This window comes from Micropterus salmoides, unplaced genomic scaffold, assembly GCF_014851395.1.
Source record: "Micropterus salmoides isolate LMB-PRFRI ecotype aquatic unplaced genomic scaffold, ASM1485139v1 Ms_hic_scaffold_16, whole genome shotgun sequence".
In the NCBI taxonomy this organism is placed as follows: domain Eukaryota; kingdom Metazoa; phylum Chordata; class Actinopteri; order Centrarchiformes; family Centrarchidae; genus Micropterus; species Micropterus salmoides.
Window position 1 is genome coordinate 21,148,469 of NW_024040707.1, and position 239,298 is coordinate 21,387,766.

General features: G+C 39.8%; 5 protein-coding genes and 1 long non-coding RNA gene across 8 annotated transcripts; 3 read left to right on the forward strand and 3 right to left on the reverse strand.

The window, feature by feature from the left end:
* Nucleotides 1–62,912: 62,912 nt before the first annotated feature.
* cntn3a.1 (contactin 3a, tandem duplicate 1) lies at nt 62,913–141,423 on the forward strand. 2 transcript variants are annotated; one of them, XM_038723657.1, is made up of 23 exons: nt 62,913–63,600; nt 71,418–71,561; nt 81,451–81,583; nt 84,579–84,754; nt 92,336–92,431; nt 104,160–104,363; nt 105,042–105,144; nt 105,442–105,626; nt 108,523–108,662; nt 114,049–114,181; nt 116,487–116,637; nt 123,198–123,325; nt 125,701–125,876; nt 129,987–130,104; nt 131,149–131,307; nt 131,515–131,664; nt 132,820–132,890; nt 133,321–133,555; nt 135,266–135,381; nt 135,647–135,833; nt 136,838–136,950; nt 139,029–139,197; nt 139,923–141,423. In XM_038723657.1, exons 2-23 carry the CDS (start codon nt 71,507–71,509, stop codon nt 140,012–140,014), a joined length of 3,090 nt encoding a protein of 1,029 aa, XP_038579585.1. In that variant the 5' UTR covers nt 62,913–63,600; nt 71,418–71,506; the 3' UTR covers nt 140,015–141,423. The 2 variants fall into 2 exon arrangements, with proteins under 2 accessions (XP_038579585.1, XP_038579586.1); XM_038723658.1 differs by having other exon boundaries at nt 114,052–114,181.
* A 1,017-nt stretch (nt 141,424–142,440) lies between these two features.
* si:dkey-178k16.1 (band 4.1-like protein 1) lies at nt 142,441–184,637 on the reverse strand. Of its 2 annotated transcripts, XM_038723660.1 has the most exons (24): nt 184,269–184,637; nt 169,503–169,591; nt 169,033–169,182; nt 162,725–162,829; nt 161,978–162,020; nt 161,794–161,869; nt 160,926–161,144; nt 160,718–160,805; nt 160,472–160,624; nt 159,235–159,332; nt 157,675–157,850; nt 156,781–157,037; nt 156,147–156,185; nt 155,118–155,147; nt 152,370–152,525; nt 150,904–152,019; nt 149,714–149,764; nt 148,866–149,270; nt 147,658–147,879; nt 147,460–147,513; nt 147,126–147,215; nt 146,876–146,956; nt 145,522–145,638; nt 142,441–145,408 (listed from the first exon to the last, which is right to left on the reverse strand). In XM_038723660.1, the coding sequence occupies exons 2-24, from the start codon at nt 169,572–169,574 to the stop codon at nt 145,403–145,405; spliced, it is 3,804 nt and encodes a 1,267-aa protein (XP_038579588.1). In that variant the 5' UTR covers nt 169,575–169,591; nt 184,269–184,637; the 3' UTR covers nt 142,441–145,402. The 2 variants fall into 2 exon arrangements, with proteins under 2 accessions (XP_038579588.1, XP_038579589.1); XM_038723661.1 differs by lacking the exon at nt 150,904–152,019 and having other exon boundaries at nt 184,269–184,607.
* A 1,508-nt stretch (nt 184,638–186,145) lies between these two features.
* Nucleotides 186,146–188,143, forward strand: LOC119904949 (piggyBac transposable element-derived protein 4-like). The gene is made up of 2 exons (XM_038721564.1): nt 186,146–187,390; nt 187,514–188,143. The coding sequence occupies exons 1-2, from the start codon at nt 186,395–186,397 to the stop codon at nt 188,039–188,041; spliced, it is 1,524 nt and encodes a 507-aa protein (XP_038577492.1). The 5' UTR covers nt 186,146–186,394; the 3' UTR covers nt 188,042–188,143.
* A 4,881-nt stretch (nt 188,144–193,024) lies between these two features.
* LOC119906084 lies at nt 193,025–199,473 on the forward strand. Its single transcript, XR_005444926.1, has 4 exons — nt 193,025–193,266; nt 194,602–194,666; nt 196,029–196,164; nt 199,441–199,473. It is a non-coding gene; the product is annotated as an uncharacterized LOC119906084 (long non-coding RNA).
* A 4,822-nt stretch (nt 199,474–204,295) lies between these two features.
* On the reverse strand, nt 204,296–207,754 carry LOC119905168. The gene is made up of 3 exons (XM_038721932.1): nt 207,514–207,754; nt 205,226–207,262; nt 204,296–204,393 (listed from the first exon to the last, which is right to left on the reverse strand). The coding sequence occupies exons 1-3, from the start codon at nt 207,752–207,754 to the stop codon at nt 204,296–204,298; spliced, it is 2,376 nt and encodes a 791-aa protein (XP_038577860.1).
* Nucleotides 207,755–226,155: 18,401 nt separating this feature from the next.
* edn3b (endothelin 3b) lies at nt 226,156–233,832 on the reverse strand. The gene is made up of 4 exons (XM_038721557.1): nt 233,294–233,832; nt 232,914–233,130; nt 229,977–230,135; nt 226,156–228,539 (listed from the first exon to the last, which is right to left on the reverse strand). Exons 1-4 carry the CDS (start codon nt 233,361–233,363, stop codon nt 228,485–228,487), a joined length of 501 nt encoding a protein of 166 aa, XP_038577485.1. The 5' UTR covers nt 233,364–233,832; the 3' UTR covers nt 226,156–228,484.
* Between the last annotated feature and the right edge of the window lie 5,466 nt (nt 233,833–239,298).

Consider the following 239,298-nt stretch of genomic DNA (forward strand, 5'->3'; position numbering starts at 1 on the left):
CTGAGGGGAAAATATAGCACCCTTGATGAGGCAGAAATCTCAACTAACAAAGACGGGAGATGATTGACTCATCCATCATTTGGTGGGAGCCTCTTTAAACCCCTCCAAAAACAGCCCAACTTCAGATTCACTCTATTATTTTTGAGCCTTTCAATAAAAAAAAGATAAGAGGTACAGAAAAAATAAATTCCCTTTATTTACCGTATTTGTTTGTCCCAAAATTCCAAAATGAAAAACTGTGACTGAAATTTAAATTTTAAATGTATCATGCATACAAAGACAGGAAGATAGTTACACAATGTCCCCAGTAACATTCTGATCATTTATTAAAAGGACAAGCCATTACAACACGACAATGTTTACTTTATTTCAGTTTTCCCTTGGTCAAATCCTCTCACCTCTGCCACTGGATTTCTTGCATATCTGTAAATTACCTTGGAGGCGCTTATCTTACATTCTGAATACACAGCCTCCTTGCAGCTGTATAGTCTGTCTGTAGCCTGGTGATTATAAATAAAATAGGCATTGTGGTCGTAATCAAATCAGACTTGGGATAGTGGAGTTGAAAAGCACTCCATGCCTCATGGCAAGATAAAGGTCATTTAAAGAGATAATCCCTGTATTGTCGGGGATTACGCCCTCATCCGTTTTAAAATTGCTTTCTCCATGGAACGTTAAAACCTCCAAACAACAACAAAAGATTACTCTAGTCAAAGCCCCCCTGAGTGTCACACAAGCAGCTTTTTTGCTCCACTAAATCTATTTTGAGGGCGTGCAGGTGACCCTTTCAGAAGTCATAATAGCCCTATTTTGAAACGAGCAAAGGTCAGGACGTCAGCATCACCTGAGTTCATGTTAAATGGAACAGCCATGTTTGTTTGCATGGTGTTTTGCTTATGTTAGCTAGAGTTCAAAGGGGATCATTCCCTTTCAGTCGATTTTATCGGTGCTGATATTTAGGCTAAGTGCTCTGGAAGTTGCCTGGTGGGAGGAAATCGATAGCATACTCACACATGCTGAGAGTTCAGCCCAGTAACCACGGGCTGTAACCACTCAGCGTTGCACTAACAGTAAACCAACCGACGACGCTGCGTGGACAGGACACTGTGCAAAGACTGTAGCACGCAGTTTTCCCAGGGTACGAGATATTGAGTAACTACCCAGTGAAGAAGGAGGTAGCATGATGGCCATGAAGATCTCATCAATAATGAACGCCGCCGGGTTCAGAGAGAGGGGAACTGTGACAGGTGGTTCTGGAGAAGCCCTTATGGAGGACCTTCTTCTCTTTAGCGGCTTTTGAAGGAATGCAGTTAAAGCATTTGCAGAATCTGTACCAGGAGCTAAACCAGTGTCATGGTTTTACAGGGACAGACAGTTGTGGCCATTAAGAGCAACTCACAAACACTTTTAAAGACACAATTTGTGCACTTTACCAGAGAAGGGGTTAAGAGTGGGTGGAGAAAAGGGGGGTTGAGTTTTGAAGGTTATTTAACTGCACACTATTGAAACTTGCTTCAGCAGTATTACAGATGAAGAAAAGGAGCTCAGAAAGACAGCTTGTAACCTTGACACCCACTCAGAATGACAATATTTTACCTTCCATATTCTTCCAATGGCCTTCACTCTGTCTGCATTTTTAAGTGGATGAGGAATGAATTTCATTTGCTTACCTTTTAATTGAAATCTGAAGCAGACTAACAAGAAAAGATACATCAACGTCTAGACTCGCATTCACAAGGCTGTTATTGTCTGTCTCTGTTGCAGTCTTTCACTAAATCTTTCTAATGAGTACCTTAATTGATTCCACTTTTAAAAACACTAAAATACATCTAAATGCATTAAAAGTTGTCCCAGTCGCAGTACCAACCGGAAGAACTACCATCTAATTTAGGTCTCAGGCGTCCTCCTCCCATTGCTGCTCATTCTTTTGTCATCTCAACATGGTGCTACACTCACCTTCTGCTAAAATGTAATTTGTCTCAGAAGAATGCAAATGGAATTGGATGATTCTGCATACAGAGAATCCTTTTAGAGAGCTATTATTTCCCTGGTAAACTGCTTTAGATGCAAGCCCAGACACTCTCAAAATGCTGGCCAGCAATTGAGTGGATGTTTGTGTGCCTGTGTGTGTGTGTGTGTGTGTGTGTGTGTGTGTGTGTGTGTGTGTGTGTGTGTGTGTGTGATAGAAGGCATGAGTAGAACAGGAGGAGGCAGAGACACTCAGCCATGGCAGAAACTAATGAGACATGCACTGGTAATATGATTACAAAGTCATCCTGGCTATGTCAGAGACCAGGGGGTCGCTTTAGAGATATGTGCACAGGACAAAGTGGACACTGGGATGTTCAGTTGTCCTGTGTTACATCACTGTACCTGTAAGAGAGTGGCAGATGATGAAAATGATGCTCACATTGGCTGTCATTGAGATAATAGCAACACTTACATCAACAAAATGGAGCTTGATGAATGACTATTAGAAACGACTCAGGTGTGCGTACCATTCGGGGTCTTTTAAGTCAACACAACCTGAGTTTATACAGCAAAAGATTTCATCTGGACTACTACTGGAGGATTAGACAGAGACTTGTAAGTGCTGTGTGGGTGGTGAATAACTGTCACCTTCCTTTCTTAGCCTGGGGCTGTCAAAGCAACAACTTGGCACAAACCACAATCCATAAACAATACGAAGTCTGTAACTCTGCGACAGTGCCATGTGAAAAATGGCATCCTTAACGTGCACAGCTGAAGGAACATAATCAAAAATGACTTTCCTATTTGTTCACGTTGGAACACTCCACCTGCTCACCCGCAGTGAAGTTTTTAATGTTATTTTTAGTGCATCAAAAACCTTGTTAATAACGATTCAATTGGTCTATTTTAAAAAATGTCAGCACACAAAGTGCAGCAGAGCATGTTCCTTTTTTCTTTTTCTTCGTAGGCAGTAATCAGACCCAGGTATTGTACAAACAACTCCCCTAAAAAGACAAATTGAGTTTGAGACCTTGCCCTCATATTCGGTTTTAGTCTTATTAAAGTGCAAAAGGCTGGTGGCGGCAAGAGAGAAGTGAAGTGGACACAGAGTGAGTGCATCTCCTGTACTTTACAAACTAATTAAATGGGTTATTTCAGTTGGCTGACATTTGTTAATAAGCAAGTGATGAGCAGCCGTGGGATATCAAACAGAAGGGAGAGATACTTCAACGTCAATTTTTATTTTTCCAATGTAATTCTTTTTCTATGAATTTGTTCCTGCGGTGCGTTTCTCGTGGAACACCACTCCTGAATTATTCATGATGCCTTCATTAAAACACCTCCATTTGCATAACACAGAGGGCCGCGTAAGATACATTAGGGCTTTGATCCTGGTGTACATGTCAAATAATTTAACACAGAACTGGACCACTACAAAAAAAAAAAGCCCAGCAACACAGAAGACTTTAAATGTCTCCAAATAAACGGATGACAAACCTACCTCGGCTTAATGTTTCAAATGAAAAATTATCATGCAGAAATGTAAGTGGGTCAGAGTAGACCCCTTTGGTGCAATAACCCACTTGAAGAAGTAAAATAGTATGATGAAGAAGTCGTGATTTTGGAGGACATTAGTGTTTCTCTAGAGAAGCTATGCGTTGCAATTTATTAGAATCATTATTTTGATGCAGGCAATGGCAGTATTTTGTCAAATGTGGTTTTCCAGATTTATGGTGATATATATATATATATATATATATATATATATATATATATATATATATATATGATGATAAATTTCAGTCTAACCCCCACAAACGCTCATTTGCATATCCATCATATTTAAAAATGCTTTCCTGGTAGTTTCTCACTGGATGTAGCAATCAGGCTAATGAGCACAGACTGATAAAAGCCACATTTGAAAAACGAGTGTAACCACCAGCCTTTGTGTCCAAAACACGTTACAGCTGAACTTCATTAATACTGGAAGCTCCAACTGGGTACATGTCAAATGTGGATTCAGTTGCCACCTGCTATACACACACACACACACACACACACACACACACACACACACACACACACAGGGCCAGAGTCTGGGGCAGAGTCATGTTTCCTTTGTGTGTGTCTAACAGAATCAGTATAGTAAATGGCACTGATTCCACTTACCATCCATTAGTATAGGTTTAGTGGTTCATGGGCACCTAAATGCTGCTGGTGTAGCTTCATGCATGTTTACGAGGCATATGCTTTGTACTCTGCACAAATGTTGGGAGTTCATATCAATAATGAATGTCCCTTTTGTGAATATGTTAGCATTGAGACTCACTGAAATGCTACCAAGGAGATGATGTAATGCATTTTCACAGGGCCAAGTCAGTCAAATTACGAAATTTGTAATTTTAAATAGTGGCATGTACTGCCAGGCACTACAATTGCGGATGCGAGGGAACTACCCATCATATGTTGAAGTGTCACAAGTTAAGCTACATACTTTGACACACCCTTTCACCTGAAGTGGGATCATATCCTAACGTTCCTCATCCAGTACCTGTCATTGGATTTGTTTATTTATGGATCCTCCCCGAGCTGTCTATCTTTGGCTTTTTTCAAAGCTGAAATGTTACAGTCATGTGGAATATCCAATGTGCTTGTGTGAGGTTATGACCCCCCCATCCCCACCCCTTGCCCAATTTTGTTGTCCTTTTTCCATCACAATTTGTTGTGAAAAGGCTAGAGCATAATGGATGAAAATGGCAAGTAAAACTGGTGCAAAAGGCATAATTTGGCCAAAGATAATCACACAATCGACTCTTAAATCCTGGTGGAACACCATCATGAAAGCCTTCCTATTTGGTTCTTTCAATTCCACTCAACACAGACTGATTACTGTAATGGCTTTGTCCTGCGCTACACCATAAAAATACTTGATCCTTTTGTATGCTGTGTACCATTACTGCTAAACACACACACTGACAAGCACATGCACACACTGGAGCAATGAGCACAGATGGGTATTATGTGTTTGATGGGGTTTTCTGTCTCTCACTGTCTTTTTTATTACAATCTTTATTATAATCATGTGACATTCCCCTCAAGGCCCAGTTAAAATACTTCTTTCTGTTAAATGCTCAGGCTGATAGTGGCAGCAGTGAACAATGTTGTGTTGCAGTACTGCAGCATGGATGTTATTGCTTATCCAAACTTGTGTCTTTGGCTGATTTCTCTGTTAAACGCTGCTGCAGTGCTGCTAGGAAAATGGGTAATCATTTGTAATGTTTTGGAACAAACTACACTAAACAAACTCTCAAGCTAAATGGCAGCAACTAGCAAAAGTTGACTGGGAGTTAGATCATAGACACAATCTGATGTCTCAGATGAGGATTTATTGTTTAGCAAAGCATTAGGAAATGGGGGATTTGTTAAATGTTCTATTTATTTATTTATTTTTTTACAATTTATAGAACATGTAGTTCATTCACATCAGTATGTATACAAATAAGACTCAGATGATGAGGTAAATGTGCATTGATCTGTATCAGTAAAGTTGAAATTAAGTTCTTGCAACTGTATTTCGGTGAACCTGTCCTCCCAAGGAAAACGACAGCATCAGTCATTTCAGTATTTGCCCCAAAACCACATACTGTTTGTTTACATTCGAGAGCTAAAGGCCTCCAGCGGCTGTAGTAATTGTGATTGTTGTCCACCATGATCTTTCCCCAACTCTAATCAAGTAATTTTTGTGCCTAAACCTAAGCAAAACTGTGTAAGATCAGAAAAATCATTTTCCTATATGCAAAGGTTTTGACATTGTAAGATATAGAAACACAATGGGCCGGGTTTACTAACACCTCGAATAAAGAGTACTAAATTGCATGTGCATTCTAAAATATTATACGTGTAATTGTAGTACCTGTTATGGGTGATTAACTAAGAATTATTGCGTAGATGACAACAGGTGCAAACACAAAGAAGGTGGCAGTATCTAAATGAAGGTTGTGCATGTTTTAATGGTTTCCGCCATGGAGAGTTAGGAAGGAAACAGCCACTGCGTAAAAACCTTGGTTTCTTCATTCAGTGCGTCTCAAGTATGTGGAAATTGTATGTACCTGCCCATCCTGCCTAAGATTGCACTAAGTACTTGGGACATCTGAAGTACAGTACATCTGACACCTGAAAAACTACTTAGGGAAACCCCAGCAGAAAAAGATGCAGTATGCTGGAATGACCCAGACGCAAGGATAGGGTGCGAACTATGGGGGAGCCTGGGGTTTAAGACATGAACTCCCCTAAAAACATGATTTGTGAAATTTTGTGGGAGGTTCTAAAATATTGACAGTATGCTTTTGGTCATTAATTTCTATATTTCTGTGTCATCATGGATCATGCGTAAAATTAGGAGCGTCGTGCTTCATCCAGCCAGAGGGAACGATCACTGACCATCTGCATGCCTAGTCGCTCCCATAGACTGTATGGTCACTCCGCGATTTCCTGTCCCTTTTCCTCAATTAACCTCTTTTTGAAATCCTCAGCGTTGCGTTTGGGTCTGTTCTGTCTCCTACCGTTACACACTACTACAGCTAGGTCTCCCGCAGCACCGCCAAAACCAATTCAATTCATATAGTTAATCGAAAAAAAAAGTATTTCTATATATTGTGTATATAGAATAATTTTACACATAACAGCAACCATCTCTGCGCAACATTTGGCAGTTTGCACTTTCCTTTCAAATGTATTAAATACAGATGGTGTTGGACTCGCATGAAATTGCTTTCAGGCTTGTTAGATCACATAGTAAATAGATGTATTTGCATGTTACCCTCCCATTACTTTTCACAATAAAATTGAAACGCCCCAAATTGCACATTCAGTATGGCAAAAGTAGTAAATGAACAACATATGTTATCTTGCACTTTTGAAAGATGTCATTCTGCGTGCACACTGTTAGTAGATCAGCTTACATGTTAATTTGCTGGTGATATGAAATTTGCACAAGATTTTACTCACGCAAACCTTTAGTAAATCTGGCCCATTATGTGTTCTGGAGGGCATTTACAAATGATGCGCCCCAATCCCTAAACCACCTATGACTTGAAAAGTTGTAAATGTGAGTGAAAGTGATATTGTAAAAGTGATATTGAATCTTTTGGACTAATTTCTTGGACTTAATTCTATCTTGTATTGGTTTTACCACATTAGTATCTTAAAGAGGTCATATTATACTTTTTGCCCATGCCGAATGGAGTTCCTATTTTCCAAAGAAAACACTGCTCCTAAACTGCCTTAAAACAGCTCATTTGTAGTCCAGCCTTTCCTTCCGTAACCTATCTGCGCCACTATGTAACGTGCGTCATAATTCTCGCCTTGCGGCTAGTCAGGCACGCCCTCAAAAACACTGGTGGAGAAACACACTGAGCTGTAGCACACACAGTGACAAGACGTCCACCTGCTACCTCCCGTTAATCCCACCCTCCCTACCAAATGTTAATACCCTCCAGGCAGCCAATGGACATAAAGGTGTTAATGTGATTTAGCGACAGTGCAGGGTTAAAATGTTAGGTATGAAAGATACATTTGCAAATTTCCAAATGCTTACCACTCTGACAGTTTGAGAAGCTGGTTTGGGAACATCTACAGCTGAACCAAATCTGTGGTTACCGGACCTGCCCCACTCTGCTTCTGATTGGCTAGTAGTTCTTAACACGTTCCTGCGCATTTGCAACGACTAAAAACGATCAAACAGAAGTGAGGTTATTCACTCCATAGATAAAACGAAGCGTTCACCACACAGGGTGAAGAAGGTGCTGCAGTAATGTGCAGTATGACGATAATAAAATTGAAAATTAAACCATGTAAACCTGTTCTAGTACAACCCCTAAATAAAATGAATAACCTGAAAATGAGCATAATATGACCACTTTAATTAATGTCATTCTATTGTTGGAATGTGATAGCATTTTATTTTGTATTTCGCCTAATTGTTAACTTGCTAAGTTGCTAATTGCAACTACTACATTTTTCGTAATTGCCATTTTGTGCAATTTTTGCCCCCAGCTTTGCAAGGTGCTTAGGGAGTTTCTGTCTCTAAATGTCTTTTTTGTGGAGCTTTTCTTGTGTGAGTCAGGATCTGTTGCTGTTTGAACCCGCAAAGGCCACTGAGACATTTTTGGGCTATAAAAAAATAAACTTGATTTGACTTTAACATGCACTGCACACACATGCAAACACACAGTAAACATTCAATGGCATATTCATTGCTCACCGTCCACTGTTTCCGCTGCATGAATTTGGTGGATCTGGCTGTCAAAATGTAAATGTAATGTTGGATTTGACATCTCTACTGCCCATGATAAGAAGTTAGGGACACAGAGTTTGACTTGTCTGAGCTCATAATACCCAACTTATAACTTTTCATGCTCCAGTGGTTGCAAGCTCCCCTAAGGAGTTGTGTCCTCTGCATCTTTCAGTCTAAATCACCTCATTTCATTTGCCTCTATTATACTACATCACACCTTATATTTCCCGAATGACTTCAAGAAACCTAATTTGCCCCCCTTTGTCTTGGCAACATGCAGTGAGACACCACAGAGTTGCCTCTTCCTCAATTAGTGGTCAGTCATCCTCCTCTGGAATCCATCAAGTCCTGCCTACCTCGTTTATTCGCACTTCACCCTTCCTCTTAACTCCACATTTTCTGCCTGAGAGAAATCTCCTCTGACATGTGCTATTACTAAAAAGCCTCTCACTGTCCTTTCCCATCATACTTATTCAGCTGTGATGAAGCCTAATTCTGCTCTATAGAAGGCAGAGTGTGAAATTCAGTCTTTTCTATATGTCATTTGCTGTATGTGGAAGGATATGTTTGCACGCCCGAGACAGCAATTTTCAGTCAGTCATTTTTTGCCCCTCTTTACTTATTGGTGCATAGGAAAAATGCCCTGTAATATATGTAGTGCATGGATATGATGGAATATAAATATAATGTTTTGGTGGCTCTGCATTTGTTACAACATAAACCCCCATGCTAATCCAACAGACCTTGGCAAGACACTACAGCATCAAAATTAAGGAGAAGCATAAAGCATACGCACAGTATTATTAACCTCTTGCCCTCCTGGGCTCCTCTTGCTCCAGTAAAGAGCTCTACCCTCACACGTTGCTGGTGTAATCATTCATTTGTGATGATTCCTGGATGGAGCATCTTTCAATGCTCCAGGAGAAGGCACTCGCTTGGCATTTATGTTGCAGTCTTCGAAAAGTAATTTGACTGTACTCTACATCTTTTTTTTTTGTTTTGTTATTAGATTAATGCTGCTTTCGTCCTCAGAGACCAATTTTCTCCTGTGTGCTGCTGTGTGCTGTAGGAAACAAGAAGGGCTGCTGTGGTGGCATTGCTCTCTGACACCACATACCAAGAAAAATATAAGCTTAGTTTGCAAAAGTGAAGTAACCGTTTTTTTATTTTATTGTAAGCAAGAAGTATATTGAATTCATCATACAACAGGTATATTTGTTATACAGGAGCTTTGCTTCAGAGGATTTCTTCAGAGATTTTGCTGTATAAGATTTTTCCACAGTGGAACTCATAAAGAGTACATTTTTATAACTCTTATCAAAGACTGAATAAGTAGTAGCCCTGAAGCACAACTGCAGTGTAGCATCCTATTAAATCTAATGAATTACCTGCTGCCTTACATAACCAGTATTCCAGTAGACCTGGTGGGCTAGTGAGGCTTGTGTGTTGGCTTATTCCCAGTATCTTGAAGATGGTAATGAAGATGATGAATTCAGATGGTAAATCTTATTGTCATTTCTATTATCTTTTATTGAAGGACCATGTGTTTCTCTCTCCCCAGACAGTAGGTAGCTCAGCGGTATATACAGTTTTTGGAACATGTCCATGCTGCTGAGTGGAGTATAATCAGAAAACAACACAGCAGGTCATAAAACCACACCGCTATCACAGAGAAATGTGTTGACTACACTGTGCTCTCTTCTGTTCTGCAGAATAAAGGGAAAACTTTCCAGAGCCTTTAACACAATTACAAATCTTCATCCCTACTTTAGTCACAGGGGCATCATGTAGTCCTGCACAGAGTGTGGCAACAGCTGAATTGAAAATTATTTTAGTCGTGCAGACACAATCTTCCAGTTTGGAAGAATATGAGTTTTTCTAAAGCAGAATGTTTCAAATTTACAGGATGAATAATTGGCACACAGAGCGAGTAGTTTTCCACACAACAGCAGAACACTGAAAAAGGTGTTAATTACCTTACTGAGGAGTCTGAGGTCTTTCTGCTTGTTCTTGTTCCATGTTGCAATATTTAAAACTGAACTGTCGTCAAACTTTTGCCAAATGTAACCATTGTCTTGTTTTGTAGATGCATATTCACATTCATCACACGTGGCTGGTGGCTGCTTTACAATAAAAGACACCCTGTGCAGCAGTAGGAGATTTTTCCCCCAAATATCATGTGTGTAAGCTAGACATTTTGAATCCAAGGCAGCCTAGAAACCAGACAAATCTGTGAGCTCATGTTTGATTTGCTTTTGCCTGACACCCCTCCCATTCAGACATATTTCCACCCATCCTGGGTCCGGTCAGGCCATTCACAATCATTTATTGAATATGGGGCGGGTTTGATACAATAACTGACAGAGCATCGAGGCCACTGATGTGGAACTTTTTCTGATGAATCTGCTATTAGGTCTAAAGCTTTTGTTGATAAGAAAGATGTGTTTGGCGTACTTCTGACAGGATTTGGTAAACCACATTACACATTCCGTTGCTACGATTTGTTGTAGGTGTTTCAAATTGCATCCAGATAACGCTCTTGGAAATCGAGAATGAACTGACAGGTTTCAATATAGTTATATATAGTTTGATAATATCGAAGTGAAGGACTTTTCAAGCATGGCTGCTAGGAAAGCAATTTTTTATAAATTTTTGGAGAAATCTTTTTGTAGAAGATAGTAAACCATTATCATTCAGCCAAGCTGAAATGAAAGGGAAAGCTAAACAAGAGTCTCTTTACACATTTGATAGCTGCATCAGAAGAATCCATGCTATAAGTGCAGCTCTAAGTTAGAGGTATTATTTTCTGTTTACAATAAATTATGGAGTAACTAAAGCTGGCTGGCAAACTCCAACTTATTGTAACTGGTCATGAGCTGTCCTCAGCTGTAAGTTATAGTTATTAGTTATGTATTTGTTTATGGACTACATATGGGCCTACTTGTGGAATTAAAAGCTCTGGTTGATCAATCTATAGTGAACAAGGCAAATAAGTTGGTTAAATAGAGAGGAAATGTCCAGCAGTAACAGCATGCATGTATTCTATTGTGTTTATTTCAGGATTTTCTAAAGGCATTATTTCTAAACCTCACACTGTTGAATTGGTGGAGTGTGCAATTTCCTCTTGCAGTGCGACCACAGATAGAGGGGCCTTTTTAAGGGTGACAAAGCGGAATCTCTTATTGGAATCCTCTCCGTGACATCCCACTTTTTAGACAGAAGGAATTATGGGCTGATCAGTCGGAGAGAGAGAGAGAGAGAGAGGATGGCCTGATACAGCGGTGGCGGCACAGAGCAACTGTAATTTCAAACATGCATTATTCAACAACGCTGTAAGATTTGCAAAGCTTCAAGATTATTTACACTTTGAAAAAGTATTGGCAGGGCAATTGCAGGCATGTCCTATAGAGCCCAGAGCTAATATCTCAGCATTTGAGAAGAGATACAAGTTTTGTAAAATTGAGCATCCACAATGTATATCGTATGAGCTTTTCCATCATTATTAGTTGAAACCACTGACCATGAATAATAAACAAAACGTCAATAAGATTTAGATAAGAATTATTGAGAAGACATTTTTTATCTTGCCTGATGTTTATTTACAGCAGTCAGTATTGTTCTTTTGTATACTCATGTGGGTTATTTTTGCAGTAGTGTCCCCGTGTCCAGGCCTTTACATTCATTATGGTAATTATCCATGGCAGGCAGTGATGACTCCTACATGCTGTGTGTCCACTGAGCTGCCATCACAAGAAGGCCATGGCCCACGCACTGTGGCCTGCATTAACACACATTGTGCTGTCTACGTGTGTGTGAGCCTGTGTTTATTTGTGTCTACGTGGCCCTGCTACAGGCATTCCCTACAAATATAACTCAAGCTCTCTGTCCTTCTTTTTCTAAGTCTTCCTCTCGCTCTCTTTATCCTTTCTGTCTCAGTCTGTGTCGGGGCACTGGGTGTGATGCTAGGGCTCTGTAGCTGTAAGCGTAAACATCTCTCCATCTCTACATGGAGACAAACAGGGCGGCATTATCAGGCAGAGGGACAGACCCTGCATTCAATCTTCAACTATAAAATAACCCTCTACCACCTCCTCATTGACATTCATGAAGTGAAATAGCAGCTTGGAAAAGAACAGGTGGTCTGTTTGCAGTCTTATTCGTCTCATTTGCTTAATCAAACATCACTAGAATTTATCACACTTTGTGACTCTCCTTGTTCCTGCCTCATATGAGCTTATTCACACTGGACAATTCACAGTGCACTTGTTGACTTGAGGCATTCAGTTTTCAGTATGAATCACATGAAGGTGGTCAGCTTAAACAAATAATTAAAATTTTTGGAAATATGCTAATTTGCTTTCTTGCCAAGCGTTATATGAGAAGATTGATACTACTCTAATGTCCATATGCTAAATATGAGCCAGAGGCTTAACTTGGCTTAAAGACTGAAAACAGGGGGAAATAGCTAGCCAGACAATCTGCTAGCACCTATAAAGCTCATAAATTAACATGTTACATATATTTTGTTTGTTTAATCTGTACAAAAACAGCCTGGGGCCATTTGACAGTAGCTGATTTGGCCCGCCTCTGCATCTCTCTTTTTGGTTCTGGTTGGCCTATTAAGTCTCTGGTTAGGGTGCAGTTAGCAACTTTGGGCTAGGCAGTTAGGAGGGGGAACTCCATAGTCACTCAATATCCATGTGTATTGTGTAGTGTGTGACTCAGTCTGCCTTGTTTGGTTCTTTTGGATGCACTTAAAAGTATTTATCTCTAGTTTTATCTCTAGTTCATTTGCATGTGTTAAACATGGATATTAATAGTAATGCGGGAGACCAGGTATGGTTGTAACACTTTTTGCTTCAATAACTATAACTGAATATTTTAGCTAGAGTTCTCAAACTTTTATACAAACTACCCACATTTGTTTTCTACAAATTGCACCTATGCAATCTTCTACAAGAATATCACAGACCTCGTGGGTTTCCTCCGGGTGCTTCGGTTTCCCCCACCTTCAAAAACATGTTAGGTTCTCCAGTCAGTGCCATTGACCAATGGCACTGGCTCAGATCTGGAGTTGGTCCCCGGGTGCCGCACAGCGGCTGCCCACTGCTCCCTTGAGGGATGGGTTAAATGCAGAGAATGAATTTTGTATATGTGACAATGAAGTATACGTTACCTTACAACCTACCCCACTACCAGGGTATGTTTTTACACATGCTGGGGTAAGTTGTAAAAATTAGGCAAAATAAACAAAAACAGATGCCACACCATGTCATATGCTTCAAAAACAGGTCTATTGAAATAAAAAAAAAACAATGTTTCTCTCTCTGTGTAACAGACTATGTCTGATTGACTCGTGTGTGTATGTAAACTTGTCTAACAAGCTTACTTAACAGTTTGAGGGTTGAGATAGTACTTTTAAAGGGAAAATAATTAAAGTAGAGCAATTAAAATTGGAATTGATAAAGGAGGGGGAAAGCATGAGTCATTGTTGGCCAAGTGAATCTACTGGTGTTTATACTGGTTTTGATGTTGCCTAAATTTGATGTGAAAGACCCTGACACATTGTTTGCGTTGTTCGACAATGTGGCAGAAGTCAGAAGATGGCCCAATAGCCCTAAAACTTTGATGCTGCATAGTGTTTTCATGGGCCCAGAGAGCTGTTTCTGCCCTTTGTTCTCTTGAAAGTGGTAATTGTTACGTGGGTAGTGTGGTGTGGGGACAAAGAGGACCCAAACGCAGCGCTCTGAGCGAAGGAGGTTTATTTAGGGAAAAGGGGGGTTGAGACACTGGAGTGGAGGGAGAGGTGGATGCCGGGGAAACACTAGCACAGGGAAACCAACAGGACTGGGACCAGGGAGCCGGGGAACACTGGGGCCGGGGAAGAGAGGATGCAGGGGGGAACTGAGAGGACGCCGTGGGGGAAGCCCGAAGAGGAGAGGTCCGGAGGATGAACCCAGCCGACAGAACGGTTGACAAGGGTGAGTGAACCTGGGAGGGAAAACAGACAGAAAGACAGGGTTAGTGACTGGAGCGACAAAGTACAGGGAAAATGAGAGAAAACAAAAAACATGAGCGTCTGAACACAGAGGTGGCACCAGGTATGGAGCAACGACAATCAAGCGAGGATGGTGTGGAGAACCTGGGTTGAAATACAGGCAGGGATGAGGCTGATTGCTGGCAGGTGTGGCAGGCTGACGAGGTGGCTGAAGAGGTGCAGGTGCGGGTTGTTGGCTGGGCTCAGGAGCAGAGGGAGAGAGAGCACACAGGGGAGAAAACACAGGGAGGCAGACAGGGAACAGAAAACCGAGGAAAAAGCAGAACACTCACCGTCAGCCGGGCTGCCACCACAACAGGGCCCCCTCCTCAACAGACGCCTCCCGGCGGCCTTCCCACTGGACTAGGCGGGGCTTGGCAGACGAACGTCGGGGGGAGGAAGTCGCACTGGGGTCCGGCTGGTGGGGGTCCGGGGTCCAAACAAAACACAGGGAATTCAGAGAGGGTTTCAGGACTGGGAAGGGTCAGGCGAATGGGCAGGGCTGAACTGAGGACATAGGGCCAGACTGGGTGCCAGAGGGCAGAGCTGGGGGACCAGGGAGTTCAGACGGGGTGCCAGAGGGCAGAGCTGGGGGACCAGAGGGTTCAGGCCGACGTCCCGAGGGAAGAGCAGAGGGACCAGAGGGTTCGGGCGGACCAGGGGAGCCAGGGAGGTCTGGCGGTCGGCCGACCGGGGCTGGTGCCAAGGCCGGGGAGCTGGGCGTGGCGACCCCTCCAGGGGCCGGCAGCGAGACAGCGGCAGGGGGAGTCAGGGACGAGGCTGCCGGGCTGAGGGCGTTGGTGCGAGGAGCAGGGGTTGGCCGGACCACCGACAGGGCTGGTGTCGATCGGTCCGCCAACAGGGTACGAGGTGCGGGGGTCGGCTGGACCACCGGCGGGGCTGAGGCCGGTAGATCCACCAACAGGGTACGAGAGTACTGCGCTAGCAAGCTGGGGATCTGGACCAAACTGGGGGCTAGCCGGTTGGGGATCAGGAGGGATAGGCTGGAGGCTAGGGGCGCTAGCAGGCCAAGGGACAGGCTGGGGGCTAACCGACTGGGGATCAGGGACAGGCTGGGGGCCTGCGGCGCTAGCGGGCTGGGGATCAGGACCAGACTCGGGGCTAGCAGGCCGGGGACCAAGGGAGAGTGGAATAACAGGCAGGCTGGGTACCAGAAGGGACAGGCAGGGTGCTAGTGGCACTCGCAGACATGGGAACAGGCTGGGGGCTAGCGGCGCTAGCAGGCATGGGGCTAGCGGCAGGGGCCTGGCAGGACAGGGAGACGCTTCCCAGCCTGCAACTAGTGGGTCGGGAAGGAGTCCACTGGGGGCTAGAGGCACTAGCGGGGAGGTGGAAAAACCTGGCCAGCCACTCAGGGATGGAGTCCCTCAGCCATGGCCTCTGGGAGACTTTCACCTGGCCTTCACCTGAGAGGGAGAGAGAGCACACACAGGGGGGAAAACACAGGGAGGCAGGCAGGGAACAGAAAACAGAGGAAATAAAAAGGAGAAAAAAGGAGAAAAAAACCCCCAGGACACTCACCGTCAGCCGGGCTGCCACCACAACAGTAATTATGCTAAGGTTAAAGCTGCAGTTCTAAAAACTGGGACAAACAAACCCCTGTCAAATTTGCTCCTAATATTTTGGCTCATTTCACTCACTGGTGCTCTGCTACTGATGTAGACAATTATGAGGATTCATGTGATTTATTTGTTCAAGACTTCATTGCATGCCCACCTTGCTACTTATATTAATGAGAAAAAGGCAAAGACAGCATCTGCAGCCAGAGTTATGGCTTATGAAAATATTTTAACACATGAGTAGCACAGCAGAGACTGGCAGCAGAGGGAGAATTTCATGTTTAGGCCTAGTAAGTCTCTAGGTGTTGCCCATGAGCCTGCTCATGCTGCTGTGAAGCATGTTCCAGGGACAAATGGGAGGTTTTGATTCAGTCAAGATATGTCATTCATCAGTAAAGGCCCATTTATACTCCTGCGTAGGGTCTAGGGTATGTGCATCAATCTGCAACTTCACCCCCAAACGCTAGTTGGCAGTAGCGCTACAGCGTCCACTGTGTTGACCTTTGCCGGCCGAGCAGGCTAACGTCCGGTTTAGCGCTCCGCTAACGTAAATGGGGGTAAAATTATAAACGTGTGGCTGGGATACGAGATGCATGCTCCATTTGTCTCATATGCTTTTGTGTCTTTGGATGGAAAGGAGTAGATCCCAGCTAAAATTGTACAAGACACAGGGGCTACTACTGAGAGTTTTATTGTGGAGAACACCTGTACTGCTGCTGGAGGAATGGAGAATGCCTGTGCTTAGCATTGTGTTGGTTCCTCTGTGAGTGGCCTTGCATCTGTCCTCTGATCCGGTATATGGAGAAGTTACAATGGCAATGCATCCCTTGTTGACAATTCAAGGTGAAGACATTATCCTGGGGAATGACTTGGCTAGGGCGAAGGTTTGGTGAGACAGCCCACCGCCTAGTACGTGCGTTTACCTTTACAGGAGTCTGACGAACCACATGAGTGTGCTAAACAGCACCCTAATTTTTTTCTTCCTGTGCGATAACACATGCAAGGAGTGATGCTAAATCAGAGCAGAGCTCGTTTTCAACTCAACAATATTCCTAGTGGCTATTTTATAAAAAATGCTGTTAAGTCAGCGGGCTTGGTAGACAGCCTGTGGTGAGAAGGTAGACAATGTTGTTCAGCTTGTGGTGCCCTCAAAGTTCAGAGACCTTGTATTAAGCACATAACATGATGGGGTTGCGGGTCATGTAGGTGTATTGAAAACTTTTGACAGAGTACGTCAATATTTTTTCTGGCCTCATATGAAAAGGGGATGTAGCAATGTACCGTAAAACTTGCAACAACTGTCAGTTAACTGGAAAGCCCAATCAACAGATTAAGCCAGCTCCCATGTACCTAAATCAAGTAGTTGAGAAACAGTTTGTAAATCTGCTACTTGACTGTGTGGTTGCACTTTCAAAGAGTAAGACTGGTACTTATTGACAGTGATGTGTAAAAGTGCTCAGTATCCTTCCAGTTCCCCCGTTGTTCTCCATTAAAAACAACTTCCTTTATGACTACCTTTGGCATCCCAAAAGTGGTGCAAACGGACCTGGAGAGTAGAAAGTAAAGTAGTAAGATCATGTCATTGCTTATGAATTAATCTTTTTATTTGTTTGAGAAAGATTGTATTATTTCTTCTTTCAAATGTTACATAGTCTTGCTTTAAACATTTTGGATGCAGGTAACAAACTGTCACGCATTGCCATGTTTTCAGGCAGGAACAGGTTTTAGGACCCAAACCCTGTACACAGAGGCAGAACAGTCACAGTTTCTGAGTTTCTTATTTATTTAAGCCGACAAAAGTTACGTCCAGAATTCAACAAAGTTAGTCCATGGAACAGAAAGCAAAGTCCAAAACAATCCAGCAGTTATATATAACACTCCAACAAGCAACAGGGATCAGGAACAGACAGGTAACAGGCAGACACATGGCTAGAAGACATACATACAATGAACCAGCATCAGCTGAACAGAAGTGACACACATTTAAGCACAGGCTAATGAGGAGGGCGGGAGCACAAACAGGTGATGCTAATAATGACAGCAGACAGGCAGGCAGAGAGACAGCAGGGGGAAACAGACAGATACTAACAAGTTGCAAAACACAAGGCAAGAATCTAACTGGAACTCAGAACACAGAACAGACAAGACAGGCCAAGTAACAGGGAAACACAGGCAACTCCACAAGACAGAACAGACTAAGATAACTGAACAGAACAAGAAGACACAGAATTATCATAAGCAAATGAAAGACTAATCAGGCAGAGATCCCAATTACACTTAGCAGACAGGCAACAAGCATGAAACAAGAACCAGATAATAACAGAAAGAGACAGGAACTAAGGCAGGCATGTGTAGCAAGACGAGGGTGTGATTCTATTTAAATACGTAATAATAACTTAAATAAGTTGCCACCTGGGGAATTTCACCAATATTGATAGGTCACACAGGTTTGCATGAAATAAGGCCAGGGCAGAGAGTGTTTCACATTTAAACAAATAATTTTATTAACAAAATACTAATTAGGAACAACCAAACCAAAAGTAACTTAACAAAAAGAAAAAAACCATACCAACTACATATACCGATTAAGAAGGCATGCCATTACTGGATAAAATTAAAGTATGGGCCTAATAATTTAATATACAATATACTATTTAAAATACACAGTGGCTAAAAGGATAAAGCAAAACACACCAATCAAAACGTGCAAATCAATTAATTCAAACCAACCAAAATGAAAAACCGAAAATTGAAAATAACACACACACACACACACACACACACACACACACACACACAAAATGCCAACTGTATAAACTAAATATACAATAACTAGACCCAACCAACAAAGAGATGCTAAAACCGGCAAGCCCGCTTAGAGCCAAGCCGGAACTGGGCCGACCAGGCAGAGGGCAATCCCACAGGGGGAGAGAGAGCGACACCCAAAGCCAGACAGACAGACAGACTGAGCCGCCGTTCAAACCACCGCCGAGGCAGCAGTGCAGTCAAGGGAGCATTGTGTTTAACTGCGATGCACTAACCGCACACAGCAGACAGTTCCATCAGCATGCAAGCAGACAGCACACTTACCACATGGACCGAGAGCAATGTCGCGTGCATACAGGACGCCGACCGGCGACTCTGAACCCAGACAGCAAACATTATTGAAACTATGTTGAATCAGCATTCTGCTCTCAACGCTAATTTAATTGAATCATTTTGCACCATTTTTTAATATTGAAACAATGTTGAAATCATAGCTAACTAACAATCAATGTGACTTCAATGGTATTTCAACCAATCTTACTACTGAAACAACCTTGAAATCAAAGCCTAACTAAAAATCTATGTGACTTCAATGTTCTTTCAACCAATTTTACTATTGAAACTACGTTGAAATGATAGCCTAACTAACAATCAACGTGACTTCAATAGTATTTCAACCAATATAACTGTTGAAACAATGTTGAAACTATGTTGAATCAACATTCTACTGTCAACGCTAATTTCATGTTGATTCATCATCATTTTGCACCCTTTTTTAATATTGAAACAACGTTGAAATCATAGCTAACTAAAAATCAACGTGACTTCAATGTTATTTCAACCAATATTACTATTGAAACAACGCTGAAATGATAGCCTAACTAACAATCAACTTGACTTCAATGATATTTCAACCAATATTACTATTGAAATGATGTTGAAACTATGTTGAATCAGCATTCTGCTCTCAACGCTAATTTTTTAATACTGAAACGTCATAGCTAGCTAAAAATAACATGACTTCAATGTTATTTCAACCAATATTAAACCACAGAAAAGAGACTATAATATATTAAAAATGTATAAATGACACCGGGCAATTTAATCAGTTAAAAAATACAAGTTTATTTATGGAATAAAAAAAATTATTAACTACTCCTGTTCTGCTCTGTCCACCCATCAGCTCTGGTGCATAGGAACCCATTTTTGTGCTGCCTGGACAAAGTCAAAGACTTCTGTCCCCATTGGTTCAGTCAGGGCATCTATAGCAGAAAACATACAAACAAAACAACTTTCAGTAGTGAAAAGGATGTGAAGATGAACAATGTCAGTCGGGCTGAATTGGCGCTATATTATATATATAACAGTTAACTTACTTGAATTCACTAATGTTACCAATTTGCCAGTTTATTGTAAATGTAGACTGCCTGGCTGTGGTGGAATCCATTGACGTTTATAGTTTAACGTTATTTAAATTGTCAAACATTAAATGCAGTCATAGATTGAATCTGGAGGCTGAAGGTAGTAGAAGACTGACAGATGTATCAAGTTAGCTGGCTTATTTAAAGTTAAATGACAGGGGCATTAGCTAGGATCAGTTACGAGCATGAGAAAGGTGTGTATATATTTCGCAAAGCAACATAATTTACAGTCCTGTACAGGATATTATCCTCTGGTGATAAAGTTAGCATTTATACTAGCGAAGTAACTTATCCTAATACGATGGAGCTTGGATATTGTGCTATTCGTCAGTATAAAATGGTATTGAAACACTTGTATATAGTCTATGACTGCATATAATGTTAGACAATGTCAATAAACGATAAATGTCTACAAATTTGGTACAATTAAACATTAGATAAATAAATATGTGCTTACCTGATGTGGACTTGTGAGATGCGTGAGATTCAGGAACGTTGATCCACCAAGCGGTGGTCTGCCGGTCAATAATGCTGCATTGACTTTTCAATCGTACAGTATTTCCCGGTCAACTATAAATCCATGGTTTTCAATAACACGTCATTTCCCGATCAACCTTAAATAGATGATTTTTCAATCACGTCAACTATAATTCAATGACTTTTCAATCATGTTTCCCGGTCAACTATAATTCAATCATTTTTCAATCATGTTGCCCGGTCAACTATAATTCAATGATTTCTCAATCATATTTCCCGGTGAACTATAAATCCATGACTTTTCAATCATGTTTCCCGGTCAACTATAATTCAATGATTTCTTAATCATATTTCCTGGTCAACTATAAATCCATGGCTTTTCAATATCATGTAATTTCCCGGTCAACTATAAATCCATGGCTTTTCAATCATGTTTCCCGGTCAACTATAATTCAATGATTTCTCAATCATATTTCCCGGTCAACTATAATTCAATGACTTTTCAATCATATTTCCCGGTCAACTATAATTCAATGACTTTTCAATCATGTTTCCCGGTCAACTATAAATCCATGGCTTTTCAATATCAAACAATTTCCCGGTCAACTATTAGTCCATGGCTTTTCAATCATGTTTCCCGGTCAACAATAATTCAATGACTTTTCAATCCTGTTTCCCAGTCAACTGTAATTCAATGACTTTTCAATCATGTTTCCCGGTCAACTATAAATCCATGGCTTTTCAATATCAAACAATTTCCCGGTCAACTATAATTCAATGACTTTTCAATCATATTTCCCGGTCAACTATAATCCAATGACTTTTCAATCATGTTTCCCGGTCAACTCTAATTCAATGACTTTTCAATCATGTTTCCCGGTCAACTATAATTCAATGGCTTTTCAATCATATTTCCCGGTCAACTATAATTCAATTTCTTTTCAGTCATATTTCCCGGTCAACTATAATTCAATGACTTTTCAATCATGTTTCCCGGTCAACAATAATTCAATGACTTTTCAATCCTGTTTCCCGGTCAACTATAAATCAATTGCTTTTCAATATCACGTAATTTCCCGGTCAACTATAAATAGATGACTTTTCAATCATATTTCCCGGTCAACTATAATTCAATTACTTTTCAATCATGTCATTTCTGGTCAACTATAAATAGATGATTTTTCAACATTGTTGTTGTTACCCAGCTAAACTGTTGCGCTGCAGGCCATAACAGCTGTGACAGCACTCGCATCAGCACACCACAACGACAGATCACCGTCACCAACAGCCGAGACGCCCAACCCAGGTAAAAAAGAGACTGACACAGGTGCATCACCACCTGTACTTATAGGCCACGGCAGCGGCATCCGGTTGTCAGGGCACCAGTGTAGTGCCATATAGTGGCGGGAGGGAGAGAAACCCTCAACCTGCCACACATGGATCAAAACTAAACTAGACAGGAAACAGACTAAACAGCACTAAAGGCACAGCATAGACTACAAACTAATACAAATGGACTACAACATAACAGTGAAAACAGAATGAGAACCAACACAACAATCCTCACAAGAATAAACAAGGCGAAACAGTAGAACACAAGAGATGGAACTAAAACACATACTAAACAAACTTTCTTTTGCTTTTTGAAACATTAAATTAGAGCATGATATAACAAATGGGATTCACTCCTTCAAACATTTGGTATCACCTCTTTGTACTCACAGCAAACAAAGAATATATGGTTTGGCAATCAGTTGGTGTGAAGGAAAGGGATCAGTAATAAATGGAAGCCTGTGCCTGAATTGTCACGTAAGTTTAGAGAAGACACATAAGTGTGGCATCACACCATATTCTTTGGTGTTTTAGTGGGGACTGATAAAGTTCAAGACACCAGCTATGCATCCTGATCTTCATCTCCGTTCATGTACACACTAATTTTAGGTTTGCAATGGCTGTTAGCTATCAATCTGTGGAGACATAATGTGTTAGTCAACATGAGTGCAGGAGAAAATACAACAAACCAACATACAGAACTGCTTGGTATATATACATGCAACATCATTGCAGTTTTCTTTCATATACAGTGTATGGTGAGTTAGTGATGCATGTTGAGTGAGAATGGGATCATTGGGGTCGATCAGGTGTCAGCCGCACAGCTGTACAATGATCTTATCTTAAAGAAGGCTGATCAGATCCTCAGTGTTCCTACACATCCTCTCCATCTGAAATTCTGAAAGAACAGTGGATCAAACAGAAGAATCCTGCAGCAGAAAATGCGAACAACAAGGTACAGCTAATCATTTGTGCCTCTGTGTGTTAAATGGGACGTGTATGACCAAATTACCTCTTGTGGAATAATAATAATAATGTGGAAAAAAACCTGAATCAATCAAATTTAAAAAAAACAAACACGCTAACTAGGAAATGACACATCAAGGAAAGCCATTTGAAGTTTGTCACTTTTCCACATCCCTCTGTCACGAAAGATTACTTTTTAAAATATTTACGTGTTAAACATTTAAAATTCAGTCAATCCTTCCTATTGACTGATGCCTTAATGACGTTTTTTTTTATCCAACACAAAAAGAAAAAAGGAATATTTTCACCACAAAAATCAAAGGTGTGTTGCTATGGAAACTGTGAATATCAGTGCATGTGACTGAAAGTCTGTCTTGCAGGCATGATGGCTCAAACATCATTCTGGAGCCACATCTTATCACACTCCTCGCTTGTTAAAAGTTTGTGCTGCTTTTGTCCCTGATCTCCATTCTTACTCTCACTTCCGATCAATGTGCTTGACATTTCTTTTCAGCCTTGGTGGAACTTTTCATAGACATGTACACTTTTTAAAAGTCTGGGTAAAATGTGTCAATTAACACCTTCTCTGGGTTGGTGCTCATAGCTTGTATTTATAAATCATGCTGTTGCTTTGTTATCTCATCTTGTCTTAGCACCGTCTTACTTTTCTTTTGTTGACTGATGAACTGTAAATTGCTGCAGATAAGCTAAATTGATGTACTGCATGCTGGAGAGTTTAGCTTACTAATGTAATGCAAACTAGCTTTAAAGCAGATAAACTGTTAGTTGCTGTACATGCTTTCATTAAGGTGTGACTATTAGTGGCATCTAACACAAGAGTAGCAGTAGCGTCTCATCTTTATAGTGTAGGATGACCTTGAGTTAATTAGCACTGGTATTATCACATATCATCTTGGTGACATATACAGCTCTTGGAAGTGTTCTGCTCACTGTAAACCCCAGCAAGGGAACCTTGACTGTCAAAGCTTTAAGATTTGTGACAGTGAATCAAGCTAGTTGTACCAAGAGGCTCAGAGTGAAAAATCACATGGAGGTCTTACATATTCTGTGCCCATGCACTCCCAGAATGTTATCTATCAGCAAATAATCCAGCCTTTTCTGTAGCAGCATACATTCCTCAGAATTGGCTATATGCTCGCATAAATTGCTCAGTTTTCATTCGGCTTAAGAATCTGTTTAGCGGATCCTTACCACTTTGAGAACAACAAAGTCTGACCCCAAGAAACAAAAAAGCCACGGCATTTCATCATTATTAACCTCAATTTACCCCAGAGGAGATCACATCTCTTCAGAGCTATTGTGTTTCCAGCTAACTCCTGCTTGAAACACAATCTTTGCAATGATGAGCTGTGAAATTTGCTACCTGTGAATACTGGGTCATGCAAAATTAATGGAGAGTCGAATATTGACCTAGGTAGCATCTGACTGGAACATGAAGAAATCATACTGTATGTAAAGATGTATCTATACAAGTGCAATTCAATAGCTACACCTCCATCTCCCACTCTATGTCTGTCATCCCACTTTTTTTTAATGACAGTTTTCATGACAGTATCATTTTCAATGTTGCTCTGAATTTGAAGGGAGAAAAAAGGTCACAAAAATAGCAATTCATGAATAAGACAAAAACTTTGTTTTTGTTGAATCCGCAATGCATTTCTGCTCTGCAGTTTTGAAATAACTGAACAAAAATGTTCTTGAGTTCTGAAAACAGACAAAACGGCTTTGCAGTGTCTGCTTTTAATATCTAAGCCACTTTGTTAGTTTGATTTTCTGAGACGCAAGGTCAGAATCACTGCCAGAGATTTCTCTCCTCTATTTATGCGTTTGTATTTTTGTCAGGTCTTTGAGAGTGGATGACTAACGACACAGAGGGATCGACAAGCCGCAGCCTCAAGCTGTGGGAAAGATATGATTTATCCCTGTGATTAACCTGTGCCATTTCCCTCTACACTTAATTCAAATTCATGACTAAATCAATCTCTTTTCCTGTGCCATTTTTTCATCAGGGTGCTTTTGCATTCCACGACAAAGATTTGCTTTTTGTAAAAAGGAGCCATTTAAATGGCACTCGCTAGTGTGAGAAAAGAATGTATCTTATGTGACAATGTATTCGATTAAAAGCAGCAGCAGAGGTGTGAGCTCGAGAAATGGTTGTGCAAAAAAAATGCACCAACTTATGCACACAGATGAGTCCGCTCTACTAGGTGCTTGCTGCTGGAAACACGTTAGCCCCACACCACACAAACGTTGAATTAGCTCAAACAAAAATCTACAGTTTTGTTTAAATTGCATTTCATGTCTGTATAGCTATGATTCTCAGCAAACGTAGAGAGACAAGCAGTGCTGTTTTGACAGGCAGACAGCAGGTCAAGTAATGTATCGCTGGGAGGTGTAGCAATACTTCCAACTGTCTGTCACTCCCACCACTGTTTTCCACACTATATTTTCCCTAACTCTAAGTGAACTAAACTGTCTGTACAGCACTGAAAGGCAAGTTTATTTGTATAGCACCTTTCAAACACAGAGGCAATTCAAAGTGATGAGAAGAAATTCATTGGAACAAACATTTAAAAAACCAATTAAAATAAAGTACAAAAGGACAAAAAAGAATAGACCCGACATGCACTTACAGTGCAGTAATAAGCTGTAAATAGAAGCGCAGTAGGGAAATTGATTAATCAAAGGCACTCTAGTATCAAAAAATATAGAACGTGGTTTTGTGTTTCTACACTGCAAAATCAGGATTATAATCATAAGGCATTTGATAAATATAGCATCATATTTATGATGTCATGATTTACAAAGGACATTGAAAAGAGACCAATGCTGGAGCAAGTATTCAGATCCAGTACCACTCTGTCAAAATAGTACAGCGCAAGTACAATACCTGCACGAACGATTGTTTTCAATATGGATTCAACTGCGGGATTTTTTAATGACTAATCTAATGATTATTTGTTTGGTTCATCAAACCAAACAGAATAGTGAGAAATATCCATCACAGTTAGCCACAGCCCAAAATGACATCTTCTCGTTGCATGTTGTCTTCAACCAATAGTTGTAATTATAATTATTTAGGCAACCCTCGCATTTTTTGCATGAATAATGACTTCAATGATTATCAAAATAGTTGTCAGTTAATGTTTTGTCAGTCGACTACTTGCTTAATCAACTAATCGTTTGAGCTCTAATTGTAAATACTGTAAGGAAGTTTAGTGTGTTTTGTATCCTGCTTTAAGTAACTAGTTACTACAGCTGGCAAATAATTATAGTGGAGTAAAAATTACAATACTCCCCTCTGAAAAGTAGTGGGGTAGGTTTTGGCTTGAAACGAAACTACTTAAGTAAAATACAAGTACATCAAATTTCTATGTAAGTTTAGTGCTTAGACTTAGTTACAATCCGCCACTGAAAGAGACAAAACGGTTATAGTAGTGAGAGACAGTCATAATGTAGCTGTGCAGTTGAGGAATTATTACTGACATTAAAATGTAGTAAAGAGCACATTTGGTGAATATAAAACTGATAATGAACACATTCAAGTCACACTAACAATACATTATTCAGCACAATGGCAGACTAGTTGAGGTTGTTGCAGTTATATGCTTTTTACCTGTGCCCGTCCCTGACTTTAGAGAATCTGACAGCGTGCAATGTGTTTTTACAATGGCCAGGCTTCAGACAGCACTTCCTTTTGGAGAAACAGGTTAAAAGACTCATAAATCCAGCTGTGAAACCAGTGGTGATATAAATAGTTGTTTTATGTTGTTGTAGGTCTAACAGCTCCATTTCTCATCCCCCTTCTTGGCAGCTGAGGCATGTTCTTAGTGACTGTAACAGCCAGAAAAATCCATTGCAAGCATGACCTGAAACCCAAAGCAGCCATTTGGTGCCTCGAAAAGGTCTGGGAGAAACTTTACTTGGTTTTGGACTTTATTATTTTAGTGTCACCTCTCTGTGTGGATTTATTTTTCACAGTTTTTCCTGTGCCTTTATTTTTGTTTTACATTACTACATGATTCTCAGCTGTTTATATTTTTAAACTGCAAGGAGATTTTTTTTAACTGATCCCTAATTACTTACAAGTCCCCTAAGTCCTATGGGAACAAGTGCACTGCAAAGAAGTCACCTCGTGATTCTGACTTTCACAAGTGACCCAGTTGGAATGTGTTATTACATCCATGTATGGAATGAAAAACAGCGTGAAAAAACAAAAGTCAGCCACAAAGGAAACATGCCCTTGACCCAGTTATATTTATAAATGATGCCTTCTCTCACTGGAAACCAGAGTGTTTTTGCAGTTGGTGTATACATGCACTGTAAAGCATGGTCTCAAAAAGGAGTACTTGAATTCTTTTATTAGCAGCAGGGAAATTGGGTAATTGCTGTGCACCTTCTTTAACATGAGTGCCCAAAGACACAGCTGAACACCTGAGATGTCCTTTGAGTGAAAGTTCTCCGCATTAGAAGCTGCACAATGAATGTATTGCACAGCAGGGGCTTTCTTCAAACCCATGTGCGCATTTCAAAATAGCAACAAAATATAACTTATTTGCATTACCATGCAGACCACATGACCATTGAGACAAAAACATAGCAAGCCAAGAATTTCTATCAAATTAGTTTTAATGTCATTAATTAATAAGTATTTGTTTTTGTGTGTAGATTTTTCAAAATTCTAAATACTATTTCATTTCATGTCATGCACAAACCTGGCACATTGCACATATTTGTTGTTAATTGTTAATCTTTGTTGTTATATATTTTTATATTTATATATTTATGTACACAGTACTCTCTTCCGTTGCAATACATCTGCACAACACCAAACCCAGAATAATGCACATGTAAATATCTGCGACATTGTTCTTTCTCTGCAAATAGTTTTCTCTATTCTTTTCATTATTCTTATATAACTTGCATTGTCTATTCCACATTTATATGTTTCTACATTTCTTTATGTCAACTGTATGTTTGTCTATGTGTAGCGCCTTATCACCAAAGCAAATTCCTCGTATGTGTAAAATATTACTTGGCAATAAAGCTCCTTCTGATTCTCCTGATTCTGAAAGGTTAGCAAACAGTACATTCTTTACTCTGTTGTGTTCCCCACACATAGTGGGCAAAATGTAACTATTTAAAATGAATTGTAAAAGGTTTCCAAGATCAACCCCTGAGAAATTACTGTTAAACTCTTTGGAGTTCTGAGGTTTGAAATGTGTTTTTGACAGGCAGGGTACGTTTGCTGAGGAGGCTAATTGACTTGCAGCAACTAATTAATTCAAAGGTTGCAAGACTGTGATATCAGTGTAATGAGAGAAGGGAATGTCAACACGTTGATATTAGCCCTGCTAACTATAAATGAGATAATGTTTGACAGCTTTTCTTTGGGGAATTGTGGTTCCAGATGTAAAAGCAGATGGTGACAACACAATGTGGAGATAACAGATATCTTCGTGCTGTAGCTGTACAACAGGTTACAGCATCATGATAGAACAGACCCCCAAGATTTAGGTTTATGGTACAGTAGCAAAAAAACATCAGAAGCAACTCATTTTTGTATAGGCACAAACATAATTGGGCTGATAAACCAGATAGTATTAGAGACAAAAACCTGCAGTTGAAAATCAATTGGCATGTGCCTTGATGCACTGGCCCATAGTGTGTGGTTACTGGCCCAGACAGAGGTGGGGAGGGGCCGTTTTAATATGACTGGCTTTGTCAATCAATCACACACTTCACATCAGAACATAATGAAACAGATAAAACATGGACCTAACCCCCTAGCCCGGTTATTTGTGGTTAAAAAATCATGGATAAAGGAAAATGTCATGAAACGCAAAGGTGGCGCTGAAAAGTTGAGGAAGAAAAAAAGTCGCTCGAGGCAGGTGCAGCAAAATGACAGGCTTTTCTTTTGGTGCTGGTGCTGCTGCTACTCTTATATCAGTTGCAAATGTAGTAGTGTCAATGTCAAGTATCAATGAGACATGATGGCTCACTGTTTTTTGTTTGATTAGCTTAGAGACTAACCCCAAGTCAGATCTATTACTGGGTTAATGAAACAAAAACTACAAAAATAATAAATGATGGCCCTGTAATTCTCAACCTGCTGTAGCTACTGTCTAGTTGAAATTATTACAATGACCGCTGCCTACCTTGACTAATGGTAACATTGTCCCCTGACTAATACAACTAGGACTGGTATAATGATTAAGGTATATTAATATCCTAACATTAAGTGCTAATATTAAATACTACTATTTTAATATATTACTGATTGTGTTATGTTTTGCAATGCAAACATAACATCCTAATCCTACTGCTAATCACTCACCTAGGCTGAGGATCTCGCTGTTGACAGAGATGGCAGGATTGAAAGCAGAGGCCTTAGACCGCTTTTTCCATTTAACTTATTGATTGTACTCAAGGGCTCAGCTGAGGTGATTACTTTACTTGAGGAGAGCTAGATAGGTGTTTCCACTTTTGAAAATGTATTTTAATGGCTCATTTTGTGATGGACTGTACCTGTATAGTGCATACAATTCTCAAGAAAGCAGGGCCATTTTCTTTGCCCCAGTCCACCCCTGATCACTAGTAGAACACTTGTCACACACATCACAATGCTACAGAATGCAGTGCAGCAATAAAACCAAACAACTAAAAAAACATATTGCATTTATGACACCAAAAATTGTCAGTATTGATTAAATAAAGTTATGGTTGAGTCTCCAACTGGCTCTGATTAGAAAGCTCTTGTTTACCTTCATAACAATTGATCTAAAGACAAAGTTACCAATACTTAAAGTTGTGTTCTTCCTTCACTAGCATAGTAAACAAACTAAATTCAATGACAAACCAGAATTCTGCCATGTGGAGTCAGTTTACTGTCACCCTGACTTGACATGCAGTAGGTGGATGTGGCTCTGACTTTGGTAGTAATAACACCTCTCTGCATGGACTACACCTACCCGTTGTAATCCAAACTGTCAAAAGCCCTGCTCAGCTTGTCTCAGTGTCGAGGCAGGCATTTATACCTGAAAGGCAGCAAGCCTTTTAATAATCCCTTCCAATGAAACCTGGCAATTTCCAGCACTGTCGTGTATGAGAAGGTTAAGAAGATTAAGGAGATCCACCAAGTTGGACAATGACAAAACCAATTGGTCAAAATTTGTGACACTGTATTTGAATACTGCATTGATACTGCATTCATTACGGTCAGGAGCTCAAGATATCACCAGACATTTTGCTTGAAAGTGATGAAAATCTACAAACTACTTTTCACATTATTGTCAGAGTCAGTCAGAAGAGGTTTTTTTGGTCCAAACTTATTAGCATCACTTGATGTCTGTGTTAAGCCATTTAAATACAATTTGACTAAAAATGCTAATTTACCCTGTACCGCATATAAAAATGTAGAATAAATTAGGCAAGTGGTTAATATTTAACATGGACCACTGTCTTTGGAGTCTGAAAACAACAACAACAACAACATCAACAAAGTGTTAAACTAAATTGGCCTTTCCACTCAGTGAAAACAGAAATCAATCTGTTTTAACAGGGACAGTTTGGTTAGGGTCCATTTGGTTGACCATGTCAGTGAGGCTGACCTAATTGGCATGTCAATGTCTCTTACCAAGAAAACTATTTGTCTCATTCTAAGCTGAGACGAATCCTCAAGGGCATGAAACGTTGGCTTGTTTTTTTTTAATTAAACAACCCCCAAGAATTTAACTATAGTGCTCTCCTTATCACAATGTTCCTTGAATGTGTCTTGGAAAACAAGTGATGCTGAAAAGCTCAAGAGGCATCTTAGCACAATCATGTTTTCCTGAGCTTGAACATGTTTTCTAATTATGCCCTCTCCCCTTTGGCTGCCAGAATTGTTGTGTGAGCAACGACGTTGTGACATTTTAAAATGAGGGACACCAGACAATGAAAGCTTACAGTGGGAGTCACACATGAGTAGGAGTGGGATCCTCACCACGAATGACTCAAACTTGCATGATGATATGGAGAGCTGTGTTCAACCCAGTGATAATGCTCATTTTCTCATATGGTTGTTTTTGCTTGTCCAAATGTCACATCAGCTGGGGGATTCTGGGTTTTTTTTGGCTGTCAGGGAGTGCTGAGTTGAAAGTGGCATGCCACATGAGTGTAAGGTCACTGACATCAGTTTAACCCAAGCGTCTGTCTGCAAAATATCAAGTTTCTAGCCAATTTGAAGAATAAACCCAAAGAATTGCGATAAAATGAGTGAATGAATAAATGAGATTTTCACAGTGGTTAGAGTCTTTTCCAAATCACCATAGTTTGCTTATCTTAATGTGAAAACAAACTACAATGATTTTATTCTGCTTATTTGTCAAAATCTCCTTTCACGCCATCTTGAATCGGTGTCAGAAAGTAACACCCATCCACTGCCTCCTCTTCAGTGATGTGCATAAATAGCTGCTGCGATTGCTGATTGATAATTATCCTTATCTCCAAATGTCTCTTGTTACAAGGAAACAAATAAGGGGAGAGGGAAGCGGAGTTGGCAGGCAGAGGTCAATGGGAGGACTTCTACATTTCATCCGGCACACATTGAGAGATGGAGGTGCCACAGAGTGACAGTCTCCGACCCCTAGGTGAGATCTGAAAGGGATGATAAAGGCAACTGACGGAGAGAAAATTGGCAGATAATTACAAAGGCTAGAGGGGCACATTTTGTCTCCCCCTGTCCCTTTCTTTCTGTCATATAACACACACACACACACACACACATTCACCCCCGCACACACAAAGCAACAACAGTGACAAGTCAGTGTGAACACTGTGCAACATCCACAGGTAGGCACTGAAATTACCCATACCTCCTGTTCCATCATTATACCTGCTTGTTAGTGTGTGCTTTGGCTTGTTTTCAGGAGACACTGGTAACATATTTTATTTCATGAACTTTCAGAGGGCATAGCCTCCATTAAAAGCATATATATGTGTGCTGGAGATGCTGGCAAATTGGCTTTCTTTACTGTACATGGTGACTCTGCTGGTGGGAATTACATCAAAGATAACAGAACATTGAAATTCATGTTTGTGAAGTTGTTTCACTTCATTTTTTGGTTTGAAAATGTCATGTACTGATCAGGTAACATGAACACTCTGATTTGTTATTTACTGAAGTAATGGAGTTTGACGACTGTGGCATTGTCAAACAGACAGGTGCAACCCGACAAAGCTGTCAGCATTAGACAGCATCTCCAAGCGAGGAATCCCTAGGAATTAAGTCTATATTGGATGATTCCGCACCTCAAGCTTTACATCCAATGCTGACATGAAGTGCCAATGCAGAAAGCAAGGATGTAGAGGTCAGGGGTGATGCATGATCGTGTAACTCGTCTGACTTGTCACGCAAGAGATTGGAGCTCACCTCTTGTCACAGTCCAGTTATTCATGTTTGGATTTTGATAATCATAATTATTCCCCAATCTCAACCAAGTGTACCATAAAAGAGTACTCAAAAGAGTACTCCACCACCCAATGGAAACATTAAGAGGCCTCTTTGAGTAAATGAATGGATGCATATAGTCAACAATATTAAATTAATACATTTTAAAACCACTTGAGCATGTTTCCTAGAGGTGATCATGCCAAATCTGCTCAGAGACTTCTTTCAGTTCTTTTGACTTTCTACCACTTTATTTACTACACAACCTCATTTATATTTTTTCCTAATGCAGTGTTTGTGGCTTTTCCCCCTCCCTCTCTCCCATGAGCCAGCCCTGTTGCCCATTAATCATGTCACGCGTCTCTCACTGGACAAACCCCAGGGAGCGCTAAGGGGATGAGAGGACTAAACTGCACTTGAACTGGAAAAAAAGGCACCAGAGCAGCTGAACCAAACCATGTCTTAAGAAAATATCTTGGGTGTGTGTGTGTGTGTGTGCGTGAGAGAGAGAGAGTAAGAGAGAGATTAAAGTGCTGTGCTGTTCTGCTGGCTCACTGGCAATACTGTCTGAAAGGATATGCTTGCCTTTTAGTAATGTTATTCCTTCTGAAGTGTATTCTTAATCCCAAACATTGTTTTTTTTTCTTCACAGCCACCTTCACTGATTCAATTTGACAGAGGCAAGGTGGGCGCAGATATATCACGTTTTGTTTCAGAAGTGACGGCTTGCTACATGTAGTCTTCACCTAAAAAAGGGAGACAAAAATCGCAGAAGACATTGTTCTTTTTAAACTGAATTACATGTAGCTGAATGAATTGGATGTATTTGATCTGTGAGTGCCTGAGCTGTAAATCTTAAATGACTAAAGAGCTGAGTCCTCTCACTCGACTGCTGGGAGGTAGATTTATTGGTTTCCACACGTAAGGTTATTGTCTCTTTGTGCTGTTGTTTCATGGACAGAAGCAAAAAAGGAATTCTCTATTCTATACTTGATCTGTTTAAGATTTAAGTGTCATGAGGAGACTCACAACTTACACAGGAATCATTTAATATTTTGGGAAATGCAATTCTCAAAACTTATCTTTTTATAAAGTTTTTTTTAAATCAATGCTTGCACGCTGTTTTACTTCCAACATGTCTTATTCTGTTATATCTATTTTATTATTATTATTGTTGTTGTTGTTGTTGTTCTCATTGTACGGTGGTGCAGTGGTTAACACTGTCACCTCACAGCAAGAAGGTCTTTAAAGAGGAACTGAGGGGAGCTCCACTGCTAAAAGTTACTGATTCAGTAAGTGACAATGGTTATTAATAATAATCTCATTAATTTAAAGATTCATTCATACATGTAAACACCACTAGTTAATGATAATGTGAAGTAGACCTATTTGTCAAAAGCAGGGGTGTAATCCACTCTGTATTATGTCAGCATACTGAAGAAGAAAATTATCTCTTGGAATCTTGATAAGCAGCTTAAGTTTGATTGCTCAATTTCACCGCCAAGAAATAGTTTTCTGATTTTAGAAACTCACACTCTACTTAAATTTTTCATCATTCTCCCAGTGATTCCTGGATTAATGGTATGAGAGGCAAAAAAAAAAGATCCATAATTCAGCACAATAAGACAATGATTTGCCACTGATCCATTGCCAGATCAATAGCCTTGTTGACAGAGAATCCAGGTGAGCCAGCGATGCTGTAGTGATGTGGGGATTGCTCCATTATGCTAAACCTAAGTCTAGGGATGGCAGACCTAATTGTCTAAACAACACACATCGCATTCCTCATTTGATGCGGCATTGATATTTAACATATTGGATTCCATGCTGGATCAGGCTGGGGCTGCAGCGTTGGGGCAATTCTGAGACAGGACTAGGAGTCAGGATAATTAACATTTATTGATACATGACTGCTGTAAGCCTGTTTGCCCAGTGAATTAAACCAGCTCATTACAGGCTTAATGTTGGGTAGGGGTAATAAATAATAGATGCCAGTCCACTCACTGCACTTTAGCATGCATCAGGAGACCTCTCCACCACTGCTCCCCCAAACTGCCATTCCTGACATTAACTTGCCCCTACACACAAAGACATGTTCCCTTGAAACCAAAACTGACATCACCACTTCAGTCCATTGAAGTAGTCTCATTTGGGCTTGGTTGGAGGTTTTAATGATGGTTGTTGTGGATTAAGGCTAGGTTGAATTAGGTACTAAATCAAAAATATGCACACGCATGACACAATTTCAATGAAGTAACAATGTAATAATTAGCAGCATAAGTAATAGTTCTGTTGCAGCTCATGGGTATTTTCTTGCACCCCTGGGAGTGTTTGATGATAAAAATACAGATGTCAAGATGGAGAGAAAAAGTTCTTTATAAGTGTCAGCACAACAAAAGGGTGTTCACTTGCTCTATTTTGCCCTCCCTCTCTTCTGCCTTACCTCTGCTGGCAGAAATGAAACATGAGAAAAACCAATATATTTTAGTGGAGTGTTACAGCAAGGCATCCTGACAAAAAGATTATGCTTTTTGTTGTGCTTCCCATCTTCTGTGCCTCCCCTGTCCTTTCCAATTGTTCTTCCTGAAAACATACCTTCCACACTTTTGCCCCCCCCCCAACCCCACATGAGATGTTGTCTTATTGAGCTGTGCCCAAAACACAGTGCATTTTCATCTGCCTCTCTGCCTTGTAAAATCCAGTCAGTTCAAAAGCTTGTGAACATTCAATGATGGGTGCAAGTTTGAAAGGAACTAGTCATGGTTGGATGAGTGTTTTTTATTTTTCTATTTCTGCATACCACTGCCAGATCCAGCCTCATCTTTTTCGCAATTGTCCAGACTTATTTCAGAAACATTTCTGGCATTTGCTGGCTCACCAGAAAAGATGTAAGTAAGTTTCTTGTTACTTTTTGATGTGATGCAGCACAAATAGGGGAGACCAGGTATGGTTCAGCAACAATAACTTGCTGATTTTTTTAGCTAGAGTTCTGAAACTTTTATAGTAAAAGTACCCACATTTGTTTACTACAAATGACACCAATTCAATCCTTTATAAGAATATCGGAAACTCATGACTTCATATCAAATACATGGTGTTCCTTTGTTACAACTTACCCCAGCATGTGTTACAACCTACCCGGTAGTGGGGTAAGTTGTAACAATTCTCAGTCTGTAACAGACTATGTCTTATTGTCTCGCGTGTACGTAGATTTCCCTACTAGAAGACACTTACTTAACAGTATACTTAATATACACTACTACAATGTACCTAGTTAAAGAAAACCTTTGTACATCTTTAGGTCTAACAAAAAAAATGTGTGTGTGTGTGTGTGTGTGTGTCAGTGTGTGTTTATTTTTAATCAGAGTCACAATCAGTGCTGGACTACTTCTACATTTTATTATATGGCGTACCGGGACTTTTTCTTGCGCACTGGCACTTCTCACAAGCTGCCGGTACTCTTTTCTTTTAGCTGACAAGATATACACATAGCAACATAAAGAAAGCGTCCTCGAATCTGATGCCTGAAGGGTGATAAATTTATCGGCGGGGACGGCTACAACTTGGACTCTTACGTAAATGACAAGAAATATTTATCTGAGAAGATTAAGAAACACCAGTGTACGAGGGCAATCCTTTGACAACCCTGGTGTTTTCAGTATATCTTGTTGCCTTGCTGGACAGTGTGTTGGAGGAGCACTTTAAGACAGCTACCGTTTTCAAAGGCACCTCAAAGACTGTGCAAAATGAACTTTTGGACTGCATGCTTTGAGTTTACCTCCAAATAAAGTGGTCTCAATCATCTGACTGCCTGTGCTCCTCGCCTCATCAGACAAATTTTTCTTTAGCTATATCGCATAGGTGATACTTAGTACTTTGATATTTTGGCTCATTTCCATCAGCAATAGAAACAATGGTCAAAGCTTCTGAAATAAAATCCAAGTTGGAATGATCTTTAATAAACTAAACTGGAGTTATCCTTTAATGGAAAGAAATTTTGCTAGTAAATAAAAAAAGTTCAAATGTAGACCTTATTGCTTCCTGGCCCGATCCGATATGATCGAGGCAGTCTGGTTAGAAATACCCTAAGCATGGGTGTAAGTTACTGCATGAATTGTGATGATATCGTGGTGCCTGTGTGGGAGAAGTCTCTCTTTCCCATGAGTAACTGCTTATGTTAGGACCAAATCCCTACTAATTTTTGTAAAGACCTAGTTGTTTGGTTCATTTGATGCATACGCAATTTTCAGGTGTGAAAAATGTCCACAACATTACAATCTGTGGGGGAAGTGCATTTGAAAGCTGTGCAAGATATATTTCATTTTGTCACTACCTTAAATAATCTAATAGGAATTGGAACAAAAGTCCACTTGCTAACATTGGTTTGACTATAACTAGACAAAACCAGAATTTCATTTAGTACCTGACTATTAACCCTTGAGTACAATTGAGACAAAAACCAACCAACTTGTATGAGTATGAGTATGGGGAGGTGCATTTGCTTTCAGTTATTGCATCTTTAACACAAAACATGCTGATGGAAGAATCCAGATTTCAATCCTATTTTACATGCAAAAGGTTTTTCCAATCACATTGGACAATTCGATTTACACTTGAGAATGTTAAGACATTTCCCAGATGCTGGAATCAAACAGGTGTGACACAAACCGGATGGTGTCCCCAGAGAATGAAAGACTGACTTTGTAGACTTGTGGAATGTTTTCAGTGTTACCAAAACCAAAAGGAATCATATTTTGCAACAGCAGACTGGGATATGAGCAAGCACCTTAATATTGTCATCGTCCACACAAACGGTGATTCATTTGTCACTGAAGCATATCAGGCAAATAATTGTCATGCTGTACTTGCTTTCATATTATCTAAACATCTGAGACAGGATTCTATCAATAAACACACTTTGTTTTGTTTCCTTTACTACAAAGTTACAAAGGTCAGGGGATGAAATTTCACTCATCAATCATGTCTCATGTCCACAGACAACATTCAGTAGTTCGACTGTAAAAGAAGTACTCTCATTGTCCTCATTATGTCATTTCTGACATCTGCAATGTTTTTGCCGGTTTGTTTGTTCTGGTTTGTTGGAAGACTCCTCCGGTGCCACCCATGAGGGTCTATCAGTATCAAAGCAACAACCTGACACACATCACAAGGCTATCTCCAACACTGCCAGGCTGTGCTGAGAGTACACTGAAGTATATGTGAAGCAGGGCCTTGTGAATCATAAGAGCTCTCTGTAACATAGGCAGTTACATGGTGCTTGAGAGCATATGGATGTGAATATACAAACAACTGTATAGTTTCAGTGTATTGTCTGTTTATCAGTGAAATAATTCATATCTTGGCATTTTTTGCTGAAATGCCCAACAGTTTTAGAAATTTCCTCAAATTATATGACTAGAACTTCTTCTCTAATCACATTTCACTAGAAAATGATTGCCATATTTCTGAGATATGTGAGAATACTGCTACAACAGCTGTCAGCTTTATGTTTTTCAAAATAGAGTCAACTCCATTATGCACAGAAAACAAAATTGCCAGCTCTGAGCTGATGCATTTCATAAATGTTAGCTTAACATTAGCTAAAAGCTAGCAAACTTGTAGCTGGTACAGTTTTCATTATATAGACAAATAGCATAGGATGTTAAGGTGTGAGCCTAACCTTTCTGGACCTAAAAGCAGGACTGGGACAAAGGCTCTAATAGTTCAAACTGGGTTTATTCACGAGAGAGAGAGAGAGAGAGAGAGAGAGAGAGAGAGAGAGAGAGAGAGAGAGATGAGGTTGAGGGGCAGGTAGGTTGAGTTGGGCTCTATTCCAAAAAGCAGGTTTAACAAACTCTGACACTAACACTGAACTCTGAGTTGATGAACAGCTGATCAAGTCAGTTCAATCAACTCTGAGAATGTTCACTCACAGAATTAATGTCATGAGTGGTATAGGGAAAAAGCCATCATGGATGGGGCTCTGATATTATTAATCACCGTGCTAACAGGTAGGTCTGAATAAAAGGCAGAGCCTCCATTTTAATCCAGGGGAGGTAGAGATATGAATTAATGCATAAGCGAACTGTGCATATCTATCTTTAAGAAAAAAGCCAGATTCTGTTAATACGTTAACAAAATAAAGTTTGAGAGTGTTCCCCATTTATTCATTATTTACCTTTACCAGACTTACATTTCCTTAATGGAATCTGACTGTGTATTAGGCTGTATCCTACATTCCATTTAAAAAATTTTAATCTGACTGTAGACTAGTCTTATAGTGGTAGGACATGCAGTGGTTTTATTCTGAGCTGAGGTGACTTGATGATGTGTAATATGTTAATGTGAGGGCGAAAACTGCTGTGACTGACATATTAAATTTAGATAGTTCTGACCAACAAACTAATAATCAATCAGGATTTTGATTCTGACATACAGTAAACCTCTGCTAACTAATGTGCACTTCAATGCTTTTATACAGACAAAATCCATCAACACATAGCTTACAAATGTAGCTTAATTTAAGTTGAAATAAGTTAAAAAGAAGTCAGCATTGACTATTGGTTTCACACAGGAAATGAACACTCCTGGGTGTCTCCTGGGTGAAAGTCTGGTGTTTGTTACCATAGTAACTGACCCAGAGTTTAGTTACCTCTCTTTCTGGAAAAGATTTTGCTAACAAGATAATTATCTCAGATTTACTAGATTCTAGAATAGTTTTCATGAAAAACATCCTACTGTGTTTTTCTGAATTGATTAAACACTATAAGCAGTCTTTTGAACTAAAATTTCAAAAAGCACACCCCTTTCCCTAAACTCTTAACGTGGTCATTGAGAAAGCACTGACATTCAACATTCTTCACTCAAGTTAGCACAAGGTGAGCTCAATTAGCACACAGTAGCACAATTTTGGTCTTACTTTGGTTCCATGTTTGTGTTCTATTGTTTTGCCTTGTTTATTCTTGTGATGATTTTGTGTTGGTTCTCATTCTGTTTTCTTGTCTTACATCTTAGTCCTGCGTTTTAGTTCTGTGTCTTAGGTCCTAGTCCTGTGCCTTAATTCATGTCTTAGTGTTTACTCCTGGTCTGTGTACATCTGTGTTATTTTGCTCATGTCTGCTCTGTGTTCTGTTTGGTCCCAGTTCAGTCGGATTTCCCTGATGGTTGTAGTTTATGTGTGATCTGTCTGCTTGTGTTCTGGATTAGTTTATCCATATTATTCTGATCTGTTCTGTCTTATTTTGATTTGGCCTGTGTTTAGCAACCTGTGCCTGCCTGTCTGCCTGTTTCCCATGTTATTCTCTCTGCCTGCCTGCCTGCGTGTCTGTATGCTTGATTGTTCTGATTGCCTGTCACCTGTGTTGATCCCTCCCAGCTTCTTAACCCTGTGTGTATGTATATATATATTGCCTGTGTTTCACTCTGTCTTTTTCCAGTCATTGTAGCTTTCCGTTGCTCTGTCTCAGTCTCTTGAGGTGTGATGTATTCTGCCTGTTCGTCCACCCCGCTTATTTCCTATGGATTTTGCGTTTTGGGGTTCCTGTTGGATTACCTGTTCTGTTGGATCTCCTTGTTCGTTTGGATTGTTTATGATTTTTGGAAACTCTGGACACAGCCACTCTGTTTGGAAGTGTGCTCGCTTTTGTATTAATTAAATCTTTGAACTTTACCTCCCTGCATAAGTGTCCTGCATTTGGGTCCTCAACCACACATGCACTCAGCCGCTTTGTGACACAAAGGAGGAGGGAGGAGGAGGTGGAGAACGAGAATCTCTGGCCTGTCACAGAACAAAGACAGAAAGCTGAGGCAGAGTAATTTGTTGGTTGGTGTGTTGTGTACTGTACAGCACACTATGGACTAAAAAATGTGCAAATGTTTATATTTCTTTTGTGTTCATCATGTGAAAAGGTTTCTGAGGCTACACGCAACATTACTAATAACGAGTTTTTGTAGTATTGTTTTGAATTTATCTCACGTGTGTGTGTGTGTGTGTGTGTGTGTGTGTGTGTGTGTGTGTGTGTTTTGAGGGCTTGTGTGTCATGACTGAGGGCAAAGTTTGGTCATCTACATTACTTAAAGACAGGAGTATTTTCCAATGTGTCAAACCCAAACCAAAATAAAACTGGATTAAACTTACATGCTTGCTTCCATAATATAAAACTAAATCAGAGCTTCTCCTGAGATTTTGAGGTATTTCTTTACTTTTGGAAAAACAGAGCAAAATCTTTTTTTCCCCTTGTAATTCTGATATAATCATCTCATTAATTCTGAAAATCTAAGCAGAAACAGCTGGTTTAACAAACTTTGAGCCTAACCCTGAATTCTGAGCTGATTAAGACCTTAGAATGGGAAACTCAGAATTTTCACTAAACCCACTTTCTGATACAAGGTGTGTAGATGATATTTGTGCTTTTACAGTTTATCACAGAATGCAAAAAAACATGCTAAAATATTAAGGACAACTTGATTTGAATTCAAAGTTTGTTTGCACTATGATAATGCAACATTAACAATACCATACCTTCCAGTTCATGTTACCAAGTCAGTCTGTGATATTTTCATATTTTGCATCCAGTGAAAGAATGCACACATGTGCAGTAAATGCTCTTTCATCAATGTGATTTTACTGCGTGGAAAATAATGGATTATGGCTTTGTACTATACGTAGGTCTTGAGAAAAATAGTCACCAATCACCATTGCAGTTGTGTCTGTTCGATGGAAACTTGGCATAGGCTGTAATGATACTGATCATTTGTCCACAGCTTGAATCAGGCTTTTTAGTGCTAACATTATTGGGGCTAGGGTGAGAACAATGGTGGCCCTGTAAATGGATCTGCTATCTGAAGTATCAGCGCTCAGCTGTTCAGCTCAGCTCAGTTTTGACTTTGACAGTTCTTGACTCTGACAGGCCAAGATGACTTTTGGAACTTGTGGTGAAGTGGTAAAACCACTGTGTTTGGAGAAATTTAGCCATTTCAAGCTCTGTTGGAACTATCACTACTGACTGTAGTATTGCCCATGGGTGCCATAAGATTCCTTCCATTTTCCAGTGCTTCTTTTTTTTTTCTGACCTGCAAACGGATGTTTCACTGTCATTTTCGTCCTACCATCTGTCCCAGTAATCTAGGAATCGAAGGAGCACGGGGAGTTATTTTTGTATTTCATGCCCCCATTCACATGCAAGATGTCCTGCTCCTTCCAAATAGATTTTAAATTGAAATCAGCAATAAGCCTAGATTATTTCCTTGCACAAATTTAAAATGACAGGTGCTTGGATTACAGGCAATAATTACATTTCAAAAATGGATCTTGGCTTTGTTTATTGTTTTCTTGCCTATTTACTGTATTTACTTATAGTCCTCCCCAAAGAACACCAAACGTGAAGTCAAATGCAATCAGAAGAGTGAACTATGTACAGTGCATCTGCCAGATGTGTCTGTGGGCATGGGGGGGGGTTGGGGGGGTTCAGAGCAGGTGGTGTCCAGCATATACATGTTAATAGATAATTTTGACATAGTACAGTCACAGTTTTCTTTAAGATGCTTAGAAAAGTGTAATGGTATTGTAACCGAGCATCCTGGGTTCTCCCAACTGTATAAACTTAATAAGGAAATAATAAATGAGACAAAGTGCAAACTTCTGAATTTAAGCATTGTTATTTATTTAGAACATTGTGTTGTAGCACACCACACAAAATAAACCCCTCCCTTCCTAAATCTCCCCTCCCTAAAAACAAGAGTTAAATCTCACTCAATTGTCCCTCCTAGCTTCCTTATAGTCAAGATGGCAGTGAATTGTGTCTAACTTTAGTAGATCATAACATGTGACACACACAACATAATATGTACACATATGGAATTAATCTGCAGATGCCTTGTTATAGGAAAAAAAGTGACCTTCACTAAGTGTCTAAATAAGCTTATTGTTCACCCCTCTATACATGTAAGAAGATACTATTGGATATTGGTTCAAATCAAGACACTATGCTTAACTAAATTAACTTAAAGTCACATTGTGTGTCATTCAAGTCACATGCAACACTTTCCACGTAGAGCCAGTCAGTCTGTGTGAAGCAAAATAAACATAATCTTGACCTTGGGTTACCAAACAAATGGATAGCAGTGCATTCTTTAAAGACAGCTGTGTATTTCATTTATTGAGTGTACATGACCCCCGTCCCCACCAGCAATTACACCAGTGGTGGGGCCAGACAGTTTTTGTAGTGGTGGCCGGGCTGAGGTCTTCACTCACTTTGGGGTGGCAAAGAAATTAGTATCTTGTTCAATCTTTTTGTGTGGTATACTGCTGCACAGAGGTTGGATTATGGTCACAATGTGTATCTAAAATGAATACCTGTATTGTGAATGTGCCAACAATGAGAGAGAAACAGTCACATTTTATTTATTTACCATCATAATTATTTTTTAAATGTATTATGTTATTGGAAGCTTTCAGTATTTTTGTAGCTGAATATCCACTGTTTAGTTTTGGGTTCTTCTGTACCTGTTCTTACTTTCCATCCATCGTCAACCGCTTATCCTGCGTACAGGGTCGCGGGGGGCTGGAGCCAATCCCAGGCAGGGCCACACTTAGACAACCACTCATTCTCACACCCACACCCAAGGACAATTTGACACCTGCATGTCTTTGGATACAGAAAACCCATGTGGACAACATGCAAACTCCACACAGAAAGGCCAGGGCAACCGGGGTTTGAATCCACGACCTTCTTGCTGTGAGGCAACAGTGCTAGCCGCTAACCGCTGCACCACCGCGGTGCCCCCTGTTCTTACTTTCATCAGATCAACAGATTTTCGCATCACTCTTTACAAACCAATCCAGAGGAAACTAATTGGACCATATCTCCAAGCTGTATTGATGTACTGATCACATAGCCTGCCAAACAAAAAACCTGCAGCCATAAACGCGATTACACAGCCAGACTTAGCTGTCTACCTTTCACTGTGTAAACATCCACATTATTAAAATCCAAGACCAATCCTTTAAGCAGACAGGCCATTTGTTTCATTGTCCTGACTCTTTCTTCATATTTGTCCCAACTTGAAAACTAGCTGAGTTTGAGGGTCCAGCATTTTAAAACTCACTGGATTAGAACATACTGAAAAATAGAAATAGTGTAAATTGGTGTGCAGTGAGCTACAGTCAAGTATAACATCTTGCTGATCACAGAAACAAAGAACCACTTCAGTTGCCACAATGGCAACTCACTAAAGGGCACAAACACGCAGCTCTCCCAGTTACAGTAGGTTTTAGAGACTTAGCAATATAAGTGCACTGAAAGCTGATAGCCTTTAGTTACCCACAGTGGGTGGGTCTGACTGTCTACCGTGGTCACTGTTCTACAAACATATTGGAGCTGTTAATGATGGAACACAAACTGCAACTGCAAACTGTTGCTCCTTCATATTAAAAGCATTTCATTGACTCTGGTTAGCTTTTATTGTGAATGGGGAAATGTTTAGTCTATCTATTTGTCACTGACATTATTATTAAGTGACTGGAAATATATTGCTGGATGGGGTGCCCAGACTTGAGCCTGGGAGTCTGGGGCGGCCAACCATAACAAATTAATTTTAGTTACTTTATGTTTTCCATGTGTTAATTATCCTTAGGTTTCTTAAAGGAGACCAATTATACTGCTTTTCCAGTCCTATATTGTAGTTCTGTGACTTCTGTATGACAGCTTTGCATGATTCAAAGTTCATAAAAATATATATTTTTTCTTCATATCAACCTCTGTCTGAAAAAGCTGTAGATGCTCCTGTCATTTTAAGTCCCCCTCTCAAAACCTCTCAAAATCTTCTGATTGGCCAAGACCTGAAGCATGTTACCAGGCTGTTGTTGTTGCTGGGCAGAACAGGCAGACTGAGCGTTGCCATGCCCTTAGTGTGGAAGCACATGACCACATATGGAACACTGGCTCGGTAATGCGTAGAACGGAGCCGTTGGTAGAAAAAGCAGTTCAAAATGGAGCGTTCAGAACAGGAGGAAACCAGAGGTTTTTGCTCACAGTGATTTCTTATAAATGCTTTAACCTCATTTCTTGAATGTTTGGCCATATTTAACATGAACATCCAACATTATAACATTGTAGATAAGTCATAAAATGTCGGAAAGCATAATAGGTCTTCTTTAAAAAGGCATGTATTGCATTAACCATTCAATACTTAATCCTTTGTATGATTTGTATTTGTTTGCAATCTACAGAAAACTGGTGGCGTCAGATGTGCGATAAAAACGTCCCAGAGTTTTATTTGTATGTGTTACAGATGGTGGACAGCGGATTGGGCTGGAGGATTTGCTGTATAAAGGGACCTGTGTGGAGGTCGTGCGCTCTCTCCTCCCCTTCCCCTACCTCCCCAGCCGGACGGGGTGTTCTGGGGAAAACCTCCTGGTGTATTATAGCCTACGCTTTGTTGTACTTCAGCTGTGTGCTGGAAGTTAGCGGTGTAATGTTGGAAAACAGTAGGGGAGAGCTGCCATTTATTTTGAATATTGTTTTCTCCTGTTTTCTGGCCAGGGAGTCAGGTTAAGTATTTGTTCTTTCCTTTTGTATTTTACTTTGTTATAGGATTAATTATTGGGATGGGAAAAGGTGGTTTTGTTTGTTGTTTTGGCCTAGCTTTCCCTGATGTCTTGATTTTCCATACCATCTGTGAATAAATCTAACATTAACCGTCAGAATATCCCGTTGCCCTTTGATGATTTATGGGGAGTGGGGAAAAGAGAGGAGACATCAAGTTGCGCTCAGTTGGGCTCAGTTCCTGGGTGCCTTCGTCATCCAGAAACTGCCTACACACTCTGACCACATGAGGCTGGACATTGTCCTTCACCAGAAGTAACCCAGGGCCCATTGTACCAGCCTAAGGTCTGACAGTGGCTCTGAGGATTGCCTTCTTGTACCTAACAGCAGTCAGGGTACTGTTGGCTAGCACCTGGAGGTTTATGCGACCCTTGAAAGATATGGCTCCCCAATCCATCACTGACCTACCACAAAACAGGTCATGCTGGACAATGTTGCAGGCAGCGTAACGTTCACTACAGTGTCTCCAGACCTCTGACATAATACAGCATACAGCATCTGTAAGTCGCTTTGGATAAAAGCATCAGCTAAATGAGTAAATGTAATGATGGACAGTTTGGTCAGAAACATGAACACCAGTAGTGGTGGTCATTTTGTAGGGCTCTGGCAGTGCTCCTCCGGTTCCTTCTTGCACAAAGGAGCAGATACCAGTCCTGCTGCTGGGCTTTTCTATTGCCATGTCCAGTAATGGCCCGTTTCTTGGTAACTGATCCGTGCTCTTGAGACTATGCTGAAAGACACAGCAAACCTTCTTGCGACGGCATAATGGATGTGCCATCCTGGAGGAGCTGGACTACCTGTGCAACCTGAATGGGCAGCAGGTGCTGCCTCATGCTACCAGTAATGACAAGGACACTAGCAAAACGCAAAACTAGAGAACAACTAGTCAGGAAGCATAAGTGAACTGATATCCCCGAAGTTTAATTGAGATCGATAGATAAATAAAACTTTATTGATCCCCAAAAAACTATGCAATGCAATGTCCTTTATCATTCACATGTTATTCAGTCTCCTCTCCTCGGTGTATTGTAATGGCAGTGGGTAGGAATGACTTCCTGTAACGGTCCTTGCTACAGCAGAGTTGTAGGAGTCTCCAGCTGAATACACTCTGCTGCCCGACCAGCAGGTTGTGCAGCGGGTGAGAAGTATTGTCCATGATGTTAAACAGTTTGTGTAACATTCTTCTCTCCACAACCAACTCCAGGGGCTCCAGGGGCAGACCCCAGCACAGAGCCAGCCTTCTTTATTAGCTTGTTCAGTCTCTTGCTGTCACTGGCTCTGATGCTGCTTCCCCAGCCGATGTCTGCAAAGAAAATTGCGCTTTCGACAACAGACTGATAGAACATGCACAACATATTGCTGCATACATTAAAGAATCTAAGCTTCTCAAGAACTAGAGTCTGCTCTGGACGTTCTTGTATTTTCAGTCCAGTCTGTTGTCAAGGTGCACACCCAGGTATTGGAACGAGCTACCACACGCCATCAGAGCTGGGGCATCCCTCTCTTGAAAACTCATCTCTTCCAAGAACACTTCCTTATATAACACCTCTAACTCCTAACATCTAACATGCACTTCCTGTGCTCTTATTCTTCTATCCCCTTATATTGATTGCACTTTTTGTTAACTCTAACTTCTTTCTGTAGGTATTTACCCCATTGATGCGATATGTGCCATTAGCGCTTACAAGTATTTATTGCTGCTTTTATTAATATGTATTATCAGTTGTAGATCTCTGCTGTATTTTATGCTCTGTTAATTATTGTATGTTGTTCCTCAAATGTAAGTCGTCTGCCAAATGAGTAAATGTAAATACTGTGATGATTAAGTCTTCCCTTATTTGTTTGATTAACATATGTTAATATAAACAGCTTTGTTGTCCTTGTTGTTTAGCTTATGTCTATTTCTGTCTTCTTTTAAATTGTTCACGGAATTGTGTGTAACATTGAGAGAAATAAAAAACCAAGATGATGATGTTTATAACTATCTTCTGGATTAACGAGCAATTAATACTGCAATTTTCCTTTACAAAACAGGATATGCAGCAAAGTTAGCGTAAATACACTGTAATTAAGACAACCGCATTTTGAAAAGACTATTAATTCATAAAACTAGCAATAATCACTACACAAGGCCAAAAAATATTGTGATTTTAATCATTTATCTGTTTCCAGTTAACTGTAATAAATGACAAATTGATTTCTGAAGTAAATATAAACAGTTAAAACACATTAATCATTATATCCCTGTTTTTTACACAAAGGGTTGGTGATTTAGCTTTGAGTGTTTTCATAGCAGGGCTTTAACATTTCTTGTATTTTGGAATATGACAAATTAAAGTGATGCTTCTCAAACACAACATGGAAGTCAATAGATTATTGTTGCCTCCAGTCCTACATTGCACTCAAGTGTGAGGAGCACTCTGGTCAACGTGAGTCAAATACATTTTTTTTTGTAACCACTTCCCGGTCTGTTGTTGAAAAGAAGCAATTGCCTTTATCTACAATTAAACACCATACAGTCTATTCATTGTATCTTGCCTTACCCATGAGAATTGTTCAGCTAAATTATTCTTGATTAAGCTGATGGTAGAGATGGTAAAGTCCTGGAATAACACATTTCACCTTAACAAGTGAGCTTCACCTCATTTAGTCAGTGTTAACACTCACAATTATTGCTGGTAGGGGAACAAATGTAAATTACAATCAAATTCCACATTAGCCATGCTTCACTGATTTTAACTGCACATAGGAACAGACGGAAACAAGTGGCCACATTGAATTGCATTGCAGCAGAGTAATTTTCAAGAGAAATGCTGGTCAATCTCTGCTGAACAGCAAAACAACATGTGTCCAACAGCTTTCCATTTGGAAATTAATGGAGATGTCTGAGACAAGTAAACCTGAATGTGATGATTAACTTGCGCACAGCGGTTTATATAAAACAGCAACAACACGACACACATTCAGACACATGCACACTTTCAGACATGCATACACACAAACACATACAACTGGCTAGCCTCTCAAGGGAGCACCTCCACAACCTTCTCTGATGTGTTGATCACTCAGCGTTTGATCCTACTTTCCTTCTCTGTATGTCTACCCTCAAGCCTGGCCAATTCAAGTGGCCAGGTGCAGCCTCTTCAGTTGCAAACACGACAGCCCTTCGGCCACTGCGTTCTCACCAACACCACAATCATATGCAACAAATTATTCTGCTTTCTCACACTCCAGGACTGAAAACATCAAATCAGCTGTCCAGTTTTTCTTCTTTGAAATTTGGTGACTGGCTACAGCAATCCTGCTGACATGCAAGAGATGTTTTCCTCTTGTTTCTATCTAAGTACATTTCAATAAGATATTGCTCAATATGTCAGGTTAGGGAAGATTTCAATAAATCCTATGCACAACACTGTGTATGTAATTGGTATGCTCACTATAAATGTGAATCACTGAATAAATTCATGAAGAAACTTTTCTCAGCAAGAATTATGACAAACTGTACAATGGACGGCTATAATCTATATTTTTATAATAATGTGTCAAATGACATTGTGAAAGGGGTCACTCGTAGTGAAGAACTACACCCAAATCTGCAGCTCCTCTTGGCTTTATGGAGCTGTGTAGTGAGTTTCATCTCATTGTTTAGCGCCTTTAATGTTTTGGTTCACTCTTGTCACTCCCATAGTGTTATTTCAGCCATAGCAGGCAGCTGTTTTCAGAAAAGAAGCTCTTAAAACCCACTCTACACTACTGGCTCAGCACTAAACGGCAGACACACAGTTCATGGACTAGCTAGTGAACATTCAGTGGAGCATTCAGCATCTAAAGAGCTAAATTATTCTCAGCGGTTGGTAAAGACCAAACACAGAGCTAAAATAGTGTGAATGTTGGGCTTACATTCATCAGATGGCCAGAAACACAAGTCCAAATAAATTATAATGTTTTTCCGTAACTGCTGGATGTGTGAATAAGAAACTGTTTGCTAATAAGACCGCCATATCAACCCAAAAGATGATGATATGTCATTGTTCACAACTTGTTTCCACTGCCCCCAAGTGGCCAAAACAATAAGCTATGGCGGATATCAGCTTTAAATCTAATGCATTTGCAGACAACACATTCTCACTCCCAACTCGTCACACACGCTCGGTCAAGACCAAGTCAAGACCCCTGAGTACCTCTTTGGCATCGTTTATCGACGTGTAAACAATAGATAACAAAAATAGATATATCTATTTTTTATATCTATCTCAAGATAGCGACAATAAATATGCAACGTCCGGTTAGTCTTTCAGAATAAAACTTGTGAAATTTAACAATTTGGTTAGGTTTAGAAGCCAAAATTACTTGGTTAGGTTTAGGAAAACAACATGGTTTGGCTTTATAAAAAATGTTACTTACGTCACTTAAGTTATGTTACTTGCGTAAGGACTACAAAATTATTTTCACACTGGAAACAAACATTGGCCTTCTGGGTGAAAGTGCGGGTTCTGGCCCACCTGTCCACCCAAACCACCTCCTTACTCAGACCTTTAGCGTTTAAAAATTATGCTACAGGGTTTCCCCCAGTGCATTGAACTATGATGCTAAGGGGCTCCCCAGGGCGTTACAAAGTGACGCCAAAGGGTCTTGACCATGCGTCCATATGTGACGACTTGGGAGTGAGAACGTGTTTTTTTGGGTCAGAGGATTTACAGTGGTCCACAAAAATCGCTTTTCTCTCTGATGTTGTAAGGTCAAGCCACTGATCCCACAACAATGCCCTGGGGCTATCCATCCCCAAGTCTGGGACTGAATGGGGTCAAGCAGTGAGGTTATTGAGATAAACACCAAATCAAAGTGTGACATTTCCCACTGCTGCACAGGGGACAGCATGAATCTATGCCAGTAACAACCAGCATGCATCTGACAATGCAGCATTCATCTATGTGCTAGGCAGTGCACCATACAATCACAAACAACATCTGTTTAATTACATACCATTAAATCATTAGCTGATGTTCATATAATGAGGTCATCAGCACAAATGTTATCGCCTAATAGACACCTTTTCCACAACACACTGACTCCACAGCCAGTGTTGGCCATGGCACTGTACCAACCTATCTAATCAACCCCCACCTCCCTCACCCCCACCACCCCAGCCTCTCTCAGCTATTCTTCTGCTCCATTGAGTACAAAGCCACTCGCGCCCCTCTTGTTCTCTACTCAAGCAGAATCATTGGCAGTGACAAACATCATTATAATGTTGCTCAATGAGCGCTCCACCTTTAGCTGCATGTTGTAGCCCGCGGGGGGCTCTTCTCCTGAGTGGAATCTATGTGCTGGACTGTGTTTGCATGCTCGCAGTTTGAACGTCCACTCCAGTGAATCACACACAGAAGTCACTTCCCTGTTCTCTCTGCCTCCAGAATATTATGCATTAGCTGGAAGATATTGGGGTGGAGAAGACTGACATCATGTAGCTTCTTCATTATAAGATAGTGAAGTTCTGGTGAGTCTTACTACATGACTAAATAAACATTTGTTCAAAGATAGAAAGCTAAGACTTTTAAAAGTTAATAAAGTTCCTGATCTTCTTTTAACATTTTTGGAAAGACACTGCACATTGTATTAAGCAATAAGTACTTGTACAACATTAAGTACAGTTCACCAAGTAAGAAACTGTGCACAAGTTACTAACTAACATAACTATTTTTAGGGATGCATTGGTGCCAGAAGAATCAAGATGATGCTACTCTCCTTGTCTTCTCTTGAAATCCTGAGGTACAGTTGAGAACACTGTTCTACTTATAGAAATTAGGCTAAATACATGAATGAAAAAACATGCTTTGGAATTACACATATTTGTCAATTCAAGCTAATTTGGATGGTGGAGAGGGAGGCAGAAAAGGGAGTTAGTGATACATTATGTGGCATCAAAGCTTGAAGCATTCATGATTTACAACACCTTGTGGAGCTGTTGCTAATTCATCTTCTGTGATATGAAAAACTAGTGGATGAACAACTGCCTTTCCATTGTTCAAATCAAATGAAAAATGTTAAAGCATATTATATGTACATATAATGCGGAGGCAATAACCCTGTACAGTGTGTGATTATGTTGACCGAATCACAAAATAATTCTGTAAATAACAGCTTTTTTGTAATTCAAGGACCCCAATGTGCGTGAAATATTAATCAGTGGTGTATTAGAGACACACTGTCACAGAGTCTGTTGGGGGCTTAAGTGTTCATTACGACAGAGCTGTGCTTGGAGTAAGTCTCCTGCAGACTGTTTCAAGTATTAACGCTTGGGGTCCCCTGTGAATTTGTCATAATACTGATCTCCCAAGAAAAGTCAGGCATGTCCCTGGGCAGACTCGTTTTTACATCCTAAAACTATTATTTCATCTATGATTTTTTAACACATAACCACACGTTATTCTCTTGTGACCATTTTGACAGCACTATTAATGTTGCTAAAATCCAGGACATAAAATTCATTTTGGGTGTCAGCAACCAACAACACATAATATAATCCTTCTTTTTCTTTATGCATCTAATGTGGGTTGTTGGACATCAGTGATATGGCTCTGGTTAGGAAGCATGTGGTGACTTTGACCTTTCCTAACCTTGGCAAGATGATGCCGTGACCAACTGTGAGGCCGGCTGTCCGTCTTTCACTTGGCCTTTTCTTTATGTGACAGGCCTGGAAATGTTGCCAACACATTCTTTTTTCCGAAGTATATCTAAAACAAATCGACAATGCAGTCACTGAATTATTATGATAACATCTTTGTTGCAAAATGAAACCAACTGTTAAGCACAAGAATATTAAGACCACTCTGTGACTGCATGGAAACATAATCTTGTTTATGCTGACAAGGCTACCTTGTCAGTGCCATTGACTGTGGTTCTGCTGGTCCTTTATGGGACAAATCATGAGGAACAGATGTACCTGTTGTCAGATATGGAAGCCCCTGCAGGGTGTTGTTAGCTCTGTGCTCTGGGATCGTGTGTCCATTCTTACACTGTTACTGAGTCCAAGAGGTGTGGAACACATTCGTGACAGGTGGATTGCCAGGTTTCCCAATTGGTGGCCAGGCTTTCATGTGCTCTGGCCGGGATGCCACATACAGTAATTTTCAAGAGAGCACTCAAGCAGCAATTTAAGTGTCTGTGTAGTTTTGAATGGGCCAAATTGGGAACTGTTAACCAATGCAGCTCCATGTGTATCAAATGCTCGAGGCATGCATTTTCAGATATGTTTTCTGAACCCTTAGCACAATGTCTGTGGTCATTTTTGCATTTAATCACATTTTGCTGATTAGTTTTCCTCCAAAACAGTTAAAACACTTAATTACATGAAATGTGATCAGTGACATTACTTCATTTAACCCACAAACAATATGGCATGTGTTTCCGTAGTTTCTGAAAAGTAGCTGCACTTGAAAATACAGTATACTATCATTAGTAACGTGAAAACAGCTTCTCCTTAGATACAGGGACAAACTAAGTGGCATGCAAAGTAGAAAGGTGAGATGACTCCTGAAATCTAATGTTACTCTGTGTGTGTGTGTGTGTGTGTGTGTGTGTGTGTGTGTGTGTGTGTGGATAGGAGGCAGTACACCTGTAAGCCCTGCACTCACCGGAGCAAAGCCTATTAGAACAAGCACAAGACATATCCCTCAGACTGTGAACTGTGAACACACACACACACACACACACATACACACCTACTTCAGGCAGACAAGACACTGTACAATGCAGGCATGAATTACCATCTTGATCATACTCACAGCAGACGCAATGTCATGCAAACTTATTGTCTAATGCTGAGGTCACCTTCAACAAGCGTTACACTGTCTGAAACTGTGATGCTTTGTTTTAGCCGCAAAATGTATTTTTTTTTTATCCCCTGCAAATACTTATTCATCAATTGACAGAGAAGAATCCAGTGGCTGTCAAGGGTAAACATATTGTTTCGCTGCCTGCAGAGGTTGTTGGGTCTGAGAGCTCTGAGCTACTGTAAACACCAAGGTGTGGCATTCCATACTCCAATTAATGCAACAGTGATGCTTTTCCAGACACAAAGTTCATTTCTTATCATTTTTAAAAGGTTAGTCATTCCATTGACAGCAAACTGCTGTCTAGCATTTAGTATCTCAGGCTCTTTTGTGCATTGTCCAATATATGGTGCAGATTAAATATTGATTTCTATACATTTTGGAACACAGTGAAAAATGTTCCCTTGAGTAGATTATATGGGGCGTTTCTAGAGGCCACTCATAATTTTTCTGATTTGTACAATTTGATATTATACCATACTTTGCTCTTGTGTCCTTTCAATATTTGACAACATGAATCTATTCCAGTGACAACATGCTACAACATTACTGCAGTATTTTCTCAAACGACTTCTCCCCAGCAGTGACGAAACGCCACTAAACTTACTTTCCAGCGCACTAAGTCCTTAAAGCAATCAAGGATGAGGAGAAAATAGACAATCTCCAAGAGAGTATCTCATGCTGATTTGCTTGCCACGCTTATCCAAATAGTCTGGCTCCTTATCAAATTGAATTGGTTTATTTGAATGGAAGTGAAGTCCCTTTTGGTCAGCAGAAGATTAATATTGATTTAATCTGAAATTGTTAAATATGGGACAGATGGTGACAGTAGAAAGACCTTGAATTCAGAAAAAAAGCATTGTCTATAATACGCTGTGTTCTTTTGGTGTCGGTCTTCTTTTCTGCATATAGACACGGCACCTGTAGACTAATAAAGATTATTATTCCGGGGGCTATGCAACATTTTAGTAAGAAATATCCACAGTTGTACACTTCCTCTGCCTTTTTACATTGTAAGACCAATCATTTCTCATGCAACATTGAAACCTCTGAAAAACCTACGATCCTCATGCTACTCTTGCAAAATTGTTTTAGAAATATATCCAAATAAAGTCACAATAAAGTAAATGTTATAGTACTATTAAATTAAAAGGATTAAAAGGTGTAAGGTGTATCTTAAATGAATTTCTGAGTGAATACGTGTTGTTTTCCTAGCTCTAGTACTTTACAAATTAAAAAAACATTGCTGCTTTCCTCCTTACTAATAAACTGCTATGAATACAATAGATGTTGCACATAATCATATATCTTGGGTGAGTGATGTTACTGATTGTGAAAAATGAGAATTGGTTTCAACTGTGGAACAAAGGCTGTTTCAGCATCCTTGTCCACAGCTCATTAAAAGCTCTCTCCTTGTGCCAGTAGAAAATTACAAAGGTTTTACTGCAAGACCTCACCTTGAAATAGGGAAAGTCTCTCACAGCCAAGTGTCAGCTACCTGTTTTGCAGGTGATCACAGCAAAGTTGATACACAGTCACCGCAGACGAGATCAACTGAATTTTGAATTATAGATATCATACTGTAAGCACTGCGACGACGTGGCCTCTGCTTTCATCTGAGTGCCAGTTAGTGAACTCCAGTGAGTACCCACAAGTGCACTACAAGCTTGATGCTTGCCTTGTTGTTGTTCTTTCATCCCCCTACCCCACACACAGGAGCAGCCTTTGAGCCTCTGTAGGTGCTGGTGAGAGCTAGGAAATCAATGCACTCAAACAGGGATAAGAGGGACTTGGTTTTGGATAACTCAGGATGCCTTAGTGTGCATTATTCATTAGAGAGGAGAGACACAGTCAACGCTGCTGCAACTGCAGAGGTGTACTGGAGACAAAGAATATGAAGGTACAATACACCAATTGACGATGTTGTAAACCTATGTGAAGTGGAAACAAGGGCAAGGCCTTTTCTATGGCAGGCCTGCAGGGTTTTCTGGTGTGGTAAGGATACAGCCAATGTATAGCTATAATCACTGTACACATCCTAGTGATACTCAATAGCTTGAGCAGCCAACCATTCATGAGATCTTAACTGAGATGTTACCTTGACATAAAAAGGGCAGGCGATCACTTGCATGAGGAGTGCAAAAATGAGTGATAACAGAGGATAAATCATATCAAAATGTTTAATTTAGAGGGAAATATCAACCTGGCGTATTTTCCATAAATGTGGCTTTTTGTGACTCAAAGAGTCATGCTAACTTTGCGCTCATCACATCTGTTAGAAACGAGGACTCGAACAAAAAATAAACATGGTTTTTACATGAATCATTTCAAACGCCTGTACCGGATGTACCCAGCCTGCATATTCATGTGAGCCTGAATTCACTGTATTTATCCAATCGTCTTCAAAATTCAAAAAGCTAAATGCAATGGCTCATTATTCTGTGGATGACCTCAAGTGGAAGAAAAGGCTGGACCAATCGGTCAGCTCTCCATATGGAAAGAAAAAGCAATTACAACACATAAAAAGCATTTTTATGTGAGTAACAGCAGTAGATGTGACCTATCATCACTGGATATGCACTTCCCTTGACCCACTATGATCCGACATTATAGTGGTAATAGCTGAGAGAAAAGGCTGGGGAGTTGCCCCTGATGTAGATCCCTATGAAGTTAGCCAACATGACAATTGCAGGGTGCTACCTTCTCTATTTACTTTTTGGTGTGACTCATAGACAAGAGTGTGAAATTATTCTTTGAATAAAATAAATAAAAATCAGGTATGTTTGGAAAGCTGTAGGAGGCTCACACAACTTTCCCCTGATTTGTGTTCTTTGATGTCGCCATGTTAGCTGATATATACAATTTTCAATTTGCATTGCCAGTCATTTCACTCAGAGAATAACTTCTTTTCATGCTCTGAGATGAGAGCAAGGAATGTAATCAAAAGCCGTATAGCAGTAATAAACAGTGGAAGAACCTATTGACATTCATTTTTAAATTACCTAAGCTCATTACGTTCAGGCTAAATATGTGAGCATAATCATACTGCTCGTGCAGAAAATGCAACCGCAAGTCGATGGCCTTTGTGTGCTCCAAGAGACATTCACCAAAATATAGGAAAAATATAGAGTAGCAAACACATGAATGTCCTATACATTTCTCACATACAAATTAGTGAAAACACCTCAAGGGCATGCCTTTACACACACATTTGCCCCCCCCCCCCCCCCCCCCCCCCCCCCATACTCACTCATACAACCTTTCTGATTTTAATGCTCAACAAAGGTTGAAGTTTTGTCACTGTCAGTTTTTTCTTTGAAGAGGTAGCTGTCACTTCAAATCTAAATACTTCTTAACTCAAGGGGATGGGTATCATAAAAAATCTTTTTTAGTGCATTTCAGAGTTTCGTTCAGAAGTGTGGTGTGTTTCAGAAACGATTTAATTAGCACAGGTGCGCACACACACAAACAGAGAGACAGACACAATTCAAAGGGAATTTCTGCAAGCAGGTTTTGCTTTGATTGTGTTACATTCAGCGCTCCCTGGTTGCAGTGAGACAGCTGGGTACATAGGCACTGGATCATATCTACCCTAAATTTACCAAGCCAGGCAGCAGAATCACATTGGATCAGGATAAGTTTGACAAATAAATGCGTATGCATATGTGTCCTTGCATCTGCTGTGCATAGACACGTATACAATCCTTCATATAAACTTATTTTAATAATGGTCAATAACAGTGCCCAGTGTTGTTAAATGGGTCAGTAAGAAAAGACTGTGAAACTAAACATAAGGAGCATATTGAAAAAAATAAAATTCTGATAATGATTCCAGCCAACATTTGAAATGGCAATAATTGATTAATCTTGAAGTAGTCTGGGTTGTAACCTCCTTTCAGACGGACAACTACCTCCATTTCATGGTTCAAGAACTCAGCTTTTCTAAGTGAGAAGACAGATTGGCTCAAGGTTAAATGCTTTGGCTAGACAGTCATTTGTGTGCAGCAAGTGAAGTCTGGTGGTAAGAGAGAAAACCTCTACCTCTTGATTTTCTGTGAGATATCTCCCACACACGTAGTTTGGCCTGTGGAGCCAGGAGTCACAAGTCAATATCAAAGCCCTTGTGTTCGACTATTTCAAACTAACATGGCTAATTAGAAATAAATAGACAAGTCCTCTCATGGAAGTATTTCTGAGAGTTTGCTTGTTATTAGACATGCACAATTAGGGAGTAACCAGTATCACTGTCAAAATACTTATTTTGCTTAATTAAGCTCCTGTCAGTTAAACTGTATTCATGAAGATTGCCACTGATCCCAGGAGTGTTTTTCTGACACAGAAACTGGCACTGACACTATGATCTTTCAGCGTGTAAACACAGTAATTACAGCACACACCAAGAAGGTCCAGATCAATATAGGGTTTTAAGCGTATTGTAGTGGCTGATATAGTTGTCATATTACAAAATGTTACAAATATAAATCATGCATATTTAGTGTTAAATGTAGAACAAGTTACGTAATGAGATCAACAATTCAATAACAAAGCAGCACAAGTATGCAGGTAGAAGAGAAGACATTAATAATAATAATAATAATGATAATAAGATGTATTTATAAAGCACAAAGTACAAAGTGCTTTACACAGAGAAATATTAAATAAAATACCTTAATTAATGATAAAATACAAAAAATAAAATCATAATATCCTTTCTTGTAAAAGTATTTTCTTAAGGACAGACTTAAAAGAAGTCACTGAGTCACACAGCTGGCAAAATCTCTGTCCCCTTTAGTTTTCAGCCAGGAAGAAACTGAAGACCCATGCCCCAAGATCTCAAACTACGCATGGGTTCATAAGGGATTAAAAGGTTTAAAATATAATGCGGAGCCATATAATCTACAGGCAGGTCATGAAGAGCCTTAAAAGTAATCAATGAGATCCTAAAACCAATCCTAAAACAAACAGGGAGCCAATATAAAGAAGCTAAAACAGGTGTTATGTGATCGTACCTCTAGGTTCTGGTCAAAAGCCTAGCAGCTAAGTTGTTGACCATATTAGGCCTATAAATGTATCTAATCTAAAACTAATCCAACATCTAATACTGACAAAACAGGGAGCATCAGCAAGTGAGATCTCCTGTGTCTCAACTCTTATTATATAAAGGAAAATCATACAATTAATTAACGGTGTGTATCCAGTTTGTCTTTTTTGTCATTAGCAGGTTCATGATGTTGACTCTGCGACGCCCTGTGGGGTCATGAGTGGGTGTGGCCTGTCTCTCTCTCTTTCTCTCTCCTCTTGTAGAGGAAGAGCTGATTGCAGTAACTCTGGGCACCTGGGCTAATTGCCCTGTAGATTATTTGGGACTGTCTTCTCATTCTGCAAGGAGGCTGCTGTCAAGGCCAGGTCAGACCTCCCTGTGGCTGGCTCCCTGGTTTCCCCTTTAGTTTTGTTTTCTTTGGTTGGCTTTGTGGTATTTATCTTGTTTTTGCATTTTAGAACACCTTCACTCGTAGATTCATGCAACCATCATCCTGCACAGACACTACTGAAACCACAGACTACATACCTCATACTTTAATTATGTAAATTTCAAAATAACTTAATTTGGCTTGTTTTTGTTAAATAAACACATGTTAAATGTTTACCATGGTGCGTCTCCCTTTTGTTGTGGCCTTTGAGCCAGGTCATAACAACTCTTCTTGACTCTTTCAAAACCAAGAAAGAACGGACTCTGACCCACATTTCCATCTCTCTCTCTCCATCACAAAACGGTCATACTAAATGTACTGTATCTGCAAAATGCTCTCTGTCAAAGTATTTAGTTTGTTTTCCCTACAATATCCACTTTACAGTAGAATTGTACTCCTATAACAATGCTGAACTCACAACGGACAGTTTAAATGGAGTATCAAAATCAATGCCGCAGAACCAGAGATATCGTCTTTTCTTCATTCTTGTCAAAACCTGGCGCCTACATTATCCACAATGCAACTTGACCACCGACAGTCTGGTCAGAGACTCTGGTGTGTTTGCCACAGTAGTAATGGCTAATGTATCCTTATTCATCGGCCCACAGAGGTCTGGTATCCTCACCTCTTTTTAACTCCACCACCCCGGTGAATGTAAGCCAGGTGGCAATTGTGTTTCTTTTAAAATATGCTTGGCGATTTTGCAAAACCTACATTTCCTTTTCTAATTGCTTTATATTCTTAGATTATTAATTTAAATGGTATTTGTCTATATTCAAAGTATGCTCTCAAATGAAAGTCACCATTCATTTACACCTTAAGGACACTCTTTCTACACCTCAGTAACTTCAGGCTGCTGGCATTCACGTCTGTCAGAGCGAAGGCTGATGCAGACCTGCTCTTTCAAACTCAAACTCACAGTTCAACTATTATCCTGGACCTGCTCCACAACAATGTGTTGAAGCTGTACATTGCTTCCTAAACAAGTGGGTAGATATCAGATTTCCTGACAGATGGAAGGCAGCTTACCCGTCAAACCCCAGGCTGCAGGCACATGTGTAACACTGTGGCGGGCGTTTTCTCCTCTCCCGGGTTCACTGTACATCCACGATTGTATGTCCCAACTTGTCCATCAAGCTTCTTCAGTTTATGAACAACACGTGTCTTGTGAGATTCAGCTACAAAAATCAATCAATAACCTTTACATGAACCCTCTTACGTGTCATTCTGTGTCCATCACAAGCCCTCAGAGCCAAAGATGATGTCTTTAAATTGCTTATGTGGTCCAGCCAACAGTCCAAAACCATGTGCATTTAATTGACAAAGCTATGAAACGGCTATAAATTGGCTGAGTAGTTGTAATGAGCAACAAATTAATGAATCGACTAATCATTGCAGCACATTAACCTCGGCGACATGCCTGCCTCACCTTTGATATTATACTGTGCACATAAACATTTTCCTCCTACTCCTCCTTAAACCATAACATGGATACATCTTAATGTCAGCCATAAAACATTACAGGAAACTGTGCTTATTCTTTCATAAAAACAACACACGCAGGTCAGAAATGTGTCCTTACATCAGGCATCAGTCTCAGGTTTTACTCCACTCCCTCCTGTCCTAAACATCCAGTGTGCTGTCTGCATTGCTGAGCAGGCGACTGTTGACTGTCCTTCATTTGATTAAAACTGAATGACATCGTGCAGAGACAAGTGCAGGGAGGATTGCCCTAACTCGGTCAGTGCAGACCCTGGCTACCATATGTGCCAAAAACATTACTCTAAAAGACAGTGCAGGTCCAGTATAAAACCCCCTTCACTTCAGACACTTCTCTGATAAAAGTTAAAACTTTTATAAAATACTGCTGCCAGGATAATGACCAAGACTAGAATTTTTTTTATCATATTACATTTGCTCTTATTTCATTACATTGGTTCCCTGTGCATGACAGACCTTTTAAATTATAAAATACTACATGGACTTGCACCATCGTACTTATCACCTCTAGTCACTCCTCATATACATGTTAGGGCTATGAAAAGCCAGCCTCCTGAGTATTCCCAAAGTAAATAGGTGGCAGGGCTTTCGCTTACCAAGCCCCTCTTCTCTGGAATTGTCTTCATATCCAAACTGGAGATGCTAGCTTGTTTGATTCATTCAAAAGTAAACTCAAAACAACACTATTTGCATCTGTCTTAAACCTCATTTAGTCTGCCTAAGTGCTAAACTACAGTTATCCAGCTTACATTCAATTTTAGGTGCACATGTGTAAACGGCACTGAGGTTGTACTGCTCTGTCCTGACTCAAACTCGGGTTAGAGTCAGGACTGGGATGCGGGACACACTAATGAGGACGCTAGAACTCGTGGACGTGAGATTTACTCACTGCACAGCTTTGCTGGCTACCATTTGTACTGTTGGCTAAATACATGGTGATGTACACTTTAAAAAAATTTTAATAATATGTACATATTATGTATTGTTGTATTTTACTTCACTTTTTTTTACATTTTTTAAAATATTTATAATATTTTGTTTATATTGTTTCATATGTTGTTTATCTCACTTTTGTAAAGTACAATATATTTTATTAATGTTGTCATGTTTTTTTCATCATGTTTTATTTATATACAGCCCCTTGAGACATACTTTGTGATAGTGGGCTATAATAAACTCAGACTTGACTTCCCACAATCACCAAATAAACCAGTAGCCATTCTGTTGTTTGAGTTTAGTGGGACAATTTTGCCAGCAAAACTGCACACCTTCCCTAAAATTAAACTTAGAACGTCAGTCCATTTTCTCTTATAGCTATTAGTTAACTGACATTTATATGTAGGTAAATAAATTAGATAATCAAAAGCAGACGTAAAAGGAGCTGGAAATATAACAGTATGAAAATGTTAGTTTATAAAGACTATATTTAATGTAAGATCATTGTTTTGCATACTAAAGTGGTCAAAAAAGAGCATGTGGCAGTGCGACGCCTCCGCAGAGAATAATCTGCTCTCAGATAGACGGCCCTGAGTGCTTGTCTTTCTGACTCCTGGCAGCGATGACAAGTTGCTCATTTCAGCATACCATTTACCTCACAACAAACATAATTCATGTATTTAAATGACATTTTCCAAACAACAATGAAAACTCATTGTCACATGGGGATGGTTGTATGCAGGATTTGTCCCCTTGGAGAGCAGAGGGAAATGACTAAAACTGCATGAGGTAAAATTCAGTTAGTTCTTCTTTGGAAGAAATCCTCACATAAGAAAATTTCCCTCCAGTCTTGAGCGTTAAAGAATTCATGAAATATTCAGTTGATAAATAACTAGCTGCAGATATTTGTGTTTAAGGTGGCTATACTATTAAGTGTTCCTCTGAGCTTTGGTCTGCCATTATTAGCTGAGTGTATGGGTGGCTAAGGAATTCTAAATGTTCATTCAGTAGGTTAATCCAAATACTCTTTTCATTCCTTTTTCCTTTCGAAGGCTCAGCGGGGTATTCAGTAATTTCTGCTCTAATTATCACTCTCCCATTGGCTCAAACAGAAGTAGATTCTCTTAAATCCCACTCAACATTTTGAGTGGATTATGAGCCTGTTCTGACTGTTTAAACTGTATGAGCTGGCAATCTGTCCTGTTGTGTGTAGTAGAAGTAATGATAGAAACAAATGCATGACACTCTTATTTCTTGTGTTAATTTTGTGTCAATTTGCTAACACCACATAAAGGGGGTGGACAAAAAAAAATGTTAGCACCCTGTGAAAAACTGCTGCAACTGTGAATAAATTGAGCACAGTTACAACTATTTAAGGTGGAATGCCAAAATCATCACTTTTTTGTGTGTGTGACTTTCAAAGCAGCAGGAGGCAACCAACAGAGCTCCAAAGATTGGCAGTTCGATCCCCGGCTTACCCCAGCCCGCATGTCAAAGTGTCCTCGGGCAAGAACGTGAACCCCAAGGCGGTGCCATCGGCTTGTGAATCATTCATTTCTCTGGTGAATGATTAGTTTCTTTCTGAAGAGTAGTTGTCACCTTGCATGGTGTATGAATTGGCTGAATGTGACATGTAAAGTGTGGTGTTTTTTAAGTACTCTGGCTGATTAGACCTCTTGTCAGGTGTATGTTGGGTGGAGCTATGCTGGGTGTATAGTACAGTACATAGTAAACTAATAAGACAACAAATAACTAATAAATAAATTAGAATGATAACAGCATAGGCTGCGTTGTCCCACCCTAACAGATCAATGCAACAAAACCAAAAGTGGGATGAGGGAGATGTCACTGAAGCACAGTACAAGCGAGCTCTAAACATAAGTGAGAACTCTTGTGTGTGTGGGCTTTGGGTATGTGGAGGCAAGTTAAGATTTTTCTTTATATAAAATATGATCACTCTACAAAATATGATGTATTGATTGACCAGTAGTATAATAAGTAGCCTATGTTATTTGGATGTGCCCTACCTCAAGAGACTACATATTAAAAGGCTGCTTCCACTTTAATGCATCAGTAGTAATAAATCAATAGTAGTCCATAAAAAATACAACACTGAAAGAGTATTTTCTGCATAATGATAACTTTTACTTTTGATTCTTTTTTAAGGAATTCATAAACATCGCATTTATGAATGTTTACTGTGATGTTTATTAATTCCTTAATTCCAGGGTGGTGGGGGTGGGGGGGACTCTAAACAAACAAACAAACAAAAACAACAACAACAACAAAAACACACAGCATCTTCAGATAAGAAAGATCATAGGCTGGTGACTCCTCGTGTCGGCCCGAGTCTCGGGCATCGTGGTGAACGTACTGTGAACCTGCAGCGTGGAAAACAACCCCCAACCCACTGTACATCCACCTCTGATGTCCCATGTGCCACTAAAACGCCGCGCGCGCAGGCAACCAACAGTCCTTATTCTGTCTGTGGACGAGCCGGACGCTCCCGTCAACCAGCCCGTGAACACTTCTAAAATTAATATTTTATATTTATACAGCGACATTTAACAACCTCCAGAGTGCGGAGCTCCTTGTTAGAAGCAACCGCTGCGGGCTTTGGTTCGTATCAGCCTGGCGGCGGTGCGGAATGGACTGCCGGGTTGCCCTAAATGAATGTTCCGGGGATTGGAGTGTGGAGAGCGAAGGACAAAGCTGGTAACAACTACTTTCCGGCTCTGCCCAAGGCACTTGGGGTGGTAAGACTCAGCGCCAGCCGCAGAGGCGAGTTGTGGGGCCATTTCTGCGAGAGCAACATCCGCACTTTCAAGAGACGAACTTCACCGTCGCCGTACGACTCGATGCTGGGAGCTGCTGGGCTCAGGGAGTGAAGAGATGCGCGGTGTAACATGGATATCCGAGAAGGGATAAACATCAGCAAACACCACAGGGGACGTACACAGGTAAAGAAATGCTTTTCTCTATATTCTGTGTAAACTCATTTTTACAATATTCCCAACATATTGTTGCGTATTTTCGTCTGTGCAAGCGTCAGTGTTATTAACCGCCAGTCTAAACAAACTTCCACTTCTGCCACCAAAGATAGTTACAGTAAAAGAGTGGAAAACCTAATATTTTAGACAAAATAAAAATATCAGGATACAGACTGCCATTTTCTGTTACAAAAAAGAAAAGATTAAGCTCCTTTTCATTTCTCTCACGGGCAATAACAGGCGGCATGCACACATATTAGGCTACATACACCACGTTCATCGTGTTATTGCACATGTCAAGGCATATATTTGTGTCCATGCTTTTATGGCCATGTGTCATGTAGGAAACTAACAGGTTTGAAATGCCAGATGTACAGTTCCCAGTTGAGTTGTAGCCTACACATAACCCATTAGAGATAATAACACTCTGTGTCCTCTAATTGCCACTGCCACCCTTTATACCATGCGTCTTTTCTGTAAGAGGACACAAATCCACCTATCAGTTCTTCCTCATTTAAATCCTCTGGCAGAACTCATTTGTCGTCAGTGATCAACAGGGGGATTGGACTCAACCCAGTCTCATCATCTCTCCCTCTCTTTGATTGCTTGGTGCTTGATTGCCGTTCAGATTGTCTGAAGTCCTTTAGCGTGTGCCTCAGTTGGAAAATAGTCAGCCTCATGAAATCAAGTGTCCATATGTTTGAGAGGGACCTGCCTTGGACATCATGATTCTCCTATTAAGAAAATTAGAGGTGGTGGAGGATAGGGTTATTTTGACAATTAAGTCCTCATCCTGAATGTGTAGGCCTACAGTTTGTGTGAGCCCCCCCCCTCTGTTTGCAAGGAAGTCTCAGTGTTGTAAGTTGATTCATGTTGACATAAAGCCAGCTGGATGTGCCCTGGGCATAACTGTTACTACCAAAAACTGTGGTTTTTATTCCCTGCATAAATACTTCGGTGTGCATTTACTCTTCTTACCTTTTGTTTCCAAGTGGTTGGAATACTTAGAGCTACTAGCATCTCCTTGGGGAAATGTGCTTATGGCTGGACACGTTTCTGATGATGTCACTGGCTCAGAAAGAGAAGGAGGCTGGGATGAAGTTCGTAGTACCATACTGAGCGAAGCCTGGTCTGCATGAGAAATTAAAAAAAACGCACACAGACTGAAGAACGTTGATGCAGGCAACATTATGTGCACTCTGATAGGTAGGGGCTGTGGTTTTTCTGGCATTTTAATAAGCAGCAGCATGATCCACATGTTTTTTTTCGTCATAAATCCGTGTCAGTTTTGTGTCTCTACTGTTCACTCATCTCTTTATTTTCAAAAATGAAGGAATGCAGCAGACCAGCAACATTTAACCTGCAGAGCTAAGCCACATCATCTTTTATTCAAAGCTATGCACATCTGGGACAGTTACAGTTCGAAGAGCCACTAAGTTCCACACAATGTAACTGTGATTCTTTACAGTAATTCAGAACAATATCTAAGTGTAACAACAGCAACACAGAACTGAAATTATTTGCATTACATGCTTAGTTATTGCCATAAAATGTTTTAAATCGACAACCCCAACTTCTCAGAGAGCAGATAATTTCCCCTGCATCAAAATACCTCAGCCTTTTGCTACGTGTGTTGTTTTTACTTTTCACATGCTCAGCAGGGTACTGTAAAGTTCATGTTCCAGGTTCCTCCTCTTTTTATGTCAGTGACATCCTTAGAGACGTGTCCGTCCATAAACATAATTTTCTGCTGGCAGAAAAATATCATGTAGGTCAGAGAAAAATGATTCCCTCACAAAATCTCTATATTTGTAACACGCTGCTATTTTATATTTTCCCATTTTTGGTCAAATATTCAAATATCAAACAATAAAAGACATGTACAGTAAGTGAAGTGGACTAGGTCTTAGTCAAATGACAAATCAATGGATGCTTGTTTTCTAGATCTTGACCACTTTACTGAGGCACATGCAGCAAACTCCTGTGATTGTACTGCAACTAATGCATGCTCTGTCCATAACTCTGGAGAAATCGCATATTATGTATTAATTCTAAACATGTACTGTGTATGTAGGCCTAGTGTGTAATGAGTAATGAACAAAATGAACAAAATGCAATGCAATACAGTGTGTATATATATATATATATATGCATACACAAGCATTTAATTTTGGAATGTGGTTTTGATGGACATCCCTGATGGAAGTTTCCAGGGACAGCTCAGATAACAGTAAAAAAGTAAGGTAATCAATATAGGGAAACCATTTTTACTTGCTAGGTCACAAGTAAAATAGCCTATATATAGTTTATATGTTTTTAATAATACTGTATTTTTGTAATCAGCGTCCTTCCAGGTCTAGCCACATTGCTCACAGACACAAAGGTTTTTTGTCTGAAAGCAGATCTTTCATTCTTTACATTAACAACAGCTTGCATTTTCTCCATCATGGGCTTAAAATGGCCTACCATGATAACTGCTGAGTTCCACCAAAGTGTTTCACCAAAGACCTAAATCTGTGTATTTAAGGGACAGTTAATTGGCAGAGGGTTAAATCTAATGGGATCCTTAATTAGTACCTTAGTAAAGGCAGTGCACTGGATTTTGTCAAGCGCTTGTGCCTAGAAACACATTCAGTCAGAGCCAGCATCCGGTATAAGACACAGAATACACACTATGTTTGCTGCAGATGCCTTATTAGAGTAATTAAAATCTAGGCCACGCCAGTCACATCTAGGTTATTTCAATAAAATAAAAAGTCCCTACACTTTTATGACTTATTATACCGAGTATTTACAATGAGTGCATTGCTTGAGTTTTAACCATTCAATCATTCATCAGCTGATAGAAAGAGTGTTCAGAAACTTTAAAGCTGTGTTTTGATGCTATAAGGGTGTGGAAAATATATTACATATACTGTTCTCATTACTTTATGTTAAAACTTGGGGCTTGTGTGCAAGCAGGAAGAACCTTTCAACACACTCTTGTCACAGGGGAGAGTGAGATGAGCGCTTTAGTGGAGTGCTCCTGGTGTGGTCTGGAGAAATGAAGAAGCTGGCATGTGTTATGTCATGCCTGCGGCTTGTGTACTTAGATCAAAAGACCATTAGTCTCTTTGTCTTGTGCCACTGTTTGAGGTAGAATCTTGGCTAGGGAATACGTTGGCACTTCCTTGACTCCCGTGGTGTGCCATTTGTGTGGAATGAAAAAATTGGGTTGGCATGCATAAAAGCTTCAGCTCAAGAAAGTTTTAGCTTTTTGAGTTCTTGAGTTTATACAGCCAGTACAATGAGAAGGAAGCACCTTCAAAATACCTCTGAAAGTACTGTCATCTTTTTTGTTGTTAAAATTGTACAGGAGGCTACAAACATGTTTTTTGGGTTTAACAGATATGACACCTACTCAACATATTGCAGGAAGCATGTCTGTTCGATGATATAAAAAGAAAAATATTATCAAACCTTCAAAGAACAGCAGTATAGTCTTTGTAACTGCATAAGTAGCTTGCACAGTCAAAAACAATAGCATATATTTAGTTTGATTATTGAGTATTTAGTGGAAAAGAACCTCATAAGTATAAAATACAATCATCTGATAGGATGGACTTGATATCATAATCATCACCACCCTTCCACAGAGTTGCTTGAAAAATCTTTGGTTCATGTGTACGGTGAAATTTCTCATTCCCTTCTACTACTACTACTACTTCTAGTAGTCTCAACTCGAGCACCACCAGAAAATGAATTTTAAATGACTGGAGGCACTCAGAACCGTGAGATGAGGCTGGAAAACACTGATCGAGCTGCTGTCTGCAGATCAAGTGAAGTCACAGCTCAGGTGATTAAAGATGCAGCATTGTATGCCATTTTTTCCTGGTCTTGTCTCGTTCCTGCAGAGTGTGGGAGTCTGGTCTCATTCATGATTCAGCGCTCGGGGGGCGTGGGTGTGTGTGTGGGGGGTGCTCATGCATTTTAGTGTGAATTTTATCTTCATCTGGACTCTTCCACCAAAGGGACCTGGAGTACCCTTCTATTAATACTTTTTTGAGCCCTGAAAAATTGATGGCAGCAGGAGAGACCGGGTGTAGTGTAGAGAGTCGAATCAACTGCCATCACTGTCAGCTTCTGCAGCTGACAGAACTACAATCTGTGGTTTATCAACTCCAGCTGATGCTGTCGGAGAAGAAGAGGAAAAGAGATGTCACTTTGACAACACTGAAATTTTGAGGAGAGCTTTGTCTCCTCAAATCTTAGGTTTCCCTCAACGTGGCTGCATGTCCTCAAAAGTCATGGTTTCTGCTGTTCCAATACATGGCATTGATTCCATGTGATTGGATGAAATCCTAGTACTTCTACACAGGGGAATTAAGCCTGACTGTCCTTCCTGTTGACACGCAGTAAATGCTACAAAGAACTGATTCATCAATAAATTACTCAGCCTAAAAAAAAGCCTATAAATATCAGAAAATCATGCAAAAAGGAACATCAAATATTTTTCTGAAGCACACGTTCTTATTGCTTGGTTTGTCTGACCAACAGTTCAAAACCTGAAGATATTCAATATTAGGGCTGGATGATGTGGCCAAAAATGTTAAAAGTTAACGATAAAAAGTTTCGTATCTTTCAATATATATATATATTTTTTTTCGAGTTTAAAGGCTGATTTTTGCTCCTGAGTGAAAGTTGAAGAAACTTAATGGTTAATTGTGGTATAAACTCTTTAAACTCCAAACAGTGGATCACTTCTCAAATCTGAGGTAGAACATTCAAAACAATTATGATAAAATCTTTGATAACAAATATGCATTAGTATAATTAAGTAAAAACTTTTTTCAGTCCTTTTTCCTCAATAAAATAAACATCTTAATAAAAAAAAGTCCTAATGTGTGTATGATTCAATTGAATAAAATCAAACATTTATTGAATATTTACCGAACATTTGTTATATTGTTATTGAAAAAAAGATATCACAATAATTATTGTTATTGTTTAATTGTCCAGCCCTATTCAATATACAGTGAAATAAAACTGCCAGTCCTGAATCCTTGGCATTTTGACTGCTCATAACTGAATGCTTAATTTATTATCAAAATTGTTTATTAATCACCAAAGGAAAATGTGCTGTACTATTGATGTCTTCATATAAGACTAGACATGATCTGAGATGTTGGTTATTATCATAGTGTGACATTTAGACATTTTACAGTTTTTTCCTAAAACTGGAAACACACCTGACATTTTGCAGATCTCCTCTCATCATCAAGACTTGCTTCTTATTAAAATGTTTTGATCTTCCAACATCAATCACAGGCTGTATTGGTAAAATGATGTCAAAGCTTTTGAATTTGGCAGCAACAATTTATATTTCCCAGAGAAATGGACACATTTGTACTTGGGCTGAAATGTCAGTTTCATAGCTAAGAATATTACACACTTGACAGATATAATGCGCTATGCAGCATGCCCATCATACAGTCAGCAGTGGTTAAATCATTAAACAAAAATTGCATTCAGATTTTATATGTCATTCACCATTTGAGAGGCTGAAATGCTCGCCGTTGTGTTACATTTAAATGCAGTTGAGTTTGTGCAAATTGGGTCAGGAAATGTTAGGGCCAGGACTGTCATTCCAGCCTTGATCATATTCCATTTTTCAACCATTGGCTTTTCCCAGAAACATGAAAGAGGGTGGAACTTGAAAGGCAAAGTTTGAAAGCCTTCCCTATCATTAACTTTCATCTCATACAGCAAACAAATGAGTGAATCGATTTGGGATGAAAGTAAGTCATTGGCCTTGTCACTGCCACTTAAGGTCACAAGGGTAATTAATTTATACTGAAGAGGAAGTAGAATACTGCCATGGACACTACGCGACTCCCCCAGCCATCATCTTAGTGCTGAGCTTCTTTGGATCAAAAGGCTGTCTTTTTTTACCCCCTACTAACCCCGCGGCCTGGTGTCGCGTGTCTCAGGGCTTGCTGATTAATAGAGATCAAGAGTTTTCTGACAGAGGCCAACAGATCCCTTCCTTTATGAATGGGGTGTCTCAATAGTTCACACGTTCAGGTCGTGTTCACTTGTGGTGCTGTCAAGGCAAGATAAATTAATTTTATATGACCAGAGTGTCAGACATTTGCTTAGCTGACAAAACCATTACGTGAACAGTTTTTGAAAATCTTAAACATTTGTCACAAGTGTATGAGTGTCAAAGTGCAGCAGCAGTTCGATCTGCAGCCAAGAGGTCCAAATATTTACATTGATAATCAAAATAAAACTTGAACATTTTTCCAGATTAGTGTACATATAAATGTTAGATGTTAACCAAACATTCGAATAACATGGTTGAGTTGGAATATAAATTTTTTTCTGAAAAGACATTGTGTGGAGAAATTTATTCAGCACATCTCTCACAATTATTCCCTCAAAGGAGGAGCACTCCAAAAATATCCAGGAGCACAAGAAGGGATTTGAAGTCTCTCTGTTTTATTATTAAAAGCCAACATTTACTCATGACATTTGCATCCTAATAACTGCAAGATAAGTTGGAACTAAGATGACACTCTAAACCCAATCTACATAATGAGATTTATAGGGGAAAGTGTTGCCTTTAATGGTTTAGTACATGCAGAAGGGAAGAGTAGTGTAGGCGAACGTGTCAGGGACACAGTTGATATATTCACATAAGCATCAGTATGCTCTGTCATGCCTTTCAGCCGTGCAAAGATAAGAAGGGTGCAGATAACTGAGAAACTATGAAAGTGTAATCTTTCAGTTGTCTCTTTTTTCTGGCAATTGCCTCTTGATAGACTATACTCTATGTTCCTATTAATTTTTTTCCTCTCATTTATTTCAACATGCTGATGACGTGTAGTCAGAGGAGACTGCCATAAGTCAGTTAAATGTATCAGAGTCAGTTTGAACAAAGCCAGTGGCTAATTTCCTCTCTTCATCCTTCATAACCAGCATAATGTACGCAAACATTTATCCGCTGCTTTATCAGAAAGGATCATCACTATCAACATGTTTAGGGGCGTTGGAGTATTTAGACAAATAAATTCATCAGTGTTTGTCAGTGACAGGAGGAATGCAACTCATGATCATTTCACAACTTTTTTGGGGGGGGACTTGATTTGAGTCTAAGCAGGGATAAATTATTGTTTAATCCTTGAGAAAATCAATTGTGTGAGTCTCCCCGGGGACTGGAAACGGTTTTGCCCTGCATACAGTCATCTCCTTATGTCAGAAATACATAATCCCTCCAGCTCAGACAAATTCGAGGAGCCAGGGCAGTGCTTTATTACATGCTAGGGATGTGTCTGACAACCAGCTTGCTTTTTGTTTTGTCTCAGCAGGTTTGAGTACAAGCAAGCAAACCCCTTTATGTGTCTGTTGAAGACATGATCCCTATTATGCAATGTTAAGCACACTCAAGCAAACTCTACAGCACAAGTGTTTTGTAAGTGCTTTACTTGGACAAATCATTGTCTGTGTTTGTACAAGACGAAGTGGTTCCTTGATTATTTTCTCAGATCACGGTATCTGCAAGAGCTGGCATTAAATTTCACCCAGACCTGAAAGTGTTTGCAAAGATGAAAATGTTATTATTAGCAAAGGTGTTTTGGCTTTCAGGATATGATTTCGACTATCCTCTTGTGTTTTAATATATAGCATTAAAGCCATTGCTTAGCACACATGGTCAGTTACTGTCCTTGTGAAATAACACCATCTGATGAAACCAGTGGTTCTGAATGTCTAATTGCATACCCCCTTCCTTTCTTTTCATTTGACAGGAGAACGGTGAAAGCGCTAGAAAGGACAAAGCCAGAATTCTACACACCTGTGATTGGATGTGAGCTTGTATTGACCTGAGACCATTAAAATGGAGTTGCTATGGAAAGTTATACTGTTGCTGTCATTGGTGCAGTGTCTGGCAGGTAAGCCTCCCAAACATGCATTTTTTTTTATGTTGTTAGCACAGAGGCTATGAATTGTGATTTATAGATTTGTATGTGATGGCGATTTACAGAACAGATGGCACTTACAGGTAAAATGGAAAACTAAAAGGTTTTATGGAAAAGAGCGCCCAAAGCTTTGCACCAATTTTACAAATGGTAGGAAAGGTTCACCTTGTTGTCTTTTCATTGGCAGCTCAAGGCAGCAAATCAGCATTACTTTAGTTGGTGCATAGCGGCTATCTCTTTTTTCCCAGCTGTGAATTACCTTGGAAATGAATAAACCAGGTTTCTGTCTCTGAAAGACAGTCCCTATCTGGCAGGTGACTGTGCTGTCATTCATTTTAAAGAGCCCCTGAATTGTTACCCTAATTGAGATTGCACTGGTAGTAGTACAGAAATCTTGTCATTGATCTTGCTTTTAATGAGAGACCTAATTTTCCTCCCTTACAAAGTGTCCAGGGTCAAATGCTAGTTCTCTTCAGAATGTCAGAATCTGAAGCTAAGCTTTGTCGCATGGGCACAGTATCTTGAGGAATGAGTAATCTTTCATGTTGCCTTGCTCCAAAGCAGCAGCCCCCACCTCACAGCTGGGACCTAAAATAATTAGTGTGCGTGCGTGTGTGTGCTTGTAAACTGCCACTGTGTGTATTTGTTTGTGCATGCGCGTCTCTTTTCAAAAGCACAACAGCACGTCGACACCTAAATTTGCCTACATGGCAATTAGCACCACTTATCACTAAATCCAATACACATCAGTGGATGTCTAATGAGGCTTTCCTCCGGGAACTGTGACTCACTATGGGATTAGGATCTACACCACAAGTCACACCACATATTATGTCCTACTTAGGCATTCTGTTAAATATACAGAGGACTGTCTTTGAAACTCTGAAATCCTGCCACAAACCTGACAGAATTTTGATCTCAGACAAACAGCTTCAAGGAGACAATTCAAGTCTGCCATCTGTTTTGCACACTAGATCCCAGCCACAAAATTTGGAGAAACCACATTCAGAGTGATCTATTCCAAGCAAATTAGTGCTTAACAAAGGAGTAGAGGGCAAATGGTTTCTCAAAAGCATTGGGTTGCACAGCCCTTGCCTCACTCTTGAGGCTTACACTCACAGTTGGTAAGACAGAATACCCAAGCATTAATATTCAGCATGGGGTTACATTACATATGCTCTGCTTGCAAGACAAGTATGGCGCAATATAACGATAGACCTCCAAAGTCTCCATGTTCTGAGAAAGAAATGTTAAGCATTTTAGTATGCAGGGACACACTACTGGGTAGAGAAAGCACAGTGTGAGGCTGTTAGACAGGAGCTTCTAGGTAGTTTATTTATCCAGTCTTGGACGTGTGTGTGTTTTTTTTAAACAGTAGGCATCAGCTGTGTGGGAGAGCATTGGGGCCAAAGGGAAGTCATTCCCATAGCGAGTTCAGTGGAAGTTAACCAGCACTCGCCCCATTCCTCCCAGAGGGTCTGAATGGCCTGTGGCAGGGGCGTGTACTATATGTGTCTTTGTGTGAATGAGTGAGTGAGTGAGTGAGTGAGTGAGTGAGTGAGATAGAGAGAGAGAGAGTGAGGGCAAGGACGAGGCATTGCAGGTATGACTTGCAGGTACGGTGCAGTTGGTCCACATAGATGCAGCTAACCTTCACTTAGCAAGCCACTTCCAGCACTGGATCAACAGTCTCAGTTTGACAGAAGTGGTTTTGTTATACAGTTATAAACTGATTGGTCGAATGAATGCTCAAAAAGGTAATTACTAGAAATCTCTTATTTAAAACATTAACTTATTATCAGTAAGGACTGGAGAGAGGAGATGGCATTTCTGTTCAATTACCTCACTGCAATATTCATAAACACATTATATCAAAGAGATAACGTACAGCGATCCAGTCATTAGGGAAACATAAGCCCCTACAAGGGAAATAAAGACAAGGCTGTGAAGCTTGCTGCACATATTCTCTTGTACTGCACAACAACTTGCCAAAAACATAAATGATTTGATGCAAAATATTGATTTCAAAACATTTTACTAGTAGCTCAATGAATTTACAAGCATCTTCCAAAAACAACTGCTAGGAGTGCAATCATGAAAACATCTGTAGTTGGCATTGAAGGGCTACAATTTAACTGCTCTGAAGACAGAAACATAAAGAAGTCCAGCAAGATTGCTGTTAAGGCTCTAACCAGCAATCATATGTTTCACTGGAAAAATCTACAGTTTCAGAGAAGTAATGCATTTTTTGGCACAAGGTCTTGATGAAAAATCAACAATATCTCTAGGATTTGTTGGAAGTTGAGTGATATGATTAGATATTTTATGTTCAGGAATCACTCAGCTCTTTATTGGCCAATCAGAGCTAAGTATTCAACAAAGCTGTAATGAGCTCCTGTTGTGCCTAACTGAAGTGGTAGCAGTCGTGCTACCATCACAAATAATGCTTGTGTTTTATTGGATGTTGTGTTGAGTTTGTGGTTGTGCTACTGGAAACCTGGGAGCTTTAAAAGATCTGTACATCTTTTTTTTTTTTATCATACTTTTTATTGTTTCCTTAAGAAAAATGTCACCCCTCCCTTCCCAAGCACACAGGAGAAGCTACAGTGGCTCTGTTGGCGCTTCTTACTTCTCTTCTTACTTCTAATAAATGTGACGACAACGACTACTACTACTACTACTACTACTACTACTACTACTACTACTACTACTACTCAGTTTGTCCATTTGGGCTACTGTAGAAACATGGCAGTGCAACATGGCGAAGTCCATGTAAGGGGACCCGCGGTGTATGTAGATATAAATGGCTCATTCTAAGGTAATAAAAACTGTCCATTATACAGTGTTATGCATGTTACCTAAATATTACACACTGAACCTTTAAATCATAGCAAATCAAGAAGTATGTAACAAGATAACAAAGGTGTATTAAGCAAAATATTCAAAAACAAGGGATAAAGAAAATAAAAGTAAAATAAATTCACATAACACATTCCCAGCGTCTACTTATTTTTTATAAATATATCTTAATACAATACTGATATGTTAGAATATGTATTACAATCGTTATTGGATTGCTATAATTGTTCCTCCTGTCCATACTGGTTGTGGAGACACCCATTTTTAAAGTGATGTAAGTCATGGGGGACAAAATCCTCAGTGAAAATGCACTTTGAAGTTATGAGGCTAATATGAGCTTTCAGCAGTCTGAGTTGGTCAGATGAAGTGGATATTTTCCAAAGCTTTAGCTATTTTAGTACAAAATCCCTTTTTCTGCAAGGAGGCACCTTAACAAAATGTGGGATACATTGTTACATAGAAAGAGGACTGTGCATTTTATCCCTTACTCACTTTATCACTTACTTTGACGTAGCATTTGGAAGGCATCTTCCCACAACCAGAATTAACTGAAGGAATGACTACAGAGACCAAAAACAGTTTAAATGAACATACAGTTTGGACTTTTAAGACTATTTAAGATACATATGAACCTATTCTTTAAAATAACACAGCCAGTGGTCTCCCTAAATAAATACCTTAAATAAATGCTCACAGGACAAGACAAATTTTACCACCACCACTGTTCATTTAAAGCAGGTTCATGTCTTAGTGATGCTGGTGAAAATGAAGGGCTGTTTCTGGCATTATAATCTCCGAGAACTACTTTTACTTAGCTCTGTATCCCTCATCTCTGGAATGCCAGAGAGGATTTTCAAATATTGACGTACCTCATTGATTCATGAGTACATGGCAAAGCCTTTTAGGAATCCTTAAGCAAGGATTTTATTGCACCTTTGAAGTTCTGTATATGTGAAGATGTGAAATATTCCCCAGTGAATCTTCCTCCCATAGCTTTCTATATTTTTGCTTCATCCAAGAATGGAAAATCATAAAATTTAAATGTGTTTACATACATACATTTACATTTACATACATAAATAGACAGGGTCAAATAGCAACATCAAACAATTAACAGGACAACAATGGCAAATCACAACGGCAACATTAGCTTTAACAAAAATACGTTACATAATACAGTGCATCAACAAGGCATCAATATTTATTCAGGTGTTTATTTGCGAAAGTAACTAACATTAGCTAACAGTGACCACTTCCTAGAACAGGCTAAATTTGCCAACCTCTGTTCTGATAGTAGGAACTTTAAAGTGAAGCCAATTCACTTTTAATATATACTGTGTAATATATCTTGTAAATACAGCACTATCAATTAAACAGCAATATATATTGTATTTGTGTCTTTATCTGTGAGCTGCTTTTACTGCCATATTTTAATTTCAAGTAACTATGCACAGCTTATTAACAGTATTTATAAGATTTATGTCACGTTTTGTGAGAAATATTTACAAAATCCACTCTGTTTGCCGCATTGTCAAAAAATGAAAACCAACAATCTCAAATCAGGTATTTTCAGGCAGTTACTATGGTTAGAGACATTATGGTACAGTTTCAAACCATGATGAATGTTTCCATTAGTGTAGACCATAGCAGCTACTAAGGGACAAATAACCTTCTAACAAATCTTGAGGAGGAAAAGGTAGGAATATTATTACAATTAGATGACAAATGACATTGAGAAGCAATACGTTCCTGGGTTTATGTAGACATTCAGTAGAGAGAACAACAAAAAAATATAGCTTTAATTTGCTATTCCCACATATGGTGTTGGACCCCATCAATTCTGTGTTTCCCCAGTGAACATGGCATTGCATACCCAATAGTGTTATTGAATTTCTGATGCACTAGCTTTGATTAGCTAGAGAGTGGTGTGACAGGGTTGGATATTGGTTGGGAATGTGTTGGCCACATACCTCTCCTTACAGACTATGTCGCTGAAAATGTAATTAACTTAATTAACGAGAGTCTGCAGTACAGTACAGTACACCCTAGTTGATTGTCACAGCAGTAAAGTATGGCCTGGAACATTTTGTGATAGTTTGACTCTTGGGCTATTTCTTTTTATGTGTTTCTAATACATCTTCTCACTACTTCCTGAATCAGAATGTGGCAATCTTCATTCACTATTTCTCCTTTAACACAATTTTCTGGTGACATTTTAAATTATTTATATTTTTATTACTTACGGTCAATTTCTTTATTTTTTAAAGGACCTTGAAAAACAAGTTCCACAGATATTTCAAACATTGAGGCGAGATGTGATTGAACCTACAACTTGCTCGAAACCACCCAAACCTTCCTTCTGCTCTGGAGTAACATTTGCTGCCCCTGAATGAGAGAACTTAAAGGTGTACCTTATCGGCTTGGACAGAGGGGAAAGATGCTTTAAAAAGCAAGATTGGCTTTTTTTATTTGATGCATAAAACCCTGAGCTGAAACGAATGGATTTGGGACCTCACAAACGACCGATACCTCCCCCACAACCGACTCCCCATGTGCCTGTTTATTCATGCTGAGGTAAGCTGGAGGAATTCATTTGCTGTCAGCTAGTATTGAATTTGAGATTAGTTTTTATTTCAGACTCCTAAACAGCTCCCTCTGCCTTCCACTTGTGCTTCGATGCTGAGTCTTATGTTGTCTAAGGAGTCTTCGAAAACGGCTGCACATATCACATCTGGCAGAGGGTAAAAGAAATAAGTGTGTGTGTGTGGGGTGGGGGGGGTATTTAAAAAAAATAAGACCCTTTCATTATAACCTCCATCTCTATCCTATCTATAGCAGCATTGTTCAGTGAACTTCCTGTTAGGATTCTGGATCAGTGCACCTCTCTAATAAAACGCTTTTTCATCATTTAGTCTGTGCTCTGGGAGGCTCAGTGTTGGACCTGCAATCAGATTCTGACATGCTGGTTTCAACATGATTTCTTGATCTTAATAGGGGTGACAATCTGCCAACTAACATGCCAGTGTTGTTAAATTTAAAGCTTGTAATACTTGTCCTAGTATGTCATTTTCTGTTGCCATGGGTCTCTCATGTCAAAACAATAACAAAGGACATAATTTGATGATGTCATGAAGTAGCATGTGATCACGGGAGTGGTTGTCTTCACCACCATTGTTTACTGAGGAACCGATAAAAACTCTTTAATAAAGCATGGTGCAAATCTGTGGTTCTTTGATGCTATTTTGCAAACAAAGGACATCCCAGAGGGGTTGCGAGTCAAGCTTGTTGCTGAAATTTGATCAGATTGTTTCTCTGATAACTTATGATCTTTACTGGGAGCCGAATTATACCAGAGGTCTTCTCTTCTCCAAAACAAACAGACCCAATGATTAAAAGCGGTAAAAATACTTAATAAAGCAGATTCACTTTTAAAATCAGTGTTTCTCCAACGCAGTTCGGCAGACAGGAAGCTGCGATCTGAGCTTGCTACTGACATTTGCTCAGCTTGTTTCTCTAATAACTTTTTACCAGTAGCCGAATTAAGCACAGAGGTCTCCTCCTCTCCAAAACAAACCCAGTGATTAAAAGCGGTAAAAACACTTAATAAAACAGTTTCACTTAAGAAATCAGTGTTTCTCTGCCACAGTTCGGCAGACACAGGAAGCTGTGATCTGAGCTTGCTGCTGACATTTGCTCAGTTTGTTTCTCTAATAACCTTTTACCAGGAGCTGAATTATGCACAGAGGTTTTTTCCGCTCCAAAACAAATGGAACCCGTGATTAAAACTGGTAAAAACACTAATACTGCTCTATTCAGTGGACATTGGACGCTGCGAGCCATAGCTGCCACTAACGTTTGCTGATCTTGTTTCTCTGAAATTAAGTTAGTCAAGTCAAGTTTTATCCATCCATCCATCGTCAACTGCTTATCCTGCGTACAGGGTCGCTGGGGTTTTATTTAAAGTGTAAAATCACCACCAATGTGGTCGCTTAACACATAAAAACAAAAGTTAAAAACGACCGAGATCTATATGTGTATCACTTGCTTAACACTGGATAAAGAGTCAATTTGTGACAGCTTCTGGCAGACAACCACAACGCTGACACATGCACAAAGGGAATATGACGCCATTGACAGGCTTGAAATGAAACACAATGAACAATGAAACACACTGCTACCTTACAATTACAGATTTCTCTGTGTTTAAAAATTTTTGGAAACATTTGGGATAATGTAAGTGCAAAAGTCAAGAAAATATAACATAGGTCTAGTTGTTTTTGGACATTTTAATGCAGAAAAGTTACATATTATACCTTTAAGACAACAGGTGTGCCACCAAAATAAAATCTTGGGACAAAAAGGAAAAATCCCTCAATGTCTTTAGCCTGTGGATCTCAGTCTGAGCAACACTATTGTAGTGTGTAGCATGTCAGTGTTTGATTACCAGAAAGCAAGCCTGAAAATGATTCCGCTTTCCACTACCGCATCTTACATTCATTTCTCTTATGGCAACGAAAGAGTTTCAGGGAGTTTGCATCAGTTTGAACTGAGCCCCCAGGCACAGCCACCGGAGTGCAACCCCTTCTCATTATTCTGGCACTTATTCACCATTATAATAACAGTTGCCATGGTGCTGCCAAAGATCAGGTCAGTTCAGCGCTGCCATAACCACAAGTAGGGGCAGCAACCAAATATCTATGTTGATTAATTTTCCATTAATCAAATATTGAGGTGTGTGCACTGCATTCCACTTAGGGATTGATCAAGAGGGCAATACACAGCAAGGTAATACAAAAATGTTACGACAGACATGGTTCAGTGCGATTAGGCTGTTTGCTTGTGGGTGCAGCTGGGGTATTGCAAGTTGTTCTGTTGCGTGGTTTTTTCTGCTTTAACTGTAGCAACAGCAGGGTGCAAGTGATAAGTGAGAGGCCAAGCACATTAAAAAAACACAGTGAATCACTCACATTGCTCAAAGACAATTATTTGTCTGTACATTCTTAATCAGGTGGTCATGAAAATAAGTTAAGGATGAACCAGAGCAGAGCATTTTCTGCTCATGGTTTCCACGCATTCATTGAGTCATACAAAACATACAACTTACAAAACTGCTGTAACAATCCTAAAGAATGAACTGAAATATATTGATTTCACTATAATAACCACACAAAGCTGTTGTTTCATTACAATTGTGCCTGGTCTGTGTGCACGTCCGCTCTATAGTATATGCGAGCCTTTATAATGCTGTTTTAAATTAATTAATTGTGCAGCCCTAATTGCAGTACATGCAAGATCACCTTTTTTTTATCTAATGCTTTGGCTTTGAGTTGACTTTTGAATTGATGCGAGTTAAAGCGCTAATTAATAACTAAAGGGCTGGATTAGGTGTTAGGGCTGCCAGCTGAATAACCCCAATTTAAGCATTTTTCAAAATGATGCTGAATGTAAATGTTTGTGACTTGATAACTGAAATCGTTTATCAATTTAATAAGGCACAGTAGTTCGTCTCATGTTTACCGCAGGCTCTATCATCTTTCCAAGTTTGTGTACAACAAGTGTGAGGATTTGTGTTTGAATATGGACTGTACAAGAAGTATCTTCTGGTAATCAATCATCTCTCAGCGCTGCTTCGAGGGACACGCTTCATCTAACAAAGATTATAATTAGGCTGCCTTTTATTCTGTGTAACTTTCTGAGAGGTTTATCCTTGTGGAGAGGAACAATCATCGTACAAGGTCCCCTGTCAAACATCTCCACCTTCTCAGAGAGTTATTTTGAGTCTTGAGGATAAGCCTGTACTCCCGTGGTGCCATAGACTTGAAAAGGATACCTGCCTCACACACAAATTACTTACCTTAAATACAGAATCGTCCTACTTCTGTGCCATTACAGAAATGCAAATGTATTCTGACAAATCCAAATGAATTCCTCTTCTGTCACAGAAAAGAATGTTTATTCCCATGAAGCGCTCACTACCCCATGGGTCACTCTTACAGTGGGCTTTGCCTGCACAACATGCATTTCACTGTACCTTTGTAATTAACTAGGAAACAATGTCACACTAGAAATGCTGCCGTCTTTGTTGTTTGACTGTTCTTGTTTTCTTTTTGTTCTCACAAAGACAACGGATCAACAATGTTATAATATCACTCAGGGAATTCAAAGTTATTTTAATTTATGTGTGTGTTGTGCTGTATACAGCATGTTGTATATCTGAAAGTGTTTCTTCCTTGCAGAACACCACAACAATTATGCTAATAGTAGCCAGTGGACACACACAGTGCATATATGGAAAAATACTGTAAAAGCTTACTGAGCACTGTTGATTTGTTGTTCATTGCAAGCTTGCATTAAAAATAATAATGGGTACTTTGGATATAAAGGTAATGTGTATTCCACTTCTGAGAACAAAAAACAAACTATTAAGAAAGAGCACAAGAATTTGTTCCCTCTCTCAGATAGTCCCCCAACAGTGGAAATAATTGGCTTTTTTCTTTGTCTGAGTAACAAAGGGCATCATTTTGTTGGCTTAAATGAGAGGGGCCGATTAAAAATGAAACCATATTACTGTCAGTATTTGTTGTGCCTTTTTATTTCAAATGTCTTATTGGAAGACATTCCCTAGGATGGTGGTGATAAGTTTGGAGGGTTTTGATGTAATTGTGCTGAAAGACGAAGTCAGTACAGTGTGCCTTTGACAAGATGTTTACAATAAAGTTTTATGAAGGTTACTAGCTGATTATGCAGTACCTCAGGGATCTAGCAACTTTTTATGACCAATATGAAAAATGCTCATGGGCTCCACTCACATGGCCGACGGATTCATGCCAAAGTTAGATACTTACAGCGATTCAACCTTCTTTTGTGCAGCACTTTTTCTCTACTTGCTTCCTTCCTCTGCTTTTGCTCTTTTGATCTACATGCCAGCAGAAAAATGTGAAATTTGATTTTCAGGCTCACCAGGACATCAATATTGATGCGCTTTTGTTGGTTCTCCACTCAGGCAGCGGAGTCCTGCTGAGGCCTGTGTTCACCAAACAACCTGGCAGTGTGGTGTTTCCCCTTCAACCTGGCGAGAATCGCAGAGAGGTGGTGTTTAGCTGTGAGGCCCAGGGACACCCACAGCCCTTCTACAGGTAACACCTGCATGGCTTCATGCACACTGTTTTTGTTACGCAGAACCTTAAGGTAATATTCCAGAGCTTTCAAGGGCAGCATTTGTGGTGAAAACATTTGGGACTGGATTTATTGCCCTGGGAAAACTGGGTATTTGTGGACCTTATGGCTCGCTGCTGCTCACTGCCTACAGCGCTTAGCTTCACTGTCAGTCATGGTGAATTTGAAAATGATGAATTAAGTGGCCTCAGCTGTTGGTCTATTTTATATTTGGATAGGTGGTGTGGACATTGATCTGCTGTAGAATTCACTTTGAGAGCTTCCTATCATCAGTATCACTGATCGTTGAAAAGATCAAGTGACCTAAGAGAATTATGCACCAACACTGTGCTGCTATCATGACTGAGATCGAGTGAAGAAGAAAAACACTGGTGGAATATATTTCCCATACCAGAAATGATGTGGTTTTTACAGATCTCTGCTTCAGGCCTGTTACAGTTAACATTTTTTGTACAGCATCACTGCCCAAGGCTACTAAGACATTGCCACAGGCCGTCTGATTTGGAGGTTATCACTACATGATAAACATGATTCAAATATCTTGATGGACTGAGGTGCAGAAACAATTCGCTATCCGTTGTCCCTGTTTAGTACACTGGCCCTGTGAGGTTGAGCGGTCCCCCGGCAACTGAGTTAGCAACAAATTGATGGCCACCTCCTCTGCCGCTAAAATGATGATAAATGAGAACAAATGACAAACGATGATTTGCTTTAAAGTGCATCCAGCGCATACGCTATTAATTCATAGTCTATCGAATGGGGCCACATAGCTGTTGTACTCCTGTCAGCGTAATTAAATGCAAATTGCAAAGCCAAGCATTTAATGTGTAATAGGTTGAAACGATCCCTCATAACATCAGCATATGCGGCCGTTAATGTAGCTTGAAGATCCTTGGTGTTATGCCTAATGTGCACAAATTGAAATGAATGTACAAGATCTTATCACTTGGATCGGCTGGAATACTTATTAAGCAATCAGTCGCTATTTCACTGTCTGGATTGTTCTACTTTTTAAAATGAAAACAAATTTATGAGTTCAAATCTGCAGGGTTTTTTTCGGGCTTCTGAGTTCAAGTTGTGAGAGCGTGCCCGGCAAATCAAATTTAATTTAGCTTTAATTAACTCTTTAATTACAGCAAGTGCCACCAACTGTGGCAGTTAATATACACCATCAAGAAGTGATTTTCTGATTGATCACAAACTGGTGAGATATCATACTTTTATTCCTTTTAAAGATGGGCCTGATAGACATGTCAGATGGACATATTGCCCCGTTGTTAGTTCAGTCGGCATACATCATCGTGCTGTCATCACCTTGGCAATTTTCTTTTCTTTTCTTTTTACCCAATGTCCCTTGTGCCAGCTTTGGAATTAGTTTTGGGTTTTTGGGTCCTTCTGCGGTTCAGCGGCAGGACACCATATGCTGAGTGGTTCTTCACTGCTGAGTATGTAGGCAGGTCTATTTCAGTGGCGCCAAGGACAAATTAATTTGTCTTAAGACTATCCAATGACCGCTGCCACATAAAGCCCCCACTCCAAGTTGTCACCTGGCCCCTTGATTTGTCTCATCTGGAGCCCTTGGACCAGTTCCAGCTGCAACACCAAATCACTACGTCAATCTAATCAGCCAATCTGCCGTTTAGCACATGCTCCGCTGCATATGTCCCCCCATCCCTCCCTTCTTCAACCCTCCTCCTGCTCTCTTTGTCTAAATCCTTTCCACTGAAAAAGGAGGAACATAGTCAGAAATAGAAACTCAAGATTCCTTTTTCTCAGAGAGCTTTGAAAATCTAATCAAGGCCAAGGAGCTAACATTCAACCTAATTGTGCCTTATTTCTTTGATGAAAAGCATCTCCTTTTGCAAGTGACTTTTCTTCTTAGTCTGTGTTTACGCTCTTTTTTTTCTCATTTTCTTTCCCTTTGACTGTGATTTGGTTTGAGAATGAAAGTGCCATTTGCGCACTAACTTTGCCTGGGTATGAGGCAGACAATTTCAGCAACATATTGAATAGATGAAATTTATCTGAATACATTTAGAAAGTTTTATACAAAACAAGCTAAATCTTTTTTTCATGTTGTTGTAAACTCTTTACTGTTTACAGTGACTAGAGACTGAGCCTGGTAGTCTACATAATCATTTAGGAGGTTATGGCCACATGCTACATTTGGTTGAACTGGCATCATCAACTCAGCAGGTTTCCTTAGACCATAAGCCTTAATTATGCAAAGTGAACAACATTAAGTCTCTCAAATCAAGCCACACGGACATTGTGCACAATTAAAAGTTGATTGCTGGCAATTGCATCTTGCTGGTCTCTCACTCCCTCACAGACACACTTCTACTGGACTTTCATATTATTTAAAACAAGATGTTTAATCAAAAAAAGCACTATTATCCTGTGTTTTGCATGCAGCCATTTTGTTTGATCAGTCCTGGTGTTTGGCCCTCCCGTCTCATAATCACTATGATTGGATGGGGAGGATTTTGATTTATGGTGAAAGGGCCTCCCTTATGTGGCTGTGATTGATAGAGAAACAGACTGAAAAGAAAAAAAGGAAATGTCAGAGGAATGTAGAGCATTTGATTTGTGAGTTATTTGAAGTGAGAAAAAGCCTGAATTTAAATTAACAGTCTTTTGAAATGACTGTTGCTGATTGCTTCTCATTTCAGTTATATTAATTTTGTTTTTGCTGCAACACACATCCGACTGTTATTTCTGTTCAAGTCTTTTCTTTTATCAAGAATAAGGGCTGTTTAGACTGCTGGCTACTCTGTATTTTACATTGATTGGACTTCTTGCCATGTGGCTGAGTGTTTTTGAATCAGCATCAGTCTGTCTGAACAAACCAGCATTGATTATCAGACACCGGGCACATGGGTATGAAAAACAGAGGTCATCTAAACTTTTTGTATTAAGGATTTTTTGTTGTGTGTCGTGTGCTTACATTCACAGGTGGAAACTCAATGACTCTTTCATCCTCCCCAGACCAGGGTCACGTTACTCTCTCATGGGAGGAAACTTACACATCAGCCATCTGAATAAAGAGGGAGATGTTGGCATCTATCAGTGCCTGGCATCTAACTCTTTTGGCACCATCGTCAGCAGAGAGGCCAGTCTGCACATTGCATGTAAGTCCATCTTATATTTAACCAAACAATGTGTCATTTCAGAATGTTTGGTAATAACCCTATTCTAATAAGCAAATATACAATAACACAAAAATGTGATAGTTTTGTTTTATTCTATAAAACAATTTGTGTTGCTTTCAGTTTTATTATTGCACTTCAGTTGACTTTAGTTCACCTCAATTCAACTTCATTTCTTTTTAGTTCAGTCGTTGTTTGCTTTCAAAAGTTTCATTAAACATCAACATTCCGGTTCACTAAAAGAGTAATGACCCAGTAGGATTGGGTCTGGAAATTGTTTGTTGTCAGACCTTATCTTCTCTAACAAAAAACAACCTGCAACAAGAGACCCCTACAGTAGGCTGATGCTGATGAAGTTATTAATGAGAAAACACATATTAACTGGCCATATTTCTCTCAGGGTATGCTTTCACCCTTTAACCCTGACTAGAGCTCGAGTGCTGCTGTTTACTCTGCCTGGTGGTTCTGAACTTCTCACACAGCTGTGATGATTGTGTGGTGGGCCTTGACAGACCCGGAATAGTTGATGCTTTACAGCCTTCATCTATCACATTTTATAAGACCAGAGTCTAAGGCATCTCTGATGGCAAGGTGAACTTGAGGCCTGCACTCTTGATGGGCAGCCCATATTAAATGACAGCCCTGATATCTGTGAACAGATGGTGTGGTTAGATTGAATTCTGATGTCTGTTTCTATGCCATAGCAGACGCAGAGATGGTCCTTGGCAGGGAGAGCACCAGAGGTATCCATCTAGCCACGATTTGGTGCTTCTTTGTCACAAAGCAGCATTAAATCTTCAGCATAGTGCAAATGTTTGCCCCGAGTTGCCAGCAGGCTGTCGATCATATTTACATTTCCTATCAATTTTCGAGGCCTGACCTGAACTTTATGTCATCATGATTGGTCTCATCCATTGCCTGTGCCTGACCTGGGACCTGGTTCTTTTGGATGAGGACAAGCATCAGTGCTGATGTGTCATACATCTTATTTATTGCTCTTGGTTTAACTTAATTAAGTGTGCTGAATGATTGAGCGGGTCTCAGGTCAAGGGAATAAATCATGGAGGAGCAGCCTGTTATGAGAGTCAGTATCGTGTCATTCATAACAGACTCTGACTCAGAGTAGCTCAATATGCTCGTTCAAACACCAAGGGGCTTGCACCTCTCCAATAACTGTGTGAGACAATGCCCAAGTTAAAGTCCATTAATGGGGAAAAAAATATTACAGCGTGTTCATTATTAAAAACACTATCACACTTCCTGGTGATAGTGAACAAGATCAATGTCTTAGATTTGAAAAAACTAATGATGCCCCATAACATATGCATGAATGTGTAGTGCATACATAAGAGTTAGAATAGCCTACATTTTTAATCCCTGTGAAGGGTTGGATGATGTAACGGTTTCTATTACCATCTGGTAGCGGCTTAAACCTCTAAAAGTATAAAGGTTCTTGATCCTGTTGACAATACAGACTGTTTAAAAGGGCCTGCTGGCCTGCTATGAGTGCTTATAGAATAATCTAGTTGGTTATCGTGCTAGATTGAGTTTCCTAATCTCTTAGAGATATTTTGGTGGAAGTGAAAGGATTTTTACTGATGCAAGATGCAACATTTTACAACAGATTGCAATTGTATTGGATGCCTGTCTTGAAGAAGGAACATGCTACAACCTAGATACTGTGCTGCTTATAAAGCCACAATGGCAACCCAGTGTTTAATGAAGAGTGAAATAGTTATTTTTATGAAAGGAATGCAGGATGCGACTGCCTTGTATCTGGTGCTCATGATTTCTCCTATTAAATTCAGTCCTGTAATTGCACAAAATTTTAATTTTTTCTTACTGGCTCCAGTCTAACCTAACTGCCTTATCTGTGTAATTACTTTGCAAGATTTCTATCTCTTGTTTTATTTTTTTCTTGCTTCTCTCATTTCCATCAGCTCTGTACTCTTTATTCATTGCCTTTGCCTCTGGTGAATTAAGTCTGTTTTGAGCTGCAGAGCATTTGAGGAAGGGACAATAACATTTATCGTATGAACTGTTATGCTAAGTGCTCAATCTGGGTTTCAAATAATCTTTTGGGGAGGAAGGCAGCGGGCATTTTCTGAATACTGCACTTCATGATAGTGTTATAATTGTCAGTAGACACCAGCAGTAGCACTCTGTAAGAATAAGGCACCTTTGATGTTCATCACTCCTTAAATGCCATGTGTCACTCACTGCTAGGGTTCACTGCATGATGCTTCTCTGAGAACGGGGGAGCAGACAAAGATGAGAGGAGATAATGGTTATGGTCACCATCTACACTTATTAATCTTTTATTTTTTCACCCTCATGGTAACAACATGTCGATTGTAGCTTTTTGGTGTCTTGCACTTTACTCGTACCTTCCTGCATACTAATAACTTATTTAGTCAGTAATTAAGTCTACACATCTTTACTTAGTGAGTAGTTACCCTTCCCCCCTCCCTCCACAACCACTGTCAGTTTTTCTCCAATCCAAATAAAGACTAGATCCTAAGAATATTTGCCATTAGTATTGCATGAAAAAAATTGATAGCTGTAAATTACAGATGTTAAAAGTAGATAATTGCTTTCAGAAATAGCCCCACATCTCACAGCATGTTGACATCGTAATTCAACAGGCTATACTAGAAACATCTAGTCTGTTACTAATCTTGTAGCTTATTAGGTTCCAGTCTAGCATTCTTTAGATATTGTGCACTTGGTAGTTAGGACAATCATTTTCAATAAATCATTTTTTTGATGGTTTACCAATTTAGAAAGTTTTGCTTCTTCCCAAGCTTTGACTCAACTATTGTACTTGGTTTGACCAAGCAGGAACCTCCATATCTGAAAAGTGAAGCCAATGCGGAAGTGCCTTTCACCAGCATTCCTTCTAATGGCCAGCAGGGGGAGACTCCACTGGTTGAAAAATAAGCCAAATAGATTGTATTGAAATCTTGACAAAATGTCCCTACTTCTCGCTTGATTTATTACCTCAGTAAACATTTTCCTAATGAGTTTTTCTTCAATACTGCATGATTTAGTAAATTGGTCCCATTTAGAGTACAATAGATGATAAAGCTGGGTATGCTGGGGTGGCTACTTTGTATTTGAAAGTCACTACCATGGTGACCTGTCAGGCGTAGCATTAACATTAAACATTTAGCTGATGCTTTTATCCAAAGCGACTTAAGATTGCTATACATGTCAGAGGTCGCATGCCTCTGGAGCAACGATGGGTTATGTGTCTTGCTCAGGGACGTTGGTGGAGGTTTCAGTTCTCTCACACCAAAGGCATGTGTCTTATTCTCTGCACCATCACCACCACTGCAACTCGTATCTCTCCCCAGCTCCACCTTCTCATCCAAATACAGTCACTTCTAAACCAAGATGGCCAATATGCCAAACTTTTAAAGTAATTCATGAAAGTAAATGGTTAGGTAAAAAGGCTTTATAGAAGGATCATATTAGTGGGGAAAGCTGAAAAATCTGAGAATGTCATCTCATTAAAATTGGTATTTATATTTGCTGTTTGACTACAGCTGCGTGGTAGGTGAGTAACTCACTGGCAACAACAACCTTGGCCTTTGTCAACTTTGCAGCCTCAAAAAAGACATGACTTTTGATAAGAAATGGGAGATTGCATAATACTTGCAAAATGTAAACACACAAAATTCATTCAAACTAATAACCAAATTCCTGTCAGCCTCGGTTATAATTTCATGAGGTTATACCAAGTTCACATCTGAGATGGAAGTGATAGGCATTTATCAGATCATTATTACCACTTGTACTTTCTGTCAAACTTAATATTAATAATTTTTTATTTACATTGCTCTTTGATGTAGGGGATAAAAGCTTATGGGTTCATACTTTAAGAATATGTTCTGTCCAAACCTGCTACAACTGGTCATCTCACATAAAACATAATAACCCTTAAGTGGAGCCAGATGTTACCATAGCTAGAGAATTTCAAATAAAGCTCCCTTTGGAAAGTTTCTAAAACTCTTTATGCCTTTTGTCCACTGGTTAGGTGACAAATGTAGCCACATCACAAATTGCCCTCAGGCTCACACTCCAATAGAATGGCTTCAATTTTTCTTCTTTACAATTGCCTCTCATTCATTACAATGGGTCACATTGATGTAGCTAGCACAAAAATGCAAATTCACATCCAATTTCATGGATCTGAAAGCACTCAAAATAGCCTGAACCCTGCCACGGAGAAGCACATGGAGGTGCAGTGCCGTGGTAGGCTTGATAAGATGATCCACAGGGTGCAGAACAGCTTGGGTTGTCAGGCATTGTTGGCTTTTAGTGTGTCTAGCTCATTTACGCCCCACCATACTCCAAAGGAATATTGATCAGGAGAGTTTCACTCTCAGTGTGAGTTGAGCAACTGCAAAGTTCTCATGTGTGAGCCTGGTTTTAGAAAATTGTTAAATCTGATCATGTTATGTAGTCCACATTATTTACTGAGGGTAAAGGCACCGAATATCTGGCCATATGCCGCTTTGTAATTATGGTAAAGTATTTGATTCAATATACCATTTTTCGAACCCAGCTTTATGCTTGCTACAGCAACCACAACACTGGATCATTTATGCATACTTTAAGACATTTGAAATAACTTTTCAAAGACATCCTTTCTAATCACCATTGTATGTGGATGAAGATCAAAAAATTAAGATACATAGAAGACCATATATGCCTTCTTTGCTAGTCAACACATCATTTATAAAAACAACAACATTATTTGTCAGAGAAACATGGTATTCTGGCCATTTTCATTTTTTAACTTTTATTGTGTATATATATATATATATATAATGTATATATGCCTATACACAGTATATACATCTGCAGCAAATCTGACTCTACAGAATGCCAACTGTAGATACTGTGTTATTTATCAGCATTTGGACAGTGTGCAGAATATTAACTCAAACCAAAAGATTCACACCATCACCATTCAGAATAATTGTTACAGCAGCTGCTGGGAGGTACTGACTCAGCAGGTAGTGGCCCTGCCAGAGCAGCTATAGTTTAATATGTTATCAGATAGCTTGTTAGCCTGCTCACTAAGCCAAAAGAGTATATTGAGGCAGGTGAAAAAATGGAGCAATTTAAAAAGAGACTCCTTCATTTTGAGCCAAGCTAGTGGCATGGCTCTAGGGATGGCAATGTCATGTTAGCTGGTCTGTTGATTGTTCCACCATTGAATGGACTTTAATGAAATTTCAGAAAATAACAGCCATTCATGGTCCCCAGAGGATGAAAGCTACTTACTTTGGTGATTCCTTGCCTTTTCCTCTAGCACCACCGGCGGGTTGACATTTGTGGTTTAAGTGAAATGTCTTGACATTCACAGCAGACATGTTTGACGCTTCATTGTCGGGGTCCTGGTAATGTGCAGGCTGCTAAACATAAGCATTTATCACAAAGCAGGGCACAGCCTCACAGAGCTGCTACATTGGCTGTAGACTCTTCTTCTTTTTAATCTATTGGGAAGTCTCAAAATATTTTATAAAAAGCAGATAAAATTTCATGTTCAATCAAGTTTTTATCAACTTAGAAATATAGCAAAAATTCGATCTATGTTAACTTTTAAGGACACCGAGACCATTTTACACGCCTTCATCTCATCACGCCTGGATTATTGCAACAGCCTTTTCACCCAAAAATCTATTGATCGACTCCAGACTGTCCAGAACTCAGCTGCCAGGCTTTTAACCAGAACAAAGAAATATGACCACATTACTCCTATTTTAGCTTCATTACACTGGCTCCCAGTGAGTTTTAGAATTGACTTTAAAATTCTATTGATCACTTTTAAAGCTCTTCATGGCCTCTCGCCTTGTTATATTTCTGAACTTTTAGTCCCATACACACCAGCACATACCTTGAGATCCTCGGGCAGAGGTCTGTTGTCTGTTCCAGAGTCTCGACTGAAAACTAAAGGGGACAGAGCGTCTGCTGTCAGGGCCCCAAGGCTCTGGAACAGCCTGCCCGAGGAAATCAGGTCAGCTGAGTCAGTGAACTCTTTTAAGTCCCTTCTTAAAACATACTTTTATAGGAGAGCCTTTCCTGATCTTATTTGACTTTATTTTATCCCTCTTATTTTATTCTATTTTACTAATTTTATATTTATCTTAAACGTGTATTTTAGTCTTTTCTTTTTATCTTGTATTGTTTTTGTATTATTGTTTTTTGGGTATTATTGTCTTTACACTTGTTAAAGCACTTTGTAACTTGTTTTTGAAAAGTGCTCTTCAAATAAAGATTATTATTATAAAATTAGATGAAACATATATGCTTTGGTCAGCCAACAGAAAACATTCTTGGTTTCATCTGCGAGCACTGCTTTCAACAAGTACTGTATATTGCAAGAGTTTCAAAGCTTCAATTGGAGGTTATTTTGAAATATGACTGTGAAAGCAAGATTCAATGAAATTCCAAACATGTTTTAATGTTGTGCTTTTTATTTTTTTACAGTGATTGACATGATGTTACATTAACACTTGATGTTACATTAACACTTGATGTTACATTAAGTTAAGCATGACATCAGGATAAATTAATACAGTTCATTTAGGAGCTTGTCTAGAGGGATCTATAAATGGCCTTCTAGTCCAGAGGGAATCTGTTCTGTTCTGAATCTGTTCATGCACAGAGAAGCTTTATGTAATTTTTACCCATGGATCAGCCACATATTTAGAATTGGCTACGGAAGCTGTCTGCACCAAATATGAAAAGAACTTAATGATCTACTAATTAATTTGTGAAGTCATACTGGAGCTTTCCACTAAATCATTTGTGAACCAGAAAAAGAGCTTCTTTCAATCATGATAATGTAACACTGTTCTGCTGGATGCAATTTTACATTACTCTCAAGGTCTGCAAAGATCACGTACTATATTTATTATGCAGAGGCTCATCCAGCAGTGTGCGTACACAGGAGGTGTCAGTTTTGCATTCTCTCTCCCTGTTTTTGAATTCAGTCTTGATTATGTCATTATATGGTAGCCGTATATTTGGCTGCACTGCCTGCGATATCTCCAAGAACCACAGCAGGCAAGAAAAGACGAAGTGTTCAAGGATTGCTGTCTCTATTTGCTTTCTCTCAGCAGGTTGTCAACAAGTAATCGGTCTCCATACAAATGATGTTTCAGTCTTAGTCATTTAATTGTTGCAGGTCTGTGTGCAGTGGATGAAACACAGAAAGTGATAACAATACGCAGTTCCAATTAAATTCACTCATGTGTGACTTATACTTGAGGAATTGCTTTCTGTTCCAGTCAGAAGTGTTTAGGACTTTACAGCACTTTTTCTACATTTATGCAAACATTGCATGGGTTTTTCATGACAATGTGCAAAAGTTCTGCATCATATGGCAATGTTAAACTCTGGTCTGGAGCTGTGGTCTGACCAGATATGAAATTATTGAGCAACCACAGATATGACTTGTAGTGCATTATATTTGTCTTAGTTTCCTGTGTGCATTTGTGAAAATGAATTGATTATTTTGCTTTATTGCTTTTGTGTTGTGGTAAACAGACTTGGAGAACTTCAAGACCCAGAGAAGAAGTCCAGTGAGGGTTCGTGAAGGTCAAGGAGTGGTCTTGCTGTGTGGCCCACCACCCCACTCTGGAGGTAACATGGCCTGTTCTGAAGTTTTTTATGTGTGAAGATTTGTTATTTTAATCACAATCAGTCGTTTGTGCTGCAGTTCAACAAATATCACGTTATCAGTGAAGAGTCAATATCAGTTTTACACAGAAATGTCGACATAACATGGTATCACTTCCCTGATTCCTCATTCACTCAGTGTTTATCTGGACAAAGTGGAAGTCATGTTTGTGCTCTCCCCCTCAGGTCCTCTGGCTGTTTGTTTGTGTTGTTGAGGTCAGCGGAGTGAGTCATTTTTACTTTGGGACACTCTGGCCTGTCAGCCTGATTTTCAATGGGGCAGAGGAAAAACTTTGGCATGCAGACTGGAGAGGCTGTCTGCGGCTGGGGCCCTGCCAGGCTGAGTAATAGAGCTTCTCTCTGAAGGAGCTTTGTTTGCTTCTCATCAGCGCTTTGCATCCATGACGTTATCAATGGGAGTTAGCGTCCAGTACTATTAACTCCTACACAGGGGTCTGGAGATTTGCTCAACAGCCAGCAAGGCTGGAAGTAATTCTCCACTGTTGGAGAATCTGGATGTACTATTACTGATACTGCACACAGCAGGGGTGGTGTGGGGGCAGGGGGTTGCAGCCATTATTTTTAAAGATACGTTTAAAAGAGCATAGTGAAATTATATTTTTACTTTAAGTATTTACTGGCATGGACCAAATTGTCCTTCTCAGTTTCATTTTTGTTTTAGAAAGCATTGACTCTATTATTATCATTTGGTATATTCTGTGACATACTCTCATTGTATGTCACAAGGAAATGGTGATAAAATGAAAACGGGTATTTCCAATTAACTCTGAATGCAGAGCCAGAGTCTAATATGAGGGGTTGGTGTGTCAAAAAGCTGTGATTATTCATATTCTTATTTTTATTGCTAATGTATTCTAAGGTTGGACAATTACTATTAGTAGTACTTAGTATTATTGTGAACTTTTGGTGGAATTGTATCATGACGATTTTTAATCAGTTCTGTTGCCCAAATTAGGCTTGTGATTGCTAGCAAACTGGAATAATTAGAGAAAATGAAATGAGTTTTTGCGGTTTGATTGGTTTCACACGTGTGAAGTCAGTTTTGTCTCATGTCATGCATAGGAGTTGAACACAGTTAATTGTAGTGAACGTTAATTTTATAATTTTATATGTAATTTATATGACATATCATGATGCAAAAATGTACATATAGTGTATGTCATATATGTTGTAATATTGATTTTGGCCTAATTGTCCAGCAAGTAATGACACAAATATGCCACTGTCCTGAATACAATCTGATATTGTGGAGAAAAAGAGGAAAGTTTATCGTTATATATGTATACAATGTGACATTTAGGATCAGTTAACAAACTGGAAAACCTGTATAGTTAAAGCTTCAGCTGCTGGATGTTATATGTACATATTGAACACAATCTATTGTGCAATGTCATTTTGGGTAAACCTTAGTCCACTATTTCATGTGCTGCTACTGTGTGAAACCATGCTGTTCAGCTTCTGCAATGAGAATAGGATAAGGTTTTTGTTTTTACCACAGAGTCACTTGCAAACCTAACAGTAGACCTACATTTGTAGTGCTTTGTTCTGTAGATGTTATAATGAGACATCTCACTCACCTTGTGTTGACAAGAAAAGCTGGAACAATGAGCCATACGCTTGCATTTGGCAGCGTCATAGTGTAATGCCTTTTTTTTTTAGACTCATCCCCTGGCACAAATGCCAACACACACATCAGCCAGCTAAAAACAAAACAGCAGCGTTGTCAGGGCTTTAGTAGTAGTGTCATGATAGTGTCCAAAAATATTTTGAAAGATCTGGGCACATCAATTTAAATTCAATAGTTTATTCATTATTCGTAGAGAAACAGCACTGACTTAATCTGGACAGTGTCCCATATGCAAAATCCTGTATACCGGTAGTTTCTTTGTAGAAGCTTGAAGCACTGTCTGTTGTGTAAGCAATCCTGCAGGCAGCAGGCTAATGCTTATGATTTGGAGGAGGAAGATTGTGTCCTTTATGTGAGTGCATTGACAGGGAGCATAGTGCTCCTTGGACAACCTTTCCAGCATTTTAGCGGTGGGCGCAGAAATGAGTTGACATTGACTGACTTCTCCTTGGACAAATTACAAGTGCCAAATCCTTTTTGGGTAATTTGCACATAATACACAATTAGGTTGCAAGTACTATTTGCAAGCCAGTCAGAAAAGGGAGGGGATATTCAACAACCAACCATTCATTTATTCAATTGGTAATATATTGATGTAGTTAAATGAGTGACCTTTAAGTCATCCTTGAGTCTTGAAAATAATCAGGACTGTTTGCATGTTTAATGAATTCTGAAGTCAGTGTAGGTTACAGTGTAGGTCTATTAAATAATTAGAAAGGAAATTCACAGCTATTGCAATATCAGAAACCTGGCTTGATGAAGAGCAAATTAACTGGAATTGAGGGATACGAAATGTTTTATATTAATAGGACCCGATCTAAGGAAGGGGGGGCTGCACTATTCATTGATAAAATGTATAAATGTAAAGTTGTCAGCAACATGTCAATTGCAATGGACAACATTATGGAGTGTGTCACAGTAGAAACTGAGAGAGAGAAAGAAAGAAATATTCGAATAAGCTGTACATACAGAAAACCAGGATCCTGTATTGATACATTTAGGGAAAAGATTGAGGAGCTATATAACAGAAATAGCAACAAGAAAATTCTGTTTGTCTGTGGTGATTTCAATATTGATTTGTGAAACCCACAACAACATAATTCAACCACAGAATTTATCAATTCAATTTATAGCAACAGCCTATACCCTACAATCACATGACCAACTAGAATAACAACAAACAGTGCCACCCTAATTGACAACATATTTACAAATGTTATTGACAGACCGGTTGCAAGTGGCCTAATAATAACTGACATAAGCGACCACTTGCCAGTCTTTGCAGTTATACAAAACTGTATAAAGAGGAATAAAGACACAACTACATTTATAATGAAAAGATGCTATAAACTCTTTTAAACAAGACCTTTTAAGACAAGACTGGAAAAATGTTTATGTGAGTGACGTTAATAGGGGCTATGAAACATTTCTGACAGTCATATCAGGATTATATGACAAACATTGTCCTATAGTAAAGAAAATAATAAAACAAAGATACCTTGAGAATCCATGGATATCAAAAAGAATCATAAATGCATGCAAGAAGAAGAATTTACTTTACAAAGAATTCTTAAAGAAAAGAACAATAGAAGCAGAACAAAAATATAAGTTACAGAAAAATAAATTAACAAAAATCATAAGATGCAGTAAAGTTTATTATTACAGCAATTTACTGGAAGACAACAAAAGTAATATAAAAAGAACATGGGACGTCTTAAATACTATCATTAAAAAAAATGGAAAAGAAGAAAATCCTAATGACTTGTTGGCATTAAATAGTACAGAAATCACTGACAGGGCTTCAGTTGCTGGGGAATTCAATAAATACTTTGTCAATGTTGTTCCGGGACTGGCAAGGAATATTGCAAAGACGGCTAGTAGTGATGGAGTAGAAAGTAAGTAGTTATTTGTTGAAGAAACAATATTTATTAGAGGGACAGATGAAAAATCGATATTGTAAAAAAAATTGAAGAGTAAGAAGTCCACCGACTGCCATGATATTGATATGTGCACAGTCAAAAACATTATTGAATCCAATAGCAAGACCTCTAACCCATATTTACAATCAGTTCCTACAAACCGGTGTCTTTCCAGATAAAATGAAAATAGCTAAAGTAATACCAATATATAAAACTGGAGACAAACATATACTACACAACTACAGACCCATCTCATTGTTCTCAGTTCTCCAAAATATTTGAAAAAAGTGTCTTTATAATGCTGGATGACTTCATCGCCAAACATAATATTCTATGTGAACAGCAATATGGTTTTAGAGCTGACAGATCAACTTCTTTTGCAATGATTGAATTTATAGACAAAGTTACAAACGCAATAGACAGGAAACAATATGCAGTAGGGATATTTCTAGACCTCAAAAAAGCTTTTGTCACTGTAGATCACATATTATTGATCAAAAAACTACAAAGATATGGTATTAGAGGAATTACACTGACATGGTTATCCAGTTACCTGGAGAGCCAAAAACAGTATGTTGAAATACAAAATAATAAATCACAACTGCTGTAGGTTACAAGCGGGGTGCCACAGGGTTCAGTGTTGGGGCCATTATTATTTAACCTCTATAAATAATATATGTGAAGTGTCACAAATTGTAGAAACCAATCTTTTTGCTGATGACACAAACCTACTATGCTGTGGTGAAAACTTTGAGAAGATATTAGATACCATGGACAAGGAAGTGAGTTTATAATAATGAGAATTTCTAATATTTTGGAACGGATTAACTGAGACAGATAACAAACTAATGGTAAATGGTTTAGAACTAGAATGAATATTTGAAATGAAATTCCTTGGGGTAGTTATTGTTAGCAAATTAAGCTGGAAACCTCACATAAAGTACATTGAACACCAAAATCTCCAAGTAATTAGCAATATTAAATAAAGCCAAAGACATAATGAATCAAGCTTCTCTATATATGCGGTACTGCTCCTTCATACATACATTCGTACATGACTTATTGTGTGGAAGTATGGGGGAACACTTACAAAACAAATACATACCCAATCTTCATCCTACAAAAAAGAGCTATTCGAATCATATATAAGACTACATGCAGAGAAACAACAAACCCATTGTTCATTAAACTCACAATATTAAAATTCAAAGATTTGATTGACTACAAAACTATTCAAGAGATTTTCCAACTATGTGAAAACGTACATTTTCAGAGGAATATCAATGTTTAGTAAACCGTTAATTCGAACAATAGTATGTTCTACTGTATAACAACCCAGGGTGTTATCCTGTGGGAAAACAGTAATAATGATTTAAAGTTATGTAAAAACATATTGAAACTGAAATTTCTATTTAAAAAAAGAATCCTTGATGGATATGAGCTGGAACAGTGATATTTATTGTTGAATTTTATTTAGTTTGAATATCTATATATATCTATCTATATATATATAGCAAGAAGGTCGTGGGTTCTTTCTGTGTGGAGTTTGCATGTTCTCCCCCCCGTTGTTCATTTTGTATTCCTATTGTAAGAGAACCCTCCTTGTATTTTTGCAAACTGAGCTCCGAATTCACTTATTTGACAAATGTCCTGGTTTTTGACTGATTATGTGAGGACACAATGACAAATACATTTGTAGCATACCTGCATAAAGTCATATACAGTCCAAGTACATTATGTTGTTACGTGACAGGTACAAAAGAAAGTCCCAAAGTATTGTGTTTTTTATTTTATTTGAAAGGTTTTGTATTACAGAGTTGAACAAGACCAAGGGAGGTTTTGACTTGTACTCACATTTTCAAACCTCAAGAATTATTCAGCGGTGCTACTGCTCAGCTCTGGAAAGGACTGGAAGTGTTGAATGACCTTGTTCAGAGGTCATAAGGCTCATATATGAACATCAAACCTGCATTTTAAAGTACAGAAGCACATGAACATGAATGGCAGGTGGACACCTTTCTCATGTGAGAAACTTCACTGTGTGTGTGTGTGTGTGCCATTTAAAACCCACTGAAACTCAACTTCTCTAATCATGTGAATCATCCCCATGTTATTTTTTTTCTCACAAGTGTAGTGTATTGTATTACTAATAGACAGTTAAACCAGACGGGTTTTTTATATTCTTTGTCACTTTCCTCTGCTATGCTCTTGTGCTATAAGGGGATTTCAAGAGACAATTTTATTTAAATTAGGATTAAATATGTAACATCTCCTTTTATAAACAATTTTTCATAACAATCAGGAGACTTGCCTAGCTTTTGATGTTTGCTCAAGAATTCCAGCTGCTTTGTTGTGCCTGCAATCTTGCATATTTGACAACCTCACCCTTCACAGATGTTTACCAAGCTGCTGTGTGTTTGGGTAAAAATTTGACTAAATCATTGGAGATACGATATCTGGGTCTTGATGTTTTTGCCTTCAGGGAAGTGTTGATAGACTTATTCAATAATTCTCTTAAATAATTCATGTTCATCTCGTCTGTCATTTGTTACCAAAACTTACTCCTCTTTATTTAGACTCCGAACTCCCTTTGGTCCTCCCTCCAACATGACACTGATCATTCGGGACTAGAGTCCTAGAGGGGTTGTTGTCAGTAACCAACACTGTTACACTGCACCTGGCCCATATCTGTCACATCCATTTTGATATGAAGTCTTTACCTGCTCTTTAAAAGGAATGATAAGTACATCTAGGCTAACATAAAAACCTGTAGGCCTTTTAAATGTTTGCTATCGTCATTTTGTTATCTAAGATTCAGAGAAAACACAATGTAAGCGCATGTAGCTCAGTGGCATTAAAGGTATTATGCTTTAATGCCACTGAGCTACATGCGCTTACATTGTAATTAGACTAAATACCTCCTCTCATTACATTATAATATTATATTAGGATTTTTAGCTTTTGTTGTTTGTTCTATTACTCAATTTGCTACGGTTCCCCACTGACTTATCAGTGTTAGCCCGGCCAGAGGGCATATTCAAGAAACTCTGTGTCTAAGAACAATATGTTTAAAAAAGTTTTATTTACACAGTGCAACCAAAGTACACATGTAATACAACTGTGAAGAGAAACAAAAATACTAAATCGCAAACTTGGCTTAACTGAGGAAAACTCATATCACCTAACTGAAATCAGCATCACGTGACATTATTGATGACATAAGCCAGAGCATAATAAACGAGACCTTTTCAGTTGCCACGCCCTTTTCACTCCAGAGAAAGATAGTGAGAACAAAGAAAGCTACTGTTTGACGGCTCAGATTAAATCAGTAGATAACTGAACTAACACAATGCTTGTCTGTATTTGGTTTTGACCCAAAAATGTTGATGTAACTAAGAAAATGTAATGCTGAACGCAAACAAAGTTGGGATAGTAAGTGTTTGCACTGCTGCAGATTAAAGGTGGAACTCTAGCTAATATATATAACAAGCAAGGTTAGAAATACTTAAGTATATGTTACGAATGGTGTGTTCTCACCCACTTTGTCACAGACATTAAATTCTATATAATGTGTGCATGGATAAATAATTAATATTCACATTAATAGTCACATTACCATATACATCAGCAAAATACATCAGCATCTGTCTTTTTCCAGGAACAATCTGTGACAACATGCCATCAACTGACAACTGCTGTGCTTAAAAGGAGTAATTTAATATTTTTCTTGGGAATTTTTTGAAGACAGAAAAAGTGTTTTGTGCAGAAACTCTGTTTGGGGAAAAGTCAAGTCAATTAATAAAGAAATGTCAGTTATTTTAACATACTATTCAGCATACTGTTGAAATTATTAGAAATTGATTCCCTAGACTTTGTGATGCCAAGAAGTGTAGCACAGGTACAGTATTTTAGGGAGACAGACACTCATTTTATTTTAATAAGTGTTAAAGAACTGATGTGAATGAAGCATACACAGTCAAACGTAATGCTAGCTATCTGATACAGTAACATGAAATACTAGGATTTTCAAAATCCAATATGCATCATCAGTGCTCCCAGACTGTCAACAGTAATTGTATTTGGGTGAATGGTGATGTATTGCAAATCTTGGTCAAATTCATTCAAACTGGGTCAGTTTAGTTCCCTGCTGTTTTCCTCATATCAAATAAATGCAACCAGAGCATGCTGTTGTCCAACCGACAAGAAATGTACAGTCTTGCTTTTATTTACACCATTAGCCCCTTCAGCCCTTATTGTTGTGATGGATCATAGCTGTTATCTGGAGACCTAGCGCAGAGCGTGGACTGATCAATTTTCTGACAATATTTTCGACAGCTGTCATTGTATATTATACCTATTGATGGAGATGTTGAGAATGCTGAGATGCTGAGATGTGCTTTAGGATGAACTATCTCCAATTTTCTCTGAAAGGCTAGCCTAACCACATCTGCCATAGTAATAATGCACCCCGTCTTGTTTTAGTTACATGCTCAGACATTCATACATACACGTACACCTACACACTGAACAGTCACATTCTCTTGTCCTCATTCAGCCCCTTTCTTTCTAATGTGAATGAATTCAGAATTATTTTTAAGAGAAATAGGGCTGTTTTTAACAGTAATTTTCATTCTTGATCCATCTGCAGATTATTTTTCAGGATTTATTGATTAATCGTGTGGTTTGTAAAATGTAAGCAAATTAAGAAAACCTGAAAGCTGAAACAGAATTATTAATCAATTAGCAACATTGTCAATTTAATGATTTTTCATCAGGTAATCAGATAACTTACTAATAGTTGCAGCCCTAAAACATTTTGATACCTAGCTATGTATGTTTTATGATAAATGTAGTTTGATTTTAAGTTCAGCACAGAAATTTTGAATATTCTGAATATTGTTAAATGTGGACAAAGAGACTACTTAGAGTGAAAAATAAGAATAAAAAAGATTGAAGATCTTGGTAAATGAGACATATGTTCATGGAAATGAGGTGGATATGTTAGAAAGGTGTGTCGAATACATCAACATGCTCAGACAAATAATGCCATGCTCTCCTGTTTTTACAGCCCTGTGAATGTATTGTTGCACATCTGAATCCCATGGCATTTAAATAGACTGAGAAACACGCTCTCATAAAGGTTGACAGGACATAATTCACAGTGCAGCCTCTGACAAGGATCTGTCTCATCTCCCCTTTGAAGGATTTCAATATCCCATGCATGATTCAGAAAGCCATTATTTCACTATAACGATGCCTCAAAGCCTCAAGACAAGAATTCAGGAATTAGCTTGATGTGGCCGGGATGCTCTAAAACTGCAAGGCAGTTTGAAGTTGCACTTAGAGAATGACCAAAATATTGTTAAGTATCTGAGAGGAGCTCCAGCGGCATTGTTCCACTGCGGTGTGCTGTATTTGCATTAGATGTCGGCCTGTGTCATCTTTCGCTTTGAGAGGGTCTGAATGATTGTGGATAGTCAGGACCTAATGCATCTGACCTCCTTTCACTAATGGAAACGGGCCTTTTAGGTTTACTCAAGGCTGAAATCACTTGTTCTCTCTATGCAGTGGGTCTACCCCAAAACAGAGTCTGCTCGCTGGCCATTAACAACACACATCGCTTGTAGGGATTTTTCCCATGTGCGTGACCTAAGCCATTTCACAGAGTGAACTTGTTGTGTGTTATGAATACAGATACATGTAGGTAGCTCTAGTTAATGGCTGCTACTGTCTAGGGAATAGACTCGCGAGTACAAACTTTGACACAAGTTGTGCATATGCTTTTCTTTGATACAATACGCACTTGTGCAAAAACACACTCTGGTTTCAGTATGTCCTTGGCCTGTCATGTTCCATTTCTCTTCCCTCCTCTCAGATCATTAAGGGGGAATTGATGCTGCCTGTTCATTATACAGGGGCTAAATGGAACCACAATGAAAATCTGCCACTCACTGTCAGTCATGATTGCATTATTCCATTACCGCCATCCGCGGAAGGCTCTCAAATCAAATAATCAAATCCAACCATTGGTGGATTCCACTTCCTATTTCCTGCTTCCTGTTTCTCACCATGAATCTTTAACTAACCAATTAGTAACCTATTATTTGCTGTTGTTCCATTTTGTCGTGCCCTGCACCTTTGGAAGTTATTGTTTCAAAAACAAACATTAAATATACATGACCCTGTCAGGATGAGAGCTATAGGATACATTATTTAGAGGAGAGGAGATATTACAGTTGTTCTCTCTGTGGGTCGGATGGATCAAGCCAAGAAGTTACAGTTGATACAAGTCCCAGAGGCTAGAATGGAGTTCATGGTGAGAGAAACCACAAGAGATATATGTTGTAATTGAAATGCAACTCCTCTTATTGTGTGTCTCAAATCAGTCTATGAAAGTCATTAAAGGAATAGTTTAACGTTTTGGGAAATACGATAACTTTAGAAATGTGTCACATTGGAAAGCTGGAAACACTGACAAGATTGGCACAAAATAGATAGACAGGTGTGGTTACTCTGTGTGGTCAATCTCATGTTGTGTTCTTTGGATGATCACAAGGTCAGGTTGTCATCTACCAGTCCTGCCACATAAAAGCACCCGCTCCGTGCTTGGTAAAAAGGAACATCCTCACATGAACATCACAAGTTCTGACGATCCTTTTCACGTCGTGATTTGCAAGGTTTGCAGTAATATGTCATGGCCCACACATCCTCTTCCCCCTAAAGTGCAGGAGTGAAGAATACTGAGTCAGTAGATGAGTGTCCAACTCACGTCTCAATTATTCCCTGTACTGCAGTGCAGAGTCATCGCTTAGACAAGTTTTTACCCACGGCCAAGATTGCTTTTGGGACAGGGATGCAGTATGGTCCAGAGCAATCTATCCTCGTGTCAATATGTCAAAACACCATCATTCCTTTTTATAATGCTGCTGATTGTTAGTGCAAAGCCTCTCTGACTGCACTCCATTTGGTTGATAGTACTGGGAGTCTTTCTCAGAAGCTTGTTATGATAGATGATGAATAGTATACTAGGTGGCACCATACTGAATAACATGATCTGTAATACATTGGTTTTATTGGACATTATACTTTTTTTATGCAGAATCTGCAGCTTAAGGGGTTGATTTAAGGTCCCCTTCTGAGACATGACAGCTAAAGGGGGAGATGCTCGTTGTTTTTTTATGTACAACCACTGTCTCTGTTTTTAAATAAATTCTAAGTAATAAATCCTAAGAAGAGGTATGAAAAAAAAGGCAGATGAAGTCAAACATATGAAATAAAATAAAACAGGGCATAATTTAATGAAGCAGGCCTTCTGTTATTTTAAGCTTAATTTGCACGGGGTGAGTTCACTTTGTACAAATGTGATGCTCTCCTCACTTTTACATGGAAACAACAGCTACAGCTATATAGTACTTGCTGCTGGGGAAGTATTGCTTTAGATACTGGACAGAAGATGAACCCCCCCCCCATGCATGATCACTTGTGCATTCATGTTCTTGATTGGTCAGCGCAGTGTATTTGCTGATGTTTTGTGTTTCAACAGTGATCTTCATGAAATGAATGAGCAAGCTGTGTTTTTTTATGCAGTGCAGTTGTCAATGTGAACATGTAAATATCCCTGTCACTGAGCAGCGCCACTGAAGCAAACTGGACTTCAGTGTCTTGCTTAAGGGTGATTCATTGGTTTAAAGAAAGAGATGAGTGTTAGTTATTAAATCACCACCCCACAACTAATTTTTTGAACCAACTTTTAATGCCACAATATGGCAGAAAAGATCTAAAAATTCCTGCTGTGGATGTAAATAGCTACGTCCCTGAAAAGCCAATCACTCATACTCAGCATCATCATTCCATATCACTCACATAGTGAACCTGTGAAACTTTTACAATATTAAGGGCAATAATCCAATAGTGAGTAAGAGTAATTGCTCTTCAATTATAAATTATATTTTTAATCATGGAAGGCTGAAACTCAGTCCAATCCACTAATTGCTTTATCCCTGAAGGCATTCACTCATGTTGAAGTGATGGGACTGCTGATGAAGCACACATTATCTGTACATGGCTATAGTTGTTATATAAAATGCAAAATGTGTTTTTGACTCATCCCTGACTTTTTTCACAGAACTTTCCTTCACGTGGATCTTCAATGAGTATCCATCGTTTGTCATCCAGGACACACGACGATTTGTGTCCCAGAAGACAGGCAACCTCTACATCGCCAAAGTGGAATCCTCAGATGTGGGCAACTACACTTGTGTAGTTACCAACACGGTCACCAAAAGCAGCGTTCAAGGACCACCAACTCCTCTAGTGCTGCGGGTTGATGGTATGATAACTTTACCCTACGTACTATACATGGAGTACAAAGTAGTGGCAGAGTGATGAATTCTTTTTCATTTTGAAATTGAGGCAGTGCAACTTTCAAATTACAGCTGCAGTGATTTTAGTTAGCGATAGCCTGGCAAGTTGGCAAGTTTTTAGAGGTGAAGGTTTCAGCAAGCGACCATCAATATTGCGGGCTCCAGGCTAACTATTGCCAGCAAATGTAATCATCTATAGCTCTTTTATGTCTTTGACTTGGCTTACAAAAATGAACTTGTCTGTTTAGTGTTTACTGTACTTTTATGGGCGGACAAATGTGATTTTGCAGGGAAAAAATTTGTTTCATGTTGAAACAAGACAGGTTTGTAATTATGATTAGTAGATGATATGTAGACCACCAATATATTACACTCCAGGCCTGGAATGTAATTTATAGAAAATAATTGCCTTTTAAATCACAATCCCAATAGAAAAATCACAAATAATTATTCTCCCTTAAGCCTGTGGACACAGCCTGTGGTTTTCAAAAAAACAGAGTTTAGAATTTCTTTTTGCTAACATAGTCATGGCCTTAACTTTGTTTAGATTTTTTTCCCCCTTGTGACCTTTTCAAGCCTTGAACGGAAGGAATTCCCTTCAGACACACATGGCATCATTTCTATATTTCTCTATATAACTCCAGGAGTGATGGGAGAATACGAGCCAAAGATCGAAGTGCAGTTCCCTGAAGTCGTCCCTGTTGCTAAGAGCTCAACTGTCAAACTGGAATGTTTTGCACTTGGAAAGTACGTCCCTCTGTGTATTATTATGCTACAGTCATGACTATACCGTTAGTTGTTTACTGTACCAATCTAAGCTGCATTGTAATATGTGAAAAAGTGAAGTGATTTTGAGAGCAGAGGATTTGAGTTACCAGTTAATGTCTCAGATCAATTAAACATTGACATATTTTGTCAGTGTTTTCCAGTATTCATTGGTTTGCTATATTTTTCTTTCACTAAGATTAATTCATAGATAAAACAATCTTCGTGTGTGTTTTTCATTTTGTGCCCTTGATGTGTGTTATATTTTCATGCCTATAGCCCAGTGCCAACCATCAGCTGGAGAAGAGTGGATGGAGCCTCTTTTGGCAGGAAGGTGGACATAAATAAAGCCAGCGGAGTTTTAGAAATCCCTTACTTCCAGCAGGAGGATGCAGGGATATATGAATGTGTGGCTGAAAACAGCAGAGGAAGAAACTTGGTTAAAGGAAAGCTGTCTTTCTATGGTGAGTAGGAGGACAGTTTGGCTGACTGATCTAAAATGTACTTTACTTCATGTCTATGTCTTGGGAAGAAAATATATCTTATGCCGTCAGCCTGTCAGTTGTCTCGCCAACATATCATGTACATTTATAGACTTTTACCAAATACTATACCCATTGATTCATAGCCTCAGAGATCCACTACTACTGAGCCTGATTGAAAATCTTGCAGAATAAAAGTGTTGCTTTGGTGTGAGTCTCACAAAAAGTTTAATTTGTTGTCATGCAATCTGTAGCTTTTATTAGAACCCATATATAACTGCATCATATAGTGGAATGTGGTAATAAATTAACCTATTACCAGTAGTTCATTTCTGACAAGCTCTTTATTGTGCCAGCAGCTAACATGGAGCCATAGTGTGCCCAGATTTATACCACCTTTCAGGGAGAGGTGATTTTTCCCTCACCAACACTGGACTTATGGCCCATATTCTGAGAAAGCTTTTAATGGCCCTTGATGAAGGGTTTTTATGGTTTCTCTCTCCATTATTTTGCAGTTTATGCATTGATGATGTCTGCCCGCAAGGCCCTGTAGGGATGTGCTTGACTGAAATCATTAAATCCAGATTTTTCTTTCCTGTGAAGGAGGATACCTTTGATATGATAATACTGGATTTTTTGCCGCACCTGTGGGTTAGATGAAATGCTCACAGTAGCTGTAGGTAGGCTGAGGATTAAACATATTTTACTTTAAAGTGAAGTGCCTGCTCATAGAGAAGTGTAGCATCACAGCTCTGGGACTTGATGACTTAAAGGTCCTGAAACAATAGAAAATGGTGTGATCATGTTATGGGCATTTTGTAAACAAGGTCATAATTTTTCAACAACTTGTAGCTATCACTGTCTTGGTACAGTGCTGCATGGCTTCCGCACAATTTCTGTGCTGTAGTTGTGTGGAAGTCACGTTTCTCCTTGTAAGATTTAAGTCCCGTCTCATCTCAAAGCCTCACAGACTGGCCAGCCGCCAGGTGATAAAAATCTGTAATCTCATTTTAAACTCCCATAGACAGGAGCTTGTGGGACATCCATCAACTCTATAGAAGAATGGGAGAATCAATATGGGGATGTGGTGTTTGCAACACCCAACCAATGCGCGCACAGGAACAATAACGGGTGGCCTTTTTTTTTTTCGATTTCCTACTTAATTGTCCTTCTGTAGTTCCAGGGGATTTATGAAATTAGATCATGGTTCAGCAGTTGACTGCATCCGATGGGCTCAGACATGATCACAATGTATAGAAGCCACTTGCATCATGTCTTCTTTCCATTATGCTATTTCTGATGGTCTAATTTGTAATATTATTAACAGGGTTTCATGTACTATTTGTTTCAATTCAGTACTGCTTGCTCGTTTCCGAATATATTTAGTATGCAATTTCTTCTAATAAAAAGAGCTTTTTTTTTGATAACAGAATATTATCTCAATTCGCATATGGGGCTGGCAAACACTCTCTCTCTGTAAGCTTTTTAAAATATTACTTGAATGAAAGAATTTGTTCTTACCAAGTAAAATGCACTTCAGGCAATGCATGCAGCACTGTTACTGAAGATAGGCAATACAAAGAGAAATAATCATTAAGAAACACTTTCATTGGTTTTGAAACACACTGTTGTCTTAGTGCTTCGAGTCATTTTTCTGTCATCGAATGGTTTTGTGACTTTGCCTTTTTTTAAAGATTCTTTTTATTTGCGTTTCCACTTTATTATTTGTGATAGAGGCAGTAGAGAAATAAAGGCACAGAGTCAGATTCGATCCAAGGCCACTGTAGTAAGCACTCCTTGTAAGTAAGCCTTGCACTGTACCAGGCAAGCTACTGTGATTTTGCCTCTTAAGTTGACAGGAACATGGTTTCTAAACACCAACTGTTTCAGACCGGATCAACTTCCATCAACTTCCCGAAAACAAAGCTTTGATCCCCTTATGGGCTCCATAGAGCATATCATGACTGGTTTTAACAGATTTACACTCATAGCCACGTTATGACCTGGTGATAGGAGAGTCTGTATTTTGGATGGAAAGCCCTTGGAGTATTTGTTCTGCTAAAAAGTCCTTGACACTGAATGTACCGCAGATACTGTTCCAGCTGTCACTGTCTCATGTCCCTGGAGAGAGATGAGGCTATTTCAATTGAGAACAATTAATTTCATTATTATTTTTTATTATTACATTATATTATTACTAACACTGCTAGACCAGCCGACCGACTGACTCAACTACCTCGATCCCCTTGACCCTGGCAGGGTTTCCTATATTTATGTGGGCGCTTCACAAGGGCCATAAATCTTCTTACACTGTCACCAGAGATAAGGTGCAAGTCATTTATGTGACACCAGGACAACCATCATAAATATGGAGGCATTTTCTTTATGGATTTCAGATGTTTCAAAAGACAAAAAGGGAATATAACCTGCGTTGTTAACTGCGCTGCAAAAAAACAAAAAGACTACCCTTCCATTGTGAGCATCACAGGAATATACAATATGGTTAGTAAACAGGATTCTTGTAAAAGATCTGCATCATTATACATAAGTCAAGCTGGTTTCAACTATTCACTACTATCCTTCCTAATGTAAGGCTTATACATCCATCCATCCATCTATTATCTGTAACCTCTTGTCCTTACACGGTTGCAACCTAAGCTTAGGCAGTTGTTTTAATTTATGTATTCTTCTGGAGGTCAGATTTTGGTTAAGTGGAAGTGGATTTATGATTTGTGTCCCCGGATGCTTCTCTAATGAACTAATTGCAAAGCTTGGTTGGTTCATTGATTTATCCTAAAACTGCTGCATACCGGTAATGCGGAAGCATTTGTGTAGCGTTAAAGTGTTCATTTACAGTATGTGGTATGTGACCTCACAGCTGCACCTCACTTGACTGAGAAGCCTCAGGATGTTCAGAAGACCATTGATGACACTCTGGTGTGGGAATGCAAAGCCACTGCCAAGCCCAAACCCTCATACCGCTGGCTGAAGAACGGGGAGCCGCTGGACCCCATGGAGGTAGGGTTTTTTCTTAACCTGAGGTTTTCTTTTCTTTTTTTACTGCTTTTAATGACGAAAACAAGTATGAACAACAGGAACTTGAGAATGATCCACATTTCCTTTGACCATGCAACACTAACCCCCTAATAGCACATAAATGATGGAAAGACACATAATCAGTCAAAAGCGCACACCACCCTTTCATATATTCATATATTTACCACTTTATCGTTCCCATCCACGTTTAAGCCAGAAGTCACAATGTCCCCAGACAAATACATACAAATATATACTTTTTGTATACTGTATTATACATCTGGGTCCATGAGGGCGCATGAGACCTGTGCTAGGTACAAGAAAAGAAATTAAAAAAATGATTGATTTGTGCTCTTTAACTTTAATCAGAATCAAATCTTATAAAGGTGTGCAGCATTTGTTTGCCAACAAACTCATTAAGACTACTGAAGGCTGCAAGGCTTAGTCTAACAGGCTTGTATTTAAATGGTATTGTTATTGTTAGCATTGTTATTGTGTCGATATGATTTTCATTACAACAGCCCCTGGGCAGTTGAGTTGGTGGAGATGAACGTAATTTAATGCGTACGATGAAAGAAGATAAGATTACTGTAGCTTCAGAGCCATCTTACTTAAAGCATGCACTGTGTGTTACCCCACTGTTTTGTGGATTAATTTGCTTAGAAGCAAGTAATGGTTACAACTCATACTGTAGGCTTGTACTTGGCAAGAACATGTCAATTTCAAATGGCTGTGTTTGCTTGGGACTAAATTTGGCATCAAAGTGTGTGTGTATGTGTATGTGTGTTGGGGGAGGGTGTTTGTATGTGTTTTGCAAAGAAGCCAAAGTGATGCCATTTTCTGCCTGTCATCAACCAGGGACTCGACAATTTAGCGCTCAATCTCTCCTATCTGCTACTCTCAATTTTATCATTAAGTCTCTTCTATCTAGGGAGGGTGAAAACTGCCTTATCATCCAAAATACATTTCACATGTAGGCAATTTGCCTTGTTTTGTGTTATTTTGCTGCTGAGTGACGGTGCTTTCTGCCTAAAAAGAACGGCTGAATTACAGTCACTGATAGTGTCAGTGTTTGGATTGGGTAATGAGCCCAAACCACTGTTGCTGTTTTGTTGACCAGATCTTTAAAGGGGTCAGGTGGGTTTAGGTTTTCTGTAACTTGGATTGAGATCTGAGATAATATATGAAATCTGGGGCACTTTAATTACAGTGGTGATTCACAGTGAACATGCAGTGAAGAAGAGTTCTGCACTCTAAATAGTTTGCCATGATGACACAGATGTTATCTACAAATCCTTTATGCGACGAGGCAACATTTTAATCACACATATCCTCTCTCTGTCATGTTATTTGTTAATTTAGAAGGCTCAGACAAAGGTCACTTCCTCTATTTGCCACACATCCTTAACCACAGGAAACCCTTATCACTCCACCTGTGCATCTCCACTATTGATTTGTAAATAACATTGTAAAAAATGCTTTGAGGGGTGGCCAGGGTAACATATTCTCTGTACATGTGGCCATATTAATCAGGTGGGGTGGTACCATTTTCAAAATGCCACCATCAACAGCGGCAACAGTAAATCAATTTCCAGACCCAAAGGTCAGCGATGTAGAGAGAGAGGGAGAAGGAGAGGAAGGCCAAGGGGGCCATTTGTTATTCCTCATTAGAATGGATGAGTCCTCTTCTCTCTTTCTCTCTCACTTTATCTCAGCATCTCTGGTGCTCTCTTTCTTATGCTTTCTTTCAAGCTTTTGTCCTCCCACTTGCCTCCCTCTCTCTCCACCTCATTTTGGGCCCCCTCCAAGGGAATTAAATGGCGCTGAGGAGGGCTGTCACTTCAAAATGTCACCCCGGTGAAACAAGGACCCACTCACGCTTGTATTTTTCCACTCCACCACCAGTTCCCCTTTGTAAGTTACATACACAAGTGTGCGTTTTTTTCTACCTTCGACCTCCAAAGTCTGGGACCTGCCTTCTGAGGAATTCCTGTTATTGTAGCACACATTCTATTGCAATCAGGAATAGGATCTGTACATCACCGGCATACCGCAGAGCGTCCATGATTTGCTGTTTTGCAGCTCAACTTGAAACAGCGCTAGTATCAGAGAAGAGTCAAGCATAATTAATGATAGCCATGAAGCTGACAAATGCCACCATTTGTCTCCAGCGCTAAGGAGATTGTGATAGAGCCACCACTGAGTCTCTGAGGGGTTTTTAACAGGGCAGTGGCTACAGAATAGTGTGGTATGGCAACAACCCATGCACTTACACAGATATCTTTCATCTCTTTCATCCCCTTGGGCCCTTAGATTGTGCAACTTAAAAAGGACCATCTATCTTCTATTCAAAGTCGCTGTGGCTCTCTCCATCTCTCTCTTTCTGTTCCTCTCTCTCTCTGTCATCCTTTTCCACTTGAACACACATATAAGCATCCAGTCCCAGCCAAAAACCCTGGGACTTGTTGTGTTCCACTTGGAAACTGCTGCATCTATCCTCACCCAGGACCCCCTCTGGCGGTGGCTTTAGCGCCAGGTCAGCCGTGTGTCCATTGTGTGCCTGGGCCTCAGAAAGAGCCCTATTTGAAGATCCTCAGCAGTGTCCCTGACTGATGATAAGGGACAGTCCTTGTCTTTTCAAGTGGCAGGGCTGTAATGATTCCAGACGACAGACAGACTGGCGGCAGGACCCTCTGGACTACTTTGTCAGTGACATTAAAAGGTCTAGCTACACTCAATGGGAAAGATCAAGGGCAAGAGCAATGACTGCTGCCACACTTAAATTGACACAACTATAAAAAGGGAGCAGAAAGTAGTGCCAAACCTTGTAAAGGTCAAAAGGAGCAGTAGGAAGAGAAGAACTTTGTTCAGGTGTTGTTATTCCTCTCTGTACTCTGTGTAGGCATTTTTAAAATCCCATGTATTTTATTTTTAAACAAATGGCATCACATGTCAAGCTTTTTTTTTTCTTTTTCTCTCTAAAACTCCATGATACTTTGAGGAGTACAAAATAGCCTACGTGCTGCAGCTTCCTGACTAATTCCTCAGAGGTTTGATTTCAACCACCGTTTGATAATGTCTCAGTGCTATGTTAAGCAGAGGGGGGTTACATCTAGTCACCACGGGCCTATTAAGACCACAGAAAATTAGCAGTGTTTCAATTATCAACCCCCGAGGAGAGAAAAAGTGTGGCTAAAACTTGAATTAGATCAGGCCATTCATCAGAATGAACACAGTTGGCTTTGTGGTACTTAAAATGTCCATATATAGCCCTAATTACCCACCTCAAAGCGGTTTAAGTCCAACATTTTCATATTACACCTAGTATAGGATACTATTATGGCACTAATTGGACTATTTATAAGCGTCCCCTAGATCTGACACATTTCTTACTAAAGTAAAAGCCTAGCCTAGTCTTTAAAGAGAAAACACCAAATAAGATTTCACATCTCAGCTCTCAATCCAAGTTACAGAAAGCTAAACCCACCTGACCCCTTCAAACAAGTAATTCACATGTAATACCTGAGAAGTAATACAATTTACTTTATCTAACTCATTTCTTCACCCATACAAAAACAGAACAATAATGCTACAATCTATTAATAATATAGTAAATCACATACAAACAATCTAAAGACATTTTACCTTGCCAAGTAAAGGAATGTAATGTCCCAAACTAAAAAGTAATGGTATTAATACTGTTTTGCGAAGTATGTTTTTTACAACTGGCCAGGGTAAAACGAGTCAGCCTGTGCTTCACCACTGTAATTGCTACGTAGTGCTGGTAGCTTTCATCGTCCAAAAAGTGTCAAAATTAGAACTTTTAACAGCTTTAAGACTGGGTGGTTAGTTTGTTACATTGACACGAGAGTAAAATTGCCAGGCTTTAAATAGATATAGGATTTGAGGGAATTAAACCGATAACTGGCTTGTGGAATTGAGATGATCCTGTATATCAGAAAACCTTATATCTAGAATGCTTATACTCTGTGCTCTGTTTATATAAGGGCCAGGTGTCAATCCTTTAAAGAATAAACGTCAGATTTGCCAAAGGATCATCCACTGAGGTCTCTCAGACCAGAATGGCTCATGTGAATCTGAGACCAGTTACTGTAACCTATTAACATGCTGTGTGGATGAAAGCTCTGAGAATTTCTCAGCAGAGGCTGATTAAACTGATCTCTTACAAGGTAAATTTATTTGTCATATTACATCAGGGTGGTAAAATAAGATGCAGTTTGTAGTTCCCTTTATGCTACAAAGCAAATGATATAAACACAAATTATATACAGAAATAAATTATTGTGCATGGTGCAGTGTTGAGGATGAATTTAAGAGTCTTATAGCCTGGAGGAAGAAGTTGCTCTGTAGTCTGATGGTGCAACAGCACATACTTCTGTATCTCTTGCCAGACGGCAGCAGGGTGAACAGGCTGTAGCTGGGGTGGGCACGGTCCTTTACTATCCTTTGGGCTCTGTGTAGGCACCTCACCTCACTGATGCTCAGTAGATGGGTACCAATGATGTTCTTAGCAATGTTCTTAGCGGTTTTAATCACCTGCTGCAGAGCCATCCAGTTGGTGATCCAGTTAGGATGCTTTCTATTGCTCATCTGTGAAAGTTGACAAGAAATTGGCACAGGCATTTTGCCTCCTTAAGTTTCCTTACCAAATACAGCGAGGATGTGAGATCCCAGGAACCTAAAACTGTTCCTGCTCCACCTCAGCTCCACTAAGTAACAGGAGTGTGTGTCTTTATCTCCTTTTTCCCAAAATCGACGATGCTCCTTGGTTTTGCTGACACTAAGCAGTAGGTTGTTCTCAATTCACCACTCTGGTGTTCCAGTAAATTTTAATGTTAACAATGGATCAAATGACTGCAGGGAATGTGAAAGAGGTTACTTACTACAAACCATAGAGAGTTATCACCCACTGTTCACCATCTCCCCAACAACAGCAGACAGACACAGTAAGTGACAATCTGGAAACCTAAAAAGGTGGTTAATTTGACAGCTAATTGGCACAATTAACACAATAGACTTACCATATGTGTCATAATATATATTGTCTGTGAAATTTTTTTAGCTTTTTGTTCCACTTCAACCAAGGGTCAAATTAATACAGCATAATACCAAATGGAGACACAATATGATTTTGATAACAGTACTTTCATAACATATGATTAATCAAGGGCCCAAGTCCTTTTAAGGGGCATACAGCAGTCCCAGAACACTGTAGGGAATATTTTTGCATCAGAGGAATCCACTGAAGCTTCTTGCTGACTGTTCATCTTATCTAAACCTGTTTAGTGTTTGTGATCAGGTTAGCACAGCAGATCATGTGGTGTTAAATGTGTGCGCGTGTCTTTAGCAGGACAGGATTCAGGTGAACAACGGAGTGCTGACGATCAGTAACTTGAATTTGGCTGACATCGGCATGTACCAGTGTGTGGCTGAGAACAAGCATGGCCGAATCTTCACCAACGCTGAGCTCCGAGTGATAGGTAAGGCCAAACACACAAGACTTTCTTGCTTTTTGTAAATACATTCAGTGGAGTTGTTCTCATGCCATCTCTTTAATGGCTGTTAGACAGTACATGATAAACACTAAAATTTGGCGAGATGATTCAAGTGCAAAAGCTGCCAAAATAAATACTATCCCAGTCAGGCTCGTGGGGGTGCTATAATTAAAGGTCCACATTTGAGGCCATGTCTCCTACACCCACAGTCATACTGGCAGAACACTTGCTACACATGTCTGAAATTTTGCCAGTTGCATCGCCAAGATAATTTTACAGAAACATTATTCGCCTAATGCTCATGTTTATTGTTGCTCTTTTTCTGTGTTCTTTTATGAACATGTGGCAAAAAAAGGATGGATAGCACATCTAAAGTATAAGCTCAGCTTCCCTCTCTATTTAAATTAAAATTGAGCACATAAAAAGAAAATATGTGTTTCTGTTCTTGTCTTTGTGTTGAGCAGGCTGAGGGAAAAGCCTTCATGTCTTCAGTTCTTTCACCAGTAGTTTGCCTAAAAGAGCACCCTAGTTCTGCTCTCCTAATCAAGTGAATGAGCATCTCCTCATTAACTGCCGTGTTCAGTGTTAAAACAATTTATAATTTTAAAGGCATTGCTATTATAGATTTGGTTATCTTGATTGGAAACATATTAACAGCTAGTCGTCTTAACAGGAATGGAAGGTAACCATGTCCATTTACTCATTGTTTCTTGCAATAATCATTACATTTCCCTTGACCCTTGTCATAATAATTCATAGATTTTAATTTACATGTAACACTTTTGTTGTCACAGTACATTTTTCCAGAATGGCACCAGAAAATCTCCAGTGAGCATTAGTGAAGCACCTATATCTCTAGTGTCTATGGCTGTCATGAAGGACATTTATTTCAGTGTTACTAACTGAAGCAATGTAATAACCACTGAAGATGAACTTCATGCCACAGTTTAGATAACTGACGCAGGACACTGAACATTCTACTTTAAAATGTCAGAAAATTGTGAAAAATGTGATTTTGCCATTGTGATTTCTCAGAGCCCAAGGTGATATCTCAAGCAAAAGTAAAAAATATGAATAAAAAAAAAGAAAATTTGCAAAACAAATAAAAGCAGCAACTCCCCTCATTTGAGAGCCCTGGGCCAGGAAATGTTTGGCTTTTTCTATAATTATATGATCGTGAACATTATGTATAGATTATGTAGATTATGAAATTGTTGTTGATGTCGATCGACTAATGAAATCATCGACTAACCCGGGACTCATCTGCCATGAAAAAAATCTCTACAGCTACACTGATGTATAGTTTTTGTATTACTATTATTGACAGTGTTACGAATGAAACTATTCTAAGTGTCATCATTTTATGTCACCTTCATGAAATGTGGTTTGTTATATCATGCACTAGTGAACTCCATAACAATACACTATAGGAATTTCTTGATTTGTTTATGTGGTCCCGCTACAGTATAGAGGTTTTCTGGTACATTGCTGCATTCATTTGATATACATTAGGATAAGCAAATGTTACGAATATAACTCCTCTAACTCTGGCTTTAAGATATTACGTATATATATAAATCCCACCCATGGGTAATGAGAAAACAAGCATGCTAAGTATCTGTTGTGTTGCAACGCTGGCATTTCACACTTAGTGTCAAGAAATAATTGTGAGGTGCGATGTGTGTATGAGTAAATGCATATCATTGTGTGTGTGTGTTGTTGTGTATGCACGTGCACCGGGATGCGTTGGCAGGTGCTCAGCCATGTCACTGGCGCCAGGCTGTGTGTTCACTTTGAAGAGCTTTCTGCTGAGTCGGTGCGCATACAAAACAGCTCCAGACGACGGCGCCTTAGTAATTAAGGCCTAAAGGAGCAGCAACAAAGCCTCCCTCTCGTTTTACATTTTCTCATTTTTGCTTCAGAGCCCCACGGCTTACTTCTTAATGCATAATGTCCTTCTAAGGAAAATTCATATTGGAAAACCCACCTTCTTTCACATAAAATGTCTTCTTAAAAATGATGTGCCGTGTTTGTTCTCCTACATTTAAGCGTGCGTGTGTGCAGACAAGTGTATGTGTGTTTGTGCAAAGAAGAGGATGTGAGATCTGACCTACCTAATGGATTAAGTGACCTGCATGCTTTTAGGGCGCTCCTCCACTCTCATTTCCTCAATAGCACGACCCCCTTTCCTCCTCTGTCTCCACCAACAGTAAATTAAACCTCATATCTGTTTCTTCTCCTACAGTCTCCCTTACAATACGTAAATTCCTCTCTTTCCTCTTTTCCCCAGCCATCGCTCCAGACTTCTCACAGAACTTACTTAAGGCCCAAACGCTAGCCCGCCAGGGTGGCGATGTTCTGATCGAATGCAAGCCAAGGATGTCTCCTCGGGGTGTGATTTCTTGGAGGAAGGGGAAGGAAGCCCTCAGAGAGAGCCACAGGTAAGAGGCAGTAAGTGCAGTGTGTATGGGAACATTGTTTGTCTGCTTTACTTCTCGAATAATATTTCATTGACTTGTTATTTTATTTTTCCCTACTTGAGATTCATGGTGACAAACTGCGAAGAACAGAACCACAGTGTGACACAAATACAATTTGAATTGCATAACACGTTCTGCAATCCACCACTTTACCCCCGCTATCTACATTTCTCCCCTGAACTCCATTGTACTTTGCTGTCCTGGCTGTGTTCAGAGCTGGTTTCTGCACTGTTTACTTGAGGTAATTGGCCGTTCCTAGACTGCGGCACTTGGATCGATGCGCTGATCCATCAGCTCATTAGCAGCATGTAAGGCCTGGAGGGTCATTAGAGCACAAGGCAGACGATGATCCAAGCTACCATTGAGACATGGAAGATGCAGGCGAAAGCCCAAAAGGACTGATCAATGGCTCGCCGCTGAACAACATACATTCTTGTGTGATAGTGGTGGTGACACCAGGGGAACTAGCTGGACACTGTGTTTTATTAGAAACCAGGTTAAGTACAGATCAATGCAAACCTCTGTGCGCTGCAGAAGAGAGAAAAAAGGAACAAACAAATGTTAATCAGACCAGAAAAAACAGTTCTTCCCCTAAATATATAACGCTGCTCAAGGTAGCATATGTATGATATGTAGTCAGTGATTGATCAGGATTCATGTTTCTTCTCACGTGGCAGCAATCAGAGAGATATGCAGATATAGTAGAAAGCAGCTTCTGAACTATATGGTCTTCATATTATTGGCCACTGATAGACGTGAAGTAGACATATGTTTCCTCTGTTTGACCTGCACAAACAGGAAATCACAGGAAAAATGTACTTGTATGCCTTCATTTTCTGAATTGTCACCATTGCATTGTCACAAGCTTAAACATTCAAAATGATTTAATTGGGAGGAACCAAAGCGCACTAAATTTTGTTACTTTTGAAACCACTAACTGTCAGGCTGGTGTGCTTTTATAATCTTATTGTCTCTCTCATTGTATGAAACACAGTGTGGTCTACAGAATCACTCATTTCCACTTTCTGTTTGGTAACATCGCTGAATGCTGAAATGTAACAGTAGGAGGCAAAGCACACCTGCTGGCACATGTGGTGACATAGTGGGGGTCCAGGTTTCTCATTTGATATGGGATTAATTGTTCTACCGGCTCAGCAGCGTGTTGACACCCAACCTCTGGAATATCCATCTTCACCACAGTGGGATTGCAGCAGGTTTAGTCATGTCACACCTCCCCCTGTCAGACAGTATGTTGAGGAAACTCAATCTGATTGTTAACGCTGATGCCAGGCCGGTTACCTGGTTACATGAGAAAGATGTTTTTATTTGTGGGGGAGCAGCAGAATCCGCTCCAAGATGATGTTTTGCATACACCTGCTTAATGTTGGACCCAGCTTGCAGATTTATCATCCTCTTAAGTATTGAAAGGAAAAATGCATCCATACTGAAATGTGCAATATCAATCACGCCCGTAACAGCGAGATTAGATTAGATTTGAGATTTAACATTACAGCCGAAGTAGGTGAGATGCATACAAGATGTTGACATTATTGCGACATTTCTCGCAAACCTATTCCCCTGCTCCTGGCTCGTTAGCATTTACTTTCCTCCATATCGAAATGGTACTGCTACCACTGCTATTACAGCAGTGGCAAAACACTAATCCATCCCACTGGCTCAACTAAAATACCCATAATTCCTTCTAATCTTCCAGGGATAATGTTTTCAAGGATCTGGAGCAGGGGAGAACAAATCAACTAAGAACAAGGCAGGATCTGATTAGTTAATGAAATCATGCATTGGTGATACCTACATCAGATCATATCCCAGGCATAACAAGATAGCCCTATTACAGGGTTGCTATGCACTTACGCAGGAAGCTATGAGGTTAACGATAAAGTGCTTACCCTAATTTAATTTCACTGCTGACCACTGCCAGTATTTGTAAAACTGATATAGGAAATGGCTCTTAGGAATATTACCTTTAGATTGAACCACTGTGTTTAAGGTTGTTACGTTAAATGTTATATATTGCTTCATCGTGTAATGTGAATCAATTTATAGTCCTGCTACTAAAACATCAAGAGCTTTCTGGATGTGTGGCGCACAACACAGAATGTGCATTGCTAGTGAATGAATCAGAATAAGAATCAGAAATATTTTATTAAAACCCCGAAGGTAAATTCTTGTGTTACAGTTGCACACATTGCACATCAAGGCATAAGAAATATAAATAATAATTGAAAGAAGGTAGATAAAGAAATATATAAATACAGTATAAGGGTATAAATATAAAATATAAATAATAATATAAAGGTGGATATGTACAATATTTACATTATGAAATGATTGTAATGGAGAACACTAACAGTGAATAAATAGCAGCAGAGAATATTGCACATTAATTATTAGACAGATCATATTGCACAAAAATAGATAATAATGTTGAATAACTTACTAAGTGCCAGTTTGTCAGCCACTAAGAGGGAGGAGTTATAGAGCTTGGTGTCCAGAGGCAGGAATGACTTGACTTGGGGGAATGAGTCTTGCACTGAAAGTGCTCCTGTGTTTGAGCAGCACGTCATGGAGTGGGTGGGAGACATTGTCCGAGATGACATATAGTTTGGACAGCATCCTCCTCTCTGTCACCACCGACAGAGAGTCCAGCTCCACCCACACAATGTCACTGGCCTTGCGGATCAGTTTGTTGAGTATGTTAGCGTCCGCTACCCTCAACCTGCTGCCCCAGCATGCAACAGCAAACAGGATAGCACTGGCCACCACAGACTCATAGAACATCCTCAGCCTCCTCAGAAAAGAGAAACGGCTCTGGCCCTCCCTGTAGAGGGCTTGATTGTTCTTGGCCCAGTCCAGTTTATTATCCATGTGCACTCCCAGGTATTTGTAATGAAATAAGCAGTACTTGAGAAATTCAAGTTAATTTTGTAATCCTTTTTAAGTGGTTAAACTTGTGTTTTTCATTTACAGCCCCTTAGTTTTTTGTTACACCATGGAGAGGCGGAGTAGGTTTTTTAGACTACAGCCAGTAGCTCACTTTAACACCGGCCGGTAAAGTGGGGGAGGGTAAAGTGCCTGTTTACTATATCACACTGCTCAAGTTTTATGTACACCACAAATTTCCCCAATACCTTAATTGCTCCAGGGCAGCCTTCGAGAGAAAAGGGAACAAAGTGGAAGCATATCAGACAGCTTATGCACCTTACATCTTTATCTCGGACTGTTCCTTTGTAGCTTTGGTGTGGAGGAAGCCTGACATAGGCTACTGCACAGTTTAATGGCAAGTCTTATCCCTGTGACATCTCATATCCATAACTCTTTGTTATAGTCCATTACAAAGGAAGCCCTCAGTTCAGTTAGGTGAATTTACCCCCGGCTCCACTGGGAATGGGCAATGTAGAAGAGGCTAATGTGTTTTAATTCTTCCAGCCTTTTATGGCGATACAGGTCATGTCTTTATCTTTTTGGGAGGTCCAGGCTGCCTTCAAGGGATCTTTTAGAAATGAGTGTTCAAGCTCTTCTTTTAAACAAGTTACATTTGAAACACCGGCTCAACCCCATTGCACCGCTGTGCAGTTTAGAAGATAAGATGGGAGCTTCTCGTGAGGATTCACAGGGCAAGGCATTTATCATCGGGGTAATTAATTTCCAGGGATTCAAACGTGGTCAGGAAATTGCTCCACGACCACGGTTGAAAGTCAGTATCAAAAATTGGTGGAATATAATTTGACCACATTGGTGTGACATTTGTGACTGACGATTAACTGCGGATAGATTTTCTTCTGTAGCTCGACTGCGTGAAAGAGGTGAAGCTATGGCATTTTGCACTTTGCATCCATCAAAAATGTCAATAACACATTTCTCCCACAAGCGATGTTTACCCAGTGGTATCGTTTCTCTTTCTTTGACAAATTACTCTTTAAGACAGAAATCCCAATGATCGTGAATATCCCCCTTTTGTCAGGTGAACGTGGATCAGAATGTAAGTCTAACAACTGTTTCACATCCTGAAATATTAATAGCCATTGCTTGTTTTCAATAACTTTGATAACACCAGGCCAAATGAATTATTAGCCCAACAAGCAGTGTCTTGTTAGCTCGAGGGAATCCATTTTTAACAGTGTGATATTTTATTGATCCCATTGGGGGATCTCCATCCACTAGGGGGATCAGAGCTGGTGGAGACTGTGTTCTCAGTATCAGCAAGGCACATTCTTGCCTTCAGTGTGAACAACTGAAGTATGGGCTCTGTAGCAGTTAACATGTCCTGCCTCTATTATTATTTTTATTCTCTGGAGACAACAGATATTCAGTGATGATCAGTGAGGGTGACTGATCCTTTACTGACTCCCCATAAAGGCTTTTTAACGAATAGATAACATCTTCCTTATAAATTAATATAATTTAGTTTCATTTTTATTTCTTCCTTTAGTGCTACCTATGATTTACTTCTGTTTTTTGCCTACTAAATTGTTTCATTCTATTCTAATTTCAATATTTGAATATCTGTATGTAGCGTCGAGGGGGCTGCAACTGCATTTCAATGTGCGACCCTGTAATGTATAATGACAATAAGACCGGAACAATTTTTTTTAATTATTAGGACGCTTCTTCTGTAGATCACAACCCACTTACACCTACATCAGCTGTAATTAGTCAAATTAACAGAGGAAATACAAAATTATACAAAATTACAGCTTATTGCTGACACTTCTTTACTTGGACTAACACATTTAAACCGTATTTATTTCACTTTAATTAAGGGAAAGACAGCGATTATTGTATCCTCAAAGCATGATAGAAGCACAGGGAAACTTGGAAACAGAAGGATAATGCAGAAAGTAAGCAGAAGTCATGCTGTCTTTTAAAGGGTTTGATAGATTACCTCCAGTAATTACAGAGATCAAATGAGAGAGAGCAATGAAAATGTGTTTTCTAAACCAGCTGAACTCATGGTAAATAGAATTAATCAAACCACTTATTTTTTATTGTGTGCATCAATCATATGTGACCCCGTCATTCATTTCACTTTTATAAAGTGTTTGGTTGTCTCAGGCATGTGTGGATCTCACCAAACAAGTTTCCCACTTAAGTGTTTCTCATCTTTTATCTTCTATCCTTGACTCTGCTCAAAATGCACTAAATATTTGTCAAAATGATTTCCATTATGCATATTTCAGTGTAAGTTCTTTGTGCACATGATTTCTGTACACACTGTATGCGAGGCCTTGTTGACACTGACATGCTTTTAAGGACTCAGCCCCTCACAAATACTTTCAGTGCTCCTTGAGGGCGCATCAGCTAATCTAAAGTTTAATTTTTCATCTTGGAAATTTGTCTCCTAATGTTCTGCCAGTAACAGAAAAAAGGAGTTCATAATACGTAGTTATGGTTTATAGTTTTATAGTAAAGCACAAATCATAATGCTGTGGTTGTTTGAGTTAAATGAGAAAAACTAAGCTCGGATGGATGAAAATTCATCATTGCTGTGAGATAAAACGGTCAGATGAAATCTAAACATGCAAGTCACAGCAACATGAACGGATTAACTGGAAGCATATGCACTGTATTCAAGCAGTGCCTTGTTGCTGACATATCTTTCAGATTTGGCATTTGGTTACGTCACTCAAGCACCTTGTTGACTGGTTAAGGAGCAGCGGTACATTCTCTGTCAAAGAAAATCTTTGAGGCGTGACTGATGAAGCAAACAGATGAAATGAGAATCTTTGTCATTTTGGCTTGGTGGTGCAATTTGTCATAGAGGTTCAACTTCCTTTTACTGTATTTCCACACAGCCAGGCAGGTAGAATGTGTTTGTTTTTTCGATTAAATCCAAGAACTGCTTGGGTTTGTTGTTGTTTGTACTTTACTCTTAGATTTATTAAAGTTCAGAAGGTTAGAAATGATCAGCTGCAGAACTCTTAGCAGTCAATGCATGTCACTACGTATGAACCTAACAATATTATGAACTACATGATCTCAGTGCTGGTTAAAAAATAGGGATTAATTGACTTGTTTTAGGCTGCAAGTTTTTTAGGAAAGTTCAATGGAAAATCATGTTACTATTACATTTTTGCGTATTTATTTCTGTTCAAGCAAAATAATACTTGTAATATCCATAAACAGTAGATGTATAACATAGTTATTTGATATCTACCCTGAACTCAAAATGAGACTTTCCGCCCATAAAGCCATCTTGCACTGTTCTTTTAAAGTCAGTGCTGCAACATCAAACTGTAACTCTTCATACTGAGCTTCTCCTTACTAAGACTAAAGCACAGGGAGCCAATTAAAATTCACTGAGAGAAACTCCAGGCTAAAATTGAGATGCTTTAGGACACTGGACCTGCTCATTTAGAATAGATTTTTATGCACTTAAAATATATATGGAAATGACAGCCACGCAAGCTTCAAGTAGAGCTGTATTTCAGTTTATCATCCCAACGCTGAAGCACTGCTAATAGGCCTAATATGGTGATACACACTCTTTTTTTAACCCACAGAGTTACTGTGTTGGATAATGGAAGCCTACGGATTTCCAACGTTACTAAAATGGATGCCGGACTCTACACATGTGTAGCCAGAAACCAGTTTGGAGTAGCGAGCAGTGCTGGCAGCCTTTTGGTTAAAGGTAAGATATTATTTTCTTGGCTTCATCAGCCCTTGTGGGTTTACTGTATTTGGGTTTTGCTTGTTTACTGTTATTTTTATCACCATTAGCTGTTTCCTTGGCAACAACTGCTCCTATACTATAAATACATTCAAAATTATGAATATGTTTAATTAAGACAATTTCACTATTGTGCCAATTTGTACAATTACATCAATACCAAACATGTACAAAACATTAACATTTTGCTTTTTTTCATGTATTTTGGGAATGGGGTCGGTAGCTATTTGTTAAAATCTAATGTAATCCATTTGAACATCAGGCTTCTTGCCGGTTTTGTCATCCAACCCTTGTAATAAACTCACACATCATTTATGGTTGTTGGTATTTTGGAGGAACGCAAAACAAAATGATCTGGCAGTCTACGCAAGAGCTGTGAGATGCAGCGACCAGTCCTGCATCTAAAATTAACCAACACTGACCCTCGCCGCACACTTGATGAACAAACAGTGAAACAGAATTGCCATAAAGACTTCCCTCTTCTTTCCTGACAGATATACAGACCAATTAGCTGATTGGCAGTGGCTAGAGGAAGCGAGACATGAGGCTCATTGCATTCATGCACCTCAATGTTTAATTCATCCTTTTGCACGGTGGCTCATAGCCATGCTGGGTTTCGTTTGAGATTTCAATCCCTTTAAATCACACACTTCTGCAGTGCAGTGAATTTTCTAGGTCTTTCTAAAGAGCGGAGTCAACAACAGTACTCTATTAAAATGCCTTTCGGTGATTCCTATTCACAAGATTTTTTGAATTGCAAATTGGCGTGCTTTCTTTTTTTTCCCTCCCAGAAGCCTTTTTACATGTACAAATGAAACTGTTATACAGTGTACTGTATAACGTATGTGTGTGTAATTATAAAATTGGAATGTAAATTACATATTTATTCAAGTACTGTGCTCAAGTTCATATTCAATGAACTATACATGCACAGTAATTTGCGGAATAAGTTTTTATGAAATATTACATACTACAACAGGAAAACTAAATGTCTTTGGTGATAATGACTAAGTAAATGATTAATCTATTATATATCCAAATTATTTCAGTTGATTAAATTGACTGACCAAATTGTTGTCAATTGAAGATGAATTAACTAATTGTTTTTTCCATATAGTTTAAGAGTACTTGTTTAGTTCGTAATTAAAATTGTGAATGTTAAACTGTAAGGACTGTACTGGCCCTAAAGTAAGTTTTCTTTTCTATCCTCCTGTCTAGATAATTGCAGTTAATTGCATTTGACCTGGCTTCCCAGATGCAAATCATTCTTAAGGTTCCACTAGAGGTGGATGTCAGCCACCACTTAATCCCGGATGTGTTATTTTGACATAACTGAACCTCAGGCGTGCTATTCAAGTTTCATTTTCTCAGAATGCAGACAATCAGGCATAACAACACATCCCAGCAATTCCTATGCTAATTCAAATTGAAACATTAAAATCCAGCATATATCTATACATTAAAAACAGCTCTTTAAGGCTGTTTGAAATATACTGTCATTCCATTGGTTTACAGAATAGGAGCTGCCGTGCACGGAGCACACCGTAGGGAATGTGGGAGCCAATTTGTGATTTTCCTTCTAGTCATAACAGGAAATGAGCGTGACAGCTTAGCAAGCGGAAGCAGAAAGTTTTACCCCTCTCATTTTGCATCTGGTGCCAAACTTTCCTAAGACTTACCTGAAATGCACTGCCATGACCAGTTGGTTCTCCTAAGAGGGTGCAAGATAAACAAGCTGGCTTGTTTTGACAGAGCTGAATATAGACCTTTACTCCCCCTGACATGCTGCATTGGCTTGGCTGTCCATTAGATGCTTATGACATGCATGCATAATTCACAATGGACTGGTGTGTGGGCCTCTCAGGCTGTGCTATATTCTCTGCACTGCACCGCTATTGAATGAGACACCCAGCCGAGACAGACCAAAGATTATGTTGATGCGCACCACGCTGAGGATGAAATAGGATGGCTCTTTTGTCTCTGCACAAACACAGCCAAATTATAGACTCTGATCTGACCTGCCGTAATGGTCGACTTTTTCCTTTTGTTTGTTTATTTTACTTCCTCTCTGTCGTTGTTCAGTGATATATAAGACCATGCTCTGATTTATGAAACTCAAAGAAAGAGATGCAATATAAGCTCAATGCCAGAAAAGTAATTTATCTTGTTTGGTCAGGACAGGATTTGTTTTTGAGTGTGGCATGTTTTTGCAATTATTTCCCAGTGTTCAGGGAACATAACGAAAGGACAGTATGGAAAAGGTATATCTACTCTGAAAGAGGAAAGCCAGTCTATCAACACTGCCTCGTTTCTAACTTGGTGCTCTGTGTTTACAGAGCCAACTGTGATCACCAGTCCAGCCGGTCATCTGGACGTGACTGTGGGTGAGAGCATTGTGCTGCCCTGCCAAGTAGCTCATGACCCCACGCTGGACCTCAAGTTTACCTGGTTCTTCAACGAGCAGCTCATCCACTTTGGAAGCCACTGGGCGTATTTTGAAAAAGTTGGTGGGGTAAGTGCAATAATCTCTTTAGATCCTCTGTGTCGTCAGTGTTAGACATGACCTGAAGTTGCTTGATAAGTACACCATACAGGGGTGCTTTAGAAATTGAGTTGAGCTGTTTAAATGACCTTTGAACTTTTCGTTACAGCAGACTACAGAATATATCTGAAGCACCGGATTCTTGTGTTGGCCAAGTAACATTTCCTGAGATAAAAAACAAGTACTTCCATATGTCCTATATCCTTGTGACAATCTGCATGTTTCCACTTGAACATAGTGACTGTGCTTCTTACTTTACCATTTAAAAAAGCTTCCAGCATCTGAAGACAGCCTAAAAGCTAAGCCATATGTAAATAGTTAAAGAAATTAGCTATTTGAAAATTAATACATTTACATCTGATTTCTCTACTGCTTAATTTCAGCGTCATCTTACAAGGAGCCGAGTGTTCGTAACGAATCATAGAGATTCACTGATTTTTTTTTTTTGACTGAACAAACCTGCTCCATGTTTGCCGTTCTGCTTGTTAATAACACCTCCAGTGACAAAGGCAGCAAAAGGCAGAAGTCATTATGCAGTGCTCAGCCATGCATTACATTCCTAATTCCAAATATTTTTTTCTCTTTTAATTAGGAAAAGCAATTATGAGGTAGTGACCTCTTGTTGTTTTTTGCATTCGGCATGATTACAACAAGAGCTTTATAATTGCATGTAGCCTTGCAGTTCATTTAAACAGACTCCTCCACATTAAACACATGCTGCCATGTTGTAATAGAAAGACTATTGACTTATTGAGTGTTGATGATCACATCACTTAAACTTTTCTGATCTATATGGAAAGAGTGCTTCATGAGTGCTTCATTTGTCTTTTGGAGCAGACAATGATATGCTTTTCACTGTTGATAGAGTCTGGTATGAACTCAAGGAGAGTAAAGCTTGTAATATACACTTAGGAAGCAACACTGATTGACAATCAATTTCACATGCTGTTGTGCAAATGGAATAGACAACAGGTGGAAATTATAGGCAATTAGCAAGACACCCCCAATACAGGAGTGGTTCTGCAGGTGGTGACCACAGACCACTTCTCAGTTCCTATGCTTCCTGGCTGATGTTTTGGTCACTTTTGAATGCTGGCGGTGCTTTCACTCTAGTGGTAGCATGAGACGGAGTCTACAACCCACACAAGTGGCTCAGGTAGTGCAGCTCATCCAGGATGGCACATCAATGCGAGCTGTGGCAAGAAGGTTTGCTGTGTCTGTCAGCGTAGTGTCCAGAGCATGGAGACAGGCCAGTACATCAGGAGACGTGGAGGAGGCCGTAGGAGGGCAACAACCCAGCAGCAGGACCGCCACCTCCGCCTTTGTGCAAGGAGGAGCAGGAGGAGCACTGCCAGAGCCCTGCAAAATGACCTCCAGCAGGCCACAAATGTGCATGTGTCTGCTCAAACGGTCAGAAACAGACTCCATGAGGATGGTATGAGGGCCCGACATCCACAGGTGGGGGTTGTTCTTACAGCCCAACACTGTGCAGGACGTTTGGCATTTGCCAGAGAACACCAAGATTGGCAGATTCGCCACTGGCGCCCTGTGCTCTTCACAGATGAAAGCAGGTTCACACTGAGCACATGTGACAGACGTGACAGAGTCTGGAGACGCCGTGGAGAACGTTCTGCTGCCTGCAACATCCTCCAGCATGACCGGTTTGGCGGTGGGTCAGTAATCGTGTGGGGTGGCATTTCTTTGGGGGGCCGCACAGCCCTCTATGTGCTCGCCAGAGGTAGCCTGACTGACATTAGGTACTGAGATGAGATCCTCAGACCCCTTGTGAGACCATATGCTGGTACGGTTGACCCTGGGTTCCTGCTAATGCAAGACAATGCTAGACCTCATGTGGCTGGAGTGTGTCAGCAGTTCCTGCAAGAGGAAGGCATTGATGCTATGGACCAGCCCGCCCATTCCCCAGACCTGAATCCAATTGAGCACATCTGGGACATCATGTCTCGCTCCGTCCACCAACGCCACGTTGCACCACAGACTGTCCAGGAGTTGGCGGATGCTTTAGTCCAGGTCTGGGAGGAGATCCCTCAGGAGACCCTCCGCCACCTCATCAGGAGCATGCCCAGGCGTTGTAGGGAGGTCATAAGGCACGTGGAGGCCACACACACTACTGAGCCTCATTTTGACTTGTTTTAAGGACATTACATCAAAGTTGGATCGGCCTGTAGTGTGGTTTTCTACTTTGATTTTGAGTGTGACTCCAAATCCAGACCTCCATGGGTTGATAAATTTGATTTCCATTGATAATTTTTGTGTGATTTTGTTGTCAGCACATTCAACTATGTAAAGAAAGGAGTATTTAATGAGATTATTTCATTCATTCAGATATAGGATGTGTTATTTTAGTGTTCCCTTTATTTTTTTGAGCAGTGTACAATGACAGTGGGTCACTGTCTTATACATTCTAGGCATCATCAATGTAGCTACTGTAAGTACTGCTCCCCTAAATGTGTGAATCCCACTGCTTGATTTTACTTTTTACGTCCTCGGTAATATTTTCTAAATGTTCAAAGATCTGTTACAAATAGAGAAGATATATGGTTTCTCGATTCCAACACAAAGTAAAGTGAAGAATATCAGTGTTTTGTAGCTGGCTGAGTGAGTGAAAAATTACAAGGGTTGTATAAGGTTGTAAAATTATAACTTTAGTAAATATCAAGTAACTCCAGCTCTGTGCTGTACAGCTCAGACATAGAAAAAAAATAACAAACTGATCTGGTTCAGTTATACAGTGTATGTTATTTTCAAATTCACAATTGAAATAACTCAGGGTAGTAATGGTTAAAAACCCTGCAGCAACATCATTTAAGTATGCTGGTAGAGAACATACTGTATTCTGCAAGTGTTGAAAAGTGTATGCCTCCAGCAGTATTTACACCATCCTCACTGCTGGCTACATCCTCCTCTCTTGTTGGGTTTGTAACATTTTACAACTCCAAATAGAGACATGCATGCTGAGGGGCTAATTGTCACTGCCAGACCTGCAGTCACACTACTGTATAAAATTGTGGGACTCATGGTGTGAAACAAAATGTTTATCTGAAATTGAAAAACTTGTAATATATAGTACTTCCCAATATAAAATAAGTTACAGAATATTTTAAGTCTGATATATGCCTATATTACTTAAGAGAAAAAGGAGATGAAAAGGCTGACTGCATTGGCAAACCCCAGCGAAACACAGTCAGCATTTTCAATATTGAATTGAAAAAAAAACCCTGAATATTACTTTACATCTTTGTAATTATTTGATTATGGAGTTTATATTTTCCTCCGTCTTGATATAAACCAACACCCCATAAATCATGACAAGTCAACTTTTACAAAAAGCAATTGCACTGTCTTGAAGATACAGACTTGATGTGCAATGGACAGGGAATGTGATTTACCTTTCATTATATCTCTAAAAGCCTCACGACATGTGATACTGTATTTTGTAGGACTTCTTACAGTCTCACTTGATTCAATAAGCAAGCTTTGAGGTTCTTTTTTTCTTGCAGTATATAAAATTTGCCAAAGTGAGAGATCTGTGACCCATTCCATCCCCAGTTATATTATTTTAATGATGGCAGGGAGTTTCAAAGAGTCAATGTCTGGCAGCAACTGAATTTTTATCTCTATAAAATGTCCCTGATTATACATCAAAGTAATTATCGAGTCTCATCCTGTTTCACAGTCCCTTACTTTCATAGATAAGACATCAACTTAACATTAGCTTCAACTTTAAAGTTCAAAGCTAATAATGCATTTGGCATTGAATGGTTGTCGGTAGAGTAAATTAAATCAGACTGAATAAAAGGGGTAGAGCTGAAAGAAGCTTTTTGATTCTTCACAAAGAACCGTCCTCATAAATTATCATGAAAACCTTCAGTCAGCCATTTGGTGCATCCCTGGACTTGTGTTGTACCTTTCTCTTCCATAATGTAATAGACTGAATGCCAAAAGAAATCACTGTGACATTGCACTTGTTTTTGCGGCCCTTGTAGTTCATATTGCAGCTTTAAAATTCTGCCATTGTTCATTTGTTGTTGTTTTTTTCCCCCTTAACTTTTCCACTTATAGCACTCGGCTGGTGACATTATGATCCGTAACATTCAACTGAGGCATGCTGGGAAATACACATGTGCCGTTCAGACCAAGGTGGACAGCGTGTCTATTGCCACTGATGTGGTAGTCAGAGGTAAGAATGTCCCTTGCACCACATGTTAAAAAAATCAAACATTTAAGGCAGACCTGTTGTCTGCAAGAGCTTATGGCGAAGCGACTGAACAGACATTGGCACTGCAGCAATGCCATAGCTGAGATGCACCTATTCAGAAATGTAATTACTCATCAAGGCTATAGCAGCTATGGAGACACCAGAGAAAGGCTCAATTATCTTTTTTTTTCTTTCATCTTTTGTAGTAATGCATATCTAGCAAAGCCATTTCTGCTACAAATCCTTTCTAGCCACGAATGCCACTCTCTTTCAGAGTGAATGAAAGAATGTTAACACAAGTATGATAGCTGACTGACAACCAAACTTTCCCATTACCATTCTATATCACAAAGTGAATGAAACAATGTGAACAATGTTACTCTTGGGTAGATGATTAGAGCACAATATGGCCTGACAATGTACGTGCCTATCCATGTACTGTAATTCTCATATTGGAGTTTGTGGGACTGCCATGCACCGTGATGCAGACGTGCAGTATGACCATGACTTAGCTTTCCTACAAAAAAAGCCCTCTATGGCAGTGGTTTCTAACATTTTATGTTTTTGATCCCTTAAATCGAACCATTGTGTACTCGTGATCCATCATCACAGGTAGTATATGTACATGAGTTGTGTGTATGTTCATCTATTTCCCGTCAAATATCCTTCAATTGTTTCTTTTCAATCTTTAGTCATTTATAAAAACATGACCTCTCTGATTTACTTTGACCCCCACAATGGGAACCATTAAACAAACTATAGTACAATCTGCACTACAGAAAAGCATAAAATGAGATAAAAAAATATTTATTTATTATTACTTATTTTGTGTGTTTTTTTCTGCCACCAGTTTAACAAACATTGTGTTTGGACTAGTTATAGTTCAGAATTGCAGTCACAGCTGTCCTAACTCTTGTTTGTAATCAGTCCACCCACTATGTGTCTCTGTTCTTCTGCCTCTTGTCTTCATTAATCTCTACAGTATATCGTCTTGTGATAGTGAACTGTGACTAATTATCCTTCCAGGTCCCCCAGACCCCCCTGTGGACTGTCAGGTGACTGAGATGACAGAGACAACTGCCTCTCTGTCCTGGGGACCCGGGATGGACAACCACAGCCCCATCCTCAGCTACACCATCCAGGCCAGAACACCCTTCTCTCTCGGGTGGCAAGCTGTTACCACCGGTAGGCTGCTTTCATCTGACAGTCTGTGTGTAGGTTGTGTGAATGTGAAGTTTATTGAGTAGAGAGTGTTGGAGACGTGATTGGTATCCTTTTCAAACACCACACATGAAATGACAATAAATAAATAACACATCACCAGCTTGGCTAGCTTTCAGTGGCAGATCTTCCAGGGCTTTGATGAAAGATCATTTCTATGATGTCTCTCAGTTCCTGAGATGCTTGGGGGGAAGCAGCTGTCCGCCACTGTCATTGACTTGAGTCCCTGGGTGGAGTACGAGTTCAGAGTCCTGGCAACCAACAGCATAGGAACAGGAGAGCCCAGCAAACCCTCAAAAAAGGCCCGCAACAAAGAAACGCGTATGTATCTTTAGATTTCCACTGCTGCCAAAAGTGATTGAAATTATGCACATTATATGTATAGAGGACACTTCAGGACAGGAATTACATCCCTTCAAAGAACTTTATTGTACCAGTGTATTTCCTCAGGGCACACAACACATAACTGAACTAAATTCACAACTCACAAATTCAACTGTGTATGTGGGGAGAGGAAAAAACGATACAGTACATAGAAAATACAAATATATAGATATATATATAATCAATATTTAATAGATGCAGTATGTCTGATTCAGCAGCATCATGCATCAAATCTGGTCAAAAGTATGGATTAAAAAGAGATTTAAATTTTATAATTAAATTACTTACCACAGATGTGTAAATAAGTAGCCATACATTTAGAGTTTTATACATAAATATATATACATGCAAGTATATTCAGCTACTTATACCTATGCATAGATAGTACACGCATACATTTACACAAAAAGATTTATATGCATAAACATAAATAAAAGACAATATATTGTGACCAACTCATAAAAAGACCCTCTGAGTGCAGGGCAGTCCTTCATGGCTTCATAAATGTGTTTGGATTTGAAGTCGTTGTACCCACTAAGTTACACATTGAAACTACGGATTTTACACTAAGTCTGTTTACAGGTCTGGTAAAGTACTACTGCATAATTTTAAGGAAGTTATTGAAAGCCTATTGTGAGTGTTGTCACTTGAATCAGTACAGTTGGGGCAGAAAAAAAACTGGAGGTGTGGAGATGGATTACCACACCTCTATAGCCCTCTCCCTCATCTCTGCTTGAAGCTAGAGGTTTGAGCCTGCGCTGGCATCTGCTAGCATAAAACACCTGAATCTCTGACCAAACTGTCTGTGGTTAAGTTGCAATGTGAGTAATGTAGGTACCAGATTTTGACAAGGAAGAAGAATGCATGGAATAGAAAAGAGCATACCTCTGGTTCTTCTGATCCTTTTAAAAAAGAAACTGTCCATCGTGAGTTTGTCAGTGTAATAGGAGTACAATGTTAAATCTGTGGAGTCCTCTTTAAAGCGTGAATTTAAGAAAGGTCTAACTCTCGAAAATGTTGGACATGTTCAATACCTCTTATCTCTTTATACAAAGTGGTACTTTACTTCTAACACTGTGTTTGATCTGTTAGTTCCCAGGGTGACTCCAGCCAGAGTGAACGGTGGTGGTGGAGGACGTTCAGAGCTGGTCATCACTTGGGAGGTAAACGTGTATTCACACACATTAGATTTTTATTTGTATGTATTTTTATTCATGTGCTACATTCAAATACATGATTTAAATAGATTTAAATAAAAAAACACAATTTTGACATATATACCATATATATTTATAAATGTACATAGTATGTATACTGTATATAAACCTGTTTATATTGATATTGATATCAAACACAACTGTAATGAAATATGACTTACAAAGAATAAGCTCTGTTTGGATAGTTCTATTTCTCAGTATAAAACCACTTAACCAGACAGAAGTTCATGCAAGGTATACAGTACAAGTACAGGACCACCCTCAGCATTATTCCTAAGTGCCCAAATCTCTGCATAGCTGCGTGTCTTTTAGCTATTAATATCTTTAAGATCATTCATCTTGAGTCATCCTTCTGAGTCATCTCATACCTCCTTAGCCTGTTCCTGAGGAGCTGCAGAGCGGTCCGGGCTTTGGTTACGTGGTGGCTTTCCGCCCACTCGGGGCGCAGGGCTGGATGCAGGCTGCTGTCACGTCCCCGGACGCCTCTAGATATGTCTTCAAGAATGAGAGCATCCCTCCCTTCTCCCCTTACCAAGTCAAAGTCGGGGTTTATAACAACAAGGGAGAAGGCCCTTTTAGTCCAGTGACCACCATCTACTCAGCAGAGGAAGGTGTGTAACATTAAAACTATACAGCAAAGCACATCTTAACTTTATAACACTAACACTGTGCCAGTGATTACACACTGCCACAACAGATCAAATTAGTTTAAGTCTTATTATAATTTTTGTTGTTATTATGTTTCCAGTTTTAGGAATTGTCATTTTAAATTAAGTGGATTAACAACTGTGTAGTTAACAAATGTCAATTTCAAATACTATTCTACTATTTCTAAAAGTCAACACTGGCAAGTTTTATGAAGCATTGATGAATCCTGTTTCCAAACACCTTGAAATGCCGTTGAAACATATTTTCAGTTTGTCACTGATGGACGTGGCCCTACATGAAGGCAAAAATGTTCCGACAAAGTTTTTGTCTGAGATCTTGTCACTAGTTTCAAGTGTGCAGGGCACAGATTGAAAAAGGTGATGTCACATATTTTCATGCACCAACTGGGATAAAGCAATATGCGATGTAAAAATTTGGTGACTGTCGCTGGGTCGTTTGCTGCTACTGAGACAGCACTTTCACTATATTCTGACGAAAACCGCACACCTACACATTCTGATGAGTTTATGACTGGTAAACTCTTTAAAATGTTGCACATTTAATCATAAATATTTGTTGTTCCAGAGAAATACTTAAGATACTAAATACTGAAGGAGTTTTTAGTCAGTTTAAAACTAAATGTTTAACAAGAACAAAAATGTTTTGTGTGTGATTCATGTACATATTCACAATATACAATATGTAATATTTATGCATTAAAATGTTTGAAAATGACTAGTCCTACGTATATTATATATTTTATTGAGTTGTGAACTTAAATTATCCCAAATATTTCCAACAATGTTCAAACCCAGAGAAATCCGTTCTTTTATTCAAGGTAATGGTGTGTTACTAGTGTTAACAGCTAGTGCAGTTTAATATTGGTCACAGAATTCTGGGGGCAGTGAAACAAATTGTTGTTGTTGTTTTGCTAAAGAAGTCAGGCAGTAATTGGCCTTTTTCCATCATTCTGGGAGCAACACCGATCTGATTTTATGCTGCACATGGCATGAGCCTGCGAACAGCAGGGCATAGTGAAAGGAGTCAGTTACCTCGCTGAGAAGTTGGAGGTGTGCACCCTGTCGTCTGCAGCTTTTCATCTAACTGCTCACTGTGGCTGCCCCTTCTTGTTACATTACTCGGTACAATATTTCAAACTGATCTACTGTCACAAAATGCAGAAAATGTTGTTTTGCAGATGCATTTTTGATGAATTATCTCGCTGAAAACACTTACATTTCCTGTGACTACTATGTAATAACAGTCAACTCGTGTTTCCGCAGTTAAATGCTTTTAATGTGAAGCTGCAGCAATAGGAAATGTTCAGTTTACATTAGCAGTAACTTAATACAGCATTTTTTCCAGGAATGGCACCACCAACACCAAGTTCAGAATACTGAAAATGTATAAATATTGCAGTATTTTTGGTAGTGGGCCACAGGCTCAGTCACCGTAGTGATACCTCATTTGGCGATAGATGTAAAACCACTAAGTAAAGTTATCATATCACATTTTTTTCCCCAGGACTTTATGTTGGAGCACTCACTCCTCCTCACACAGTGGTATGGATAGATTGGATGGAGCTCCAGCATATTCAATAAACCATACTGTAGATGTGGGTGTAGTGAATCTGTGTCTTCTTTCTTTTCCTGACAATCCTGTGCGCCTTTCAGAGCCCAGCAGAGCTCCAACAAGGCTGAGGGCGAGGAGTGTATCAGCATCGGAGGTAGAGGTCACCTGGAAGCCCCTGGCCTGGAGCAACAACCGCAGACGCATCCTGGGCTATGAGGTCAACACATGCCCACACAATAGGAATTATACATTTATAGTGGACAGTGCCAAAAGCTAGTGGCAATGTATTTTTTTCATTGGATAACAATGTGATGACCTTTTTGTATTAGTGTTTATATAATTATTCATTCATGAAGTAAACTAAAGTTGAGCATCATGAAGCCCTCTAGGATTCATGCCCGCAACTGCAAATGGAAGTATTAAGCAAAAAATCTGATGCAAGCTTATAAAGTATAATGTGTGTATTTGTTGTGTGTTTTTAGTTGCAGTACTGGGGTGAGGGGGTGAAGCAGGACACTGCCAATGTGATCAGGACAGTGGGGAATAAAACGTCAGTACTCATCAGGGATCTGGAGGGTAGCAGTACCTATTACATGTCCCTGCGGGCCTACAACAGTGCTGGAGTGGGTCCACAGAGCAGCGTAGTCAATGTCACAACCAAGAAACCACGTAAGGACTCTCAACATATCACGGGGAATGAATGTGTCTTTTTGTGAACAGTTTTCCTTTGTTTAGTTTTTTTCCCCCCTCTGTTTGCAGAAGTGCATGGTCCATTTAGTAAATGTTTAATTTCACCAACAGTGTTTCACCAAATAGAGTGAAAGTAGGGAAAATTCACAACACCAAAGCACCTTAAAGGTACTATGTGGAGGTTTCTCGTCCAAAGCTAAATACAGTAACTGCAACATTCATCTACATACAGTATGTTGGCAAAGGCAAAAATCTTTTGTTTTATAAACACAAAAAAAGGTTTATTTAATGTAAAATTAAGGCCTAAACATTTGCAAAGCCATTTTTAAAAACATATTTTGAAACCTGCATTGTTTACATCCATGTTTACATTGGCTTGAAATGTTCTTCTTCCCACCTTTTTGTGGGCACATTGCTTTCTTGCCGTCTTACCAATGTGAATAGTGTGAAACGTTTGATAGACGTGGCATATCTTTGATGTAAATGCCTTTAAATATGGTCACACTGGGCGATTGGACATGCTGCCTTAGCTGGAATATGATGAGATGCTCCCCTCTGAGAGATTTCCTATAACCGTTAGTTAACTCCTCTCTATATTGTTTCACTTTCTCCTTCCTCTATGTCGCTGCGTTCCAACATACGTATACATGTTCGTGCTTGCAGTGCACAAGATTCAAAGAAAACGTGTAGGATCTTATGTTAATATACAGTAGGCTGATATAAATTAATGTCACAATTATTATACATCTGTTACACACTCACATGTCACTCTCCCCAGCCATCGCCCTCACAAACAGCCAAACACAAGACTGTTCTCACTCCCACATGCTTATTCCTCGAGTCATTGCTCACTCCTAACGGTGGGATGATGAACTGATAATGAGAAATCTCCCTCATGCTGAGTTGGTTCTGGACTTTACTGTTTATTGACTAAGTCGCTTGTTGTTTTTCTCCCTCCTCCTACTACCCTCGTCGTCCTCCAGCGCCCAGCCAAGCCCCAGTCAAAATCATGTGGAACACTTCCAACTCCAAGGTCATCCTGAGGTGGGACCAAGTACACGCTCTGGAGAATGAGTCAGAAGTCACAGGATATAAGGTAAAAAGTAAAGAGTTTTTAAACTGGATTGACGAGTGAATGGTTTTATACACGGTTACATAACAGAAACAATAGTCCAAACTTGTTAAAATAATAATCCCATGATAAACCTAACATCCACATTCCATTATTTTTAGCCACATAGTTTTAAGCCAAACACAAACAAATACAGCTTTTCTTTTTTGTTGTTCAAGGGGGAGTCATTGTAGCAAATTTATACATATTGCACACCAGATGATTGATTTTCACCTTCCGATGTTGTGACATTTGACTTGTCATAGCAGCATCATGTGCATAATACATATTTTAAAGGGGCTGTATGTAGTTTTTCAATGAAATTACTTATTAATAAAGTAATTCACTGCCTTATTCAAACTTCACTTAGAAATGAGACAAACGCCTGTTTTCTCTGTTGCTTGCATCAGCCACTATTCTGTTTTTAATGTGAGGACACTGGGTCTCCACCTAAGGATAAAAAACAACAATAAAGTTTTATGTGCTGAAGCCCATCAGACCAAACGAGATTCAACATCAGAACATCAGAAAGGCTGGAGAAACACGGAGAGCCGGTTAACACTGAGCAGTTCCTAACGTTATCCGGTGCAAAGTTTTATCGCTTTCCACATTAGTTCACCACCCTACGCGACCCACATTACTATCCTGTGTACCACTGATATTATGTGAAGGTGTTGACTTAGCCTGCAAGAAAGGATGTAACAGTAAAAAACAAATGTGGAATGATTTATATATAACGTTAGCCTACAGTGATGGAGGCAGGATAACGCTACATTAGCTAAACCTGTCGCTATTTGCTTTGTAACGTTCAGTTTAGATTTATTGTGGTTTTATGGATACTCAGGTACACAGCTTCTCCACCGTCTCAGTTGCTGTAACTTACGTGACCCACATAATATAAAAAAATGCAACAAAACAGCGAAAACAACACATAGGAAGACCCATCCACTAACGTCTGTCACGTGTGACAACAATTGCATTTATAATATTCATTCTAGCTCACTAACCGTTTCTTTATCATCCAATACATGTATGTTAGCTGTGCTCACATTGCTGAGCCTGTGGTGAAAGATACACATATAGTAATGTTAGTTACTGAAAAGCAGCAGGCGAGCTAACGATGTAGCACTTCGCCTAAATGCAGTAAAGGTAAGTTATCATGTAACGAACATGGATTAGTTCGACCTCAAGCAGCTGATAAAAATATTACTGTAACGTTGCAGTGGGAGTTTACCCGAGTTTCCACTATATTGTGTGAAGCTGTCTCCCTACCTGTCTATAGCTGCTGTCACACTGTCTTTATTCACGGGAGGACTGTGCCAATATGCGGCTCGCTGCTCTGAATGAAAGGTACTGACGCAGTGTTAATCTACCTCCGAGAATGTTGAAGTAACAGAGCCTGAACATGACTGAAGAAAAGCCACAGCTGACATGCCACTGTTTCCGCGTTTATTGCAGGATCTCTGTATAAAAGTGGTTGTGTTTCAGATTATGCTCGCTCATGAGTTCAAGCGAGCACACGTTGGAGCACACATCTGGTTGCAATCTTACAACCGCACCACTAGTGGCTGCTGAAAACTACATAATGCCCCTTTAATGATTGCATTTCAGGATTTTATGAATCCTTCTGAAGTGCCATTTGGCCTATCAATCTAAAAAAAGGTTACAGGATTAATTAGCAGCACCCTACATAAAGGGGTCTCCTGAAAGCGGGGCTTTCTGTAAACTAAAATGGACAGATGCCTCCACAGCCCAGAGTCAAGCTGAAGCTGAAAAGTCAGGATTTATCTATCTCTGCATTCCCCTTATCTCTGCTGCACCCTCTCCTCTGGTGGTCCAACATGGATATCTACAGTAAGATTCATCCTTGTTAGTTTCAGAGGCAGCGCACTAAATCTCATGGAGCTGTCGGAAGGAACGGGCTAGAACTTGGATTTTCTTGTCAACACATCAAAAATAACTCTGTGAAACCCTTCAGTATGATGCACTGTATTTGGAGAGAATTCATGCCATGCCTCACATTATCATTATTGTTATCATCGTTCCCTCTCTGCTTCCTGCAGGTGATGTACAGCCAGGACAAACACGGCCGCCCCAGTGTGGTGGAGACCAACACCACCTCCTTGGAGTTGTCGCTGCCAGTGAACCAGGACTACGTCATCCAAATTAAACCCTTCAGCGAGGGAGGGGAGGGCAGCAGCAGCCGCCAGATCACCATCCCCAAGATAGCAGGTGGGACGGTGCTGAGACGTGAAAATGATGTCTGTCTCTGTGAGATGCCGCTGCAAAAACACTTGGATTCAGATGAGCTAGTTTTGAGTCCACTTTTCCTCAACTTCTCTTGTCTACTTCTCCCTAAATTGATTGCTTCTATCTAAAACAGTTTTCAAGAACTCACAGAAAGACTGTGATATTGTTGCTATTACTAAGACCAATGTGTACCTACTCAATATAATATTCTGTAGTACTGTAAACACAACATGTTCTGTAGATGCACTTTATTATGGTCTTTTGAGGCTACTGCCTGTAGATAAATTAGTGTGTGGCTTTTTTATGATGTTTTTTCCTCCATTAAATGTTGGTGCAGAACAGAACAGTCTTCAAATGAGCCTTTTCTCTCTGAGAAGTATGAACATTGTGTTTACAGTTTCTTATCCATAGACTGAGAAATATTTATCATCAAACAACAAAATGGGCTCAGAAATATTGTCAGTAGCTGGCTGTTGAAGAGTGGATGTTTCCTTTTAATCAAACTATGTCTGTTGCGCTGCCCACCCTCCATGCCTACAGTCTAGCTCTTTGATAGTGAGGTTGCCCCATAATTGAGTGCAGCAACAGTGCCATCTATGGACACAGTTGTGTACTCCCACCACACTGCAGTTATTTGTACTGAATGCGTTTTGATGTGTTAATTGATGGGATACCTTCATGGATTTTGATTTGTTTCTGTATTTCAGACTTCTTGCCCACAGGAGCAGCCCCAGAGTCTTCTGCATTTCCCTTGATCAACCTCGCAGCACTAATCTTCACAGCCAGGACTGTGCTATGACAAACACCTACAGGAACCCAGGCACTGCAGCTTCTTATTAAGAGGAGAAACAGCAGGTCAAAGACAACAAGAGGCTGACAGGCCACATTTTCACCTGCTCCCTCCCCCACCCTCCCGTGTCTTTCCGCTTCTTTCTACACAGATCTCTTTGTGAGGAAGATCCTTTTCCTCCACCTTTCTAAAGGAGTTACTGAAAGGAACTGGCTCTTTCAGAAGTTGCTTTTATGGACCTTAAAGGACACCATGACTCGACTGCAGTCTCTTTGAAGATGTTTCTTTCTTTGCTCCCTTATAAACAGTGGATGTTCTCATATGGTTTTAACCTTGGAGGCACAGTGGTGTGTGATGCACAATAGAATGTGTATGTATTTTCTCTGTGGGACTGTGCAAGTTCTGTTAAACAGTCATGTGCGTGAGTCTGGACTTCTCTTGGATGATGGATGGGATTAACTGGCGATGGAGGAGACCTAAAGCACTTACATAGCTAAAAGTGAAATTAAGTGAAGTTTATCTTTAAGCTCGGTTTAGGACAAGAAATGGGTGAAGTCATTTCCTGTCTCTCTTTAGACTGTGGGAAACTTCCTGCACTGTCTAAGAAGGAAAACCAACTGTTACTAATCCCTGTCAACAAACAGGGAGCTAAGCCTCATTGCTGACCAGAATTTTGGGACCTTTGTAACTTTGCCTGGATGATTTTATTCATGCTTTTATGTTACACCACATTACATCCAAAAACTCAGAGTTGCCATGTAACTGACTGTAACCAAAGGTATTGAGCCAGTAAGGTTCAGTTCCACCCGTCGTGTCATTGTGAGAAAATGCAGCTTGTGCACCCGGAATATGGCTTCCATTGTAAACAGCAGACTTGTGTTGATAAATTGATGTCTTACCTTCCTCCCTCATCCATGATAAGTGTGTAACAAAGGCACGCTGAGCAGCGTGAGACGCATTGTTGTACACTGTATGTATGAAATCCTCAGGTCCCAAATGAGCCTTAAGTCTTATGATTACTATCCATGTTGTTGTTATTCAAGAGACGTTTATTTATTTTCCTCCTCTGTTTATTCGCATTGTATTTTGCGTCATTCGTGCTATAATTTATGAATCTCTGACCATACTGTACGCTGTGTTGAGATAATTCACATTTGTAACTTTTTAGATCATATTTTTGGCCGTTTTGGGCTCAGAAACAACATGCCTTTCTCCTACAGTATGTCTTTCATGATGAGCATTGTAATACAGTACAAGTGGCAGTGATATCTGACTTTTCTAACATAGCTTATTACAAAGTAGGAATGGTATTTTACTGTCAGCTGCTGTTTGGCATGAGATTGCTCAGTGTACGTACCTACGTCGCTTAGGATGTCTGAATGGATCAATCTGCTTTTAATAAACATAATGCCATTTTCCTCCTTTCTTTCTTTGATGAGGCCAAAAGGTCATGCCTCTTATGTTCTCCCTTAGCAGATGGAGTTTGCTCCAGAAAAACCTAGTGATTAGCGGACCTTGAGGTAAGACTTTTTCTTTTTGTCATACTCCCATTTTCCAAGGCCAAGAATAAACTTTCACAGTTTCTTTAATTTGACGTAAAGGTCACACTTTAAAATGTTCCTAGACTTGAAGCTCACAAAGTGTAGTAACTTTCTGTTTGTATTACTCTACATAAACGTGAACCACTGCTTCTAATCGGACTCGATGCCGTATAACAAGAAACAGAAAGAGAGAGAGCTGCATTTTCTCTCTGTTCCCCTTACATGGATGCTCCTGATCAATAATTTGAAAACAGATGCTCATAAGTGCAATCAATATCTGCAGATCCATCTACACCCATAAACTGTGAACGTGATGCCTTGTTAAGATTTGTTTGGCACTCTTGCAGTGATCTTCACACCTGCTGCTCTCACAGGGAAGAGAGTGCCAATGCTGAGTTTCTTCAGTTTGTTCCGTTTTGTAAGCTGCATCTGCTTGACTGTGAGCTATAACACTTGACAATCATGTCTCTAAAAAGACTGAGGTTGTGTTAAACTTGTGGAGAGCAGAAACCTGACATCAGTGATCCACATCTGAGTATCACTAACTATATAACTCCACTTTCATTTAAAGTAATTTAATATAGGTTTAAATACTAATGTACAGATTGTGTAAACATATGTATGATTCAAATGTTTCTCTTAGCTGTGAGATGCTTTAACAGCATCTTAGCTACTGCTAACAAACAACTTAAATTCAGCAATAGGTGACCAATAATTGCAAGAAAACCAATTTTTTGCAGTCATCTTAGGTGTATTAATACATTAATATTCCTGAACAAACCCTAAAACCAGTGCACTTTGTACAGATTTATACTGCATAATCTTTTATGATAAAATTCAGTAGCTGCATTTCATTACTGGGCCTGGAGGACAAACGTACACACACATACCAGCTGTAATAAGACAGAGATCTGTGGAAGAGATCAAACTAAGGGATTCCCTTCTCATCTTGTTATTTTTTCTTTTTTTGGCTCTCTCTCTTCTTTATTCATTTCAAAGGAAGGCAAGTACATTGTACAGCAAAGACACAGCACCAAGCAATGGAGAGCAGGAGAGATGAAGCTGCTGTGGAGGAGGAGGAGGGCTCTGTACAGAGAGGAGAGGGCTAGGTTTAAGGGTCAGCCAGAGGTCGCCCAGTCAGACAGCTCCAGGTGTCTCAGACCACAGCCAAATGTTTGTGATTAATCACAGTCTGGTTATTAGTTGTCAGACTTCCAAGAGCAGGCCGTTTTAAGGTAAGTTTGACCTTACAGCTTGATCCAAGGATGATCTGGATAATTCTGCCCCTTAGTGAAGAATGGTGAGAAGGATTTCAGCTGGGTATGCTTGATGTTGCCGCAGAGCTTTCTCTTTCAGGTAACTGGTGCCCCCTAGTGTGCATCAAGCACGTGGAATTTAACTACTTCACATCGTCACAATCCACCAAATGGCACCAAATACAGTAAAAGGTATGCATGGCTGCACCCCCCCCCCACCCCCCCCCCCAGCTTCCAGTGTGACACCCACATCCATGATTAACCATCACTTTAAAAGATTTTGAAACAAAAAAGAAACACAACGTGAATTACACTACACACGTGAACGTTGACAGTAAACTTTAGTGTCTGAAAGCCAAAGCTATACCTCAGTTATACCCTCATAAACCTGACATGACAGTTTAACATTGTTTTTCCTCATTTGAATGAATTTGCTGCTGCATTTATATATAAAATATGACTTTAGCAAGGAGACAGAAATTTTGCAGGCAATGTTAAAGACACCATAATTAAAGGGGAAACCCTGCCGTGTCAAGTTTATGCATTTGGCTTTCTGGCACTTCTGTAATTAAAAGTAGTTGTTCATAAAAAGTTATTTCATACAAAATCAGAGATTGTACAATTTCACCGCTACCTTAATTGGCCCACTACATGTCTACGGCATCCCTCAAACATTCATGTACCAAATCACACAAAACTACAAGTACAGAGATGTATTCCTACTGTATATTTTATTTAACACTGCACTTTGCTTGAAAGGATATTGGAAGGGCTCAGATGCATAAAAAAAGGCAAAAAAAAACAGGCCTACTTTATGTTTCTCGATGGGGAAATTAAACTAAAAGCAAACTGATGTGTAAAATATATTGAACAGCACATTTGGCTTAAAAAGAGATAAAACTGTTAAGGACTTGTAACTGAAGGAAGAAACTGTAGCCACTGTGCAGTCATTGGATCTTGGGATTGACAAAACTGAACGCATTGTGCTTGACATTTCCCACCTTTTCTAATAAATGCTTTTCATTTCCTGTCGGGACCTTCATTTCCTTTTTTGTTTTTTTGTTTGTTTTTCAGAGCTCAGATTTGACTTCCGATTGTGGACAATTAGGCTTTTACATTTTTGTAACTTTTCACAGTGTTATCTTTCATGATCCTGGATATCGTGATACATCCTTCTAATGAGGTAATATCCTTTATATCTCAACTACAATCCAATAATGCGAGAAATGCTCATGCAAACGTTATCTCAAGTACTAGTTTTACTGATGCAGCAGCCCGTTGCGTGAGCCTACTCTATGTACTTACTACACAAAAGTGGTATCATATCCAGCTGAATTCTGAAAGCATATCTAAAGGCTGGGAAAGGAGAGAAACTGGGCTCATTCTGGAACATTAGCATGCTCAGAAACTACATCGCCACCATTGGAATAGATACAACAGGTACACTGGGTGTATTAACAGCTCCAGACACGTACACAGAAGTTCTCGAACAGTCCAATCAAAGTCCATCATGATGCAGCAACTGGAATCATATCCTTGAATACATGCCACCCACACATGATGGTAAATTACTCTTATCAGGCGAGACAGATAGAGGGGAAGTATTCGTTAGCTGACTAGCTCAGACTTTGGTCCTTCACAAACAGTTGAATAAACACCACCAGACCTTGCTGGACTCTATATGATCTGTTCTACTCTGTGCATCCTCATCAGTCAGTGAGATGGGGGGTGGGACAAAGCTCATTTGTTCATCTGACTAGCTATGCAAGAGCGCAAAACTAAAAGTAGGGTTTGCCCTGTTCTTACAAAACCCTGCTTCACTGGATGCTGTAACAGTAACTACATGTAATGGATTATTTTACTTATTAACAAAGTGTAAGCACACACAGTCTTATTTTTTTTCAGCAGGTTTTTTTTTCAGCACACACAGTAGGAAACGGGTGATATCTTGGTATTCAGTACAGCAGGACAGACGTATAGAAGACTACTGTATGTGCATGACCATTTTTAACTCATATTCCTTTTTTCCAAATGATACTATCTGCATGGGATGGGTACCAACATGGCACGTGACCTTGGATTATTCCACAGTGTGAATGAGTGCACAGATTATCCAAACAAACCCCTTCTGCACTAATTCCCTTTGACCTTTGAGGAATACTTAAGCAAGTGGTCTGAATATAGAGGCCCTGAGAGGCAGGCAATTTAGTTGGATTATCTCTATAATTGTTCCATATGTTTGAGATTCTGGTGGCGTATTGTCCACCAGCACTAGGACTTTGAATTATACTGAATAATGCTTTTTTTTTTTTTTTGCCACATGACCACCAAACCATTTGCTGAACGTGAATGGTTTCAATAGTGAAATGTCTAAGTAAAAACATAAACACGAAACATAAAATATAAGATTTTAAAAGGAGTCTTGTTTCAGCTTTGTGTGTGTGTGTGTGTGTGTGTGTGTGTTGTTGTGTGAGGATGTGTACAAGAGGCTCGCATTTGAGCGCCACTGGCAGTAGTCTATCAGTAGGGATGATGGGTGGCAATTTCAGGTCGGGCACTGACACTTCTGTACCAAAGGGGGGCACTCTCGTCTCAGGAAATCAGGACTGCGGGTAAGAAAGAGGAGACAGTCATCCTTAAATCCCTCAATCTCAAAGGAGGGTTGTGAGGCTAAATCTTTTTCAGATATTATCATTTATAGTCAAGATGGCACTTGTACCTCTGATGCACCGTGTCGATCCTCGGTGGACGATTCTGTTTCCCTGACAACAATAGCCTTGGTCACCTGCATATCTGGATGCTGCTGCTTGGCTTCCTGTATTGCAATAGCCAGAGCCTGCAAGAAAAGAGGGAACTGTGGTTCTTGTATTAAGTGACTTACGGGGGAAAATGTGTAACTTTTCTAAAGATTTCTGTGTTCAAGACTGAATTCCAGTTAATGTTCTTATTCAACAACATAATAGAATTGTCAGACGCATTTACAGCATCTTAACTACAGCTAACAAACAACTTTAATTCAGCAATAGGTGAAAGGCAAAAAATATTTTTTTGCAGTCATCATAGCTATATTAATTTAGAAATGTTCCTTAACAAACCCTACAACCAGATGAACTTGTTATAAATGTATACTGCATAATATTTTCATGATTGAAAAATACGAATTGCTGAGCCTAGAGGACATGCACATACCAGCTGTAACAAGACAAACACAGTAATATGTGGAAGAGATGAAATAAAAGGATTCCCTTCTCATCTTGTTCTTTTTCTCTCTCCGTCTCTTCTTTATTCATTTTAGAAGGAAGAACAATGTACAGCAAAGAGACAGCCCCAAGCAATGGTGAGCAGAAGAGATTGTTGTTAGAGAAAGACACAGATTTCTCTACAATAGGGAAGACATTTTGACATGCTTGCATCAAGAAATGTTCTGAAATGATTAGTTTTTACTTCTTTATTAGCTGATCGACAAAGAACAATAAACGGCATGTATTTTATTAATCATTAATTATTCAGACTCTTTTTCAAGCCAAAATAATGACAAAATGCCAAACAGTGTCTAGTTACAGCTTCTCTAATGTTAAGATCTGCTGTTTTTTAGTCATAAACAGTATTACTGTAATCTTCTTTGAGTTGAGTTTTTAAGTGTCACCTTGGCCTCTGGGAAGTTGGAACGGTAATTTTATCTATTTTTTTTTTACTATTTTGAAACAACAAACAATTTATCACCAGACTAATAATGAAAATAATCGTTAGGTGAAGCCTGATTTTCTTTGCATATTTAATTTATTCAATTACTGTATTCATTCAATGTCTGAAATGCATGACATACTCTATGAAATAATCCATGGCTTCTTGGCAGGGCAATGTTTAAATTCAAAGGATATTAAGTGTTTCTAAATAGGTTTATAAATACTAATCTGATGAGACAATTAGAAATGTGCAGTATTTCTAACTTACAAAGCATCCAGCAACCACAACCAAAAATGTACAACACCTAGAAAACCAACAGCCAATAACTACATGGTTCTTTTGACTTAATGGTTTCATCCACAGTTCATTTGTATATTTCAGCTCACCTGTTCTTGGTCTACATCATCGTCTCCTGTGATTATGATCCTCTTCTCGATCCTAGTCTCGGAATATCCTCCTTTCACTGTCTGCAACACACAGTGGCTTTTCTTTTAATAGCATTCAGATGTAGAGGCCACATCTAACAGCATTCAGACAGAAGTGATGAGCTGCACCTCGGCGTGTTTTGTGGAACCCACTTTATCATAATTATACATGACATTGTAAGTGTTGTAAGTTCTACTTAAGCTTCTGTACCTTGGTGACATGAGTGGTTGCCGAGGTAACATTTTCAGTGACGAGGATGGGCGACCCAGACGCCTCTCTTCCAAGACCACTCACATGCACCTGAGAAAGCAGAACACCTGGCAGCATTAGGCAAATGCTGTAAATATGCACAGATCACTACAGATTATGTGTGTGTAAGACACACAGTAATTCTTCTGTGATACTTTAGGACATCCAGTCAGGCACATTTTATTCATAAATTCATGTCTTTGGTCGTTGTAAGTAGGTTTAAACCCTGGAGAGCAGGAAGGCGTGTGCTGCAGGTTGAGTTAAAATTGGAGAGGTCTTTCGTTTTTGTACTCACAGGGGATACGCTCTGTCTCGTAGAGTAAGAAACTTCACTTGTGATACTCTGATCCTAAAACAGATAAATTTATTAGGTGACATTTAGGTATTAATACTTAATGTATTACAACATAATGAAACAGTTTCTAGTTTTCGTTGCATCAAATATTAAATTTTTTTTTATCAACAATATTTCTCACTAAAATATGCAATTAACCTGATCTGTGAACTCCACGATGGTTGTGGTGACCTCTGACCCGTTGGGCTGGGTTTCAGTCCTGACATCCGTCTTCCTCACTGTCGCTGTGGGCATGACGTCACTGGCCTCCCTGCTCAGTGGTCTGACAGCCGACACGCGACTGGCTTCTCTGTGCGACTGTTCTCTGTCCACTGACGAGGACACTGGCACCGACCTCTTTGGTTTTTTGGGTACTACAGGCTTAAGTGAGTGGGGGGGGGACAAGTTTTAGTTTTCACACAAATACAGACAGATGAGCTTGAATGTCTGTTGCCTTTTGCCTAAATTCTTTAAAAAGACCGTTAACTGATGCAAGAAATGTATTGAATATTCTGATGCACTGAGATAAATAAAAGAGAATATGGACAATGAGTTTGTGTTTTCAGCTTAGAAATAAGATAAAGAAGATGACAGAAAATCAGGAAGGAGAAAAGTTGAAGGGTCTTTCTTCATTACCCTTCAGTGCTGCACGACAGAGAACATTTAATTCAAAACATGTTGCCTGCCAGCATATTTCAGTGCCAATTACTGTGTCCTTTGTCCACTCTTTTTTTTATTTCAGTGCATCAGAAGCAGCAATTTATATTCAATGTACATCTTCAGCTATAGACCTTTGACAAAATTCAAATCATAAACCTAAACTTAAAAAAACTAAAACTAGACCCAGAAAAACACATTGAAATCTGTGACAAACACTTCGGGTGTGATCACACCACAATTTATTTATTTTCTTTTTTTTCCATTCGAACCACAGTGGAAATGTTGTCCCCGGTCTATTTTTCGCTTCATGCACATTCACACTGACCACCTACTGCACAGGCAAAGAGCTTGAGAGCTTGTCAACAAAACTCCCATGAACCCATCAACAGCTCGCTTTGGTGGCCTGTCATCACACTTTATTGGAAACTTGGATAGCACTAAGATATGGTGGTGTTATAGGAGGGGTTCTTTAGGAGGGTTGGGGAGGATCGAAATCCAGTCTTACTTTGTGTTGCCTTGGCAAAATACATGACCGCACTCTTTTCTTTTATTAACTTCTCATAAGTGCACAGATATATAAAACAATTCTGTACACATATTTTAGGTGCCAAGAAATAGTATTGTTCTCTCTACCTGCCTGAACAAATCAAACTAAAGGAGAGGCCTCTAAGTGCTCCACACACACTCAATATGAAAACTTGCTATACCTGCACGTCAGACCGTTTGACTTCTGGTCGGACTTCTTCCGGCTGGATATGTTTGGCTGGAGGGCTGCTGCTGCTGGCTCCTCTGGACAGAGGAGCTGACACTAATGGAGGAGGCAGTTCAGAGGGACCCTGTTGCTGGAGCAAGTCGATGCCAAAGCACAGACCCCCGTCAGGTGACAGATCCCTGTCTCCTAGCTCTGACATGCCCCTGGAGAACTCCTCCATGCCTGTGTGCAGGTCCGTGAGGACGGTGAAATCTACTTCGGCCTCCAAGCTGGACGTGGAGCTCACCGTGATGCTGGAACATTTGCGCTCGATGCCTAGGTGGGTTTCCTTCAGGAACAGGATCTCGTGGTCCTGGTCATCCTCTGAGACGGAGCCCAGACGTCTCTCCCATGGTTCCCTCTGCAGAAAAGAGTGCAGAACATTTGGTACAATTTAACACTTAGAATCATGTAAACCACAAGCAAATTTAAATATTGAGCTAGAAAAAAAAACGTTTCTTTGCTGATCAGAATTAAAAATGTTTTCCAATAATTACAGATAAAAGCAAAAGTTTTAAGAGGAACAGAAAACATTATAAATTAGATTAAGCTATTGTATAATGTTAGCGGTTTAAAATCATGTGTTTTGTATTTTGGTGGTGGGGTGTCCTCATTGACTGTGCCTTTAATGAAACCAGAATAGTGGGACAATTTCCACATTTTGCATATAAACACAAACACGCTAATGAAAACATCTTGAAGACCAATGTGTTATTTGTGTCATTTGTTTCCTTATTTTTCAAAGGAGTGGCTAAAAAGGAGGAAAAACAAATAAGAGTCTGGTGGAGCTGAGAGATGACTCACTGAAGCTTCGTTGAAAGGCTCCTCATGAATAGCCGGTGTGGGAGGTGTCTCCTATAGAAGAAAACACCAAACAAACATTAAAATAAAACTAATAAAGCATGTTGTGAAATTACAACAACCATAAACCCTGATACCTATTCTATATTGTAGCTACCATGTCTGTAAATCCATCAGAAAAGGAGAGAGCAGAAACAGATAAGAGGGGTTTTGTCGTTCTGTTTGCAGCACAAAACATGGCTGACAAAAGTATTACTTCACATTAGAGACTCTGTGTTGTAATGTTCTCCACTCACAGGTTAATTGCCTTTGTACTGGGTGGAGCTCACTGCATTATTATTTATACAATGTAAACACTTAATTCATCAACCAACTCCAGGGCTTATGTTAAACTTAAACAATAAATACGCATATGAGAATTCCCAGAGACTGTAACGCTTAAGGCTACTGTCAGAAGCATGCACATAGGGTATATTTCACAGGTTGACATCATTAAAAATGACTGCAAGTGCAATGGTAATGCCATGCACTGAAAGGTTAGATTTATCAAAATCCCTTGCAGGGAAAAGGTATTCATATTCGTAAATGTAGCATATGAATGCCTACAGCCTGAAGAGGTTTGGCAGCTCTGCAGCCTGTGATTACATCTAATCGCCTTTTTCATTTTCTGCTACTGCTACAGAGGTGCCAAGGCAGAACATTTGGTCCAAATGCCCTTCTCAGCCATTTACAAAAAGGTAAAACGTATGTGACAAAAGAGGTTTCAAAGAAAAATGGTGGAATAGGTCTTGTGCTCCTTGCAACAGCAGCCACCTTTATCCCGTGAAGATGTTGGAAGGAGAGACCAGGTGTTAACGTGACAAGTTAAGGTGGGATAACAGGGACGCCTGAAGCTTAAGCATTGGAAACTTTGCTTAAAGGGCCCGCGGCGTTCTGAAATGGCCAAGCAGATGTCAAGCTTTTGAGGAGGGGAACAACGGAAAGCAAAAAGCTCTCTGAGCCAATGATGCGATGCGAGGGAACGTGAACTTTTGCTTTCTCAAACACAGCCACATGAGTTCTGAAGTATGTGTGTGTGTGATTTTTTTTATTGGGTTTTTTTGGATGGTAAAAACAAGATTTGCACGCCTGAAGCTCATGCAATGTTTTACTTTCCGATGATGGACAAACAGGTTAGGGGGCAGATGGTTTACCGCTTGCTTCCTCTTGGCTGTTTCTTGGCTGGACGTCCTGTAGTGGATGTGGCTGCTGTCCAAGTTGCTCTGTCTGTCTCGGGACCACTGCGTTTTCAGAGGAAGAGTTCGGGGGGGAGCTGCTGGAAATTTGGAGCTGGCTAGGAGACTCTCTTTAAACTCTTCGTGTAGCACACCTCCTCTTGTCCACTGATTTTGTCCTGTCGTAGTTCTGCAGTCTCTGAGCTCCTGTTGTCCAAACAACTCCGTCTTAATCTGTTGATGTAGCAGTAGAGTTTGCTGCTGATATGACACTGCAGCTTCACTGGGGTATCTGGTGGCCCCTGTGTTTTCCTTGACAACATCTGTGGCAGAGTGCAGTACGGTATTATCACCCACTCTCCTTCCTGCCTCACAGGATCCGCCTTTTGATATTGTCATCTGTACATCCCCAGTCGCAACAAAGAAGCCTCTATCAGACTGGCTTTGCGTTTGAGGGTTTACAAGATCTTTGTTCTCTTTAGTCAAAGACTTCTTTGATCTCTGAGGCTTGAGAGGAACTATTTTGGTGGTTTCTGAGTGTGAGTTCCCTGTTTCGTTGAAATCTTTTGCCCCAATGGGGCTTGGGTCTTTTATTTTCCAAGTCTCACAATGCCTCGCGTCACTCTCAGTTCTGCCCGCCTTGCCCTTTGGGAGAGAATCCACAGCCACCGGAATTTCAAAGTTCTTTGGTCTCTCTCGATGAATGCTGTGCTCATACTGACATTGCCTCACGTCCCTGTCGATCATCGTACTCCTCTGTTTGTCAGGTGGAGATCCGTATCCATTTTCTTGAATGCCATTCCTCGCTAGTACAGAGTCATGATGCCCATTAGTTGCTACTGTATTGTCCATAAGGTTCATACCTGTTAGCACTGTTGCTGTAAGGTTTGCTTCCTGTTTCGGAGATGTTCCAGGTCTGGTTTTAAAAGAGTCCCTGGGTGTTTGACAATTGTTTTTATTTGCTTCAGTCCAAGGTGTGACAGAGAATGTGTCTCTACCCATAGAGGAGGTCTTACTATTTTCCAACTGAGAGTAAGTATCCAGCGCTCCTTCATTAGCATCCTGCTTGTCAATCAATTTGGCATCGCCAGTTGCCTAAGTTGACATAGAGTAAACAGTTGCATTAGCCTAGCTAGATACACTGCTCTTGCATTTGTGATATCATTGTTAACTCACATAATTGCTGTAAATGATTAGTGAAGGAAAACAGTGGTTAACTGGGGGGACCTATGACTGCGCAAACTTGGATGCATTTCAAGATTTAAAAAAAAAAAAAGATTTTCTGTGTTTTGGCTCAGTGGAATCAAACGTTTGACAGAAAATGGAAAAGTAGAAAGGTGGGGGAAATGGCTGACGGATATATTTTTTTCAGAAACATGTAACATATAGGAAACTAATTTTAGTATAGTAGGTATAGTGATCTGGGAATAGCATCTTGTTCTTACTGGTTTCCGCTCGGGGGTTCCTCCAGGAGGAGTAGCTGATGAGAGGCGTTTCTCCCTCTGAGCCATCTTGCTGTTAGGCTGCCTCAAAGCCCTCTTCAGCTCATTGATGCTGGCCTGGTGCTTTTGTAGAACATCTTCTGGCTTATCCAAGAACTGCTGCTTACACAGTAAAGAGCACACCAGGGACACAAATTAACATATGGTCAAATCCTGGATCTGAATCTATTACATTCTGGTTATGCTCATTTCTTCAAGTGAGCTAGATATGTTGAAAATGAACCTGGAGGTTTTTCATTTTAAAATCTTTACTGTAACTGCTCTGGTGAGGGTGTGATGCCTGCTTGTTTGTTATCTGTTTAGCAACTGTGTGGAAACCCATATGAACTTTGTTACAGTAGAGGATCACAAGTATTAACATTTTTCTTTTACCTTGCAGCGTTATAGACTAAGATTCAGTTATTTAAAGGAGGTTTAAAATATCCTGATTACAAGGACAAACTATATTTAACAGTACATTTTTCAAAAATACTATGATAAATATCCATTTGCACCAGGCGTGTGCTTGTACGCACGCTCATGGCTTAAACTCATGAGCGAGCATAATCCGAAACACAACCACTTTCATACAGAGATCCTACAATAAACACAGAAACACCAGCATGCAGGCTGTGGCTTTTCACTCAGACATATTCAGGCTCTGTTACTTCAACGTTCCCGACTCAGAGTCAGCTCAACACCGGCTCCATAATGTTACTTCATTCAGTGCAGCGAGCCACATATCAGCATAATCCTCCCGGAAAAAGGCAGAGTGACAGTGGCTATAGACAGGCAGGGAGACAGCTTCACACAATATACTGGAAGCTCAGGTAAACCCTTACTGCAACTTTACAGTAATAGTTTTATCAGCTGCAGGTTGAACTAATCCATGCTCGTTCCATGATCACGGTACATTCACTGCATTTAGCCGACGTGCTACATCGTTAGCTTGCCTGCTGCTTTTCAGTAACTATCTTTACTATCTGTGTATCTTTCACTGGAAGCTCAGCAATGTTAGCACAGCTAAATGTATTGGATGATAAAGAAACGGGTAGTGAGCTGGGCTGAATATTATAACGAGATTGTAAGTAACTTTACTGTAGTGTTAGTGGATGGCTCTTCCTCTGGGTTGTTGTCGCTGTTGTTGAGTTTTAAAAACTTAATGTATTCCAGTGTTTCAGTGTTTTCCTTCAAATGTAAAACTGCAGGGTTTTAGGCCAGACAATTGCATTAGAATGTTAATTAAACCATTGTTTATCTCCTCTTTGTAATGTGAAGAAACTGACACCTCTGTTTAGTGCCAGAAGGATCCTTTTGTTTAACTTCTTCATAGACTCCTAAGATTGGGTGTCGACCGTTTTGGATACAACCCCTGTTGTGCTGTATGACTAGTTGGTAGAGCAAGGACTGTGTATTCCTCAGATCCTGTTTGACCAAAAGCAACGTAGAACATTAAGGTAGGCTACACCCTTCCTAATTGGGTGACGAAGAAGTAACCAAACGGTCCTGAGCCATTTGGAGGAAAAAGGACCTGCCCACATACCTGGAGGATATTAACAACCTATTTTGATAGAATCGGGACTGTAAGCTGTGAATCTGTGAGGAAAAGCAACTTTCCGGTCCTCTGCTGGGGGCGGCAGTAACTTGGTGACTGGAAACTGTAGATCTTTACAGAGAAGCTTCTTTAGTCAACTGCAGTGTTTTTGGTTGTTCTGTAATGTCATCTCAATTTTCACAAATTTTTGTAATTAAATCTTTTTGTTAATTTTCATTGGACTGAGCCTCTCCTTGATCAAAATCTGTTATACGCAACACTGTGAAGTTGCAGTATTGTATATTATGTGGGTCACGTTAGTTACAGCGGCGGAGAGGTGGACAAGCTGTCTACCTGAGTTTTGGTAAACCACAATAAACCTAAACTGAATGTTACAAAGCAAACGGCAGCAGGTCCGAGCTACTGTAGCGTTAGCTGGCTGCATCGCTATATGCTAACGTTAGTAAACAACAGTAAGCAAATGTGAAACAACAGCTTCACATTTGCTTTTTCCCGTTACATCCTTTCTTGCAGGCTAAATCAACAGTGGTACACAGGATAGTAACATAGGTCGCGTTACTTAGTGAAGTAATGTGGAAAGCGATATAACTTTGCACTGGATAACATTAGCAACTGCTCGGTGTTAGCCGGCGAGCTAACGTGACTTTCTCTACGTTTCTCCAGCTTTACTAATGCTCACTTTGTTCTTACTCGACATCATCTTAACCTGTTTGGTCTGATGGGCTTCAGCAACGGAGAAAACAGGCGTGTGCTTCATTTCTAAGTGAGTTTTGAGCCCATTGACAATAAGGCAATGAAAATTTTGTTAATTTCATTGAAAAACTTACATATAGTCCCTTTAACAATCTTCTAATATGAAGCACAAAGCCCCAAACTCACTGAGGTTTTTAAATATTCGCTGATAAAAGGCTAGACATTAAACAAAAAAGACTTTAGTGTTCAGAACAGTGTTCAGAAAATATGATACCGACATGCAAAAACTATGATGTTGCATTCAAGAAAGTGATGCACCAAAGTAACCTGAAGTAAACTCAAACTCCTGTTGCTGTTGACTGTGTTCTAACATTAATTGACCGGCACAGTTATGAATAATAAAACACAGCACACCTGATGAGGGTCACACACAGCACATGCCAAAGAGAGGGGACAAGCAGTACCTCCTGTTTGGGCCGACGGGTGGCCAGATCCTTGTCCAACAGATGAGGGAGCCCGAGGTGGGGCACAGTGAGATGAAGTGAAGGGTTTTGAGCAAAGCAGGAGGTTGAGGGTTGAGGGGGATGGGCGGTGGAGAACAGATGCGTGCAGAGACAAAGAGGTAAAGTGCTGCAGGTGAGTCAAAAAGGCAGGCGGCCAGATGGACAGACAAACTGAAACAGTTGACACCATCAGGGCTTTTTACTAAGACCATTAAGCCATTTAATGTTCTGCCAAGAAGACAGGGAAAATCCATTTAAGTGTCAGCCAATTGATAATTAATGCACTCCTCTATTGACATAAGTGCTTGAAGAGGGGGATTATTCCCATACTTCTTCATCCAAAGATTTGGTGAGAAGGCATTACAAAACCACAAATGAACAGACCCTTTAGTGACCAATGCAATGCCAATATTTCCTGCCGTACTCAGTAACACTACCAAACATTCCTGCACAGGAAAAATACATGTGCATTTAAATAAATATATTTACAACAATACGTAGTGCATATCTAGAAAGCTTGTTCTACTTAAGATTAGTTCAGAACTAATTATTAATTCAATAAAATAATGCGAATTTTACAAATCTCAGCTGGAGTACCAGGAGATTTGTCAACTCAGGAACCACTGAATCCCCAACAGTGCTTAAGGGCCATCTGTTTATCCTACTAATAACAATCAATCCTTCTAATTTAACACAGGGACACTCACTAAAGAAAATATAACGATTTTCCACTGGGCAAACAAGAAAAAAAGAAAGAGCCTGAATAAATGTATATTAAACATTTTATGTCTATTCATCTGAATATCAATTCATGCAGTTTCCATGGATTACACTCAGTGGAATCCTGGAAATCATGACATAACAAGAAATAACATTCCCTCCAGAGACAAACGATCAAAAAAAGGACAAGTCGTGCTTAACAAACACAGAGTACGGGTGCATGACCTACAACAGCCTAAACCACACACACAGACACTAAGGCCAAAATACCTCTGGTTTTGAGTCAACAGGCGAGCCTGCCTCCTCACCCTGCAGGACAGGACGAGGTCAGAGAGAAGAGAGCAGAGGTTAGCAAAGTGCGTTGAGATTACAGCAGGGAGAAGAGAAGAACTGTTAAAGGCAAGGTTGATGCTTGGTTAAAAAATCTGCAGCAAAGTGGTCAAGTTAGATTTTGGGAGGCAATTTAAGAAATGGAGAGGAGAGATGACTCATACTAAGTCTTATAAGTCTGGAGAGGGGCAGGAAATAGGGGAAATTAGGCCAAGGAGAGAAAAGTAGTGGTGGTGATAGCAGTCATAAATGAAAAGGAATGTGAGAGAGAAGGATGAGGAGGGATTTTTCTGACTTGGGGCACAGCAACTGCTGTGTACTTTTTCAAATGAGCCAACTGGTTTTGTTTTGTTGTGCTTTCCTCAACCCATACATAGTTTTCACACTTGAAGGGCATATTTCATTTATCAAGTGAGTGTTGATGTCATTTACATTGCTGACTGACTGGCTGTGGCTCAGTGACAGCTCTCGTCTTCTCAGTGTTGACATATCATTCATTTTTACTGTGTGCCGTAAAATGTACACGTTTCAGCCACTTTTAACAGCTATAAACCACGATGAAGGCTTCTTGTACCTTGAGCTCCAAGGTCTTGGTGGGTGTAGAGATGTTGGCACCCTGAGTATGCTTCTGAACGTGATCGTGGTCCTGACTTTCATGCTGCTCCAGCTCCTGATCTGTGTACTCATCCTGGTCTTGGTCATGATAGGGGTACTGATCGTGGTCCAGGTCCAGGCTACCCTCTTGGTCAAGGTCTTCTCTGGACATGAACTGTGTGCGTTCACTGGAGCTTCGCTGGGACAACTGATCCATACTGTCACCTAGAGCTGAGGCTTGTGAAGAGCAAGGGGAAGGAAACATCAACAATGATGGTAATATTCACTTTTATTGGCCACATACAATTTATTTAATTTAATTTTAATTCAATTTATACATAGCCCCATCCTAATTAGGAGCAGTGAACAGCCATTGTGCAGCCCCCTGGGAGCAGTCAGGGGTTTGCTCAAGGGCACCTTCAGCAGTTGGACTTGAACCGGTGACTGTCCGTTTCTCAATTTCCAGTCCCCTCGGACTGAGCTAATGCCACCCCCACCAACTGGGCTCCAGTGTTCCAGCTTTTAAATGACACTGTATTAACAGGGTCATACAGTTTATCTCAAAGGGCTACACTCTAACACAAAATCAAAAGTTAACTGTCTTAATGCCCAGGAATTTCAGGCACTGACAACATAGGGATCTCAGAAGTTTGGTAGGCATTCCCTTCAGGGCCAAGACAAACTCAGTATGCCCTGTTGCTGAAATATTTACACTGTGAGAGGAGAAGTATGTTTTCATACATACATTATTGCTATCCATCCCTCAATCCATTTCTAAGCATGAAAGGCTATAGCTAAGTTATTGCCTCACAACATAATCCAGGAAATACAAGTGGACCCCTGTGTGGACAGTGTAAATGGCCTTGGTTCTCACCTCCATCAATGCTTCGGGGCAGCAAGTACCTCTTGCTAACGGACCGGTCGAACTGTGGGGCAGGCCTGTCAATCAGGGCACTGGCCTGTCTGGTCTGGGCTTGGGTCCGCCCACTGTAGCGGAACTTGGAGCCAATCACCAGGAAGCCCTTGGGAGGTGGCTCTGGGGAAACCAACCTGTAGAAAGGTTTCGTTTTGTGTAAATCTACCACAAATTCTCATATTCTGAACCTTGATGACATCTTTTACTTAAAGCTGGTGTAGGCCACCAGAAGAGATTTTGAAAGAATCCAACCAAAAAAACTCCAACCCCTCCTTTCAGGCCTCCCTCCAAAGCCACTTCCCCAAAACACATATTCATGCACAATGGGTGAACAGGCAGAGTGCGCGCAGGAAGGCCATCATCATCCGTTCTGACCATGAAATAATTTCAACAAATAAAACAAAAATGCTTCTGCCTACCCCAGCTTTTATTACACAGTTTAAAATTTGATTATTTCCTGTAAATTTTCCTGAAAAGAACAACACTGTGTGATTTGGTACTAATTATAGGTAAAATAAAGACAAAGTTAGTTGGCTGAGTTTATAAGAAGGTGTTGATTATAGTTACACATTTCAAAAATACATTCTTTGCATTCTTACCAAGAGGCAGATGAGAAAAGAGCAATATCACAACAGCCTGTATGGTATATCCTAAGCTACCAACAGCAGCAAGACTGGAAATAGCTAGGCGTGGCTCTGTCCAAAGGCAACAAAATCCTTCCTCAAGTCGTCATTACCGCGAGGTTGCCAGTGAAGACTCCAGGAAGTTACTGCGCAGGAAATAGCCTGGCTCCGTAAAACACTGACATGTAAATGTTATACTTTTACACTTTGGTATTTGTACAGATTAAACTTATATTATGTGATAATTTATGAGATTTAGAGGTACTGGTGGTAGGCCGATTTTGTTACCTTCGGACAGAGCCAGGCTGGCTAGATGTTTCACCCTGTTTCTAGTCGTAAGCTAAGCAAACAGTCTTCTGATTGTAGCTTCAAATTTAGCAGACATAAGAGTGGTATCGATCTTCTCATCTACTGTAAGTTGATTGGAAAAACTGATGAGTGACGTTAATATAAACCCAAGTAAAACAATCAAGTTATTATTGGAAACTTTATCATTGTGTGCTTGCCTGTAGACAAATATCACATTTTTACAAGTTCAGCTGGCCTGCTGTGCAGTGACTAAAAGGTTGCAATAGCAATTAATTGTAACTGATTAATTAGAAGTGAACAAACTGATTACCGTCTTCATTGTCTCTATAATTATTAGCTTATAATTACAGTGTCCTCTTCAGGAACCTTCCTATGAATTTACAGTTACACATCAGTTCCTTTCAAGGAAATTATACAGAACTATGGGACTTGGAGAAAAAAGCGTTACCATGAAAAGTTAGGGAATCATCACAGTTAAGTTTCACTAAAAGGATAGCTCTGTTGTGTTAACACTTCATGCAGGGTGCAACGACTGCAGTGCAGAAGAAGTGTGTGTCTCTGTGTATCTGTGAATATAAAGTCCTACCTGAAGAAGGTGTGGTGCTCAATGCAGACCTTCCACAATCGCTTCGAGGCCCGGTGATTGGGCAGCTTGAAGCCTATGGTGCTCTCAAACTGTTCATACTGAGCAGTGAGGGAGAGGAGTGGAGGAGGTGGAGGAGGAGGAGGAGGAAGGAAGGTGAAGAAGAAAAGGAGAGTGAAGGGAGCAAGTGCGGGGGAAAATGGAGGGATGGTGGCAAGGTGAATTGTGTTTACTCCGCAGCAATGGAAAAATCAATGTTGTTTTTCTGTTTACTCGTAGAAATAAATTCTTGCGTCTCGCACTGCCATGTCAGGTAGATTTTCCATCTCTAACCAACCTATAAATTAGCCTTTCGTGCACTCACTCCATCAGATGTGCAGTGGAGAAGAAGATGCTTTCAAATCAATAGGTTATTAGCAATATAACAGGTCTTTAAACATTAGGAGTACTCCATTCGCAAGAGGAAGCCAACTTCTGTCCCATACAAAAAAAAAAAATCTGTGGGGACAGTTTAGAATAAAAGGGCTTTAAAACACAATGAGGACCCTCCAGGCAAATTTGAAGTGACAGCTGACTTAAGAGGATAGATCTGCAGAACAAAGTATATGCATAGAATGGCCTTGGTATTCACGATGAAGATGTCAATGTCAGTTTAACAGTGGATATAAAGCACGCTGCAGATACCCTGAGGGCCAAAGAAAGAAGGAAAAAACAGCAAATCATAATATTTTAGGGAGTTGAAAACCTGAGCGAGCATAATGTGGCAAGTAAAATCCTTGATGAAAGTGCAAATCCTTATGACTGGCTAATCACGCTTTAAAGTCACCAAAGAGGAAGACAGAGGAGGAGGGGACTGAAAACATGACCTATCGGATTAATCTGTAAGAACTGTATTTCTGAGGGCTATAAATAATGTCTGAAAAAAATAGTTCTCTTCAGTTGTCTCATGGTTTACTACAGATAAATCTCAGAAGTAACACTTTTATCAAACCATGAAATGACTATTTATGCTGCTTGGGACGAGTCAAGGGAGACAATGATGTCATTTTAACAACTGTGAAACCATGAAATAGAAATGTGGAGTTGGCTCTTTGCCAAATGATCCTTCATTCCACTTGCCTTGTCTTTGCCAGAGTGACTGTCACGAGCTGTTCTAGTGGGACTGTGCATGCAATTATTGCGCAGTGAACTCCTGAGTCAGCAAGATGCAAAAGACAAGATAATGACAGCTTTTATTTACCTCTCCTGGGCGGATCTTGATGTAGAAGTTGCTTCTCTTATACGAGATCTTGAGGATTTTTGGCCAGGCGAACCGGTTGATCCTTAGACGGTCTCTGTAGATGAGCAGACCGTTGGCGCTCACGCCAAGCATTATGTCAATTCCTTCTGAATCCTGGTGAACACAAGCACAGGGCATCAAAAAACCACAGACAAAAGTGCATTGACAGATTGAAAGTCTGTGAGTAGTGCAGTTTTATCTCTATACCTTAGCATGATGCAGGTCAACTCCATACATTGAGAGCTTCTTGGCATTTTCTAGAAAGTTCACCTCTGCATCTGCTGGACTCATTCCCCTACGACGCAAATACAATACGATTCATCACTTCTTTCATATTCATCTCAGAAATCAAAAATACCAGTATTTTCCATAATCCCCATGGCATTCAATTGAATGTAGTCATATTGTTTCTGACCTGTAGTTATGGTGCAGCTCCATCACTCTCTCCTCCAGCTCACGTGTCTGGTTGGGCGCAAAACGGAAGTCACTGACGTAGTCTGGGCCATGTTCCTCAGGTTCATAGTCTCCCAGTTCAGCCTGGACAGTGTAGGAGCCCAGAAGGGCGTGGGTGACAAACGAGCAGGGCAGACGACCGGAAAGGATATCGTCCCTCAGCTGCAGGCACAGGTAGTACCTAAAGAATTGCAGGAAGTGGAGGCAGAAATGCTGCTGACACTGTTTTATCTTTAAGAGTTAGGTGTCTACATTATCAGGAAACATCAGGAAGAAGCACTGTTGGACTTCTTGACCCAAGTTTTTAACCATGCTAGCGGTGTGGCTCTAGGGACAGCAATGTGTGTGTGTGTATGTCAGCCAGTCCACCACTTTGATTCAGACTGACATAACTCAACAACTATTGGATGCATTACCATTAAATGTTGCACCTATTTTCATGGCGTCCAGAGGATGAATCTTAATGACGCTTATCAGATCAAACTTTTACTTTGTCCAAATCTTTGTGTATGACCAAATACCTGCAAAACTCGCAGATGTACTTTGGTTAGTGCTAATTTCGCAAATGCTAGCATGCTAACAGGCTAAACTAAGATGGTGAACATGGTAAACATTGACATTCTAAACATCATCATGTTAGCATTGTCATTGTGAATCTGCTAGCACGCTGAGCTTAGCATTTAGCTCAAAGCACTGTAGACTCTGAACATTTTTAATGCTATTTGTTGAGGTTTTAAGATTTAGTAACGGAGAGTACCACCGCCAGTCCCTCAGAATTGTGGAGGACATTCATACATTTATTCAAAAACATGTTATGCATTCAGACCTACCTGGTGATATCTTCAATGAGCACGGACGGGTCTGGAGGGTAGAACTTGACAGAAAATCCGAAGGTCCAAGAACCAACTGCGGACACACCACCAGCAAGGTTGTTTTGCAAAGGACTGTCTGTTCATTTAAATGCTGTATGTGTGTGGATTTGTTGGACTCTGTGTGTGTGTCTTTTGCACTTACCCCGAATTTGCTTCTTAATCTCTTTGGAGGGATCCAACCAATTCTGATAAAGAAAGAAAGAAAGAAAGAGACAATCCCCTTTGCGAAATCAACCTCAGCAAAATCATCCATATTCACATTTTTATGAGCCCCTTTAAGAACTGTAACTCTCTGGCTCTTCATTCCTTTTAAAATCTATTCCCTAGTTGAAAGCCAAATACATTCGTGATGAAAGAAAATGGATGAAGGCTTTTATAAACACTGAAAACATCAATATACAATATAAATGCCATCTGAATCCAGCTCTCTCCTCTTAATGTCACTAGAGCTTTCATGGTGCACTATAGACCCTGTACACCATTTTTTAAAAGGCCATACTGTCTAATCACATTTTAAAAAGGTAAAGGGCATGTATGCCACTCTCAGGCTTAAGCACAGTTAAAAGGGCAACCAGGGACTCATTGCTTTATAACACCTGGAAAAACAGTCTAGTTAAGTGGGCTGGTTAGCTGAAAGGTGGGTTGACATTTGCCCTGAAATCAGTGATAAAATCCAACCAAAAAAGTAAATTAAAATATGTATAAAAACACACACTAAATTCAATGAAAAAATCGATATCCTATGTTTGGTTTAACTGCAGCTTCATTTGGCTCCAGCCATACAGAGGTTCAGTTACAGATCTGACTATATGACTAAAAATATCTGTAGGCTAGTGTCCCAAAGTCAGACATCTTAATGCATGTGTGTGTTTTTGTTTCTGTGTCTGACCTTGGAGTTGTCCGTGTCCTGGAAAGACAGGCCAAAGTAGTCCCTCTCCAGCAGGTTCAGATGGCCACACACCATGTCCAGCAGGGTCTGGCCCTTGGCAAATTTCTGTTACACACACAAACACACAGACATACATGCATAGAACCATATAAGAACACACAGCAAACAGACAGGTCCAGGTTTTATGAACGTCATGTACTGTAAAATATATTAAGAAGAGGACAGAGTGCAATAATACAGTTCATTAAAGATGTGTATGACTTTGGAGTGTTTGCTTGCCTCGTGCTTAAGATCCATACCAAATGAATGCAACATCCCTGATCAATTTTAGCCGGGAACCTTTGTTGTATGTCACACCCTTCTTTCTCTCCCCATATTTCCTGTCTATATCTACACTATCAACTGGCATAAATGCAAAATGCAAAACATTATCTTACAAAAAAAGACTTGTAAGACTCTTTGTAATGGGATCTTAATGATTCTGGTTGGTTATCTAGCAATATAATAGCTGGTTATAATTTTACTACTTCATATTTCACACAAAGGAGTCAAACAATATCAGTGACACACTCCACCCCAACTATGGTCTGTGAGATGCTTCTAGTCTGTTCTCTCCCCTGTTGAGTGGGAGGAGCTGCACTCTGTATGTCTATATAAGGGGAGGAATTGCATTTTCGCATCAGTGGCGTCTCAACAGACCACACCTATTTTCTATCCAGCCCTTCAGCGCTGAGAACAAGGCCTCTGTGGGTTGCACAGTCTGCCTTGGCAAAATGCTATTTCCACACACACACACGCACACACACACACGGGAACACACACGCCAGATTCATCTCCTAGGGAAACCTGGCTCCTATGGCGACAAAGCAACCAAGCAGCTGTTACCATGGAAACAGAAGTAATAGGTCCCTTCTGTGTGTGCATGTGCCCTCTCACTTTCTCCATCTTCGGTTACTACAAGGCCACCACAAAGCTTTGTTCGGCTCTTGTAAGAAAAAATAAATAAATAATTTTGAGAAAGGCTAATTAGTCATTATAAAGGGATCTGTCTCTCAATCAGTTAAATAATAATTTATATCATGAAGTACTGAGGCTGGCACAGGCAAAGTAGTGAGAGAACAGTCACATTTTTTGGGGAGCAGCGCATATATTCGATTTTCTAACAAAATGAAATTGCAACACACATCTCAGGTGCCCCCCCAAGCATGGCAACAGATTCAGGAGCTGCTGATGAGATTTAGTTGTCGCTCCAATTGGCTCCAATCACATTTCTGTAACTAGTTCTGTGGGCTGATTGTGTTAGCAGCCATTTGGCATACTCCTAGAAATCCATTTTGGTGATCACCGCACCCATGCAAACAAGATGAGGAGAGACGGGTGTGTGTGTGTGTGTGTGTGTGTGTGTGAGAGAGAGAGAATGGGTTAATGGCTGAACCAGGAGAAAGTAAATTTGGTTAAGTTAGCCTGAAAGACATTTAATTTCTTTGCATGTCATGATTTGCATATCATTAATTAACTGTAATGTAGCAGTATTTGAACCATCCTCTGTCATGGATTTGTTTGAAATACATACATTTTAATATTCCTTTAACAAATGTAGTCATTCCAGGCATGTATTTATTTAATTATCTGCAAAAATTGCCTTTTATAAATGTGGGCCCCTGGCCCTCTAAAATCCTCTGCCCTGCCTTTGTTCAAAGCTACAGTGCTCAGTCTTTATCTTTTTACCATCTTTCAGTAGACCTACTGATACATGATCATGCAACTAGTTCTCTCCCTGACTCATCACATATGGATGCATGGTCAAGACTCATCTATGTTAGTTTGTATCGCACTGGGGATCCCTATAGCGTCATAGTTCAACGCAGTGGGGGAAGCCCTGTAGCGTTTTTTTTTTTGACGATAAAGGTAGATATATGAGGTTGGGGTGGATGGAGGGCAAGAACCTGGACTTTGAACCAGAAGAGCGATGTTCATGTCCCGTGTGAAACAAAACGTCAACATTACATTTTTTTTTTTAAGTTTGGCAAGTTACGGAAATTGTGTAAGTTACAGAAATTGTGTAAATTACGGAAGTGGCGTAAGTTAACTTACGTGATAACTTATCTGTAGTTATTTTAACCCAAACCATGATCTTCTCCTAACCTTAACCAAGTAGTTTTGTTGTCTAAACCTAACCAAGTACTTTTTGTGCCTAACCTAACCAAATTGAAACATTTCACAACTTTAATAACTTGCCATTTCAAAATGGCGATGTTTCAAAATGCTAGAGTTTTATTTTGAAAGTGTAACCGGATGCATGCATGATTATTTATTGTTGCTAACTTTACCAGACATTGCATATTTGTTGCTGCTAAGCATTGCTCACTTGCCCTAAACATCTAAAAATGACACAAAAGGGGTACCCAGGGAGTTAAAAAGCGACGCCAAAGGGCTTTGACCAAGCGTCAATATGTGACGAGTCGGAATTGAGAATGTGTTAGCCCATCAAATCCACCCCCCCCCCCCCCCCCCCGTTTGTTTCTGTTATAAATTTGAAGCCTCAAAACCAAAGCTGAGATAACCCTGATGACATCGCCAGGGTTATTTTCCAGACTTCGGAAAGCTCCCTCCAGAGCCACAGAAATATTTGTTTTTCATAGGCTTTGTAGTACTACTCATGGTGGGTAAGCTTAAAGGGAATGTCCCTTAATAAAACGTGACATCGCCTCATTATTTCTTTTTCTTGACATGACACTTTTTTACATTGCAAATTTCAGGTGAAGTAAACACATAGAGTGCTGGACGAAACACTATATACATAAAGCAGCATCACATTCAATGCCACCATGGTGGAAAGACATGTGAATGCAATAAACATTTAAATTATAATACTTGAAGGTGGATGGACCAAATATGCTATGGTCATTTTATCAAAGGTTATTACGACTTGTTCACTAAGTTTGGCTCATGACACTTAAAAGATTATACAGTATAATGAGAAAAGCTGCCTTTCAACCGGGCAGACTGTGCTCCAGCTCATACATTCTTAAGTTCTCTTGAGCAAGACACTGAACTCATTTTCAAGAGGCTCAGGTCTGCAGCTGACTGTGCAAGCAGAGAGCAATGCTGGAGGCAAACATGCTAGATGGCTGTTAATAAAATTGGAAGAAATGATATGTCATGAATCTTTCATTTTAACTTGTTAACCACATGGTCACATGAGCCTCACGTTTATGGAGCTGGTGGTTTTGTCTTAGGAGGCACTTGAGCGCTCTTGACTGTAGGTTTTATCCTGTGCATATAGATTTGTTTCAGCCCTTAAATATCAGTGGAACATAACACTTTGAATTCAGGAAAAGCAGACCCCAAACAGCCCTTCCTCTCGATTAAAGTGGAAACACACATGGTCTTGTGGTTAACCAGTAAAAATGAACATTAGGGTTGGACCTGCATAAAACATTCTGTTCAGCCAAAGTTTAAGTAGTTAAAAAGAGTATGGTCTCCTCAGGATTTTAATCTAAAAGCCAGATGTTTCATTCAAAGTTGTTTTTGAAAAACGAATAGCTAGAGTTTGTAAGCTTGAAGGCAGTGAAGTACTGTAAGCAGGTGGTGGAGTTCTTTTTTTTTAAGAGTATGGCTTTAGACTGGAAATGAAAACACACCGAGCTCAATCAATATCTGCAATGTTGTGAGCCAAACATCAACAGGAGGCTCCGGCAGCTTCTCTGTGTTTTTATGGACATCATGACTGTAATTAAGGTAATGATTTTATTACATTCACTGTTGTGTCTCTGCATGCCTTTTTTCCATTGCACACTCTCATACACAATGTAAGCAGTCTTGGTATCTATCCTCTTCTCCATATTTCTCTCCACATCATCTTGCACTCTCCTCATCTTTTCTTCACCCTCCTCATCTTTTCCTCTCTCTCTTTCCTTCAGCTATTCTATTTTCTCCCCGGTCAAACATAAGAGCACTCATCTGTCAACTGTATGGATTTTATGTCAAACCCCAATACTTTTAGTGTCACCGCCCAGGTGACATGAAGAAATGTGTGTGTGCGTGTGTGTATGCATGCATGTAACCAAGAGAGAAGGAAAGATAGGGGATTGAGTTGAAGGAGAATGTGTGTTGGACACCTCGGTCAGGACTTCTTCTCTTGTAAGTAAAAAATTTGAGGTCACGTGGGAGGCAGTAAGCCATAAATGGAATATAGTGACATGAATGAGGTTGAGCAGCCAACAAGATCATTCCCGTCACACATCGCACTCCATCAGCAGCGGCAGCCAATGGAGTTCCAGTGTGGGCTTTAATGTGATTCATGGCAGCTCTAGCCCTGCACAGGATCTCCCTCTGGTGTGGAACACCCCTTTCAGCACCCCTCACTCTTCTTCAGAAGTCATTTCAGTCCAGGAGCAGATACATTTTCTGCAGTGTTCCATCATGATGAGCGTGTGGTGCTACTGTGAAATTCAAATAAACCAAGAGTGGTAGGAATTCACCAAGCTACACCCATCTGTTTACAAACACAAAAGGCTACAGAGTCACGATTCACGGAAGCCAGGGATTGCTCATCTTAGCCTTCCATCCCCCACAATGTAGAGCTTGTCTCACCTCCCTCCACCCATCACTCCCCCTCTCAGTGAGAATAGCAGCAGAGCTGCATTTCCTGACTCAGTAGCATGTATTACTGAGGGAGACTAAATCCCACTGAGGTGTACCTTCGTGTGGTGTGCTGAGTCAAGGGCTACGTTCAAATGGTGGAGATGTACACCAGCTTCTTAAAATGCTATATTTATTGTCACCCTGCACAGCAAGATTTAAAATTTAAGCACGTGTGCATTTTAGTGCTGAGAAACAACCAAACTCTGTTTTAATAACACTGCAAAACCACTTTTTGAAATCCTTTATTCTAATTATATTTCTGCATGTTTGCAAAATTGTGGATGGCAAAACGATTACTAGAGGGTTGTTATTGTGGCATGGAAAGGAAGCTGTGTGTTTAGCTATGAAGTGAGAAGCAACTTTAAAGGTTCTGTGTATAATATTTAGGTGGATCTATTGACAGAAATGCAATATAATATATATAACTAGGTTTTCAGTGGTGTATAAAGACCTTACATAATGAACCGTTGTGTTTTAATTACCTTAGAATGAGCCCTTTCTATCTACATACACCGCAGGTCCTCTTACATGGACATCGCCATGTTGCGCTACCATGTTTTTACAATAGCCAAAATGGACAAACGGCTCTACAGAGCATGTTTGGTCACTACGTTGAATACGTACGAAGATCAAGAAAAAGAAGAAGAAGAACAACAAGTAATATTAGTAGCAGTATAAGTAGCAGTCGACTGGTTTATTAGAAGTAAGAAAAGAAGAGAAATTTTGACAAATAAAGGACCACATGTATTATTTAGCTCAAGAGCTGACAGAGCCTGTCGACCACCGTATCTTCTCCTGCTTGCTCGGAAAGGGATGGGTGAGCGGTGCATGTGGTGTTGGAATAATCAGAATCTTTTTTCCCTCCTTAAATCTTTATTGCAAAAAGAGAACAAAAGTGTGCATGGGACATAAAGAAGTATACAGAACTTTGATTCGTGCAAAATCACATATTGCATATACATATTTTGCAAACATGTCATTTGTAATACGGTTATTCATGTTAGTTTGCTGTCCATGTAGAGTGAACTAGATGTCTGTGTGTTGTTTATATGCTCTGAAAATGCTAATCCAACACATCTTGGTATTAGCCTCCATGTTGAATCCATATTGTGACTTAAGAGCAGATGAACACATGACTGAAGTCAGAAGAACAACTTCACAACTCGGGAAATGGGACCATCCGAGGAGCACGTGAATGTACTGTGAACCATTGGTTGCAATTCGCAACCCTCACCACTAGATGCCACTAAAACTTACACACTGATAGGTGTAGGTCACTAATATGATTTCATCCTGTCAGTTTGTATTTTCAACACTATTAGAAATTTCAAGAGCAGGACCATGATTTAGTACATACAACATGGTCCTGGATCAGGGCTAGTTGTGAACAAGTTAATAATTTAGCCAGGTTATCTAAACCAAACAAAATAGTCCAGTTCCTAGAAAATTGGCAAAAAGAGAATTCCACTTCTGTTGTGAGAATTAGGAGTTGGATGCATCAAGGCAAACAATTGGTGCGCTAATTCTCCATTCATGTAGCATTAAAAATCATTGCAGATGCTCAACAAGATCACATAATGAAAGAGCACCAGTGAAACCTCTAACAAGCAAATACAATCATCATCATCATTTTCGCCAGCACTGAAAATTTAGCAACATACCTCAACTGCAGCCTCATAGTCTGAACCGTCTAGTAGTGTGACTTTGACTGGGACAGTCTTGGGCCGCTTGTTGGTTTTCTGGGGCGATTTGGAGGCTTTACTGGGGGTCTTCTCCGAGCTATCATCCGCTTCCCCGTGGTCCTCTGGAACCTGGGAGAGAGAAAATCCTTCCTTTAGGTAAGAGAGCTTCAAATCACTGTCCATTGTCTCTTCATTTAAACAGTTGCATTCTAAGTCTAAAGGGGCATTATATGCACTCGCCTTGCAAAATCTCTGATCATGTGAGGCAATCAGCAAATGCATGATGTTGTGTGAGCTGCTGCTCTAAGATGTTAAGTTGTTAAGTTGCTGGCACAGACAGAGGGGGCTAGCTGTCTTGCATTTCAAACAGAAAGACGGAAGGCCCCTGAGTGATTGAGAGGCCTGAGCAAAATGATCTACAGCTGCTGTGAGTTCCACAGCGCTCCCACCTGATTGGTTCTCCTGGCGTCACCCTCCATTGCGCTCTTCAGTTCCCCAGCCAAAGCCTTCTCTGTTGTCATAGAAATGGATGGCAGTCCTGCAACCACACATAAACATATTCAGTCAACATGAAATCTTCTCCTGTTCCAAAAACCGAGTGCTTACTGCTGCTAGAAGTCCAATTTGCCTCTGGATTCCTGATGGAGCGACTTAATCTGACATTTTGGTGTAATGAATGGCTGCAGAACAGATACCTTTGGTGACATCACTTCCAATTTGTATTTTTAATTATCCTGCACTGCCAAGCAGATTGAGTGTCTTTTTCACATGCGTGGTCACTGAATTGTGCACAGAGCAATGGCGAGGGAGAGAGAAAGAGGGTAGCTTAGCCAGTGCTGGCTCACAGCCTCCCACAGGAGCACTCTTCATGAAGAGTGTTGGCTTCAGGACGCTCTCCTCTCACACTAGCAAAGGAGATAGCATAAATTACATCAGCCAGAGAGCCCTGCGGCACCGCACAAGACAGCAGACACACCGAGATACAGAGAGAGAGAGAAGGAGAGGGCACTGGGAAACGTGACGACAATCTGAGGATGAGACAGGAGGAAGGAAAGAGGAGCACAGGATAAAAGGTAGAGGTTGCGGGGAGAGACACACCAGGGAAAGAAAAGAGAGAGAGAGGGATGAGTGAGACATCCAACAATGCTGATACAATATTCAGGTGAGCTGGAGACAGATGAGGCTTGTCATTTGAAGGTGACCACTGCTATACTCGAGCTGGACTCTTTCTTCGGGTGACATACAGTACAAAGCTAATATATTCAGATTAGGTGGTACAGCTAAGAGAAAACGAATTATCCAAGATAAAGCCCAGAGTCACTCTGTAGCTTTAGGATGAAAGGGGAGCATCGGGTCGCGGGTTTAACATTCCTTATGTGTCAGCTGAAATTTCCCAAGATAACACAGGGATTTTCTTTTTCAAAATCACAGTTTAAATTCTACACTTGAGCCATTTTCTGAGAGACACTGGATTGTGATGAGATAGTAATGGTGCAAAGTTTTATAAAGGTGATTCCTTTTTTTCCCCAGTCTGGCAAAAATGTGGTGGTATTCGTCAAATTATGAGGTTGTCGCTCTCCTTTAGTATATTGTTTATGTTAGAATATCCCCATTTTTCAGCCTCAAGAGACAGGTTGTGCACAAGAAATACAAACTCTACTATATAATGTAACAAGTCCTCTTCTTAAGTAAGTCCAGGAAATGTGTCAGCCTAAGCCATGTGTAATATTGTTTCAAACCTGGAGAACTCCAACTACTTAATTAATGACATCCTATAAAGTGTGAAACGGCCAAAAAGCCATAGAGCGAGTGTCATCAAACAGTAAACTAAACTTTGCACAACTGATGATATGAAAACAAGAAAATGCTCAATAGGTACCTATTGCTGCGTTCTAGGCAACTCGGAACACTGAAAATTCCGACCTCCAACTAGAAAAAGTACCATGGAACGCCACCTGATTGGATTTCCTACTTTCCTACTATTTCCTATTTTCCTACTTGTGAACTCGGAGAAAAATATGTACCCCGACTTCACAAGTAGCAGCTGAATTACATCACACAACAATGCCAGCTCCCATGGAAGCCCACATTATAAATGGGAAATCATAAACTAAAAGGCAACAAAATATACATTTGCATGTATTTAAATTAAAACAATACATACGATCATATAGTAAAACCTGTTCTGCATGTACTGTAAATTGATGTTATTAGGTAGCTGGTTACAATAAAGAATCTCATGAAGTCATCTTCTCTGCATAAAAGTTATTGTTAAAAATGCCAAAACATTTGAAAGCATTAGGAAGTATAACCTACAATATTGACTGACTCTTGAGGATTACCAACTGATGTAGCTAGACGGGAATACAACTGAAGTATAGGCCATTTGTGTCAGTTGTTTGCATTTAAACGGCCTATCCTTTTAATTTACACCAAAGGCACAGCTGAGGGTGCAACTTTGTGTACACTTTGTCACGGTCAGTTTTTTGTTCACTTTCGGCGTCATACACCACCATGCACCTTTGAACGCTTTGAGGTTGAAAGTTGGATATTTCAACTTGGAAATTTCCCAGTTCCGAGCAGTCTGGAACGTGGCATTATCACACACACTGTGAATGTGAAAAATGGGGAAAAAGCATAAAATAAGGCAAGAGGTTAATGAGAGGAGGGGATTAGTGAGGAGGGGACATGGGAAGCGCTGATTTAAAAAAAGAAAGTACAAAGCTTCCAGGGAAAACGGTCATTAGGGACGAGCAAAACAGAGGCTTAATTTGGCCTAATAACTGCCAGTGAAGTGTTTGTAACCAGGAAAAGATATGGTTGTATTTTCTTTCAAAAAAGAGGCCCTAATTAACAATTTTTCCCTCAACCAGCTGTCTCAGTACATCTCTGTGTTTACAATACGGGAGGCTGGAACACAGCATGTCTCAGCTTTCATGATAGGTCAGCCTCCTACTGCATAATGAAGCCGGATCAAAGAGGAGTGCAGTCTGGCTGTAGGAAGGCTGCAGATGTCACATGTACACCATGCAGTGATCCTCCACAACTTTTAAGACCTGCGGGTTGGTTAATTAATCTAATTACTGAAAAATAATACTATAACTGAGAATATCTTTTGAAAATCAAAAGATATTCTCATTATTACTGTACATTATATGCACCAATAACATTTTGCTGTGTTTCAGGTTAAAGTGGCAAAAGGGAAATTTATACATTTTCCAAATGGGATTTCCATGTGTAAATTTGTCTCGTACGGCTCATGTTTATGCAATGAGCCAATGTCAAAGTCAAACAAGGGAAACAGCCAATTTACATAAATGCATCCTTTTGTTTTTAAATTATTTAACTTTCTCCGTATGTGGACACCACAAAGCCACACCTGATATTACCTGATTTTGTTTTTTATATCATGTTATGCTATGTATTTAAGCTCAATAGTTGAAAATTAACAATAAAAAGCCTCAATTAAACACCTGGTCTGGTTTTTATAGAAGTTCTTTCAATGTATAAAACATCTTAAACCTTGCGGGGTCGCCCGCTTTAGCTGCTTCTAAGCTGCTTAGATCGTTAATACAAATATTAATGTTTAAACGTATGATCAATATGGACATGCTGAACATCGTTAGATCGGTTAGATTCTCCACAATACCACTGTTAAGTTCATTTAATTCTTCTAGATTTACTGGTGTAACCTGCATGGCTTCAAGAGAGGAAAAGGGGAAAAAAGTGCTGACTGCCGTTAACTTTGAAGCGCTTGTCCACTCATTAAGTCCAAATGCGTCCGTTCCTTGATTATTTATCTTCCTTTAATCTGTAAGGGTCCACCGATCAAAAGAATCAAAACAGCTTTTCATAAAAATAAATCCAAGTTGTGAATCCTGTCATGTGAACTCCATCAAGTATTATTCTGTTTGAAATAAATAAACTGTTCAGTTTTGTGCAAAAAGAATTAAAGGCCTGTCCCATATGGACGCCTGTCCCAAATAAAGGCAGGGTCAATTCAGTGATTTTAGCAAATAAAAGCCCGGGCTATTAATCAAAGTTTTACGGTATTTGTTAAATGTCTGTTTTATTATAATATTATACAATTTATCACATCTTTAAAAAATTAGAATAGAAAAACTAGCTGGTTACAGAAATCAAACTTAATGCAATGTGACTCCACTGTTGCATGACGTCCACGTACGTCTATACGTGGACAGTTGGTTTTTGGTGAATAAAAACTACAATTTACTCAAAATTTTAATTTATAAAACATAAACCTAATAATAATATTTATTGTACATACTACTATTTTTTTTATCTTGATTGAACTCCTTGAATAAAAGTTTTTCACAGATATGCCTGAGGCATTTAGCACATGGCCATCACAGTCGGCCATCTTGGACTGATGGGGTCATCAAGCAATAAATATTTGGAAAACAAGAGAGTAACCACAGTTACAGTGTTGCAATCAATCAACTGACACTGTCCTCAAATGACTTGGAGAACATAACCATGATATAGTAACCCAAAATGGAGTTAAAATAATTATCCACAAATGTGGATGCCATGCATGAAAGGGATATATTGACTTTCAGTATTGCTAATGATACGATCATATGTTATCATTTTATAAAATTATTTTTTCCAAATTAATGATTCCAGGAAATCATGGTTCGATATAAAAGTTATTCTATATCCCTGAAGAGTTCTGTCTGAAAAGCATTTTTGAGTGAAATAACATATGGATTTTGCTCAGCTGAACTGTAATAACTTTGGCAATCCCCTAACTTTTTATCTAGTGCATCAGTGCTTTGATTTATGACAAAACCCCAGCAAAACGATTTACATTCCCATCAGCCTCAGCTGTACTTTGTATTTAGTGCTAATTAGCACGCTAGCATACTAAACTTAGATGGTACTAAGCACACCCATTAAACATCAGCATCTTAGCATTATGAGCATGTCAGCATGCTGCTGTTAGCATTTAGCTCAAAGCCCTAAGCACAACTGTGCTAAATTGCCTCACATCATAACACCCTTCAGCCCTACATGTCATACAAAAGCGTATGTCATAAAATCACAGATGAGGATCACGATGAAGATAATTAAAAGGCCAAGTCCATTCTTTTACCTTGACATCCATCTCTATTCTGATCTGATTCTTCTGATAAATTGCAGTTCTCCTGAACACTTGGTCACGTCAGCCAATCAGATCTGTCCACTGTAATACCCCCACTCAGTGTGAATGTCAACCACTATGAAGCAGCTGTCAGAACAATGTACCAGTGAATCACAAGCAAACTTGAGAAGAATCCTAATGGATCAGTGTCAGAGACTTTAGGGTGCTCATTTCACACACATCATGATCGCGAGACTAATCAATTCTTTCATTTAGGTCACTTTGTGATTCAATCACCCCGGCTCCACATCAGTGCTGGTCTCTGCACACCTAATCATCTGTGTGAGGAAGATGATGGAGACTGAGATGTGTGTGTTGCTGCGGCTGCTTAGACTCAAAATTCCTATTACAGTCATTGTCTTCAAACAGACTCCGATTAAACTTCTTTCTATACAAAATCGTCTGCGGCCTCTTTGGTTCTTGAACTTCAAAGAGCATGCACCAGGGAAAGTCTCTGTGAAGTGTGACAGCATCATGGTAGGTGAAGCTCCTCAAAAGGATTGTAGGCCTCCAAAAATAGTTGCATTACATGAGTTGACTATTCTTTACTTAAAAAAGACAGAAATACTGTTTTTATTTATACTTCAGAAAGTTAGGGGCCAAATTAAAACGCTGTCAGACTAGATTTGGGAAAGGGCTTATTTGAGGATGGCTATCTAACTAATGGATTACATTACACTCAGACACCACTGTGATACTGTACTACAGGTTTTAACATTTGCTTGAGTCATAGATAACCAAAATAATCCCAGATGGCTTCTATTTCCACTCTTGTCTATTAATCTGAAACTCTGTGGGCACTGTGAACTATGTTTGTGTCTGGATGAGTTTTAAACATGTTTTGGACCTTATGAAAACTATCTAAAGGTCACAGCAGTCCCAAACTACCACTGATAGTAATTGTATCAGACACGGAGAGACAGAAGTCGATGCAATATTGACAGAACGAACGGGGAAGCTTTGCAGCTAATTCGCGCTGTTTATCCACACTGTTGAATGAACACTGCCACTATGTTAAGGTCCTGAAAATCTTTTTAACTAACGTTAAAAGAATTGTAGTTATTTTTCCATCTCTGTGTTTCCATCTGTCCTTTTCTCACTACTTAGAATGGGGCGGGGTACTGATGGAAGAAGTAGATTTCCCATGCTAACCAGAACTGAGCAACATGAGAACCGGAATCACAATGTGATGACAGTTGTGGGATTATTTGCTTAGGTTGTCATGGAGCTGCCTCTGTCAGTCAAATCAGATCAAACCACACTCACACAGTCCACACAAAGCACATCAGCTGAGCACAGAGCAACTTCATGATAATCTTAAATGCTTAAATCTTAAATCCCTGTAAATGAAATTGCATAAGGGGTGGACACAATGACATGAATACCTGTAAAATATAATGCAATTAGTTGCAATAGTCATGCAATGAATTCAAAGTTTGATTTTATCTTGACGGAGTCAGGTGTTGATCCTCTACGGTTGACTCACCTCTTTGACAGTCTCAATAATTTCTAAGCTTCATAAATGCACAGTACAGGTGCTCTTTCCAAAACATTCAGTGCATAGTGTTGGGTCCAGAATATATCCTGTTTCAGTACATGAACCAATTAATTAGTTACCAATAGTTTTACAAGGTTTAATTACAGTCTACATATTAGTGTGCACTGAGCACAAATTTAAAACTGTGTGCTCTACCCAAAAAGCTGTCGGTGTGCAACTGTTGTTTGTTTGTGCCAGGGACGAAGCCAAGATTTTTTAAATAACAAGTTCCTCCATTGCAACACCACCCCCTCAAAATTTTGACCAGACAAAAAGTCTATATAAAAGTCCAATTTTTATTCTTCAGTTAACAGTTCAATTGTATTTTCTGTGAGTGTTATTTCCCTACATGACGGTCAATGTTATTTTTGAAGCTTTTTCTGCACTGCCAGAAGTGTAATTCTGGAGAAACAAGAAATACAATTTACTGTCAAAAAACATTTGAATTAGTCTGTAAGTATCACCTTGTGTTTCTTTAAAATGCAGAATGAAACCCCAGCCCTACTGGTCTTTAAAACCTCCCCGCTAAAATAGAGAAGCATGACCTGATTATCTTAGCTCTGTCTATCTTAGCTGGCACACAAGATTCACCAAATACAAGCAAATGTACCTGTATAAACCCTGTTATTCGTTCAGGATGGGAGGGAACCATGAGTGACTTACACCTACTAGGCTGACTGTCACAACATAGAAGAGTGTGCAGATGGTCCAAAACTCTGTTAAAATATTACACATCTGTAAACTTGAATTTTTCTGCAGCAAAGTATTTGCCTCCACATTTCAAACATTTTTCATCACATTGCACTTTGTTTCAAATATTTACCCTGTTTTTGGGCAAAAAGTAAAGATGATATATCTGACGTCTATGATGTACCGCATCTCTGTAAGAAAGAACAGATCGTATCTTCAAATCAAATGAATATGCTTTGTTTCCATAAGAAGTATTGCCTATTCAAGTGTTTTATAAAACACTGCAGGCATCAATAAGATAAGCAATGTTTAGCGGATCGGTTATTGAAAATCTTTTAAGACAAGACACAGATAAGTAAGATTTAGCTTCTATCCATAAACATGCCCACAGACTTCCCTATCACGGCGTTCTTTCATTCAGGACTCTATCAGCCTTGCCATGTCAGTGTATCTCTGGAGATGACCTCCTCCGCGCTCTACATTTCAGAGTCAGTCCAGTCAGTCAGTAATCATTACTGAGCATCGCGGCTGTTTTGATGTAAGCTGGGATCAACTGCACGACTTTGAGACGCACTCACTGAAGAGGAAAGAAATCTCAAACTGCAGAACTTCAACTACTTTTCTACAAAAAGCAAGCAAAAAGCAGACATTGTGACGGCCCAAAACACTCATCATCTGCAGCGGGGCAGCTCAGATAAATTGTCAGATAGTAACGGACATGATGGCTGATCAGCTGGGGCAGAATGATGTCCATGATGCACCATTCACCGTTGCCTGCCTGTGCCCATTTGTCTTCATGGCGTCTCTCAAATAAAGAGACTGTCAATTTAGAGGCCCTAAAAATGGATGCGTCTTCAGGCAGGCATCAGTTGCCCACAGGCCCATCCTTCATCAGCAGGTGGGCAGGAGAAAGCTGTCAAATATAGCAGCTCAAAAATATGTCACAGTAGAGCAGGGGAAACACGGGGATGACAGATTGTGGATTCCTCTCGCTCCTCAAACACAGTATGCTGTCAGGAAATTGTGCACGTTTGCCTTCCACCAGAGTATGTTGGAGGGAAAAAAAGGTAAACAGTTTGAGAGCAAAACAGCAAAGAAGGCAGGGGTCAGTGTCATCAGCACCTCCTCTGGTCACACCTTCAAACTTTGCAATAAAAGTGTTGTTTTCCTCTTTTTTTTGTTTGATTATTGATAAATAATTAGTATTGTAATAAAAGTGTTACAAAAACAGTGCAGTGACAGTAGGGGTAGTAGCAGCAGTAGTAGTAGTAGTAGAAGTAACAGGAATAGTTGTGTACTGTGCTGCAGAGAGGAGCATGCAGCTAATGTGCTTACTGTGATCTCCAGGCAGTGTTCTTCCTTTGTTTACGCATCTTTTGTGACTACATCATTTACAAAAATGAACAAAGCATGCTCCAAACTGTACTCCTGTTAATTAGGCTGTTCATTAATTTGGAGATTTGAGGGGATATTTCTTTCACTCAGAAACAAAGACAGTTTTGCTCCAACCAAACCATCTGTCTAAGTGACTATGAATATGGATCTCTCTAATATTTGTGCCAAGTGTAAAAGTATCCTTGTTTTTTTCCAGGACAGGTTGGCCACCCTAATGGAGTTTTGGCACTTTTTGGACACTAATCACTCTCCATGATGTCTTTGACTAGCACAAACAACAATCCGTGTTTATCATTAGATATCATCAGTATAAAGGGACTGATGATTGTGATGGAAACTGCATATTTCCTTGGTCTTGCCATGGTAATGTGGCAGAATTTAATGACACTAGAAAGGGTGGAAAATAATTGTATTATTTCAATTTAATTTTGAAAAAAATATCTACCTGTGTGGTTTTCAAGACATTATTTTTAAATGATCCTGTTAGTGGTCTGGTCATGAGGAAACAGGCCAGACATCATGAGATTTTTTTCATTTATATCTGAAATATGTCACCCTGTCTCCTAATAAATTTGGCGATCCCCTGACATTTCACCTAATGCCACTAGCAGGTCTGAATTTTAACTTGTCCTTTAACTTTAATCTACAAAACCAATGACATTTCCGTCAGCCCCAGCTTTATATTTGTGTTTAGTGGTACTGTTAGCATGCTAACACGCTAAACCAAGATGGTGAACATGAAAAACATTTGCCAAACATTAGCATGTTAGCATAGTCATTGTAAGAATGCTGACATTAGCATTTTAACACAAAACAATCCCTTGTTGCTAATATAATATTTTACTTGATATTGATGTGAATTGTGATGTTCATGTTAATCATTACAACTCTGTGTTGTAAAATAACAAATCTACCTTGTAACCTTTTATCCAGACATGTCTAAAGCAAATAGTGTTGCTAAAAGGCAATAGTACACACATATTACGTGTACAGTACATGTTATTTGACATCCACAGAAGCCACCCACTGCATGAGCCAATCACCAACATTTCTCAATGAGCCTTGGCATTTTATCATGCAGCTCCCTCCACATCTCAGCTTTATAATCAGTGCTTCCCTCCTAATGGCATACACAGCCAGTCCATCAATCCTTGCTGGACAGAGTGTGCCTCTGGGAAACCAGGTACAAGACGGTGGGGGTTGGGGAAGTGGGAGTGGCGAGATGTCCTTGTTCAAGGGAAACCATATACACATTGTCCAAACCTCTGGCACTCAGCAGTCTTGGAGGCAGATTGCGTAGCAGGACCGTTAAGTCTGTTGCAAATCATGTCACACCACAACAGAGATAAATGATGCGACTTACAAACCAATGAGCCTGCAAGTTCATCCTCCCCAAGAGAAAGCAAGCCCAGAAGGAGTTGTGCTACCTGTACCTGTACAAGCACTCTCTCATGGGAAGGGTCTGCGCCACAGCAGGGGAAATTACAGTACAGTTTCTACACTTCAGCATCTGAAGTCCCAAGTTCCCCTTTTTGAGCTGATATGAAAAGACAGATTGTGTGATTGCAAACTTCTCTGTGTCTGCTTCATTAGCGCTTGGAGTCAAAAAAGGTGGCAAATGTGCACATCAAAATGATTAGAGCGGGGTGGGGGGGGTCATTGTAAAGTTAATCCTCACTGATTAAAACAAATCAGGCAGTGAAATCTCTCAAAATGAGCTGTCAAAATGCATCGTTTGATTTACGAGATGAATATCTTCTCTAAATATTAATCAGTTTACACGAGTGGAAGAGCCACCCTCTTCCATTCTACACCACAAAGTAATCCTACATGCATTTAGTGAAGGGGGTCATGTCAGGGTATGTAACAAGGTGTGGGATTTATTACATTAAAGATCAAAAACAATTTGAATTCCTGGGATGTGATTGGAGAACTCAGACTGCTGACCTATTTAGATTTTTCTATCAAAAAACTTCACTGCACAGACACTTGTGTGGGTGACACTGATTGTGAGACATGTTGACATACTGTTGATATATTCACTGACAAACGTGCTGCAGCAATTCACATATACAATGAGACAGTGACAGTGCAAAGCAGACTGTAGACTAAAATTATTTTTATACATCAGAGTGGAATCAGCACCTCCATGACACAGCCTCTCCAGAAACTGAACATTTTGAGCTTCACAAAGTTAATATTTCTTGCTGTGCCGTTTCACTGATTGCATAATATCATATACAGTAGGTGTTGCTGTTATTGTTTCCACCGCCTGTGTATTTAAGCAGCCTGGTGAAGTCCGATAAGTACCTCCTGTAAACGCACATTGTCCAGGTTTCGTATTAGAAGCTATACAATGCATTAAATAAATTATTATTTAAATTAGTAAAACAATTTATCCATGAACATACAGCCCAACAACTCCCCGATTATATTCCACTTTATCACAGCAGTCACACTCGTTGAAAACGAAGACAACCGTTTTTCTCCCATTCCTACAGCAAAGGCGTCTTCTACATGCTCATGTGCACATGCTGATGATGCATCGTTTCCCTCAATGCATCTTTACTTGCAGAGTCAAATAAAACAAAAAACAAAACATATCTTCACTGCAATGACAAGAAAATGACAGGCACCACGCTGTGCCTACCAGCGCAGTTAAATTTTTTTCTATTTGACCAAAGAGGAGAGTGTCGCTACTAACAATAGTTAACACAAAGACATCAGGCGTGCCTGTTTAAAATGCAGTAACCATGGGAACCCTAGCCTAACATTGTCTGTCAAGCATATCAAAATAAGATAAGAGGGGGGAAAAAAGAAAAAGAACAGCCTTTATGGATTATTTTGGTAGTTGGCGCATACAGACTCCTAAGATAGAAGAAGTGGTGAACAATCACATGGCACCACGATGAAGAATGTGACAGTTCATGTAGACGTGGGCACACACTATACACTATGTAAGATTAGTGGTACACTCTTTGGGATCATTTGTTGCTCACAAATCTGGTCAAACTATTCAAATCACATGTGCAATGTATATGTATGTATGTGATGTACAAAATAGCAGTCAATGTAAAATTGGTCAAGTGGATTCTTTTATTAGAGAGATCATCTTATGACCTCTACTATACTAAAAAAATCAGTTCACCACTTTCTCATCTGCTCATACCATAAAATAATGTTTAATGGCATTTGAAAATTAATCAGGAGGATGAAAAGTTGTATATACACACGCAATATATTATTTTACAGTTATTTAAATCTACTCATCTTTAGGGCTGACCCCAAATAGTCTAAGATTCGATGCTTCGATGGGCGGAGCCTGATTCGACTGTCAATCTCACAGTCGAAGCTTCGCTGCGAAACAAGGATCATGCCATTTTGGCTATATGGGGGTGCTCAACATCTGATTTTACATAGAACTACCAGTTTTCTCCTAATAAATTAATATACAGCCTATTACAATATACATTTCAACGTTTAATGCTGTAAATAAATATGTAAAAAGAATAAAACTTTCAATAAATGTTTTGAAGTGTGTGAATAAATTCAAAATTGTAAACCTAACCCTGAGGCGTCAAGTGCGCATGTGTAAGCGTAGCGTGTATGTGTGCAGTGGCAGTGGAGGAACACTTGCAGAAGAGACAGAGCCCCAGCCTCACTGGTGTTGTGCCGAGTTGTCCGAACCTCGCGGGACTTTTGGATAATTTATCACCGTTGATGAACCGCACAAAGAATATTATATCGTTTTTAAATAGCTGGCTACTTGAAATAAACCCGCGAGGAACTGCGATGTCAGGACCTGACAATTCTGATTTGACTATGGGGACTTTGCTACAACCTTTAAGTACAAACTTTCATTTATTTCATTTAGTCATTCAGACTAAACAGGTCACCACAACTGAACTTTCAAGTGTGGTATCTCAAATGGCCTTTGGTTTTGTTTAATAATGATACATGTATATGGTCTCATGTATGCAGTTACACTCATTTTCTTCGGATAACGCACTTTTTCAAGTTTTAAATTGAAACACCGTCAGTCTAATCTTGTGATTGCATTCATTTGGCATTTAATGATACCAATAGAATATACCTTTGTCAAACTGTGTTAGCAGTCATAACTTTAATATGATGTTAGAGAAAAGCTCACCAGAAAATGGGATGTCTTGCTGAGTTTGGCACTGCATCCTACAACACATCATTTATGATAATAATGCAAAAAGTGACAGTTATTACATGCTGTTATCTTTAATATGCGTTTGAAAGCTCCTCTCATTTCTAAGGGACGTGAGTTTATCTTGTGGAGGATTCCAATTTGGCTGTGAACATACCACTGGCCTCGCTTCAATGAGCTATTACAAATCGATCACAAGATGACTTGAAATAGGACTCGAGGGAGAAGTGTACTTCCTTAAACAAGCACGCACAGGGAATTTACGTGCACAGAAACACACACACACACACACACACACACACACAAGTGCATCCTGAGGCTGTACAACACATGACCTAACCTTTTCCCTTAAGGCATGTGCATTGGTGACAGATTGCACAGAGGTTACACATTGACCGGAAAGTAATGGAGTCACCGCCTGTGAATGATCCACCATATAACCTTGCCTTCCCTGTTTTAAGTTTGCTTGAATGTCTCCTACATCTTACTTGTCATAGATAAGAGCAAATTGCTCCGTGGGAAATGTAGCATGTAATTTCATTACTGCATTACCTGTGGTGAGACTCCTTGAACCACCTTGACAACAGCCTAGAAAAGAAGTATTCAATACTTTTTCCTGTAGGTGTTTAACACAACATGCATCCACACAAAGAGCTTTGCCCTTTAATGTGAACAAGTAAAGGGGCGTAACAAAGGAGTGCCACACTGCTTATGGATGCGCCTTTGTAATGCACACTAGGGAGGCTGAAAGTAGAGCAGGTGAAATAAAGGAAAATGAGAAAATGAGAGAGGATGCATGGAGGGACAGAGGAAGGAATGGACAGATGGATGGATTTAAGATCTAATTTGCCCCCTCCCTGACTCTGCCTCCACAAATTCAGTATCTGGGAATTACTATAGCCTTTGGCATGGCTGCAAAGGAACCAGGAGCCAGATACAGGAGGGCTGTCTGTGAGAAGGATGAGGGCGAAGAGAAGGATGCATTACTGATAATGGCAACTTTTACAGTTTGACTAGTCTGGAGGTGTTTAAACAAAACTTGCTGAATCTTGCACTTATGCAGATTTGCTAGTAAATGCTCATATATTTTTTTTTTCCATACTATTACTGAAATAGCTGTGTTATTTGTTTCTGTCCACCAAAATGAAGAAGTCTGCTTTATATTTGTATGTTTCTTGTATCTGCTATAACTGTCAAAATCTGATCCAAAAATTAATGTTTTGTTTACAGTTTACAACAACATAACATCTCATTTGTAATTCAAATTGTCTGTACTCTCAGGAACACTTTGTCCGAAACGTAGGATAAGTTGCATTCCGACAACAGAATTCCTGAGAGAAACACATCCGAAAACAACTCATTAGGCTATTATGTGATATAAATATAGCTTTGAGTTGCAGCTTTTAAAATTTTGTAAATCTCAAACTTATCGCTGAGACGTTGAAAGTAGTAGGCCTATTTCTTGAAAGGCAATTTCCAACACCTATTTTCTAATTAACTTATTGACCTTTAAAATACAGTAGCCAACCTTGCAAGCAAGCAATCTGAGACATTTAGTTGAGGCCAGTGTGCTCAGTTTCTTTATCTATTGTGAAGTTATTTTAAAAACACCTCTACTTCCAGTTGAGTAGCCTACCCCACTTTCTCACAGTGCAATTCACACATTCGGGTGAGCTTCCGACTGCGAGGCACCCACGCCTGCCCCCTCTGCCACACCCGAGGCAATACACTCCGTATTCAATTAGCTAATTATCCTGAGCATCAGCTGTTAGCCTATAGCTCCACACAGCCTAGATAAATCACAATCTTTATATAGGCTGGCATGTCCAAGAACAGGTCTGAACAATTGTACGTGGGTTGAATGTGTGCAGTCGCCTACCGGAGCAGATCAGGCGCTATGTGATTCAGTAAGATGATAAGGTGCACCTGCTGACTCGTTCTGCCTGCTGGGCCCTGATGCATGCATGAAATGAAGAATGCCCTGATTCTATGCAGCTTATTAAACCAGCCTGCCGACCATATTGGTCGGATTAAAGCTATGTGGCAACACCCTCTTCTTTCGTCCATGACACTTGAAGCACAAAGCGGTGTCTTTGCAGAGCATGCACAGCACGGTTTTGTGCAAAGCTTGTCACCGGTATGAAGATGCTTCCCATACCTTGCCTACAATGTCATTTCATAACAACCGGCAAATGCAGCATGCACCTGTTCCGCTGTCATCAGCGCCGTATCAGACGAACAAATAAAATGCAAACCTGCCCTGTCAGGTCCGGGTGTCAAGCTTCAATCCGAATTTCTGATCATTGAAATAGCAGGAAACTGGACGCCGCCACCGCCCCAGAGCGCCGCTCCTCTGCCACAGCAGACAGGCACAAGCCGGCAGGGATGGCTCACGGTCGGGAAGGGCTAGGAGGAGAGTAGAGGGGCGTCGTTTTCACGGTGTAAGCGAGGGAACTCCTAACGTCGTGCGTGATATGTGAGGACCGCTTCGCTTATGACACGCAGCGTCTCTTATCGCTTGCATTACTGATTTGTCGGGTCATCTTTTCCCACCGTGAAGCACATTGTTGAGGGCTTTTGGCATCGCGACTGGGAAAAAAGAGCTCGAAATTATAGACACCTAAAGCATAGTTTCACTGTCGGTTAACACATGTTAGCCCACTTGTCCTTAGAGTTATTGTAGACTAATAACAAGACATAATTTGATCATTTGAATAGATCTTATAAATGTATATCGTCTTCTAAATGGAGATTCTGCATGAGTGAGAATGATTCTTGAATGTCAATTTCATGTCTTATCGTATATTCCAATTCCCCCCCCCCTCCTCATTAAAATGAAGAGAGGAAGACACCTGCTGAGCTGCTGCTCCAGAGCTTTCAAGCAGTGGACAATTCTGCAGCCTGTCCCTGTCAGGTCGCCCTCATGCACCTGTTAGTTAGTAAAAGTCCATCAAATAAATTACAAATCAGTTTTCATTGCTTTGCATAATGGAAAATGGCATTGATAGTTGCTGATATAAGGACAGGACCAAAGAGCCAAGAAGATTAAATGCTATGTAAAATGTAACTTTTGTCTTTTCTTTGAAAAGACATAGCCTACTGTTAAAGTTAGACATTAGGCCTACTATATATTTTACAACAAATGTCCATTTTCTGTTTCATTGTGCTAAGAAAAGTGCCCCGGCCCTCAGCCAGCATACAGCATATTCACACATCCAACAAGCATTGACCCCTGACACATTTTACATTCAGACGTATATAAGACCTTCTGTAACTCACAGCATTAAGTCAAAATTATCATACTGTTCCCTGTATGGTGAGCAGTACGTTGAATGGATGAAGGCTAAGGGGGGTGATGCATTGCACTGGTGACTCATAGAAACCGTCTGTGCTGAACGCCCTCTCTGGCACAAGTGTTCTGTTGAAATGCAAATATGCATACAGGAAAATCAATCCCTGTCATGCTCCAGTGGGTCTCTTCAGTTGGTTACAGGAAATTTAGAAATAAGCCATTCAGGGACTAATGCCATATAGGATATGTCTTAATTTATTACCATTGTAATAGATGAAGTAAACGGAACATTTGACTACATACTCATATTAAAACAATTTAGGATTACATAAGTACAACATATGTGTAAGATGCCAAAGTCACTCCAAGAAGTTGTGAATAGATTTCTCCACATGGGGGCGACCATATACCATCATCACACTCATGACCATGAGGACAGTGTACAATGGACTGTGTGGGCTGTACATGCTTTACCCTTGCATTCAGCCCCACAAAAGCATTTCATTTGCTACATTTTTAACTGTGTATTTTCACATGTCTGCTGGTAGTTTCAGCACATAAGAAAAAAACATCACCAGACTTCCATACATGAATCATGTTGCTCCAAGCTCTGTCTCACATATAAAGCATTATCATTTTTGCAGTTGTTACATTGCAGGGCCATAAATCTCTGTTGTACTGTACCATCGAGGCATAGATGGATAAGAATAGGACTAAAGATTAAATCATGTCATCACCATGTCATATGACATGTCTTTACACATGATTTATGTTTTCTGCAGTTTTAAAGACAATACATATATATACATACATGACCTCTTCTGACTTAACCCTTGTGTTGTCTTCGGGTCAAATTTGACCCGTTTTGAAATTCTTTTGTATGAAAAATGTGGTTTTATTTCATGAAATTACACCAAAATAACATGGATGCTTCCACACTATGCTCTAAACAAACAAACAAAATGATCACTACTTTCACCGAATTGTGGGTATTTTTTTCAAATTTATTCAGTTTTTGGTCTTCCCGGGTCAGATCTGACCCGGTGTTGCAAAAGGGTCAATAAGTCACGGTGTTTTGGTTTTCAGCAGATGAACACCTGCAGGGGTCCAACAAGGTACGCAGTGGCTCGCGTTGATAGTATAACGACTGCTTTTCAACTGTTTCTGCCAGACCAAGTTGAAAAAATTGTGCTGAACATGACCAACAAAGAGGGGCATCGTGTTTATGGCAATAAGTGGAGAGAGATGGATGGGATAGCTCTCCAGGCATACTTAGGTCTGTTGATTCTCGCTGGTGTATATCGATCCAATAAAGAATCCACGGCCAGTTTGTGGCATGCCCAGTCTGGTCGAGCAATTTTTGGGGCCACAATGCCCCTCAAAATGTTCCACATTATCTCAAGGGTCATTCGGTTCGACGATCGAGATACAAGAACAGCACGCCGTGCAAGTGACAAACTCGCTGCCATTCGTGATGTATGGGACAAGTGGGTGTGTCTCCTGCAGCAGATGTACAACCCGGGAGCTGATGTGACTGTGGATGAGCGCCTGGTCCCCTTCAGAGGTCGCTGTGCCTTCAAGCAATACATGCCTAATAAACCTGGGAAATATGGCATAAAGATCTGGACAGCGTGCGATGCCAGGACCAGCTATGCATTCAACATGCAAGTGTACACTGGCAAACCTGCTGATGGACAGCCAGAAAAAAACCAGGGCAAGCGTGTGGTTCTTGAGATGGCAGAAGGTCTCCGTGGACAAACAATCACTTGTGATAATTTTTTTACATCACATGCCCTTGGCCAGGAGCTGCTCAAGAGAAAGCTGTCCATGGTGGGAACAGTAAGGAAGAATAAACCTGAGCTTCCACCAGCACTGCTTGCCACAAAAGACAGGGCTCGATATTCTTCCAAGTTTGCGTTCTCTGAGACACATACTATTGTGTCCTATTGTCCCAAAAAAGGAAGAAATGTGCTTCTGATGAGCACTTTTCATCGGGATACTGCTGTCAGCGCCAGGGAAGACAAAAAGCCCCAAGTTATCCTTGACTACAACCACAACAAAGGGGGAGTGGACAACCTTGACAAGGTATTTCACTTTTTTCATGCAATATTTATTGTCATTCATGCAAAGTCCAATTCATTGCATTATGTGTAATAAAATATAGTGTAGTGTCAATTTTGAGTTATGTATTTGTTTCTTTTGTTGCAGGTTACAAGTGTGTACACATGTAAGAGGAAGACAGCCCGTTGGCCCCTGGTGATCTTTTATAACATACTAGATGTGTCTGCCTACAATTCATTTGTACTGTGGACTGAGATCAACCCAACATACAATCAGGGGAAGTGCCACAGGAGGAGGCTGTTCCTTGAGGAGCTTGGGAGAGAACTGGTGATGCCTCTAATCAAAAGACGCCAGGTTCTTCCCCGCGCGCCAGCATCTGCTTGGTTGTGGAAATCCAGACGGATGGACCCTCTACCTCCGCAGCAGCTCCTACTAACCCAGCTGCAGCCACAAGGAAGAGGTGCCGATTCTGCCCTGGCAAGAGTGATCTCAAAACCAGCATCAGGTGCCAAAATTGCATGGCAAACATTTGCAAAAAACATGCCATTATCACCACCCACTGCCCATCATGCAAATGATAGCACATTCACACAGAGACACACAACTGCACTTACACATGTAAGTAATAAACATGTATATTATACAAGTTTTGAAATGTTGAAACTAAAGTTTTAAGTTTTAGAAATAAATGTTGACTGTTCTATGTAAATGAATTTATTTAGCTCTTTGTTTACTCTGTTATTTGTGAATAAAATTCCATCAAATGTTGACCTAGGAATATATCAGTCTGTGATTATCCAAAATAAATAATAATTTCTGCTGGTTTCCTAAAAATTTTTAAAATTTAATGTAAATGAGGTTTATTGAAATGTAAAATGAATTGGTGATTAGCTGAAATAAAGTTTGCTGACATTGTGTAACACAGAATTGGGAGATCATTTTTTACATTATGCTTTAGAAACAGGCCAACCAGACCGGGTCAGTTTTGACCCATAAGGACAACAGGTGTGTATATGTGCTACCATTAAAAATAATGCAATGCTTCTAAAACAGTATCCTGACTCAACTTTGACATATACCAGTCTGTGATAATCCATCAACAAATAGTCCTCTGATCTTAACTATTAGTCAAAAGAATTCATAATTTCTGCTTTTTTTAGCTTATAAATTTGGTATAGTTTCATAAAAATGAGACATATTGACAAGAAATTCCATCAAGAAGTGTAAAAATAGTGGTAATAAGTGGTAATGAGTTAGAATGGAGTTGGCTAAGAAGGTGTAACACAGAATTGGGTGATTAGTTAAACTGGTTGCTTTAAAACCAGGCAAACCAGACCGGGTCAATTTTGACCTGGGAGGACAAAAAGTGCATGGTTGACGGGAAGAAAACACAAGGGTTAAAGTGGCCTGACACTATGTTTTGAATGATTACACTACTAAGAGTTTAATTAAGTTTCCAGAGAAACACAATTGCCATATTTGCAGACTTCCTAGAATGCATTGTTAGAGGGAACCCCCAGAGACCCCTCTTTTTGTAGCTTGAAGACAAAGACAGGATGGAAACTTGTTGCGTGACTTTTATACATGTTAAGTTAAGTCATGATTATTTCTACTGATATTAATGAAAATAACTAACCACAGCAAGTATCAAATTCACTCCCTACAGCCACATGCTTACTTACTTACATATTATGATTCAAAATTGTCAGATATTTGTGTCCATCTAAGTCACAATTGTGAATTCAATTTGGTCATGCTGGCCCTTGACTCCAACTTTATCAATAACTGTCACAAGGTCAATGGCTTGAAGAACGCCAAGTGCATTTTATCTCGTAACTGAGGAGTTGACAGACTCCACAACAGAACAGTATGGAAGTGGAAACACAATGGTGATCCAAACAGACAGGAACTTTTCCACCAGTAAACATTTATAATCTTTGCTCTTAGTGTTCTCATTGAATTACGCACCACACCACCTGCAACAGGACGTTAAAAGCACTGTTGCGCATGTAGGGAATTTGGGACATTATTCTCTTCTAATTGGCATAAACAGATCTGAAAGACTGCAATTTTCTACTGAAGACTTGACACACTACTTGGACTGTACTGTGGAAAAAGGGGGGACCAAACTTAATTGTCAGCTATTTTAATTCCTTGATAATTCACATACAAAAGAAGAAAAAAATATAAGTAATTAGAAAAATCAGCTAGGTCCTGTTCAATTGAAACTACTATACTCATACCATAATTACTATAATACTATTGTATCACACTTGACTGTTATATTGTTGTACATTTTATAATGATATATTATTAAATTTCATCTTAGACTGTGTCTTATATCTATATTATACTATACTATATAATATTATGTTATTGCTTTTACCAATTACCAACACATTATATTTATATATTAATACAAACACAAATTCCTAATTTCTTAATAAAATTATTTATTAATCTGGTGGATAGTGTTTACATATACTAGACCTGCTGACTTTGCTGCTCCAAATTTATGTTGTCATTTTGTCTTTAATTGCCTTGTATAGTTTTTAGTTCTCTTCTCATTTTAGTTTTATATATCTGTTATTATTTATCTTTTACTATCTTAAATTATCTATGTATTTCCATCCTTGTGTTGCTGCAACAACTGGAATTCCACTGGAATTCAGTAGCATTGGGTCATGAGTGAGGAAAACGTTTTATATATCCTGAACTGATATCTGTATAAAAAAAATATGCAAACACACTGTACAGATACTTTTCTGTTGAACAAATGTACCTCTGAGAGGTTGTGCATTATGTGACACTGCAGTATGTCCTATTTTCAAGAACACCTGCTCACTTTATCTGCCATCTCCACTGAGGCTTTACTCATTTTAGGCAGAGCAAAAAACCACAGGTAGTATCATGGCTTATGCAAATGAATGTAACATCTGGATCTCCATGAAATGTTGTGCTTCTTGTAGAGTTTGTGTACCAAATCGCATTATACATGTGGCTTGTAAAACTTGGAATGTGAGCTCTCAAGAATTTCAGCAATTCACCGTAAACTGAGCGAATGAATACAACATATTTGTATTGATTTCTTACAGTGCTTAAATTGAATATTCTATTTTATCACTGCTATGGAGCGAATAGTTTCTTTAATTCAGTAAAACAACTTGAATGTGGTGATGGAATAAAAGGTTCCTGTCAGGATTTGTTGTGTGTGCTGGCAGGAACAGGTTTTAGGACCCAAATACAGGACACAGAGGCAGAACAGGTAGAGTTTCTGGGTACTTATTTAAGCCCACAGAACTTACAGCAGAGTCCAACAAAGGGCAATCCAAAAACAAGGCAGAAACAGGCAGGCAAGACACACAGCAGTGGACAAACATAGACACAAACCAGCAACAGCTGAACAGAAGTGACACACATTTAAGCACAGGCTAACAAGGAAGGCGGGAGCACAAACAGGTGATACTGATAAAGACAGCAGACAGGCAGGCAGAGAGACAGCAGGGGAAAACAGACAGATACTAACAAGTTTCAAAACACAAGGCAAGAATCTAACTGGAACTCAAAACACATACTAAATAACAGATACTGAACAGACCAATAAACAAAACTCACAGAGACCTAAACTAAACCGGGCAGATCAGACAGGCAGTGTGACAGTTCCTTTATCATTTAACTGAAGACAACCTGGACAAAGCTAAAGCTGATCTCTTGCTCTATGCCAAGTCTAACCAAAGTGAGGATCTGATAAATAACTAGACCAAAAAGTGAAAAAATGAGGAATTCCAACTGCTTTATGTAACTCTGGGACAGTCCTCAAACTCAGAAGTAAGGGCTTAGGTTAACACATTTTTGGCAATGTACACTAAAGCAATAAAAGTAAGTGTTTTAGAGTGCAGAGGCTTGGCATTTCTTGTAAATTTAAATCAATGAATGTGAGGCTGGTGAATCAGAACATATGGATGATTCAAGCAGTGCAAAGCTTAATGTTAACTTTAAGTTTCACAGCTCTAAAGTGTGTTTGATCCATTTCTGAAGTGCTCCCCCAAGCAAGGGTTCTGCTTTTTTTCCAAGCCATGCATCCATTTGTACTCTCTTCTCCCAACTGACCTAGAAATTGAGAGGTGTTGTTCATTTGCTCCTCAAAGGATATAGTGAGTGAGAGGTGAGTAGCTTTCCAGAAAAGCCTGATGGAAGGATCACCAAAATCACAATAAAACCATGAAATCAAACTGAAAGTAAAAGGTGGGGCACTGAAGAATTGTAAGTTCCAAAAGTAGCACAAAAAAGTACAGAAATGTTTTTATTTATTTATTTTACTTTCCAGGGCTCAGTAAATAACCAGGTTTGAACCCAGATGCACAACAAGCAGATTAGGTAAAAAGTTCACCCATGGTCAAAAACAGGCAAAAGGGAGGCAGAAGTCCAAGGGTCAGGAATGGGATCGTGCAGGCAGAACAAAGTTTGGAAAGCTAAGGAGTAAGGACAATAGACAATCTGGCAAGAATTGAGTGGAAATGCAGAGCTAATGACAGAAAGTGGTAACAGGGGAGCATGTAGGCAGGGAGGGTCAGGTGATAGAGAAGTGAAAGTGGGAGTGGCTGGATCTGAAGTGACAGGAGACAGGAGATGATGAATTTTATCTCTAATAATTACAATATTATCATTTACAGTTTTTCTCAATCGCTTTGGTACATTTCTCAGATCAGAAATGAAATTCTCAAAACTACTTGTTGAACCTCCACATCATCTTGTCACCTGTGCACATCATAAAAGCAATTTCTCATTGTTTTGAACATATTGCAAATGCTCTGGCACATTGATGCAAATGATTATGTACAATTGTCTGCTGTTTCCTACATTATCAATTTCTTATGTCAAGCTGATACAAATACAAAATATATTATACTGGTTCTCTGTTGAATAGTCTTACTGCCCAAAACATCGAGGCATAACTTAATTGTACAAGTCACTACATGAAAAATAGTAGAACATGTTGTCATAATCTGTCAAGCATATTTTCTATACAGTCCATTAGACCTTTTTTGTAAATCTGTTAGCATCTCAACTATTGACAGTGTGCTGAAATGACACCAGATGAACATGAAACAATTGTACCATTTGAAAAGAACGGTGACAGTGTGAAGGAGCCAGAGATGGGAACTCGAGTTTGAGACTCGGACTCGAGTCCGACTTAAGTCGCACACACTGACTTCAGACTCGACTTGGACTCGAGGTGCGGGACTCGTGAACAATGTTTATTTTTAGGAAACGTCTGATGAGCTTGCTCGGAACAGGTAGTATCAGCTGCACTCGCGCGGCCACACGTGCGAGAGGACAACAAACAGCGACAGCTACTGTGCCATTTATCATAAACTTTGGCTTTAAAAGTTCATACAACTGGAACCAAACAAAGACGCGCTGAACGCAAAATAGGTTGGTAACCTGACAGTTTAGTAAAGATGTTGAGCTCAGCATTGGCCATCTAACATTAGCTTGCTTCTTGCTTTAACTACAACCTATGGGAGGTTAACTCACGACTGTCGTTGGTTATGAAAAGATGAATGAGCATTTGTTTGCTTGCCACACTTGTGGTAGTCGATTAACGTAATCATTTACGTCCCGCTGGCTGCCATCACATTAATTATTAACGTAGGCTGCAAACAGGTTACAGGTTTATTGTTGATCACGTTATGGCAGGCTAGTTGAACGGACTCAAGAGCGGACTCGGGGCAGGTTTAAACCCAGGATTTTAAAGTTTATTGAAAAACGGGGTGCGAGAGAGGAGCAGAGGGCCAGGGAATGGAGACCTGCGCGTGGATCTCCAGGCAGGCAGTGAGCTGGGTGAGGCAGTGGCAGAATCTCCAGGCAGGCAGTGATCCTGAACACAGAGAGACAAGGTAAGTTGAACTCACAAGAAATAAACAGAATATACAACTGGAGATTTGTAGGCCGCAGCGCAAATACCACTGCGGTAAGCTGACAATCTGGCGACAAGTGAGGTGAAGAACCGGGTTGATATACTGCAGAGTCTTGATTAGTGGAATGTGGATCAGGTGTGCAGGTGGAGCGCCAGGCCCAGAGTGAGAAGCCACGCCCAGACAACACAGAGAGACAGACAGACTAACAGGAGAAACAGGGAGGGAAGAGAACATAAACACAAGGGGTCGGGGAGGAGAACTGCAGACTCATAACAGATCATGTAACGTTACAGTTTTATTTAGTTAACATTAAACTGATTTGAGAGTCTGAGGGATGTGTTGACTTACAGGAGTTTATAAGTTATCATTAGTTGTAGATACATTGCACATGGTTGTGCTCCGTAAGTGAAAAACAGGGTACAGTTACAGAATTCCTTATAGATATACAGTGTTCTAAGCAGCCTGAATGGAATGTAGCAGGTGATACAACATTCATTATAACCCACGAGAGACTTGAGACTTGACTTGGACTCTAGCTCAGAGACTTGTGAGCATGTGGTGGTGTTTCACCAATCTGGAAGAATCTCGTTTAATATGGCAAGATAGTCTTAAAACATATAGGAAAGCCCTCCGTAATGCCAGAGCAGCTTATTACTCATAATTAATAGAGTAAAATAAGAACAACCCCAGGTTTCTTTTCAGCACTGTAGCCAGGTTAACAAGAGAGTCACAGCTCTGTTGAGCCACGTATTCCTAAAGCTCTTAGTTGTTATGAATTTATTAGCTTATTTAATGATAAAATTCACATTATTAGAGACTAAATTCTTCCCCTCCTGCCCTCAATCGTTACTAATTTATCTTCAAACCTAAGAAACATCTATAAAACCCGACATTTATTTAGACTGCTTTCCTCCCTTCAATTTTTACAGATTTTCACCAACTATCGTCAATGATTTCTTATATTTTCTTATTCTTACTAATTGCATCAGACAAAGGACTCATCTTTGTACTTGTCTCGTAAGATCTTTGTGCTGCATTTAACACCACTGATTATTACATCCTAGAACATTTAATTGGCATTAAAGGAACCGCAGTGTTGGGAGTAACGCGTTACAAAAGTAACGCAATTACAGTAATGTATTGCTTTTTGCTGTAACACAAACGAATAATTAGTTATATTATAACTATCTTCAAATGACAGTAACTAGTAATGTATAATATATTACATTTTGGAAGTAACTTGCCCAACACTGAGGAACCGCTCTAATTCTCACAATTATCCGGACTACTAATCCATGCATTTGTTACTTCTAGGTTGGATAAGCCCTTCAGGACTTCCAGTTCCAGTTCCTCTCCTGTGAAATCAGGTCCCAGTTTGGGTATGAGATGCAGACACTCCACATTTAAGAATAAGCTCAAGACTTTCTTTCTTTTGTTGACAGCTTTAAATCTTACACTAAATCTTGTACTGTGCTCCTTTTTCTATCCCTCTCGATGCATTCTTATCCCATTAATGGATGTTACTAACTCAACTTCTTCGCTCTCCTGTACTTTTGTGCTTTCTTGTCTCTCTCTTCTCTCCTTTTGTCTTGTTCAGCTATAGTTTCTGCTGCTGAAGCTGTAGAGTCTGGATCTGTGGTTGCATGCCACCTAATTGCTACAATTATTTATTTATTATTATTATTATTATTATTGTTACTATCATTATTCTTGCTATCATTAATGATAGCATGGTTCTAAGAATATAACCAAGAGGAGGGCCCACATCACTCTATTAAGGGTGACATCACACAGGTTTCAGCAGGTCAGGTTAGGATTTGCTGAGGTGACACCAAAGGTGAAGAATTGAACTTTGTGGTCAATTTCCTAGGTAACCCAAGGTTGAGATGATATTTATTTTGTTTCATTACAGACAACCTGACTGGCTCTCTTTAGAGTCACTAAGTTAACTTAGTTAAGCAGAGTGTCTTGTTTTGAACCTATATCAAATAGACTTCTCACACGTGTATAGATGCCTGAATAACAACCTTATTTTGACACTTAGTGAATCTCTGTACATCTAGGAAGGATAAATATTCCCCAACAGGAAGTATCTTTCATATTTGGTTTGGTACTAAACAGTTTTCTTACTCTGTGCTGCTGTTGCCAGTCTCACCGGATGGGCTTCAATAAATAATGCTGTGTAAAGGCTCATGCACACTACATGACTTTCAGCGTGCTGTTAAGACCACACAACTTGCCTTCTTGTGACGGGAGTCTTGAAGTCGTTGTGGCGTTCACACTACGTGACTGATCGGTGACATAGGGTCACACACTACACGAGCTGACAGCGGCTGTGTCACCCGACAGCTGGTCTCCAAACCACGTTTTGTCAAGAAAACATACGTAAAATATGAAACAGGAAGTGACACGATCCTGCATACGAAACAGCTGCTGTTTGTTATTATAGATAGCAATTATAGATACAAAAAGCATGGGTGAAAGAATGGATTAGCACACGCATGTAGCAGGGAACATCTGTGCTACAGAAAGAGTTGAGTAAAAAGTGTCTTGCAGAGAAAAGTACCTGCTAGTTCTGCCAGCTGCCTGCTCTCATTGATGATTTACCCCTGATCACAGCCTGATGGTCGGTGAGCTCAACGACCAGCAAATTGGGCTTAAAATCGTGTAGTGAACTAGGCTTAAGACATCCTGATTTTCGTGAAACCTGCGTCTTCACTCACAATTACTTTCCATCACAGGGAGTAGACTGCTAATGGTGCCCCGGGCAAAATTTTAACAAGGACAAGAGTCTTTTGACCAACTGCCGGCCCCGGAGCTATTTTTTACACACAAACAACAGCTGTATTTGGACTGAAAACAGCGAAAACGGCAAAAGTAAGTTGTAACTGTATATGTATATTGGTGCATTTGTTATTATTATTATACGGCTAATAACTCTGTGATTACAGAGCGATTTATGTTGTGATATAAGCTCATTTAGAGGCTTGGTGTTTGTTGTGTGTTTCATATGGATAAAAATGGTTGGTTTGACATTCTGGCTGAGCCTCCTAGCTTCACGGAGGTGTGTGGCATATGTAGGGTGAAAAAATTCTAGATTCAGATATGGATTTCTCATTTGCATTTTGCATGAAAATCGAGCGTCCTCCCCCAGCAAGTCCGTGATTAACAGGTTTAAGGAAATTATCTCAATACTTAGTGACTAAAATATCCCGACAACTATTGGATGGATTGCCATTAATTGGATTGCCAGACATCCATGGTCCCAAGGGAATGAATTAGGTGATCCCCTGATTTGTCTTCCAGAATTGCAATTTGTCCAATAGGGGAGACTAGCAGTGTTGGGCAAGCTACTAATGTAGCGAGCTAAGCTACTAGCTACTCTACATTAAATGAAGCTTCACTACACAGAAGCTACCCCCCAGTGAAATGTAGCAAGCTAAGCTACAGCAACGTGGCAAAAGTAGCTTAGTTAAATCTAAGCTACTTTTTTATAAAATTTTTTATATCTTATAGTTAGGTTAATATACACACACACTCACACACACACACAGCATAGGCCTAGTTACAGCCCGAGCACGAACCGTGCGAGGTACCTATTGAAACTGTAAAGATTTTTCTTTTTTCTGCAAAATAAAGCTCAATTTTGGGGGCCTAAACATACTCGAAAACTCACCAAACTTTGCACACATGTCAGAAGTGGTGAATGGGTGTGACAAAATGACTCACTAGCGCCACCTAGAAAATTGGAAAAAATTAGCCCCTCGTCCATGTTCAAACGACGTGCACAAAATTTTCTGGGGACATGTATCATATCAAGACGCACAAAAAAGCCTCCAGAATCCATACCCTAAACTCAACAGGAAGTCGGCCATTTTGAATTTTACGGCAACTGGAGGATTTTTATCTACTCTGGTTTTAAATTATGACAGAATTGTTCTTTGTGGCGATTTTAATATTCATGTTGATGACCCCACCAATGTTAATGCAACTGACTTTTTAAATATGGCCACTTCTTTTAACTTCATGTCAAAGGGCAAACCCATAACCGTGGTCATACACTGGACTTGGTTTTTACCCTGGGTGTCAGCATCTGTGGAATTAGTGGACATGACCATATCTGACCACAGATGTATTGTTTTTAACTGCGATTTGCCTGTTACTCATGCCGCCTCACCAAGCTCCGTGTGTTCTCGCATCTTTAATGAACAAAGTGTTGCGCATTCTTTCAGAGCCAAAGCCAACACCTGTCTGATTCCAACACCAACAATCTGGTCGATCACTTCAATCATATCTGCTTGTTGTCACTAAATATTACTGCTCTCTAAAGGTTAGGCCTACGTCTAAAGCTAGTAAGCAACCCTGGATAAATGACAGCATTCGCAGCCTAAAAAGGGAATGCAGGAAAGCAGAGCGCAGATGGAAAAAATCCAGTCTCCAAGTCCATTACCTTAGTCTGAAGGATTTATTAATTAATTACAATAACATGGTTAATGATGCGAGAACACACTATTTTTCTGAACTCATTACTACATATAAACACAATCCCAGGTTTCTGTTTAAGAGTGTGGATCAGCTGGTAAACCCAACCCCTCCTTGTGCCTCAGCTGGAAGTAATGATGACTGTGAATTGTTTTTATCTTATTTTACCAATAAGATGGTGTCAATCAGAGCCTCTATTACCCCCGCGGCCTCTTACTCAGAGGTTCCTCATCAGCAACAAGAGAGTTTTAACCAGTTTTAACCCATCAACTTGTCTGAGCTTTTAAAAACAGTATCACAAATCAGGGTGTCCTCCAGCCCACTTGATGTAATACCTACAAAGTTTTTACTGAAATTAATAGATTCTGTTGGGCCCCATTTGATCTCTGTTTTTAACAGCTCCCTATCTACTGGTTGTGTCCCTGATTATTTTAAAACGGCTTGCGTGAACCCACTTTTAAAGAAACCTGGTTTAGATCCCTCCCTTCATCAAAATTTTAGATCAATTTCAAAACTGCCTTTTATTGCAAAGATTCTAGAAAGAATTGTGTCCAAACAGCTGCTCACTGTACTCGAAAATAACAAATTATTTCAAAAGTTTCAGTCTGGTTTCAGGAAGTACCACAGCACTGAGACTGCCCTGCTTAAAGTCACCAATGACCTTTTAATGTCTGCTGATGAAGGTATGTGCTCAGTCCTGGTACTCCTGGACCTTAGCGCTGCTTTTGACACCATTGATCACAACATCATGTTAGACAGACTGAGGCACTGGGTGGGGATCTCTGGTACTGCCCTAGAATGGTTTTCATCCTACCTGTCAAATAGGAAGTTTTGTGTGTCTGTAAACAACTATGTCTCTTCGTTCTGTCCAGTTAAATATGGTGTGCCTCAGGGGTTGGTCTTAGGACCCATTTTGTTTTCCTTGTATCTGCTTCCCCTTGGACATATTATCCATAAACATGGCATTTCTTTAAATATTTATGCTGATGACACACAAATATACTTGCCTGTCAGATCCACAGACCCTGGAATGCGTTGAATGGAATGAGTTCACTTAACAACTGACTTTGTGAAGTTAAAAAATGGATGTCAAATAATTTCCTCCAGCTGAACTCAGACAAAACAGAAATCCTGGTCATTGGGTCCCAGCAGATGGCAAAACAAATATTGCCATCTGCTGGTTCCCTAGTAAATCACATTAAGCCTGTGGCAAAGAACCTTGGTGTTTGGTTTGATAGTAATTTAAATTTCGAGCAGCACACCACAAAACTTGTGCAATCGTGTTGTGGTGGCAGCCCGGCTGACGGTGAGTGTCCTGGTTTTTTCTCCTTTTTATCAGTTTTTCTGCTTTTTTCCTTTGTTTCCTGTTCTCTGCCTGCCTCCCTGTGTTTTCTCCCCTGTGTGCTCTCTCTCTCCCTCTGCTCCTGAGCCCAGCCAACTACCTGCACCTGCATCTCATCAGCCACCTCGTCAGCCTGCCACACCTGCCAGTAATCACCTCATGACTGCCTGTATTTCAACCCCGGTTCTCCACACCATCCTTGCTTGATCGTCGTTGCTCCATACCTGGTGTCACTTCTGTGTTCAGGCGTCCATGTTTCTTGTTTTTTCACACTTACCCTGTGCCTTGTCGTTGTCTTCCCTAACCTTGTCTCTCGGCTTCCCTCCCAGGTACATTCACCCTTGTCCTCCGTTCGGCTGGGCTCATCCACTGGCCTACTCCTCTTCGGACTTCCCTCACGGCGTCCTCCCTGTTCCCCCGCCTCTCCTTGCTTCCTCGGCCCCTGTGTCCTTGGTTCCCCGTGCCTGTACTTCCCCGACGTCCTCCTCTCCCTCCACTCCAGTCCCTCTCACCCTTTTTCCCTCATTAAACCTCCTTCCCTCAGAGTGCTGCATTTGGGTCCTCTCTGTCCACACACCACACCCCGTAACACAACCGTGTTTTTATCAACTTAGAAATATAGCAAAAATTTGATCTATGTTAACTTTTAAGTTAACCAAGACCATTTTAAACGCCTTCATCTCATCACGCCTGGATTATTGCAACAGCCTTTTCACCTGTTAAACAAATCTATTGATCGACTCCAGACTGTCCAGAACTCAGCTGCCAGGCTTTTAACCAGAACAAAGAAACATGACCACATTACTCCTATTTTAGCTTCATTACACTGGCTCCCAGTATGTTTTAGAATTGACTTTAAAATTCTATTGATCACTTTTAAAGCTCTTCATGGCCTCTCGCCTTGTTATATTTCTGAACTTTTAGTCCCATACACACCAGCACGTACCTTGAGATCCTCGGGCAGAGGTCTGTTGTCTGTTCCAGAGTCTCGACTGAAAACTAAAGGGGACAGAGCGTTTGCTGTCAGGGCCCCGAGGCTCTGGAACAGCCTGCCTGAGGAAATCAGGTCAGCTGAGTCAGTGAACTCTTTTAAGTCCCTTCTTAAAACATACTTTTATAGGAGAGCTTTTCCCGATCTTATTTGACTTTATTTTATCCCTTTTATTTTATTCTATTTTAGAATTCTATTTTTATATTTATCTTAAACGTGTATTTTAGTCTTTTCAATGTTTTCTTGCTTTTATCTTGTATTGACTTTGTATTATTGTCTTTACACTTTTTAAGGCACTTTGTAACTTGTTTTTGAAAAGTGCTCTACAAATAAAGATTATTATTATTATTTATATTGGACTAACTTCTTAAAACCTGCTCCAAACAGTGTGTGTTTGTGAGAGAGAGCTAAATCAGACACACAGAAACTCTCCTACTTAGTGCTGTATTTGCAACAAACAGAGAACCATTGTTGTTTGTATAAAGTAATTTAATTATCACATTATTAATTAATTATATATTATTTTTTATTGTTTATATGTGAATTTGTGCTCTGGCAACATTCCAGCTTAAACAACCGACACATTCATGGCAATGGCCGAGAAAGAGAGAGAGAGAGAGATCTTTATTGCAGCAAAGTCACAGACATCAGCCCAAGGATCGGTACGTGATGTCACCGTCACACGGAAGCTCTTCTGCCGGCTACACATACGGCGGTGGCGTCACTTACTGATCCTTCAGAAATGCTTGGGAAAATGTAACATGTGTGGAAGCTACTGCGCTACTCGGTCAATTCGTTACTGAAAAGCTAATTGATTCAGAAAATAGCGACGCTACCACCAAGTGTTGCGTTTTTTCAGATTTTGAGAAAGGAGAGGCTCAGTCCAATGAAAATTAACAAGAAATTTTAATAAAAAAATAGGTGAATAAAAGATGGCATTACAGAACAAACAACAAAACAAAAACACTGCAGTGGACTGGAAAGTTGTTCCTCTTTTCAGATTTACAGCTTACAGTCCCGATTCTCACCAAACTAATTGTTAATATCCTCCAGGTATGTGGGCGGGTTTTTTCCTTCAAATGGCTCAGGACCAAAGCCATTGGTCATTTGGTTACTTCTTCGTCACCCAATTAGGAAGGGTGTACCTTACTGCTCTATGGTACTTTTGGTCGAACAAAAGAGCGCCAATTCCCAGACGTGAAACCCCCTTCAATCTACAGGAATAAACAGTCTTTTGCTCTAAACTAATCATGGAGAACAACAGGGCTTGTCTACAAAATGGTTAACACCCTGTCTTAAGTGTCAATGAAACAGTCAAAAAACTGTCCTTCTGGCACTAAACAAAGAGGTGTCAGTTTTCTTTACATTACAAAGAGGATACAAACAATGGTTTAATCAACATTCTAATGAAATTGTCTGGCCTAAAACCCAGCAGGTTTACATTTGAAGAAAGCACTGAAACACTGGAGTACATTAAGTTTTGTTGTAACTTTTTAAAACTCAACAATCCCTCCTTTCACACCATTTATTGGTGTGAAATTACTATTAGACTTAGCATATCTTCAATTATGTCATTGAAAATTAAAACATTACATACACATCAAAATATGATTCCAAAGATTCTAGACATTTTAACAAAACAGAAGTTGTAAACTCAAATCATGATTTATGCAAAGAAATCATCTTCTTCCTTTCTGATCTCACTATCTGACTCTTCATCTTGCATTAAATGTGCCATTTCTCTTAGCACAAACTGTCCCTCACGTTCCCTTGTTAACGCTGTGGTGATAAGCCTATTGGCTAGAGTTCTAATGCAGGGAATGCAGCAGCACCCACAGAGCACAAGTATTGCACACATTATTGCTATTGACAGGATGATGCTGTGGAAAAAAGCTCTGTATTCTCCAAACATGGAGTTGAGGATTTCGAACGGTGAATCTACACCACTATTGTCAGCCAGTTCTTCACTTAAAGTGGTGAGTCCTTGAAGCGCCCGTGTGACAGAGCCATCAGGTGCTGTGTTATTGGGAATGTATGTGCAACACACAGATTTGAACATTTTGCAGACTCCTCCTTTTTCAGCCAAAATCATGTCCAGAGCTATCCTATTTTGATATGTCATCAGTGTGGTTTTGTCTAACTGTTCGTGCAGTCCTTTTATAGCATCTCGGGTGAAATTAACAAAACGTTGTTGGTTATAATATATGTAGTTCAGCCAATCTACATTTTTGTTAATGGTTGGCCAGAGAAAAATGGATTCAAATCCCGCCCCAATTTGACATCTGGCCTTGTATTCGTCAGGAACTCCTCGAGGTACCCCTATGGGGTCAATGTATATTGTTGAGTCAAAGCTACCTTTTGGCAATGCTCTTTTAGTTTTTTGTATTTGAGTGTGGGGGCTGGCAGCTGCTGTAAGTAAATCTCTGCTGTTGAATGGCAACGCATAGAATGGCATTACTAATTGAATCAGGGCACAAATGCCAGTCCAGTTTAACGGCAGGGTTGGATACAGAGTCTTTTTTCCACAAAACCACCAGACATCAGCTCTTGCGGTGTGCATTCTACCTAAAGCTTGAATAGTAGTCTGATTGATGCCTTTATTAATGGTGTTACAGCTTGTGAGATTACCTACTATTATCCCACGATTATCTGAACGGTGAATGCATGAGTATTGTCCCTCATAAGGGATGAATGGCGGAGGTGTTGTACCTCTATTAACTTCAGGATATAGTAAGTTTAATGAGGTGCAATTTTGCGCAGTTTGTTTCAGATAAAAGTGTATCATGCAGTTATATCCAATGGGATCATTTAGTGGATTGAGCGGGAATGGCATGGTGCCTAACAGGGGGCGGGCCGAGGCACAGGTAATACAGTCTGACATGTGGTGTATTTTTGCTGAATATCGAACCCAATCAAGCCAAGTATTTTCATCACTGTATCCTGTTTCTATTGCAATTGCTTGTCCTGGATTATTATTATCTAAATAGGTAACTAGCTGTGGGTCCTTTATATCGAGTGGTGTATCATTGGTTGTGGTAAATGGTGAGCGGCTAGGAGTGAAAAAGGCATTATTTTGTGTGTTTGATGTAATAGTTGTTTTCTTGCTGACCTGTATGCTAAAATGCCCCAATGGATCTTCCCCAGCTTGATAAGCCCCCAGCACATAGACATCGGTATCTGTGATCTGCGGATTCTCCAGGGTGAGAAACAAAGGGTTGCATTTATCAGTGGTACAATCACTAGGAGGGGAAGCCTTAAACATTGAGAGTCTATGTTTTAAGGGCATTTTTCCTTCTTTTGCTGGGGGGGTATATCCCCAATCATGCGGTCCCGTGTTAGCAATTACATAATCCCAATTTGTACACCATCTGTCCATGGGGAGATTTGCTGTATGATAGACCTCACACACATATTTTTCAGACCATACATATGCGACCTGACTTCCACTGCAGTCCACTACTGAACAAAAGTCGAATTGAGCGGCTCCGGTTTCACCTTCTGTAAATTGTAACGTTAGTATGGGTTCAGCAATCCTCCTGGATCTTCTAAATCTTTTGTGATTTAAAAAGGAATTTGTACTGTTGGGTGGGGTAGAGTTTGCTATGCGTACGGTGCCAATGGGCTGAATGGGAGCTGAGGATGACCTGTTTTCAGGAGATGAGACTAGGATTATTGTTACAACTAGAGAAATGATTATGGCTAAAATTGTTATGGTTCCCTTTACCCCACAAAACTCTAGGTGCCTGAATTTATTCCCTCCCTTGAATTCCATTTATTTATATATATATATATATATATTATTTTTTTTTTTTTTGTAAATGTGGAACTAAAAAAGAGAAAACAAACTAAATACAATAAAAACGAAGAATTATTGAGTTTTAAGTAAATGTGGAAGAAAAAAAGAAAACAAACAAAAAATAAAATGTAAACAAAGAATGATTGAGTTTTAAATGAACTACCAGAGTCAAATTTCCTGGATCTGCTGTGTATAATCCTAATTCATAATGCCAATCAAAAATCTATTTTTGTTTCACAGCGTGGCCAAATCAGTTCTAACCTCCTCTATTGATCGGGAGGGGGCTTGAGCGGGTGTACAATGTGTAAGGTGGTGCCAATTAGCTCCTGCTTTACCTCTAATTTTCAGGGCGTGGGTGGAGTGCTCAATCACTTCCCACGGTCCTGTCCACCTGGGTTCAGCCCACTTTCTCTTGTGGACTTTCACCCACACCCAGTCTCCAGGCCCAACAGGAGTCTCTGTTTCGTTCCACGGTGCTTTGGTAGCAGTTTGGACCTGTGAAGACAAAACTCGAGTAAGATTAGCAAGGGCTTTCATGTAATCTCCTACTTCTATCTGCCATAAGTCCAACACTGGACCCAGACCTCCATCTCTGGGTGGCCCTGGCATTGGCCTGCCTGTCAACAACTCGTGGGGAGACAGGTGAGTTTTGCCACTCTGTGATGTTCTCATGGACATTAGAGCCAGGGGCAGTGCATCTACCCAGTTCATTTTGGTGTTATGACAGGCTTTGGCAATTTTTCTTTTCAATGTTTGGTTAGCTCTCTCCACCAATCCTTGTGAAGATGGGTGGTACACTGAACCAAACTTATGCTCAATGCCAAAATATTTCTCTACTTCACTCAACTTCTGGCTAGTGAAGTGTGATCCATTATCTGATCTAATGCACCGGGGGACTCCATATCTTGGTATCAGTTCGTTTTTTAGCCATTTTACCACTGAGTGTGCATCCTCTTTTTACATGGGATAGCTTCAATCCATTTGGTATAACGGTCTACCATAACCAAAATGTATCTGTGCCCTCTTACTACATTATCTGCCCCCATGTCTGTAAAGTCTATACAGATTTCTTTAAATGGAGCATCTGGAACCGGAAAACGTCCCATTGGACATTTGTAAGGTCTCCTGTCATTGAAAGCATTGCATTTCCCGCAGTCGTTAATAAAGTTTTCTACTATTTCTTTCATGTAAGGATGCCACCAATGAATCTCCACTCCTTTAGTGGTTCTTTTCCTACCAACATGGGTGGGTCCATGGGCTTCTTTAATTAATAAATGACAGAGTTCTGCAGGTGCCACCAAACGACCATCATGTGTTCTCCAAATACCTTCATCTGTTTTATTTGCGCCTTTTGAAAGCCACTGGTTTTGTTCATAGGGGCCTGCCTGTTCTTGCATTCTCTGTATGTGTTCTTTGGTTAGTTCGGGGCTGTTCTCTGTCTGTAGACATATCAATTGTCTGTTATAACCTCCTGCTTGTTTAGCTGCTTTGTCTGCTGCATCATTTCCTTTAGCTACAGGTGAGGTTGAGTTTTGGTGACCTTTGCATTTTATTACTGCTATCTGTGTAGGGAGTAAGATGGCTCTGAGAAGGTCTTGGAGAGCACCGGCGTGTTTGACTGGAGTCTTTTGACTGGTCAAAAATCCCCTCCTTAGCCATTGTGGGCCATCTATGTGTACTGCGCCATGTGCATATGCTGAGTCAGTGTAAATGTTTACTCTCTTGTCTTTCCCTAGTTCTAAAGCTTTGGTTAATGCAATCACTTCAGCTAATTGGGCAGAAGCTGGTTGGGGAATGATGGCAGAGTTTAGGGTCTCAATTTGCTGTCCCTGTTGTTGCACCACTGCATATGAGGCTACATTTCCCTGTTCTCCTCTGTAGCAGCAGCCATCACAGTACAATGTGATTTCTGGATTCTCCAGCGGGCTTGCTTGCAGGTCTTCTCTGAGCTTCAGGTCTTTTTGTGCTACAAATTCACAGTCATGTGGTACATGTTCTTCTGAATTCAGTCCGTTGGCCATGTTTGTTCTTTCTGTTTCATAACTGATGTGTGGTTGGGTCAGGATGTCAGAAATCTTGATTTTTCTGACTGGGGAGAAAGTAAATGCTCTGGAGCTTAAGAATGCAATTACTCCATGTGTAGTGTTGATTTTCAGGGGATGGCACATGACCACATGCGATGTTTTGTCTATGGCCTTAGTCAGGGCTGCTAGATGTCTGGCACATCCTGTTTGTCCTTGTTCAATATTGTCCAATCTGGAACTGTGATACATTAGTACTCTCCTCTCTCCCTCCTTTTTCTGAAACAGAACGGCATTCACAATGCTTCCTGTTTCTGAAACATCAAGATAGAATGGCTGGGTGTAGTCTGGGGAGCAGAGGTGTGCTGCTTGTCCTAGCGCTTGTTTGGTACGGGTGAAAGCTTCTTCTCCTTCTTGGGTCCAATCAAGGGTAGCAGTGAGATTTCGATTTCCGGCCACTGACAACATTTCCCTGAGTGGTTGTGTGAGCGATACATAATCTGGCACATGATTTCTGGAGTATCCTGTAAGTCCAAGGAAAGCAAGCATTTGTTGCACAGTTTTTGGCTTTCCATGTGAGAGAATGGATGTTCTTTGTGATGATGTCAGAGTGAGGCTGTTTGCAGAAATTAGTCTTCCCAAGAATGTAACTGTTCGTCTGCATATTTGTGTTTTTTCTTTTTTGACTTTGTATCCTGCATTGGCAAGGAGTATCAAAAGATCTGTAGTACTTTTTAGGCATGCTTGTGCTGATGGACTTGCTAACAATAAGTCATCGACATATTGAATTAGGACAGTTCCTGATGGCAGTTGGAGATGTTTCAGATTTTTTCTCAATGCTTGGTTGAAAAATCCTGGGCTGTCTTTGTAACCTTGCGGCATACGGTTGTATGTGTACTGCTGTCCTTTGTAGGTGAAGGCAAATATGTCTTGTACTTCTGGGGCGAGAGGCAGGCAGAAGAATGCGTTGGCTAGGTCAATGACACTGAAGTGGGTGTGGGTGGGGTTCAGATTCTGTAAAGCAACATAGGGGTCTGGGACAGGGATGTTTGCGGTGGTAGTGGCTTGATTAATTTGTCGTAGGTCATGTACCATTCTCCATCCTTTGTTTTCTGCTTTTGGGACTGGCAATATAGGTGTGTTCCATGGAGATTGAGTTGGCCTTAATACACCTGCTGTCAGTAATCCCTGTATGGTGTCGTCAATCCCTTCAACTTGTTCCTGTTTCAGTCTGTACTGGGGTTTCCAGCAGGGTAATTGTTGTGGTCTTAATTGGACTGTGATCTGATGGGCGGGGACACATCCTACATCATAAGGATGTGTGGTCCACACTTTCTCTGGGACTAGTGAAAGACACTGTTCTGCATCTGGTGGTTAGTATGTTCCCTTCCATGATCTCTGTCCAACTCCTGCTTTTCCAGTATTCCAATATCTGTTCCAGCATGCTTAATTTTCCACATAGTTCCATCTGATGAGCGGAGCACTTTTGGGACAGTGGTTTGTTGCCAGTCTTTAGTTAGTGCTGTCTTTATCATGGGTCCTAGTGATCTTGCTTCATATCCAACTCCTACAGCAAGGGTTACATGCGGCTCACTTTCATGTCCCAGAGTATACCAGGTTTTCTGTTCAGGAGTCAGTTCACAGTATGCAGCGACACCTTGTGGTCCCACATAGATGTCAGTGATGGACAGTTGTTCAGTCATTTGTTCTTTATCTTCTTCCCATGCTTGTTGGTATTCCTCGTCTGGTCTGCGTTGGTAGTTGTAGGTACAGTGTAGGGGATCCAGGGGAGGCCCGTATGGGCCCAGTGTGTTGATCCATGGTTTCCATTCCATGTAGTGTCGCTGTATTTCTGGTGTATCGATTGTGGTGCTGCACAGTCTGATCCAATTAACCTGAGTGGTTTCTAGTGGTGTGTCTTGTTTTGTTTCAGGCCCCATCATGAGAATTCTGTGTCCATGTTGTAAGAGAGTATTTGTTGGTTTTTGTCCTGGAAGATGTACAATGAGTCCATCTGTGGTGCACAGAATAATGGCTCCAATTTTTACCAGAAGGTCTCTTCCGAGTAGGGGTATGGGGCATTTGGGGGCATACAGGAATGAGTGACGTAGGGTTTGAGCTCCTACTGTAATGACCAATGGCTTTGTGTAACTTTGTTCTTCTGCTTTTCCCGAGTATCCAACTGTCCGTAGAGTTTTTGAGGAAAGAGGAGGAACCCCTCCTTTTATTTTTATGAGGCATGAAGCGGTTGCTCCACTGTCGACCATCATGTCAATTTGTTCAGACTCTATTATGCAGGTGACCATTGGTTCAAGGTGAGGTGGGGTGGGAACACCTGCAGTTGGATCCTCTGGGCCTCTTCATTGTTCTTCTTCCCAGGCAGTCATTGGCATCTGGGAATAGTTGGGTGGCATGTTTCTCCCCCTTCCTCTCCCTGTGTTTAGTGGTCCTGTTCTGTTTGTGGATTCTCTTCCTCTCCATCGGCCATAAGGCACTGGTGCATGTGGACTCCCGTCAGGACAATCTTTGGCCCAGTGTGTGAGCTGTCCACAGGTGTAGCAACCAGTGAATCCTCTTGGCATGGGTTTATGTTGTCCTGTCGATGGTGCTTTCTGGTGTTGCATGGGGTGTGGCTTGGGATGAACTGATGGTATGGTTGGCCATGGTGGCCATGTGGGTGTAGGTGTGGTTTCTACTGGTGGCCTTTTCATTGCTGCAGCTACGGCCTGTTCAACCGCGTCTTGTATTTCTCCTGCAAATGATCCCATTATCATTTGTTTTTCGGGTTTATTTTTCTTTGCTTTGTTTATAATGTCTTCTTTTTCTGCTACTTGCATCTTCAGCAGTCTTTTGTTGAGGGCCTTTAACTCTTCATCATGTTCATCCTCTGTTTTGTTATATCTGCTACAGTGATGAGTCAGTTGGAGTCGCCAGTGTTCTTCATCCATGATGTTGAGTCCCGCAATGTCATTCAATTTGGCTTGGACTGCTAATGGGAGAGCCTTTATCACTCTGTCTCTGTACAGCATGCGATTGGAGGTGGAGTGATCATAGCGTTCTCCAGTGCTTTCCAACCATTCATCCTCACACCTTCTTAGAAAGACATGCAGCTCCTCATCAGGCATCTTTTTAAGGCTGTCCAATCCAGTAAGGGATCTTAGTGTAGGGAATTTATCTCTTACTGCCTCCCAGTAGACATTTCTGTATCTGTTGAAAGGTGTGTCATCTGCTTCAGTGGTGCATCTGGCTATTCCATCCAGTTCCCGGACTCTAATATTTCCTTCTATACGTCTTATGAGTGCTCTTATGTCTCCCAAACAGAGCTGGTCTCCTGCTGTGTATTTCTCACATTCGATGATCCATCTTTGTCCCCCTTTTTGTAGTGGTGGCAGTTTGGTCACTAATGCTTCCATGTCCCTGTGTTTCCAAGGCTGGTAGATTGTTGCTCCTCCTCCTACAGCCACCAGGGGGTATTGTCCTTGTGTTGTGCTTTCTATGTGTGATCGGGTGTGGCTTGAGATGGGACTGGTCAGGACTGCTCCTTCAGATGTGGGGGGCAGGGCAACCTTTACTTTGCCCCTTAGTCTGAGTGTACATGTTTTGTTGTCCTCTTCTTCTGACTCTGAGGAATCACTGGAGGTGTCCCCACCTTTTTCCTTCCTCTCAGGATGTGTCACACATTCCTTCTTCTTCCTTTCATTTTCTTCTTCACATTCTACATTGTCCTTCACTGTCATAACCAGTCCTATGTTTTTTAGGCTTTTTCTTACTCTTCGTCTTTCTCTTCTCCTCTTCTGTTTGTCTCTGCCTCAGTCTCTGTCTTTCACTTCCCAGCATGGTGGCTTCCTCCCTGAGCCTGAAGGCTCCATCTCCAGTGCACTCATTATCTCTACACATTTGTCCTTGATCCGGGGTGGAGAAGGATGGATGCACAGGGCTTGTCACTGGCGTTCTGGTGCCGCCACTTCCTGTTCTGCTTGTTTCCAGTATGCTCTGGGTCTCGCTTATCATTTGCTGTGCGTTTTGGGCCACAGCCAGAACCTCTGATATCACCTCATTCAGTTTTCGGTTTGCATCAGGAACTCCATCAACTTCCAGGACTCCTCCTGTTACCTGCATTAAGGGGGCTTGTACAGGTGGACGAGAGGGGGTAGGGAGCCTGGGTTGAGACAGCATGTATGGTGGGGGGGCAGTGGGAATCACTGAATGTAGTCTAAGGTCCTTAAACTCATTCTGCTCTTCCTTGGTGGTGTCTGAGTTGGCCTCTTTCTCTGAGCAAGCTCCACTGGGCTCTTCTGGGATGACATGCTTCACGTACATCAACAACTGAGAGACACGTGCCATACGTTTTGCAGCCTTGTCAAGGGCTCTTTTTGTTGATCCAAATCTTGGTTCTCCTTTCCTCTCCCATTTTGTTTGAGCTTTGGACGCTTCTCCTCTTTCATATCCTATTATCTGTGTTCTGTATGCTCCAGTAGGACATGGGTCTGCATCTCCTGGGATCAGTCTTCTGTCCTGCCAATCCATCCAAATTTTTTCCAGCTTCTTTTTGTTTTTCTTCTGTTTCTCTTTTCTGTGGCTGCCTCAATTTTCTGGAAAATCTTATTCTTCCAGTCTTCTGTCGTAATGCTAGAGGATGGCTGCAGGGGTTGTTTGTCTGCCATTTTGCTAATTTGTCTATCCCTGACTTCTACAAATCAGTTTATGTCTTACTCTTTTGGTGTTTGGTGTGTACTAATACTAGAAATGAAATGGTATAACAGAAATAACAAAATAAACGATAAATGTTAATTATGTTTTTGATGACACTTGCTTCTGGATTTTATATGATCTGGTTTGCAAATGCTCACTATGACAGAAAACTCACAAATCAAAATTTTTCGTTTTTTTTTTATTATCTGTATTATAAAGGTAATACAAACATTAAAAACAATTGGTAAACTTTATTTAACTTACTGTCTGTTTTTATTTTTAAATTTGGATGTAATATTTTCTGACCACTAGTGGATCCTCTAGTAGCCCTGTTGGCATAAATGAAGAAATAAAAATAACTACAGTCCTTGTTGTAATGATTTAACTTCTCCACACAATGGAGCCACTGCTAGTCTACCACCCAAAGAGAGAGAGATCTCTTTGTTACAATGTAATGCTATCTGAATATTCCCACCCCGTGCAAAAATTAATAAAACGTGTATGGTACTGATTGTTTTCAACTCAATACCCCTCAGAAGCAGTCAAGAGAGAGTCATAAGAGTTGAATGTCTGTATCAATCTCTCAACAAAGTTTTTTCAAAGCACAAACAAAAAACAAAACATTGCTCAGTCACTACAAAACAGTGTTTTGAGACACTGCTTTGTTTAAAACACAATGCTTGAATAGCCTCCTTTTGACTCCTGATTTCAATGCAGACAATCCTTATTTACAAAGATTTTACTTAGTTACAGTATGTACAGACCTATATTCAATTGATACCTATTTTCACACACACAATACTAGGCTCACTCTTGTGACCTCGGACCTCGGAAGGTACCGAACCTTCATACAGGTTTTCCACACTTAATACTAGGCGATACAAAAGGAACAAGACGGCGCTTCTCCTTTCGGTACCCCCGAAAAAACCCTGAATTTTCGAAACTCTAGGTTGCGCAGAAATAGGTAGACGGCGCTACTGTTTTCTGTACTCCCAAAAGACTCCGAAAAATTCAGAGAATTCTCGACCTACATACAGGTTTTATTTTTTACCTCTAGGATCACAAAGGCAGAAAATGAGAGGTCTTTGTATGGGACTAAGAAGCCGTCGTCACCGCGCTTCCCGTTTACCAACCCCTACTCCCTCACAGGGTTTCACCCTGGCTTTTTCAAAAAGACTTATTCCCGCCTTCGTGCCTCACAGAGACTGTCTCTGTCGCCGGCCCCACGGTCTTTCTATTTAAAATTTAACTGGGTCTAACCAGGCCGTCCGCCACGGACTTCTAATGTGCACTATTTACCATGGACCTTCATACAGGCTTTTAATCTTTAAATAACCAATAACATACCATGGACCTTCATACAGGCTTTTAAGCTTCAGACAAACAATAACATACCATGGACCTTCATACAGGCTTTTAAGCTTCAGACAAACAATAACATACCATGGACCTTCATACAGGCTTTTAAGCTTCAGACAAACAATAACATACTATTGTTCTATATTGCCATCTCGAATGATATTTAACAATCGGTATTTTCACTTTAAATCACTTTAAAATATTAACGGACTTACGGAGTAGACGCTGCTTGATTCTCACACCTAAAATCTCCTATATAACCTATACAGAGTTTTGATAAAACAGGTCTCTGTTCTTACCTTTCGATATTTGGGCCCGTGTGAGAATCAGGCAGTCGTCCTTCTCCGGCTGAAGTTTTGTCCTGTCCTCCTTTTCTCAAAATCACGTCGGGGTCACCAATTGTTGCGTTTTTTCAGATTTTGAGAAAGGAGAGGCTCAGTCCAATGAAAATTAACAAGAAATTTTAATAAAAAATAGGTGAATAAAAGATGGCATTACAGAACAAACAACAAAACAAAAACACTGCAGTGGACTGGAAAGTTGTTCCTCTTTTCAGATTTACAGCTTACAGTCCCGATTCTCACCAAACTAATTGTTAATATCCTCCAGGTATGTGGGCGGGTTTTTTCCTTCAAATGGCTCAGGACCAAAGCCATTGGTCATTTGGTTACTTCTTCGTCACCCAATTAGGAAGGGTGTACCTTACTGCTCTATGGTACTTTTGGTCGAACAAAAGAGCGCCAATTCCCAGACGTGAAACCCCCTTCAATCTACAGGAATAAACAGTCTTTTGCTCTAAACTAATCATGGAGAACAACAGGGCTTGTCTACAAAATGGTTAACACCCTGTCTTAAGTGTCAATGAAACAGTCAAAAAACTGTCCTTCTGGCACTAAACAAAGAGGTGTCAGTTTTCTTTACATTACAAAGAGGATACAAACAATGGTTTAATCAACATTCTAATGAAATTGTCTGGCCTAAAACCCAGCAGGTTTACATTTGAAGAAAGCACTGAAACACTGGAGTACATTAAGTTTTGTTGTAACTTTTTAAAACTCAACACAAGCTACTGAGAAACGTAGGTAAACTAGTAACGGCGCTACTTGTAGCGACTGCCCATCACTGCAGACCGGGTATGGTTGTGACACTTTTGCTTCAGCAACTATAATTTACCCACATTTATTGACTACAAATGGCAACAATTCAATCAAAAATATCACAGACGTCATGAGTTGATGTCAAATACATGGTGTTCCTTTGTTACAACCTACCCCACTACCAGGGTAGGTTCCTGGGGTAAGTTGTGGCAATTAGACATGGGAAGCAAAAATGGATACCAGACCATATTATATTCTTCAAAAACAGGTATAATGAAACAAATAATAATGTTTCTCTCTCTCTGTAACATACTATGTCTGATTGACTCGCATGTGTGTGTGTGTGTGTATTCAAATTTGTCTACAAGAGCAAACTTACTTAACAGTTTACTTAATAAACTCTACTACAATGTACCTAATTAAAGAACATCTTTGTACATCCTTGGGTCTTACAAAAAAGAGGCGTGTGTCTGTGAGTGTCAATGTGTATATATTCTTAATCAGAGTCACAGTCAGTGCTTGAAGTGGGCCGGTAATCACCAGTACACAGTACAAGCACTTCTATATTTTACACTTTGGCGTACGGTGACTTTTTCTTGTGCACCAGCACTTCTCACAAGCTGCCGGTACTCTTTTCTTTCCTCTCCTCCGGTGGAGACTGAGTAAGGAAATGATCTTGTGCCGATAGATACGATACGCCAACATGTGAACAACATGTGAACGGGAGGTAGTGGTCACAGAGCTGACTAATGAACGCTGGTAACCCTGGAGTTCAGGCTTTGTGGGACTAGAGGCTGCATAGGGCACTCTGTAAAAATATTAAAATCAAGAAAGTCCTTAGTTGTATGTATTGGAACAACCCACCCCAACTGTTCAGCCATTGTGGAGCTAGCTGTATTAGCATAGTGGTTTGAAATTATCAGGGTAAAAATGCATATGTTGCCTAAGAAACTACATTTTAATCTGATATAAGTCATACAATTATATCTGCAAGAGTATAGATACTACACAAAATATATCTTGGTCCAAAAATTTACTTTCTCACTCTCTCACAAAATCATTTCTTTCTCTATATTTTCTGAATGTGCCTGTTTCCAACCTTGACAACCACCATGCCTGATTGGGGACAAAGTGGGAAAATACTGAATTGATCTCGTGACTCCTCTCTTATCTCTAATTGGTGGAATTTGTGTTGTTACAACTCTCCCCATGTTTCACCCATACCCAGTCTCCCCTACTTTGGTTTATGACCAAATAGCTGCAAAACTTTGCTTTGTTTTAGTAGGAAATGTCAGCATGCTAATATGCTAAACTAAGATGGTGAACAGTGTAACCATTATAATTGCTAAATAAACATGTTAGCATGCTGATATTAGCATTTAGCACAAGCATCCTTAAGGGGCACCCCAGTAGCTCACCTGGAAGAGCGTGTGCTATGGTTGAGTCCTTACTGTTGCGGTCTGAGGTCGATTACAGCCTGGGTCCATTGCTGCATGTTGTCCTCTCTCTTTCCCCTTTCCTTTTTCTTCAGCTGTCCCTATCTAATTAAAGCAAAAGGCCTGAAGAAAAAGCACTCACTCTGATACTAAGGTCTACAATGTAAAGCAAAAACAAAAAGCAAAATTAAATTATTCCACTTATTATCACTGCAGCCTTTTATGAAGAATTCAAGCCCAATACATCTCTGACAAAAAAAATCTTAACTCAAGATCCACTTACATTTACACTGGCACTTTTCCAATGTGAACTTTTGCATTCAAGACATATTTTATAGTTAGAGGAAGGTTAGAGGAACTTATTGTGTCAGACACCTTTGCCGAAAGCGTTGATATAAAAGTTTTATGGTTTTGTACTATTCTTGCACAGAGAGCAGCATAGTTTGGAAGGTACATGTTCAAATCTCTCTATTATCTTGACGTCAAGAAGTGAAGTAAATAATTGATTTACTGTGCAATGTACTGTTACACCTAATTACTTCATCAGTCTGACAGTTAAATGTGTCCTTGAGGCTTGTTCAAGGGTGCCAATATATATTCTGACAAAATATTCAGACCACAAGCAGATAAACTGATCATCTCAGAATATTTGTATGCACCAATTAATTGTTTGATCTATTTTACCTCTCCAGAATTCTTGTGTTTTACAGAAGCCATCTGGATTCACATTACAGAATGATGCTTCAATTATGAGATTTCTCAAAACCATGAAGTTGATAGATATGCAAATCATCAGAAGTGCTAAAGTATAGCCCAAATACTGCACTGCTTCTAAGGTGTATTTGCACATAACCACATAATCAGTATGTCCTGTCACTCACAGTAAAAACCCTTGGCCTGCAACCATCTCACCACTTTTGGCTTTAATTCCAGGGGATAAAAGAAAATAATTATTTCTCTCCCATAATAGTTAACATTCTTCCACAAAATTGTGAAATCTCTTAAGAAACTTTACCACAATGAAATGAAAATGAGGATAATGGATGTCACGTCATCAAAATTGTGAAAAGTCCTGCTGAAGTTAAATGGAACAAAATACACTTTATGTTTCAGGCATACAGCAGTTGTAGTCAATTAGTTGTGTGTGAAATAGAGCTGTTAGAGGGAAATAAAGCCCAAAGCTGACAAATCATTAATTCATGCTTTTAAATTATTTTAGGAATCTTCAGACATAATTACATGTATTTGCAGCAGGTGTGGTGCTACAACATGTACTGATACACTATACTTCTCAATTCCCTGTGGGCATGTCATCGAAATAAAGCTCTGACAGACAAGCCTATTCAGGTAAATGAGAATGTAATCATCATCCAAAACAGCCTGATATATACAAGTGCAAACATTTACCTATTTTACTGCAGCTAATAAACATGTTCTAACTTTTAGCTCTTTTTTAGAGTTTACTTCTGTTATATGTTGAATTCACTACTTGCTTTACAAAAGAGAAAGTTTCAAACAGAGAAAACACATTTCGGTACATAGTCGTTTTGAGGTTTTGAAGGAACTAAAATAACCTGCTTCATTCATAAGAAATCATCAAAATAGGACATCAAATATATATATATTTGATGTCCTATTTAAAGAGGTGGTATTATGCTCATTTTCAGGTTCAAAATCTTAATTAGGGGTTGTACCACAACAGGTTTACATGGTTTAATTTTCAAAAAACACCATATTTTTCTCATACTGCACATTGCTGCAGCTCCTCTTTTCACCCTGTGTGTTGTACGCTCCGCTCTTGAGCTACAGAGTGATGCATCTTACTTGTACAAAATCTTTGTTGGGAGTTGCACATACACAGTTCCCAGGTAAGGACTACTAGCCAATCAGAAGCAGACAAGGGCGGGTCGTAAGAAACAAGGTAGTGTGATCCAAATCAAAGCCACTTCAGACTGAGACCATAACCTAGCAGATGGTATAAGTTACTCAAGTCCACAACCACACAACATCTTACCATTAGGACTAAACGTTGAACTGTTGCCGGTGTTCTGACGATCTATGCTGCCTTGCTGAAAAATGCTACCATAGCGGAAATCCATAGACTGGACTCTACTCGGCCCTGCTCCGTTTTCCATTGCAGATAGTACACAGAGATAGTACGTAGCTTGTCGTCACAGTGACGCCACACACTACTACTAATGTTCAATGCGACACACACACCAGCGATCCACACAGCTTTCTCTTTTTTAAGTTAAAACGTTTCAACATTACTCAGAATGTAAAGACAGATAAGCGGTATGAAAACCTTCCAGCTGTGTTTTCCTCTGCCGTTGTTGCTGCAGCGGTCTGTGTGACGGTGGGAGCAGAGGGCTCTGTGAGCGGGCGGCTGGCCGGCCTCACAAGCTCCTCCCACGGGTTGGTGCAGGCTTCCCCCGCAGCCCCTCGCGGAGCTCCTCAACTCCGAAAATATTCAAGCACATTTTTGTTCTGCCATCACTTCTTGTAAAACTGTCAATATTCGAAATCTTCACAGCTGATTTCTCACCTCAAAACTTCTCAGAAGTGGATTTAGTGATGAAATTCCATACGAAAACTGTAAAATATAAAACTTTCTGTTGCTGGCCTCTGTCTGGTGCAGCAATGATGATGTAGTGAATAGTGAATATTCTCTCTGACCAATCAGCAGTCTGTCGTGTTTTCATGTTACATTTTAGTATCTCTCAGCTCGCTTGGAAGCTGGAAGGAGGTGAGCTGATACGAAAAAAAGTACCTGGAAGCAGGTACAGGTACAACATTTCTACAATGGAAACCCAAACAAAGGCGAGTCGAGCCAAAGGGGCTCCGCTCAGACTAGCTTGGTTTGAGGGCGTGCCTGACCCTGCCAGCCGCTTGGCAAGCTTTATGACGCGTTTTCATTGTGATGTCACAAGTAAAGGAAGTGAAGGTCGGGACTACAAACGGGCTGTTTTCAAGCGGTTCAGAGTAGAGTTTTCTGTGGGAGATGGGAACTCCCTTTGGGATTTTTCACTTTGCAAACCTGTTACATGTACAAAAAAGATATATAACTCAATAAAGGGGAAGGGAAAAGCCAAAAAGCATAATACCACCTCTTTAATAAGTTTAACACTCAAAACACAGGAATGACTGGGTGTGGTGATAAGATTTGATTGAGAGATTGACAATAATATCCCACTTCCATCAGATTCTTATTGAAATTTTTCCAACTCCAAACTGGTACATGGAACTACATGACATAACTTTATCCCTACTGAACCCCGCCCACCTCAAACCAGTGAGAAAAGCACAAAGAATAAAAATACAGAAATCTCTCATGTGAAAGCATTTCAAACTTAGCAAAAAATAACAAGTAGTAATAAGCTGATTTAAGAAAAAAAATCTGAGCCTTTAAAGCATGTTTTCTAATTGATTTTTTAAGTTCCAAGTGCTTATTATTTATTATATTTTGAGAGAGGTGAACAAAAACACCTGATGCTTGATTAACTCTTTGACAGTTATTTTATCATACTTTTGATAAAGCAGCAGTTAAATGTTGAGGTCACTGAGTGTGAATGACGGTTCAAAGGAACACTCCTCACATTCCGCACTTGATTCAACCAGTGTTTGCATGTTACTCTGTTCCTTGAGGTGAGATTCAACACTCAGCTGCTTAAGAACTCAAATGTTATGAAAGACTTTGCCATGTATGATTTACCTTTGCGGTGAAGAATTCTACATATTCATGCCTCGGAGCAGCAGTACATCTTGAACTTTCTGGAGCAAACCTCCTTATCTTTAGAGGCCAGGAAGTGTGTGCTTGAGCACGTACCTTGTAGGTACAATGTTCTCTATAAGCAAATAAGTGTTGCAAATTCCCGGTGCAGCGTGTTGTCAATTTACTTCCAGTCACAGGCCTTTTATAACCTTTCCTCAATTAGGCCTAGAGCTGCACCACACCTCTACCCTTCATGTTGAGTTGAAAACAAGTTGATGTAGCTGGTAATATTGCCACTTCCATGTTAGAAAAAGACATAGTACCCAGTGAGCCCTGAGGAGAAACGAACATCTGTGCTCTTGAGCCAAAGAGGCCAAAAATAAAGTTGTAATTGTCAAACCATGCATGAGTTTCATACTCTAGAACAGCTCTGATGGTTTTTAGGGTTATGTTCTTTAAATTATGCCCTCTGAGAGCAAATGTAAGGACCTTTTTTTACTCAGTGGTCACCATCAGTCAGGTGAGAAAGACACAACATGGCACTTATTTACTCACAGACAGCATGAAGCAGAATGTTCTCCAGGCAAGGAAACTTAACAAACATTCACTTTTGGCCTCAGGTGTGAATGCCAGCGATGGTCTTTCAGACTTGGCCCCGGGTGTCTTCAATGACCATAATGATGACAAACCAGTGGTATCGATCATCTTGACAAGGACCAAGTCAAATTTCCCTACCAGTCAGTCAACTTTCTCTCGGATGAGAGACAAAACATCTTTGAGTATCTTCAACCAAATCCAGTTGCCCTTGATTTTAATGTTCCAATGATAAGATGTATTTTTCAATTTCATGTAAATAATTTGTCCCCTGCAATTAATGTTTACCAATACCATGTGATTTGTGCTTTGTGCTTCTGGAGGACCCAACAATCTCAATTTTAGGGGTTTTCCCTAAAATATTTCTCAAACAACAGGGTTTGTCCGTCCATCCATACATCCATCCATCATCAACCGCTTATCCTGCATACAGGGTCGCAGGGGGCTGGAGCCAATCCCAGCTTAGATCGGGTGAAAGGCGCAGTACACCCTGGACACGTCGCCACACTGTAAATTAGATTTTGGTATCCTTATAGAACCAATCACAATGTTTGTTTACAATCACTTTCCAGGTAGAAAAAATGTGTGTTATGTACACACAATTTAATGGCAACAACACATTAAATGTTTTCTTTCATGATGTTATTTCAAAGTGTATACATCAGATTCATCTAAAATGCATGTTTTTCGCTTTCATATCTCATTAACAACAATACTTTCACTAATTTCCTGTTCCTGGGCCACTGAAAATGAAAGCTTGAGATGATGAAATCAGTGCCTTGTCTATTTGGAGGACAAGACCTCCTGAAAAAGGTCTCTCAGGAAGCAGTGGAGGCTTGTAAACAAGAATGTCAACAGAGATGACCTTATCCTTGCGATGAAACAGTATTCAGCTCGTTTTGCCTTCTAGTAGAGAACTTCTTACTCTCACCCACCATAGCAAGTTAGTCTGTACAGAGTCTGCATGATAGGTGGGGGTGTAACACACATTCAACTACTAGCTACTGTAAATGCCAATCAATGTCTGGGACAAGTCCCTCCCTAGCTTTTTGTTTTTACAAGAAACATGTAACATTACAGCGTAAAGCGCTCTGCTTTCCACTTCATGGGAACTTAATTTTGTGTAATGATTGTTCAAACATTAAAATGACGATAACTGTGGATTGTGACGGATCTTTTTTACAACCCTGTCCGTCAAATTTAGTTTTAGCAACTTCTGAGCCTAACCTTTATATGTAATGCCTTTCTCAAGTGTTTGGTCACTGCAGCAAGGAAATGGCAGAGAAATCTGATCTGTGGGCGTTTGTCAGAAGGCGAGTTGTTGCTGAGGAGAAAATCGCCCAAATGCAAGAAGACAAGGTAATTCCACTTTCATGGCAGGAATGCAGATACTATTTTCTTAAGAATGACTATGTAGGCTAACTAAGATATTAGTTATTTGAAGTTTTCGAACCAAATTGGACTAATGAGCGAAGGTTATACTAAACACTGAATAACTAGTCTAAGTTATGAAGTCGGGCTGTATCCTCACATCTTATCTTGGCTAAATATTTCTTGTGTGATGTGCCCCAAAGCGGCAAGACAAAAAACATAAAATAAGATTTATTCATTCATTTTTTTGTGAAGAAAACTTATAGAAAAGTGTTGATTTATAAAATTGCATATAACGTTATATATACTCTGGTAAAAACTGTTTGGCATGTCATTTAAAGCTAGCTCTGCAAATTTTTAATGTTTCTTCATAGATTGACCCATCAAATAGAAATAGAGGATGCCTACCTTGCACGCTATATACCAGTGTACGGGGACAGGATTGCCACAAGACGATACTGTCTGGACAAACAAAAAACGAAAAGACGTCGTATTAGACGATTCCGTAGGCTCGGCTGTACTTCTTGAGGATCTAGGATAGGAACCAGAAACAGTGACAGGTAGGCTTACAGGGGCAGTGTGCAGGGCTGGGTAGGAAATCGTCCATAGACAGAGAATGGATTATTGTTAGTTATGTTCTTAACATTCATATATAAAGGGGACAGAGCGTTTGCAGTCAGGGCCCCGAGGCTCTGGAACAGCCTGCCCAAGGAAATCAGGTCGGCCATGAAATTGACTGTACAACACTATTTACTAAAATACCTGCCCCCACAGAAAGGGGGCGCGGAGAAAGGCCTTTCTGTCTCAAAGTCCCGGGCTGAATTTCAGTGCCAGTACATCCCTGGTCATAATGACACAAACATTTTGTTGTATCATTAAAATATCTTGTTATAACAATAAACATTTCACACATTCATACTGATCCCTTTTTCTTTTTTTGCCTGGCAGCAATATGCACTGTAAAAACTAGCTCGCCAGTGAGATGTTATTTTTACTGACTAAAAAGTACCTTGGTGAAAAAAATAGGTAGGCCTACTCTAATACTTGGATTAACCTTTATAACTTGTAATCTTTTTTTGCCTCATTATACTCTTTCATAATCTTGGAAAGATCTCCAGCTGACTGTTTGTGTTACTATTTGCATGTGTTGCTTTACTAAAGCTAGGCTATTCATTGCAAAAGGATTTTTGGATTTTGGATTCTCCTTACATCCTGACATTTACCTTTACATTTACATTTACTCATTTGGCAGACGCTTTTATCCAAAGCGACTTACATTTGAGGAACAACATACAAGCATATCAAAGCTTCCTATAGCATCAAATACAGATCAACTGACAATAAATACTAGTAAGAGCAGCAATAAGTACTAGTAAGAGCTCATAGTACATATCACATCAATGGGGTAAATAAAAAGTTAACAATTGAGTTAACAAAAAGTGCAATCAAACCAAAAAAGTGCAATCAATACAAGATCATTGTAGGGGATAGAAGAAGAAGAGCACAGGACGTGCATGTTAGAGGTTAGGACAGCAATCAATAAATCAAAGGCTCTGACGCAAAAATGAAACAATGTGTTTTGGGGCAGTGGATTTGGAGGGATGCAGAGTCTCTGTTATTCGGTCCCACTCCCTGCAGAGCGATACATTACGAGTATCATTCAAAACACATTTTGAAATGTCTGCCTGAAAAGCAACCCAGCAGACCACTGTAATCATCCATATCAGCCACGATTCAGTACTTCAATGTGTCATAAATCACAGTTAACAGTTTTTATTACTTACCACTGGCTACACTCTGGTGGAAAACTTGCAGGCTCTTTTAGGTTGGCTTAAACATATGGTCCAGATTTCTTTATGTTTCCAAACATCAGGTTGGAGTGTGCAAACAACTCCAAGATGAATCTAACACTATGTACAACATTTTTACAATATGTAAACACACACAGCATAACTACAGTAGGTACGGAAAGTATTCAGACCCCTTTAAATTTTTCACTCTTTGTTTCATTGCAGCCATTTTCCAAAAATCAAAAAAGTTCATTTTATTTCTCAGTAATGTACACTCAGCACCCCATCTTGACAGAAAAAAACAGAAATGTAGAAATTTTTGCAAATTTATTAAAAAAGAAAAACCGAAATATCACATGGTCATAAGTATTCAGACCCTTTGCCGTGACACTCATATTTAACTCAGGTGCTGTCTATTTCTTCTGATCATCCTTGAGATGGTTCTACACCTTCATTTGAGTCCAGCTGTGTTTGATTATACTGATTGGACTTGATTAGGAAAGCCACACACCTGTCTATATAAGACCTTACAGCTCACAGTGCATGTCAGAGCAAATGAGAATCATGAGGTCAAAGGAACTGCCTGAAGAGCTCAGAGACAGAATTGTGGCAAGGCACTGGCCAAGGTTACAAAAAATTTCTGCTGCACTTAAGGTTCCTAAGAGCACAGTGGCCTCCATAATCCTCAAATGGAAGACATTTGGGACGACCAGAACCCTTCCTAGAGCTGGCCGTCCGGCCAAACTGAGCTATCGGGGGAGAAGAGCCTTGGTGAGAGAGGTAAAGAAGAACCCAAAGGTCACTGTGGCTGAGCTCCAGAGATGCAGTCGGGAGATGGGAGAAAGTTGTAGTAAGTCAACCATCACTGCAGCAATCCACCAGTCGGGGCTTTATGGCAGAGTGGCCCGACGGAAGCCTCTCCTCAGTGCAAGACACATGAAAGCCCGCATGGAGTTTGCTAAAAAACACCTGAAGGACTCCAAGATGGTGATAAATAAGATCCTCTGGTCTGATGAGACCAAGATGGAACTTTTTGGCCTTAATTCTAAGCGGTATGTGTGGAGAAAACCAGGCACTGCTCATCACCTGTCCAATACAGTCTCAACAGTGAAGCATGGTGGTGGCAGCATCATGCTGTGGGGGTGTTTTTCAGCTGCAGGGACAGGACGACTGGTTGCAATCGAGGGAAAGATGAATGCGGCCAAGTACAGGGATATCCGGGATGAAAACCTTTTCCAGAGTGCTCTGGACCTCAGACTGGGCCGAAGGTTTACCTTCCAACAAGACAATGACCCTAAGCACACCGCTAAAATAACGAAGGAGTGGCTTCACAACAACTCCGTGGCTGTTCTTGAATGGCCCAGCCAGAGCCCTGACTTAAACCCAATTGAGCATCTCTGGAGAGACCTGAAAATGGCTGTCCACCAACGTTTACCATCCAACCTGACAGAACTGGAGAGGATCTGCAAGGAGGAATGGCAGAGGATACCCAAATCCAGATGTGAAAAACTTGTTGCATCTTTCCCAAAACGACTCATGGCTGTATTAGATCAAAAGGGTGCTTCTACTAAATACTGAGCAAAGGGTCTGAATACTTATGACCATGTGATATTTCAGTTTGTCTTTTTTAATAAATTTGCAAAAATTTCTACATTTCTGTTTTTTTCTGTCAAGATGGGGTGTGTACATTACTGAGAAATAAAATGAACTTTTTTGATTTTTGGAAAATGGCTGCAATGAAACAAAGAGTGAAAAATTTAAAGGGGTCTGAATACTTTCCGTACCTACTGTATTTCTCATGCACACAGCAATAAAAAAAATAGCTCAGATGCTGGTTATGTTCTCACCAAAAGACCATAAGATACTTTAATGCATCTTCACATCTTAATGACATTTATCTTTGTGTACATTGTTAACAAAAACATTTCTGCAAAATTATTACAAATATTATGATAGAAGATGAATCAAATATAAGACAGAACCTATCAGACCTATCAGAAACAGTTATCAGGTATGTGAGCAACATGATATTATGTTTAGACTTGATGTTTTGTAGTTGGCATCTGTTTTATACACCAAATCCTGACTGTTTTGCACAATAAGCCGAGTATAACACAATGCATTAAGAATGGATTGAGGTAAATGCTACATGTTTTATACCCCAACTCAAACAGAATTTACACTATGCGAAACATCCTCATGATACTGTGTCTGGAAATGTTTGTGTGGCCAGTCAGTTGTTATTGTCTTTAAATTGTTGGTAACTTGCAAAAATTCGCTGTATGGCACAAAATGTCTATTCATTTAATGAACCAGACCACAAACAATAAACTGTAAGCCATGGTAGGGGCCCTGAACATGCCGGTGCATGGTCAGGATGTCTGCACAGAAATATTTCCCAGAGTATACTGTGGGAATAAGGCCTTACTCTCAAGCTATATTATTTGTCCCCATTGAAGAAGGTTTATACTGAGGCTCCAGGGAAGGCTTATTGAGGGCAGACATTCCAGGATCATAGGTGGAATTAGGTTTTCAAAGGGTCCAGTTTACAAGTATCATGATTTGTTTGACAAGAGAAAGTTCTGTGACATGAAATTTATTCTCTGATTTACAACAAAATAACTAGTTATTTAAATGACACATTATTAAACCAATTTATAAAGACAACAAAAAAGTTAGTTACAGTTGCAATTCTTTTTAGAATATCTAGCTATCTCAAGTTAAATTATCTTGTGACCTTGAGATAACAATGTTGTTTTTCATGGTGCTGAAAAAACGTTATCTCAAGATAAAAAGATAATTAACTTGTGGTCTTGCAACAACAGGAAGATCGCCATAAACACGACTGCTCTCGGATCCTATTATATAATTTAAGCCAGTTTCTGGCATTGCTTTTTGTATTCTTCACCTGTAGCAAGGTAAAAAAACAAAACAGCTGATATGCAGGTTCTGTTGCTCATTTTAATTTTGTCATACAATTTGACAGTATGGATTTCAAAATGTATTATAAACTGTACACTGGACTGGCCCACTTAGAGATTAGATATGGAAGAACACCACAGGTAGCCTTGAAAATTGACTTCTTATTCTCATGCTTATGCAGCTTATGACTGGATATGGGGGCAGTTCATAGCTCATGAAAATAGGATAGGCCTGCAGTGTTGACAATCATAAATGCAACTTGTTTATGTTTTATTTATTGATTACAAACCATTATGTGATGTGTTACTTATTTTTCCTTTAACTGTACAGTGACTTATTTTGTTTTATTTGACACTAACTTTTAAACAACTTGTCTGTGATGTACATTATTGCACTTTGTTACCTGTATTGAAAAGTGCTATACAAATAAAGCTATTATTATAAGAATGTAATAAGTCACTGGTAACGAGAAAAGAGGTCCTAGCATTAGACATTAAATTACAAGTTGAAGGAAGGAATTTGAATATATCATGCTGCCTACCAATAGTAATACCAGCCGGTAACTCTCAGGAAAGTAACTATTAACAAAATATAAATACTGATATGGTTAATTCTGAGCAATTATAATTTTACAGCATAGTTTCTGACAAGATGTTTTGTCATACGGTTAAAACAATCTCCAATTCCATATTTATTCCCGTCATCCTATTATATTTGTTGATGTATTGAGATATAGAAATGTAAGACTTATAACTTAAAGTAATAGTGTGAAAGGGTATTTTTGGATCACAATTATGGCTGAATATTGGTAGGGGCATTTCACTACCTTCCCCACTAAATTCTACCGCCTTGGGTCTCTCTCTCTCTCTCTCTCTCTCTCTCTCTCTCTCTCGTAGCCACTGATAGTGTTTAATGAAGTTTTACTTTTTCCGATGATTATTACTTTTTATGTAACATAGACACTCTTCAATGTTTTGTAAACTTCTAATTTCTTCCTGTGTGACCTGTTGTGGAAATTAAATGCAAGAGGAAACAATTTTCTGCCTTTACATGACCCACTATACACTACATTTTTGCTTGGACCATAAAGATGGAGCCACACAATGGCACTAGAGGGTCACAATGGAAATACATTTTTCATGTCCACTTTTTCCAGCTGCACCATGCAAAAAAAGCAACAATAGCCAGCTACAATTCTGTTTGCAGTACTTTTATTAAACAAGTCGCAATCAATGATTTTACTAAAGAAGTGGTGATGCATACTTGGCAACATATTGGCCAAATTATTATAAATATAGAAAAAAACTGTAATCCCATTATAATCCTCAGGGCACACTGGAAAGCATGTGCCAAAGTGAGTGTGTCTGCCTGCTAACAAACTCCAATTTCATGGAAATGCTCTCAGTTTACGATAATCACATGGAGCACAAACCAGTGGAACTGGTATGGAACAAATATATGGCTACTTACTGTTTTCATTGTCCCTAGACTGCATAATTTGGTAAACAGTTTGGTTTGGTGAGACACAATGCTGCACAACAAAAAAGAGAGGCAAAACTAAAGTGTGTCTCCTGTATGAGATGTTAACTGTAGTGTCCTTGTGAGAGCAGAGCTATTTCTGCTATTGGTGGAAAATTCTACAAGGTGCAAACACAATAACAGGATAAATAAGTAAATATTTTTTGCTGAGCTCCAGTAAACTGTAAAGGGGGAGAAACTGGTTATTGGTCAGTGGAAGTGCACATGTGGCCCCAGAAGCAAGGAACACAATTGCTCAACTATGGTAGAGCACTGCATGTTATTCTAAAATTTTAACTCTATTACTCTATGAGTAGCTTAGCTTCATTGAATTCGACACGCTTGAACTACAGTCTGTTCAGGCCTTAGGCAACATGGTGCTTTCAATGTTTTTCTTCACCCCAAAGATTCACAGAATAAAAGGAATATGAGGCAGTTTTGATGGGGGAGTTGCTCCACATCAAATACTTTACTGAAAGGATAAAGTTTTTCTGTATTTTTCTTATTCTGAATAAATCCCATTACAAAACCTAAATCGACACTGCGTATGTCTCAATACTTCTTCCTGTCTGTGGCATTCAAGCCACAAGCCCATGATTTCTAATCAAGATCTGTAAAAAGGAGTCCCAAATATATTGTTTTTAAGTACTTTTATGAAACAGCTGGACACTGCAGTTTGACAAGCGTTTCTCAAACAGGAGTAATGTTAGGGATGTAATGTTAATTGTTAGGGACTGTTTTGTGTTTTCTGCAGATTAATATACATTTGGTCCTCCTATTCAGTGCTTACTTTGTGCTGGAGCAAGCCGGAGCACCACTCCGGTACCTCTGAGTTTAAGCCTTCTGCACTGCACTAGTCTTATACACACATAAAATCCAATATTTCATACAGCCTAACAGGGTAAGTCTAATGGATTTCCTTATTTACTATTTGATTTGGTAGCTAATAATGGTTTCTGTTCGCCCTTTAATAAAATTTGCAGGTACACCATGCATTTTAAATAATTATTTGATCATAAATTATTAATTATTTTCAGCGGGTGGCACATTTCACGTGCTCCGGTACATATTAATTTACAAATTAAGCACTGCTCCTATATCACAAGATCAGGTGTTATCAACACAGGCAATACTTGTTAGTGGAATTAATTCATTGCTGGTTCTGGTCTTTTTCATGGGATTTGTTGACAATGAGAAAAATATAGAATAAGGTCAAACTTACTCTTCGCTCCTAGGTTCAACAATGGATGATTCATTATAAAATTCACTCCAGCTTAAGCCGTCATAAAGTTTGTACAGAGTCAATGTTAGCCAATGGCGTTGAAATAAAAGCACAATGGATATAACTGATCAGTTGCAAAGAGCACAAACAATCTTACTTAAAACACGTGAAATGAGCAAAATATGCAAACCGTCAGGGTGTGAATGCTTTCCAGAGTGACTTTAAATATTCTCATATTCCAAAGCCCAGTGATATGCCCCATAACACAGGAAGTCAAAAGCTTTCTCCATTTTTGTTGGCATGTTTTGATATTTTTAAAAGCAAGATATCATAATATTATGCCTTGCTCCTACTTTCTGTGACTCCTCATGGCACTTTTTGCTTTCCAACATTTTTGTAGAAATGTCTTTGTTGTCCCTCATATCATATACTGATACAAGCTGATCCCATTGTTGAAATGGATAGTCAAGTGTAGTCCACAACACTCTGTTACCAGGTGTGAATACAAAGGGTTTTTCTGATCAAGCTTGACAGAAGCAAGGTCATTGGCTATTATGTTATGGTGAAAGTAATCCTTATGCTGCTATTAAGGGGGAATAAAAAGGGGATAGCCTCCAGGGATCTGTATCGAATTTGCTGAAGAGTTCTTGAAACCACTCGGCCTGATGGAACTTGCTCCAAGAGTTACGATGCTGAGGAATGTCGGCAGTGTCAAACTCCAAAGCTCTTTCTCCTTGAATGTGAGCGTACCTGTGGAGGCAAGAGTGCCAAACGGAGAGTGAAGGGGCTGAAGAGGAGGGAAGGGTCCATGCCCCCGAAGAGAAGAACAGAACACGGAGACGGGTCAAACGGTCATCCAGGACCAGGGACTCTGTGGAGACTCCGGATTGGCACTGTCTGCAGGAGGCTTTGAAGAGAACATATTACATTAAATCTGTAATATTAAAGGGCTAATCCAGTTATTGAATAGTGCATGTCCATAAACATGGGGGAATCACAAGGGACAGATTCATAAAAGACTGGTCAAAATTAAAGCGGCAGCCGATATATCCTGACTTTCTTGTCCCTAGTATGTGTCAAGCATCGAAAACACTTAGTCCTATATTTCCCATAATGCAACATGTGTTGTAAATGCTCCTAATTAGACCCTTCCTGCCTGATAAATACCCATGAATTTCCAAACTCCACAGGCAGAGATTTTAACACAGGTTTTCAACTGCTATGGTACTTCAGTAACATTTTCCTTTTACTTCAGATCTACGTATTAACTGGAAGAAGAAAGAATGCTGAGTGGGGGTCCTAGCACAACTTCATCTACTTGTAAAGTGCATGTCTTGAAGTATCAAAGAACACTTGGGATATTGGAAACAACATTATTGTTAAAGAAATGCATCCAAATATATACGGGAACAAAAGACACCTAACAGATTTATGGTTTGCCCTGGCTCTCTTCACCCCCATGGCTCTGTCTGATAGGTTTAATGCGTCTTTTTCTGAACAAATGTCCAATTTTATAATTACTTGATATGATATATCTTAGGCAAAAGGAGAATAATTTGGCCACATTTGGAAATTTGTCTATTCCTCTGAGTACAAGAGAGATATGTCTTTCAAGTATATTTCCATGCCAGAAAAATAATGATTGCATAAACAATTTCAAGCTTATCTGATTAATTGCGGTATGTGTTCTAATATGTTGTTGCTATACTGTATGGCATTTTCAAGTGGAGTCTATGAGAGGTGAGTAATAGCATGCAGGCAATGACGTGGCATTTTGAACCAGACTAACAAGCAAAATGTTGAAAAGTTTCCAAACTATTTTTTGTTTATTTGAAGTGAGACTATGTCTTTGAATGGAAGATGGAAGAGACATCTGATTCAGACCTCAATACACCTCATACATTGTTTGTCTTAATTAATTTGTGTGGATATGCTATTCAGTGAAATTATATTTGTCAAAACATTTTGTACAACACCAGACATGGTTTTCCATGACAGTGGCTGCCACAACTGTCGAATTTACTAGAATATTACCAACAACATTATTCCATATTCATACATAATATTAAACAAACTGAAAATGTGTTCTGTTATTTGACACGAGAGTACTCAAATACCCTTAGCTAGCACCTTATGATAGAGCAAAGCAATGAAAAACAAACTGTCCTAAACTGTCCATGCTTGGTGTTTGTTTACTATTAGAGGCCTTTTTATCTGCTCCAGGTCAGGCACTCAATTCTTTATTTCACTCATATCACCTATAGTTAGCTTAATGTGTTGATGTAAATTTCCCTAATGTGAACAGTCCAATGAATATCATTTTTACAGAAAAAATCATACCGACCTTGACAGACAAAAAGCATGGCACTCAGGGTCTGAATCAAGCACAAAACAAACGCAGCGCTGAGTCTTCGCCCCCTCACGTTCAGCTGCTTGTCTACCAACATCACGTCTGATTCGCTGAGGTCCGGTGTAGCTCGACATTCCATAGGGCACTGTCCGTCTGAGAAAAGAGGCCAACTTTTTTAGTGATAATAAAAATGTGAAATAAATCACGTTCTTATGGACACAGGAAAAAAAGATATATTCTACTAGCCTTCAGGCCAGCAGTCATATACTCATTTTTCATACCATAGAGGTATCTGACTAGATCACATGTTTTACATTTCAGTGGAAAGCATGCACATGCAGAGGAAGCAATACATACTTCACAATCTGTGCACATTACATTAGCTTACAATACGATGACTGTAAAGTTGCCCCTTCAACGTCATATGAATGATCTGTGGTAAGGCTTGTATAGAAACAGTCGATTTTTCACTCTATCTGCCTCGTGTTTTTCCCGCTGATGAAATGTTTCGTGAATTGGTAATGGAAAAACAAAGGCAGCCAGAAAGGTCAGCAAAGGTGAATATGGTCTACTTGACTGTGGACCCTAATCCTTACATTTGGATAACACTGATTCTTCTCTTCGTTTTCTCATTCTTTCCACTCACTCTGTTTTTAAATATCCGTGGATGTGTTTAGGAACTATAAAGTCTTAATGAGCAAAGAGGACGGGGGTCTTTGTTCTAAAATCAATTTGAGCGTCCCAGCAGAAATTTGTTCACAGCTGTGAGGAAGGCCTGCCATCTATCACTATCCATTTAGTCTGTTTTCATAAGACATTTGAAATAAAAGATCCATGGACTGTACATATGTAAATAGCTTTCCCCAGTAGATTTGTCAGATTTTGTCAGACTGCCTGCTGCCTAGCTAATTAGATACCTGTAGGGAGAAGCAGCAGTACACACATTGACACTGAAAAGCTAACTGTAACCAGTCTTGTGAGCCAATAACAGAGTAGCTTGCTGTCGTATAGGAGGGAGGTTGTTCTTTTATTTACTTTCCATATAGTGAGATTTTAAGAAACTTTAGCTCGAAAACATGGTTTGCTATCTTCCAGCATAGTGCAGTGCTCCCCGCAAGGTGAGCACACCTATTTGAAAACACACTTACAGCTTTTATATTGATGCCTGCTGTCAATATCTCACTCAGTCTTTAAAATATGTCAATATGTCCCAACATGCTAAGCAGTAATAAATTGTGTTGTTTACCTGAAACAGCCCACAGCAATCTTGGCACAAGAAGACAGAGGAAGAAAGAATGCTTTCCCACTGCCTTGCCAAGGATTTTAATATGCGGTTTGGAGGTCACAAAACAAAGCACCACTCCTGAAAACAAGGTGTTGAAATTTATATTTTGAGGTATTGCTACTAATATGCGGTATGCTAGGCCACATGTTGAACACACTTTTTGTAAGCACAAACTGTGAAAACTGCTACTAACTGTAATTATGCCAACTGGAAATATTCACTTTTCATGGTTCCTCATCACCTGCAGAGCAAGCATAACTCCTGAGGTGCGCACATCTGGCCAGCACAGGTCCCTGATTGTAACATGATTGTGTTGGTGGTCCCAGGACCAATTCACCAAATTACCTCGCCATTATCAGTAATAATACCTTCATTATGTTCTCTTTCTCAGTGTGTGACAGCATAAGATGTTTATGCCACAAGCCATTTCTGCCTCTAACTAACGGAAAAGTTAATTAATATGAAGTGTGAGTAGTTTTAAGTATCTTTTAATGTTTAAGAGCTGACAATTTGACACCACAATACCACAGTAACATCTTGGTACAATTTTGGGAACCAGAAAAACTCTTTTTGAACAAATCCGGCTCTAGTGAATAACGACTAGATCGTTTGAATTTGGTCAAGTCCATCATGTAGAAAATGAAGAATTGGTATATTCCTCACCAGCCCCTGTAAACCATTAGCTTTGCATGACAGATTTCTCTCTGATCTCTGTCCATTCAGCCTCACAAACACCACCCTGCATATTTATAGTGTGCTATTTCAACTGCTCAGATCCTTGAGACTTTGTTTGCTCATGACAGGGGATTTATAAGCCTACAGTAGCTTTATTTATCATCACATATTCACAGGTCAATCCCATGATTAATGAGGTTTTTATTTTATTTTTTGATGTTAGCATGCATTCAGAATGTATTGCATCATGGATATTGGTTCTCTGGTGCCTTTGACGCACTCATGACATGCATGCCAATACCTGCAACCTAACCCTTTTGAACATGGTGCAGGAACCATTTTAATGAAGACATCAAGCTGTCACTCATAGGCCTACATAATTCCTGCTGTTTGATTCAATTTTGCCAGGGACACCAATTTTATTCTTCTTATGCACTATGCTTCATACTAGAATCGTTTTTAACTGAAACTTTAAAATATTGCAACATGGACATTCACCACCATTAAAATAGTAATTAGCTCGATGATTGGAAAATAATAACATTAGGCTACTAATTAGAGCTCACGTGTTGACCACTGAAAGGGTGAAAGGTGAGAACAGAGTAGCTTTACTGAAGAAGCACGTTCACTTTTGCAAATACCTCCAACTGTGTGTGATGTGAAACGCTGACCTTGCGGGGCGAGTTAGTTTCTCATGGGCTTGCCATCACTTGAACCATGACTGCGTCTGGCGCCTCAGGGCAGCGGGCGTGACTTGCCTTTGTATTGTGTTGCAGTGCACGACTACAATTTGAGTTGCACAACCTAGCTACATGCCAATCTACCTTTAAAATAATCTTAATTGACACTCTGTGTCCCAACTGACAAAACATACATTTGTTATTGTGTAAGTCCGGGGACGCTTGCATTACAATAACACGTCCGGGTGGTTTATTGGAAAGCCTCGTTTAAAAGCATTTAACTTAGCTCACTCGGGAGTGTTGATCCAGATGATATCCAAGTGGCAGTAGTAGACGCACTCTTTATCCTTGTAGGAATAACAAGTGCAGCGCTTGGGTCTGGACTTAGCCTCCGCTGCCTCAGACAGCTGTAAACCCCTGGATTCCCCGGAGCCAGACACCCTGCTGGAGCGTGGGAGACCTCCGGGGTTCACGTCGGATATGACCAAGGCATCGGACGTCAAGACACCTCGTATTGTACAAGAAAGGTGTTGTAATTAAGTTTAGTAAACTAGTACTTACCAAATAACCAACTGTGTAAATAGCCTAAATGAATAGGCTACGTGAATAAAGGTTGAAATGTGTTGAAAAAGTTTGTGGCAGCTTGCCGACATCAAATCCTCTAAGCCTACCTTGTAAGAGAATCAATGCCAGTATGTTGAAAAGCATGGTTTTCGCGAGGATGGATGGTATCCTAGCCATGTCAGATGTTCCCAAAATGAATCATAGCCTGATGAGGATGCAGCGCACTTGTCAAATTAATCTCCCACCAGCATCGAGTGAAAATCCATCAGCGTAGTTCTCCATGAGCAGCTCATCTCATATGGTCCAGGCGTCATATAACCAATCAGAGGATGTTTGTCGCACAGTTCCTTTCATATTTACAACTTCCTACCTGTAACTGAAGTGAAAGGAAACCTACCTTAATACAAATAGCGCCCGCAGTCACACAGCAAAGTGTGCTTTGGAAAAGGTGATCTTTGGAGCAAAGACGATGATGATGCTCCTCAACGTCACTTTGCCTTCTGAAATCCCAAATCTAAGATAAAGGGCTTTGGAGAGGCTTGGGTACACGCCCACACCCCTTCTGTTAAATGCAGCAGCGTGTTCACTGAGGTGAACTTACTCCACTTGTGTTTCTGTTGATGCATGACTTGTAAAATAGGATACTGTCTTGTTCAAATATAGCCTAATAAAACAGATTTTTCAGCAACACTTGGCAGCATGGGCCCTCCATTACTCTCTCAAATAGGCCTACTGCACATAAAGTCAAGGTATAATGAGGGAATTCCCCTTTTTTGTTGTTGTAATTTACTTGAGCTACAAAACAGAGCCACTAAATTACAGACACACAAAACACACCTTGCAATATACCATCTGGACACTCCAGTGTGGAAAAGGGGTCAAGCAAATACCTATAATCTTAACTACACATTTATACACCCCTTTGTTATATACAATTAGAGCCAGTCTGGAAATGATCTGCATAGGCCTATGCCTGCCATATGGTGATGATGAAGCGCTACTTCTCAAGTTCAGTGACAAAGACTGATGGGAGATGCCCACTTCAGTATGACCCTCAGGAAAATGAGAACATTTGAACGCTGGCATAATTTCTGAGGGTCATTTCATGTAACAGTTTCAATGCCCAGAGGACCGATCTGTTATTACTCTTGGGCAGGAGAGTTACTGTTTTGAAGTTTATAATCCTGATGTAGGCAAACCCACCTCGAGGCCATCTACTCACGAGGCTAGGTCAAGTGTGAGAATTTGTCTCATGTCAGTCTTTTAGTTCATCACGGTCAGACACATTTCTAAGCAGCTACAGTTCATGATTTTAGTCAGAATGTTTCAGTAATTTCAGTAATTGTGCTCATTGTTTACATTACTGGCATAATATGCAGCATATTTCTTTACAACAATTAGTTGAAATGCCATGTTTGTTTAATACTGTTTTCTCTAAGGATGGTGGACCCGTTTTGATAGTAAATGGCTGTTGACTTTTGTCTAAAATTGGTTTCTCAGTGACAAATGACTACACTTAGTAGTCTGCATTGTGATGCATTTTGGCTGGGGGGCAGACAGGGGTACAGACTCAGGCCAGTGTATATTCTCCCCCCCAACCCCCCATACACCAGATGTAAATGGTGTGTCATCATCATTAAATAATGAACAAATGAGTTAGCAAAGGGTCTGAAGTTGATTAATCCTGGGTGTTTTGCATTTAAATTATGGTGTTGTCTCTCAACATGAGGACTAAAGAAGTGTGAAGGCTAATAAAGCAATGAGAGGCAAAAAAAATTAATCAATCAGCAAAAATGTTATAAAGTGGTTAAAAAGTAAGAAAGTGCTAGTGAGCTCAGCAGTTGCATATAGGTATAACCTACCATCTGTCCCACAGATAAAGAACACTCCAGGATGAATGTTGGCCACTCATAATCACCACCTCATCCCTCACGTGTCAGGAGGATTGGGAGGAGGCCATGTAGGAAGGTGATGAACCTGAACATACAAACCAAAACAACAACAACTCAATTCAGTTGATCTGCTCTGTTAATCCAACCATCGTGGGAAGTGAGTGTGTATAAGTCTGTATCTGAAGCACTGAGTTCATGAAGACAAATCACTCAATGGTTACATGATGTAATCGTCGAAGTTAAATGGAAGCACCTTAGGGAATGTGAGAGAGATGAGTGTTCATAGGAAAACTGAAAAAAAGGGACCAGCAGGAGATTTTATGAGGGTGTACCTCCTGGGGCGATTATTACGATCAAACACCAGACTGCCACAAAAGACTGAAACAGAGGAAACGTGTTTAGACTTTCCGTAATATTATTGTCTGACTTGTTTCTCCATCACTTGTTGAACAAATTCTCCAAGGAAGAACCAATAGATGTAGGATGTAAATCCACTTAAATGTAGCTGATTAAATAAAAGTCTTTCCTGTTGAGCTTAAGGTATACACACTTACAGACAAAGAGAAGTGGGGATATTTAGAGAACACAAACACACTCACATAAAAGAAATACATACCTTCATGGGAAGACTGTGGCTTTTGTTAAGATGCTTTGGCATGATGATGCAAAAGGCCCCCATACTGTTGACTGTACCTTCTCAGTCTCAGGGTTATATACAGTAGGTGTCCTGGATTTGTTCTTTGCTACAGAGACATCCAGTAAATCAAGATCTGTCTGACTCATGCCTGCCCTCTGGTTCCTTCCCAAATTCCCTACGGCTAGGGTTTTGTGCCATACCCCAATTCTCTGGCACATTCCCTAAGCTGGGAAACAGAGAGAATTCCTGATAAATGAAGACCACATTGTGTTTTTTCTCCTGACCAGAGATGTGGAAGCGGAATACTATCAGAAAGTTGTCTGTGTGTGGTTTAGCAATCACATGATGCAAGAATGCTTTCAAGGTATCATTTTGTTCTTGTTTTTTTCTGTGAAGGACGTCTTATAACCTGGTCTAATTAATCTGATGTTGCAGTGTTAGTTTATATGATCATGGATGGTTATTTACACCAAATAGGCAGTCAAAAATATAAATGTACTGAATCTACTTGGATACATTGTTTTGCCATAGCTGATCAAGGCAATATAAATGGATTGAGGTGTGAAACCTCATAGTAGGCCTCATTTAATTAAATCTCTCTAACTTTCTCATTGCATTATGCAACACATTTTACAACTTGAATTGTTAAACTTGTGTTCATTAGCAATGCCATTATAAAGATCCATCCTGGAACTACTAAGTTTTCCGAACAGGACATTTCTGGTATCCCAAATTGCTGTTATAATTCTACCTTTTTACCTCTGTTTTTCTCCCTGCTTTACCTCAAGGAGTCAGCCATATGGTTTTACATCATAACATATGTACTGTGGGTTCACTTTCTGCCAACCGTGCTTGTTTAGTGTTGATTATCGCTGCCCTTGATTTAGTCAACAGAGGGAAACTCATTGCAGTGGGTTCAAGGCTTAACTGGGAGACATACGGGAATGTAATACAATTCAGCAGGATTCAAACTGCCATTTTGTCCTGTTTTTCTTGGCCTCCTCTCATGTTTTATTAGAAAACATTTTGGGTGTGAAAAGCCTGGGGTGCTGTGGAGCTACTGAGGTAGGGACTGGAGAAACAATAAACAGGTGGCATTAAGATCTCAGAGGCTGCAGACATGTAAGCCTGTTGAAATGAATATGAGGAACTGTTATGTAAAATGGTTCAACACATCTTATAAGGTTAAGAAAATCAAACACAGAAAGCAAGAGGATTTCAACTGTGATGTAGAGACACTGACACATGAAAACTTTTTTCAATATGGACAAAAGCCAAACTATCTGCTCTTTATTCTTGTCTTCCAGGTTTATTACTCTCTATATCAGTGGGACAGATCTAGTTAGAATAAATCAGAAGATACCTTCGCACAGAAGCCTGCCATGACAGTTTGTCAGCATGTCACCATTTACATTCTAAACCCTAACAGCAATAGCGCAGTTTTAAGTTCCGTATGTAGAGCAATGATATGCAGCACAGAGATGATCAGTTGTGTCACAAAGGCAGGTTTCACCTCAAACTGTGTCACTTCCTTACACATTACAGTGTATAGATAACTCAGTCTTATTGGCCCTTTTATCCTGTCATGCTTCAAAGTTCACACGTGCTTGTCTTTTCTTCCTTGAGTATATATACACCACTGGTGTTTCCTCTGCATGTGGAGAAGGGCTTGAACAGCGTACTAAGACTCAGCAGAAAGATCTATGGCTGAGCTGGACTTTCCAAACAGAACTTCATGCCAAGGTGAGGGCTATTGCACTAAAGACAGCAAGATGCCTCCCTTATGAGTAACAGCTGATGCCCCTGGATCCCACTGATTTCCTGGTTTGTGGTTGCTGTAGAGGATCATTTAGTTTACCATGACTGATGACTATCACCCACTAAAAATTGTTTGAGCTGTGGGATATTTTACAGTGAGTGATGGTACTGAGATTTATGTAAAATATACACTGTGGTAAAACTAGCATTGCAAAACTAAGCCAGTAAAGTAGGGCCTTTCACAGAAATATTTTAAATAAGAGTCTAAATTGGACTATACAATTGGAATTTAACTTCAAATCCATACAAAACATGGGCTACATGCTTGAAAGGGACAAACCCATGGGTTGATCCTCAAAAACAATTTTCATTCCAAGATGTTTTTTTTCATCTTGCATAAGGACAAAAACATGAGTGGTTAGCCAAAATTATAAGCATAATGTGTATAGCAAACAAATTGATAAATATTCTCTGGAGGGATGACTGCCAAACCAAAAATTGTTGCACAGACACAAGTATAGGAAATCTGCCTCGAAATAAAAGCTTGCTGAGAGGTTGACCCCTGATTGGCACCTATATTTTAACCGATTATTAAGGCTTAAGAAATAGAGTTTTGGACTAAACTTTTAACAATGTGGTAGTGATGTTAATGGAAACTCTTGGCAAAGGACTAACTTTGATTTTGGAAGAGACAATTTATGTAAGGGTAATGCAGACTATATTGCATTTGAAAACAAGGGTGTTGAATGAAAGTTTCCTCCTGAAACTCACAAATATCTGAATCTTTGAGCAGCTGAGGGGATGGAAATATTTATTGATACTTTTTTGGAGACTAACTGACACACGCATGCATATCTCCTCTGCAGCAAACATGACAAAAGGAGAGACGCCAGAATGTGGTTTTCTTGTCTGAGGCTCCCACAAGCAAATTGCGTTGATGAAGTTCAAAAGATAACTGATGCCATCTTATAGCCAGCTCTTTTGGATATGATATGATATCAGCACTGCCACATTTCACCGGATTTTCATGTCTGTTTTTAAAAAAATCTTTTTCTGATGTTTGACCAACATTTCTATGTGACACTTCTTCTAAATTTACATTATGTTTTGTTGTAACAACTGTAATTTCCATAAAATGACTGACAAACAAAGCATATGACTCTATCACTTATCTGCATGGAAGTGAGGTTTTGAGACTGGGATTTGGCTCAGCTGGTGAAAAGATTGTATTACACACTGCTGAGAGGCCTGCTCAATGTCTACTACTGTGGAGTTAGCTAGCCAAACCAAACATCCACATTCAATTTAAAGCCCTCTCAATTATAGACTTTTCTGATTATTTATGTCAGAGTTTAAAGTATGGACGCTTGTTTGATTAATGGTGGGTGGCAGAGAAAAAAAATTCACAGTAATCAGCATAGGGGATGGTAACAGTTTATTAAGCTTTTCTCAAGAATCTGACTCAGGTATACGTTTGTTTTACAGTATTGATAACAAGTTGTTTAAAAAAATAAATGTAAATGTTGTTATTAACTGGGTATAGGTAGAACTGTCAATCAGAAGCAGGGAAGAATCTCATACACTGCATCCCAGACTACCATGGATTAATTACATACACAACAACCAAAGGGTCAATGAGACCAGCTATGGTAATGCACATGACAGACTTCTGTCACCAATAAACATAAGCAGATTAGATAGGCCACAATCATTTAACAATTAGCTGATGTGTTAAGGGTTGAATATGCAGGGCAGTTTGTTATCACAATTAAATATCATAGGAAATGGTCAGTGGTCTAGTATGGTCTAGCTATCTTCACTTCAG

Coding starts and splice junctions, on each gene's coding strand:
- si:dkey-178k16.1 (XM_038723660.1), bottom strand. CDS start 169,574: ATGACAACAGAGAAGGCTTTGGCTGGGGAACTGAAGAGCGCAATGGAG. Junction 146,957..147,125: donor CAACCACTCATGTCACCAAG/GTACAGAAGCTT, acceptor TGTGTGTTGCAG/ACAGTGAAAGGAGGATATTC. Junction 145,639..146,875: donor ATGATGTAGACCAAGAACAG/GTGAGCTGAAAT, acceptor CTTTTCTTGCAG/GCTCTGGCTATTGCAATACA.
- LOC119904949 (XM_038721564.1), top strand. CDS start 186,395: ATGAACACCTGCAGGGGTCCAACAAGGTACGCAGTGGCTCGCGTTGAT. Junction 187,391..187,513: donor GAGTGGACAACCTTGACAAG/GTATTTCACTTT, acceptor CTTTTGTTGCAG/GTTACAAGTGTGTACACATG.
- edn3b (XM_038721557.1), bottom strand. CDS start 233,363: ATGGCTAGGATACCATCCATCCTCGCGAAAACCATGCTTTTCAACATA. Junction 233,131..233,293: donor GGCATTGATTCTCTTACAAG/GTAGGCTTAGAG, acceptor GTACAATACGAG/GTGTCTTGACGTCCGATGCC. Junction 228,540..229,976: donor CATGCTTTTTGTCTGTCAAG/GTCGGTATGATT, acceptor TTCTCTTCAAAG/CCTCCTGCAGACAGTGCCAA.
- cntn3a.1 (XM_038723657.1), top strand. CDS start 71,507: ATGGAGTTGCTATGGAAAGTTATACTGTTGCTGTCATTGGTGCAGTGT. Junction 92,432..104,159: donor CCCACCACCCCACTCTGGAG/GTAACATGGCCT, acceptor CTTTTTTCACAG/AACTTTCCTTCACGTGGATC. Junction 116,638..123,197: donor GCCCTCAGAGAGAGCCACAG/GTAAGAGGCAGT, acceptor TTTAACCCACAG/AGTTACTGTGTTGGATAATG.
- LOC119905168 (XM_038721932.1), bottom strand. CDS start 207,754: ATGGAATGGAAACCATGGATCAACACACTGGGCCCATACGGGCCTCCC. Junction 207,263..207,513: donor GTATACTCTGGGACATGAAA/GTGAGCCGCATG, acceptor GTCTTTCACTAG/TCCCAGAGAAAGTGTGGACC. Junction 204,394..205,225: donor CGCAAATAAAACAGATGAAG/GTATTTGGAGAA, acceptor TTGTCTTCACAG/GTCCAAACTGCTACCAAAGC.